Source organism: Puma concolor, chromosome B4, assembly GCF_028749965.1.
Source record: "Puma concolor isolate L17-30 chromosome B4, mPumCon1.1.hap2, whole genome shotgun sequence".
NCBI lineage: Eukaryota > Metazoa > Chordata > Mammalia > Carnivora > Felidae > Puma > Puma concolor.
Window position 1 is genome coordinate 143097416 of NC_141673.1, and position 256394 is coordinate 143353809.

The following is a 256394-nucleotide window of genomic DNA, read 5'->3' on the forward strand; positions in this document are numbered from 1 at the left end:
ACCCCCCCCCCCCCCCGGGGAGCTGGACCTGCTCAGAGAGGAAGTGACTTATTTCTCAGAGTAAACCCAGAAGGTAACTGAAGACATGCTTTGGGTTGTTTGGGGCATTGTTTTTGTTTTTGTGTTTCAGATTTTTTTGTTTTTTCGCTTGTGCAGTGGTTGCACAAGGGTGAACGTGTCAGGTTGATGGGGTCTTGGTGGGTAAAGGAGTCAGGACCAACACGTGGTTGTCACTTTCCCAGTCAACACTCCTCCCTTAACTTAGGAGGAAGGGTGTTGGGGGTCCTGTACTGAACAGAATATTCCAGGGCTCCAATTTCCTAAAATGCAACAAAATCCCCCAAAATGTCAAGATTCTTTGTAAACAGCAGAGTTCAGAATTGCTCTTAGTACCTAATTGATAATATAGCGGCAGAGGCAACCATATTTGCTGTTGGTCCTTGACTCTGTCACCTGTTTAAGGACCTGTGGAGAGGCGCTTAGGGAGATCTTTAAAGAGACCCCATGATCCTTGGTAATATGAATAGTGAAACTCTCCATTTGGTTAGTTTAAAGTTAAAGTCAAATAATCAGGTATTCATATCTTAAATACTCTGTGTAAAAGGATCCTGCGAAAGCATGACCTGTGGGAAATGATTTTCTGCAAATGCCTTCTTTTCCCCCATTGCTGCCTCTTTGTTTCTTCCAGCCTGTCCTTCCAGATCTCTGTCTGACACAGGTACTCAGTTCAGCTCAGCCATGCGCTTGATGGCCCCTTGATGTTCAGAGAATAAGGTCAGTGGGTCTAATGGCCTTTAAGGAGTTCCTACCATGTCTAGAGCACTTACGTGAGTATAGAAAAGGAGTTCCAGGAGGCACAAAGTTGCCAACGACAACAGTCTAATTAGGGAAATAAAGCTGGAAAGCAAGAATTGGACTGGTACGTTATGTGTGCATGTGTGAAGACCTTCGCTAGGAACGATGCCATCAGGGAAGGAGAAAGAGGAGACAGAGATCACTGTCATCTGCCATCAGTATCCCACCATTTACCACGTGGGCTAGTAGGAAAGCCTAAATTTTCATTTTTGAGAAAACGTAACTTTTAAAACTTTGGTATTTTTATTATAGTTGACCCATAATGTTACATCAGTTTCAGGTGCACAGCACAGTGATTTGACAATTGTGTACGTACACAGTGTTCACCACAGTAAGTATAGTTACGGTTATCAGACAGAATTATTGTATTCTTGGTTATAGTCCCTGTGTTGTACTTTTCTTTTTCATTCCCCTGATTGGTGTGTTTTATAACTGGACATTTGTATCTCTCAGTTGTCTTCATCTATTTTTACCCCCCACCCTTCCGCCCCCCACCCTCCTGGAAACCACAGGTTCTCTGTATTTGTGAGTCTGTTTCTGTTTTTGTTTATTCATTTGTTTTGTTTATTAGATTCAGCATATAAATGGAATTGTATAGTATTTGTCTTTGTCTGTTTAGATCATTTCGCTTGGCAGAATACCCTCTACGTCCGTTCCCACTGTCACAAATGGCAAGATCTCTTGTGTGTGTGTGTGTGTGTGTGGCTAAGTAATATTCCTCTGTGTGTGGGGGGCGGGGGCATCTTAATCCATTCATCTGTTTGTGGACACTTAACACTGCATCCATACCCAATACTGCAGTAAACATAAGATGCATATATCTTTTTGTCCTAGCATTATTGTTTTCTTTGAGTAAATAACCAGTAATGGAAAAGCTAGATCATTTGCTGTTTCTATTTTTAATATTTTGAGGAACCTCAGTAGTGTTTTCCACAGTTGCACAAATTTACATTCCTGCCAACAGTGCATGAGGGTTCCCTTTTCTCCAAATCCTCACCAATATTTGTTATTTCTTGTCTTTTTGATACTATCTATTCTGATAGGTGTAAGGTGATAACTCATTGTGGTTTTGATTTGCATTTCCCTGATGATTAGTGATGATGAGCATCATTTCATGTGTTTCTAGATGTTTGTACATCTTCTTTCGAAAATAACTATTCTGGTCCTATGCCTATTTTTAATTATTTTTTATTGAGTTGTAGGAGTTCTTTATATACTTTGAATATTAATCTTTTATTAGATGTATCATTTGCAGATGTTGTCTCCCATTCAATAAGGTTTATTTTTGTTTTGTTGATTTCTTCCTTTGCTGTGGAAAAGCTTTTTATTTTGGTGTAGTCTCATTTCTTTCTTTCTTTTTTTTTAACTTTTGTTTTCCTTGCCTGAGATTTGTCTATAAATATGTCGCTAAGGCTGCATTGAGTTTATTTTTGTATATGTTGTAAGAAAGAAGTCCCATTTTATCATTTTGCATATAGCAGTCCAGTTTTCCCAACACCATTTATTAAAGAGACTGTCCTTTCTCCAATGTGTGTTTTTGCCTGCTTTCTTGTATATTAATTGACCACACTAGCATGGGTTTATTTCTGGGCTCTCTATCCTGTTCACTGATCTGTGTCTTTTTTTGTGCCAGTACTATACTGTTGGATTACTATAGCTTTGTGGTATGTCCTGAAATCTGGGATTGTGATACTCCAGTTTTGTTCTTCTTTCTCAAGATGTTTGCTTAACCAGGGTCTTTTGTGTCTTACAGTTTTACAATTTTAGGATTATTTGTTCTGGTTCTGGTTGAAAGGAATTGTGTTAAATCTGTAGATTGCTTTGAGTGGCGTGGACATTTTAACAACATCAATTCTTCCAATCCGTGAGCATGATAATATCTTTCCATTTGTGTCGTCTTCATTTTCTTTCATAAATGTCAGAGTTTTCAGAGTCCAGGTCTTTCACTTCCTTGGTCAACTTTATTCCTAGGTATTTTATTCTTTTAAAAAAAAATTTTTTTTTTAATGTTTATTTCTGAGACAGAGAGAGAGACAGAGTGTGAATGGGAAAAGGGAAGAGAGAGAGGGAGACACAGAATCAGAAGCAGGATCCAGGCTCTGAGCTGTCAGCACAGACCCCAACACGGGGCTCAAACCCACAAACCATGAGATCATGACCTGAGCTGAAGTCGGTCGCTCAACCAACTGAGCCACCCAGGAGTCCCTATTTTATTCTTTTTGGTACAACTGTAAATGGGATTGCTTTCTTAATTTTTTTCAGTTACTTTGTTACTAGTGTATAGAAACACAACAGATCTCTGTGTTACTTTTGTATCCTGCAATTTCATTGAATTAATTTATTAGATCTAATAGTTTTTTTGTGGTCTTTAGGGATTTCTGAATATACATAATCTGCAAAATAGTGACAGTTTTACTTTTTCCTTTCCAGTTGGATGCCTTTCATTTCTTTTTTTTAAAAAACATTATTTTCTGAGACACTTCCTGAATCTCAGAACCTGGACACTATATGATTTCTCCTTCATAAAGCCATTACTTTCAAGAGTGGGAAACATAACTGGCTTTTTTGACACAGGGAAGAGGGCAGAGACTTAGAATGCCAACACAGGAATTCATCTGAAACGGAAGATCAAAATAAGGCCATGGCCAGAGATCTAAGGAAAACAGATGTAAGTAACATGACTGATGGAGAATTTAAAGCAACAATCATTATTGATTCTCACTGGACTTGAGAAAAGAATGAAAGTCAGAAATGAAAAATGTAAAAACTGAGATTGGAATCAGTCTTGATGCAATGAACACACGCTGGAAGAAGCAGAGTAATGAATTAGTGATTTAAAAGACCAAATGATAGAAGATACTGAAGCTGAACATAAGAGAATAAGAAGAATTATGCAATATAAGAATAGACTTAGGAAACTCAGTGACTCCATAAAACATAAAAACATTTATATTATAGGAGTCACAGCAGAATAGCAGATAGAAAAGGGGGCAAGAATTTATCTAAGGAAATCATAGATGAAAACTTCCCTAATCTGGTAAAAGAAATAGACATTCAGATCCAGGGGGGCACAGAGAACTCCCATCAAAATCAACAAAAGCAGGCCAAGACATATTTAACTAAATTTGCAAAATATAGTGATAAAGAAAAAATCTTAAAAGCGGCAAGACAAAAGAAGTCCTTAAGTTACAAGGGAAGTCCCATAAGGCTAGTTGAAGATTTCTCAACAGAAACTTGGCAAGCCAGAGGGAGTGATATGATTGACATTCAGAGTTCTGAATGGGAAAAATCTGCAGCCAAGAATGCTCTATCCAGCAAGGCTGTCATTCAAAATAGAAGGAGAGATAAAGAGTTTCCCAGAAACAAAAACTAAAGGAGTTCATACCATAAAGGAATGAATTGATAATAATACAATAATATAGGGGACTTTTACACCCTGCATACATCAATGGACAGATACCTAAACAGAAAATCAACAGTGAAACAATGGCTTTGAATGACACGCTGGACCAGCTGGACTTAACAGATACATTCAGAACATTCCAACCTAAAACAGCAGAATACACATTCTTTCAGTTGCACATGGGACATTCTCCACAATCACATACTAGGTCACAAAGCAGGCCTCAACAAATACAAAAACATTAAAATCATACCATGCATATTTTCTCACCACAAGGCTGTGAAATTTGAAGTCAACCAAACAAAAGGAAAAAAAATTGGAAAAACCACAAGTACATGAAGGTTAAACAACATGCTACTAAACAGTGATTGGGTCAACCAGGAAATGCAAGAAATTTAAAAAATATATGGAAACAAATGAAAGTGAAAACATGACCGTCCAAAACCTTTGGGATGCAGCAAAAGTGATCCTAAGGGGGAAGTATATAGCAATACAGGCCTACGTCAAGAAGCAAGGAATGTCTCCTCTTTCATTTCTGATTTTGAGTCCTCTCTCTCACTTTTGTTTTTTGATGAGTCTGGCTAGAGTTTTATCAATTTTATTTTCAGAGAACCAGCTCCTGGTTTTGTTAATCTGTTCTGTTTTTGTCTTATTTCATTTGTTACTGCTCTAATCTTTACTATTTTTGTTCTCCTTCTGGTTGTAGGTTTTGTTTGTTCTCTTGCTAACTGCTTTAGGTGTCATGTTAGGTTGTTTATTTGAGATTTTTCTTGCTTCTTGAGGTAGGCCTGTACTGCTATAGACTTCCCTCTTGGAATAGCTTTTGATGCATCCCAAAGGTTTTAGACCCGTGTTGTGTTCAGTTTATTTGTCTCCCTGTAGTTTTTTTTTTACTTTTTGATTTCTTGGTTGACCTGTTCATTGTATAGTAGCATGTTATTTAACCTCTCCGCTATTGTGTTGTCTCCAGATTTTTTTCTTGTGGTCGATTTCTAGTTTTATACCACTGTGGTTGGAAAAGATGTGTGATATGACTTCTACTTTTTGAATTTGTTTAGACTGATGTGGTGGCCTAACATGTGATCTGTTCTGGAGAATGTTCCATATGAACTTGCAAAGAATGTGTATTTTGCTTCTCCGGGGTGGAATGTTCTGAATACGTCTGTAGATCCATCTGGTCCATTGTGTCACTTAAAGCCACGGTTTCCTTATTGATTTTCTCTTTCGACGGTCTACCCACTAATGTAAGTGAGGTGTTAAAGCCCCCTACTATTTTTGTATTACTGTTGATAACTTTATGTTTGTTAAAGTCTATTTTGTCCCATATAAGCATTGTTACCATAGCTTTCTTTTAACTTCCATTTGTATGATAAACATTTTGCCATCCCTTCACTTTCAATGTTCATGTGTCTTTAGTTCTGAAATTAGTCTCTTAGCAGCAGCATACAGATGGGTCTTGCTTTTTTATCCATTCAGTCGTCTATGTCTTTTGATTGGAGCATTTAGTCCCTTTAAATTAATTGATAGATACGTACTTATTGCCATTTTGTTACTTGTTTGGGGGTTATTTTTGTAGTTCTTCTCTGTTTCTTTTTCTGTCTTTTGTTTGATTGCTTTCTTTGATGATATTCTTGCCTCCCTTTCCCTTTATTTTTTGCATATATACCATAGGTTTTTGATTTGTGGTCACCATTAGCTTTTTATGTAACATCTTATGCATATAATGGTCTCTGTTAAGCTGATGGTCACTCAAGTTTGAACCTATTCTAAAAGCACTAAACTTTTACTCCCCACCCCTGTGTTTTATGTATATGCTAGCATACTTTACATCCTTATATTTTATGAATCCCTTGACTGAGTTTTGTAGATATACTTGATTTTACTGCTTTTATGCTTTAACCTCCACACATTCTGGAGTTTTTGGTTTTGTTTTGTTGGGTTTTGGTTTTGTTCTGTTTTGTTTTAGAGACAGAGAGAGCACATAAGCAGTAGAGGGAGAAAGGAAGAATCTTAAGCAGGCTGCACACCCAGCATGGAGCCCAACATGGGGCTCCATCTCAGGACCCTGAGATCATGACCTGAGCCAAAATCAAGAGTTGGATGCTTAACTAACTGAGTCACCCTGGCACCCCTAACCCCCATATGTTTCACAGGTGATTAATCTACTACTTTTATTTTATTTATATGTACCTGTGAAATTTTTTTCTTTTCTTGGGCTGCCTTGGGCTTGTGGTGGGTTAGGCCAGATGTCTGGCAGAGATGCAGTGGCACTGAACTGCAGGGTGCCCACCCTGTGTTATCCCCTGAGGGGCTTGTCTGCCCCCAACCCACTGGTATGGCTGCCGTTGAAGTGGTATGTGTGTTTAGCTCTTTGTCTCCCCAGAGAAGGAGTCATTTTGGGGTGGTCCTGGCCACTGTCAGGGCTTGTGGTGCTCCTTTAAATGGACACCTACTGAGTGGGACAGGTTGAATGGGGTCGATCCACAGAAGAATGCTGGGGCAGGGTACACTCTCAGCAAAGCTAGTTGGAGGGTATTGGTGCTGGTTCCTGCAGATGTCCATGTATTGAGGCTGGAGTGGAGCGAAATATAAATGTCACCCAACAGCTCTTTCATTCTTGGAGAAATCTAGAGATCCATGCCCTTCCTGTGTACAATCGGAGATTAGTAAATAAATCATCCTGTGTACCCCAGGGGGTTTTCATACTGCTGCTCCTATGCTGTAGCTCAGTGGGGTTGTTTGTTGTGCTTTCTCTTTAAGTGCAGGAACTCCATGTCCTCCTGCTTGCTCGCTCGCTTGCTCACTCGCTCGCTCACTGACTCTCCCAGAGCCAAGCCCACTGAATTTTAAAGTTCCCAATGTTAAGCCCCACTGATTAAAAAAAAAAAAAAACCTCATGAAGTTAAGCCTTTCTGGTCTTCTAAGCTCTGATATAGATTCATCTTCCTAGTGTGGGTCCCCTGTGCCTGCAGTGGACAGTGTGGGGTCTGCTTGTCTCCTCTCTCCATGCCTGCAGTGTCCCTCCCTCCTATGGACAGTCCTTCGGGTCATTTTGGTTCCAAACCATGTCCTCTCCCCTTTTTACCCTCTTTGATATAGCCTCTTCTGTACATTTACTTGGGGAGAGTCTGTTCTGCCAGTCTTTAGGTGGTTTTCTGGGTGATTTACACTGATGTGAGTGTTGTCAGGGTTTGTCTGTGGGATGCGATAAGCTTAGGATCCTCCTGCTCCACCATCTTCCCTGGAAGCTTTACCTTTTATTTCTTTTTTCTTGTCTGATTGCTGTGGCTAGGACTTCCAGTACTGTGTTAAATAGAAGTGGTGAGAATAGACATCCTTGTCTTGTTCCTGATCTTAGAGGAAAATGTTTTAGTTTTTCACTAGTGAATATGATGTTAGCTGTGGGTTTATCGTATATGATGTTTATTATGTTGTGATATGTTTCCACTAAACCTACTTTGTTGACCATTCATACCATGAATGGATGTTGAGTTTTGTCAAATGCTTTCTCTTCGTCTGTTGAGGAACACAAGGAGAACATATGCCCAGAGCCGTTGGCTTGGAAAATGAGAGGGACCAAATGTCATGAATTCTTGCAATCAGTGGGACTTAAAGCCTGGAGTTTTAAAGGTCAGCTGGCTTGGCTGGGATAGATCCCAGAGGGCACTGCCCTGCTCCTAGAGAGAAGGCAGGCCAACAGCCCTGGCAAGGAGCTTGGAAATAGTGATCTGAAGAACACCTGTTCTTCAGCACACGGGGGGTGAGAATTATGTACTCTTGTTTTTGTCTTGTTTTGTGTGTATTGTTTTGTGCTAGTGCTAGAGACACTAGCAGCAGCCATGTTTGCTATCTCATTCTGCTGTGCAGATTCCAGCACTGGTGGGCACCATTTTGGGATCCTTCCTCTAAGCTGCTAATCCCAGGGGTCCCTGCCCTGCTGAGAGTCCCCCACAGTCCTATGCTTTCACTGGGCCTTATACCTAACAGTGTGATAACCCTGTCCAGTAGCTCCCCAGCAGTAGTCATGGCCCTGCCACAACAGGAGGCACATATAGCCCACACACAGGACACCTCTGGAGCACCTGGCTGTGGTGTCCAGGAATTACTGCACTTCTACATCCCAGAGGATGTCTCCTGCATAAATCCACTGTCTTCAAGATTGGGAGACATAGCTGTACTACCTAGTACATAGAAACAAACACAAAGAGTCAGACAAAATGAGGAGACTGAGGAATAGATTCTAAATGAAAGAATAAGACAAAAACCTCAGGAAAAGAACTAAACAAAATGGAGATAAGCAATCTACTCAATAAAGGATTCAAAGTAATGGTCATAAAGATATTTACCAAACTGAGAAGAGTGGTTTATAAGCACAGTGAGAAGTTACACAAAGATAAAGAAAATATAAGGAAGTACCAATCTAAGCTGAAGAATACAAAAACAGAAGTGAAAAATGCTTTTGGGAGAAAAAAACAGTAGATTATATGATACAGAATAATGGATCCATTATCTGGAAGATAGGGTAGTGGAAATCACCCAAATTGAACAGCAAAAAGAAAAAAAAAACTAAAAGATATGATAGTTTGAGGGACCTCTGGGATGTATCAAGGATATTAACATTCACATTATAGGGGTCCCAGAAGGAGAAGAGAGAGAAATGGGCAGAAAACTTATTTGAAGAAATAATAGCTAAGATATTCCCTAACCTGAGAAGGGAAACTTTTCATGAAGGAAACAGATATCCAGGTCCAGGAGGCACAGATAAACCCAAAGCAGTCGACATCAAGACACATTATAATTAAAATGCCAAAAATTAGAGGATCTTAAAAGCAGCAAGAGAAAAGCAATTAGTTACATATAAGGGGATTCCCATAAGACCATCAACTGATTTTCCAGCAGAAACTTTGCAAGCCAGAAGTGAGTGGCACAATATATTCAGAGTGCTAAAAGGAAAAAAAAAAAAAAAACAACTTAAAACCAAGGATATACTTCCCAGCAAGGTTGTCATTCAGAATTGAAGGAGAGAGAAAGAGTTTCCCAGACAAGTAAAAGCTGAAGGAACTCCATCACCACTACACTGGCTTTATAATAAATATTAATGGGAATTCTTTAAACAGAAATGAAAGGTCATAACTAGAAGTAAGAAAATATATGAGAGAAATAATCTCGCTGGTTATAATGCAAACATATAGAAAACATAGTGGATAGACAACTTACAAAGCTAGTATGATGGTTAAAAGACAAATTTAGCAAGATCAACTAAACCTACAATAATTAGTTAAGGCACACAATAAATAAAAAGATGTAAAAATATGATGTCAAAAGCATAAACATGGGTTGGGGATAAAAATGTAGTCATTTTTAGGATGCATTCAAACTTAAATGACTGCCGACTTAAAATAGACTGCTGTGTATATAGGTTACTATCTATGAACCTCATGGTAACCACAAATCAGAAACCTATAATAGATATACAAAAAATAAGAGCATTGGATCCACATATAACAGTAACTAAAGAAAGTTATAGGGTCTCTAAGTAAAGGAACAAGAGAGGAAGAAAAGAACAGAAGAACTATAAAAACAACCAGAAAATAATAAACAAAATGGTAACAAATGAATACCTATCACTATTTAAGTGTTTATTTGTTAATGTTTGAGAGAAAGAGGGAGCACAGGGGAGGGGCACAGAGAGAGGGAGAGAGAGAATCCCAAGCAGGCTCTACACTGATAGTGTGGAGCCTGACGTGGAGCTCAATCTCACGAACTCTCAGAGCACGACCTGAGCCAAAATCAAGAGCTGGACACTCAACCTACTGACCCACCCAGGTGCCCCAATCGCTGTTTACTTTAAATGTAAACCTACTAAATGCTCCAACCAGAAGACATAGCTGGCAGAATGGACTTAAAAAAAATTAAAGATCATCAAATGCTGCCTACAAGAGGTGCACTTTACCTACAGATACATACAGACTGAAATTTAAGTGATGGAAAAATATACTTCATGCAAACAAACTGAAAGCTGGAGTAGCAATATTTATATTAGGGTAAATAGACTTTAACACAAAAGCTGTAACAAGAGACAGAGAAGGAGATTCCATGATGATAAAAGTGATCAATCCAACAAAAAGATATAATACTTGTAAATATTTATGCACCCAACATAGAACCACCTAAATATATAAAGCAAATTATTAACAGAAGCAAAGGGAGAAATTGACAGTAATATAATAACAGTAGGGGACTTTACATGAATAGGTAGATCATCCAAGCAGAAAATTAACAAGAGGCATGGGCTTTAACCACACGTTAGACAAGATGGACTTAATATAAACAACATTCTATCCAAAAATAGTAGAGTAGACATTCTTCTCAAGTGCACATGGAACATTTTCTGGGATAGATCACGTTAGGTCACACACAAAACTCAGTAAGTTTAAGGAGACTGAAATCATATCAGGAATCTTTCCCAACTACAATGGTAGGAAACTAGAAGTCAACTACAAGAAGAAAATTGAAAACACACACACATACGTGAAAACCAAACAACATGGTAGTAAACAACCAGTGGATCAGTGAATAAATCAAAGAAGAAATTTGGTGAGGTATTTTGTGAAATAAATATGAAAACACAATGCTCCAAAACCTAGGGGATACAGCAAAAGTAGTTCTAAGAGGGAAGTTTATACAAGCTCGCTTCAGGACACAAGAAAACAATCTAACTTTACAACTAAAGAACTAGAAAAAACAAAACCTTAAGTTAGTAGAAAGAAAACAATAATAAAGATCAGAGCAGAAGTAAATGTAGTAAAGACTAAAAAACAACATAAAATATTAAGGAAACTAACAGGTTTTTTTAAAGATAAACAAACTTGATAAACCGTTAACAAGACTCATCAAGAAAAAGAAGGTCCAAATACATACAGTAAGAAATGAAAGAGAAGTTACAACAAATGCCACACAAATACAAAGGACCTTAAAAGACAACTATGAACAGTTATATGCAAACAGATTGGACAACCTAGAAGAAATGAATAAACTCCTAGAAACGTACCATTTTCATAGATTGAATCAGGAAGAAATAGAAAATCTGAACAGCCTGATTACTAGTAATGACATTAAACCAGTACTCTAAAGACTCCCAACAGACAAAAGCCTAGGACCAGATGGCTTCACAGGTCAGTTACCAAACATTTTTTTTTATTCAAGTATAATTAACATACAGTGTAATATTAGTTTCAGGTGTAGAATATAGTGATCCAACAATTCTATACATCACCCTGTGCTCATCACAACAAGTGCACTCCCTAATTCCAGTCACCTGTTTTACCCATCCCTTGCCTAACTTCCCTCTGGTAACCCATCAGTTGTCAATAGTTAGGAGTCTGTTTCTTGGCTTGCTCTCTCTTTTTATCCCTTGCTCATTTGTTTTGATTCTTAGATTCCATGTAAGTTCTACCAAACATTTAAAGAAGAGTTAATACCTATTCTTCTCAAACTATTCCAAAAAATTGAAGAGGAAGGAATGGTTCCTAGCTCATCCTGCAAGGCTAGCATTATCCTGATGCCTAAACCAGACAAAGCCACAGAAGGAAGGAAGGAAAGAAGGGAGGGCAAAAGAGAGAGAAAGAGAAAGAGAGAAAAGAGAGGGAGGGTGGGAGGGAGAGGAAGGAAGGAAGGAGGGAGGGAGCAAAGAAGGAAAGAAGGGAGGGCAAAAGAGAGAGAAGGAGAAAAGAAAGAAGAGAGGGAGGGTGGGAGGGAGAGGAAGGAAGGAAGGAGGGAGGGAAGGAGAGAGAGAAAGAAGAGAAAGGGAAGGAAGAAAGTTACAGGCCAGTATCGCTGATGAACATAGATGCAGAAATCTTCACCACAATATTAGCAGATTGACCTCAACAATACATTAAAAGGATCGCACATCCTCATCAAGTGGGATGTCTTTCAGGAATTCAAGGATCATTTAGTATCTGCAGATCAACCAACATGATATACCATGTGAATAACACAAGGATAAAAATAATGATTATTTCAACAGATGCAGAAAAAGCATTTGACAAAAGCCAACATACATTTATGTGAAAAACTTTCAGCAAAGTAGGTGTAGAATGTTCTTCAAAATAATAAAGGCCATATATGACAGACCCACAGATAACATCATATTCAACAGTGAAAAGTTGGAAGCTCTTCCTCTAAGATCAGGAACAAGATAAGGATGCCCACTCTTGCCACTTCAATTCAACATTATTGGAAGTCTTAGCCACATTAATTAGGCAAGAAAAGAAAAGACATCCATATCGTAAAGGAACAAGTAAAATTTTCACTATTCTCAGATAACATGATACTATATATTGAAAACCCTAAAGCCTCCACCAAAAACTATTAGAACTGATAAATGAATTCAGTAAAGGTGCATGATACAAAATAAATATATAGCAGCAGTTTCTTGCATATCTGTACACTGCTAACAAAGTAGAAGAAAGAGAAATTAGAAAACTATCCCAATTTGTTGTTGCATCAAAAAAAAAAAAAAACAAAAAAACAAAAAACAAAACCTAGGGATAAATTTAACCAGAGAGGTTAAAGATCTGCATGCTAAAATTAAAAAAAATGTAAGATACTGAAGAAAGAAATTGAAGATGACACAAATAAATAGAAAACTACATCATACTCATGAATTGGAAGAATTAATACTGTTAAAATGCCCATATTACCCCAAACAATCTACAGGTTCAGTGCAATCTGTATCAAAATACAAAGGCATTTTTCACAGAACTAGAACAAAGAATCCTAAAATTTGTGTGGAACCACAAAAGACCCTGAACAACTAGAATAACCTAGAGAAAAAAAGAACAAAGCTGGAGGCATCATACCAGATTTTAAAGTAAACTACGAAGCTATTGTAGTCAAAACAGTATTGATATTGACACAAAAATAGACACATAGATCAATGAACAGAATAGAGAGCCCATAAATGAATCTATGCTTATATGGTCAATTAACAACAAAGGAGACAAGAATATGCAATAGAGAAAAGTCAGTCTCTTCAATAGATGATGTTCAGAAAATTGGATAGCTACATGCAAAAGAATGAAATTGGATGACTTTCTTGCACCGTTTACAAAAATAAAAATGGAATGGAGACTTAGGTGTAAGACCCAGAATCATAAAATTCCCATAGAAATATAGGCAGTATTTGACATTGGTCTTAGTGATATTTTTTGGAGCTGTCTCCTCAGGCAACTAGAACAAAAACAAACAAATGGGACTACATCAAACTAAAAAACTTTTGCACTGCGAAGGAAACCATCAGCAAAACAAAAAGACAACCTTACTGAATGGGAGAAAATATTCTCAAATGATCCAGTAAGGGGTTAGTACATCCAGTAAAGGATCAACATCCAAATACACAAAGATCTCCAACTCAATATAAGAAACAGTGTGATTAACAAGTGGGTGCAGGAACTGAATAGACAGTTTTTCAGAGAATATATACTGATGGCCAGTAGGCACATGAAAAGATGCTCAACGCCACTGATCAGCAGGGAAGTACAAATCAAAACCACACTGAGATACCACCTCACACCTGTCAGAATGGCTATAAACAAAACAAGAAATAACAAGTGTTGGCAAGGATGTGGAGAAGAAGTAACTTTGCACACTGTTGGTGGAAATGGTAAATTAGTGCAGCCACTGTGGAGAACAGATGTTCATCAAAAAGCTAAAAGTAGAAATATCATCTGAACCAATATTCTACTTTTAGGTTTTTATCTGAAGAAAATGAAAACACTAATTTGAAAAGACATATGCACCCCTATGTTCACTACAGCATTATTTACAACGGCCAAAATATGGAAGCAACCTAAATGCTTATTGATAGAATGGATAAAGAAGTGGTATGTGGATACAATGGAGCATTATTACCATTTGTGACAACATGGATGGACCTAAAGGGTATTATATTAAGTGAAATAAACAGAGGAAGACAAATACAAAAACAGAGGAAGACAAATATGACCTAACCTACATGTGGTATCTAAAAACAGAAAAACAAAGAAAATAAAACTGAAACAGACTTATAAATGCAGAGAATTAAACTGGTGATTGCCAGAGGGGAGGGAAAGGGAGAAGGGGATGGAAAAACAGGTATCGGGTTGAGAGTTACAGTCTTCCAGTTATGAAATAAGATACAGGGAGGTAATGTACAGCATAGGGAACGTAGTCAATAATACAGTAACAACTTTTGTGACAAAAGTTAACTAGATCTGTTGTAATGACCATTTCAGCATACTGTACATAAATATTGAATATACCTGAAACTGATACAATATTTCATGTGAACTATTCATTATGAAAAATAATTGTTGCCAACCCAGCAATTGCGCTATTAGGTATTTATCCAAAGGATACAAAAATGCTGATTCAAAGGGGCACATGCACCCCAATGTTTATAGCAGCACTACTGACAATAGCCAAAGCATGGAAAGAGCCCTAATGTCCATCAACTGACAAGTAGATAAAAAAGATGTGGTATATATATACACAATGGAATACTACTCAGCAATCAAAAAGAAGGAAATTTTACCATTTGCAATTATGTGGATGCAACTAGAATATATTATGAATCTATATATATGTATTCTTAGAATATATACGTACTATCAATATATTATGAATATATATATATATATTCCTAGAATATAATATGCTAAATGAAAGAAGTCAGAGAAACATAAATATCATGATTTCACTCATATATGGAATTTAAGAAACAAAACAGATGAACACAGGGGAAGGGAAGGAAAAATAAGATAACAGAAAGGGAGGCAAACTATTAGAGACAAAGAACAAACTGAGGGTGCTGGCAGGGTATTGGGTGGGGGATGGGCTAGATGTCTGATGGGCATTAAGGAGGGCAGTTGTTGGGATGAGCACTGGATGTTATATGTAAGTGATAAATCACTAAATTCTACTCTTGCATCATTGCGCTATATGTTAACTAACTTGGATTTTAAATAAAAAATTTAAAAAAGAATAAAATCGGGTTAGATAAAATCCTTCAAAAATAATTGATTTATGGATGTAAAAAAGAGGCAAAGGAACTCTAATCTCAATAGATTCTTAAAAAGGATATATGAATACCAGGTTCATCAAGGCCAATTGATTTTATATCAACACAGTAAAGGAACCAGCTATGGAAGGTTCTTCATCATTGGAAGAGAACTTATTAAACTTTTACTTAATTGTAGGAAAATACACCTAATGTAACAGCCGAATTCAATCAGAAAGTACATGAGTATGCAAGCAAACGTAATAAAATCTGGAGCCGATAATTATCTAAAGCTCTTAATGTGACATTATGGTTTTTAACATCAATATGTTTTAAGATAAACACATCATGTTTTGAAAAGCATGGTCAGGCAGAGTTTGGCAAATGCAAACAGAAAAGAAATAATGCTATTGCCGTTAATAACAAGTTCTTACTATTCCCACAAGAAAATATTCCCATGCATGGTTTCTGCAGAGGTTATATTGTGATTTACCAATATCTAAGTTACCCTTTCATGCTAAGCTACCATATCAGAGGGTCTGCCCTTGGAGTTGTTAGAGAAGTTGAATATAAAATACCCATGGGGTGTTTCTTGTTCAGCTAATCCCAACAATTCTACCCATAAATATATTTAATACCGTGGTCTTCAACAGGTGTAGTCTCAGCAATATGTCACTTTTTAGGGAAAATCAAAATGTAACATTTTTGCAGGCCTTGACTAGGAAATATATTAAAACTTTTATAACCAAACCTTCTACTTTTTGTTTGCTTCACCTGAATTCTTGCGGAAATAAAGTCACAAAAATAGTCTCCATCCAAATTTTAAATCTGTGGCACAACCGAATATATATTCAAGGCATCTTATTACCTGAATCAAAATGCATCCTCTTGTTTCGGCATTTCTCCATGAGAATTCAACTAACATTTCCCTAGAAGGTGTTGTCTAAAAATGTTAAGCTTTTTTCTTGATGCCTTTTGACAACTGAGAAAGAGCAAGCCATGATAAAAAAGCTTTTGACAAAAAGAAAACATCTCAATATGAAATAAAGCTTGTGGCATGTTCAAATTGCAGTGCTTGGAGAGGGGAAGAAAATTGATTAAATATTATGTAGCCTTTCAGAAAGATCTATAATCCTTAAAATTACGGTAATTGATTTTGTTTATGATTTTTTAAATTAAATATTTGGAGTTAAAACAACAACTGTTCCCTATGAATTCACTAGCAGTGTTGGTGTATAGTTTATTTGTCACGTCTATATCTGGCTTTGGGATCAGGGTAATGCTGGCCTCCTAAAATGGGGGGGAGAGGGGGAGGTGTGGGAGTACTCCTCTCCCTCCTCCTGCCCACCATCAGTTTTGGTGTGTGGTGGTGTTTCCATTTTCATTTGTTTCCAGATATTCTATAGTTTTCTCTTGATTTCTTCTTTGACCTTTTGGTTGTTCCAGGGTGTGTTATTTCCAGGTATTTCTAGATTTTCCAGCTTTCTTCTTGTTGATTTTTAGTGTCATACAATTGTGGTTGGAAAAGATACCTGTTATGATTTCAGTCTTCTTAAATTTGCTAATACTTGCTCATATGTTCTGTGCTGGAGAATATTCCATGTGTACTTGAGAAGAATGTACATTTTGCTTCTGTTGGATAGAGTGTCTGTAAATGTCTATTTGGTCCAGTGTATGGTTCTAGTGTAATGTTTCCTGGTTAATCTTCTGTCTGAATGACCTATCAGTTGCTGAAAGTGAGGTATTAATTCCCCCTACCTTGACTGTGTTGTCTGGTTTCCTCAGACCTGTTACTATTTGCTTTAGTATTTGTAGGTACTGTGGTATCAGGTGCATACGTATTGACAGTTGCTTTACTTTCCTGATGACTTTACTCCTTTACATATTGACCTTCCATGTCTCTTACCATTTTTTTTGTGTGATGTAAGGATACCCATCCCTGCTCTCTTTTGGTTTGCACTTGTATGGAGTATCTTTTTCTGTCTCTTCACTGTGAGCCTATTTGTGTCTTCAGACCTGAAGCGAATCTTTTGTAGGAAGCATGGGGTTGGGTCTTGTTTTTAAAAATTCATGCAGCCACTTTATGCATTCTGATTGGCCAGTTCAATCCTTTTACATTTAGGGCTGCTATTGACATGTAAGAATTTACCAGTGCCGTCTTATTAATTATCTTCTGGTTGTTTTGTACTTCCACTGTTTCCTTTTCACTGTGCTTTTGCCGACCTTTGTAAATTTGTGATTTTCTGTGGTGGTATTCCTTGTTTCCTTGTCTTTACCTGTGTGGGTTTACTTAGGTTCTTGCGTTGTGGTTACCAGGAGCCTCACATTGGACGTCTCATAGGTAAAACAGTCCACTTTAAGCAGATGCTACTTTGATTAGACACAAAAGCTTCATTTTTTTACTCTCCGTTTTAAATTTTTTTGTCATGACCTCTTTTTATGTTATATATTCAGTAACAAATTACAGTAGCTTTAGTTAGTTTTAATACTTTTTTTCCTTTGGCCTTTATGCTATAGTTCAATGGTTAACATCCCATCCTATTACACAATTACAGTTTTCTAAGTCTGTATGTTTTCATATGTTTTTATGTCATAAGTAGTATTTTTTCACTTCAGCTTGAAGAAATCCTTTCAGCATTTCTTTTATTTTTTATTGGGAGAGAGCATGCACACAAGTGGGTGAGGGGCAGAGAGGGGAGACTCTTACAGGCTCCACACCCAGCGAGGAGCCTGACACAGGCCTCGATCGATCTCACAACCCTGGGATCATGACCTGAGCTGAAATCAAGAGTCAGACGCCCACCCCAGGCATCTCAGCCTTTCAGCATTTCCTGTAAGGCGGGTCTAGTGATGAACTCCTTCTGCTTCCGTTTGTCTAGGAAGGTCTTTACTTCTCCTTCGTACACGAGGGATAACTTTGCCAGCTAAAGCATTCTTGGCTGGCAGTTTTTTCTTTCAACACTTTGTATATGTCATTACACAGTCTCCTTCCTGCCCACAGGGTTTCTGCTGAGATATACACTGATAGCCTGAGAAGGGTTCCTTTGTAGCTTATCTTTTTTCCCCTGGCTGCTTTTATAATTCTTTCTCTGTTATATTTTTGATAGTTTCATTTTAATGTGCCTTAAAAACGTTCTTTTTGCATTGAGATATTAGGGAGATCTATTAGCCTCATGAACTTGGATGTCCAGTTCTCTCCCTGGGTTTGGGAAGTTTTCAGCTGTCATTTCTTCAAATAAATTTCCTGCCCCTTCCTCCCTTGTTTCTCCTTCTGGAATTCCAATTATTCTGATATTTGTTCTTTAAAAAAATGTTTATTTATTTTTGAGAGAAAGAGCATGAGCGGGGAGGGGCAGAGAGAGAGGGAGACAGAATCTGAAGCAGGCTCCAGGCTCTGAGCTGTCAGCACAGAGTCCAACGCAGGGCTCGAACTCATGAAACAGGAGATGGTGACCTGAGCAGACGTTGGACGCTCAACAAACTGAGCCACCCACACATTCCTAGTATTTGTTCTTCTTATTGAATCCCATAGGCACATAGGCTTTCTTCAATCTTTTTCATTGTTTTCTGTATTCTCCGCTAATCAAGTTATTTCAAAATTCCCATCCTATAAGTCACGTACTCTGTCTTCCATTTGCTTTACTGAAGATGTGCTCTATTGCATTTTCATTTCACTTGTGGAGTTCTTCCAAGCCACAATTTCTACTTGGTTCTTTTTTTTTTTTTTTTTTTTTTTTGTGATTCCTATCTCCTTGGGAAGTATCTTATTTTAAACTTGTGTTTTTTTTCCCATTTCACTGAATTGTCTTTCTGAGTTTTCTTGTAGCACTTAGAGCTTCCTCAAAACAGCTATTTTTTGACTTATTAACTAGATCACAAAATTCCACGTTTTTAAGCTTGATTATTGGAGAATTAACTTTTGATGGTTTTCTTGATTTTTTTCATGTTCCTTGTATTTTTGCAATGCTGCTCTTGCATTTGAAGTAGGAGACTCCTGTTTAAAGGTTTGCTAGTTGCCTTCAGTAAGTTCTGGTTGTTAGCGTTGTTATTACCTGGGTTATCTCTGACTTTGGATGGTACACCTATTCCACTCTTCTCGTTCCCTCTTGTGGCAGAATTCGTAAGCTCTATGTCGTCTTTGGTTCTTACAATTCATCTTACTGGCTACTGAAAGGAAACCACTCTCCTGTTTTCCGGTGGGAGTGATGCTTGTGGTTTCTCCCTTGCCCCATAGCCTGGCTCTTTTCTGGTCTCAGAGCTTGCTCTGGCTGCTGAGCTCAGGAACATAAGGAGCGGCTGCAGAGCAGGGAGTCGCGTGGGTTTCCCTCTGGGGCACTGGGGGTACCCTGGACCCGGTGCAGAGGTCCCCATGTGTGGTGCCCCCAGAGGCTACAGGTTGGACTTCCTGCTGAGTGCAGCCATCAGAAACTGCATCCACTCCCTGCCCTGTGACATTCTCTGCCTCCGTCCTCCTCTCCTCCTCCTGCCAGTCACAGAGGACTGCGGGTTCTGCGGCTGAGTCCTGCAACACTGGGGTGGCCAGGCTCCCCTGGCCGAGTGCCTCCTCTCCTGTGCAGAGGTCACTGTGGCCTCCAGTTAGTCCCATGCCGTCTTTCCTTGCGGGGGGAGTTGGGGGCGAGGTGCAAAGCTGGGAACCAAAGTGCTTTTGGGGTTCCTGGGTGTCTGCAGTTGCTCTGTATTCTGGGGAATCTGCCCGGGTCAACACTCTCCAGGTATTGTTCTGACTGCGGCAAAAAGGGTTGGGGCAGGATCCTTGCTCCCCACTGGCTTCACTTGCTCCTCCTGCTCAGAGGGAGCTGTGTCTGCCTATTATCGGATGCACAGGTGGATGAGACTCTCTTGGGTCCTGGACACATGGTGCTGGATCCCACAGCAGGCATAAGCGCACTTTGGTTGGCAGATAGAGGTCTGATTCTTTGTCGAACATCTTACCCACCATGATGCTGACATCAGTTTAGTGTTCTTTCTTCTTCTTGTCCTAAACCTAACTTACCTCGTCTGTTTTTCTTTTCTTGTTCATTAACCAACTTCTCAGGTGTCGTGTTCCCAGATCTTCACTTCCTGTACCATCCCCTGTCTCCTCTAGTCACTGTGAACGTAATCCTTTGGTTATCCTCTGGTGGTTAACAGTCACCCCTCTTCCTGTCCTTTGGTGTCCGTAACCACATCAAATCTCTTTCTTCACCCAGAAGGAAAAAAAAAAAAAAAACTTTTTAAAGCCCTGTAGACCCCTTCAGCAAGACTTTTAATAACTTTATGATCTTAAAAGTAATGTGCATAGTAAACATACGAAGGAGAAAAAGGAGGCATCCCCAAATCGATAGTGGTTCTTCTGTAATGCTGCTTCTCTAGCTGACTCCTCACCTAAGATTTCTAAGCCTTCCCTAATTCGTCCCCCTTCTACGTTTTGTGCTGTGTATCCTACAGTCTTGTTTTTTCTTCACTGCACCTAACTCTGGTTTATAAGTAGAACGTTGTATGTATTCGATACCCCCACTAGATCAGAAACTACATGGGAACAGGAAATGTCTTTCCTCATTATTATATACTCAGCATCTAACACAGATGCTGTAGATCAAATATTTGTTAAATTAATGACGTTTACACTGTGTCATCTGAGTTCCCTTAGCATTCTACACCTTCGGTTATACTCTGCCCCGTTCCTGGAAGGTAGGGCTGTTATCATTGCACGACTTTATTAAGCCACCCACAATCTTCAAGGGGCAGATATTAGGAACGTGGATCTTGACTTTGAGCAATTCTGGGCCTCAGCTTTCTCTCCAGTGTGAGATTAAGAAGTTAGATTGGGTAAGAGTTTTCAAACCACCCTTTAGACCCATAGCGATTTCTAGGATGCCTTCCCAGAGCTGCCTAATTGAAATGTCACTTTAGAATGTGTTGCCTGGGTGATTTCTAAGCTCTAAATCTCAGACTCTGAAACAACCAAGAACCTACCCTTAGCTCTAATTCTGGCAAAAACAGATTTTCTTGTCAGCTCCTCGGTATCACGTAGGCCTTCTAATACACATGTGCTTAGTGAAGATTGTCCACGGGTAAGGCAGTGATGGGGCACGCCCTCGGGAAGACAGAGGCCTTCTTTCAGATTGCTCTGTCCATTAAGGGTAGTCATCAGCCATCAGTCATCATTCATCAGGGAATGAAATGTGGCTAGTCCAAACAGGGATGGCTAAAGGCCTAAAATCCACAACTGGGTTTTGAACACTTAGTGCAAAACAAGCATGTAAATATCTCATTAATGGGTATAGTAAATACGGAAATATTTTGGCTATATTAGATTAAGTTGTCACCTACTCCTTTTTTAACATGGTTATTAAATAATTTAAAATTACCTATGTGCCCGTTACAGGCTTTCATCTGACAGCATTATTTTGTGGTTTTTAGCGCAGTAGTGGTTTTGTTAATTTACGTGCCCTTCAATGTCCTACCTTTCAGCTGTGATCCCTGGGCAGCAGAATCAACATCACTTGAAGTACGAAAGTGGCACCACACCTGCTCCACCGACCCCAGATCTCCCGGGTCAGACTCTGCAGTTTAGATTCCCAGGTGATCTGCATGCACGTGGACTGTCAGACGGTCTGATTTAGGTCACAGTCACAGGACTGCTGTTGTCTCCCTGCCTGTCAGACTTCTGTCTCTCCAATCCCGTAGATCTGAGATTCTTAACCCGAGGGATCTGGATCCCTCCAGGGGTGGGGAGCCTATAGATGGGCCCCAGAAATCTGTAAAATACTAAAATTTACGCAGTCTGTTTTGTGAACACAGGTATATTTTCAAGAAAGGATGACCCCATCACTGACACCTGGGAACTTGTGAGCAGTGCAAGTGCTGGGGCCCAGCAATGTCCTGATGAGCTCTCTTGTGATCCTCACGTCAGAAGTCTGAGAACCACTGAATTAGGTGCTGAAGGCACAGACAAGGGCTGAGCCACACTGCATCACAGTCTGGTCAGGAGGGTGACACCGACCTGCATGGACACAGGCATCACAGGTGGGTATGAAGCAAGATGTAGTGAACGCTCAGCCTACAGCATAAAAAGTAAGAAAATGGGCTTTGTATGAGACCTAAAAGTTTCAAGAACTGGTCCAAGTATTTACAGTCTTTTTGTGGACTGATAACTCAAATGTGTAAGTGAATGTTTAAGACACTGTCCACAGAAAGTTGAAGTCACCAGGGGAAAACCCATAGTACAGGGTTACCATGTCAGATGGCCATGTCTGCTTCGGTATAGGGGAATGGGTGAGATCAACAATGTATTAAAGCCAGTTTTTTTAAATACATTTATTAACCAATGTTAACACATTAAATGAATCTATATATTGCTAGTCAGAGCAGCTTACAAAATGCCAGAATGCATCATAGAACTGGACAGCCACAATGAGTAATTACAATGTGCATAGTGGCCAAGCTCAACACCTTGATATAGCTTTATGATTTGCAGAAAAAAATTTAATAGTGATTCCTAAAACAATCAGTTGTAATTTTACCTAAAACTTTTACAAAACCAGGCCACAATCTTTTTTTTAATTTTGTTTTTTTTTTTTTTTTTTTTTAAACACACAGTTTTCACACTGTAGTAACTTGGAAATGTTGCAACCGTGTCAACGGAGACAAAAAAGCCAAAGTAACACGAATCTTACTTTCATGCAGCTATCAGGTAAATAGTACATACTCTGGAATGATTTTACACCAAAAATATTTCCACAATACTTGCTCTCATAGGGGTGGATCGAAGTTTTAAAACTTGAAAAACAATCAGAGAAGGTAAGTGTTCTCGGTTACAATCTCACTCAGACCACGGCACCGGCACCGTGGCGATGCGGACGCATCACAGTGACAGGGAGGGAACAAGATGCCCAGTCACTGCCTAATTCAGGTGCAGCAGCCTGCGTTAGCTTGTGTCACCACCTCAACAGCATCAGGACCGGATGGAGGATTCTTTCACAGAAGACTTAGTTACATTTTCATCTTTAGAGTGACCCTGACAAACCTGGAGAAAACTTTTTAAAAGGTTTTCCTCCTGATTCTTTCACTTCCATGGTGTGTAATTGCTTTAATAAATATCAAAGGTCTAAATAAATATTTACAAATTATTTCTCTAACCTTAAAAAATAACTAAATGATAGATGGGAATTTGACTTGGTCTAAGATCAGTCTTTGAAAAACATAAATGGCGAGATTTTTTTTTTTAAAAAAAAGTAATTTAACATTTTCCTGGCTGTATTTTATATATCTATGTATAAAAAAATCATTATTCAACTATCGATCCATTCCTATTGGTAATGCTTCTTAATCCAGACATTCCGCAAAATACAGACTTTTTACAAATCACGGCATCTTTAATACAAGAAAATTAACATGCATTATTCTTCATTCTGTGTACAGTGATGGAGTTCATTAGTAGGCAATGACCCATTACTACAAACATAACGGCCTCTGTGAAACTTAAGTGCTTTCTTTCCTTTCAGTATTAATTTACAATATACGAGGTGACACCAGATAATAGGCAATCAGATGATATTTGGGGAGGGAAGGGAAGCATTAAAGAAATTTGTATGCCTCATCTATAATTTCATGGATGGAGAAAGGTAGTTTTTGGCTTTTTATTTTTTGTTTATCTTGTTACAAGCACTCATGTTAGGACAAAGATGAAATGTGCAAACTTTAAATTTTAAATATTCATTTTCTCTAAGATCCAGCTCAGTAAAAGATTACCCCAGTTCCCTGCAATTTTAAACTACAAGATCAAAGCTAATAATTTGTTATAAAAGTTATATATTGAAAAGAAATAATGAAAAACACAATTGGGAAATATTTAAGAAAAAATACGCAGGACTAGCACCTGCTGTGTCAACCCTGTTCCCTAAATTCAATCATATACCCACTGGCATAACCAATAGATAGATAATGCCTTTAAACAGTAAATTAAGCTGAACAAAACCAGCTCAACAAGGTTAAGAAATAAATTTCACATCAAGGTAGTACGTTTTATTTCTGAAACAGTTCTGTAGTTCTTACATTCAGATCTATTTTAAATGTTTCTTTGTTAAACTCACTTGTATTCACCTGTTGTTTTTTAAAGATCTGTCGTTTAAAGGTTAAAATCTCTGTAAAACCTAAAAATGTTTTAAAATTTGCTGAAAATGCAACAAATTCTCAATTAAAATTTATTTAAAATAATACCCTCCACTGATGTTACTTTTACCCCCTGAAAAACTCCGGAGGAGCATTAACAAAAGATTTAAACTACTGTGCAAAATTTCTTCACGAAAAGTGTTTAAAGGCTGGTGCAAAACGGGAAGCAAATTCTAAACAATTTTGGCTTCTTGGAAACAAAAACCGCTTTGTCTGAGAAGAGTACTCGTCGCTGGTGCTCTGCGAGACCCGCCTTCATCTTTTCCGGCGACAGGTGCGCTTGTGCTCGGCGTGCCAGTGCTCCTGCTGGCACTTGATGGAGCAGTAGGACGTGTTCCAGCAGCAGTGGTACATGGCCTCCTCCTCACAGTTGTAGCACTGCAGACGAGAAATCAGGGCCGCGTTTAAACTCGGAGAGCGGTTAACACTGGAGACCCGCGAAGCTCTGCTTTTAAGGATTTTTGTGGCTCGCCCTTCAGCCGTGATCACCAAGAACATCAAGTGTGCTTTACGCACCAAGCTGAACGGCAGGAACAACAGGGCAATGGGAGCTGCAGCATTTAGTCAGCAGCAGATGTGAGCTTACCTGGCCCATAAACCTCGCACCTCTACTGCTCATTCCCATTAGCATACAAACCTAAATAGAGAGGATTCTGGAAAGATGGCAGGGCAGGAAGCACCAGGAATCTCTCCCCACGTGGAAAACTGCATTGGTAGAATCAGTCTTCAGGAACTATTTGGCAACTATGGAGTCTGTTGAAGGCGGGCTATTCCCAGGGTAAGTTGTGGACAGTAAATTCTGGTTAATCTTAGTCAATTTCAGCTCTTAGCACTTTAGCCGCTGCCCCCTACCACCAGCTGCATGGTGGCAACAGTGTATATGTAAAACTAACTGCACATAAGAGTGCATGTCCAAGGAAACACTCAGAAAAGACCCAAAAAGTCTTGAAGTTTATGCCTCAGACCGATCCTCAGCACAAAGCCTACAATAAAAATCAGCGAAGCTGAAGAGGGGAGAAAGGAGTTCTAGAGTTACCACGTTATTAGCTTCCAGTGTCCAACCATAACAACAAAAATAACAAAGGCGTACTGAGAAAAAAAGGCTGTCCCTGAAAAGGCCCTTAATGGCAGAGATGTTATCTAATTCTTTGAGTATCTTTAGGACAAGTGTTAAAGAGAAATGTGGAGAGAGTTAAAGTTAACAGGGTTTAACTCTAGGATCCTGTGAGATTGTGCCCCGTGTCAGGCTCTGTGCTGAGCATGGAGCCTGCTTAAGACTCGCCCCATCCCCCACCCCTGCCTGTCTCCTCCACTCATGCTCGAAAACAAAGAAATGAGAAAGAAAATCCAGAACTGGAAAGTCCTTTAAAGCAAAACACTGATTCTCTAGAGGAATTCAAAGACCGATCTGAGTGAAGACAGGACAACGGAAAATTAACAAGACAGAAGAAGAATGAGCAGAACCTGAAAGACCTTGGGGAACACCATCCAATGCACCAAGACACTCCTTATGGGAGTTCAGGAGGAGAGAGGAACGCGGAGAGAGAATGTGAAGACATAATGGCTGAAAACTTGCCAATCCGATAAAAGATATGAACGTAAATATCCAAGAAACTCAACAAATTCCAAGTCAGATGACCTCAATGAGACACACATCAAGACACATTTTCTCCAAATTTTCAAAAGCCCAATTAAAAGAGAATCATGAAAGCAGTACAAAGAAACAAACTGTCACATGTCAAAGGATCATCAGTATATCACCACCAGATTTCTTACCAGACCAGGAGGCCAGAAGACTGATACATTCCAAGTGCTAAAAGAGAATACTGTCAATGCAGAATCCTATATTCAGAAAAACTGTCCTTGTAAAAGCGAAGGATAAATTTTAACATTCCCAGATACACAAAACCTGAGGGAACTTGTGACCTGCCCTGCAAGAAATACTCAGGTGAAGTCCTACAAGGTGAAGTGATAATAAAGAGTTTAGCAGAGATAAATTAGAGCAGAAAAACAGACAAAAATCAATGAAATCCAAAGATGGTTCTTTGAAAACATTGACAAAATGGACAATCTTTAGCTAGATGGACTAAGAAGAGAGAGAACTCAAATTCCTAAGATCAGAAATGAAAGTGGGAACCTTACTGCGGATTCTACAGAAATATGAAGGATTCTAAGAGTACCATTAACTATTCCACATCAGAAAACTGAATAACCTGGATAAAATGGAAAAACTCCCAGTAGCACAAAACCTACTAAAGACTAACTCAAATTTAAGCAGACTGAATTATTAATGAAAAAATCTCAAAAAAAAGGCACTGGATTTGCTGGTGATGCTAAATACTAGCACATAGTTAAACAAGAATTAATAGCAATTCTTCCCAAACTTTTCCAAAAACTGCAAAAAGGCAGAAACACTTCCTTTATTATTAAAAAAAAATTTTTTTTAATGTTTATTTATTTTTGAGAGCAAGCATGAACAGGGGAGGGGCAGAGAGAGGGAGAAACAGAATCCAAAGCAGGCTCCAGGCTCTGGGCTGTCAGCACAGAGCCTGATGCAGGACTCGATCTCAAGAACTGCGAGATCATGACCTGAGCTGAAGTCAGATGCTCAACTGACTGAGCCACCCAGACACCCCAGAAACGCTTCCCTAAATTCATGCTATGAATGCAGCATAACCCAGATATCAAAGGCAGACAGACACACTACAAGAAACAAAATCTATAGATCAACATGGCTTATGGACACTGGGATAGAATCCTCAACAAAATATTAGCAAATGGAATTCAGGAGAATAGAAGGATTATACACCACCAAATCGATCAGTGTAATATGCTACATCAACATAATGAGGAAAAAAAACACACATGATCATCTCAGCTAATGTAGAAAAAGCATCAGACAAAAAAATGCAACACACCGTTTCATGATAAAAATCACTCAGCAGAAGAGGAACAGAAGGAAACTGCCACAATATGAAAAACCCACAGCAAACATCAGAGTCAGTAAGACTGAAAGTTTTCCTCTAAAGTCAGGAATAAGGCAAGAAGGCACTCACTTTTAACCACCTGTATTCAACTACAGGAAGTATAGCCACAGCATCAGGCAAACAAGAGAGACACCCCTACTTGAAAAGAACTAAACTTACCTGGTTTGTATATGGCTCCATCTTTAGAGTTTTCGATGCCTAAGACTCCACATCAAAGCTATGAGAACAAATGAATTCAGCAAAGGAGGAGGATGGAAGGTCCTAAAATCAGCTGCATTTCTAACAGGAACAATGAGCAATCTCAAAAGGAAACCATGAAAAAAATTCTGTTTCAAATCAAAGACAACTAAAATAAAAAACAGACTTAACCAAGGAGGAGAAAAGCTTGCACGATGAAGACTGCCAAACACTGCTGAAAGACAGTAAAGACAAGTGGAAACACATCCCATGTTTGTGGACTGGAAGAATTCATATATCGTCAAAATGTCCATATTACCCAAAGCAATCTACAGATTCGGTGGACCCTAAATAACCCAGATAATCTAAAACTAAGGAGAAACTGGAGGACTCACACTTCCTCATCTCAAACCTACTACACAAAGCTAGAGTAGGCAGACCACGTGGCGTTGGCATAACCAGACATACAGACTAATGCAATCGAAGAGAGAGCCCAGGAAGAGACCCGCACATATACAGCGAAAGGGTTTCTGACAAGGGGGCCAGGACCTCTCAATGGGGAACCCGGTCTTTTCAACCAACACAGCTGGGAAAACTGCATCTCCACACACAAAGGAGGCGGCTGGGCACCTCCCTAACAGCATATACAGAAATTAACTCGAAATCGGTCAAAGACCTAAATGTAAGGCCCCAAACAGTAAAACTCTTGGAAGAATATGCAGCACAAAGCTTCACAACACTGGATTTGGCAATGATTTCTTGGATGTGACCAAGGACACAGGCAACAAAAGAGAAAAAAAGAGAGTGGACTTCATAAAAATTCTAAAGTTTTGTACGACAGGAGACACGGTCTACAGAGTAGAAAGGCAACTCCCAGACTGAAAGAAAATATTTGTGAATCGTGGATCTGGTGAGCAATTGCTGTCCAGAAGAGATACAAAACCTGTGAAACTACCAACCAACCTGATTCAAAAATGGGCAAAGAAGTTGAAGAGACAGGTCTCCAAAGATACAAGAATGACCAATAATAATCATGAAAAGACGTTGAATGTCACTGATCATCAGGGAAATGTAAATCAAAGCCATAATCAGATACTGCCTCGCGCCTGTCAGAATGGCTACTATCTTGGAGAGAATTTGAAACCCCATGTGTGCACTGTTGGTAAGAGTGTAAAATAGTATGGCTGCTGTGGAAAGCAGTAGAGTGTTTCCTCAAAAACTTAAAAACAGAATTACCATAAGATTCCACAGCCCCACTGCGGCTACATACCCAAAACAACTGAAAGCAAGGTCTCAAAACGATGTGTCCACCCATGTCCATAGCAGCATTAGTCACAACAGCAAACACATGGACGCAACCCCAGCGTCCATCAACAAGTGCACGCACAGCTGAGTGCAGTGCATATGCACAATGTAACGTTATTTACCCCGGAAAAGAAAAGATACCTTCCTTGTGCCACAACAGGGATGAATCTTAATGGCATAATGCTAAGTGAAATAGCCAGTTATAAAAAGACAAATATATTTGCTCACACTTATAAGAGATACTTAGAATGGTCGCAGTCGTGAAGACAAAACAGAATGGTGGTTACCAGGAGCAGGGCGTGAGTTATTTAGCAGGTAAAGTGTTTCCGCTTTACAAGGTAAAAAAGTTGCGGTAATAGTTGTACGACAGGAGTATATTTAATACCACTGAAGTGTACACTTAAAATTTACCGTCTTCACGGTTATGTGTGTTTAAGCACAGTTAAAAAATACTCCATCTCACATCTCTTTCAATCGACCCCCCCCCGTTTTTCTGCTTCCCCTTCACAAACTCCTTGCAAGAAGTGCCAAACTTCCTACTTCCAATTATTCTCTTTCCTTTCTTTCTTAGTCCGAAGGCACTCTTTCACTTGTATCTCTCCACTGGATATGCTATTATCAAGGTCACTTTTGACCCGAAACTAGCACTCAGTTCTCAGCCTTCATCTAATTGGGCAACATCTGGAGACATTTTGATGGTCACAACCTGGGTGGGGAGAACAGGTACTCCTGGTGCCCGGGGAAGGACACTGGGGATGCTGCTGAACGTCTATGGTACACAGGGCAGCCTGTGTACAAGAAATTCTTGGCCCAAATGTGAACAGAACTGAGGGTGAAAAACTGGTCTACACAAGGGTGAAGAATTCATCTAGTTTGGGCTGTTTGGACTCGGGGAACATAAACACTACAGTCTCAAGCTGAGTTGGCAACAGAAAAGTGAGACCCCAGACACACACAGGGAGGGTGAACCAGTACTGGCAAGGAAGAGAAGGATGCACTTGGTGTCGGCACCTGGAGGTGGTCCATACAGACAGAATGACCTATAAAGGTAGATGAGTCCCAGGGATGGGACCAGGCGGAGCAGTCTACATTGTGGTACCTAAGATTCTACCCTCGTTCTTCCTCATTGCATACGCTGTACTTTCTGATCAAAATCAATCTTTTGAGATGTCTCCTGTGATCCTTACTGCAATTTCAGTAAAGTTACTATTAGAAAAGCATGGACAGCATGTTTTAATTTTGGAAACAGCTGAAATGAATCCCATCTGAGTTTAAATCCTGGGCACATGCTAATTACTCATGTGAGTCTCGACCAGGTGTTTTAACTTCTTTCTTCATTTCCCCACCTTTAAATCGTGTCTTAGGGGCGCCTGGGTGGCGCAGTCGGTTAAGCGTCCGACTTCAGCCAGGTCACGATCTCGCGGTCCGTGAGTTCGAGCCCCGCGTCAGGCTCTGGGCTGATGGCTCAGAGCCTGGAGCCTGTTTCCGATTCTGTGTCTCCCTCTCTCTCTGCCCCTGCCCCGTTCATGCTCTGTCTCTCTCTGTCCCAAAAATAAATAAACGTTAAAAAAATAAATAAATAAATAAATAAATCGTGTCTTAAGCAGTGCCATCCTTTCTCTCAAGTACCCGGACATTTATTTAGGCGTGCACTCCTTCATTCTTGATCTCTCCCTTTCTTTGTGGGTGTACTCCAAGAGTGTACTATCCGTACCACATTCTGTTGTTAGTATCTCATCTTAACATCCATTTTCTGGCATCTGAAATACTTTGGCATACCTACATACTTTCTGTCCAGCAATGCTCTATTATTTTGTAATGTGAGATTTAATTGTATTTACCCATCTACCAGACATGACAAGCAGAGTGTTTCTTTAGTCACTCTGTTCATAATCTCATAAGCTCATAAAATTCCTCATTTAAAAAATGGGTATAAATGAAAGCAATCTGGTGTTGATATGAAAACAGATGCACAGCTCAGTGGAGCAGAGAGCCCAGAAATAAACCTGCACTGTCCGCTTGATGAGTTTACAACAAAGGGGTGGAAGAGAACAGAAGGCAGTCTCGTCAATGAAAGGCAGAAAACTGGACAGCCACGTGCAGCAGAATGAAACTAGATTCACTTTCGTTGCTCAAACACTGAAGTTAACTCAAAATGGATTAAAGACTTGAATGTAAGACCTGAAGCCATAAACCTCCTAGAAGAAAACAGGCAATAAAGCTCCTTGACATCAGTCTTGGCGATGATTTTTTTGGATCTGACACCAAAAGCACAGGCAACAAAAGTAAAACCAAACAAGTGGACACAGAAATATTTGCAAATCCTGTATCTGACATATGTGGTTCAGGCCCCAAATAAACTACTCCTACAACTCAATGGAAAAAAACCAATCACCTAATTTAAAAAAATTCTAAAGATCTATGCAGGTCCCTGTCTCTCATCATCTGGGAAATGCAAATAAAAACCACGATGAGATGCCACCTCACACCTGTCAGAGTGGCTAAAATTAACTCAGGAATCAATAGGTGTTGGCGAGGATGCAGAGAAAGGGGAACCCTCGTGCACTGCTGGTGGGAATGCAAAGTGTTGCAGGTGCTTTGGAGAACAGTGTGGAGGCTCCTCGACCAATAAAAAAACAAAACTACTCTTTGATCCAGCAAATCCCACGTATGGGTATGTGTCCAAAGGAAATGAAATCCAGATACTGAAAAGATACCCACAGCCCCACATTCACTAAGTGTCCATCCACGAATGGGTGAACAGAGAAGATGCAGTATGTGCGTACACACAGCAGAGCACCGTTCATCCCTGAGAAAGGAAATACTGCATAGCATTATTTCCGCGTGGACTTAGATAAACAGCAGGTCTAACAGCACAGCTTCTGCTCGTTCACAGCTGGAACATGCTAGAAAAAGCAGTGTCCTCATTCCCTACTCCAGCCTCCTCTCCCATTTTGATCCTTTAGTAAACTTATGGGGGTTCTTCCCATATATCTACTGCCCACTTTCTAGCTTTCTCTAGTCTTTGCATGAAGATAGAATCATGGACGTAGTGTTGGGGCTTCGTGCTGGTCATTATTTTGAGCACACCTTCATTCCCACCTAGTGATATTTATCTCATTCATCTGCTTTTCCTATCAGGTCATCTTTACAGATTCTCCTGAAATGTACGTCAAGTTCCCCTTTTTCTTTATCAGAGTATTTATAATGTTTACTTTTCGGAGGAAACATTTACTGTAATGTAAAGACCCTCTTCAGAAAACGGTGGGATGAGCACTGGGTGTTGTATGTAAGAGATGAATCATGGGAATCTACCCCCCAAGCCAAGAACACACTGTAGACACTGTATGTTAGCCAACTTGACAATAAATTATACTTTAGAAAATGTAGTCTGGATCAAATGAAGAATCACAAAACTTCTTCCAGTTACTTATTATAAAAAGAACAAGCTAGGGGTGCGTGGGTGGCTCACTCGGCTGAGCATCTGACTTCGGCTCAGGTCATGATCTTAGTGTGTGGGTTCAAACCCACTGGAGCCTGGGGCCTGCTTTGGATTCTGGGTCTCCCGCTCTCTCTGCCCCTCCCCCACTTGCACTCTGTCTCTGTCTCTGTCTCTTAAATATAAATAAACATTAAAAAAAAATTAAAAAACAAGTGATGAGTTTTTGGGAGTAAAACGTTTCCACCACCAGTTAGCTGAGATGGGTGGACACATGCGCCCAGAGCTCCTGTTCTAGGGGAAGACGAGAGTGACAAACAGGACACTGTGAAAGGGGACAATTCGTCAGATTCTAAGTGGAGTTACAGACCAGTGAGCTGTTACGATCAAAAAGTAAATCGACTGAAAAGAGTCTAATGGATAAACGTTGGGCAGCAAAATGTGAAAATCTTTAACTTGCCGTTGGGATGCTGACATTTATAGTCTCACAACCGAGAGGTTCGCTACCAGGAGTTACAGGCAGACGGAAGAGCCGGCCAGCTTATCCACATACATTCCCCGCACAGCGGACATGTCACGTGAACTAGATGCGCTGAATTTGTACTGACACTTCACAATCCCAATTTAACAAAATAATCCTGAGCAATACTCGTCATGTGGCTTCACAGATGAGAGGACTTTTCAATAAAAATTTTAAAATTAATTAAAGCTGGTAATTTCACATTTGATCTTACTTCAGGTATGAACTTTGCACATTCCACATATGTCTTCCTGAACGGATTTTCATCACATCTACAGTACACTGGGTGGTACATTTTCAGAAAAACACGGATACTTACCCACTGCTTCTTCTTGGTCTGAGAAATCAGTTGTTTGTGCTGTGTTGCTAGCTTCTTGATTTCTTCTACAAATTCTTCTTTACACTTTTCCTTTACTTGCTTACATTTTCTGTCCATCTCACCCTGCATATTGGCTACAGCTTTATTTACAGCTTGTCGTTTCTCCTCTTCCATTTCGGAACGGAGCTGAAATGAAAAGGTCAGCCCGTAACAGTCTGCCCTCAACTCACACGGACCATCACCCTGAAGAGAACCCTAACACCGCGTCTACTTCGAGGGTACCCCTCTTCCCTCCAACCCATCAAGAGCTCCCAACGCCTTCGATGAAGAAACACAAGTTATTACTATTAACTGAAATGTTATCAAAGGTGTCTTATTATGTTCCTGGCTTTACAAAGGAGCAGCCTGGAGGATGCCCACGTGAAAGCTGCTAATAACCCACCACGGGAAAACTCTCGTCACACTCAGGGTCCTCGTTGGGGGGGGGGGGAGGGGAGGGGGGGCTTTACCTTTTCCAGAGCTTCTCGTACAACTCTTTCCGTTTCTCGCTTGTGGTCAGACTTCATCCGGTCTTTAAAGTCATTGAAAATCTTAGTGTATTTGTCGTGGCACATGCTTTGACACACTCCATCACCGGTGGTCTGTGTGCTTCGGTGCAGCATTCTTGGTGAAGAGGCACTTAACTTCTTGGTCTGAGTGGACACAGAAACCTTTTCGATTGGCTGAGGCATCGTGGGGATTTCCTGGCTGGAACTCACGGCTTCAGTTTCAGGCTCTGGTTCCTAAAGGGTAAGGACAGTGCTCAGATGTGAAACAAAGCCACCAGTCCGCCAGTTCAAGAACAAGCTCTGTTAGGATAAAAACATAGCGATACACATAAATAGCCACATAATAAACTACGGTTAAGAAACCTGGAATTAAGATGGGAAATTCTGTTATGCAGATTTTACCACAATTAAACCCTCAAAACTTCCATTCAATTAATAGAGACAGTAATTCTAAATAGGATCTTCATTTATAATGTCATTGCATATAATACTATGGGTCTTTTGCTTTTCAGGTAGCCTAAGCAAAAATATTTAAAACTTAAACCATTATCAGTTTAGACTGACTTCTTTGGACTAGATCATTAACAGATATCCTAAAATTCTAAACCACTTCTCACTAAGTATTTGGAATTGTGCTAAGATTAATCCTTGGATTTAGAGCATTAACAGACTTTATCATTTTAAAAGGCTGAGCTTAACCCTCGTTTCCTCCAGTTTTTCAATGTTGACCCAAATGATGTAGTGGACAAGTGCTTTGTTTTTAATCATGCTACTAGAAAACCAGCAGAGTTGCAGGAAATGCAGCCAAGTGCCCTCCCACTTAGCCAGACTTGGTCTGAGATAGGAGACTTCTGGTTTGTGTGTGGCTTATTCTACTGATAGAAGACGGGTTCCAACCTGGTTGATGTTATCTGACGGCAGTGCCTTTTCACAAGTGCCGTACGTTGGAGCCAACTGTCTTGACCATAACTTGGGAGATACTTCCTGTTGCAGTGCCACCTGGACACTGCAAGGCGGGCCACTTACTTCCTTTTTGGGTTCCACACTCTGATTACGTCGTCCTTTCTTTGCTCTTGGTTCTTGAGTGACCTTTAGCTGTGGGCATCATAAAAACAACAGCACATTACTCCAGATGCTGTGAAACACTTCTGTGCTGACAACACTGGCCATGGCCCACAGGGAAGAAGCGAGTAACCCGCCCCCTTTTGCATTTGGCACACCTGCGGCCACGTGGTCACCACCCACGGAACTCCCGCACAGGTGTGGTGGTGGGCACTAATGTGCCTACGGAAGAGAGGCAGGATCAGGGTTGCTTATCTGTCTGCCTGAACTGGTTTTGATACCTTTGGCAGAGCCCATTACCCCTTTGTATGAAAGGAAGAACTGTCGGAACGTGCACCGGCAGCGCTCACGCTCACCGTGACTGATGGGGACACCCACCTGCTCGTTACTGGTGGAGGAGATGCTGGACTCTGCCTCCTCCTCTCCTCGGTCCTCATTCTTAGACTTCCAGAACCTTCCTTCGCGAAGGAAGCGCTGGTGCAACTCCAACTCGTCACAGGCCTTCTTCCAGCCCATGCTGCGCTTCACATGCAGCCGGTGGACGTTGACCGTGATGTCCTGGATGTTCTCAGAGGGAATCCAGGCCCTTCAAGTAACCGCAGAGGTACAGTTAGAAATTCCCAAAACGGCAGCAGATTCTCCCCACTGCAAAGTAGGCCTTGGGAGATTCTGTGATGGCCGGGGGTGAGTGGGAGACCCACATGGAGGAGGAAGGAGGGGACAGGTCCTCGGAACAGGGCCGACTCTCAAATACCTCAAAACCCCTCAGCACCGTCACGGCCTTCTTCAACCCAGTTAGCCTGTTCCTAAGTCCTTTTTCCAGAGTCTCCTCCCATTGCCACTCCGTTACTCAAGACTCGCTCTGTGCAGACCACAACTACAGGTGTGTGTGTTTGCAGATACGTGTGCACGAGATGAGGGCAAACGCTGCCTCCCCATGTTACGTTTCATCACATTCAGACTCGCAGCATCTACTGTTCAGCAGCCAGGTGCTCAGGTAGGAGCGTAAGGTTCTCTGCATTATGTGTGGTACTGACCCAAAAGTACTGGATGTAAAACTTGATTTAGTTCTCGAGAAAGTTTCCCTGGGCACCAGTCACCCAACTGGACTCCACCGTGTGCCAGCAGAAGGCACTGCAGCTCCTCCAATAACGCACGGGGCCGCTACCATGTTCCGGCCTCACTGGACCGCTGGAGAAGACGCTGCCCAGATGCGCTGGGTAAGAGCTATGAATCAGGGGCCCGGGTCCCGGGTGCAAGCATCCTAGTTCTAGGATGGCACCTGCACCCACACAGCCTCTGCCATGAAGGCTCTTTGGGTTTGTCACAACTGTGAAGGGACGGGGTGCTCCTGAGAGGAAGACAGCTGCGGCCGGGCCTGAAGGACAAGGACGACGTGTACCAGGCCCCATAAGAGGAGCTACTGGCAGAGGGAATGTCACAAACAAGACCAAAAACAGCAAGGTGCACGAGCCACAGTTAGGGAGACGCTCTCTGGAGCAGCGAGGACAAGTGAGGAGCAGCACACAAGCAGCAAGAGACTGATTCTTGTCTGCCTCCTGTTTAAATGTGTGCCGGGTCAGCTCCCCCTGCCCCCCATTCCGGCCAGCAGGGACGGAGTGTCACAAACACCGGCCTCATGACTGTTCCAAAGGGTCGAGGGAAGCACGCTGCACCCACACAAACCACAAGTGCAGACTTGGAACTCGCTTGTGCACGTGAGGCCACAGGCTTTCCAGATTAAATATGCTGACAGCTGGAGCCGTGACCTGCCACGCAAGGGTCTGTAAATATTACGTCCACAGCGTCTCATCTGACACCAGTGCTTCGTTAGGCCCCCTACCAAAGTAAACTACACTTTTGAAAACCTGTTTTTGAGACACATTTGTGTCACTAACAGTGCTGACTACCTGGAACGAATTTGTGACCTGTTGGTATTTTTTTTTCTCCTTAAATAATCTGTTTATCCCTTGGATACAAGAAAACTGATTCAGGCTGCTCTTAACATGAGACGTAATTAAGCGTCAGTGTGGTTCACACACACGTTGCCATTCTCCTATAATCCCCTCCATGACTGCAGGGGATCAGGTGCCACTTTTAAAGAGGTTCTCTGGTTATCTCTGGCAATCCGGTCTACAAAGACACCCTACAATTCAGGGTAAGTCCAATAAAAAGAGGCAGAATCTAATTTGGCTCTGTCTGCACATCTGTCAATCCTGAAGGCTCCGAACACACGCGGAATCAAATGGCTCGGTAACCTGATGGCAAATGAGCTCAGAATGGTGTGCTTCCTTCCTGCCTGTAGCTCCCTGCCGGCTCCCGGGGCCCCTGGCCACCTGCAGCGGAGATTCAGCCTTGTTGACACAGACCGCCCCGCTACTTTTTCCTCTGGCAGGCCAACCGTGCAAATCCTAGCAAAACCCCGCTTCCAGTGAGTGCGGTCACAGCCACCTTTCTTCCTGGTCACAGTCTGCATAGGCCCTGGGGAGGGGCAGCACACTCTGTGCCGAGCACACAGTGCGGACTAGTGTAAGACCATTGATTTATATACATTTTCCTTCTCCTGCCTATGTCCGAAGATAGGATGAACTGGCAAAAGAACACTTATTGGTAGTGATGCTGCCTAACAGTATGAATGCACTCAACACCACCGAGATGTGCACCTGTAAACAGTTATGACGCTAAAAACAGTGTTAGTGAAAACTTGCTGCTAGGCCTTTATTAGCCATCTCCTCTTGGTTGGTAACATATTGCTTAATTAAAACTCATTATTATAACTGTATAAAGATTGCTTTTAATAAATCAAATATGCCAGTAAGATACAGTGTAACTTATAAGGTATGTCCTCATCACTCATTTAGTTCAAGTATTTTATTAGGCACACTGTAACCAGAGAAGGAAAGGAAAAGATTCTGAATTTATAGTAAAATTGTAGACCTGTTAAAGTTGACTCTTGAACAACACTGGCTTGAACTGCAGGGGTCCACTCATACACAGACTGTTTTGACATAGGACAGGGCTGTAAATGTATTTTCTCCTCCTTTACTGTAAGAATACAGCATATAATACATGTAACATACAAAGCAGGAGTTAACTTTACATTATCAGAAAGGCTATAGTTAAGCTTTTGGGGGAGTCAAAAGTCATAGGTGAGTTAGGACTGGGGGGGGGAGCTGGCACCCCCATCCTCTTGTTGTTCAAGGGTCAGCTGTATTTTCTAAACTAAAGTCCTCAGAGAGCCATCTGTCCAGAATTTTTTAGATTTTTTAGATTCCAGGAAGTAATAAGTTTGGAAGAAAAAAAAAAACTCTCTGGAAATGGAATTTTATGTTGTAATTTTCTGTTCAGATCACAAACATGCCAAGGACCCAAGGAGATTACCTCAAATATTATTTTAAAATACTATCTGCATTGTATAATGAATGACACAAGACAGATTAACTCACATTATCAAAATACCACTCATGGTTGTAGATACTATGAAGCTGTCGGAAAATGGATGAAAAATTTTTTAATCTGCTAAAAAGTTCCGATTATCAGTTCTAACCTAGTAGTATGTTTTTTTTTAAAGTAACTGAATTCTTGGTTTCTCTAGGTTAACTAATGAAACTTCTTCCCTGTTTGGATATTTGTACTATAAGCTGACTTTTATTAAGGATTTGCTGCACACCAGGCACCATGCTTAGATCAGAATGTACCAACATTTCTTTAACCCTTACAGAGAAACTCTTCCAAGATGTGCTACGGAAGCCCTCATTTTACAAGTGAGGAAACAAGGCTGAGAGAGACTGAACACCGTGTCTGAGACCAGAGCAGGACAAGCACATGCCAGAGCACAAGCCACGGTGGAGCCCACCGGCCCTCTCCACTGCTACAGAGGTCGCCCTCCGTACCCCTGTCCAGGCCTCCCCACCCCTCCATCCCCGTTCTGATGGGGCACGGTTAACAAACCCAATACAATGTGCTGCTACTTCATAATCCATACAAAGCATTCATTCTGTAGTCAATGGTGGGATTACCCATGTTTCCTGCCTTGACAGCATCAGCTAGGGATGCATCTATCTCTGAAGGAACGGAACTACGTTTTTGGAAACTTACACTATCCATAGGTTTCTTGCCACTAAACTTCTATTTAAATTAAATGAAGACTAAAAATTCACTATGGAGAGGAATAAAGTCTCTTGTTCCATAGTTTCTCACAGTAATGACAGTTACATAAAACTCTCACAACTTCAAGCACGACAGACATTTAAATACTTGGAAAGGCCTTTAGATCATGTAGCTGACTTGCTATTTTTCCCCTTTACTTTTAGTATCTGTGAACTTTCATCAGTGTCCAGTCACGGCTATTAGTGACAGTGTTACTCAGAACAATACTTTAAGGCTTTGATATCACAATGAAAGAGGCAGCTATAATTTCATAGTATGGTTCACATTCTTTGTATGAAATACGTAACTATGCAAAAATAAGTTTACAGGGGCGCCCGGGTGGCTCAGTTGGTTGAGCGTCCGACTTCGGCCCAGGTCATGATCTCGTGGTTCGTGAGTTCAAGCCCCGCATCAGGCTCTGGCTGTCAGCTCGGAGCTTGGAGCCTGCTTCAGATTCTGTGTCTCCCTCTCTCTCTGCCCCTGCCCTGCTCATGCTCTGCCTCAAAAATACATATAAACATTAAAAAAATTTTTTTTTAATAAAAGCAAGTTCACAGTAATAGAAACTTTTTACTGTTGGGATACAGATACTGTATCATGAAAACGTAAAGTTTTAAGCTGGGCTGTACACATCTCCCTGGCAACAGGAACTTCAAAATATAGGCTGGATACCATGTCTGGCAGTTCCCTTCCGGTAATTCTTATGCACATCCTTAGATCACAAGATCGACATGGTCTCCTGCTCCCACGTCGATGATTTTTGTCTGTGGCTTTTAACAGAGCTTTGAAAAGGTGCCTGAAACGGCATCCTGTCTTCACAAACCATGAAGTGGCCACATTCTTAGAGCCCTTCCACACCCGCCTCACCACGCAATCCCAGCACGAGCCTGTACTGCATCACACCATGTCGGGAGCCCAAACTACAAGTACCATTTGCAAAAATCGTCGTCAGCTGCCTCGTCAGGCTACATGCTGATCTGCCATATATTAACTAACTGGAACTAAATAAAAACTTTAAAAGCCAAAACAAAACAAAAGGCAAAAATGGCAAAGTATTAGTAATTTCCTATTCTGGGTACTAGATTTCCTGGTTTTTATTAATTTTTTCCCCTGCACTTATCTATTGAACTCTCAAGAAAAAAGGAAAAGATAATTAACCAAATAGAGCAATGGATAATAAATGCAAAAACAACAACGACAACAACAAAACACCAAGGTGATGTGATTTGTTTCTCCAAACTGAACTACAGACTGTTTCTGCCCTCCCAGTACCAAGGACCATCTGATGGATGACCCAAGGGTCACTCAGAGGTCAGCCCTGGTGGGCGCAGGATCACGCTTACCTCTGGTGGTGGTGACCGAAGAAGCGAACGTCAACCTGGTTGTCCTCCTTCTGTAGGACCTTGGCTGGCCAGAAACCAAAACCTTTCATTTTGGCCCAAACCAGTTCATGATTAGGTATCTGGAAATAAAATGTTTTATGTAACCATGTTATTTTCAAAGTATTAAATGCACACATGTCATTAATACTCAACTTAGGAAGTATAGTGCAGTATTTTGAAAACACTTCTTTTTTTTAACTCCTAAACCCATAGAGCTTTTTTTTTTCTCGGATTGATTCTGCCTTCAAGTAAAGCACCAAAAACTTACAGTCTGCATAAGAGCAGAGATATGGACCCTCATCTCTCAGAAAACACAGCCTGCAGCACTTAGGGACGAGCCAGTCTCCAAGGCGAGACCCCGTGAGTAACAGTGGCAAACACAACACCCTCACTGCATTGTAAGGTGCACTCCAGCACCTGGGAGCCTGTGAGAGATGTGAAAGTCTGAGGTCCTGCTCCAGGCTTAGGGAATCACAGAGACCCCAGAGCACCTGAGGAGCACAGGGTCGTCCTCCACAGGCAGCCTGGCACGCCCAGGGCTGGGCGCAGCCCCGACCACAGGCACAGACCAGTCGGGACCTTCCTGAAATCCTGTCATTCCAGGGGACCACACATAGCCACAAGCATACAGGAAGCCTTATCTTTCTTGTGAAAAAAACGGGAAGAGCAGAAGTTCACTCTATTATCTCTTAAGGGTTTATTCTGAAGTTCCTCATTTTAAAGTCAGAAATGGGTAATGATGCCAAGTTGTTTCCCCTGTGTTTCAGGTTTTATGCTCACTAAGCCCATGTATATACTATGATACAAAGAAAAATACCTAGGAAGGATTATAATCCTTAAATAAATTGGAAATAGCCTTGCTTAGAATAGTACATCACACACTTAAGAGGTAAAAAACAGAAAATCACAAAATTTCACATACACAAGGGTAGCAGAACCAATTGTCAGGACGAGCATTTGACAAATAGAAGCAGTTCTTGCAAAGCTGTAGTTCATCCAGCTAAAAAAGAAAAGCAACTATTTTAGCCTACACAAAACATGAGCATCAAACTGTATAAAACAGATCCATGTAAATTAGCATTCTCTCTCATGTGCACAGATAGTCCTGAATTTTCTTCCTTGAGATGACATTTTTCATTTCTCAATGAATACTAGGAGAGCCTGCCACGTTCCTGTTCAGACCGTCTCCATGGTCCCAGGCGGGCCTGGAGCAGAAGACAGTTCCTCAGGAGGTCTGGCCTCCACTCCCAGCCTGGCTCCCGCCCTCCTTCTGGTTCATATGCACATTAAATGCTAGTTCAGCAGACAGATCCTTCTGGTCTACCCATCTTAAGTACCATTACCAATAAAAGCAGTCCTTACACTCCCTCATTCTGTTTTAGTCCTTGTTTCCTTTCATAACACTCTTTCACGTCTTGTGAAGAAACATATTCTGTCCGTTTCTTTTTTGAGCCTCTTTCTTCAGAATGTATATTCTGGAGAATATAGCCCCATGAGCAAAAAGCAGTACTTCAATCACCACTTTATCTCTCCTAACACCCTGCACAGCACATAGTAGACACTCAATAAATATTTGTGGAATGAATGAAAAAACAAAGGTCAAATTTTATCAGGAAACAAGACTTTTTATATAAATTTTCAGGTGAGTGTTTCAAGTAAAAAAGACTATACACACAAATAAAACCTCTAATATGCTAATATGTATTTTACTTATTGTATAAATAGGAACTTTTTTGTTTTTGTGGGGTTTTTTGCTGTGAAGTCTATACAGGATCTTTCATTCAAAGAGGGTAACACTGGGGTGCCTGGGTGGCTCCGTCGGTTAAGCGCCGACTTCAGCTCAGGTCATGATCTCGCGGTTTGTGACTTTGAGCCCCGCGTCAGGCTCTGTGCTGACAGCTGGGAGCCTGGAGTCTGCTTCGGATTCTGTTGTCTCCCTCTCTCTGCACCTCCCCGACTGGCACTCTCTCTCTTCCCAAAATAAACAAACATTAAAAAAAAAAGATTTTAAAAGAAAACAACTGTAACAAAGAGGGTAACATTTCTGCACTGCAAAGGAACAATCAACAAAATAAAAAGGCAACCTACCGAATGGGAGAAGATATTTGCAAAAGACATATACAATAAGGGATTAATATCCAAAGTATATTTAAAAAAAATTTCACAACTCAAAACCAAAAAGAAAAAAATCCAATTAAAATATGGGCAGAGGAACTAAAGAAATGTTTTTCCAAAGAAAACACCCAGATGGCCAACACACACAAGAAAAGACGCTCAACATCACTCATCATCAGAGAAATACAAATCAAAACCACAACGAGATATCACATCACACCTGTCAGAATGGCAAAAATTAACACAAGAAACAAAGGGTGTACGTGAGGATGCAGAGAAAGGGAAACCCTCTTGCACTGTTGATGGGAATGCAAACTTGTGCAGCCACTCTGGAGAACAGTGTGGAGGTTCCTCAAAAAATTAAAAATAGAACTAGTCAACAATTCTAGGCAACTGCACTACTGGGTATTTACCCAAAGAATACAAAAACACTAATTCAAAGGGATATGTGCACCCCGATGTTTACAGCAGCATTATTTGCAATAACCAAGATATGGAAGCAGCCCAAGGGTTCATCAATATATGAATGGATTATACTATTCTTTATGAGGCCAGCACTGTATCAAAACCAGATAAAGACAATAAAAAGAAGAGAAGTATAGGCCAATATCCCTAATGAGCATGGATATAAAAATAACAAACCACCACCACCACATCCATCAATACATTTAAAAAATCATTCATGGGGCACCTGGGTGGCTCAGTCGGTTAAGCGTCCAACTTCAGCGCAGGTCATGATCTTGTGGTTCGTGAGTTCAAGCCCCACGTCGGGCTCTGTGCTGACAGCTCAGAGCTTGGATCCTGCTTCAGATTCTGTGTCTCCCTCTCTCTCTGTTTCTCCCCCCACTCACACTCTGTCTCGCTGTCTCTCTCTCAAAAATAAATAAAGAATTAAAAAAAATCATTCACCACAATCAGTGGGATTTATTCTGGGGATGCAAAGGTGATTACATTCATAAATCAATCAATATGATACACCACACTAATAGAGAAATGACAAAAATCAAATAATCATTTCAATAGATTCAGAAAAAGCATGTGACAAAGTACAACATCCATTCATATAAAAACCCTCAACAAAGCAGGTGTAGTGGGAACATGGTCATGAAGACCACAAACTACAGCTAACATCATCCTCAATGGAGAAAAACTGAGAGCTTTTCTGCTGAGATCAGGAACAAGACAGAGATGTCCACTCTCAACACTATTATTCAACACAGTACTGGAAGTCCCAGCCACAGCAGTCAGGCAACAAAAAGAAATAAAAGGCATACAAAGGCATACAAATGGGCAAGGAAGAAGTCAAACTTTCACTATTCGCAGACAACGTGATATTCTAAGTAGAAAACCTGAAAGACTCCACCAAAAAACTACTAGAACTGATAAATTGAGTAAAGCTGCAGGATACAACACAAACGTATAGAAACCTGTTGCATTTATATACACCAATAACGAAGCAGCAGAGAACAATTGAGGAATTGGTCCCATTTACAATTCCACCAATAAGACACCTAGGAACAAAGCCAACCCAACAGGTGAAACACCTATACTCTGAAAATTATGGAACACTGATGAAAGAAACAGAAGATGGCAGAAATGGAGACATTCCACGCTCATGGATTAGAAGAACAAAACTACTGTTAAAATGTTGATACTATCCAAAGCAATCTACATGTTTAAAGCAGTCCCTATCAAAATACCATCTGACATTTTGACAGCTAGAAAAAACAATCCTGGAATTTGTACAGAACCACAAAAGACCCTGAATAGTTAAAGGAACCTTGGAAAAGAAAAGCAACACTGGAGGCATCACAATTCCGGACTTCAAGCTGTATTACAAAGCGGTAATCATCAAGGCAGTATGGCACAAAAACAGACCCACAGATCAATGGAACAGAATAGAAAGCCCAGAAATGAATCCACAACTATATGGACAACTAGTTTTCGACAAAGCAGGAAAGAATATCCAATGGAGAAAAAACAGCCTCTTCAACAAGTGGTGATGGGAAAACTGGAAAGCCACATGTGGAAGAACGAAATGGGACTGCTTTCTTACACCACACACAAAAATAAATTCAAAATGCATTAAGGACCTAAATGTGACACAGGAAACCATCAAAATCCTAAAGTAAGACACAGGCAGTAACCTCTTTGACAATGACTGGAGCAACTTATAAGACGTGTCTTTGGAGGCAAGGGGAACAAAAGCAAACATGAACTATTGAGACCCCACCAAGATAAAAAGCACAGCGAAGGAAACAATCAACAAAACTAAAAGGCAACTTACAGAATAAGAGATTATTTGCAAACGACATATCAGATAAAGGGTTAGTATCCAAAATCTATAAAGAAATCATAATACTTCACACCCAGAAAACAAAAAATCCAGTTAAGAAATGGGCAGAAGACATGAATAGACACTTTTCCAAAGAAGACATCCAGATGGCCAAGAGACACATGAAAAGATAGTTCAACATCAGTCATCATCTGCAACATATAAATCAAAACCACAAGGAGATACCACCTCACACCTGTCAGAATGGTTAAAAGTAACAACACAGAAACAACAGGTGTTGGCGAGGACGTGGAGAAAAAGGAACATTCATGCACTGTTGATGGGAACGCAAACTGGTACAGTCACTCTGGACAACAGTATGGAGGTTCCTCAAAACCTTAAAAGTAGAACTATGCTGCAACCCAGTAATTGCACACTAGGTATTTATTCAAATGATAGAAAAATACAGATTTCAAGGGCACATGCACCCCGATGTTTACAGGCAGCACTATCAACAACAGCCAAACTATGAAGACAGTCCAAATGTCCATCAGTAGAGGAATGGATTAGGAAAGAGTGGTACACACACTTACACACTAGAATATTATTCAGCCATAAAAAGAGAATGAAATATTGTCGTTTGCAACAATGTGGATGGAGTTAAGAATATTATGCCAATTGAAATAAGTCAGAGAAAGACAAATACCATGTTAGCTCACTCATATGTGGGATCTAAAAAACCAAACAATAAAAAAAATAAAAACAACTCCTAAACAGAGAACAAACTGGTGGTTGCCAGAGGGGAGGGGACATGGGTGGATGGGTGAAGGGGATTATCGAGTACAAACCTCCAATTACAAAGTTAGTAAGTCACAGAGCGGGGGGTCGGGGGGTCGGGGGGTGGGGGGGTGGAGGGGGCGGGAGGTGCAATTGGTCACGTTGTAATAATGCTGTGAGGTGACGGGACCACACTTGGGGGAGCAGTTCAGTGACGTATGGAAGTGTCAGATCACTACCCTGTATAACTGAAACTAGTATCACACTGTATGTGAATTATGCTTTAATTTGACAATGAAAAGGAGGGTAACATTTATTGAGTGTCTGCCCAGTGCAAGACATTTGCCTGCATTATGTAACCAACATCCCTGAGAGCAATTACAGAAAAGGAAACACACTTTATTTGTCCAAGTTACTTAACCACTAAATCGAACTCCTAGGATTTCTCTGAGAAAATTCCCTCCTTGATTTGCATTATTTCCCATGTATTTCAAACACGGAAATAAAACTATATTTAAAGGAAATGGCAAAACTGAAACATATGTAAGAGTAGAATTCCAAACTAAGTTAGTCTGGAAAACAGCAAGAGTTTAATTACGGGGAGTAAGCAGTACCTCGTGACAGGTGTCTTTATACAGCATCCGTGCTATGTCAGCCTGCTCGCTGTCTGCTGTAATGAAAGGCAGACAGTATCTATTACCACAAATCCAGAAACACAAAACTATCAAAAGTAGTACAACCATTTGCATTTTCTTTCAGTGTGACTAGAGTGGACATATACCATTTAAAATGAAAATGTCTACTTTAAATGAAGTTCAGGGGCACCTGGGGGGCTCAGTCGGTTAAGCATCTGACTCTTGATTTCTGCTCAGGTCATGATCTCACGGTTCATGAGATCGAGCCCCACGTCGGGCTCTGTGTTGGCAGCATGGGGCCTGCATGGGACTCTCTCTCCCTCTGCCCCTCTCCCCTGCTCTCTCGCTCTCTCAAAATAAATAAATAAACATTTTTTAAAAATAACATAAATAAAGTTCAGGCAGCCAAACATTTCTATAGACAGCTGTAATGTTATATTCAACAGAATACGGATCCTCTACATACAGAGTGCCCTCTTTCTTTTCCTTCAAATGATGGGATGTTAATGGAAAAGGACCAGAATTAAAGTGCTTATAAAAAGCCTCTCAACTAAGCTTATATATAAAACTATAAAGAATAAAAATATTTTCAGCATTTAGTACTAGAATTCTTGGCCAGTCAATTTTATAAACTATAACCACATTACCAAAGTTGAAACCCTGACATTATTACTTGCAAATCATTAAAGTATCAATTTTTTGAATGTAATGTTTTATAAAAGGTATTTCCCAACAGGAAGGTTAAGTGGTATAGAGAAGCATGCACAGAAAAGAAAAAAACCCTTCAACCTCCGTAGAAAATCACTGTGTTGTGGAGAAGCAGCTGAGCATCAGCTTTGAACTCTTCATAACTGCGGTATTTCCCTTCGTTCACTTTCTGCAGAGGGCGAGAAACAAAATAGCAAAGCGTTAATAGCTAGAATGTTTGTCTGCCTTATGCTAACGGGTTATTAGCGCAAGGGGCACGGCAGAACCTTCCAGAATGTCGCTATGTCCACTCCCGTGTCCCACGGCATGGATGGGACACGCGTGAGGACACGGATAAGCCCACCCGCGGCTGGAGTGTGGCGTGCAGAGCACTGGACCGCGGGCAGCCCCCACCCTCCTCTGCACTAAGTCAGCAGCTGAGCTCCGCCAAAAGCCAGGGCCTCTCACTGCTGCTGGGCTGCGCGGAGAACGAAGGCTGTGGTCAGTGCAGATGGTAACTACACACCTACCATTTTTCTAGCACAGTCTTACAGAGACTGAAAGCAACAACCATTGGCCTACGCGACGCTTTCCCACGAAGTCCGAGTTGTTCCTCTACACACCAGGTCAAGGCAAGGCTTTCTGCTGTGCTAGACACGTATACGTGATGGATTATGGAGGGAATTTGAAGGTTTTTTGCAGGCAGGCAAAGTTTTTGGAAGAAGGGTATAACGAGTTATTTAGAAGTAGCAAGGAGGCATTTTCTTATCCTGGTAGCACTTTAGGAAATCAGCTTGGAAAGGACTTAGAATACTAAGGCCTCTAAATAACAACTAAGATCCTGTCTTTCTGCTGAAATCCTCCAAGGCCCACCTCAGTGGTGCTTTCTTCAAGAAGGCTTGCAAGATATCCCCTGCTGGAGGAACCTGCCTCCCTTCTGGCATCAAGGGTCACAGGCTTAGTTACAAATACTGAGTCCCGGGGCGCCTGGGTGGCGCAGTCGGTTAAGCGTCCGACTTCAGCCAGGTCACGATCTCGCAGTCCGTGAGTTCGAGCCCCGCGTCAGGCTCTGGGCTGATGGCTCAGAGCCTGGAGCCTGTTTCCGATTCTGTGTCTCCCTCTCTCCCTGCCCCTCCCCCGTTCATGCTCTGTGTCTCTCTGTCCCAAAAATAAATAAGCGTTGAAAAAAAAAAATTTTTTTTAAAAAAACAAATACTGAGTCCCACTGTGAATTTCTGACCGTCCCGGGCTCAGTCCTCCCAGGCACTGGCAACGTCTAGAGCTCCCCCGGTGACCTGATCTACACCCAGATGGAGAAACTGAACCCAGGTTTCCCAAAGCATCTTCGTGATTTTTGAGATTTGCACGATCACGGCCTGTATTTTGGTTTGAACTGTAAGCTCCTGATGGGATAAAAATCATGCTTTCCTCTGTATTTTCCTTACAGTGCTTTCTGTTCATGAACAGCACCTGCTACGTACAAAGCTAAGACACCATCAGTCCAGCTGGTGTTCTCTACAGATCCGCCGGGATCAGACTAAGGGAAGCTTGGAAGGAGCAGAAGCAGGGGCAGGAAGGACTGTCCCGTAGAGACCTTGGGGTTTAGGACAAGAGGCTTTGCTTGAGGACAGGAACCTGGGGCAGGAGGTGAAATGAAAACTACTTGTTTTTATTTCAGACTCTGCCAGCCTCTTTAGAGGGAACACCCTTCATTTACCCTCATTTCCTACTGAAGTAATCACCTGCAGTCTTTCTCAGCTGCCAAGGGGACTAAGAAACTTGTAAAATAACTTAAAATTATTCCTATGGTCTCCCTATAAGCTACTGTGGCCAACCACGAGATCTGAAATTCAAAAGGATGCATAAAGTACAGAATTAGTAATTCAGCGGCCCTAACTGGGAAATGTGTTAAAATGTTCTACTGGATTTTACCGCAATTTGTAACTACATGTTAACAAACCCATTACAATACTCAGCTACAGAAGGTAAAATTAAGAACTCTGAGAAAATTGTTTTCTGGTTACATAATCTTTGTGTTGTTCAAGTTCACTCTGCTGTTTCCCAGGACTCTAGTCCTAGACTCCAATGTTCCCTTGAGAAAAACTCCTGAGTACCTGCTAGTGCTAGGAAACCACGTGCAGATAGGAGTCCTCGAATCTGAAATATTCAGTTGACCAGGCTCTACACGCCTCTCCTGGGATCAGCAAGTATCCAGAATCTACAGCTGGCTTAACACCAGGCCTTTTCGAACGGGACACCTGATCTGCACGCACAGTAAAAGCACAAGGCATCTCAGTAGCAGCAATGCCCCTGTAGGGGCTACACCTTTGAGGCTCTAAGTAGAGGACGAGCAGGCACACACCCTAGGGGGAATGGCAACAGAGTCATGCTCAGCTGGGAGTTGTGAGTCATGTGGGAGCTACGGGTGTATCAGAAACCGGACAGAGGGCCTGGCTTTACCTCCTGTATGGTGGGGACGTCCACCGCTGAGTGCACCAGCCTCCGATACATTGGGTGTTTGTTGTCCTTCCCCTTCTTATTAAGGTCTATAGCCTGAAAGGTCATTGAGAGACAGGTGACACAATTTCTAAACACTTTAGAATTAACTGGAAAAATGTACATGCGCCATATAGTTCAATGTGGCATTTTTTGGGTTTTGATAGAAAGAACAGTTATTTTGGAAAACGCCACTTTACTTCAGACACTAATTATCACAATATTGCTGGGCAACAACTGCAGTAATATGGACGGAGCTAGAAAGTGTTATGGTAAGTGAAGTCAGACAAAGGCAGATACCACATGGCTTCACTTGTACATGGGATCTGAAAAGCAAAACAAAGAAAAAACAGAAACAGACTCTTAAATACAACCAAGAAACTGGTGGTTAAGCGAGGGAAGGAGGAGGGGGATGGGCAGAACAGGTGAAGGGGATGAAGAAGTACAAATTTCCACTTTTAAAACAGGTCAGTCACAGGCATGACAAGTGCAGCATGGCGAATATAGCTGGTAATATTGTAGTAACTTTGCATGGTGACAGGTGGTGGCTATAATTACTGGTGAGCATGGAGTTATGTACATAAACGTCAAATCCCTATGCGGTACACCCAAAACTAATAATAATATTGTAGATCAACTGTACCTTCATTAAAGATTTTGAAAAATAAAAGATGAAACAACAGAGATGTATCAGCAGGAAAAGAAAAGTGCACGTCTAATCTAATGCAGCTAAAGAAATGCCCGTGAAAACAAAGACAAGACCAAAAAATAAGAGCCTCTTGTGGAGCCATCACGCACAAAAGAAGTGTGACGGCGGTGTTCTCCACCCCCATCCTGCTCTGTGCATCTTGACTTGTCACGCGCTAACTTGCAAGGCATGAAGGGAGGGAGCCTGGCAGGGCGGCCCGGAGACTGTGCAGGACTCACCCTCTCCTTCATGCGGGACACGATGAACCGCAAGTACGTGCTCATCTCCTGTTTGTTTGTGTGTTTCTTCTTGATGCTCTGTTAACAACAGAAAAGGCCAGATGTAAAACGTGATTTTGTACGGTGTGCAAGGACTGTACACAACACGCACTATTTCCAGCACATCTGATACAGAGAAACCTTTGAAATGCGCACGATAAAAACAGTGCTTTATGTGAGAAAGAAATGGAAAATATTATGTCGTACTGGACATAATACCTTTGACAACTATGCACTTTTTCCTCAGTATTTTAAAACTTAAAACCTCCACTATTTTCAGATAAAACAAATGACATAATACTGATCATGACATAACGCAGAATCACTTATTTTACAAAAGAAAAAAGTCAGCTGAAACCCTTTAGGGAGCATTATTAGTAATATCGAATGGTGAATTTCAGCACAACGTTACTCTTTGTCTAAAAGGTTATTAAAAATCCGCGTCCCCTATGAGTGAGTGGAGTGCAGGCAGGCATACCTACTTATCTTTTAACGTGTCGGGGTCTGTTCAGTAGTAACTTCAGTTTCTAGGAGTCTGACCTGAAAACTAATTAGGTTCTTCAATTTACGCCTCAGAAAATAAATGTCAGCTAGGACACACTTCCTCTGTCGAGACTGAGGCCTCGGGGCAGACCCCCAGCCCCACGGAGGCGGCCATGCCGCCTCGCCCACTAGGCCCGGGCCGGTGTTTCACAACCGCGCACCCCCCTTCGGACACCAGGTGACGGCCCTCTACCCAGTGACATCATTAGGCCTGAAGAACGGTGTGTGCCAGAGGTCATCCTGATGTGCTAACGGACCGGACGAAGCAGCCAACATTTCTCAGCTAACTACAAACTACCAGCGCCTCGCTGGGGCTCCAGGGAATGGATTATCCACACACAAGACCCTAACCCGTCTCGACAGAAAACGGGCCCTTTCTTCTCTGGAGATGTGGCTTCCCGCACTTCGTGTCTCAGGTGGCCCCCTCTCCACTGGTCACCTGGACTCTGGCGCGGGCAGTCACTGCTTCTCTTGTGCTCATCTGGCACATGCTGTGCACACAGCTTCTAAGTCATGCCAGTTACAGAGCATCGACCCCGTCCGTGCCCAGAGTGGGGCCTCGCCGCCGAGCACGGGACTGGGGACGTCCCAGGGGACGTCCCAGGGGAAGGTCCCCGGGCTCTACACCGGTTTGTCTGCTCATTCGCTGATCCCGCAGGAGTGGTGACGTGTGGTGGCGACCGCTGCTGCTGCACAAGGACACTTCCTGGGCTCCAGGCTGAGAGTCTTTGTGGGGGAGGAGCTGGTGGCCGTCACTTTTGACAAGACCCACGCCAGCACGTGAGAACCACCCTCCCGTCAGCCGGCGCCGCTGAGGAGGGTGCGGTGCGGCACCTGCACCCCACACGGGACGAGTGTGCAGGGAGCTCTCTGGGGACGGGAAGTTACGGTCAGCTCTTCATGCTTTCGGACATCCTTCCATGCGCTACTTTCTACGCTAAATGAACAGCCTGGCGGACTGTCAAATATGGGAAAAACAAAGGGTAAGAGGCCAAGAAGGCTGCTTTTTTCCTCACCTCTCCGGAAAGCTATATTCTCTTAAAAGAGAGAACAAAAACGAAAGCTTCTAGCTACATACTCGATCATGTGAACTCCAAAATATGTGGATGCGCTGCTAAAACTGCTGATCCCAAATATCAGTCTGATCATGAAATCATAAATTTGTGTAAACTCCAATGAAATAGCAACCTACATCAGGTCCCGTAATACTATCTGAGGGGTTATGGTTCTTTTAATAGATGACAGGTAATTAAGGGAAATACACAACACTTCATGTAATGAAACATAATGTCAATGCTAAGTATTGTTCCAGACCTTCCCTCCATGAAGCAGGCTGGGGATATTCTGCTCTCTAGGTCTGCGTGCGCATACCACCAGCTCGGCCTGGGGCGGCTGTGCAGAGGGGATTCTGGGGACAGAGTCTGTCACTGCAGCGACCACGGCATGGCCGCCCTCTCTCCAGGGCTGCTGGGTAGCCCACATTTGCACAGGAACATGGTTTTTCCTGGTGGTGATCTCGACATCAAGCTATATGAAGTACTTCACTGTTAGTCACAACCTAACCCCTTTTGGTTCTTTAGAGCCTTAGAAAATAAATCAAGTATCTCTTTTGGTGACAAACATGGGTTCTCCTGAAAAAGCAGGGCACAGACTGTAACACGAGCGCTCTGGGCGTATGTGAGCCGCTGCCCCCAGGCAGTCCCAGGGGCTTGCAGGCACCTGTTCCCCAGACCCACAGGCCCGTCCGTGGGTGGGGCCCTCTGAGGGAGCCCACACCAACAAGAGAGGGCCCTGAACAGACATGGCCTCTCCCCACAATTCCTGAAGACAAAACGTTTGTCATAAGATGCTCCCACACTTGCTAAGCTTGTGGGCTTTCAGACATTTCCCTCTTAGTATTTCACAAAAGAGAGGAATGGAGCATTGTAGCCTCTGTTTGAGGGCTGCACCGTAAGACCTGCGGGGATTTCGTGGAGTTGTGAGCTGCCTGTGTGACATCCTCAGTGCTGTCTCAACGAAGTCTGTCAGCAAAACAAGACAGTGGGCTTGAGAAAAAGCCACTTTGACAGAAATTAAAGGAAGAGCTTCTAAGGTAAATGCTATTCTGTTTGTAACGTAACTAAGCAGACAGCTCTAACAACAAGGTCAGAAAAACAAAAATCATGCTTTAAATATCTGCAGGTTACTTCAGATCCAATCCTTTCTCAGGCATAAAGAACTGTACGTATTCTCTACTTGCAGACCTCAGGACTCCTCAGGAAAGGCCTCTCTCCAACAGTATGCAGCTCAGAAAAAGCCCAGAAAGTTCTGGGGACTGTTCACCTCACTGGTACCATACAGGGATCATTCTGTCAATATCTACAAACAGGAGAGCCTCTGCATTACATGGCCGAAGTTGTTGCAACCGTTTTCAAAACAGAATAATCACACGGCTGAAGCTGATTCAAATGTGTGAGATGCCCACTAAAGACGCTCTTAAACACATGACAGATTACCAAGGGGCTGCCTTCCTTTCTGGGGAGAAATAACAGAAAATCTTAAACGTCTTCTTGCATAAGGGATTCTTACCACCAGCACAAACACTTGCTGGGTCAGAGCAAGTTGGGTAAGGCCAGGCGGATGGCCTAGGGGAAACAGGAATCAAGTAATTCAGCTACACTCTGGGCCTGATGGTGGTTCTGGCTGGAAAAAGGTACAAGCAACCTTAGACCAGATCAAGGCTCATCCACAGTTAATTACAGACAATAGTGCCCAAGTGCCATCACATGAACGAACCCTCAAGACTGATCTCAGAGACCCAGCTTTTCAGATGCAGCACGTGTTCCAGCAGAAAATGAACGTGTGGAAATGGCATCTCCAGTCCACCAAGTACCCAAATGAAAAAAGCATGCAGAGATCCAGGAGGCCCTCCCTTAGATCATGAATGTGTGCTGCTTGAGCTCACCAAATCCAAGTCCCCCAGTCTGTGACTAAACAGGTCAAGAGTATCTCACTTTCCTGGGGAATCCTAATACCCAGAACATCTTTCCTGTTACAGGGCTAAGCTAGTGGTCTTTTCTTCAACCATTTAAAAATGTAAACCCCATTCTGAACTCACGAACAGTACACAATCTGGCAGGCCTGGTTTGCCCCACGGGCTGTGGGTTTACCAACCCCAGACTAGACTCTGTTCTGTGAAAGCAGGGTCCACAGTGCTCCAGCTGAGCCTGGTCTTGGGCCAGGGCTTTGTGCAGTATGTGGCATACAGTAAGTGCTCAATAAATGCTAGTGGGACTGAACTGCTGGTAGTCATTAGTAACTTCATTGCTTACCAAGAAAAATATCCTATGTAGTGGAATTCAACCATACAAAATCCTTCTAAATGTGAAACGATTATTCACAACCAAGCTGTGTCGGCATACTCTGGCCACTATAAACCATTCTGTTTACTTCTGGTGAATAAACCGTATTATTGTCAGATGTCACCTAAATAGTGCCATTGGCCTCCAACCACCAGACTCCCTTAAATGTTAGTGAGCTCACAGGCATCTAGGGCACGTGCTGAAAAGTCCTTGGCCCGAGGCTGTGTTCTAAACAAGCACCAGGTAATTGGGTGCAAGTGGCCTCTAGTGTTTCTATAAACTATCTGCATTATTTGAGGAATCAAGAGGCTCCAAGCTCTCCTCAATAACTGTCTGTAATCACAGAACAGAAAAGAATCACAACGAATCTTATCTGCACATAAACTGCCTATCTTGTTATGGAAATCAGAGGCTCTGCTATTCTCCACAACCATTTGTTATCACGGAATACCAAAGAATCATCATTTACAAGAAACCCCAGCATCTGAAACTTCCACAGCAGCAGTGCCAGCCTTGGAAGCGGCCATGGAAGTGGCTCAAAGTGCGGCCCTTTCTCCATTCATACCAGAGGGGGCCCCAGTAGCCCCTCAGCGACAATCAGTTACTAGGATGACTTTCTAAAAATATACCTGTGTTCAGTCCTTTTCACCCCTGGCAGAAACAGACTGAAATTAACTCTCTTCTGCAAGACCAGAGGGCGGAACGCCATAGCTGTCATCAGTGAGAACAGCAGAGAGCGCGGCTGGCCTGCTCCTGCAGGTGGGGTGCCCGCATTCAGCTGCGCGGTCCCCGCGACTCTACCCTAAATCCCGCAGCCATGTGCACTGGCCCTCCCGGAGAGCTTTTTAACTTAGGTTAAACGAATTTCAATTTAAGTTTAAAAACGTCCCTTAAGCTGCCATGAATATGCCTTCTCACCCACAGGTAACAGAACCTGGAGGGTAATTCCAGCTATGAACAGGTCGAGGTGGATTTTTGGAGCACACGGACGGACACCTCTCTGCTCACAAGCCTCTCCCTCATTGGGAAGTGGGTCCAGAGTCACTAATGCACAGTGTTTCCGGACTAGCTCATCCCGACCCCAGCTGTATCTGTATTTACCATTTTTTACAAAGTCAACTCCTTCCTGTCTGATTGAGGTCTAGGAGTTTTGGCTTTAAGTTCAGATGATACAATCAACTTTGTAGCCGCCAGTCTATTAAAGCACAGTCTCACATTAATCCTACCTGCCACAAAGCTGACCACTATGGTAAAAACATCCACATATTCACAAAGAAACCGCTAAAATATTAGCCACAGAGAGGGGGTGCCATGCATGTCAGGGATTTTATGGCTCAATATTCCATGCACTTGTGGGGGTAACTTTGAGTTCTGGGTCACCAAGGTTGGAGAACAGGAAAGGAACATTCAGGAACATTCTGTGGCATGGAACATAGGTTTTGCATCTACCTGTTCCTTCCCCTTGTACACAACACTGAAGAAGAAGGAGATTCAAAACACAGAGGCAGCGTGTATTCCTCAGTGGGATCCACCTCTCTGTTCTCCTCTGCAAAGAAGTTTCGTTTCTCTGTGGTCGGGTCAGGGAACCAGTAGCTTTTTGTTCTCTGCTCCACGAAGCTGTCAGGAATACTCCCTGCCCCTCCCTCCTCCTTCCTCCTCGCCCTCCCACCTGGGGCGCTTGAAAACATAAGGAGATTACGCGCACTTTGTAAGTTATTTTAAATTCATCGATACTGGAAACACTGTCTAGATTAAGTTGTAACCATCCTGATGTAGGAACTAGCTCATTATCTCTTAATCTCTCAGAGTTAAAAATAAAAGATCAGGAGGGGCGCCTGGGTGCCTCAGTCGGCTGAGCATCTGATTGTTGACTTCAGCTCAGGTCATGATCTCACAGTTCATGGGATCAAGCCCTGTGTCCGGCTCTGCACTGAAAGCGTGGAGCCTGCCTGGGATTCTCTCTCTGCTCCTCCCCCACGCACTGCCTTTTTCTCTCTCTCTCAAAATGAATTACAAATAAATAAATGGATAAATAAATATAAATAAATAAATACATCAGGAAGAACGTACCACCACAAGACGTTTTACACTCCCATCCAAGCCTTTCTGACCATAATGTTGTTAAATTCGTCATGGGAAGGCAATGTACAAAGTATGTGTGGTTTTTTTCTTGTTTGGGTCCAGGCGGTTTTATAAAGAGATTAGATAAACAATACATGAGATTTTACAGTTTCAGATGCTATATCCAATTTTAAAAATCCCTAGGCTTTCCCATCACCCTTTCCTAGTCAGGCCTGTTAATGAATAGCAAACGAGCTTCAGAGAGGACTTGGTTCAGACAAAGATCTTTTTAAAAGAAATTTCCTATTTTCGTTAGTATAAAAATGATAGGATCCAGCTGTCTTGAAAAACAGCACAGAATATTTGATTAATGTTCATTTTGCATTTTTTAATAATACTTTTGATTGTCTACCATAAGACAAATAAGCAAAAACAAAAACTTCTGCTTCTATTTAAAAATCAAATCTCCATTCCAGACTTGTTAATATGGTTGAAAACCTGACTCACCTTCATTCACAGTGAAAATATTGAATTTCCCACATTAAGTAAGACTGGCCAGAAAGGACAGTTACCGTTCCTTGGCAGAGACGTCCAGGGAATGCATGTTTTCAAAGTATTTTCTTTAGCATTTTGTTCTAGCTCCTTCTGAACTTTACAGAAGTCGTCTCCCTACCTTGGGAATTTAAGAAAATTGTCCTGCCCATGACCCCAAAGGAAAGAAAAACAGATTCGGAAGTAAATTTCTATCTCCAGTTTCAGGAAGCAGCTTTCATCAGGATTTCCTCTTTAGCTCCCTCAACAAACAGCAGTCACAGGGCAGATGTCCCCAGCAGAGCTCCCCCACAACCAAGTGGGCACTGACAAGCTGGTGCCCACCGTCGGAACTGCAGGTGTCCCCCTAGTGGCGTTTCAGTCCTGGTTCACGTTTACTAGGCCTGTGAAATCCCTGCCAGGTCTCTGCCAAATTGAAATCTAGGGCTCAAATGCTCACTAAACACACGTGGCCGGTGCTCCCGCCGAACTGCAAGGAGAGAACATTCCTCCCCACAGAAAGGTCTACCAGGCAGCATGGGCCAACCTAAGGAGTGGTCCTAGAGCGCGTTACTTTGCCCGCATATTTAAAAAAAGTTCATGCAATCATCACTCAAACAGTATCATGATGCTCGCCAGCAGGCGTGGAGGCCAGAAAGCATGCGGTGCACACACACACACACACACGTGTACATCTGCACACAGCCACACATGCATGTACACACATGCAACAGACACGTGCACATGTACACACGTGAGCATACAACACAGAAGCGCACAGAAGCCCCTGGTAACACATACATGCGCATGCACACATGCCCACACACACCCATGCACATACACACATGCACACCAGGTATGCATGCACATGCGCACACGTGTGTTCACACACACACGTATGCACAGAGGCTCGTGCACATGCACAGGCCTGCCTTCCGTAACCAAAGCATTAAAGCATAAAGTGAATTTGTAATGTGGAAACTATAAAAAAACGAAGCAACTTTGAAATGAGACATCCACTTGTATCCTATCAAATTGGTAACAAAAAGCATCGGAAAATACTTTCATGGTGGTCTGAACGGGTATAATCTTCTGAAGGGCAATTTGGTGATTTTTATCACACAATGTGCTCACCCTTTACATTTATGAATTCCACTTCAATACATTTATCCTGTGAAGGTGGCCAGATGTAATTACATAAATATGTGTAAGTTAAGGGTGTCTTTTTAAAAAAAAAAATACAATGGCCCGTACTGTGTTTTAAAGATGGATCTTTCAGGCAAATAAAATCTTAAAAGCAACTTTCACTTAACAGTTATGGTTTTCTCATCTTTTCCTGAAAACTTCATGGCTATTTCAGGAATATAAAATTGAAATACACTGGAATGTAACAACAGCATGAGTGCGGCCCAGCTCTGGACACAGCAGTGCGTGTCCTGTGACTGGAAAGGCGCTGCCAGTCAGGACAGAGCGGGTGACACAGATGAACGCCATCAGGGCACTGTGTGAGTACGTCACAGTGCACCCTGCTAGGGGAGGAGCCTGGGATACTACTGCCGAACAGACACGATCCGGCTACATTCAGGCATGCACGTGAAGTGACACAGACACAAATGGACAGGCACGTGCACATGCGCATGTTCACACGCACGCGGGAGAGGTCTGTGAGAACATTCACCTACTATGTGATAGCATTGCTGGAAATGTTATTTTTTTATTCTCTGCTAAATTACCTGAATTTTTCACAGCAAACTATAAAAGAAATAATTTTAAAGTCCCCCTTTTTAAAATTAATGAGAGTTCTCTATAAGAGTGTAAAACAGTATGTTACTAGTATTTTTTCCAAATCAAAATGCTAACATGACATTCATAGGCTACTTTTCAAGAATAATCTACTGTGTCTGTACGGTTTAATTCCTTTCAGAAATGCAGACATTCCAAAGAAATAGCCTCAGGGTTGTGATATTCTTGAGATTTATTATTAATGTTAATAAAATTATTTTAAATTCAGAAAACTTTTTTTCATTTTCTTAAAATATTTGTAAATAGATACATGAGATAAAGCTGTTTGAACTGAAGCAAATCTGGAAACAGCTAACCGCTGGCCAACAGAGAGCCAATTCTCAGTGACATTTTCAGTGCTGCAAGGGATAGAGATTACGTAGAAACAAAAGTCTTCTGATCGCTATATTAGAAATACTCATTTTTAGGTAATGAACAGAGCTTCCATTTACTACTTCCACCTGCACTAAAATTTGGCTCTGGGCATCTTATCTTCAAAATTCCTCGTTAGTATATCTACTTAATCTATATTCTTTCCAAACATTAAGAGATTGGAGATCAAAATTCTGATCTGGAACTATGTTCTTGGGTCCCAGGGTACAGACTCTCTGTTCATTAAGTGCAAGAACATTTAAGTCTGCTCAGTTACTTTCATATTAGATCACAAAAATGGCTTCAAGTAAACTTGAAGTTTTGACACTTAAAGAAAAAAACAAAAAACAACAACCAGAAGCTTTACCTTAGAGAGATTTAAAATCCCATTAGAATTTCAAGGTTATTATGGTCCCTTCTCCCAGGAAAGAAATTGTTAGCACCTATCTGCTTCTTGAGCATAATAATTAAAAGAACAGAACAGATCCTACACAGTAGTAACCATTTCTTCAGAAATTTTCAAGCTCAGAATAAAGCTCACCACCCCGACCCAGACACAGGCTTTCTGAGCCTCATCAGAGCGGCTCCCCGTCTAGGAAAGCAGCGGGTGAGTCATGAGCGTTTACCGACAGACACCGCATCACCACAGCAAGTGGAGCTGCCTCACAACGTGAGGAAGTCCAGACTAACAAGACAAAAGGAAAACCAAGGGCTAGAAAAGAAAAACAGAATAGGGTGCACTGTGGCTATCGTATTTCTGTTATCCAGTAACTCTGAAATTAACAACAACAAATCATCTAATCAGTAAAAGCAGAGCAAACACATAGAAAATGGAATCTGACAACTTGACAGTGGGTTCCTACAAAAGTAGCATTAGACATTTTCTTCAAAGGTATAATTGCTGCATTTCCATTTAGGAATATAAAATATCCACAATAAAGGTTAACCCATCCTCAAAAATCCCAACGGTTTTGAAGTCTTTACTATGAAAATAAGATCTAAATATTAAAGCTATGGCTGTAAAGACACCATGGTGTCCAGAATTGCATTTCCTAAGTCTCAGAGTCCCTATCTGACCAGGGACCCCTCCTTTTCTATTTTTACTACCTTAATGCTTTTGTTCTTAAGGTCTCATTAATATCTTAACCTCCTCAAGTGTCAATTATTATCAGAAAACAGAAGATATACATTTGCTTTTAAAATGCACAATCCAAATCCACAAAAATAAAATATGGGTATTAATGCAGTTCCCACACCACCAATGAAACTAATTTCATGGAGACGTCACAAATTATTGCAGACATCTAAGAGGAAGTCCACAACTTAAGGCTTGATACTCATCTAGGCAGATTCAGGGATTTATCACTGATCTAGCATTTAGGCATTTGATTATGAGTCATTATTCCACACTGTATTTGTAATGCTACCCTAATGGTCTCTTGTCTGCCTGAGTATGTACAGTGGTACTGTGAGATGAAGTATATCAAGGTAAAATACGAGTACATCCAGTACCGCTGGTGAGATGATGTATACTGAGGTAATACACTGACCAGGTATGAGAGCGCTGTGAGGTGAAGCTGTAACACTGAGGTAATACACTGAGTAGGTACAGTAGTGCTGTGGGATCAAGTATCCTGAGGTAACACCCTGAGTACGTATAGTAGTGCTGGTGAGGAGAACTCTGTTGAGGCACTATACGGAGAGTATCCAGTACAGTGGTACTGTGAGATGAAGTACACTGAGGTGCATATGGAGGAGTACAGAACCGCTGTGGGATGAAGTATACTGAAGCGATATGCCGAGTATGTAGAGTAGTGCTGGGAGATACACTACACTGAGGTAATACACTGAGTAGGCACAGCAACGCTATGAGCTGAAGCATACTGAGGTTAATACACTGAGTATGTAAAGCAATGGTGAGATATACTATACTGAGGTAATACACTGAGTAAAGAAAGTATGCTGCTGAGATAAAGTAAAGGAAGGTAATATGCTGATGACGTGTAGTAGCAGTGGGAGAAAAAGTATACTGAGGTAAAACACCGAGTACACACAGTAGTGCTGGTGAGATGAAATAGACTAAGATAATACAAAGCCAGAGTGACTAAAAGAAGATTAGAAGCTCATCATACTGGCAGGAAATTAGGGTCAGTATTAAAGAAGGGAAAAATTATGAAGCCACAACTTTTTAAAAAATATAAACAAATATTTAACTTACTCAAGTAATGTAAAATATATTCAGAAACTGAGCCCATGAGTAATCTGGGCAATTTGCATGGTTCCGAATACATATCATAATAATTATAAACACAAAACAGAAGTTACAATAAAATCATTCCTTACGAATCACCATCAATGCCATATGCAATGTACACATCATGTGTACGTACACACACACACACACACACACACACACACACACACACACACATTCTACAACCAACAAGCACAGCCAGGTATACTTTTCACTGGGGAAATAATAGGAACAAAAATAATTGTGGAAAGTACCTATTTTACCTACCAGACTATTTCATTTTGCTTTAAATAATGAGAATGCTTTATATACAACTGTCCCATCCCTCCACCCTCCAAATAAAATATAAGCAAGGAATAACTAACCCATGATATGACAAAAAATAAGGGCGACATTACATGGATATAAAATGGGAAGTAGATACAAAATGTTTCCAACAATGTGCCTTTTGCTAGCTGTGTTTTCTGAGCAGTAGAGAGCACTGACTGAACCCAACTTGGGATAGGAGACTGGTTCTTGCTTTCCAAAGACTATGCATTAAAGGAGTCACACAGTCCAGGGGCAAGTGTAATGCAAGAGAAGAAAGTGTATTTTTATGTGATTAAAACTTTCTAAAATCCATACCCTCAATGTGTCAGTGTTCTGTGGTATGCATCGAGTGCTGTGTTCATTTACCGTCATTCCAGTAGACACCCCCCCACCCTCCAGTACTTTATCCCTTCACCTGGCACACCACCTGGGGTATCTTTGTGCAGCTCTCATTAATGAATTCCAACCCTCTGACCAGGACATGAAAGCTCATTGGTACTCACCCTGCAAACTGGGCACTGCCAGTGACTACTGCTGTCTCTAAGCCTGTACTCATCAGACAAACACTTGGAATGATACACACGAAAACACAGGTCACATATCAACACCTCTCCAGGCAAATGGCATTCAAAACAATACCAGTCATGATTTTCTGTTTCCCAGTCCTACAAAAAATACAAAATAATTTCGTATGACATTTTGTCAATATCTGCAATGACTAAGAACAAAATTGAAACTAAAGTCCATCACAAGTTAGGCATTAAAAACAATTTTAGACATTAACTGTGTTAAAACAAGAGGGAAAAAAATACCTAGAAATTTGCTTCTTTAAATTTTGAATGTCTTTCCTAAACAGTATTAATATTCAGAATATCTTAAAGTGATCTGATAGTAAAACCAGCCCAAAATGAAGTAAGTCCAAAGCCAATCCCCATTCTAACATTATCTTTCATCTTTTAATATAATCTATGGAATAATTTCTCCAGTAAACTGAATAGCCCACACCAACACCTAGAGCTTAATATTTCAAATAAACAAACCTCTGTTTTGTTCTGCGTTTTTTTAAAAAATATAGTAAGTACTTAGCACACTGTGGGAACAGAGAGAATAGTAATAAATGGTGATGCTCACTATTCTTATCTTCTCATCCATGGTATTGGATGCTTTATTGAAAATAACATTAATCAGAATGTCCATGTTCTGACAGTTGTCAAATTTTCAGGGTCTGTTGAATTTGGAAAAATAAATTGAAAATGTGAAACTAAAGGTTTAATCACATTCTCCAAAGGACATTACCATAAAAAAAAGCAAAAAGGGAAGTAGGTTTATTTTCTTATTGGGACTATCCCTGGAAGTAAAAGAACATAACTACAGGTGCACAGGTGGTCTTCAACATTTTCTGTTACCTCCGTGTCTGTACAGCCAACGGCATTTAAATATAAACAGGAAGATGTTACAAGCTTAGTTTAGAATTCATTAATTCATTTTTCATATTTCACCCTCAGCTTTTATCAAAAAATACCTGTGTTAGGAGTGATGGATTAACTCCCAACCTTCTCTTGTAGATGCAGTAACTAAATGGACAAGGCTTGAAACTACACTTTGCATAATATAATCAAGGCCACTTTCAACGGGGATCCTGAAATTCCAGGCTTCAGCTCTGCCATCAGTTTTCTGTCACAAACCACTGTCTACAGTCTGCTTCTGAGGCTGGGCAGCTTTCTCATTTTCTCTCACATCCGTAACAACTCCAACAACTTGTCTAGGAAGCGCAGCTCCTCTGGCACCTGCGGTCCAAACGCATTGCTGCCTGACCTTCCTTATGAGAAGCCTACTACCCGCTCCTTCAAAAGAGAAGAGAGTCACTAATGTTCTAAAATTCACATCTTTCTACACTTTCTACCCATCCTCATGGCTATGGTATATTCTGCAAAAATACAAATTTTTGGTTTGCTTTTTATTAAAAGTTTGGTCTTTATCGACCAAAGTAATAAAGAAAAAAGCACGACCATTTCTGGTGATTTGCTGCAGATATACATACTCTGCAAAATTACTCTGGTGGAGTAATTTCAGTCAGAATACCAAAAAAAATCTGAGGATACTGATCTGACATAAAATATGGCAGAAGGAATCTAGCTCACCAACTGGGACACAGCACGTGCGTGGTGCTTGGCTGTAACCGTGGTCACTGGGGCGCCCACCTCGCACGGCTCATGTGGGAAGCTGTACTTCAGCTACTGTAATTTTTGTCTCATGAACTGTTGATAAATTAGGTTTCAGTAGGGAAAACATACGTTGTTCTATTTTTAATTAACAGAACTCTTTTCCAGTTTGAAACAAAGTCCTTCAGAATATTTTCTTCACGGCTGTTCAGAAACACCTGAAAGGATTTTGGTGGCTTTTATGTGACTCATCATAAACAAAAGAAACCACCATCTCTCATCACTTGTATTGTTTTTACACTAATTCATCTTCCTGTAATTCTCAGACCCCCAAGACCAGAGAGCAAGAGAGCTTACGGCTGGCGCACAGCTCAGGTCTCTCCAGAACCTCCTGCTTCGTCCTAAGCCTCCCCTCTCCCGTCCAGCCAGGACGTGAAGATGGCAGTGCATCTCTCTTCAATGGAGTTTGCACTCGGCCTAGTTTCTCACAACCGTTATAGGAACGAAAGTGTAACCCAAATGCAGGGGAGACACATGGGGACACATATTCATACAAGAGCATGTATGCGCCGTTCATTCTTTTAACTGCAATAGCTGTTCAGAACATACAAAACATGCAAAAAGTCAAGTTCAAAAGATTCTGAATCCAGGAAACACTGTTATGGATATAAATAATGTAAGCATGTTTGTTACAGGCAGAATTGCCTACAGTTTGTCTTTTAGTAAACAAAATCCATCAATATAGGACTTGTGACCAATGCTCACAGTGTGCCAAAAAGCTAAGCGTGTATATTCACTGGATTTCACTAGATGTCAGCAACTACTCTAGATAGAGCCTGAACAACAGTGTAGTATGTGAAATGACATTCCAGTACTTCAAGAAAGTTTTAAAAATGCAAACCTACTAGCATAAAACCAAAACTAGAAGCGGTGTAAAGATAGTATGATTTTAAAGAATAATTCTAACAAGAGTAAACTAAGCCTTAAAAAAAAAAAAAAGACAGAAATGTAATGCCAAAAAAAAAAAAAAAAAGCAGAATTAAAGTAAAATAACATAGTGCAAAATCAGTTCACCTTGTTTGGGGCTGCTGTCCTGGAGAAAGGCTGCATACTGTAGGCCTTTCAAAATAAAAACAAAATAATCTTGGTCTCTCTACTATAACTTTGCTCAACATCAGGCAATAAACAGAGCTAAAGGGATTTTTGTACACAAACTATTATTTGCTATACAACTTACATTACTTTTTAAATGTTATAACTGATAATCTATGAATGTCTAATCATCAATGAAAAGACAGTAGCACGCAAACTCAAGGGTAATTACTTGTTGGAGAGGAAACTTTGACACTAACACAAAAGCTACAAATGAACAAAGAGAAAATTCAAAGAGAATTCATGTGCCAGGAAACCTATAGTGATGTTAGAAAAACATTTTACTAACAAATTCGGTGCCATTAAAACTTTGCACAAGACCATGAATATACATCCTTTTGATCTGAAACTGGTTCAAGTTGGGTTTTTTTTGTTTTTTCAAGTCAGGAGTGATGAACGTGAACGCAGTAAATACAATACTTGACCACAGACTGAGAGCCACACGGGCTGTCTTCCGAACCAGGAGAAAACACTCCACCATTTATAGAGAAGCAGCCTGCTGACCTACATCTGTCACCATTAACAGCATTTGGGTAAGACTCTGGGGCTACCACACCGGCTCAAATCCCGGCTCCAGCATTCACAGGCTGTATGATCTGGGGCAGAATACCTAGCTTCTCTTTGCATCATTTTCTACCTGGGAATGAACAAAGTAATACTGCCTAGTTTATGGGGTTTTTGTAAGGATTGAATGAGTTACTATGCTCAGTGGGTGCCCACTGCTGATGAAGACAATCTGTTTACTACAGTGCACAAACAGGACTTGAGGACAAGTCACAAAATGGTGTGACGTTTGTAGTAATACATGTGCGAGTTTCCTCCAGGACTTCAAGTTCCTTGTGACAGCTGACATGTTTCTGTAAGCTAGATGGAGCCAGAAATAGTGCCAACTTGACTTAGAGACAACACAGCAACAAGAGGGCTCAGTGGGAGAGCTGTGTCTGTAACTAGGCCTCCCACACTGTAATCCACCCTTCACCACACTCAAGAGAGACTCCAACTTTTAAAGTAATTCCCTCTTTATACATAATGAACAGATAAACCTTACTTTATCATCAAATATGTGTCTGTGGTATCCTAACATAGAGAGAATACAAAAGTAAATCTCCACAATTGTAGCCTTAATTCTGTTAATAAACAAATTCTGTTATTAAATTGTTAATAAATATCATTGAGAGCTAAGAATTTGGTGATTAAATATTTCCAGCATTTTAAATATTATTTTTCAAAAGTAAAACTATTACAACAGTGTACATTGCTTAGTGATGTAGAATTTAGGAAGGGAAAAAAGGAATCACACACACACAAAACCAATCAGTCAATCAAAGCTTTAAAGAATATAGGACAGCATGACCCAAAATACTCCACTGAATATGGAAATTCTTTACCAATTCAAGACTTTCTAAGTATGTTACACTTTGAATACACATAGAACCACATTATAATTGGTTTCTAGTTGATTAATAATCACAGATATTTAATACTTAGTAAATAAGTGACTATGTATATATTTATTTTTTTAATTTTTTTGTTTAATTTGAGAGAGAGAGAATGTGTGCAAGCAGGAAAGTGGGGCAGAGAGATGGAGAGAGGGAGAATCTTAAGCAGGCCCCATGCTCACCATGGAGCCCAATGCAGGCCTCAGTCCCAAGACCCTGGGATCATGACCAGAGCCAAAATCAAGATGCAGATGCTCCACTGACCGAGCCACCCAGGTGCCCCAGTGACTATGTATATTTCTGTATCTGAGACAGGTAATGGACCTTTGGAAGAAAGAAACTGTAGTTCTGCACACAGCATAAATATAATAAAATATATTTCACTTAAAAAAATCAACAGTATCCAAGGGGCATGAAATTTTGCATTTAGGGAACTTAAAACATAGGATTGATTAATTTATGACAACTATAACAACAAAAATGCAAAGATCTAGCCTTTAAAAAAATTCTTACTTCAATACTTGTATTTATGAAGTGGGCTGGGACAGTCAAGCTGTTGAAATTCAGCAGGCCTCCCTTAATATTTTTTCAAGAACAAACCAAAAGAACCCTTTGTTGCCATGGCTGTATAATGGTGTGATTTCTGAAGGAGAAGACATAAACGCAGATGCATAACTCCTTGTCTTACCTAAAAGATGTGACCTTAGCCATGTTTTGAGAAGTACACAAACCACATCTGCTTTTAGACTAGCCACTTTGAATCTGGAGAAGCAAAAGATTATGGGGGAAATGTGTCTATGTTGCTCCTCTATAAATTAACACTAAATCCATGCATCCCCAAGATAACTTGTGATCTCTTCAAGAAACCACAAAATGTGTATTTCCATTAATTATGCTTCTTTTCCCAAAAGTTTATTTATTTATTTTGAGGAGTGGGGAGGGGCAGAGAGCGAGAGTGAGAGTGAGAGGAAGAGAGGAAGACAGAATCCCAAGCTCCCAGACTCCACACTATAAGCACAGAGCCCAATGTGGGGGGTCAATCCCACAAACCATGGGATCGTGACCTGAGCCAAAATCAAGAATTGGATGCTTAACCGACTGAGCCACCCAGGCACCCCTAATTATGCTCCTTTGAAAGTGTTAAAACATTAAATACATGAGAAAAAGCAAAAACTAAAGAATTCTATCTTTTCACCTAGGCCTACTTTAAAAACCAGCACGAGGTCCTGCTTTTCAGCAGGAGAGGCCGGACTCTGTGAGAAGGAAGCACTCAGACTGAAGCAGCCAAGACCTGAGCTCCTGCCTACAGGTGCATCTGAACGGCAGAAGGGTTCCAAGTGACAGTGTCCTACAAGCACATGGATTTTCAAGTGGCAGTAATCAAGAAAGAAGAGATGAGACCCTAGTCCAGATCTGAGAGGTGAATAAAGAGTACTTTCATACAGAATGTCATTGCTAGGCACTTTTAAGTCAGCTTCTACACTTGTAACCAAGTGTCAGATCAAACATACCTGTCAAATAATAGGGCAGAGTCATGGCTTTGTGCCAGGAGCCGTGAAGAAAGCAGGAAGCATGAAATAAACAGTATTAACTGCCACAATATCAAAACATGTATTTGATACATTTAGCTGCAAATGATCCATAACTCAGGGATACCTGCCGTATTGTACTACATTCAATACTTTCATAAGACCTTTCTATCTTTACTGAGCACCTTATGAGTTAAAAGTTCACCTCATAAGAAATTAAGTTGTCTTTATTACAAAGGGAGCTACCAAATACCAAACTTAGCCGAACAAATGGTGAAATTCTGCTCAAGAAATACAGTTCTCACGATGTGAGAATAAAGGAAATAACCATCATGATCAAGTATAAATGGAATGTAACCATTCGTGTATACTTCTCTAGAGCAAGCAGATGATGAAGCAGTCTATGAGAACATGCAGTATTTCTTTAAGAACTCAAAAAGCCTTGATACAACAAAATGCTGAATGGTCAGATATCACAAAGTTTCACTCTATGCCTTGGGTCTACTGGCCTTTATTAATATAATTTGGAAAGCTCTGAAAAACATTTCTACATGACTTCCTTGGATCCCATGAGTATTAATGACATACAAATCTGGAAGTACAAGAGGACCGTAGAAAATTTACAAGAGTGTCTCCCGGTTTCGCAGGATTGTCATTTTAAAACTGATTGGTACAGATACTTTTGCTAGTTTGTGGACTAATATTTAAGCAAATCATTTAAAATGGAGAATGGCCTCATTTTTAATAATTGGGTTTTTTATTCTGCTTTCTCAAATGGTCATACTTAAATATCACCATTAGGATGCTTAGCTCTACCCAATTTTATCACTTTCTCCAAATGAGTCACCACTTCAACAGGGCTATCGTGCCGGTTTGGATCAGAAATCACTCCAGTCTAGCAGAAGGCACCTCAGTACAATGGAGGCCACTGTCCTGACTTATACAGGCTTCCTTTTAAACAGATTATATATAATTATATCCTGACATACTATTAGCATTAGACATTTATTACATGATTGCTGGAATTAATAAAAATAATGTGTATGATATCCATATCTTTCAATTATATCAGTTTGTAAAAATAACTAGCAAGAGAAAAGGTAGCCAAGGTGGAATAAAAACATGACACCAACAAGCCCTCTGCTCAAACGCGGAGGAGCAGATCAGGAGAACTACCTGGTCTTTGCTACCATAAAGGACTGAAGACAAGACCATCCAAGCTCCGTGCTAACCAGGAATATACCCTGGGGACTTACTAAGGAAAATCTGCCTTTTCCCCACCTCTGAGGAACAGCTAACACTTTTAGAGGTTATAGAAGGAAAAGAAGAGCCTTACTACCCATTTTCAAATGACAGAACTTCCTGAGTAAAGAGTATTTTAACCTCCAATTAAAGGTTTAAGACAAATAACAAAAAAATCTTAATGCATTTCCTTCCCAAGGCCATATAGATCTAGTTGACTTTTTCTTCTCTTGGTAGGGAGTCGGAAAGTCAACAGGATTAATAATAACCTACATCTTTCCATTTAAGAACTCAAGTGTTCAGAGGATTCCACCATGTACAAGGTGGAGGAGGTATGAAGGAGGCCCCAGACCCAATGCCTGGACTAGCGGGGTGGCCACAAGAGCGCTTCTGTGCAAGTCAGAACAGGCGACCCTTCCCCAAGACTGGCTTCATTAGGGGAGAGACGTGCCGTATGGGAGGGCACTGCTGGTAGTGCAGACTGGGTGCACTTCCCAAGCTCTGTGGTTCAGAATGGGCCCAGACACAGCGGCCCACATGCACGGGCCACACAGTTCGAGATGTTTGCGTGACACACGTCAGCTCCATGTCCTTCTAGGGTATCCTTAGTGTATGAAAATGGCAGCACGACCTCCCTTAGGGAACAGGTGCTAACCCAGTCATGGGTCTAAGATACACAATCTCATCACTCTGTGGTTCCACCTCAAACAAATCCAGGGTCTTGGGGAAAGTTCTATACAAAGCTCCTTGTGTTTAAAGATACAGGTTAAAAAGTAAAAAGACCCTGATGAGAATTTTTGCTTGTATGGTTAGGAGGAAATGTATGTGCTTTTGTTAAACTGTATGTAGGCATTTCTTAAGCATATATTTGTTCACTGGCCAAAATTTGCTTTGAGTACACAGCTATGTGCTTTATACAGATAATTTCACTGAATCCTTTCACAATCAAGTGAAATAGATATTAATATGCCCGTATTATAGGTGAGGAATGAGGATCAGAGGTTAAGAAATTTCCTCAAGGTCACACAACAAAATAAATGTTTGAGATGGGGTGGAAACGCCATCTATTAACAATGTAAGACCTGACCCTCTTTCTGCTGCAATACACTGTCTCCGAATTTTTATTTTATTTGCTTATTCTATAAACTAGGCACAATTTTATACACCTCGTTGTACTTGTGTACATGCATACATATAACATGCATACTTAGTACGTAAAATGTTTGTAAGAACCAACCAGAATTAATAAAACCTGTACACTGGTTGTTTCATTTACATACAAAATTTCATCTTGAAAAATGAAAAAAGAAAAAGAAAAGGATGATGCTATAAATATGTAGACTAAGGACATGTAAAAATAAAAAGAACACAGAATCCAATGCAGTGGTGAACGTATAATAGCTCATTAACTGCTTGTTGAAGTAAACTGAACAGAGAACCTCCAACGTGGAGGGGAAGAAAGCTTACGGGAAGTAAGGAGAAGTAAAATCATTTGCATGAAAAATGTACACACGGTCCACAAACCAAAATCCTATGGATTAGATTAAGTTGCACTTACTATCGGTTAATTATACATAAATATCAAAAATTACCAGTATCGCCATCTATACTAAGTCTGTAAACTTCCCAGTGTGTTGGGAGTAGACATTTTCTATTACCTGGACTATATTCAATGTATAAAAAGGTATCATTTATCAATGTCTGATGGAGATTTAGATCACCTCATGCTATAATTATTACAACTTGGCCCCCACAGTTTCTTCATTGGCAACAAAGCTCTACTTTTCTGAAAGGAAGTGAGCAGAAAAATCACCATGATGGAAACATTCTGACTTAAGATTTCAAGAGCACTTCTAGTGCTCACATCAGATGATACCAGTGACATTAAACATTTTTTCTTCCACATTTTGTGTTTATGGAAAATGTGAATTTTCTTTCCTAAAACTTTGAAGGCACAGATTCAACTGACAAACACAGCACTGAAACTGAACAACTTCCCTAATGTTTAAACTTACTGCTGCCCCCATGGACCAGCTGACCCAGAAAGCATGCCCCTCGGGCCTGACGGCGGGCGTGTGCACCCATACATCCACCCGGGAGCCAGAAAAGGAAACACGATTCACAATTCTTGGGAAATGTTTCCACAGAGAACAAATTTTAAGGTTTTGTGTCATTTTTATGAGAGAATTCATGATAAACACTCTCAAAACACCTACTTACTAAATCGACTCCTTTCGACTCCTTTTTAATAGAAACTAAAAAAAATTAGTATCTATTATATTTGAAGCCTACCATCTTTAAATGATGTTCCTCAGCAAAACTTAAGACTTTTCTAATCAAGAAGTATCAAAGGCATATAAAGGTAGGAAGATAAAAATATTACACAGGAAGCCAATTTTTACACAAGAAAAAAAATGCACTTCTCCATGGGCCCCTGAGTATCCAAGTGTAACGTAAAAGGAAAGAGAAGACTAAACTGTCCTCACTTCAAAGAGGAGTCAAAGTAAGAACTAGGCAAAACTATAAAGAAAACTTAACTCTGTCTTTCCTGATTTGTATTAGAGTGCCACCAAACCAGCTTATGGTCATGGTCAGTGAGGACACAGGCCAAGGGAACCCTAACGTGGCCACCGTTGTTCCTGCAGAAACCCTATGGACAGGTGGCTCTCGGCGTGGACATCATCCAGCCTGAAGTGAGCAGTTTCCCAGGGAAGCCCATCCTCCTTTTCACTCTGTCTAGATGGCATCGACATTATCCTGCATTGAAACATTCTTTACTAGCATCTACTGAAGAAAATAGGAATACCGTTAATTACATGTACATTAAAAGGGACTTCATTTTACAGATTCAAGGTAACCTAGACAGAGAAAGCAGGCTCTCTGTAGAACTGAGTTTTCTCCTAAAGAAGAACGAAATTATCCATCCAGCACAAGTATGCCCTTAAGGTTAATAAAGAATACTGAAGTGAAATATCACTAAACTTCTAAAAATCAATTTCTACGGGTTGTATTTAAATGATATTCAAAAGCTTAAAATCAGCACCTCCACATTTATCAAATAAAATATACTTACAATCTCATCTCCTGGCAACCAGTATCCTTCCTGCTCAATACCAGCCTTTGAGCCTTTGCAGCCCACTGTTAGGGTTTCCACAATGAGACCATCTTTCACAGCCAGGCTCAGCTGACGGGTGGTCTCTTTTGGATGCATACCGTGGACTCGAGACATATACCTGAGCACAGAGGGAAAGCAAATTTAAAAACCCCTTAGTACTAAAAAAAAAATAATAATAAAAATAAGAAAAATAGAGGTGATTTCTCTTTTGTTACAACTTGTACTTACAAGGGCCCTACTGAAGAAAGAAAGAAAGTCCTGAATATTTAAGTCTTTTAATTACCATGGTATTTTAAACCTTAATTCTATTTGTATATTTAGAGGAATATTTGTTCAAAAATAGTCTTTAACCAACAATATAAATCCCTTAACAGATTTTAGTCAAACATCTCATGTAGTTCTGGCTTCTAGAGTAATTACCACTAACTCCCACTCTTCAAATTCTAAATTTAGAATTTTATCATCTCTAGTCACAGGACTTCTTAATATAAAAGAATACTTGGACTCAAAACTTAGGAAATGACACTAAGGAACATATAACAATTACACGAATGGCTGTCGACATAAAGAAACAAGAATGTATGTTGGGATCAATAAAGCAAAAATGTGATTTTCAATGAAATAGACTTTGGATTCAATCAATAAAGCCTACAGGCACTCCCTGGTTTACATTCGCATGGCATTTCATTTAATTTCTAGAAATGTAATATCTCAAATGTACTTGGGACCACAGAGAATAACACTTAGGTTCCCTTGTAATCACCAACCATAGTGAACTCATGTTAACACTACGGAATCTTTGCTTCATCGCTTGTTTTTTAAGGAAATAGAACGTTACACATATGGTTGGATTTGTGCTGTTCTCCATTTCCCTCCATTCAAACCCCAAAAGCCTCCTCCAGTAAGCTACTGGACAAAGAGCTTCCTCTGGACATCCAGACACAAAAACATACTATGTGGCAAGTCAGGCCATCTGTGGATGCTCCAGAGAACCTGGCACGGAGAAGACGTGGGGCCGCGCCCACAGTCCTTAAGGAAATTTACTAGCACACAAGAATTTTATACCAAATTAATCTGTCATTTAAGTATCAAAGCATTCACAACAAATCATTTTGAAAATGCAAGAATGTATCATAGAAGAACCTTCTAAATTCAAAGGATAAACTTCAAGAAAGCAAAGCAGTGAACCCGGCAAAAGGACTGATGTGCATGCAGTCTGTAGAAGATCACGGCTTTCTGTTTACGAGACCACCAACTCTCACAAGGTGCTGCTCCATCTATCAGTGCAGTTAGCTGCAAGGATAGGAAACAGGAGGGTGGGGATGGTGGTGAACGCATGCTGGCCTCAACAGAGCGATACCCCAGCACATCCAACCCGGCAGGAGAGGCCCAGGAGCCCCACGGTGTCGCCTGTGTTGCCAGAGGCGCAGCCCTATTTCCATGTGCAGAGTCGGTGCAGAAATTGTCAAGTCCAGGTGCTATGGGGGAAGGGACATGAACCCAGGTGATTGTGTCTTAATTTCCTCATTGTTCACAGGAAGAAGCCAACAGAAATGAGCTCAAGTACACCATCTCAATTCATAAAGCTAACCCTCAGAACAAAAATACAAACCTTCTAAATGATCTGAAGAAACTCCTAAAAAACATATTATGTGATGAAGCACAAAAACACCAAAAGGAAACAGGAAGCATATATCACACATGACGACAGGACCAAAACCAAGTTTGTCTGTTTAATAAATACAGTTTAGGGGGCGCCTGGGTGGCGCAGTTGGTTAAGCGTCCGACTTCAGCCAGGTCACGATCTCGCGGTCCGTGAGTTCGAGCCCCGCGTCCAGCTCTGGGCTGATGGCTCAGAGCCTGGAGCCTGTTTCTGATTCTGTGTCTCCCTCTCTCTCTGCCCCTCCCCCGTTCATGCTCTGTCTCTCTCTGTCCCAAAAATAAATAAACGTTGAAAAAAAAAATTAAAAAAAAAAAATAAATACAGTTTGGCTAATCTCCACAGTACGAAAAAGACAAACTGAATTACAACACTAAAAATACACAGTCTACAGGACACACTTTTAAAGTGACTCAGACAACTGGACAAGAACGGGCACAGGCACATCATAAAAATGCAACCCAAATGAAACAGGATCGACACTGTAACGGACAGGATTTGGAATCCAAGGCAAAAGTCAGGTTTAAAAAAAAGACAAACAGGGCATAGGTTGTTATAAAGCACAGACTGTAAGAAATAAAGGAAATATTGACAGGAATACAGAATTATGTGACTCCTCTCCATCCACAAAACATCTAGTGGACAAACCTAAGTATTCATACAGAAGACCTAATTAACAAGGCGGAAGGCAGATCTAGTTAAATTTATTCTGAAACCCAAACATAGCTTCAACAGGTCCAAGGAAAATTCTTTACAGTTGAGCATAAAATTGGACACAAAAACAGGCTTATTTCAGATTCCAAAAGTGATGGCAGACACTTGCTAGTTTCAGTGAAAGTAAACAAGGTATTAATAATAATGGAACTGGAAAACGCTCATGAACAAGTCAATCAAAAAGGTTATCTAAAAATTGCAAAAAAAAATATAAGCACATAACTAAAAAGCTAAAGCAGTGTCTAAAAGATAAAACGTGAAAACTAAGAGTCCAGGAGCCCTTCCTTAAGAGAAAAATAGAGATATCATTAGTTGACCTAATCAACAATGAAGACACAAATCAGAAAAACATACATACTAAGACATGTCTACGGAGCCATAACCATAAGTAACAAAGAAATTAAAACAATTATAAGCAACTACTTTGTTTATTTCTGTGCCAAAATAGAAGATAAACACTATAATTTTCTAGGAAAATATTAATGACCAAAACTTGACCACAGAAAAAAATAGAATACTTGAAATGGGCAATTTCAAAAGAAATTAATGGAGGAAGTTGGCAAAGAGCTTTCTCAGAAAAACACCAGGTGGGGACATTTTCACAAGGCACTTCTATCAATCTTTTAATGGTCAGATAACTCCAATATGATATAAACTTTTCCAGTACTTTAATAAAGAGGGAATGCAAGAAATCTAGCAAACTAATAGTAACAAACCCCTACAAAAATAGCGAAGAAAAAGAAAACCAGTGTCCCATAGGAACAGATAAAAATCCTCGGGGCGCCTGGGTGGCGCAGTCGGTCAAGCGTCTGACTTCAGCCAGCTCACGATCTCGCGGTCCATGAGTTCGAGCCCCGCGTCGGGCTCTGGGCTGATGGCTCAGAGCCTGGAGCCTGTTTCCGATTCTGTGTCTCCCTCTCTCTCTGCCCCTCCCCCGTTCATGCTCTGTCTCTCTCTGTCCCAAAAATAAATAAACGTTGAAAAAACAATTAAAAAAAAAATCCTAAATTAAGTATGTGAATATAGTCTAATATTATTAATATAAAATAAATGTTAACATATTAACACATTCAAATATCAAAAGAATATACTACAACAAGGGATTAATTCTAGGACTTCTCCAAAGATTTCTTATTACAAAGAAATCTAGAAATATGATTCATCCTATTAATAGATCAAAAGTGAGAAATATATGTGTTAAAAGCGCATTTAGTAAAATTCACCATCCAGCCCCGAACAAAAGGGAATGAGTAAACACTTCCTTAACCTGATCAGGAATATTCAAAGATGCCTTTAACCCTATGCCAAAGGTAATAACCAACATACCTAAAAAAAGGAAATAAAGTGTAAAAGTTGGTAAAGATTTAAAATAATCATTATTTGCAGATTATATATCTAGAAAACCTAAGGAAATCAGCTGACACACTATTTTAAATAACCAAATAATGTAATCAATTATTCATTTGAGTACAAACTAATATACTAAAATTAACAGCAGCATTCATATAAACCAAAAAAAAAAAAGTTAAGAAATTTAAAGTAAGACCACAATTGTTTACAACAGCAATAAGAAAGATAATACAGAGTGATAAACAGAAGACAAGATCTGTATGAAGAAAATGCTGAAATGCAACGAACATGAGAGGATGAACACATGCGTGATATCTGAATGGAAGACCACAAAATCCAAATTGCCTCCAAGATCATTTAATAAAATGCTACCGCAAAGTAGGCAAGTTAATTCTAAAGTTCTGTAGAGAATTAAAAAATAACTTCCCAGGAAAATTCTTTCAGGGAAATATAAGGTATTAAAACACTGTTGAGCCAAAGTAATTAAACTTTTGTGTGAACAGTAGGCCAATGGAACAAACATAAAAGTCCAGAAAGAGACCCAAATACACATTTTGATTATAATAAAAGTGCCATTTCAAATTAGTGTGGGAAAGATTAATCAACAAACACAGGACACTGGGACAAGGGGCTTTGCTACCTTGAAAAAGAATAAAGATGGGGCCGTGCCTTAGTCTGTGCCCATAAGTAAATTCTGAATAGGTCAGATTTAGGTACTGAAAACAAAACCACAAAATTATGACAAGGAAAACACGGGAGAGCAATCATGGTGCGAATAAAACCTGCCTAATCTGAAACAAAAACCAGAGTGATTTAAAGAAAAGATTGAGGGGCGCCTGGGTGGCGCAGTCGGTTAAGCGTCCGACTTCAGCCAGGTCACGATCTCGCGGTCTGTGAGTTCGAGCCCCGCGTCGGGCTCTGGGCTGATGGCTCGGAGCCTGGAGCCTGTTTCCGATTCTGTTCTCCCTCTCTCTCTGACCCTCCCCCGTTCATGCTCTGTCTCTCTCTGTCCCAAAAATAAATAAACGTTGAAAAAAAAAAAAAAAAAAGAAAAGATTGAAAAATTTACATAAAATCAGCAATTTCTACATAGGGAAAAAAACATGATAACCAAAGTTAAAATCACAAATGCTAACCTGGGAAACATATTTGGAACACACAGACTGAAAGACCAAACTTAAATTCTACATATTCTTAATATATTTTAAAAAATCCTAATTAATAAGGAAGACCACAAAACAGCATTCTGTGACTGTCATAGGTCTGGCACACTGTGCAGACAGACAGGACCTGATGGGAAGTATATCACAGGTGCCATGTAAAAGAGCGCTACACTGTGGGGCAAATGTCTACCAAGTATAGAAACGTATACACCTTCAGAGCCAACAGTTTCACTTCTGGAAATGCATCCTATAGATACACTCAGACATGTGTGAAATAATATATATACAAGACAGGAAATTCATTTTAGCATTGTTGGCAACAAGATTAGAAAGAATCTAAAAGTAAATCTTAGGGGGCTGGATAAATTGTAATACTACAGCTATACCAAAAATTATTATATGATCGTTAAAAAAGTGAAGCAGTGTTGTCGATGTTATTAGGACAATGTAAGTTCTAAGATATATTATGTTTAAAAAATCTGGGCATGAGGTTATATCCAACATCTATAAAGAACATAATACAACTCAAGAGCAAAGTAACAATCCAATTAAAAAATGACAAAACATCTGAATAGACACTTTTCCAAAGAAGAAATAAAGACGGCCAACAGGTACACAAAAGATGCTGAACACCACTAATTATCAAGGAAATGCAACTCAAAACCACACACACACACACACACACACACACACACACACACACATACACACACACACACACACACACACTACCCAAGCTGACAGATACGAAGAACAGATTGGTGGTTGCCAGTGGTGGGGTATAGGGATGGAGGTGAAATGGGTCAAAAGGTCACAAACTCTCAGTCACAAAATAAATGTCATGGCGGAGAACACACACAGCATGGCGACTGCAGTTAACAACACTGTACTGCATATTCGGATGTTGCTAAGAGAGTAGATCTTGAAAGTCCTCATCACAAGAAAAACATTTTTTTCTAACTATGCAAGGTGATAAATGTTAAATAGACCTATCGTGGTGAGTATTTCACAGTACATATGACCCTAAACAACACCAAGGTTAATTAAGGGCATCGACCCCCTGCACAGTCGAAAATCCACACAGAACTTTTGACTCCCCAAAATTTAACTACTAACAGCACACTGCTGACCAGAAACCTAACAATATAAACAATTAACACACATTCTACATGTTATATGGGCTACATATTACATTCTTATAATCAAATAAGCTAGAAAAAGGAAAATGTCTCTAAGAAAATCAGAAGAAAAAGAAAATACATTTACAATACTATATATACCATCTGAAAAAAAAAAAAACTTGTGTAGAGGTAGACCCTTAAGGGGTCAACTATTTATACAGATACTGAATCAATTATACAGATACTGAATATACAGGTACTCAATCATTATGGTGAGTACCTGAAACTAACGTTATTTGTGAATTTTACCTCAATTTAAAAAAAAAAAAGAAAAAGGAAATCAGCGAATAAAATCATGGTATGAAACGGTCCACTTTCTCAGAAACATTATATAATCATCTCTGTACGCGCACAAGAGCTCCAGAGGTAGATCCAGGAACGGTGGAGAAAGTTCAAGTAGAACTAAGTGGCTCAGAAGCAGGGGTCGGATGAAGACATTTTCCCATGGTCCCCTCTTCAGAACTTGACTGTCCATCTATTAGATGTCCATCAGTCCATCTGAAGACTGTTGTTACTTTTAAAAGCCAGCTACCATTTACCACCTCTCCAGCAATGCGTGGAAGTTCCCTCCTCCGACACAAGCTTGCCCATCTTGGGCAGCCCCCTCCTTTCTTTTCAAACTCATCTTGGCTCTTCTTGGACATTTATTTATCCATAATGATTTTAAAATCAATTTGCCAAGATCCATGAAAAATATTGAAATTTTCATTAATTTGAGAATAAATATCATTACAATACTGACAGACTTGGTACATCTGTTCATTTATATCTTCTGTGTCTTTAACAAAGTTTTATAATTTTTCTCCCTAAAATTCTTGCATATTTTTTGTGATTTTTCCTAGGTATTGCCTATTTTTTGTTTCTTTTGAAAAAGGGAGTTTATTTTATATACTATTTTCTGGCTGATGGCTGCTAGTATATACTGAGGAACCTTGCTAAACTCTCATTAAAGTATTTCTGTTTAAGTCTACTGAGATGTTTAAGTAAGTCTATTAAACTTGCCTTTTTTTTTTTTTTTTTTTACCGTGCTGACCAGGACTTCTAGCACAACACCGCTGGGCTGTGATGGCGGGTATCCCGCTCTTAGATTTTGCAAAGATTATAACAGTTCACCATTAAACATGACACTTGCTGAAGGTTATTGATAGATGTATTTTATCAAATATAAATAAATACAATTACAAATACGATTGCGTGCTAAGGATACATACAGGTAGCTATGTCTTATTAAGAAAATTCTTTTCCAGTCTCAGTTTGCTGTTTTAACAAGAATGGCATCACATCATTCCTTGAAGTTTTTTAATCCGCTGAGTGTAACCACACACTAGCATGCACACAGCTACAAAACGTGCAGTAAGACACAGGAAGGATTTTCTTCCCTTTAGTGACAACAGTGTGTTGGGCTAAAAGAAAGCTGTTCCAGCCCAGGGGGAATGAGGGGTACACACAGGGCACATGAGGAAGGACATGGGGTAGACTCAGGAAGCCCCTTCCACAGGGACAAGACGACCAGGAGAAGGCAGGGGTGAAGCAGTTGAACATGAGAATCGCATCCAGGCAGAACAGTGCTACCTCCCAGGATCGGCACATCCTGGGAATAGCGCAGCTCTGAGGGAAGGGCTTTTGTTTTCTCAATGGGAGGTCTGGGTTTAGGTTATTTAGAATAAAGAATAAGTGATGGGGCGCCTGGGTGGCGCAGTCGGTTAGGCGTCTGACTTCAGCCAGGTCACGATCTCACGGTCCATGAGTTCGAGCCCCGCGTCAGGCTCTGGGCTGATGGCTCAGAGCCTGGAGCCTGTTTCCGATTCTGTGTCTCCCTCTCTCTCTGCCCCTCCCCTGTTCATGCTCTGTCTCTCTCTGTCCCAAAAATAAATAAACGTTGAAAAAAAAAAAAAAAAAAGAATAAGTGATGAGTACGCATCTAAAAGTGTCATCTAAAGGCTAGGAACATGTAAGACTGTTACATTAGCCTTGGAATCTTCTCAGATGGGTACTATTTACTTCCCGTGAAGGCCTTAGGACCTATTTGCTGAACTATCTGCAGATGCAGTCAGAAAATTAGGAGATGAAAAATTATTTTAGATACTGCTTTGCATAAAATTGGCACTCAATAAATGCTTCTCGGATATATAAATGAGTAACAGAATTTCAATGTCACCTTTTAAATCTTTTATTTTAGACTTGCAGAAGAGTTGCAAAAATAGTAGACTCCCCACATGCCCTTCACCCAACTGTACCTAATGTTAACATCTTAAGTAAAAAAGTACAGTTATCAAAAGTTGTTAATTTTTCCTTTAAAAACTTATTTTTTAAATTGAAATATAATTCACATATAACATAGTTTCAGGTACACAAGATAAGGATGCAATATTTATATAGATTGCAAAACGGTTCCCACAGTAAGCGCAGTTGACAGGTACACATTTCTTTTTCTTTCCTTTTTTTTTAAGCTTACTTATTTTGAGAGAGAGTGAGAGAATCCTAAGCAGGCCCCACACTGTCACCACAGAGACTAATGCGGGGCTCGAATTCGTGAACCACAAGATCGTGACCTGAGCCTTAATCAAAGAGTTGAACGCTTAACCAACTGAGCCCTCCAGGCGCCCCGACAGGTAATCGTTTCTTAATGTCATAATTAACACTGTAGAATGTAGTACACTGGCACTTGAAACTATAGACTTTATGCAGGCTTTTTTTTCTGAGGGACCAAATTCACGATGTCTCAGTATAGGACTTTATGAGCTTAAGAGGCATCCACAAATGAAAGAAAGGATATCATAAAAATGTATTAAGAAGAAAAATGAATAACGACTAACTCTGCCCCACAGAAATTATTATGAAATACTTTATTGGGAAAGTGACAATAATCAGGTTGGCATAAAATTTTATTACTGCTGACAGTACCAACCATTTAAAAACAATGCACTGGACAGAAACATTCAAACAAAAGATCAGAATACCTAGAAATAGGTCCAAGTACACAAAAATCTCATTATGAGAGGCAAGCATTACAAAAGAAGGGAAATTTTAACAATATGTAGCAAGTGATAATAAAATAACTAAATGCAATCTGGATAAAAATAACTAGATCTGTACCATAAATTCTGAACAAATCAAATTTTAAGTGTAATGCAAAAATAAGAATGAACTGGAATAAAGTGTCTATATATTCTATTAAGGGCCAAGTAAGAACTAAAATGATAGAAGAAACAAAAGAGAGCTTTAAACACATACAAGATTGCAAAATCTAAGAGTAACAAAACTCAAAACAGGAAACAATGAATTAGCAAAACAGCATACCAGGTAGGACAAAGGTGAACTACATACCTATCAACACTGTGCTGAAGGGCTCCTTTTGTGTGTGTGGTCTACGCAGCACATCCAAAACTTTAGCGAGTAACGCAAGACCTTTGGTTAACGTTTACTGTGACAGACATCACCAGTAAGTTGGCAAGAGTCAACAAACACAGCTCATAAAATAATGCCTAAACGTGAACAACTCCTTACTCTGTTCTGTTAAAACAGCAGTGATTCTCACCTCTTCTTAAAAAGGAAGAAGGAGTCGGAGAGCTGTAGACGCTGATTAAGTGACAAGCCATCGCAAGGACATGGACAAGCCTAAGACTGGCCTGCATGAGTTAGTTACGAGTCTAGAACTGACTGCTGTGTGCAGGACCTTAAACACAACAAAGGGTGCCAGCTCATTATTCCTTTTCTCAGGTCTTCAGGCAAGTTTGCTCCACGTGAAAACATTTGGGTTAATAACTCAGGCTAAGGTCCTGCCAGGCCTCTCACTTTCTTACACACTGCTGACCCATCACAGGGACTTATCTTCATCAAATAAAGACACAAAACTAGCAGACTGGGTTTGAGATGCACAGACGGTGGCCAACTAGTTTCCTATTCTAGTTTCACTTAGGATGAATCATGAAATAGTACATAAAGGTCTAATACTTCCTAAATGTTATGTTTGATTTCTCTGGGGTTTCTCAGTAAGGTTTATCTCATCTTACCCATCCCCTCTCCTGCAGTCTGTCCCCAAAGAGTTCCCAACTGCTGCTCAGCCCTCAAGTGCATCCAAACAACAGGCTCAAAATCCTACGGTGGGTCACCTCCCCCGAGGTAATTCTGCAAGTTCCAAGACAAAATATATATATATATATATATATATATATATATATATACACACACACACACACACATATATATACACACACACATATATATATGTATATATACATATATACACACATATATATGTATATATACATATATACACACATATATATACATATATATGTGTGTATATATGTATATATCATATATGTATATATATATACACATACATATATATATATAGTTAGTGGTAGACAGCCACTGCTGATTGAACATTTTTACAAAAGAAATCTCACAAGTGGTAATTTTCTAAAAGTGATTATCTACCTTTAACCTTTCCAATAATGATCTGAACAACCTGAGCCACTTGTATCATGTTGTTGGAAATACACATACTGGGAAATGACACACTGATGACACCAGTATAAATACGACCCAATCTGACACGTCTTCTGTTGATGGAAAAGACATAATGAACATGTGTCCCGTCCTTCACGAACAGCCCCACACTATCCTGGAATCTAGAGGTCTTCATCTGGATGAAAATATAACAAACCTGTTTTGAGTGTCTTCTGGACAATCTGAATATAGTTGGCCCTGCCTCTAATTTCACTGTCTAACTGACACCTGCCACAGCTGCCCCAAGACACGTGTTCAGGGGCTGAAAAGACTCCACTAAGAACACCAGGACCGGAAAACAAAATACAAGTTTACGTGAACGCTGATCTGATCTCTCGATGCTAAAGGACACTCTGAGTATAAAAGCCATGGGAACAGAGAAGGGCCACAACATCTGACTACATAAGAGGTGTGGAACTTCTCCAGGACACAACACAAACACCACAAAGCATCTAGAGCGATCAGCACCTCACTAGAGGAAGGTGGTCTCCCCCAAGCCCGTTCGCCTGCTTCACACGCACCTGTCGCACAGGAGCCAGCCCACGCGCAGGAGGCAGGCTTCTGTTAGCTTTGCAGGTCCAAGGCCAGAATCCGGAAGGTGGTCCTTCTAGAAGTCTGCCCTCCTGCTCAATACCAGACAACTGTTCACCATGGATTTCCAGGGTGACTCTGGGGAAAACCCGACAAGGAGAGCCAAAATGTGCTACGTTTTCTGCCTCCTTCCAGAATTCCTGTTTAACCATAACCCTTGAATCCTATCTCCCTCATTTCTGAACTAGTGAAAACAAATTTAGGACCACCTGGGTGGGTGGATCAGCTGGTTAAGAGTCGACTCTTGATTTTTGACTCAGGTCATGATTTAGCGCTTCGTGGGTTGGAGGCTGGTGTCAGGCTCTGTGCTGACAGCTCAGAGCCCGGAGCCTGCTTTGGATTCTGTGTTTCCCTCTCTCTCTGCTCCTCCCCCACTCATGCTCTATCTCTCTAAAAATAAATAAACATTAAAAAATTTTTTTAAGTAAAATAAACACCAAAAAAATTTTTTTAAAAAGAATTGCTCTATTTTAATTACACCAAACAGCACACTGTAAATCATTACTTCATTATTTATGCCGTGACTTTAATTAAAATCAGTCAAGTAAAATCCGTAGTTATTTTGCAGTTAGATGGAAACTTTAAAAATCTGAAGCAAAGTTTTCATTTGGAGGAAAAAAACACATTTTTCCTGGACACACATACCGCTTACTTTCTTGTTAACACCGGTTCCATTATATAAAAAGGGAAAGAGTTTACATTCAGAACTCTCAATTTCGGTAATGATGAATTATACATCTTACAGGGTACTTTCTTACACTATTCAATCAGCATGTCCCCACATTCACCAACTTTTATTTATTTATTTATTTATTTTAATTTTTTTTTTCTTTTTTTCAACGTTTTTATTTTTGGGACAGAGAGAGACAGAGCATGAACGGGGGAGGGGCAGAGAGAGAGGGAGACACAGAATTGGAAACAGGCTCCAGGCTCTGAGCCATCAGCCCAGAGCCCGACGTGGGGCTCGAACTCACGGACCGTGAGATCGTGACCTGGCTGAAGTCGGACGCTTAACTGACTGTGCCACCCAGGCGCCCCAACATTCACCAACTTTTAACAACATCATTTCGCAGTGCGTGTGTCACCGTGACACAACCTGATCCGTGTGGGGCTGCACAACTCACAACAGGCTGAGGGGCAGTGTGGGCTTCATGCCTGACATGGAAATGTGCTGCCAGCTTCAGGTCTGGTTGCCTCGCCAGCTGGAAACAGCACGAGCAGCAGCAGGCACCCTTCCGGCTCACTCGTGTATGTAACAAGGACCTTTTAATTAAAACTGCATCTGAGGCCTCAGCCTGTAACTATGCAACACGGGACGAGACTCTGCCAACCGACACGAGCTTTGCAATGGACATAAAATGGTTACTTTTATGAAAACATTAAGAATAAATCTCTTTCTGGCATTACTACTGTTAGAAATGGCTGTGTTCACCTCAGCAACTGACTCCGTTACTGACATTGTTAAAATCTGAGGCTTCCCCTGGTTTTAGCTACTAGAAAACTAAAGGCCAGGTCGGTAACACATCCTTTACAAGCTGTGGGGCTTCAGGGACAATTCACCTGCAGAATCTTTATTCCTGGCTCCACTCTGCAGCCTGACCTTCCTTTCTCCTTTCCTCCTCAATCTCCATCTACCAGCCGACCTTACTCTTTTACTGTGCTTACATCTTTTTCTAATTGTCCCCAAAATATATGTGGAACAAGTGACATTCTGATAAAATACATGGTGCATGTCTGATGTACACATACGAACACAATACAATGTACACACACACATTAAAAAATGCCCACCCTCCACCCTCTTCTCCTGGCTTGTCTGCTTCACATGTATAGCACAACTACCATCAGTGCCCTACCCAAGTACTGATGTTCCATCCCTAGGCATTTATCTGAATACACATCATCTACACCTGCACGTGAGAGCACAGTGCAGCTTTTATCATAACAGCCCCCGAATGGAAACATCCTAAATGTCCCTCAGCAGGTGAACGGACTTTAAAACTGTGGTATATCTATGTACTGGAATACTGCCCAGCAATGCAAAGCAATGAATTACCAACATACACAGCAAATGAATCTCAAAACCTGCTGACCAAGAAATCAGGGCAATCATGGAAAAGAATGGATTGTGTGATTCCATTTCTATAAAACTCTAGAACAAGCAAAGCTAATCATTGCAGTGAAAAGCAGATCAGGGGCTGCTTGCAGCTGGAGACAGGGAACAACCTTCTGTATCTTCATTAAGATGGAGGTTACATGGGGGCATCAATTTGCAGAGAAATGAAGGAAAGGGACTTCCTCGCGGAAATACTGCTAGTTCACAGGAGAGCTGATTCCGCAGTCGGTGCTGGTCCACTCAAGGTTTCAAGCTTTCTGTGGACAGGACAACAGGCTGCAGGCAAAGAGCCCACGGTCACTCAACATCCAGCAACCACGTGAACGAGGCAATGCCACGTGCCACTTCTATTTTTTGGTTCTTGGCATTCACTGATCCACAAAACAGAAACAAACCCTTCCTACTACCATGCTCACTGAGTGGGCAAATGATGGCACTCTCACAAAATACAAGGCCCTAAAATACCGACAGGGGTCTCTCATTCTAAAGTTTAAATTCCAAAAGAGAAGACAGACTTAGCATAGAAGAGAAAAATAAAAACTAAAACTGGGCCCTTTCCCACCACCATCAGGGAAAGAAACAATGAATGGATTAAAGAACTCTGAAAGGTAAAACTCCAAAGTTAATGAAAGAAAATACTCCATAATATTCTTGCAGCCATATTAAGAAGGATTCCTTAAATAAAATTTCAAAAGCACAAAACATTAGGCCAAAAGCAATGAACTTGATGACCTCAAAATAAAAATCTCTGTTCAACAAAGAACAGTATGGGGAAAATTAACAAACAGACAACAGAACAAGAAAAGACGTTTCAAAGCGTGACATGTATAAAGGAATTAATGTCTAGAAGAACAAGAGGTTCTGCAAATCAACAGAAAAAGACAAGTACCCCACTGGGAAAATAGGCAAAGGATAAGAACAGGCATCCACAGAAAGTAAAGGCCAACCTTGTAAGAACACCAAGTGCTGCCTAATTTCATGAATGAATACAGAAACGTAAATTAAAATATCTCAGCAACAGCATGTGTGCAGATGAACAATGGCAAGTAGCAACAGACACGTGGGCATGGAACCCCATGCCCTGCGGAGTGGGGCATCCTCTCGAGACTGAGGCCAAATAGGTACATGTGCGTCCTGTAATCAAGGAGGAACTCTGCTCCTGGACAGACACACTAATTGACTCCTCATGTTTGTGCTGGTGAAGGACTGGAGCGCTGGGGGGCCGTGTGTGGCAGAAGGAAGCTGGGGACAACCCGAGTGACCATCATGTAGAAACCATCAAAACAGGCAGAAAGACAACAATTTAAGGAGACTACTGAACACAGTGTAAACGCTGGAAACACCCGAGTCATCCGAGGACAAAACAACGGCAGCACGATACAAATGCGCAGGTGATCACACACAGTTAGCTATAGGGCTGGAATGACCGTCAGGTGCTCAGCCCAGGGCTTGGCACCGAATATGTTCTAAACCAGGGTTCCTGCACTGATTATCGTTTATCTTTCCCAGCTTACACCCCATATTTGCATTACTACATATCTATACAACTAGAAGACTTAGACGCATAAGAATTGGACAGAGGAGGCATGGGGGGGGCAGGACAAGCATAGTGGGAGAAGCCAGACCTATAAAGTCACACAGACCTCGGCCCGAGCAGCTGCTCTTATGATCAACTAGCTACATGGCCCTGGGCTAGTTATTTAACTTCTCTGCATCTCAGAGTGCCTAGTGATAAAATAACATTAATAGTGTCAACCCCTGTGGTTGTCTGGAAGGCAAATACACTAACAGGATGTGAACCTTACAGTGCTTTACCTTGCGTGCCCCTCGCCCCCTCTCGGTGTGCTGCAGAAGTGTCCCCCAGCCCCTACTGGAATACCACGCACCCGCTACCATAATAATTTATGGTGACCATGGAACAACGTGGTCAAAGGTTAATCAACGTCAACAAAAACACCAGCATAGAAAAAAATGACAAGAAATAGATCAAAGCGGGTCTCTTACTTGACTGTGGACAGAGAAATTATAGGTGACTATTCTGCTTCCTGTTTTCCAAGTGTCCTGCCAATTGGTTATTTAGTTTACTTACACTAAAATATCTTCAATAATAATGCTTTACCACTGGGTGCTTTATAGATGCAGGGATGGCTAAACACATGCACTTAAGTACACATGACACCATGCTAACAGAATGAACGGAGGCATCTTAGTAGATAGGTGTGACAAAATTCAACATCCTCTCATCATGAAAACACTCAACCCCCCGGGTACAGACAGAAACCTCCTCACCATAACAAAGGCCATAGATGATGAGCCCACAGCAAACATCATATTCAATTGTGAAAACTTCAGAGCTTTTCCTGTAAGGTCCCGAGCAAGACAAGGACGTCCACTTCTACCACTGCTAGTAAACATACCACTAGGCACCTCAGCCCGAGCATTTGGATAAAAGGATACAAAGCATCCAAATTGGAAATAAGAAGTAAAATGACCTCTGTAGATTTTATTATCTTACACACAGAAAACTCTATAAAGACTCCACAAAAAAGCGGTCATAACAAATGAATTCAGCAAAGTAGCAGCTCACAAGGTGATGCGCAAAATTTAGCTGCGTTTCTATACACAAAGAATGAACACACTGAAAAGAAAATTATGACAATAATTCCATTCACAATAGCATCAAAAAGTATAAAATATGTAGAAATTAGCTTAACCAAGGAGGAGAAAAGCTTGCACGATGAAGACTGCCAAACACTGCTGAAAGACAGTAAAGACATAAGTGGGAACACATCCCATGTTTGTGGACTGGAAGAATTCATATATCGTCAAAATGTCCATATTACCCAAAGCAATCTACAGATTCAGTGGACCCTAAATAACCCAGATAATCTAAAACTAAGGAGAAACTGGAGGACTCACACTTCCTCATCTCAAACCTACTACACAAAGCTAGAGTAGGCAGACCACGTGGCGTTGGCATAACCAGACATACAGACTAATGCAATCGAAGAGAGAGCCCAGGAAGAGACCCGCACATATACAGCGAAAGGGTTTCTGACAAGGGGGCCAGGACCTCTCAATGGGGAACCCGGTCTTTTCAACCAACACAGCTGGGAAAACTGCATCTCCACACACAAAGGAGGCGGCTGGGCACCTCCCTAACAGCATATACAGAAATTAACTCGAAATCGGTCAAAGACCTAAATGTAAGGCCCCAAACAGTAAAACTCTTGGAAGAATATGCAGCACAAAGCTTCACAACACTGGATTTGGCAATGATTTCTTGGATGTGACCAAGGACACAGGCAACAAAAGAGAAAAAAAGAGAGTGGACTTCATAAAAATTCTAAAGTTTTGTACGACAGGAGACACGGTCTACAGAGTAGAAAGGCAACTCCCAGACTGAAAGAAAATATTTGTGAATCGTGGATCTGGTGAGCAATTGCTATCCAGAAGAGATACAAAACCTGTGAAACTAGCAACCAACCTGATTCAAAAATGGGCAAAGAAGTTGAAGAGACAGGTCTCCAAAGATACAAGAATGACCAATAATAAGCATGAAAAGATGTTGAATGTCACTGATCATCAGGGAAATGTAAATCAAAGCCACAATCAGATACCGCCTCGCGCCTGTCATCGTGGCTAAAATAAAAAAGACAGGAAATAACAAGTGTTGGCAAGGATGTTAAAAAAGGGAACCTCTTGCACTGCTGGTGGGAATGCAAACTGGTGCAGCTGCTGTGGAGAACAGTATGGAGGTTCCTCAAAAGAATTAAAAACAGAATTGCCTATGACCCCACAACTCCACCTCTGAGTATATACCCCAAAGAACTGAATGCAGGGTCTCAGAGAGATCTGTCCACCCATGTCCATAGCAGAATTATTCATAATAGTAAAACATGGAAACAACCCCTGTATCCATCACGAAGTGAATAGATAACTGATGTGGCCACACTCCATGCAACTGACTATTATTCAGCCTTAAAGGGGAAGAAAATTCAGAGTGTGTTATTGAGAACATTATGCTGAGGGAAACCAGCTGTAAAAAGACCGATACTATATGACTCTACGCCTCTGAGGGATATAGAGTCGTCACTGTCACAAAGTCAAAGCAGAATGGTGTGTGCCAGGAGCTGTGGGAGGAGGGATGGGGACTCAGTGACTAACAGGTGCAGAGATTCAGCTTCACAAGATGAAGTGAGTTACAGGGATGGATGGTGGAGACGGCAGCACAGCAGTCTGGACGTAATTAATGCCACCTAATTGTAGGCTTAAAAATGGTTAAGATTGTAAACTGTATGTGTGTGTACTTTACCACATTAAAAAAAAAAACAAAGTAACAATGATCTGCCACTAGGTGTTTTATAGATGGGTATACAACAATTCTTTTTAATATTGCACTAGACAAAAATAAACTTCACAACCTAAAGAACACCTTTCTAGATCCTTCATCGATGAATTTATTTAAAATTTAGAATATACTCTGAAGAAAGGTTATTCCTAACAATCTAGACAAATAATTTGCTTGTTCAGCCTCACGTTCTTCGCCCATAAAGCAGGGTTAATATGAACGTTGGAGCTGCTGTTACATGATAATCTGGAAGCACATGTTCATGACAGTAAATTAACATCTTCAACGCCAGCAAGGATACAAATGTAGACCCACCAAACACCAAAAGGAAACAATGAAGATTAAAAGTTTGGACTGCGACATCAGATAGATCTATATTCGTATTTCTCTTCTGCAACCGACAACCCACATGGCTTTAGGCCAGATCTCAGCAGCCTGGGTCTCAAGACCTTCATCAGCAAAATAAGGTGAAGGAAAACAGACCTCCGGGAGCAGTGGGCAGAATTCACACAGACAAATCTACGAAGTAGCACAGGGCTGCTTCTCAATTCTAAGCCTCCTGGAAACCACATCTTCAGCTCATGCAACTGAATACTTACGGTTACCTAGAAACCTTCTCCCAGTTCCTTTCCCTAGCTACTGGCTTCACACTAAGATCTAAAGAGAGGAAAGATGTGTGCCCTACCCTCAAGGTGCTCACAGCACAGGAAGTGGAAATGCTTTTATAGTAGTAAGAGACAATAAGAAATAATAAAACTGAATTTCACACATATCACTATGTGAGCCAAGAACAAGGATAATGGGGCTGGTTACAGTGAGGAATGAATCAATGCCTCACAGGGGATGGTTATCTGGTTGAATCTTAAAAGGGTATGTTTTGTCGATTAAGAAGGAAAAATACAAAATAAAGAATCAAAAATAATAGCTCAGAAAACGGAGAAGAGTCTCATCACATGAAGCCTTAGTGGCGAGCAGCAGGGCATGAAAAGGAGGACAGTCAGGGTCTGACTGCGAAGGGCTCACACAAATGTCCTGTTCAGGTATTGGCACTTTGTGCACAACAAGGAAATAAAACAGAGGATTTTTTTTAATGTTTATATTTGAGAGAGAGAGAGAGACAATGTGTGAGCAGGGGAGGGGCAGAGACAAATGGAAACACGGAATCTGAAGCAGACTCCAGGCTGATCTGTCAGCACAGAGCCCAACACGGGCTTGAACTCACAAGCCGCGAGATCATGACCTGAGCTAAGGCTGGACACTTATCTGACTGAGCCACACAGGCACCCCTAAAAAAAAGGATCTTAAGAAGAATATAATCAGATCTAAAATCTAGAAAAATACTGATGAAGTATGAGGGCTGAGTTCACTTGAAGGGGTCAGGAACAGCCTCCTCAGGGACACGACTTGAGAGAGGAGTCAGCATCCGGGCACAGTGTGCATCACAGTGGATCCGAGGGTCTGCAGGGGTCCCGGGCGCCGAGAGCAGCACACCAGGTGGGTCATGGCAGCAGATGACAGGGAAGAGGAAGGCCCAGAGAGTATCGACTTGGCACAAGAATTCAGGCTTCATGAACAACAGAAAAAAGCTTTCAATCATGCAGCGTGTGGTCAGATGGTGCTCTGGAAAAATCTCTCTGATTCCAAAGATGGGAAGAAACAAGAGCAGCAGCAAGAGTGGGAAGCTGGAAGCCCAATTAGGAACCTACTGCCACTACACAGGTAAGATATGAGGAGGGCTCAGACCCAGGCCAGAGCAAGGGAGAGCCCGCACACATGTAACATTGAAGAGGAACATTCGCTTTATCTGGGGAGGGAAAAATGAGTGTGTTTTACTCTATTTCCATATTCCAAACAAATTCACTATTCCCTTCTGGCTACAGGTTAAAAACCTCTGTGCTGGCCTTAGCAGCCCTCCCTGTCTGATGCTCTGCCTTCTCATCTCCCTTCCCTAAAAGTCTTCCAGTCCGTCTGATCCAACTCTGCCTGAATCCTGTCCAAACTCCCAGGTGCAGCTAATCCCACACCTTCTACAAATTCCTGACTGCAGCGACCCCTTGACTAAGGCATGGAGTGTGGATAACCCGGACAGCCAGCATGAAGGGCTGGCCCCTATTCCGTGTGGGGGGCCTCTACTACTTGGTAACACTAATTTATACTTTAATGGTTGTTTACACTTTTTTGTGCCTTAGCGGTATATTTCCTTCACAGAACTGCAAAGAAATGTCAACCATGAAAACAGCTAGCCAATAATCCAAGCCAAGAGGAGGGCCCCAAGAATTGTGCACACAGGAGAAAGCTCTCTGTGGAATTGTAGATTACGGTTGTTCAGAATCAGTCACTTCTTCTGCAAGGCTGTTATTATGCAAGATAAAAATAAGGATGTAACGGTGGTAAAGTTACCTGCCCATCCACTATCACAAAAGAAATGCAATAAAAAATAAATCATTGTAGACTGAAAAGGGTATGTGGTTAGTAATTCTGGGAAGAATTCTTGGGATTACATCCACAGTCTATTATTAGATGGTAGTTTTTCAAAGTAACTTATTTCCAAAGTAGCAGACAGGGGCTATCTCCTTCCTCTCCAACAAATCCAATGAGGGAGTGGACAGAGTGTTTGTTTCCACAGCATGTGTGCTAAAACTGAACGACACATAGAAGATTATCATGGCTCCATGCAAGGGTGACATGAAAATCTGTGAAACATTCCATATTTTTTGTACTGTCTGCCTCCCCTCCAAAAAAAAAAAACAACAAAAAAACAAAAAACAAAACAAAAAAAAAAACAAAGATAGAAAAGAAAATCAGCTGACATAGAGACAAAGCACAATTATGACATAATAGCTGCTAGAAGTTTCATAAGTTAATTTTAAACAAGTGAGTAAAGAGTGTATCCAGTGTAACTTCAAAGGCAGCCCTCACACAGGGACTTGCAGTGTAGGCTTACGTCTGCCTATAGCGACAGGAAGGACTCCAGGAAAACTCACACATTTCAATGCCAAACATGTCACAAGAGTTCAGAGGTCACATTTTATAAGTGGGGTGTGACCCTAAAGTAAGCAACACATATAATTAATTGATGCCCTAACCTGAAACATTAATTTGAATGGGACTAGTCTACCAGCCCAGGGTTGGCCTGATCACATCAGCCACAAGCACAGTCACCTCTGAACACAGGCCATCACAGGGGTGCTCAAGGCAGCTCAGACACACCTGCGTTTCCCAGCACCGAGCAGATGTGAGCCGACCTCTCCCAACAGCACTAAGCTGCCCATAATGCTGGAACATGTAGGTGAACATAAAGGCCATGCTTGTTTCAACAGGTCTTTAAATCACAACTACTACTTAGAATACTTACAAAATTCCAATGCCCCATTATAATTATCCAAGTTAGATATGAATAGTATGTTTGGCTTTAAGAGGAAACAGAGGTGACACATGTGACTTACTTTTATGGAATATTAACATATAGGTGACATTTAGAAAAATAACATGATAATGAATTAGGAGTACTATTGGGAATCTCAGGGATTGAAAATCTAAATTCCACTGGTTACTGATTTTGTTGTCATAGGACTCTTAATTTTTTTAAAGTTAGTTACTTATTTTTGAGAGAGCATGCACGTGCACACACGAACTGTGAAATCATGACCTGAGCCAAAATTAAGAGTTGAACACTTAACCAACTGAGCCTCCCAGGTGCCCCTGACTCTTAATCTTTGTTCCTTGACTTAAAAACTGTAAAACAAGAGCTAACATTATGATCTGAAGCATAAAATTGTTATAAATATGTTTCATATAAATATCAAGTAGTCAAACATTTCAAAGCTTTAGTTTCACAACATCTATTCAAATTTCATAGAACTTATGAATCCATATGTGCCATTCACAAGTTAGCCTTTATAAACTTTCCAACTAAAAGAGAAGCTACCCTTGCCTGTGCTTATTTTCATCTCAACTGACTACTGTACTTCATTTTTTTAATGATAAAGTGACTTATTTGTTTCAATTTTATGATGACTAAACATCAGAAAACATCCTTTGATTTTTAAAACTGTAAAATGTTTTTTAATGAGAGGTCAAAATTTACCTGTGTTTATGTAGTTCCCAAATGAGAACTATGGAATTTTATATTATCATGAAATTGAATCTATAAATCTGTACTTTTAAAACAGAGAGACAGCTTCACCATTAATTAAAAAATCAAACGTAATCCCATAGATGTACTTTGATTTCAGAAGGACTCCTTTGGTGAAAGTACTCTCCATCCCAAATAATAGAACCTGTTAAAGAAGTTTCTGGAAGTTATACTTTTTAAATACTTGAAATACACAATAAATCTCAACAATGATTCTCTCATTTATAATTCCTTTTCCACTCCTTTTTTTGAACAGAACACTAGCTGTTTAAAAACAGAGAGAGGTAATTAAAAGAAACTGGTAAAGAAGCACAGGCTTCTTTCCTAGGGTACATGGCAACCACGAGAGGCTCTATAAGCCAGCATACATAACCTATAAAAACCCTAAAAAAGAAAGAAGTTAAGGATTTTATACCCAGCCAAACTGACTTTCCAGTAAAAAAGGCTGCAACCAACTGTTAAGAACCAGCAAGAACTTGAAAATCACTTCTCATGAAACCTTAAGAATCTCGTAGATGTTTGTGCCACTTTGAAAAAACAGCATGGAGGTTACTCAAAAAATTAAAACACAATTACTGTACCATCCACCAATCCCACTTCTGGGTATTTATCTGAAAGAAATGAAATCACACTTCAAAAACGTCTGCGCACTTCATGTTCACTGCAGCAAACTCACCGTAGCCAAAGCATGGAAACTCCCTAAGTGCCCGTCCACAGATGAATACATAAAGAAGACGTGGTGTATATACAATGGAATTATTATTCTGCCAAAAAGAAGGAAATCTTACCATTTTGTGACAATGTGGAAGGACCTGGGGGTATTATGCTAAGTGAAGGAAGTCAGACGAAGAAAGACAAACACTGTATGATCTAAAAAGACTGAGCTCACAGAAACAGAACAGACTGGTGGTGGCAAGTGTTGGGTGAAATGGGTGAAGGGAGCCAATGCTGTAAACTTCTAGTCATAGGATAAATGAGTCCCAGGCATGTCGTGGACAGCATGCTGACTACAGTTAATAACACTGTACTATGTATTTGGAAGGTGCTAACAGAGCAGATCTGAGTTCTCATCACAGGAAAAACAAGGTGATGGGTGTTAACTGAACATATCATGGTGATCATTTTGCAATAGGTACAAACACAAAATCATTATGTCATGCACCTTGTAAACTAACACAATATTATATGTCAATTACATCTCAGTAAAACTTGGGGAACAAGAATAAAAAGAATCTACCAGAGAATGAATTGTGGATAGCAAGAGAAGGGCTGGTGGTAACCATAAAATGAATACTTGTTTGTAGACGAAGACCAAATGCCAATTGTGAGGAAGAAAGTAGAACATGTAATCGCTCTCACCTCTGGCAGGTTAGAATCAGTACAACTGTTTGAAAACAATGGGTAAAGTAATTTAGATGGTTTCCATCAAACATACTATTTATTGGTTATAGTGTTGGTGTGGTTACTCTGCAATAGCTTGACATATAATGTTGGATAAAACAACTGACTAGTTACGATTCATGATGTCTTTACTATGTAAGAAGAGAGAAACATTTTTGGTAGAAGAGTTTGGGAAAAACTAGTAGCTATAAATTCAAATGGAAAATATCAGTATTCATTAATAGGGTGTTCTTTTGTCTTAAAATTATATATACTTCCTCTGCCCTCTAAAAGGCCTGGAAAGATCAACCAAGCAGCAGTGAGCACACTGAGGGCCAGACATGCTTCTGAAATACAATTTCTAAGTGAAGGAAATTAGAGCTCCTTGGAGAAATCAATGGTTCCAAGGGTATAAAACAGATGAGCCTGAAAAACCCTGTTGCAAGAAAAAGCAGAAAGCCACTTTAGGAGTCAATGTAGAGAGGCTCCAACTGGTGAAAGATGGAAAAATTTGAGCATAAATAAGGATTTTGTCAGAAATGGACTGAAACGTATCAAAAGTATTTGGGGCGCCTGGGTGGCGCAGTCGGTTAAGCGTCCGACTTCAGCCAGGTCACGATCTCACGGTCCGTGAGTTCGAGCCCCGCGTCAGGCTCTGGGCAGATGGCTCGGAGCCTGGAGCCTGTTTCTGATTCTGTGTCTCCTTCTCTCTCTCTGCCCCTCCCCCGTTCATGCTCTGTCTCTCTCTGTCCCAAAAATAAATAAAAACGTTGAAAAAATAAAAAAAATAAAAGTATTTAAACGCATGAATTCCGAATGGCACTTTAAAAAAACGAATTGGTTACCAGGAGAGGATGCCATTTTAAACACTGGCAAATAAAGGCAAAGAGTCAGTTACTCTCCCTTTGGACATGGACACACCATGGGGCTGCCACACAGGATGCAGAGGCAAGTTTACATCCTTATAGAAGTAATCCTGTTGAGGATCCTTAATGAGTTACGGGCACTACTCGCTGTACATCACAACTGCCAATCTCACGCATGAGAAATGGGCATATGACCTCCTGGTAGGACCACATGCTACTGCAAAGGAGTCTCACCCCACCCAAGCCTCCAGAAAACTACCAATTTCCACAAAACGCAGAGAAACAAATACACCACAGGATGCAACCAGCAAAAGCCAGACTGTGGGAAACCTAAGAGCAAATGAACCAGTTTCTTCAATAAACTGCGAAGGAAAACAACAACAAGGATGAATGAAAACCTTTAGATTGAAGGTGACCTCAAAGAGACTTTCAAACAGAAACAAAAACAAGCAGAACTAAAACACTGCACAGAAGTTAACTACAGTGTCTGGGGTTTGCCAGGCTTCAAAATATCATAAAGAACCATGATCCCAAAGCCCAAAACTGTTAAAAAGTGTTGACTGAAGACAGGTTCCATTCCTACAATGGAGCCCATCACCAGACATAACACAGAAGGACCTTGATGACTACATACACCCTCTTCGCAGTAACTCTGCTACAGCCGTCAGGAATTCGCCATATGTGTAAAAATTAAAAGGTAACTCTATGTTCAGCCTCCGCTGTAAGTAAGCGGAGCAATTCGATTTTAAGTTAATCTAAGACGTGAAAAGTATTTACCTATTTAGAATACAGAACAGCCACCTGTCTTCCTATCATGGGGCAATGCTTCTCCCAACCTGCCTTGGCCAGGGTAGTGACAAGGACACCAGCTCAACCCAGGAGCTAAGGCAGCAGGCCAGGAGGTTAAGCAGACAGCTCCTCCTTGGGGCTGATGGCCTGGTAGGAAACTAATGACACACAGGCTGTGCCAGAAACAGTGTTGTCTGGTTCTTCTTTGTACCATCAAGCGCACCCATAACAGGAAGGAAGAAGGTCCTCTCAGACGAAGCGGAAGAGACACCGGCCACCACTCTTAAACAGTTACCCGCTGGTTAATTTTTTTTCATCTTTAGATGACACTAATAAAACAATAATTTTTGGTAGATGACTACATTTATTCATATGTATCTTAAGATCTACGGACCTGAGGTCATGGAGAAAAGTCAGCCTTGGCAGCCTGAACGCTGAGCTGACGGAGAAGGGAGAAAAGAGAACGCTTATCAACAATCCCTAACGCAGAAAGGGCACGACACGGTGTGCGCTCCTCCTTACGAGCCTCTCCTCTCTCACGAGAGCGCACACAGATGTCACATCACCTGCGCGGCACCTGCACCACCACTGCCATCAACTAGCGGCAACCTTCGCGGCCCAACTATGGACGCCTGGCACCAGGAGACGCCTCCAAGGCTCCCAGAGCAGGTGCCAGCCCAGGGAGGAGGAAGCGCCTCCAACACCGGGACAGTTCTGTCAAACTGGGATGACCTGAAGTTTAAAATTTAAACCCAAAGAGCATCTTATTTCCACATTCTTCTGTAGGTAATTTTGATAGACATAAACTATGTTTTTAAAAAATCCCAACCACAGGAAAATACGTATGGCTGTTATTCTTGAGGTTTTGAAAACATGTTTTTATTCCAATACCATCTCACTATAACCTATACTTTGTAACACACCCCCAAATTATTTGCTTTTTATAAAAACATACTAATTTGAATTTAATTATAATGTGCTCTTTATTTTATTCTTATTTTCCATACAAGTGTTACCGAATATTTTTATGCTAGTGGCCCTCAGGAGCTAGGACATGTACATAGCAACTTTAAATACGGACTTAGAGCAACACATGGCATTATTCTTTCTCCCTCTCTGGCCCCTGCCCTCTTGAGTAAACTTTATAATCTTTAACAGAATGTAGGCAAGAGACAAAAATATGTGGTATTCAATGTTGTTACTTATTAATAAAGGCAAAAATAAGCACTAAATGAACTTTTGTAAATCACTTGTTTCCATTTTTACACATACCATCTAAGGAATGTGTAGAAAATAAAGAAATTCTATCTAAATTACCAAAAAATATCATTCAACCATTTAAAAAAGATGGATTTAGCTCTATTCCCTTAAAAATACTCAGAGAAACAAAGGAACAAAATCAAGTTCCATTTGAAGACCCTGTTATAATCAGTATATAACAGGTAAGTAGAGAATTCATAAAGTATTCTGATAATTTTCTATCCTGAATCTTGGTCTACCAAAGCAATGTAATTTCCAAAACACAGAATGAAATGGTCAGAAAGTCCTGGTCAGTGGACTAGGGACCAACGTGTGCGACAGTGAACACTCAACAAACAGCACACTGGTTTTAGACAGTTTACGCAGAAGCAAAGCCTTTTTGATAAAAAAGACCTAAAGATCTGTTCCCAAGAGTTAAAAAATCTTTGAGAACTAAAAAGCTATTGTAAGTAGTACACACTGGTATTTTACTTCTCTAATATTTACACACTGGTATTTTACTTCTCTAATATTTCTTTACAAAACATCTAAACACAAGTTGCCTATGCTTCTGTAATAAGTTACATGTAAGGCAAAAAGTGACTGTTAGTTTGTAATGCGTTGATGAGCATAATAAATAAGTTGGTTTTAGACCTTTGCCCCCCAAAAATCTTATAGGAAACTTCACAAGGATATTTTTGCTTAAATTACTCACTTTGTAATACGGTCAATGTTGGCAATTTGCTTCTGGTTCCGTATAATCTCAATGGCTGCCCAAAGATGCTGGATAGCTTTCGTATCCGCCTGTCGTCTTTTTGTTAAACGTGCCATGACCTGTTCACTTCTTTAACTGTAGGAATACACAAAAACATGAGGAAAAAATATATGGATTACAAGATGCACCTCTATCAGTACAAGTGAGTAACAGTCTCAGCACGTCCTAACTCCTGGTGAGGACACTACTGTAGTACGGAGTATGACAACCTTTCTACTATATTTTCTACACCTACATTACCAATTACTTCACAAAAATTGTCATTTGCTTCATTATTTCATAAAAAAATGTCATTTTAAGACCAAAGAATTAAAAAGGTCTTCCCAATAAGGGTTAGTAGTCATCCTATACTAACGTATTAAAAAAAATGCATATCTTATTCTAAAGCAAAAGCAGAACATAAAATTTCATTTTTTGATAATACATTGTGTATAATTTGACAGATCAATATAAATGGATTCAAATGTCTTTATTCTTTGGTATTTTATTATACTCAGGGTTTTAAATTTTGAATTTTATAAAACCATACTGATAAATGACAACATTCTTTTTTTTTTTTTTCCCAAATAAAACCATAAACAGAAACCGTAAGATAGTTATTTCTGGCTGAGGTGTGAAAGGCTGGGAGCTGGTGTCCCAGAGGACATGGGTGGATCCACATCTGCGTGAATGTTCACATGCTTGGGCTGGCGGGGGCGGGGAGGGGGGGTTGTTCATTGTATCACTCAGAAACATCGCTGTTTCATTCAAATTTCAATATTCTGAGCGAAGTGAGGAAAATGGTCACTGGCTGTGTTCTGGCAAGCGTACAGGGAGCATGGCTGAGCAAAGTGCTGCAGAAGAGGCTCACGCATACAACTGGACTCCCAGCTGGGCACAGAGGGGCTGGACTATCAGCAGTGTCCTCGGCCCTGAGACACCTGATCCCTGCATCGTCACATGGGTTAGCATTTGGCCACCCTTAGGGATAAGGTGAACATCAAACCCCCCCTGACCTGATCTTTCCTATCTTGTAAGGGTGGGAATGAGTGAAGGAATCTCATTCTTGGCACTTTCCTGTGTTCCAGGACTGGCCAGCAGAGCCTACAGGTCTCCGTGTTCTCTGCCTCTACGTTTCTCTTCAGAGCCAAGTCCGTTCTCCCTCTTTCTCTGACACACCCAAACAAAACCAGCAGTCGCCCATGAGTGTGGGGTCAGTCAGCCTCCTGGAATAAGGTATTTTTCAAATTGCATTACTAACAGAAGAATTCTGAACACGTTTGAAGGTATTCTTGAATATCCTACTTCTTCCCACCACTACTTGTAATATTTGCAGACTTTGCTCCACATAGAGAATAACCAAAAAATAAAGCCAGCATTCAAATTTTAAAGAAAACTAAGGAAAATCAGTTGGGTTCAGTACAGACTTAGACGTAGAATTAAAAGGTAGTAACAATTATAATTTATGAATGTGTGTTTAGAGAGAAACCACTATGTATCAGTGTCAGTGCGCTGTTAAGCAATGCCAACTTTCTGAATCTGACAAGCGTTTCCGGTAAGGAATTGTCTGGCAAGAATGTAAAGTATGTTACAGAGTGACATCTAATGGTGAACTACGGTACTATACGTTGTCAGGTTATACAGACGCTCAGTCAAAAACACACTACTTCAACCCTACTCACATGCTTAAAAGTAAGTATTTTCAAAAACTGAGAACACACTGAGGGTTGATGGGGGGTGGGAGGGAGGGGAGGGGTATTGAGGAGGGCACCTTTTGGGATGAGCACTGGGTGTTGTATGGAAACCAATCTGACAATAAATTTCATATATTGAAAGAAAAAAAATAAAATTAAATTAAAAAAGAAGGAAAAAAAAAGAAAAAAAGTAAGTATTTCCTGTGCTCGATAGATACACTGAATTATCTAAAAATGCAAAAACTGTAGTCCTTGCCAGAAATGGCCTAAAACTGGCAGAGGAAGTTTGATATATACATGGCCTCTGTAAGGTCAGAGAGGATAGGACCAACATGGTCCAGAATACATGCCAGGAGAATCTACACAAGGGGGACACTACTTCTAGATTAGCTAACGCTACAGAATGGTAGATGTGGGGGGGCACACAGGAGGAATCGCCTTAATTTCTTTAAAAGATAACTGGCTGTTTAAAGCAAAGATACAATTGTTAGATCTCATGAGGTTTATGACATGTAGAAGTAAAAGAGAGGACAATGTGACACAGAGGGTTTAAGAGTAGTAAGTAATCATATCACTGTAAACACGTAATTTAACTTGCATCTTTTCTAAGAACATATATGAAAAATTAAGAATGATTTATTCAGAACTACAGAAAATATATAAAACCAAAGCGAGCATTTTAAAATAACGCCATATAGTAAATATAACTATTTATATGACATAACAACCAAAAGAATACAGTGGGGACACTAATAGCAGAAACTCTACAAGTGATGTCACTTAATTGCTAGAAATGGTTAAACTCAAGACTCAAGAATTAAGCAGCACACACTTCAGAAAACACGTTAAGTTAAAACCAAAGACTTTTGAGATCTGCCTGAACTGAGTCAACATAGGTACACACATCACAAGGAAGACACTCGGGAGCCCAAGGAGAGCCTTGCGAAGAACACAGACCCACGAAAAGAGAGCACGATGATGTCACATCATAAAAGCACCAAAGTACAACCACTGAGATTTTCCTTCTTATGAAATCTAAAATCATTGTTTGGTAACATAGTTCAGACATGCCAGTTATAGATGCTCTGGCAATATAGCAGTAAAACAGATAAAAGTCCTTCCGTTGTTGACTTAACATGATTAATAGCATGGCTAGATATTAAACACAGCAATTTGTTCATCAATAAAATCCTAGGAAATGAGTGTCTCAGTTCCCATGTACAGACAGCTTCTCATTTAAGGTCTTCACTGATGCGAACAAACCCAAGTCTGCAGCCCTCTCTCCTGAATGCATATTACTACTAAACTGAACCCCTCAAAATTCCAAAGTCTGCCCGAAACACTGGACCTTGGTCCCCTTGGTTAAGCTGTGCTCTGCCCTTTCTTTGCTGGGACTTGAGCAACTGTCCATGCAACTGTCCCTGACTGACCTTTCCTCTAGGATCACACTAAAGCAAACTCAACTCTTGCATATTCTAATTTTTAATATGTCTCTTACAGACATACTGCCTTGTGCAAATAATTATAAATTCCTCAGAAGATCCATCAGTTCCACTAAGAAGGGACAGGCTTCATCTTTCATCTGTCTTCCAAAGTGGCCTCAGAGGGACATGATAAACAAAACAAAAAAAAACAAAAAACAAAAAACAAAAAAACTCCTCAATCTTTTCGGCTCCCCTTAAGATGAGCTCCTTCAGAAAGTGATTCTCAAGAGGCTTATAGTTTAAAAAATAAAAATACAAAACCAAACACTTCCCACTAATTTTCCCAATTTCTCTTACTGTGGTAAAATAGACATAACATAAACCAGCGTCACCATTTTTACATGTACGGTTCACTGGCATTAACCACATCCACAATGTCCTGAAGCAGTCACCACCATCCAGTCACATAACTCACTTCCTCTTGTGAAACTGAATTTCTGCACCCGTTAGTCCCTAAGTACTTCCCCTCCTCCCCCAACCCCTGGCACCCACTGTACTACTTCGACTTTGTGACGAATCTAAGTACCTTAGAACTGTGGAATTAGAAGTGGAATTAGACAGTTTTTGTCCTTCTGTACCTGACATATTTCACTTAACAAAATGTCCTCAATGTTCACCCACGTTGTAGCAGGTTACAGAATTTTCCTCCTTTTTAAGGCTGAATATTATTCCATTGCACATATACATTGCATTTTGTTATCCACTCATCTGTGATGAACACTTGGGTTACTTCCACGTTTAGCACATAACGTAGCTATGAACACATGTATACAAATATGTCTTTGAGATCCTGCTTTTGATATACCCAGAAGCATAACTGCCATGTGAACTGGCAATTACAAGTTTTATTTTTTAAACACCCACCAAACTGTTTTCCACAGCAGATGCACCCTTTTACTTTCCCGCCAGTAGTGCACAAGGTTCTAATTTCTCCACATTCTCATCAACACTTATAATTTTCTGGTTTTGATACGAGCCATCCTAATGGGTCTGAGTTGGTCCAAGTAACTGTGGCAAGCCCCCAGGTGATACTGATATTCTCTACCCGTACGAATCCAAATTTAACGCAATCCCTTCCATCTGTGTATCTTTTTTTTTTTTTTTTTTTTTGAGAGAGAAAGCACGAGCAAGGGAGGGACAGAGAAAGAGGGAGAGAGAGTCTTAAGCAGACTCCATGCTGTCAGTACAGAGCCTGACACAGAGCTCGATCTCACAAACTGTGAAATCATGACCTGCCTGAACCAAAACAGAGTCGGATGCTCAACCAACTGAGCCACCCAGGCGCCCCGTATCTTCTTTAACATCATGCAAATGCTACAAACAGGGAAAAAAAGAGAGTAAGAGAAATCAATCAGGAAATTAAAAATAAGCAAAATTAAGTAATACAATGCTTGCAGATAAATACATATATGGGCAAACTTTTTATTGCAAAAGTGATAAACGTGACAAAGGAAATTGAAACAATAATGGGAGGCTGAGAAAACAGTGTACCCAACAGGACCACACTGGGAGGACACACATAATCAAGTGTGTTCTGAAGTTTGCTTCCAGTGGTGAGTGGGTCCAGGTTTTTGTCTCATGTTGTCTAACAAATATGTTTTGTAAATATTTTGACATATTTACATCAAATATTCCATGAAACTTAAAACTAAATCCAATTGTATAATGTGTATTGATTACTTAGGTTAGGTTGAAATTTTCCCACAACCTACTAGTAATTTCAAATTACTTTTCATTGATAGCCTATTCATAGCATTTTCCTATTTAGATATTAATGTCTTTTTATATTAAGATTATTCCTAAAATACTTTTCTCTCTTAGTAAACACTAAATGAAATTATATGGAAATCTAGCTAACCATGAATTCTTTTATGTTAACTTTTCTGGTTATAAGTCCTTTCACATTCAAGTCAGAAAAAATATTCAAGTGTATTTCCCTGGTTTTGTTGTTTTGTTTTTGCTTTTTAGAGAGAGTGAGTGGTATAAGGAGCGAGAAAATCTTCAGCAGGCTCCACACCCAGCATGGAGCTTGACATGGAGCTCAATCTCACAACCCTGAGACCGTTACCTAAGCTGAAATCGAGTTGGACCCTTAACTGACTGAGCCACCCAGGCACCTGTTTTAATTTTTTTAAACACTGACTTCTTAATCCATCTGAGAATAACTGTTTATAATGTAACACTAATAAACATTGTGTTATAGATCAGTTTTAGGTTCATAGCACAACTCAGCAGGACATACCAGGAATCCCATGTCCCCACGCACCTGCCCCCCCCCCCGCCTTATCAACACCCCAAACCAGAAATGACATTTGTTACAGTCAAGAAACCTGCACTGGCATACCAGTATTTCCCCCAAAGCCCATGCTTCAGCTCATGGTTGGTTCACTCTTGGGGCCGTACACCCTACGGGTTTGCACATACACATTAAGACAAGTATATACCATCAAAGTATCACCCAGAATAGTTTCCCTGCCTAAAAATCCTTTGTGTGCCACCTACTCATCCCTCCGTGTCCCCAAATCCTGGCAACCACTGATTTTTTTTTTTTTTTTTTTTTTACTGCCTCCATCATTGGCCTTTTCCAGAATGTCCTATAGCTGGAATCATACAGTATGTGGCCTTTTGGGGTTGACTTCACTTGGTACTATGCATTTAAGAGTCCTCCGTATCTTTTCACAGTTTGACAGTTCATTTCCTTTTAGTGCTGAATAATATTCCATTGAATGGACATAACACAGTTCATCCATTCACTGACTAGAGAATATCTTGGTTGCTTCCACATTTTGGCAATTATGAATTAAAGCTGCTATCAACAACCCTGTAAAGATTTCTATGTGTACATGGTCAGCTTTTTTGATAAATAACAAGGAGTGCAACTGCTGGATGGTAAGAGTATGTTTAGTTTTGTTAAGAAAACGGCCTTCCAGAGTGGCTGCACCATTTAGCGTTCCCACCAGCAATGACTAAGTTCCCATGGCTCCACATTCTCATCAGCAATCAGTGTTTTTTGGATTTTAGCCATTCTAACAGATGTGTAGTGAGAAATTAATGTTGTTTTAATTTGCAATTCTCTTATGACATAGGATGTTGAACATCTTTTCATACACTTACTTTTTACCTCTATCTCATCCTTGGTGAGATGTAAGTTCAAATTTTTTGTTCATTTTTTAATCACATCCATCTTCTTACTTGTTTAAGAGTTCTTTGTACATTCCAGGGCACTTGGGTGGCTCAGTCAGTTGAGCATCCAGCTCTTGATTTCAGCTCAGGTCACAATCTGGTGGTTCGGGAGTTCGAGCCCTCAGTCGGGCTCTGCACTGACATGGTGGAGCCTGTTTGGGATTCTCTCTCTCCTCTTTCTGCCTCACGCCCCTGCATGTGCTTGCTCTCTCATGGTAAATAAACATTAAAAAAAAAAGTTCTTTGTACATTTTGGTAATGGTCCTTTAGCAGGTGTCTTTCACAAATATTCCCCCAGTCTGTGGCTTGTCCTCTCATTCTCTTCAAAGTTTTAATTTTCATCAAGTCCAACTTATCAATTATTACTTTCAAGGGTCGTGTCTTGGTGTTGTTACTAAAATGTCACTGCCATACTCCAGGACACCTAAGCAGTCTCCTATGTTATCTTCTAGAAGTTTTACATTGTAGGTCTATGATTCTATTCATTTTGAGTTAATTTTGATGAAGGGTACAAGGTCTGTGTCTAAATTTTTTTTTTTTTGGCATATGGATGCAGTTGTCCCACCACTATCTGATGAAGAGATTATATCTGTTCCATCGTACTACCTTTGCTCTTTTATCAAAGATCAGTTGGTTGTATTTATGCAGGTCTACTTCTGGGCTCTCCCATCTGTTCCACTGGTGTATTTGTTGCTTTACCAATACCACCCTGTCCTCATTGTGTAGGCTATTCTGGATCTCTTGCCATTCCATATGAATTTCAGAACCACTATGTTGATATCCAAAATATGACTTCCTGGGATTTTTATTGGGACCGCACTGAATCTATACCATAGATCAAGTTGGGAAGAACTGACATGTTGACAATATTAAGTCTTCCTATCCCTGAACAAGTGTTCTCTCTCCACTTATTTTTTTTCATCAGAAATTTGTTTTCCTCATATAGATCTTATACATATCTTGTTAGGTTTATACGTAAGTATTCCATTTGGGGGGTGATAATATAAATGGTGATGCGTTTTTAACTTCACATTCAATTTGTTCATTGCTGATATATAAGAGAGTGATAGGCTTTTATATATTGTTATATATTAACTTTGCTATAATTATTAGTTCCAGGTACCTATCAATTCTTTCAGATTTCCTGTGTAGACAATCATGTCATCTGTAAACAAAAATAGTTTTCTCTCTTCCAAATTTCTATACTTCTATTTCCTTTTCTTGTCTTATTGCTTTAGCTCGGACTTCCAATACCATGTTGAAAAGGGCATGGTAAGAAGAGACATCCTTGCTTTGTTCCTGATTTCATCAAGAAACCTGTGTTTCTCATCATAAGTATGATGATGTTAGTGTAGAACTTTTGTAGGTAATTTCTATTCCTAGTTTGATTGAAGTTTTTATTATGAATGAGTGCTGGATTTTGTCAAATGATTTTTATGCATCTATTAACAGGCTAAAGAAAAATTACATTATTTTAATAGATGCATAAAAATCAAGAACCCATCTGGGTCTGGTGCTTTCTGTTTTGGAAGGTTATTAACTACCGATTCAATTTATTTTATAAAGGTGTAAACAGGTTATCTATTTCTTCTTGCAGGGGTCTTGCCAGATTATGCCTTTCAAGAAATTGATCTATTTCATCTGTTATCAAGTTTGTGGGCAGAGAGTTGTTCACAGTATTCCTTTACTATACTTCCATGGTCTACAGGATCAGTAGTGATAGCTTTTCTTTTACTTCTTAGATTAATAATTTGTGTCTTTGTTTCTAAGGCTTGTATAGAGACTTACTGATTCTATTGATCTTTTCAAACAACTAGCTTTTGACTGCATTGATTTTTCCACTGATTTCCTACTTAGTTTCATTTTTCTGCTTTAATTCTTGCTATTTCTTTTCTTCTGCTTACTTTGGGTTTAATTTTCTTTTTCTTGTGTCCTAAGGTGAACACTTAGAATATTGGTTTTAGATGTTTCTTCTTTTCTAATATATACAACATTCAATGCTATACATTTCCCTGTAAGCACTGCTTTTGTTGTATTCTACAAATTTTGATAAGATATATTTTCATTCTCATTTACATTTAATTGAAATCTAAAAAAATTTTAGATTTCTTTTCCAGCCTGTATGTTGTTTAATGTTGAAGTATTTTGAGATTTAAAGCTATTTTTCTGTTTTCTTGAATTTTTGTTTGTTTTAAGAGAGTGCACCCAAGAAAGGGAGAGGGGCAGAGGGGGAGGAAGAGAGAGGCGGGGGAGGGAGAGAATTCCAGACAGGCTCCACATTCAGTGCAGAACCCGATGGGACCTCGATCCCACTACCCTGGGATCATGACCTGAGCCAAAATCAAGAGTCAGACGCTCAACCCAGCCACCCAGGCACCTCTCTTGATTTCTATTTTAATTCTATTGTTTAATTCTAACAACAGATATTGTATGATTTCTAAGGTTTTTTAATTTATTGAGTTTTATGGCTGAGGATGTGAATGATCCATGTGAGCTTAAAATGTATATTCTTTTGTTGTAGAATGAGGTGGTCTATAGATGTTGATGATATCCAATTAATATTGTTGAGTTCAACTGTGTGCTTATCTCCTGCCTACTGCACCTGTCCATTTCTGAGAGGGGTGTTGAAATCTCCAATATACCAGTGCATTTATCTATCACTTCTTGCAGTTCTAATAGTTTTTGCCTGAAATACTTTGACACACTGTTGTTAGGCACACACATCAAGAACTGTTATACCATCTTCGAGTATGAATCTCTTCACATAATGCTATTCATACCCATTAATATTCCTTGCTTTGACATCTGCTCCATCTGAAATTAGTATAGCTACTCCAACTTTGTTTTGATTAGTGTCAGCATGGTATTATCTTTTCTATCCCATTTATTTTCATCTACTAGTGTATATTTAAAAAAATTTTTTTTAATGTTTATTTATTTTTGAGATAGAGCATGAACAGGGGAGGGGCAGAGAGAGAGAGGGAGACACAGAATCTGAAGCAGGCTCCAGGCTCTGAGCTGTCAGCACAGAGCCCAACACAGGGCTCAAACCCACAGACCATGAGATCATGACCTGAACTGAAGTCAGAGGCTCAACCAACTGAGCCACCCAGGCACCCCACTATTAGTGTATACTTAAAATGGATTTCTTGTAGAAAACATATGGTTGGGTCCTATTTTTTAATTAACTCTGACAATCTCGTCTTTTAATTGTTACATTTAAACCATGTTGTCTAAGGTGATTATTTGCTATAGTTGAATTAATGTCTATTATATTTGTTGCTGTTTTTTATGCCTTTGTTCCCTGTGCCTGCTTTTGATTTCCACCCATATTCTCTTTTGTCATTTTGAGTACTTTATATGCATCTATTTTTTTCTATAGTAGCATATTAATTTTACTTTTTTTGTTGTTACTTTTTAGTGGCTGCCCTAAATATTGCAATATGTATTTAAAACTAACCATGTCTATTTTTAAATAACACTACTTAGATTTACAGGTCGAAGTACCTATTAACAAAATGTTCCTAATACCTCTCCTCTGTACCTTTTATCATTGTTGTCATTCCTTTCACTTATGCATGAGCATACATAAATATCCAGATGCACACAAGCACATAAAAGTACATTGTTGCTATTGGGAACAAACTTATCTTTTAGATCAATTAAGAATAAGAAAAACAGGTTTATTTTACCCTTACTCAATTTCCAATGATCTTCTATGTATGTTTGAGTTTCTGACATGTAGCCTTTTCCTTCTAAAGAACTTCATTTAACATTTCTTCCAAGGCAGGTCTACTGGCAACAAATTCTGCCAATGTTTGTCTCATAAGTATTTCTCCACTTCTGGAAGGACAGTTTTGCAGGATATACAATTCTAATTTGGTGATGGAGGGGAGCGGGGGGGGGGGGGGCAGGTTCCTCTCAATACTTTCAATATTTCACTCCGTTTTCTCGCTTGCATGGTTTCTGAGAAGAAATCTGATATATTTATTATTTCTGCTCCTTTATAAGTAAGGTGTTTTTTTTCCTCTGGCTTCTTTAGGATTAATCTTTGATTTTCTGAGGTTTGAAAATGATATACCTAGGTGTGGTTTTGACAGCATCTATTCTGCTAGGTATTCTCTGAGCTTCTTGATCTGGTTGGACATTAATTTGGGGAAATCTGTCATCATGAATGCTTCAAATATTGCTTTTGTTCTTCTGTCTTCTCCTGTGGCTTTCCCATTTTGCGTATGATATACCTTTTGTAGTTGTCCCATTGTCCTTGCATGTTTTTTTTTTCCTTCAGTCTTTCTGCTCTTTGCTTTTCAGTTTTAGAAGTCTGTCATATCCTTAAGTTCAGAGATTCCTTCCTTAGCCATGTCCAGTCTACTGATCCCATCAAAAGTAGTCTTCATTTCCATTGCAATGTGTTTGTACTCTAGCATTTCTTTTTGGTGTTTTTAGACTTTTCATCTGTTTACAGTATTCATCTAATTTTGCATGTTTTCTGTTTTTTTACATTAAAGTCCCTAGCCTATTAATCAGTTGTTTTTTTGTTGTTTTTTTTTACCTCCTGTTCTGATAATTCCAATATCCCTGCTATGTTGACCCAGGTTCAGATGCTTGTTAAAGTCCTGTGTTTGTTTTGCCTTTGAGTATGACTTGTATTTTCCTTTGAAAGGTAGACGCTGGGGCACCTGGGTGGCTGAGTTGGCTGGCATCCAATCAGTCATGACCTCACGGTTTCTGAGTTCAAGTCCCATGTCAGGCTCTGTGCTGACAGCTCAGATCCTAGAGCCTGCTTCAGATTCCATGTCTCTCTGTCTGTGTCTCTCTCTCTCTCTGTCCCTCCCCCCACGTTCTCTCAATAATGAACATTAAAAAAGAGAGAGAGGTGGAATGTACTAAGTAAAAGGAACTGCATAAGCAGGTGTTTAGTAATTCAGTGTAAAATGTGGGAAGGGAATGCTTTCTATAGTCCCAGGATTAGTCTCAGTGTTTTGGTGAGCCTGTGCCCATACACTGTGAACTTGACAAGTACTTCTCACTTTTATTTACCCCATTAGGTGGAACAGGATTGCTAGGAGTGAGCTGGACTTGGGTATTTCTCTTCCCTAGGTCAGTCAGGCTCTGGTGAAACTTTCTCTAGCGGGCAGGCCTTGTTAAGAACAGAATGTTCTGGCAGATTTTAAAATGGTTCCTCTCCCCCTGACCCCAGTCGCAATGGAACCACAAGGGCATTTTTTGTCCTATATTTACTAGAAGGACCTGGGAGAGCTCCTGGAGATAAGTCTTACAAAAGTGTGGGGGGCCCCTATGATGCTGGTCCCCCTGGATTTTTAACTCAGACTTGTCCATGCTGAGCCTCCAGGAGTTCATCAATCACATTCAGGTTTTCTTACCCAGCAATGGTTCCTGCAGATGTTTCTGCTGGTGGGTTTCTGCTCTGGTAAGTTTTGATTCTATTTGCCTTTCTGCCTCTCCAACTTCTGTGGCAGCCATTTGTCCTGTGGCCTTCCTGCTCTCATAATCTCAGTAGATTTGCTGGTTTTTCAGTTCAGTTCTTGTTATTAGGATGGAGTGGCAAATCCAAGCGTCTTACATGCCCAAACGGAAACCGTGGGGTAAAATACAGAAGGTTACCCCAGAGAGGTAATCAACTGCACTGGCATGGTTTACTGAAAGATTTCTTTCTTCTCTAATGAACGGTGTTACCTTTCTAATCATACATAAAATTCTAATCTACACTAGCATTAGTTTCTTTGCTGTGTTTGGTCTTTTGTTAGTCTCTCACAATTTTATTTATTATAACTGGCTTTATTATTAGTTATTATTCAGTTAAAGTTACAATTAAATTGTATTCAGTTATTATTATACCAACTTAACATATGTAAAATCTACAATTACAATTAATTCCATGTCTCTATTGATTGCTACATAATTATTTTATATACATTACCCAACATCAAGTTTTCTAAAAGCAGGCCATATATTTCAAACTTTATGCTCTTAACAAGTTGTACCACAAAGTATACAATATAAGCACTTACTGATTGAATACATTCCCCAACAAGCCCTGAAATTAAACAAATAAATAAAAATAAAAGAAGAAATAAAGCTAGTCTAGTCTATAATAATAAGTGGTTGGCTACCAGTGTCAAGACTAAAGAGCAACTATATTCCCTCAAATACCCCAAAGCAATCAGTTGCTGTCCAATTTCCATATGTAACAAGTATAGAATGTGGAGAGCTGGCAAAACAGACACTCGAAGTAGATTTCCTAACAGATTTATTTAAAGCAAGTTATACTAGTTAGCTACAGAAAGTAACACCATTTAAATACTGATCACGATTCCTAATTAACAACAAACGTATTTCAATTATTTTATTAGCTATACTAGTAAGGCAAAAAAAAAAAAAAAAAATCTTTCCAGACTCCCAGATTTGACAGAATACTACTTTAAAAAACAAAATGTATGTAGGAAAATAGAGGTTAACCCTTTGTTTATAACACCTTTGAGACATAATTCACATACTGTTTCACCCACCAAAAATATACAGCTCAGAGGTTTTGGGTATGTAGTATTAATTTTTTAAACTATGGTGCAGTATATGTAACGTAAAACTTGCCATCTTAGCCATTTTTAAGTGTACAGTTCAGTGGCATCACTCATGTGCTGATGGACACTTGCGTGGTTTCTGTAGTTTGGATACTGTGAAAAACTGCAATGAACACTGGCATACAAGTGTGTGTCCTGGTCCTGCTTTCAATTCCCTTCGGTATATCCCCAGAAGTGGGACTGCTGGATCATTAATTCTACACTCAACATTTTACGAAACTGTATTCTACAGTGGCTACACCATTTTACATTACACAGGCAACATGTGAAAGTTCCAATTTCTCCACTTCCCAGCTGACACTTGCCATTCTGTTTTTTAATATGATTGTCAAGGTTGCTAACATACAGTGTATACAGTGTGCTCTTGGCTTTAAGAGTAGATTCCCATGATTCATCGTTTACATACAACACCCACTGCTCATCCCAACAAGTGCCCTCCCCAATGCCCATCACCCATTTTCCCCTCCCCTCAGCCCCCATTTCAACCCTCAGTTTGTTCCTTATGGTTTGCCTCCCTCTCTGTATTTTTTTCCCTACCCTCCCCTTCCCCCATTGTCTTCTGTTAAGGTTCTCAAGTTCCACATATGAGTGAAAATACATGATCTCTTTCTCTGGCTGATTTATTTCACTTAGCATAAAACCCTCCAGTTCCATCCACGTTGTTGCAAATGGCAAGATTTCATTCTTTCTCAATGCCAAGTACTATTCCATTGTATATATAAACCACGCCTTCTTTATCCATTCATCAGTTAATGGACATTTGGGCTCTTTCCATAATTTGGCTATTGTTGATAGTGTTTCTATAAACATTGGGGTACATGTGCCCCTATGAATCAGCACTCCTGTATCCTTTGGATAAATTCCTAGTAGTGCTATTGCTGGGTTGTAGGGTAATTCTATTTTTAATTTTTCAAGGGAACTCCACACTGTTTTCCAGAGTGGCTGTACCAGTTTGCATTCCCACCAACTGTGCAAGAGGGTTCCCATTTCTCCACATCCTTGCCAACATCTGTTGTTTCCTGACTTGTTCATTTTAGCCACTCTGACCGGTGTGTGATGGCATCTCAATGTGGTTTTAGTAGCCATCTTAGTAGGTGTGAAGTATTTCATTGTAGTTTTGACTTGCATTTCCCTAATGACTAAGGATGTTGAGCATCTTTTCGTGTTCACTGGTTACCTATCCTCTTTGGGGAAATGTCTATTGGAGTCCTTTGCTCATTTTTTAACTGTGTCATCTTTTTGTTGATAGGTTGAGGGGGTTCTTTACATATCCTAAATATTAACCCCTTATCCATATATTTTGCAAATCTTTTCTCCCATTTTGTTATGTTTTCACTTTGATAATATCCTATGATTATGATGCACAAAAGTTTTTAGTTTGGATAAAGTATAATAGATACATCTTTTCTTTCATTGCTCTTGCTTTTCATGTCAATTCCAAAGTAATATCTAAGGTATAAAGTATAAAGATTAACCCCTATGTTTTTTTCTAAGAAGTCTTACAGTTTTAGTTCTTCTGTTTCAGTCATTGAACCATTTTGAATTTTTGTCTATGGTATAAGGAAGGAATCCAAACTCATTCTTTTATATGTGGAAATCCAGTTATCCCAGCACCATCTTGTGAAGACACTATGGTTTCCTAATTGAATGGACTTAATTCCCTTGTCAAAAATCAATTGGCCAAACCTGGAAGACAGTATAGAGGTGCCTCAAAAAGTTAAAAATAGAATTACTCTATGAGGGGCACCCAGGTGGCTCAGTTTGTTAAGCATTTGACTCTTGATTTCAGGTCATGATACTTGGCTCAGGTCACGATACTAGGGTTGTGGGATCAAGCCCTGCACTGGGCTCCAATTTGAGTGTGGGGCCTGCTTAAGAGTGTCTGTCTCTCCCTCAGCCCCTCTCCCACACTTGCGGTCTCTCTAAACAACTACCCTATCATCCACTAATCACACTACTAGGCATTTATCCAAAGAATACAAAAACACTAATTAAAAGGGACATACACCCTGATGTTTATAGCAGCACTATCCACAATAGTCAAATGATGGAAGCAGCCCAAGTGTCCATCAATAGATGAACAGATAAAGAAGATGTATATATACACAATGGACTATTACTCAGCCATAATAAAGGAGTTAGAGTATAACGTTAAGCAAAATAAGTCCATCAGAGAATAACAAACACAGTATGATTTCACTCTTATGTGGAACTGAACAAAACAAATGAGCAAAGGGGAATAAAAAGAGGCAAATCAAGAAACAGAATCTTAACTACAGAGGACACTGATAGTTACCAGAAGGGAGGGGTGGGGGGATGGGTGAAGGGGATTAAGAAGTGTACTTGTCATGATGAGCACTGGGGGTGGGTGGGTGTGTGTGTGTGTGTGTGTGTGTGTGTGTGTGTGTGTGTGTGTACTGAATCACTGCATCGTACACCTGAAATCAATATAATACCATAGGTTTACTATGCCAAAATTAAAATGAAAAACAGATCAACTGGCCAAATGTGTATGAATTTATTTCAGATTTCTAAATTCCATACATCTATCCTTATGTCAGTACCACACTGTTTTGATTATTGCAGCTCTGAAGCAAGTTTTGACACGGTGAAGTGTGTGTCTTTCAATTTTGTTCTTTTTCAAGATCGTTTTGGCTATCCAGGGCCCTTTCAAATCCCACATGAATTTCAAGATTGGCTTTTTCGTTCTGGAGGGGGAAAAAAGGCCACTGGAACTTTCATGGGGATTGTGCCAAACTCTATACTGCTTTGGGTAGTATTTAGTTTTCTCATCCATGAACCCAAGATGTCTTTCCATTTATTCTGGTCTTCTTTAATTTCCTTCTGCAATGTTTTATAATTTATAGTGTACAAGTCTTTCACCTCCAATGGTTAAGTTTACTCCTAGGTATTTCGTTCTTTTACATGCCAAGGTGAATGGAATTGCTTTAATTTCCTTTTCTGATTGTTCACTACTGGTGTACTGAAACCCAACTGATTACCCTACAACTTGGCTGAACTTATTAGTTCTAATGACTTTCTTGTGGCTTTCTTTTGAATTTTCTAAATAACAGGACCATGTTATCAAATACCGTTCCCATTGCTTCTTTTCCAATTTGAATGCCTTTGATTTCTTTTCCTTGTCCAATTCCTCTCGCCAAGGTTGCCAATACGATGTTGAACAGCAGTAATGAAAGCGGGCATCTTTGTCTTGCTCTTGATCTTAAGGAGAAAGGTTCCAGTCTTTCATCACTGAGTATAGTATTAGTTTGGGTTTTCATCAATGTCCTTATCATGTTGAGGAAGGTCCTACAGGTCCTAGTTTTCAATTGATACAATACTTTTTTCCTTCCTTCTACTAATGTGATGTATTACATTGATGGATTTCCTAATGTTGATCTATAACTTTCACCTGGTCATGGTGTCCATCTATGTGCTTCCCAAAACTCATGTGCTAAAAAAAAAAAACCTAGTGCCTGAAGTGATGGTATCCTAGGAGGTGTGTCCTTTAGAAGATGAGGAGAGTAAAGACTTCATGAATGGGATTAATGTCCTCATAAAAGTAGCCCCAGAGATATCTCTTGGTCCTTCTACCACGTACGACAGAAAGAGAATTCAATAGTCCACTGGGTTAGAATGCCTGTAACTCAACCCTGCTGGCACCCTGAATGGACGCCCAGCCTCCAGAACTGTGAGAAATAAATGTCTATTGTTTATAAGCCACCCAGTTTGTAGCACTTTGTTACACACAGCAAACCAAAGACACTGGTTTTACCATCATTTCACAAAATAAAAAATATTTTAATCATAATAAAATGGACCCAGTATCAGAAATAATCTGTTACGTGAGAAAAATAGAAACAATACAATGAATACTTTTTAAAAAAATTTTTTTTTTAACGTTTATTTATTTTTGAGAGAGAGAAAGAGCATGAACGGGGGAGGGTCAGAGAGAGAGGGAGACACAGAATCTGAAACAGGCTCCAGGCTCTGAGCGGTCAGCACAGAGCCCGATGCGGGGCTCGAACTCACGGACCGTGAGATCATGACCTGAGCCGAAGTCAGACGCTTAACCGACTGAGCCACCCAGGCTCCCCACAATGAATACTTTTTATGAATCTGAATTTATTCCCTTCAAAGGACTTATCTTTGACTTTTATCAGTCTCTGAATGAGTGTTTGCCACGAACCATCAAAGAAGTAGTATTTACCCCAGCATTATAAAAATTATTAGCTACAAGGGCACCTGGGTGGTTCAGTCGGTTAAGTGTCCGACTTCACCTTAGGTCATGATCTCACAGTCTGAGTTTGAGCCCCGCATCGGGCTCTGTGCCAACAGCTCAGAGCCTGGAGCCTGCTTCAGATTCTGTGTCTCCCTCTCTCTATCCTTCTCCTGTTCGCTCTCTCTCAAAAATAATAAACATTAAAAAAAAAAAAGTAAAACAACTATTTGCTACAGCCATATTTTGGTTACCAATATTTGAAAGGAAATCTATGAAAACTGAGATACACGAACTTATTAATTTATACCTGTTCTTTAAAAAAACATACACGTAATTACTTCGAAGAAAACTGAGTTGTGTATGACTAGTTAGGCATACAATATGTTCATTAGTTGTTGGAAATCTGGAATAAAATTTACTTCAGAATGCTGTAGTTTGGTAATAGCAAAGTACCTGCTCATGAGAACCTGAAAAGATGAACTGAGAAGAAAAAACCTATTTGAAGGCATCAAACAGAGCACTGAAAACTTACAGAATTTAAGATTGAGGAAAACAGAAAACCAAGAGGTAAACCCTGTGTATAGAGTCACATTTCTCCAATACAAGCACCTGGCGGTTTTGAAAGCAGCAAAGCTTTCAGCAGACACAAGGCTAAAACGATTAAAATCAGCAGTGAGTGCCTACCACGAGGAGGGGAATATTGTAATCCCCCCAAATTTTAAATCCAGACACCAAAGTGCTGCATCCTACGAGTAAGAAAACTACAAAGAATTCATTCTTCACGCACAAAATAATTACCTAGCAAAAAATGAAAGTAGCTAATTAACTACAAAATTACCATTTTCTTAAACTTCAAATCATCTCAACTGCTGATGAGATTAATGTAATCCAGGACTACTGGGGACCCTAGCCGTCTGTTAGTCAGAAGCAAACATAAACCCTCTCTGGATAACATCCTCCTGAGTTTCAATTCATACCTATAGTTTTTCATTACAGGATCTGGAACACACGTAAAAATAACCAAATCCACAAAGAGTAAGACAGTATCACCAAAACAAGAAAAGCAAAACAAAAACAATACAAACTGCAGGAAGAGTTCTAGATGGTGAGGGATTAGACATGGCCTTTAAAGTAACAACTCGGGGCGCCTGGGTGGCTCAGTCGGTTGAGTGTCGGACTTCGCTCAGGTCACGATCTCGCGGTCCGTGAGTTCGAGCCCCGCATCAGGCTCTGTGCCGACAGCTCAGAGCCTGGAGCCTGCTTCAGATTCTGTGTCTCCCTCTCTCTCTGGCCCTCCCCCCATTCATGCTCTGTCTCTCTCTGTCTCAAAAATAAATAAATGTTAAAAAAAAAATTTTTTTTTAAATAAAATAAAATAAAATAAAGTAACAACGCTTGGGGGGCACCTGGGTGGCTCAGTTGGTTAAGCATCCGACTTCAGCTCAGGTCACGATCTCGTGGTCCGCGAGTTCGAGCACCGCGTCGGGCTCTGGGCTGACGGCTCAGAGCCTGGATCCTGCTTCTGATTCTGTGTTTCCCTCTCTCTCTCTGCCCCTCCCCCGTTCATGCTCTGTCTCTCTGTCCCAAAAATAAATAAACGTTAAAAAAAAAATTAAAAAAAAAAACAAAACAACAACGCTTGGGGCGCCTGGGTGGCTTAGTCGGTTAAGCACCCGACTTTGGCTTGGGTCATGATCTTGCTGTTCCTGAGTTCAAGCCTCGCGTCTGTGCTGACAGCTCAGAACCTGGAGCCTGCTTGAGATGTGTGTGTGTGTGTGTGTGTGTGTGTGTGTGTGTGTGTGTGTGTGTCTGCCCCTCCCCTACTCGCACTCTCTCTCTCTCAAAAGTAAACAAACATAAAAAAAATTTTTTTTAAATAACAATGCTAGTTGGGGCACCTGGGTGGCACAGTCGGTTAAGCGTCCAACTTTGGCTCAGGTCATGATCTCACTGTTTGTGAGTTCCAGCCCTGTGTCCAGCTCTCTGCTGACAGCTCAGAGCCTGGAGCCTGCTTTGGATCCTGTCTCCCTCTCCCTCTCCCCTCCCCTGCCTGCTCACTCTCTCTCCCTCAAAAATAAAAAAATAAACATTAAAAAACATTTAAAAAATAACAATACTTGATATGTTCAAGAAATTACAAGACTGAAAACCGCAGCAGAGAACATGAAATACAAAAAGCTAAATGAAAAGGGCAGAACTGAAAAAGTTTAATAACTAAAGCACTCAATGAAGGGTTCAACACCAGATTAGATACAGATGAAAAGAGAGTTCGTGAACCTGAGAACTATTTTCAAAAGAAAGCATGCAGAAGAAAGCATGGATCAACAAGAGCATGAGGCATACATGGATAGGCTTGAGAAGGTCTGACTTGCATTCCACTGTGACCCTAAGAACAGAGAAAGGAAGAAGGAAGCAGAACAGAGAGTGGCTGATAATCTTCCATAACTGCGAAGGACATTCAGCTTCAGAATCAAGAATCCTTCCCAGAAAGCAAAAGCAAGTGAACACAGACAACTCCACCCAGGCATTTCACAGTAAAACTGCTGGAAACCAGTGATAAATGCGAAGGGTTTAAGACACCACAAGAAAAGACATACTACCCTCAAAAGCAGACTTCTCAAAAACAATGGAAGTCAGAAGATAAAGAAATCCTGTCTTCAAACATCACCAAGAAAAGAGCTGCCAATCAAAACTGTTCTGCCTGCAAAACTGAAAGCTGAGTAAGGCATCGTGTATATGAGCCAAGACTTCACGACAGCAGTCCCACGAATGCAGACATTCCTCAGACAGAACAAGAATCCCAGAGGACAACTCAGAAATTGCAGAAAGAGACTCAGAGCAACGAGAAGGGGACAGACGTAGGTAAATCTAAATAAATACTGATTGTATAAAACAACAAAAATGTCTTCTAGATTTAGAACACATAATTTATGTGTAAGTTCCTTGCATTATCTGGAAAAAATTAAAAAATTTTTAGAAATTGATACATCAAGGACAAAAGATAGCACCTCTAAAAGAGCATATAACCACCAAGCTATCAGAAGGAGGTTAAAGAATACTGCTTTATGAACACCACTCCCAACACAACAAAGAAGAAAGAAAAAGGAGCAAGATGAATACAAAACATATTATAATGACAGATTAAAACCCAAATATATCAGTAACTACATTAAATCTAAACAGTGTAGCTTCAGTAATAGCAATTTTGAGCCTGGATGTAAACAAAAACTCATCTGTATGCTGCTCGCAAAAGACAGATCTCAAATATAAGGACACAAAAAGTTTGTAAAGGGTAAAAACATATATACATATACCATGCAGAATTATTATCAAAAAGAAAGCTGGAAAGAGCATACTAACAAAGTGTTACTAAAGAAAAACAGGGTAATTTCATTATAATAAAAAGACTCAACCCATTAGAAAATATTTTAAGATTTATATCCTTAGCATAGTGTCAAAACATAGAAAGCAAAACAACTGACAAAACTGAAAGAAAAACAAATCCAGTCATAACAGATTTTAACATACTTCTCTCAATAACTGACAAAGGAGACTACTAAACAGAGAAGATTTACAAAAACATTTAACAAACTTGACCTCATTTACATAAACCTCTGCAGTCAACAAATGCAGAACACACATTCCTTTCAAAGGCACATGGAATGTTTACAAAATTGATCACACACCGGGTAAAGCGAGTCTTGACAAATTTCAAAGGACTGAAATTATAGTTTGCTTTCTGCCTACGGTAGAACTGAAGAAGAAATCAGTAACAAAAGATAACCCCCAAATTGCTATGTTCTAAATAACATTATAGGTCGATGAAAAAAATCACCATAAGAATCAGGAAATTTAATGAAAGGAATGAAATACTAATCATCAAAAGTTCTAAGATGTACTTAAAAAGAAATTTATAGCCTGAACGTATATCATAAAAGGGAGGGACGCTAAAAAGCAATAATCTAAACATCCATCTCAAGAAAATCTAAAATAAAAAATTAAACCAAAACAGTGGAATTACACACACACACACGGAACAGAAATCAATAAACTAGACAACATACAAAAGAGAGACTCAATAAAAGGAAAAACTGCTTCTTTGAAAAGACAAAATTGATAAATCCTTGGTTAAGCTACCAAACGACTACCAAAACAGACACAAAGAAAACAGAAACCGCAAACAAGCCTTTAACTATTAAAAGAGGTTGGACTGATAATTAAGAACTTTCCCACAAAGAAAAACTCCAGAACCAAATAGCTTCGCCTTATATTCTACCAAACATTTCAAGAAGAAAAAAAAAAAAAAAAAAAACACTAATCTTTCAGAAACTCTTTCCGACAAAAGAAAAAGAGGAAATATGCCCATAAGTTGTTATGTGACATCAACGTAACCTTGATATCAAAACCTGAAAAGGGTCACTGAGAGAAAATTATAGGCCTTAGGTCATTCATATTCATGAATGCAAAAATCCTAATCAAAATATTAGCAAATCAAGTCCAGACATATGTAGAGCACAATACAGTGTGACCAAGGTTGTTAGAATCCTAGCAATTCACCCATTAATAATCATAAAGAATAATCATAAATTCAGCTCAATAAATGCAGAAAAACATTGGATAAAATTCTTCAACCATTCATAACATTCAAAGCAAAATAGGAATAGAGGGGAAACTCCTCTATCTGCAAATGTGTATCTACATAAAACCAACAGCAGAAAAACCAGACTCAATGAAATGTTGAAAGTTTTATCTCTACAAATAAGCATGAGTTAAGGCACCCACACTCACCACTTTTATTCAACATTGTACCAGAAGACCCAGTTGGTGCAATAAGGCAAAAATAAGAAGATATATACAGATTGGAAAAGAATAATTAAAACTGTCATTCAGAGATAACATGCTTCTCTCTATGGAAAAATCCAAAAATCTACATATGAATTAAATTAATAAATGCCTTTGAGAGTATTAGTGGATGGGTAGAAGATCCGTACAGAAAACTACCTATTTATATAGAACGGAGAGAATACAATGAAGAAAGCACTAAGAGAGTGATTTAAAAGAGCCAGGAGAACAGAGAGGAAGTGGGCGCAAGTATACCTCAGGTCTCAGTCTCAGAATTGTTGTTGAACCCAGCTTAAAAGCCACGGCATCTGTTGCATGTTAGAAGGGACATAAATGGACTTCCTGCCTAGCAGTAGTCTTAGCAAGCAATCAGGTATAGATTTGTTTAACGGTAGCCAGACCAGTACCAATCACACTTCATTCAAAACAACTATGTATTTCGGGTGTAGAGTTTGGGGAGTTCTTTATAAATTTTGGATCCTACCCCTTTATCTGATATGTCATTTGCAAATATCTTTTCCCATTCCATCGGTTGCCTTGTCATTTTGTTCTTTCCTTTGCAGCGCAGAAGCTTTTTATCTTCATGAGGTCCCAATGGTTCATTTTTGCTTTTAATCCCCTTGCCTTTGGAGATGTGTAAAATAAGAAATTGCTGCTGCTGCTGAGTCAGAGAGGTTTCTTCCTGCTTTTTCCTCTAGGATTTTGATTGTTTCCTGTCTCACATTCAGGTCCTTCATCCATTTTATCTTTGTGAATGGTGTAAGTGATCTAGTTTCATTCTTCTGCATGTTGCTGTCCAGTTCTCCCAGCACCATTTGTTAAAGAGACTGTCTTTTTTCCATCGGATATTCTTTCCTGCAAAGATTAGTTGGCCATACATTTGTGGGTCCAATTCTGGAGTCTCTATTCTATTTCATGTTGGTCTATGTGTCTGTTTTTGTGCCAATACCATGCTGTCTTGATGATTACAGCTTTGCAGTAGAGGCTGAAGTCTGGGATTGTGATGCCTCCCGCTTTGGTTTTCTTCTTCAGTATTACTTTGGCTATTCAGGGTCTTCCAGTGAATGGGCAGAAGACAAGAATAGACACTTTCCTAAAGAAGACATCCAGATGGCCAACTGATACATGAAAATATGCTCAACGTCACTGCTTATCAGGGAAATAAAGTCAAATCCATACTGAGATACCACCTCACGCCAGTCAGAGTGGCTAAAATGAACAAATCAGGAGACTAGAGATGCTGGCAAGGATATGGAGAAACGGGAACCCTCTTGCACTGTTGGTGGGAATGCAAACTGGTGCAGCCACTCTGGAAAACAGTGTGGAGGTGCCTCAAAAAATTAGAAATAGATCTACCCTATGACCCAGCAATAGCACTGCTAGGAATTTACCCAAGGGATACAGGAGTGCTGATGCACAGGGGCACTTATACCCCAATGTTTATAGCAGCACTTTTAACAATAGCCAAATTATGGAAAAAGCCTAAATGTCCATCAGCTGACAAATGGATAAAGAAGATGTGGTTTATATATACAATGGAATACTACTTGGCAATGAGAAAGAATGAAATCTGGCCATTTGTAGCAACGTGGATGGAACCGGAGAGTGTTATGCTAAGTGAAATAAGTCAGGCAGAGAAAGATACCATATGTTTTCACTCATATGTGGATTCTGAGAAACTCAACAGAAGACCGGGGGGAGGAGAAGGGGGAAAATAAGTTACAGAGAGAGAAGGAGGCAAACCATAAGAGACTCTTAAATACTGAGAACAAACTGAGGGTTGATGGGGGGTGAGGGAGAGGGGAAAGTGCGTGATGGGCAGTGAGGAGGGCACCTGTTGGGATGAGCACTGGATATCTATGGAAACCAATTTGACAATAAATTTCATAAAAAATAAAAATTTAAAAATTTTAAAAAATAAAATAAAATAAATAAAAATAACCAAAACTAGAAAAAAAAACCAGCTATGTAAATTCCCTCTTTCCTCTTTAAAAACTCTAACCTCCTCTATCTCTCTGGAGCACACTATTGACTTTAGTCAACTCTGTGTCTCCCAGAGGGCAATCCTTAAGACCCCAAATAAATGCACACATTTTATTTTGCAGGTTGCAGTTTTGCCTTTCATTGATCAACCCAACTAACAATGAATAAATGAAAAAAATTACAATTTTATAATGTCGCCAAAAAGTCAGAAATGTAACCAAAGATATGCAAGATCTCTATCCAGAAAGCCATAAAACATTATTGAGAAAAAGTAAAAATGCCTTAAATAATAGAAGAATATATTATATTCACAGATTAGAAAGAGTAGTATTATTAAAATGTTAATTCTTCCCCAAATGGATTTAAAATTCAGTACAAATTCAATCAGTATTCTAGAATTTTCTGTGTATAAATTAACAAAAGGATTCTGAAATTTATACAGAAATTTAAATGGTCAATAGCCAGTAATAAAATGAAAACAACAAATAAGTAACAAGACCATAACAAATAAGCTATAACTGGACGATGTGATACCATGTATCAAAATTTATTATAAAGTTACAGCAATTAAGACAAGAGACCAAAACAGTTATCAATTCATGGAAACTAACCAAGAACCCAAAAACAGCCTCATGCATCCATGGACACTAGATTTATGTGACAAGGACGGCACTCAGAGCAGTGGATTGAAGGTAATGCTTTCCATAAATAATGCCAGATCAACTAGATACCCATATGGGGAAAAGACAATCAGACAACCAGTACAACACACACCAAAATTAATTCCCTACAGATTACAGATACAAACACATAAGCTTCTAAAAGAAAATGTTGCATACTATTTTCATGATCTTGAAATGGGGAAAGATTTCCTTTTTTGGGGTGGGGAGGAAGATTTCTTATACAGGGTACCTACAAACAGTAAATTGCTAAATACGGCTACATTAAAATTAAGAATTCGTTTAAAAAGAGGTATCATTAGGCCAGTAAAACTGAGAGCCAAAAGAACTCTGACGTACTCTGCTAAGTATAAAGTGGTACACTGCTTTCAAAAACAGTTTGGAATTATATGTTAAAGTTGAACATTCTACCCTAGGTATATATACCCAACAGAAATGCACGCACATGGTCACCAAAAGATATGTACAAGAATTTCAAAGCAGCAGTATTTGTAAAAACCCCAAACTGGAAGTAACTCAACCTCCACTACCAGTAGACTAGATAAAAATATTGTGGTTTAGTCATACCATGAAACATAACAACTACATTAACAGTGAAACTGAATGAACTAACTAATGATTCTCTGGAAAACCACTCACAAAATAATACATGAGAACCAAATACAAAAAGTTCAAAAACAGCTGATCACAGAAGTTCTAGGACCAGGGCAGTGACGAGAAGGGAGAACTCTTCCTCCACATTCTGCAATGCTGCCAAGAGTCTGTTTCTCCACCTGGGTTGTGATTATATGGGTATATTTAGTCAGCAATAATTCACTGAGCCACGGATTATGCTGATGATGCCATATTCACATTCCTGTACGGATAGGTCTTTCTTCAAATTTTTTTTAAGAGGCAGAAAGGTAATACGATATAAATAATACCAGTGAAAACTAACATTTGTTATTTAAGTAAATCACAAATAGTGATACACACCTATCATTTTTCACATAACTGCAGGAAAGAAACTGGGACTTACAAACACGAGCTATTAACAATTCTGTATTCCTTTCAAATTGTCTTAAAATTTTAAATTAATAACACCAAACCATTTCCATCTAGATTTTATATTTATTTGCCAATTGGAAATCTGTAACACAGATGTTGAAATAAAAGACTGAATCATACACAAAAGCCTAAGTCTGTGTGTCTTACTACCTTTAAACTAAGCCACACTGAGCTTTTGCGAAGAGAACGGATGCGATCAGACACATTCCAAGGACACCCTGCCAATCAGAGAAGGGAAAGTAATCTCCAGAGATCTTCTGTGGGCAGCTGTGGAATGGTGAAGACGTATCACCTTGCTCGTCCTCACCTATTTCATGCTCCTTCAAGGGAAATGGCAAACTCTGCTTTCAAGAAATTTCTGAATTATCATAACAGTGCATCTGTCCTAAATTTATGTGATGCTTCCCTTTCTCACTAAAACCAAAATGCACGACAAAGAAGGAGGGTGCGGGCTCTGAGAAGGCGTGAGTAGGTGATGGCAGAAGCCTTTAGAAACTCTCATCTGCCCCCTAAACAGCTTAGCTGGAAAACATCAAACCAAGGTGCTTGGGGTTCATTTAATCTTTTATGTTCTAAGACCTGAATTGATGCTAAAAGGAACATGAAGCTTTAAAAGGAGTATGTTGCACTAATTCCTGAAGTAGGACCATCAGATCTGTAAACGGACCGGTTAACTTAAAAGACCATCCCTGAGGGGCACCTGGGTGGCTCAGTCGGTTAAGCGCCCAACTCTTGATTTTGGCTCAGTTCATGATTTCACCGTTCCTGAGTTTGAGCCCCATGTCAGGCTTCACACTAACAGCACAGAGCCTGCTTGGCATCCCCTCTCTCCCTCTCTGCCCTTCCCATGTGCTCTCTCTCTCAAAATAAATAAAGAAACTTAAAAAAATTTTTTTAAAAGACTACTACTTGAAAACGTAATGGATTTATTAGGGAAATGCAAATCAAAACTGCAATAAGATACTACCTCACAATAATTAGATGGCGACTATTTTTAAAAAGGCAGAAAACTAGCATTAGTGAGGACACAGAAAAGAGAACCCTTGTGCACTGTTGGTAGAAATGTAAAATAGCGCAGCCACTGTGGTCATCAGTGTTGAGGATCCTCAAAAAACTATAAATAGAATTATCATATGATCCAGCCATTACACTTCTGGGTATATACCCCACAGAACTGAAAGCAGAGTCTTGAAGGGATATCTGTACACCCACATTTACAGCAGCATTACTCACAATAGCTAAAGCATGTGAGCAACACAAGTGTCCATCCACAGATGAATGCGTAACAAAACGTGACGTTTACATAAAAGGGAACGCTATTCAGTGTAAAAAGGAAGGAAATTCTGCAACATACTACAACATGAATAAGCTGAGTACATCATGCTGAGTGAAACCAGCCAGCCAGTCACAAAAAGACACATCCCCCACAATTCTGATCCTCGGAATGGTCACAATCAGTCACAGACAGTGGAGTGGTGGGTGCCAGGGGCTGGGGGCAGAGGGACGGGAGTTAGCGGTCAATGGGTACATTTTCAGTTTTACAAGATGAAACGGTATGGGATGGACTGCAGTAAATTTTATGTGTATTTCAGCAGGATACGAATTTCTTTAATGCGACGAATCTGAATGTCAAAAAGGAATCCTTCAATTGATTCTTGGGTTTTTAAATGCCTTTCACAGTACTCTTTGCAATAATCATTTACTGCCGGTAGATTATCTTTTTCTATTAAGTTAAAGGTACAGATAACTATATTTGAGTTTTTAACTACTATTTAAAAACTTTTTTTAAGTTTATTTATTTTGAGAGAGAGAGCAAACAGGGGAGGGACAGAGAGAGAGAGTGAGACAGAATCCCAAGCAGGCTCCACACTGTCAGCACAGAGCCGACACAGGGCTCAATCCCACGAACCGTGAGACCATGAGCTGAGCAAAAACCAAGAGTCGGACACTTAACCAACGGAGACTTCCAGGTGCCCCTAAAATCCTTTTTTAAAGTACTATGAATTTTATGGCATCTATTAGTGTTCAGTACTAGCAAAACCAAGATGCAAGTTCCAGCAGATACATCATCCAACACCAGCCAACAAGGAACCACCAGAACCATCATGTGATCTTGCCCACATACTTAAAAAGGATCACACACTATGCAGAAAACACGTAAGAGGCACAAAGTCAAGTGTTTTTCCTGATTTTATGCATCATGGAATTTTATATACTTAACAGCCCACTCTAGGAGAAATAATACTTAGCCATAAAGATAAATGTTCATAGAATCTAAGTCTCCTTTTAAAGTGCATGTATTGCCAAAGACTGTGGGATGGAGTCTGAATGTGCGTATTTTCTTCAACTTCACAAATGAGTCTGAAAAGGAATGAGAAATTCTGATGGGCAACTAATATGGAATCCATATAAACTGTTTCTTGATAAAAACTACATCAAGCACGAAGAGTGCCAGGACCAGGATGCAGGACGCTAATTCAGCTTCCCCGCAGGTGGACAGCAGACCATCAGCCAAGGCTCTCAGACCACTGCTGTCACATCATGTCACACATACTTTCCCTCGGTGGCAAACACTCAGCGCACACCCACGGCGCCGGGCTACACACCGGAGACAAAGTGCTCTGTGGGGCCCAGCCAAACCCTCAGGGACCACAGCCTGTGCGGGAGGGGTCCCTCAAGGGAGCCACAGAAGGTGCCTTGTCCTGGGTGCGAGAGGAGCATGAGGGAAGAAGGGCCAGCTGTTCTCACAGTAACAGTGATAACGGCCCTGTCTGCAGAGCTTCTGTCCTCGGCCAAACACACTGAAAACCAGCAGGAGGGAACACTTGTGTCTGAATCTGCAGAGTCCATGGAGGTGCCACAACCAGCCAGTGCACCTCTGCTTACTCCTGGCTTTGCATGAAGATCAATGGCCTTGTTCAGAATAAAACCAAAAACAGTCCTCTCACTGTCACAAACCCTCACAGTCGTCACTGCCATATGCCACGGTCAGAACACGAACCACCCCTGAGGAGACCTACAGAAACATCTCCCCAGTTGTTATTAGCCCAGAAAGAAAACACCCTGTATGTGAACTGGAGCTCTAGCCTATACAACCAGGAAGAGCAAATTTGATTTCAAAAAGGGTTAAAGAGGAGGAAGGGGGTGGGTAAAAAAAGAGGGCAGAGGGAAGGGAAAGACAGAAGGAAAGGACGAGGCAGAGGGGGAGGAGGGAGAAAGTTGAAGGAAAAAAAGGCAAACGGCAAGGAAGGCCAACAGGAGCTTTGGAAAATAATGGGTTTTCAGGTTACCCCTGCTACGGAATACATATCAGAGGAGAAAAGATCACCAGGGCTTGACTTTGGGCTGTGAATGAGGGTGAGGCGAATGTCAAGGTTTCTGGCTCACACAGCATGTTGCACTGGGGTGTTTTCAACCGGCGTGTGGAGTTTAGGGTGAAGACCGTGACTGCAGAGGGGAGTGTTGTGGGCTCTGGGTCTGGACCTACCAAGTCCTAGGTCTCCTTCAGACCTCCCAAGGGGGGCATGGAGTAGGTACGGTCAGGGTGCTGAGGAGCCGAAAGCACACGCTGACTGAAACCATCACGGCAGATCCCACTGCCCAAGACAGAACGGAGTAGAGCGCGACACTGGACCAACATCTGCTGATGAGATAGCGGGATGAAGGACATGCGGGCTGGGGAGAGAGGACCTGACTGAGGAGCACATCTGGGAGAGCTGCCTTACGCAAGTGAGCACAGACAGGATTTCAAGGAGGGAGGAGTGCTGCCGAGAAGTCACAAAAAGGACTGAAAAGCATCTACCAGGTGTGGCACAAGGCCGGTCACTAGTGACCCGCAGCAAGAGCAGTTTTGCCCACAGCCAGACGAGCGGCTTAGGAGTAAGTGGGAGGTGGAGGGACAGACCAAACTCCAGAAGACAGACCCAGAAGAGGTAGCAGGAAAGAAGCGGATGTCACGTGGTCTGTGGTTTATCTGAATTTTATCTTCATTGTACTTAAATACGTGTGTAAGATTTCTTTTAACCAAACAGTGCCAACACTCCCACCCTAAAGAGATCACGGTCAACCACTTGTAGTCTTGTTTTTTGGTACTTACTTCAGTATCCATAAATAACATGATTATCCTACCTCATCCACAGACTTCCTACCCTATGTCAATTCATCTCTTTCACACACATTCCTCCCCCACCCTCATCCTTCCTTGTATCTGCTCGAGAAAATCATGCCCCAATTTCTGGTTAAATCAATACTCAATGTCTGTATTTTCAGGACAGAGCAAACACTATTCCTAACTGGGACATAAGTCGCCCCCTCTCCATGCAATAACCCACACTTTCAACTCTCAACTCCCTGCCTCTTAGCTCCCCAGGACCCCATGTTCCACTGGGGCTCCAGTAGGACCTTCCCCAGGCAGAGAACAGGGCAATGGTGGCATTCACCTCCTGTCTCTTCATCTCAGGGATCAGTCCTACGCTGCCCATCATCCAGGGCCTGCAAACAACTGCTTCCCAGATCCTACCCATGTTCCCCACGGTCCGCGATGGGAACACAAGCATAGTAGCAAGTGGTCCTTCATGGCCAGAAGTGGGAGTCTAGACCTCCTCCCAACCCCCGTTTTCAACGTGGCCTCACTCACTTTCAGGTGGACCTAGATCAGAACTGCTCTGGTCTGTCCTTTCCATGAGGTCTGTACTACAGAGGAGGGTAGTGAGCGAGCTGTGCACAGTATTGTGCAGACGAGGACAAATCATCCTGTCATTAACCCCACCCACTCCCCACCCCACTAATTCTAGTTTTTTTTTTTAGTTTAAAAAAAATTTTTTTTAAGTTTTATTTATTTTTGACAGAGACAGAGTGTGAGCATGAGCTGGGAGGTGCAGAGAGGGAGAGGGAGACACAGAATCCGAAGCAGGCTCCAGGCTCCAAGCTGTCAGCACAGAGTCCGATGCGGGGCTCGAACTCACGAACTGTTGAGATCGTGACCCAGGCCGAAGTCGGACGCTCAACTGACTGAGCCACCCAGGCGCCCCACCACCCCACTAATTCTAATTCCTGAGATTTCCCCTATTTTGGGACACAACTGGCATGCTTCTTGGTCCTTCCCTCTGCAGGCACGTAGCTACCCTGCCTGCTAAATCGAAAACACTTCACCCACTTCTTTCCAGTTTACACAATGCTCACGACAGCTCTTCTACACACTAGTCTAGCTCATACATTTTGTCCTCATACATTTAGGAACTTTACTCTTTTTAATTGGATTTCAGGAAAGAATATATGTTCAATTTACCAGGTTTTGCCAAAAGACACATTCGAACTTTTATTTCAAATGCAAAAGACCTGAAAATGTTTGAGATCCAGTTAAGATTCACTGGAAAGGCTAAGGTAGACTTTCTAAGAGGGAAGGAATAGATAACCTCTCTGGAAAGCCAGGAGATGAATCCAAACCAGAAAAGGAGTAATTACCCTTTATTATGAACATAACAGAAATATATGCAAATTAGCAACAATTCTAGTCAGATCTGAAAATAATGGACATTTCCAAATCTAATGAATACTAAGGAAAGCACTCATTTTGTGTTTGGGAATACCCCATGGTACTGAGATCAATAATAAAAGAATAGTTAGTAAGGGTGTCTGGGTGGCTCAGTCAGTTAAGCACCAGACTCTTGGGTTTCGGTTCAGGTCATGATCTCACAGTTCATGAGACTAAGCCCCATGTTGGGCTCTGTGCTGACAACATGGACCCCACTTGAGATTCTCTCTCTGCCCGTCCCCTGCTCATGCTCATTCTCTCTGTCTCAAAATAAATAAACTTAAAAAAATAAAGAACAGTGAAAGGGCAGTACTCAATTTTCTACCGCTCAATCACATAAAGTGGGGAAATGATGAGGGTCTTGCAGTCAGCCTCAAGCTCCTGAAATATAAAAGCTGCTGCCACGAGCTTACACAGCCATCTACCCTGTAGCTGTCAGGGCCCTTCTCACACAGCACAGTTCTTGCAATGGCTTGTTCTACTTCCTTCCAGAATGTGTGTTCTGTAGAATAGGGGCTCACCAATGTCCAGCATGATGTCCTACAAGCCCGACACACAGCAGGTAGCCAACAAGTATTTGTCATATGACTAAGTCTGAATTTAATAATCCCCAAAGAGTGCAAAATAAAGTAGCCTGTGGAGGCAGATAAATATATCTCAATAGAAATTTGGGGTACACATGTGTAATTAAAACCTTTCCATCTTGAAGAACAGAGCCGGAAGCATCACACTTCCTGACTGCAAACTATATTATTTGGAGAGCTAAGACTGCTGTGTGGTACATTTGAAAGTTGTGAAGATAGTATATCCTAAGAGTTCTCATCATGAGGAAAATCACCTTTTTCTTGTTCTTTTATTTCTTTTCATATCTGTAGAGATGAAGGATATTAACTAAACTTTATGGTAACCGTTTCACAATCTAGAGGTCAAATCATTAGGTGTGTACCTTAGACTATACAGGGCTGTATGTCAATTACTTCTCAGTAAAACCGGAAGAAAAGTTCTTATAGACAAAAATGGTATTACAAAGCTATAGTAATCAAAAAAGTATGGTACTGGCATGAAGACAGGCACATAGATCAATGAACCACAAAAGAGAACCCAGAAAAAAACCCCACACATATATGTTCAATTACTTTATGGCAAAGGAGCCAAAAATACACCATGGGGAAAGACGGTCTCAAAAACAAGACAGCCACTACAAAAGAATAAAAATGAACCATTACCTTACATCATACACAAAAATCAACTCAAAATGGATTTGAACCTAGGACCTGAAACCTTAAAACTCCTACAAGAAAATACAAGGGGCAAGCTCCTAAACACTGGTCTCTCGGCAATATACATACATACATATATATATATATATATATATATTATTTGACACCAAAGCAAAGCAATAAAAGCAGAAATAAACAAGTGGAACTACATCAAACCAAAAGGCTTCTGCCCAAGAAACAAAACCATCAACAAAATGAAAAGCAACCTACAGAATGGGGAAAATATATGCAAATCATGTATCTGATAAGAGGTTAATCCCCCAAATATACAAATAACTCATGCAACCCAACAGAAAACAAACAATTCAATTAAAAAAGTAGCAGAGGGTCTCAATATAGGCAACTTCTCTTACTGCACTTGATTTCATTCTGCTTCACAGATATTACATTTTTTACAAATTAAACGTTTGTGGCAACTCTGCACAGAGTGAGTCTATTGGTGCTATTTTCCAACAGCATCCACTCACTCATGTCTGTACCACACTTTGGTAATTTTCAAAATATTTTTTGTTATTATTCTACTTGCCATGGGGATCTGTGACCAGTGATTTTGACTTGCTGAAAGCTGAGGTAATGATTAGCATTCTTTACTAATATTTTTAAGTATGTATAGTTTTTTTTCATACATACTGCTATTGCACACTTAACAGACCACGGTATGTTGTAAACTTCTACATGCACTGGGAAGCCAAAAAATTCATTTCACTCTACTGCGATATCTGCTTAATTGCAGTGGACATTTTTCCAAAAAAGACATCCAGACTGCCAACAAGTACATGAAAAGGTGCTGAACGTTTCAGTAATCATTAAGGAAATGCAAATCAAAACCACCATGAGATATCACCTCACACCTGTCAGAATGGTTACCATCAAAAACACAAGAAATACAAGTGTCAGCAAGGATGTGGAGAAAAAGGGAGCCCTTGTGCACTGTTGGTGGGGTTGTAAACTGGTGCAGCCACTACAGACAGCAGTATGGAGGACGCTCAAAAAAAAAAAGAAAACACAGAACTACCACATGACCCAGCAATTCTACTGCTGGGTATTTATTGGAAGGAAATAAAATTGCTATCTCAAAGTGATATCTACACCTTCTTGTTCATTATTGCATAAATTACAACAGCCAAGACACAAAAACAACTTAAGTGTTCATGGACAGATAAAGAAAACGTCACACACACGCACGCGCGCGCGCGCCCTGGAATACTATTCAGCAATAAAAATGGAAAGATGCCCTGCCATTTGCAACAACACAGATGAACCTTGAGGGCATTATGTTACATGAAATAAGTCAGATACTCTACGATCTCACTTACCTGTGGAATCTGAAAACAACCAAACAAGCTCAGAAACAGAAGAGGGGTGAAGGAGGTTGAAAGGTACAAACTTCCAGTTCTAAGATAAGTAAATCCTGGGGATGTCAAGGATGGTATGGTGACCACAGTTACCAATACTTTACTGTGTTGAGTTGAAAGCTGCTAAGAGAGAGTAAACCTTAAAAGATGCCATCACAAGGGGAAAAAATATGTATGTGAGGTGAGAGAGGTTAACTAAACTCATTGTGGTGATCATTTCACAATATATAAATATATGGAATCATCATGCTGTACACCTGAAACTAATACAGTGTTATATGTCAATTATATCTGCATCAAGAAATTTCACAGGGGCATCTGAGTAGCTCAGTCAGTTAAGCACCTGACCAGCTCAGGTCATGATCTCACAGTTCATGGGTTCCAGCCCCACATCAGGCTCTATGATGACAGCTCTGAGCCTGGAGCCTGCTTCAGATTCTGTGTCTCCCTCTCTCTCTCTGCCCTTCCCCTGCTCATGCTCTCTCAAAATAAATAAACATTAAGAAAAAAAAAAAGAAATTTCATGTTGCATCTTGAACATGTAAGAAACAAGCACACAGAAAATGACAACCTACAGTTTTGCCATCTCTACAGATTTCATCATAAAAATGGAAGTCTGCAAAGAAAAGTCTGAGTTATAACTTCTCTTTTAAACAATTTATTAAACAAAATGGGCATATCATCTTCATCTAAAAATTTGGGAACTGCAGTGTGAAACCCAAACTGTTAGTTTTTCTGCCTTGCCTTAAACAATTTCAATTTTACCCAAAGTGAGTAATGTGTCCAAATCCAACTGATATTAATGTACAGAAAATTTTATTAAAACCTCCAGTATTTAACAGTTCTTATAACAGCATAAATATAAAAAGCTTAAATTTTGTGAAATGTGAAAACTTTTTATTCAAGGAAAAAACAAACTTCCTTTCATAAGAATGTCATCTGCAAACAAGAGGGAGTAAAACTAGTAACCAGTGACAGGTACAGGCACAAAAAGAACTGGTAAGATATAAAAGATTGAAAGAGAATAAAGACTTTTTTTTAAACATTTCGTAATGTAAAATTAATTAAAAAGAACATAAATGTCTCTCTCCTTATAAAGCAAAGACATACAAGTATCTCACAAAAATATATAGCAAAGAGGTATAAATATTTGCTTTTAGACAACACCACTAACTTTGCATTTCTACATTGTTGGGCCAAGGAAAATTTTTTGTAAATGTTTACTTATTTATTTTGAGAGAGAGAGAGAGTTAGCATGAGCAGATGAAGGGGAGGGAGAGAGGGGGAGAGAGGGGGAGAGAGGGGGAGAGAGGGGGAGAGAGGGGGAGAGAGGGGGAGAGAGGGGGAGAGAGGGGGAGAGAGGGGGAGAGAGGGGGAGAGAGGGGGAGAGAGGGGGAGAGAGGGGGAGAGAGGGGGAGAGAGGGGGAGAGAGGGGGAGAGAGGGGGAGAGAGGGGGAGAGAGGGGGAGAGAGGGGGAGAGAGGGGGAGAATCCCAAACAGGCTCCCTGCTGTCAGTGCAGAGCCCGACCCGTTTCTTGATCTCCCAAACCCGGAGATCATAATGGGAGCCGAAATCAAGAGTCAGACACTTAACCCAATGAGCCACCCAGATGCCCCCGGACGAAAATTTTAACCAGTGATATAAACTGATGTCATCAGTTAAGTTTATGAAGTTACAAGCACATACATTGTATTCTTGGCATAACTTTGTTTTCTCTTAATTGAAGTGGTTTTAAGTTTTTATTTTAATTCCAATTAGTTAACAGGCAGTGTTATATTAGTTTCAGGTGTACAATATAGTGATTCAACACTTCCATACATCACCCGGTGCTCCTCATAACAAGTGCATCCTTGATCCCCCACCCACCTCCCCTCTGGTGACCATCAGTGTGTTCTCTAGAGTTAACAGTGTACCTTGGTTTGCCTCTCTTTTTCCCTTTGCTTATTTGTTTCTTAAATTGACATGAGTGAGATCGTATGGTATGTGTCTTTCTCTGATGGACTTATTTCACCTAGCAGAATACCCTCTAGCTCCATCCATGTCATTACAAATGGGAGGTGATTTCTTAACTACTTTTACTAAAGTGTTTCGAACACTTAACCACTAACTCTACAATATTAAAGGAAACTACTGTTAGCGGTCTACAGCAGTTCACACAAAGCATACCTAATTTTGTTTACTGGGCAGGAAAGAAAAGAGAGAAGCAGTCTTACGGCAGTCTCTTCGGCAGCAAAGGCTTTCATGACGTGCTCCTGTTAAAAACCAGCCTTTGGGTCATCACGTACACAGGTTTATGAGCGCCTGTTTGCCTAGCACTGCTCTAGGTACTCAGGACGTGGTGGACAACTCAGAAAGGGGGTCGGGCAGACAATACACATAAAAACAAGACGAATTCAGACAGTGCCAAGTCCTATAAAGAAAATAAAAGGCAATGGTGAGGCCTCCTGAGACGATTAATTTTACGTGTCAATTTCACAGGCCACCAGCCCAAGGCTGGTTAGACACAGTTTCTGGGTGAGATCAACATCTGAATGGGTGCACTCAGTAAAGCGACTTCCCTCCCCACAAAAGCGGGCCTCCTCCAATCCACGTGGGGCCTGGGCCTATTAGGGTGGCTGGTCAGCTCATCTCATCTTCTGACTTGGGACAGGGATTTACACCATCAGCATCCCTGGCTTTACTTGGACAGGAACGCAACACCAGCTTTCCTGTCTCCAGCTTACAGATTTGGGGACCTCCCAGCCTCCATAAACAAAGTGCAAAACCAATCTCCACGTGTGTGCGTGCATGTGTGCTGTGGGTTCTGTGTCCCTGGAGAACCCTGCCTAGTACAGCTCCTTTACACTGGCTGGTCACATTGCCATGGCAGTGTCATTAGTGTTCATTCACGAGATATTTGTAGTTCTTGTCCCTGGCACTAGTAGGACTGAACTCCCCCACTGCCCTTAAATTAGGTTTGGCCACGTAACTAGATTTGGCGAATGGAATCTGTGTAAAAAGGATCTATACCAATTCCATTTTGGAAGATTTAGAACCTCTCTCTCTCTGATAGGGTATGCCCTTTTTTCTTTATGCCATGGGTAAAGCCAGATGGTGGCTGCTGTGTCACCCTACGTCCCAGAATGAGGACAGTGCACAGCAGTGTTCCCAGACCATCTGTAAGGGACGTGTCAGATGGGCAAGAATCACTCTTCTTTAAAGCCACTGAGATGTGGAGGTTGCTTGTTATGGCAGCATAACCTAACCAATCCTGATGATCCTAGAATATTAGGGAGATTCTATTTGAGGTAAGACCTGAATGATGAAAAAGAGCTAGTCATGTGAGAAAGCCTGGGATGGAGGAAGGCAGAACGCACAGTGGCTGTAATGTGCAAAGAGACAGACAGGTATGCTGAGACCCGAAGTCCAGAGTGACCACACCAGTGTGGATTTCCACATAATTTCAATAGGCAGCAACAAACAGGATTTTAAACTTCAGAAGAGTAGAAGAGGCAACAATCTGATTTAAGAAAGTAATCCTTAGATGACAGAATAAAGATTTTTCTATTTTATCCCCTTCTCTAAAAGCAACAAACAAAAAAAATATCTTTGATGAACATATACTCTACAAAAAAATGAAAAAAATATAAGAAGATAAATGAACTATAAATGTTCTGGCCAAAGAGTGAAAGATCAAATTTACACAGGGGTGTAGTAATGAGAAGCAGGCCACCGGCCTACAACTCCAGGAAAATTTGGGAACAGGAGGCAGCAGGTGCAGGGATAACCAGGGATGCTGAATAAATGGCCTTACTTAATAGATTGGATAAGAAGCCATTAGACTCCTGCAGCTATAGTGCTGTCAGGCAGGTTCAATCAGACATCCACCCATCCTCATCCCTGAGGGAACAGGAGACAGAGGCTATGAATAGGTAGAACCAGAAAGTGCATCTGGCAGCAACAAGGGTGGTGGTGATATACAAGCGAAAAACAGGAGGTTCAATAAAAAGCTACACGATGAATTGTAAATACCTGGCAGCTCCTTTCTACCACTAAATTCCAGGTACCTAATCTCAGGCTCAGGCAAGAGGCCAGATGAGAACTTTGTGGAGAAATTAAATTATCACAGACACTGATGTCCGAGGGAAACTAAGAAGCAGCCATCTGGCCCACTGACATCCTTATTGTAAAGCCCACACACAGAATTTCAAATATCTTTCTAGTGCCTCACCCTTAAATATGGACAGACAGCCAAGGATCACTAGACACTGGTGAACAGTTTCTCAATAAAACAAAGAAAAAGGCCGTATCATGCAAACAGAAAACCAGGGGAGGTGGGGGAGGACATGAGACTTAAACAGAAAATGCAGGAATAGTAAAGATTTTCAAAATACACATAACGAATATCAAAGAGATGGAAAAGAAAATGTATCTATGAACCCATAAATAGAACATTTTGTAAACAGGAATGTTGAGAAAATATTTAAAGATGATGAATAACAAACCCTGCTAAAGGAATAGAAGATAAGTTTAGGCTATGTCCCATAAAGTTGAAGAAAAAGACAAGAAACGCACAACAGGAGACCAGAGGAGAAAATCTTATAGGTGATACAATATCCAAATAACAAGAGTTTCAGAAAGAGTATCTGGAGGGGAGAAAGTTATCCAAGAAATAATTCAAGGAAAGAACCTAGCAATGAAGACAGGCATGTGCAGGGGAAAGGGCCCATCAGGTGCCCAGCACAGGAATGGGAGGAGGGCCAAAGCACGCTGCCTTCAAAGGTCAGAACACCAGCGGAAAGCAGCAGAGCCCCCAGGCTGCCACAATCTGAGATGTTTCGGATTTCTCAACAGCAATGTAGAAGCTAGGAAATGATGGGAGAATGCCTTATAATGCTGAGGAAAAATTATTTTCAACCCAAATTTCTGTAACTATGCAAACAATCAACTAGTGAAGGTTGAATTTATTGCAAAGAGATTTTCCATCTGCACATAACCCGGAAAAGAATGCCCTATGCACCCCTTTTCAGGAAGCTATGAATATGAATAAATACACCATAATTAAGGAAGACCCGGGAACCCTGTGCTATCTAGGAAACAGGACTGAACACAGGAAGCAGGCAGCAAATTCCTGGAGTGAGTGCTCTAAGGCAGAACCGGAGAGTATCCTGTCCACATCAGAGAGAAACATAAGAGGGAACAGGGTGAAATGGAGAATTTCTTAGATTCAATAAACACACAAACTTATACTATAAACAATAAACAATACACATAAATTTATGGATATCCTTGCAGAAATCTTAAATAAAATTTTTGCAAACAGAACCAAACAGCACATTAAAATAAATGCAGTTTTCCAGGAATGAAATGATGGTTCAATATTAGGAAATACATTAACATAATTAACGTGAGAAGGGCTAAGAATATGATCACCTCTGTAAATGCTGAAAAGGCGCTTGACAAAATTTAACATCCATTCATGTAAAAAAAAATGAATTGAGGGAACTATGTGTACATATACATGCATGTAGCAACAAAGTCAGCATTAATGAATTACTCTGCTAGAGTAAATAAAGAATTATGGGTCCTCACTACATTGTTCTCATTTAATACTGCACTGGAGGTACTTATCAGTGCAGTTACACAAGAGGAAGCAATCAGAGGAACAGGAATGCGGGGGAAGGTAGCAATACCTCTATTTGCACACACAGATGGTATGATCATGTATCCAGAAAACTAAGAAGAATAAAAAATTCAACCAAAATACTTTATTTAATAGGATAAAAAATTAACATGCAGCAGTGTCTTCATATACATAATTTAGAAGAAACAAAAATATATCCCATTTATAACGAAAGATTAAAAACAATGAAGTATCTAGTAGTCATAAACTTAAAGAAATACACAAACCAATATGGTGAGAGTTATAACATGCTCCTGAAAAACACAAATGTATAATCGAATAGCTGGAAAGATACCATGTTCTCAGGTAGAAAGGCTCAGGATCATCAAAATGCCAATTCTTTCTAAGTAATTTAGAAGGTAATACAATTTTAATCAAATATTCAAAATTATTTTCTTAAGAAAACGGTTTCATAAAACTTCATTAGGAAGAATAGCAAGAATTTTCACAAAAAGAAAAACAATGAGGAAGAGCTAACCCTACCAGGAATTAACACATAACTAATTATTAGTAAATATAATTAATAAGTGCGGGACTGGCACATGAAAAGAGATTAATGCATCAAGATAGAAAGTTGAGATTTAGTCCCAAGTGCTTACGGAAATCTTTTAGAAGAGTAATCTGAGACTCCATTTTACCATTTCTCACCTATCAGACTATTGGAAGTAGAAGAGCCTGGCAATATCCTCTGCTGTACAGCAGCACAGCAACAACCCTCCTCACACCCTGCTGGTAAGAACACAAACACCACAGTCTTCATGTGAGGAAGGTGGCAGTAACCACCAAAATCATGTATGCATTTACTAGTTGGGCTAGCAATATCACTGACACAATCACAAATGATATGCGCAAAAAGCCTATTATAGCGCTATCTGTAATATTAAATCAATAGGGGACTGGTTAAACATAGCATGGGGCACCCACCCAGTGGAGTACAAAGCAGGTATAAAAAAGAACGAGGGGTCATGTGAAAAGGCAACCAAGAAATGGGCTTCATGAAAATTAAAAGCTTTTTTGCTTCATAGCACACCATCACGAAAGTGAAAAGACAATCCACAAGACAGAAACTATTTGCAAATCATGTATCTGAAAAAGGACTTCTATGCATACTCTACAAAAAAAAATTCTTACAATTTGATAATAAAAAGACAACCCACTTGAAACATGGGCAATGATATGAAAAGATATCAGGATATAAGGAGACATTTCTCCAAAGAAGATAAACAAATGACCAACGACCACATGAAGAGACACCCAACATCATCGGATCACTAGGAAAATGCAAATCAAAACCAAAGTGAGATATTACTTGACACTCATAAGAAAACTCTACTCAAAAAAACAAGACAAAAGCAAGTGCCAGCTAAGATGGAGAGAAGTTGTATCCTCACACAACGCTAGTGGGCAGGTAAAATGATGCAGTGGCTTTTGAAAATAGTGTGGCAGTTTCTCGAGAGGAGGCATATGACCCAGCAATTTTTCTAGGCAAATGACCAAGAGAATTGGAGAGATGTTGGTCAAATGGTATAAGCTTCCAATTTGAAGATAAATGAGTTCTGGGGGTGTAATGCATAGCACTGTAATTACAGTTAACAATACTATATCATACACTTGAAAGTTGCTGAGCAGTCAGATCTTACATGTTCTTACCACAACAGAAATCATAACTATGAGATGTGATAGAGGTGTTGGCTACCTCCATGGTATAATCATATGGAAATACATAAGGTATCAAATCAACACACAGTACACCTTGTTATGGCAATTAGATCTCAATCAAAAAGAAAAACCTATGTCCAACAAAACTTGTGCGGATATAGATATAGCAGCGTGATTCGTAACAGCCAAAAAATGAAAACAACGCAAATATCCATCAACTGATGACTGGATAAATAAAATATGGTCTATCTACTAGGTTACTGATCATACAACGGAAAACTCCTGAACCATAAAACGGAAGGAAGTACGGACACCTGTTACATGGGTGAACCTTGAACACGATGCTCAGTGAGAGAATCCAGACTCAAAAGGCCACATGCCCTAGGACCCCAATGACAGGAAATATCCCGAATGGGCCCATCTACAGAGACAGCAAGCAGAGGAGGGGCTGCCCGGGCTGGGAGAGGTGAATGGGGAATATGTTAATGGATTCGGGGTTTCCTTCTGGGGTGTGAAAATACTCTAGAATTAGAGAGTGAAAGCACTGCACCACCTTGAGAATGTGCTAGAAACCACTGAACTGCGCACTTAAAACACAAGTCACAGAAGCCAAAGGACACAGCTTATTCACGTGAGGAGTCTTACAAAAGTAGAATTACATGAATCTTCTGTGCTTTAATAATTAACATTTTGCCACACACACACACAAACACACACACACACACACACACACACACACACACACACACACACACACACACATATATATATTTAACTTTATTTTTTGAGCAAGTATGGGAGGGGCAGAGACAGAGAGAGGGAGACAGAGAATCCCAAGCAGGCTTCACACTGTCAGTAAGGAGCCCAATGTGGGGCTCAAACTCAGGAACCGTGAGATCATGACCTAAGCTAAAACCAAAAGTTGGATGCTTAACTGACTGAGCCACGCAGGTGCCCCTTTGCCACAGATTTTAAATCTTAATGCTTATTTTTGAGACAGAGGGGGAGAGAGCACAAAGGGCAGGTGGAGGAGGGGCAGAGAGAGAGGGAGACACGGATTCTGAAGCAGGCTCCAAGCTGTCAGCACAGAGCCCAACGGGGGCTCAAACTCACGGACCGTGAGATCATGACCTGAGCCGAAGTCAGACGCTTAACCAACTGAGCTACCCAGGCACCCCCTGCCATGTATTTTAAATCTAAATTACTTTCCTCAAGTTCCCAAGACCTAGGTATCAAACACTCAATACTGTACATAGTAGCTGATCCTTAATAACAGAAAATAACAATTAATTATAAAATTCAGTTTAAAAAAACTTAAAACTCTTTATAATATCCTCTTCTACCACCAAAAAATATCAAAGAAATGTCAGATTATATACTGCCAAGTTTCAAATATCAATGAAAAGATCTGTACTTACATAACCTAAAATATTAATATGAAGGTAATTTTTGTTTGTATTCCTAATCTGACTCAAATTACTTTGTGCTTTTACTAGGTAAGTACTCTGAGTCATGTGCTGGATAGTGATGAAAATGCAGACCATACTATGCTGTCTCTCAAAAGAATATAATCCACCAATCTACCTCCAAATGTATGGTTTTCACACTATCTAAACGTGACAGCACTAGTTGGTTTTTTTTTAATTTCAATAAGTGTCTTTAAGCTAAAGTATGTATCATATCTGATTATATTTATCTTAAGAAATTAATCACGTGGCAAGGAAAAAAGCTTTTCCAAAGAGTTACTGTTACAGGACTCATAAGTAAAACAACTAAAATACAAAAATAGTTTATCCTTATTTAAAAACAAGACATGTAAGAACTGTTGAGTCATGATATTGTACACCTGAAACTAATATAACATTGTTAACTATACTGGAACTTAAAATAATTAAAAACAAGATGTATAAATCTTCCAAGTAAGTATGATTTTTTTAAATGTTTTTAATTTATTTTTGAGAAAGAGTACAGGGAAGGGGCAGAGAGAGGAGGAGGCAGAGGATCTGAAGTGGGCTGTGAGCTGTCAGCACAGAGCCCGACGCGGGGCTCGAACCCATGAACCATGAGATCACGACCTGAGCTTGTCAGCTGCTTAACCGACTGAGCCACCCAGGTGCCCCTGATGAGGATTTTTTTTAAGCGTTAAAATTTCCTTAAAGCAAGGTGACTGGCAATCAAACATCTATCAGACACAGTCTAGCTGCTTAGACAGCATGTAGAGATAGCAAACACGTTTCCCTAATAACCCAGGGTGGTCACCATGCGCAGAGACACCTACCTACCTACCTCGGGGTGTCACAGAGCAGGTGTCTGTGCTGTGGGGCTCTTAGCAGAATCCCTGACGTCTACCCACTAGATGCCAATAATTTCTAAGGCATGACAGTCAAAAATGTCCCAGGTCTCCAGACACTGCCACATGTCCTGTGGTGAGCTCAGGTTGCAAATCAGACATGCTTTTTACATATGTGTGCTTGACTTCTGTTAATTTTCTATCTCCTCCCTTACTGTTCACCACTGACCCACTAACCTCTTCCCAGCATGCATGTTTCTTAAAAGATGCGCTTTTCCTTTAAAAGCTGTTTTAAATATCCACCAAATATCAGACCACCACCCTGATGACAGATGGTTTCCCAGGGTCATGCTGTAAGAGGGTAGGAGTTCTCTAAATAAAGGGTATGAGTTTTTAGATTTCTAACCACTGTGGATATCAGTTAGCCTCTCTAGATTTTTTGGTCTTTTCATTCTTTTTTGAGTGATCTCTGTATGCCCGACATGAGGCTCGAACTCACACTCCCAAGATCAAGAGCCACGCGCTCCAACGACTCGTTTTCATTTTCAATCAAAACCAAAAGTGCAAAAACTGTATCCTATCTTATTTTGCTTTTCTTAAGATTGCCACTGAGGCTAAACATGTCTTCACGTTTTTTTAACATGTGTAACCCTTTTCTACACAAGTGCTTGTCTGTGTTCTCTACAGAAAAAACCACTAGGAAAAGATGTCCAATTAAAGGAAGTCAAAATAAGAGGAATTTTCTCATATTTCACTTGTAGCCATGAAGTTTCGGGTAAAAATAAAAGATACAAACATGAAACGAACATAAAAGCCCTTACACAGAAAGACTTCAGATACATACCTACGGCAGATTCTCATCATTTGTAGAACTCACACGTGTGAACTCCCCTCTTGCTGAAATCCGCACCTGTGGCCACAGTCACTCAGGACAGGACACTTTCCCAGCTCCCATTCCGCCTCCTGTTCCAGCCCAGACAGTAAACAGTGCCCTTTCTGCAGTCTACTTAATGCACGTTTTTTGCGTTTCTGCGCTCTGTTGGTGATCTCCCAGCTTGAACAGTCTAAGCGAGGGCTCCTGAGCACAGCAGGCTGTGGCTGCCTCCTGGAGAGGGTGCGCGTGTCAGGCAGGCCTCATTCAGGCAGCCGGTCACAGGGCTGTCCCTAACAACTCACCTGCCCCGTCACCCAGAACCAGGCAGGAGAAGTGCACCCATTCGTGCCTGAGGCTACTCCAGAAAGTGCTACGGTAACACCTACGGTGCTCAAAAGATGGAAAAGCAGCTGCATTCGTGGATCCAGGCGATGATAACAGATCAAAAAGTGTAGTGGACAGCATTGTTCTGAGGTGAAAGTCCAAGAAATTTACAGTCCAGTTACCTGGGGTCAAGAAAACGCTAGATCCTCCTCAGGTAGTGCTGGCTGCCTGCCATGTTTCAAAAAGTGACACCATATGAAAAAAGGTTAAATTTGCCTGCATATACTGGCTTGTTTTATAAGGATTTTAGCAAATGACACTGTAGAACAGAAATGGCATTTCTGTTTACAAAAACGTGAGCAGAGGGCTAGCAGGAACGTAACCCTGTATTTTTCCCTCAGAAGCAAAGGATCAATGTTGGTGAATTCCCTGTCTGTGGTGACCTGACATAACATTACTGTGAATAAAAAGACGGACTATGATTATAATAAAATGTAATCTTTACTTTTCAGAGGTTTTAAATAGTCATTTTTATAACATGATAAAGCGAACATCCTGCAAACCATTTTAAGCAGGGAGATGAAGAAAACCAAAGCTTTTATGAGCTTTCCAGTTAGATATACAGCCAAGGCTGATCATTGCCACCATGGCAGAGTATTCCCTGTCCCTCATAACATTATTCCCAGTATTCCCTGTCACTCATAACATTATTTCCTAACAAGTCAGTTAAAATGACATGATCACGGTCTTTCAGGAACTTAAAAAACTATGAACAGGGTCATAATGTTTGTGTCGAGAATTATTTTTTGAAGCCATTATTTACAACACAGCAACCATACCAGCCCATGCTAAGTTAACCAGAAGGCGTCGTTTCTCAAATATTTTTTTCCAAGAGGAATCTGTCATAATTTGCAGATTGTACAATGGTAAACATCAACTTTGAAGGACACATAACAATTCTGTACTTCAGAAGCGACAGAGTATGAACTATTTAGGTACACATCAGCACTGTACTAAGGAGTTCAACAGCAGAGGGACAACAGGAAGGTCCATGTCATCCGCTGTAGAGAGCTTATACTACAGGTAACATCTATCGCTTAATAAATGTTTGAATGAAGGGTCACCTCGGTGGCTCAGTCAGTTAAGCATCCAACTCGGTTTCAGCTCGGGTCATTATCTCACAGTTCCTGGGTTTGAGCCCCATGTCAGGCTCTGCATTGATAGTGTGGAGCCTGCCTGGGATTCTCTCTCTCCAGCCTTCCCTGACTTGCTAGCACACGCTCTTTCTCTCAAAATAAACTTTAAAACAAATAAATCTTTGAAGGAATTTAATCGGTTTATACAGACCTCTCTTTCTTCCTAATACGTTTGCCTATAAAATATCATCTCTTTAATGCATGAAATTAGACCAAACTTTGCAGGTGAACTTTTCCACTGTGTAGATTCTGATTACATGAGACTCAATGAGAATTTTTTTTTTAATTTTTTTTTCAACGTTTATTTATTTTTGGGACATAGAGAGACAGAGCATGAACGGGGGAGGGGCAGAGAGAGAGGGAGACACAGAATCGGAAACAGGCTCCAGGCTCCGAGCCATCAGCCCAGAGCCCGACGCGGGGCTCGAACTCACGGACCGCGAGATCGTGACCTGGCTGAAGTCGGACGCTTAACCGACTGCGCCACCTAGGCGCCCCAATGAGAATTTTTTAAAACCCTTGGGGCGCCTGGGTGGCTCAGTCAGCTAAGTGTCCGACTTCGGCTCAGGGCATGATCTCCCAGTTCATGAGTTCGAGCCCCACATGGGGCTGTGTGCTGACAGCTCAGAGCCTGGAGCCTGTTTCAGATTCTGTCTCTCTCTCTCTCTCTCTGCTTCTCCCTGGCTCTCACGGTCTCTCTCTCAAAAATAAACATTAAGAAAAATTTTTAAACCCTCAATTATTTAGCAGTCCACTTAAGGATATTTTACTCTCATGAAGGAGCAAATCTTATTTTACTGTACGTGAATTTTATTATAATGAATGACAAGAGGAGAACTAAGAAGTTATGGGACCATTTTGCAGATCACAGATCGCAAACACACAAAGCAGGGGGAGACAGTGGCACGCGGGCTCCCGGCACGCACTCTTGGAACAGCGGCAAACATCAAGAGAAGAATGCATTTCAGCTGACACCTAACCTCTGAGCAGGCCTGGGTAACACGCATTCTTGTCTTGTTTTTTATATTGAATGGATGTAATAAACATATCAAAGCTTATAATATCTTTGAATTCCATGTTTTATTACATCTTCCAGAAACTATGAAATCTTAACCACTACCTTACACGTAGCAAAGTGTATGGCAAGAGAGGACACAGACAACAACAGACACTGATGAGCACTTTCCACAGCTGAAGCGCCAAATACCCATCATTTTAATACAACCTCTGTTCCTAAAGTACTCTGAGTTTTAGTTTGGTTAAAATGTGTTTCCTGCAACCCTGAAGAAAGGTGTCAAAAAAGGTTTGGTCTCATTCACATTTCTGGCCTGTGCTTAGTAACTCCTAGGCCACTGTGTTAAGAAGGATTTTAACCTGTAAACTTACAGGTTATTGGGAACGAGGGGGAGGGGAGGCAGTCCCCAGGAAACTACAAGAAGTATGTAATTATTAACTCTGGTTAATGAAGGCACATTGTTTTCTAAAATAATCCCATCACATCAGCTTTAGAAATGGCTGCAACCAGGGGCGCCTGGGTGGCGCAGTCGGTTAAGCGTCCGACTTCAGCCAGGTCACGATCCTGTGGTCCGTGAGTTCGAGCCCCGCGTCAGGCTCTGGGCTGATGGCTCGGAGCCTGGAGCCTGTTTCCGATTCTGTGTCTCCCTCTCTCTCTGCCCCCTCCCCCGTTCATGCTCTGTCTCTCTCTGTCCCAAAAAAAATAAACGTTGAAAAAAAAAAAATTAAAAAAAAAAAAAAAAGAAATGGCTGCAACCAGACATGCCCAGGGGGCTCCACCAGTGGAGTGTGTGCAGCTCTTGATCTCAGGAACCTCTTGATCTTAGGGACTGAGTTCAAGGCCCACGTTGTACATACTTTAAAAGAAAAAAAAAAAGTATGGGGCCCCTGGGTGGCGCAGTCGGTTAAGCGTCCGACTTCAGCCAGGTCACGATCCTGTGGTCCGTGAGTTCGAGCCCCGCGTCAGGCTCTGGGCTGATGGCTCAGAGCCTGGAGCCTGTTTCCGATTCTGTGTCTCCCTCTCTCTCTGCCCCCTCCCCCGTTCATGCTCTGTCTCTCTGTCTCAAAAAAAATAAACGTTGAAAAAAAAAAATTAAAAAAAAAAAAAAGAAATGGCTGCAACCAGACATGCCCAGGGGGCTCCACCAGTGGAGTGTGTGCAGCTCTTGATCTCAGGAACCTCTTGATCTTAGGGACTGAGTTCAAGGCCCACGTTGTACATACTTTAAAAGAAAAAAAAAAAGTATGGGGCCCCTGGGTGGTTCAGTCGGTTGAGCGTCTGACTTCGGCTCAGGTCATGATCTCGTGGTCTGTGAGTTCGAGCCCTACGTCAGGCTCTGTGCTGAGGGCTCAGAGCCTGGAGCCTGCTTTGGATTCTGTGTCTCCCTCTCTCTCTGCCCCTCCCCTGCTCATGCTCCATCTCTCTCGCGGTCAAAAATAAACATTAAAAAATAATAAAAAAAAAAGTATGGAAGCACTTTGGAAGAGGTTGTGGTCCCGCATCTCTCCCTGAAGAAGTGACATTTAACCCAAAGCCTCCAGACATTTAAAATTAACCAGCAAGGCTGAAGCAAAGGAAGAGTAGCATCAAAGGTGGTTCTGTGTGCATGAGCCAGACTGCAGGGAGGAGCTTCATAAGCCATTATGAAGGATTCGAGACTATAACGTAAGACACTGGGAAGTCACTGAAGAATTGTCCAGCCAAAGAAAGCGATTCGTTCCCCAACAGCTTTTTGGCTCGGAGGGTCATTCAGTATCAGTCATAGTAATTCCACCCTCCTCACTTCTACTTCTAGGACAGATGCCCTTGCCCCTAAAAAACAGCCTCCTCCTTCTCTGAGTATCAGTAGTTCTAGACGTGATGCAGCCATCTTGCAACCATGAGGGGCACTAGTCTCAGAACAAAGCTGCTGCTGGGGGCAGGGGTGACTGCACAAGGGAAAGACAGGCCTCCAAGCTGCTGACAGGAGGACCCACAGTCCGTCCTATCCCTGGACTTCCAGTGTGAGCCACGGTCTTCTCCGAGTTTGAACTGAAAGCATCTAAGCTGATACAGTAACTACCACCATGTTGATGATAACAGACCATGAGCAGGGATGAGACTCTGGAGGGAGCCAGGCAGGAAAAGAACAGGATTCCGAGGGCAGAGCACAGGGGCACCTCACGTTCACTTCTAGGTAGAAGAGCATCTCGGGGGTGCAGGGGTGGCTCAGTCGGTTGAGCGTCTGCCTCCTGATTGCAGCTCAGATCCTGATCCCAGGGTTGTGGGATTGAGCACAGTCTCCCTCTAAAATAAAGAGGAGAAAGAGGAGGAGAAAGGGCAGCAGCATCTGGCAAACACAGAAGCAGCAGTCAGAAGTGCTCAAGAGAAGCTCAAGAGTGTGGCATTTCAGAAACCAAGGAGGGGATGGTCAGCCGTGCCTCACAACCACAGAATGAAGCCCGACAGGTCACGTCACCGTGACCTCACTGGAGCAGCTTCAATCACCCGATGGTGGAGGACACTGGACTAGAAGAAGTGGAGAAACAAAGGGGGAACGGTTCTTTTGACGGGTGCTCAGAAAGGTTAGTACAGGAGAAAAGAAAACCAGAGCAGGTGTGCAGTTCAGCACGATGTCTGCTGTTTTGTGTTATTCTGTGATGGTGGGAGATGTCAAATGTGTCTGACAGCAGGTGAGAGGCTTCTGGAGGGCAGATGTGCAGAGCACAGGTGAAGAGGACGGCAGGTGCAGCATGTTACTTCCCACACTTCGCCCAGGAGAAAGGGCTCTAGTAAGTCAGGACAGAAAGTGGAAAATGAGGCCAGCTGAGAAATCCAGCAGGATTTAGAGCCCAGATGGTGGTGTAGTGCCTACAGTACGCAGGCAGTCTTGTCCACCTCCACGCACCATGTACAGCACCATACTAGGAATTATACCAAAATCTCCGTCAGGGTTCTCAGGTCAAGGAACTGGCAAGATGATTATGGGGTAAAGTTTAAATAAAAACAAGCAACAGAATACGAACCAGCTGAGGCTAATGCAGTTCAACTGAGGGACAAATCACTGACGGCTGGCAGTAAGGAGGAGAAGACGAGACTCAGCGGAGAACGTAAATGCCCACAAACTGTCAAGTAAATTTTGAGTTGACTTCACCATTGGCAGTGGAATGAGGAAGTGAAAGGTGGATACCCAACCAAAAGTTACAAACTATTATTAATATTAACCAATATACTTGCTCACTGAAAACAAGCAAAACAAAAACAAACACCCACTGTTGGAAGGATAAACAATTACTGGCTAAAGAAGTTTCACATAAAGCACAGCAGGGCATAACAGCAGGCCAAAATTTCCTGAATGACAGGGTTGTCGTAGTCCCCAGGGGAGAAAGCGAAGGACACGTTCACAGAGACCTCCGTGCACTGCCTGGTAACAGATTTCAGGCCTCAGCGCAGGGAAGAGACCAGAAGCAGAGCCTCCCGCCACCCGGGGTCCAGGACACGGAGGACAGATGCTGCAACAGCCAGCATTCAGTTCAGCATTTCATATGAAAGAATTCAGATTTTTCTCAATTACTTCCTATAAATCAAACTTCCTGTGATCCTGCTCCTATTATTTACAGTATTTAGAATCATTCTAGGAAGCGGCACCTCTACTGAAGAACAAACACTGACTCCTGGTCCTACACCCATCTAACATCCCCACTCTATTCTTCAAGGTGAAACTCTAGAAGACGATGCTATTTAAAATACAATTCATATGAAGTTGGTTAGAAACCACTCACAAAATATCTTAGGCCTTCTAACCAACTTCGAATCAATAGCATGATACAAAGATTTTATTGCTGTAAAGCCTAGGATATTTTGTAAGTGGTGTCTTTGTAACACTGGCTTGCAAGGGGCTATGTTCTAACATTTTTCATGTCAACATCTCCATTTTTCTATGGTCCATATTAAGAATTGAGGTAGAAAATACCAGTTCACTAACACCAAACATTATTGAACACTCACAGGGTGATATTGATGTGGGTGCTACTAGACTTTTACCTGGGACTTGACAGTCTCAATTTGTCCTAAGGTACAGTATTCAATCTAGTAAATATTAAAACTTACTAGTTTAATGAAGGTTATTTATATACCATTGTACCAGAAAGCCACAGTTGGATTGACTATGGGCACTCAGCAGAACTTACTTTCTTTGGCTGTGAATAAATGGGATACAACTGTTTTATTCTAAATTGTAGTTAAAAGAAACTGAGAGAAGATTAAAAGTGCTATTGCTGGTCCTACAAAAACATTACTAAATTGGTTAGTTCTTCTGTCTACAACTGATATTTCAAGAGAATCCTTTTAAATTTAAATGGTTGACATTGATGCGGTCACTGATGTGATGTATGTTGAGAAGGAATACTAACTTCAACAATCACCTTGCAACAATATCATCATGGAGAGACCTGACTGCCTGAGGTCCGCCTATGGAAAATATATGTACTTTTACTTTAGTCAAATTACTTTTCAGTGTCTGATTTCTTAATTTTATGTATTTGAAATCTTGCGAATTAAGAATATCTGTAAATATATAGGTATTTAAAACTTTATGATAATAAATGTAATTCAGCAACACGATTCAGCAATTTTCTTTTCAGGGGCACCTGGGTGGCTCAGTCGGTTAAGCATCTGACTCTGGCTCAGGTCATGATCTCCCGGTTCATGAGTTTGAGCCCCACATTAGGCTCTGTGCTGACAGTTCAGTGCCTGGAGCCTGCTTCGAATTCTGTATCTCCCTCTCTCTCTGCCCCTTCCCTGCTCACACTCTGTCTCTTAACAATAAATATTTTTTAAAAAAATTTATTTTCAGAACAAGATAGTTAGGTACATCAAATTTATATATTACTTTGTAATGGTAAAGGCTCTAAAAAAATTTAAGCTACTTCAATTCTATACCTCCTTTTTTCCCCACAGGACACACAAGAGAATGTGATGTTATATTAACCCTCTGTGTGAATTTTTGCCTTATTAAACATTGTGCCTCATTTTATTAAAAGTGTTCTCTTGGGGGAAAAAAATGTGATTCTAACAACAGCAATTTAATAATTGCTTTTGAACATATCTGGTACTCTAAAACTGAGAAAATTATTTATAGGTAAGAAAATATGACAACACACTCTAAAAGCTGTGTGTTGTCACATGATGTAGAACTAGAAAAAGCAGTAAGAAGCCGGGGACCAGTAGGAAATGAAGTGTGCACAGGGCTGCTTCCTCCCCATCTAAAAACCAGCTGCCGTTTACCCTGGCTTCTACAGAAGTAGGGAGCCAAGAGAAAGCCTAACTTTAAACTGGCTTCGTGGTTGTTCAGCTTTGTGTTTGTTTCAGGTTGTTCACCTGAAAATAATGGGGACTAGAAGCTAGTTCTAATAATCCTCAGAAAATAAAATTTAAGTTTCAAATTATTCAAACAGAAGTTTCTTACCTGAAACAATCCAACATGACTAGAGATTACAAGAGACTTCTTAAAATTGTGTTAATACAGGTGTGCAGAGTAGTAAACTAAGAAGGTATTTCAAAAAAGAGATAACAGGTTTTTGACATTACATATTAAATGTTTTAAAATATAAGAAATATGTAGAGGTACCTGGGTGGCTCAGTTAAGTATCTAATTTCGGCTGGGGTCATGATCTCACGGTTCGTGGGATCGAGCTCCGCATCAGGCTCTGGGCTGACAGCATGGAAATCTGCTTGGGATTCTTTCCTTCTCTCTGCCCTTCCCCCACTTGTGTGCACGTGCACACTCTCTCCCCCTCTCTGCCTCTCTCTCAAAAATAAACTTAAAAAACAGGTTAAATTATAAGTACAATAGAAAAATAAATCACCTTAAACTTTATGTACTCTATAATTTAAAAAGACAACACCGCTAATGATAAATAAAATGCCTGAAAAATTAAATATGGTATCAGTGGAAATCCCAAATACATTAATCTCACTTGTTCCTACTGAAAGGATCGGGTAAAGTAGACGTGCATGTCAAAACCCAAAAATTAAGGACTTGATCTCCCAGACACCGTTTCTCAGGTGCATTTCTGAGACGGAAAAAAATCAACAGGCAGATAAGAATCTACAAAAAAAACTAAAAAGTTCACAACAGCTTTCAAGCCAAGATGGTTTCCATGCTCACCCTTTCATTAAGCCTTCTTCCTAAAAATCTTTCTACAGCCATTAAATGGGAAAACCATGTTTAATATCCCACTCTAACATCCCTTCTGATGAGTATCAGGATGGTCTGGATCTGTGCAGGCTACAACTCCATTCATCTAGGTCTCTCTTCACCATATGGTTCTCATATTACTTTATTTTAGATAATAGTAAACACCTACTGAATTCTGAAGCCTCAGTACTTACAGCTACTTCCAAGAAATTAGCTACTTCCATCCAAATTGAACTTATTTAGCAAAGGGAATGCTAAAAGCTTCCTCAAGACAATGACTTTTCCCTCTAATATAGCAAGAACACTCTATTGTTGGAGTGAATTCTGAAAATTCTCAGACATTTTTATATGTAAGTCTTAAAATGAAGATTGTAAGTTGGCCCCAACACCTGCACCAAGTTATCTTCATAGTGTGACTGCCAATAGTGACAGCAAGACAATGAGCCAATCATTGATGCCTGCTCTCAGATTACTAGCTGTCATTTACCAGAGAGATTGGAATTAACCAGAACTTTGCATTTGGAAAGTTCTGATTACCAGGAGGTACCTAACAGTCCTTTCTTCCCACCTCCTACTTTTTGTAAGGAGAGTAGGCATAGTGTTAAATTCTTTTATTACTCTGTGTGTGCTTTTTCAGGATTATAAATGTACATTTGGAGGATGAAGGTATAACAGTAAAAAGAGCCCAGTAGTTGGTAGGTTTTAGGGAAACAGCAGCCAAATAGAGTGTAAGTGTGGCAGTCATACACTTGAACTCAAAACCCATTTGATCATGTATGCTGTGTGACCTCTGGCACTGGTACTTAACCCACTGGGTCCAGCTGTCTCCTTGTAAGTCACAGGGTACTTACAACTGTACTGTAACAATGTAACTTATCATATAATCATACCGTAATAACACTTCTCTCCTTGTGCTGTAGCGAAGACTGAACCAGAGTATAACTGCCTAGTAAAGTAGGTGTTCACTAAGTGACACCTTCTTAAGAAAATGGTGCTGCCACAAGCATGGTGTAGATGATAGAACCTGGCTTTCTAAAACTGCCTGGAAGGTGAACTTCTCAAAGGACCTAATGTCAATACACAGCAAATTAAAATATATTTATGACAGATTCTCCTGCTATAAATCCCTGTATCTTCCTGATTAAAAAACAACAACAACAAAAACAAACTTAGCATTTTTTAATCCCAATTGTGAGAATTAGCATTAGGTGACTAACTTCCCACAAACCCATTAGAAATTTTGAATATTCTTGTGTTTACATGATACATGCCTACCTAGGTAAGAAGATTCTTCCCTCGTTATATTTTAAATTTACTTAGCATGTAAGCATATCAAACTGGGGAAAATATTAAAATTTTTAAGCGGGTCTACCTTTCACTAAATACTTAGATAATATCTGAAGAACATAAAAAAGTATTAATCACAACAAAGTTGTTTTTAAAAATCCTCATGTGATGAAAATAAAATCACAAAGTTACAAATCAGAATAAACCTGAAATCAGTGTTAAAACCTCAAAAGTAATCTTAACTCAAATGCAATATACTATTCCATGGCACCTATCCTTACTTTCTTCTGTCACCTTTCACTTGCTTCAGTAATTGTTACCTAGCAAGTGTCTAAAACATAAAGAACAATATTTATGTTTCCATAAAGAACAATGTTTAATGAACGAGATATTAAAACATTCTACCTATTGTCAGAAAATACAACATTTTAATGTAATCTTATGAAACAGTAATTATGGAGTAATGTGAACTACAAAAGCATTTATTTAAAACAAAATTAGGTAACCTACTATATTTAAATATTACTCAGTTCACAAAATAAATAAAACACCACACAAGTTTCATCAATACACATTTTTCCAATATAATGTGATCTGCGAGATATATTCCTCTCAACACTGAAGAACAGAGGAGTCCTAGGATGCCTGAAAAATGTGGACTTAACAGTATCCCATTACCTTTGTAATTTCTTTAAATTCATGTAAAATTAGGCAAACATTTAACCTTTTTAACCTTCCATATAATACAATGGAAGACTAAATGTCTAAATGTTTATTAGTTCCACATAGATTAGTTGTAAAATTGAGGTAAATAAGTATCTAACAATATACTAAATGTCCCTACTAAATAATGAACTACTACACAAATACTTTTTAACGTCCAAGTAAACATACAGACTATTTACACTTGTAAATAACTTTTGCATTAAGTATAATACAGCATTTTCACAATAAACAACTTTTCAAGAATTTTCTGCCTGAAAAATTATTCGTAACAGGCACACATACGTGTGATAAGATCTTTCCTTACGGCGGTACGACACGTTTAAAATAATACAGCTAAGACTTGATTACTCAAAAAGACCATACTCTTGGGTATTTAGATTTGGATTGTTCTCTCCCTCTCATTAAGCTTCGTTTGTATCACTTTACCTCCTATCACAGGGATCCTCAAACTTATGTTCTACAGAGCACATTCTCTCACAAAACCCCTCGTTTGCCCACTTCTTGTTAAAGAGCGTACGCTGGAATGGGGTGTGGTAGGAGGTGGTGGGGCCTCTCATATTAAAACAAAGACTGCTGTGCTGTAGGATTTCTAGAAGTGGAACAGCATATGTAAAGTACTTTGCACAATGGCTAAGACTCAATGAATATACAACATTTGGTCCATATTATTATGGTATTCATTTATGTGATGAACTTGTAGATACCAAATGTTTCAAAAATCAAGACCAAAACCACTGATGATATAGAGAACCTTTAGATCACTAATGACTGTCACGAAATCACTGCACCAAAGCAGATTTGTTTTTTAAATTTTGACAACGCCACCACAAAAAGTAACTTAAAGTTACTGCTCAAGACATACAAGTAAAAATTAAATTCAATTCAGTTATTTTTTACTTGTCAAAATTCCTAGTACAAATATTGGTGAAGGTTATGAATTCCTCTTCCAAATGAAGAGATGACAAGCAGTTATTCTTTATTCAGAAAGTCCTTCTGCTTCAAGTAAATATAAAACATACGACCTGAAGCAGTTACAGACAAGGTGACAGATGTGAGAAAAGAGAAAATGATTCACTGATTACCAACAGTTACAACAAGAACTCACACCATGTACTTCAGTTACCCAGACTCTTCATCAAAGATACAGAACTCAGGACAGGTGGGTGCCAGGCACGGGGGGAGGCAGGTAGGGAGTCAGTGTTTGTATGACTGGATATTAAGTTTTACAAAATGAAAAGAACTCTGGAGATGGACAGTGGTGATGGCTGCACAACAGTGTGAATTTAGTATCACCAGACTATACACTTTAAAATTAAGATGATAAATTTTGTTATGTATACTTTACCAGTAAAAAAAAAAAGAGTAAAAGCAAAAAAAAGTAATGATGAAAAGACCCTTAACACTGCTTCAAGTAAATGGACCACAAGGACTACAACAAACAAATGCTTGTTTTCCAACTTTCTGAAATGACTAAAGTTGAAAACACAGATTCCGAGGTGCACACCACCACAAATGGGTAAACAAGACACATGTGAGCACGACGTGCTGTAATTTCAGAGCTTCTCTCCTGTACACGAGTTTAAATTATTAGCCCGAATTTTACTCAACTGAACTGAATTAGTCTAATAGTGATCCATGCACCCATAGGCCTATGAGGTAGGTACAATTACTATCATTCCTGTATTCCAGATGGGGAAATTGAGACCAGGCATGGTAAATGTAATTAATTTGCCTGCTGTTACTTTGACAGAGGAGATTCAGACCCAAGTCATCTGGCTCAGGGATCATTTTGCTATGCCACCTCTCTGATCTAAATGACAAAAAAAAAAAAAAAAAAAAATCTAATCACCCTATTAAAAAAAGTTCAGTGTTAAGTCCAAGTTAAGGTTTTCAAACAGTGAAAAGTGTTTAGCTATCATAAGGCAAAGTCTGACCATTAACTCCATTTTTTTTTTCCAGATACACCCTCTTTACCTAAATGACATTTACTATGTAGAATTTAATGGATGGATAGTAAAGGAAGGTAAAGGAAATAGGACGCCAAAGGTTTAGGTCTTTAAGCAATATGAAGGCAGCATCTGATACCTCTATTACAAAAGCCAGAATTCTTCATTAACTTAATGTCTCAAGGTATGCCAAAGTGCATGGGTGTCTCTATTACAGTGCACGTGAGAGAATTACCTGAACAACCCCTAAGGAAAAAGGGGTAGAGTTAGGAAAGAGTTTACATAAACACGTGTCAATTCAAGGAAATCGGAAAAAAGACACCCCACTCCAAGTACCAACATAACCAGGTCCCAGGAATATTCAGCATGAGCTCAGAAGCGAAAATTAACATTTTAAGTGATCGTTCTCTGTAAATCATTTACAGGTGTATTTAAACACGTTGCAACAGGTAACTGCAGAAATAAATTGCCCACTTTACGAAATGTGAAAGGGAGATTCAGTTTTCTCATGAACATCTATGGGGAGAAAGTACCATGTAAAAGACAGAAATCCTCTGTTAACCACAGGTAGAGTTAAGAAAAAAAAAAAATTTGATTCTCTCATAATCACATCCCACATCTCCTACTCTTTGAATCTCTAGCCTAACCATCCTATAAAGGATCCACCAAAAATGACCATAACCAGCGCCAATTCGCCAAAGACGTGGAAAATAACATGCCTGTACAAAATTCATATTCTATCTTCTTACTGTACAAATTAGAATTCAGAAAAACCACAAAGGTGACAGTGCTTACCAGAAAGCAAACTTTTAAAGTACAACCAAGACCGTCTCCTCGATAACTTCCAACCTTTAGAGTCAATGACCCCAAAACCCGAAAAGGTTATGCATCCCACATTTAGAAAGCTACAACTACTTCATTTCTCACTTTAAAACCAAACAAGCCTTTTACTTTCTGCTTTTCAACAGACTAAATTCTTTTTAGGCAGGCTTACTGTAGGATGCAAAACACCGGATGAAGCGGACCTAAGGGCCCAGGACCTAAACCTCGGGGCACCCGTGGGTCCCTCCAACCTGCAGGCACCTGCCTTGAGCGCCCAGCCAGACCCGGGCCCAGGCCCCACGAACACCGCACCGCGGGTCGCACGGGGGTGGGGGTGGGGGGCGCGAGGGGCCGTCCACGTGGAACCCGGGGTCCCGGGCGGGCCTGCAATCGGCGGCCCCGCTCCGGACGCCGCGCAGAGGCCCGGGAGGACCTGTTGAGAAGACGGAGGCCTGGCGGCCGCCGAGGCTACCCCACAGAACGCGGACCCGGCCCCGCCTGGGTCCTCGGGGCCCGCCCTGCCCCGGCCGCGGCCGCCGCCCTCCAACAACGAGCCGCGACGGCCAGCGCGCCGCCGCCCTCCCCCACTCACAGGGCCGCGCATCCGCGGACCCCGGCCCGAGGGCCCCAGGCCTGGCCGCGCGGGAAGGGCCGGCCCGGCGGGCGGCGCTCACGCGACTCCCCGGCTTCCGGCCCGAGCAGGCCCTGCACGGTCCTCCTCCTGCGGCCCGCCCCTCCCGGACCTGCCGAGGGCGAGGGGGCGCGGGCGGGATCCCCGCAGGCCCCGCCGCCCCCGCCCGCCTGCACAAAGCCCGGCGGGCCACTCGGGGCGGTTCTCGGAGGGCGGGCGGCGAGCGCACCGCGCCGGCGGCCCGAGAGGCTGCAGCCGGGGCCGGGCTCCACAAAGCGACGGCGCCACCGCTCGGACGCCCCCGCCCGCGCCCCGCGCCCCGCGCCGCCGCGGCCGAGTCTCCCACCATTATGCTCCGGTCCTCGCCGCCGCCGCCGCCGCGCCCGGCCCTCCCCCTCCGCGCCCGGCCCCGCCGCCGCCGCGCCGCCTCCTTCCCGCCGCCGCCGCCGCCGCCTCCCGGGCCCAGGCCTGCGGGGCGCGGGGGGGGGGGGGGGGGGGAGGCTCCCCGCCTCCCGGCCTCCGCGCCGCCTCCGCGCCGCCTCCCCGCCCCGCCGCCGCCTTCCTGCCGGGCCTGCCCGCCGGCTTCGTGGGCCCGGCCTCCGCCTCCCCGGGCCCCCGGCTCCCCGCCGCCCTCCCCGACTCCGCGCTTCAGGGGCGCCATGTTGACAAGCCACCGCCGCGGACACCCGCGCGTTCCCGGCCGGGAAGGCGCGGCGGCCGGACCGGGGACTCGGGGGGCCCGCCGCCGCCCGCACTTACGGGGTCTCGGCGCCGCGCGGCAGGCCTGGGGGCGGGAAGTTGGGGCGCCGCCGCCGGGGAAAGTTTGCGTCCTGCGAGGCCGCGGCGCAGCTCACATGGCGGTGGGTGCGCGGGGCGGCCGCTCGCCCGGCCCGGCCTCCTCCACCTCCGCCCGCCCGCCCCCGGACTTTATTGTGTGGCCGGGCCGGGCGGGCCGCAGGGTGCGGGCCGCGCGGGGGAGCGGGCCGCGGGGTGCGGGCCGCGGGCTCCCTCCCGGCCGGGCCGGCGCCGCGCACGCCCACACCCACCTTCCCTCCGTCCTGTCCTCGGCGCCTGTCTCCGAATTTGCTTCAGCATATTCTTATATATCCACACATGCACTCGAGAGCAGCACACACGTGAAGGCTACGTACGTGCGGGCACGCGGGAGCCGGCGGCCCAGCGCACAAAGCGCCCGGCGCTCGCAGCATCGTCAGGTTCCGACCTGCGGGGCTGGGGGCGAGGCGGCCGCGTCTGCTCCGGTGGGCCGCGCGCCCGCAGGGCCGCCGGCTCCCGCAGGTCGGCAGATCCCGCGAACGTGCGGGCGAGGTCTTTCCAGCTCGGCCGTCAGAAACAATTGCAGGGAGGTGCTAGATTCCTCGTTCCAGGCGCGCACAGCCAGGACTGCGAGAGGAACAGGACCACCCGTTATCCACCTGGCTACACCCGTACAGGTGTAAGGAGAAGTATCTGTTTCAGTTTGTAATCCTACATCTAACCAGAGGAGATCCCAGTGAATGCTTTACTGAGACTCAGAGATAAACAGACTTTTACAGATTTCACATATTTTCCATAATGACCTTTCTCCGGTAGGACTTTGGAAGGAAGACTGACCTATCAGCCAAAATTTCTTACTCTGGTTCTCCTTGGACATATGTACTGAAAATCACTAGGAAGAGACCGTTCAAGAAATTTAAGGATTCTAATCCAATTTATCAATCTTCTTTCATACCTGGTCGCTAAGCCTAAGAATTTGGAAATGGGTAGTACTTGAATAGGTGTTCTATGATGCACACCACTCAAGGAAACAGTCTTTCCACACTCAACCCTGGATCTGATGCGTCTCACAGAGTTTTTGGTTAGATCAAGAGATGTCACAAGATAATTTTAAATCATTTTTACAGATTAATATATGTCTTTACGATCCAGGAGAGGAATTAAATGGTGTCAGAAAAAAATCAAGTCATACCTGATATTTAAACACTGGCCCAGAAATTCTAACAATGAACAGCTTTAAATCATCTTTTTTTTTTTTTTAAGTCATCTATAAAATAGAGGACTGCATGGTTCTGTGTATTTCCCGGAGGCTGCTCAAGTAAGACAAGTTCATGTATGTGTAAAAAAGGAAGCTTACCTTTTAGGAAAGAAGTGACTGTATGATTCCACATTTTCCTCCAGTTAAATTGTTTAGGCATCTTTTCAGTGTTCATACTCAGATCTTATCTCTCATTCTATCTAATCTAAGTTAGTTTATCCTCAAATTCCCAAATAGTTTATCCCCAAACTCCAAATTTGGACAATTCCCCAAATTGCCTAGAATTTAGCCCTTGGTTCCATTTTCCCTTCAGAACAGTTTCATTTACCTCATTTTTCTCTCAGCTGAGTGAATATGGAGGAGGGGATATGGTCTGAGCCAATGGTTTGGTGTCAATAATTTAAGTTTGGGGCGGGGGAGGGAGTTGAGGAAGACCCAGAATACCAAAATAGTTATTTCCATACAACTCAGATTATACCATGAGTTTACCATCTGACTGCAAAGAGAGGGCAAAGGTGTCAGAGAAGAGGGGAAAAAGAAGAGCAGCCAGCCATAAGGAGTGGTTTGCATCAACTAGGACATGTTTCAGAGATTTAGCATCTCCCAAGGAAGGACCCACAACAGGCCTAATCATTCCCAAATCCTACCACCAGTTTCTACCCTTAACTAATACTTGACCTGATCAGCGTATTGCTTTGTCCAGCTTCTGCTTTAAGAAATATTATTTGAATAGAAAAGGCATACATTATCTGACAACTTAATGTGGAAATTTTGTCTCTTTAAAAAATAAATCAAATTATATCCTTACCTTGCACTAAACAAACCCAAATGACTTAAATGTCATTGTAAAAACTAAAAATCATTTTTCAATAGGTTCAAGAAACTATAGGTGGATATTTGTAATATTGAAGGTGAATAAGAATATCTGAGACCTAAAGCAGTGATTTTTATCACAAAAAACGAGTAGTAAATTTGGCTGTATAAAAATTTATGAACCCTGTAAGTCCAAACCAAATACAGACCTACTTAATACGCCCATGGGAGCTACAACTTTTATACCTCTAAAGAGTTTCTCTAATATCCTCCTTCCTGCTTTGTTCACCTACGAGGACCAATTCCAATTTCTTGGGACTGGTAGGGTTGGGGCTACTTCACAGCTATAGCCTTGGGGTCTCCTGTTGAGTTCTTGCCTCAGAGTGTTCCCGGTTTGCTAGCATGTAGCAATAATGAGTCCAGGGAGGTGCTACTGAAATGCATTGCGTTTATTTATTTTGCCTTTTTCAACATAATAGTTTTGCATTAAAGATTGTTTTGCATTAAAGATTGACTTCTATAAATATTGAGTACTGTATATACGCTTTCAGAACATAGTCTTAAGTATATAATGCAGAATAACTAACTGTATGAAAAAGCTTCAGGAATGCAAATGAACAGCACAAAATAGAGAAACTGATAAGTAGAAGTATTACATTGAAATAGACAGGTCTCAATGAGACTTGGTGTTTTTCATGAATGGGGACTCCAGAATACATAGCATATATTTTGATTTAAAGTAATAGTAACTACATTTTCAACTTACAAGAATTTTTTTTCAATAACAGATTACCCTTGTAAGTGGAAAGACTGTGCAAGTAAAATTTAAAAAGCAAACAAACTGGGACTATATATATATGCAAGAAATGAGAACTAGGGTAATAGTTCTTAGATATAAAGCTACTTCACATCAGTAAGATATACACCAACGTATAGGCACCTGGGTAGTTCAGTTGGTTGAGCATCAGACTTCAGCTCAGGTTATGAGCCCCGAGTAGGGCTCTGTGCTGACAACTCAGAGCCTGTGGAGCCTGTTTCGGATTCTGTGTCTCCCTCTCTCTCTGCCCCTTCCCCACTCGTGCTCAGTCTGTCTCTCTCTCTTTCTCTCTCTCTCTCTCTCTCTCAAAAATAAATAAATATTGAAAAAATTAAATATATATGTATATATGTGCAACAACATTATCCTCCTCAAAGAAGGGACAAAAGCCACTGGTGATTTATAAAAGAAGAACTATAAACTATTAGCAAATGTTGACCAATATTCAAATTAACAATAAAACGACAAAACAACACAACACTGCTTTTTTTCAAATGGGAGAATTCTTCAGTGGTCATGTTATTGAGGGTGAGAGACATGGAGACTCATTCATCGCTGAACTGACTTGTTATGAACTCTCTTGAGATTGCAAGAGCCTGAAAAATATTCCTGTCGTTGACCCCAGATATCCACATTTAGAAACCTATCATAAAGACTCTATTTGCGAGATAGGCAAAAATGTATGAACACATTGTTCATGTCTGTCCCTACTTAAAACCAACGATTTTCTGCTGCATTTTGAATAAAATCGAATCCTGTTCTTGGGCTTGCAAGGCCCAGCATTTTCTGGCACCTACTTAGCTCCTAAATTTAAATTCATTGCGCATTTCATTCCTGTCTTGTTGACCTTTGTCCCATCTCAGAATGGTACAGAGTTTGTACCTCCAGAAGGAGGGTCTTCTGGATCATCTTTCTCCCATCTTCCTGGGGATAATCCTACTCATCAGGTATCTATCTGCTGGACTGTCACTTTTTCCAAAAGGACCTTCCAGAGCCCCCAATTTAAATTGGCCTATTTTTCTATCTTAATGATATATTTACCTCAGTGTAAATATAGTGTTATTAGATTTAGTGTTTCCAGTCTGATGAGAGGATTGTTCTCTATAGAATACCCTGGCACCCAACAAGTGTGGTTAAATGGAAAAATGCCACAGATTAGATTGGTGATTTCATTGCACTCGATAGAACACTGTCAGGATATTACTGTTTTGCTTTTAAATAACATACTAGTGGTTCTGTTGATCAAGTATCATAGTCCTTCTTAACACATCTTAATTAAAACTACATGTTAATCAGATCATGTTGTACTTAGGTTGCTCGAGGGCTGTGAAGTAAAGAATCTGGTAAATGCAGGTCTCCCAAACTTTGAGAGGTCTGTGTAATGTTCTCCCTGTCCATGGATGCCTGTGTGTGTTTGTGTGTGTATAACAGAACAAGTATGTATACCTGGGCTGATATTCTTGGAGCACATTAATATGTTTTTCACCTTTGCATTTCCACGCACAAGGTCGTTTGTTAGCCCACAGCACCTGCATACCTTGGAGGCCATTAGGATTGCCACAGCGCAAATGGACATAGAAGAAAACACTAAGCTGCTGATTACTCCAAATAGGAAATTTTAATCTGCTGCAAGACAATAGGGCTGCAAGCATGGCTTTATTGAGAGAGAACATGATTCTCCAAGTTGTTTTTTCTCACTTTCAACATATTTAAGAACAGGTCTGGGGGAGCCTGGGTGGCTCAGCTGGTTAAGAGTCAGACTTCAGCTCAGGTCATGACTTCCTGCTCGTGAGTTCGAGGCCCATGTAGGACTCTGTGCTGACAGCTCAGAGCCTGGAGGCTGCTTCTGATTCTGTGTCTCCCTCCTTCTCTCTGACCCTCCCCAACTCACACTCTGTCTCTCTCCCCTTCAAAATTAAATAAACATTAAAAAACAAAAAAAGAACAGGTCTGGCATAATGGACCACTGAATCTCACCACCTAGGGTGGGGGCTGGGAGAGAAACCAAGGGAGAGAGGAGTCAGGTTGTGGGTGGTGGGGTATGAAATGGCCTGGGGTGAGGCACTTTTTCCAAATACTTGAAACTCAGAAATATTTAATGAACTAATGAATGAGGTTCATCACAATGTTTTTTGTATTATCAGTAAAGTCAAATGGAAGGATTTAAAACATCTAGCATTAGAAACTGTTAATTGGAGGGGCACCTGGGTGGCCCAGTCGGTTGAGTGTCTGACTTCAGCTCAGGTCATGATCTCACGGTTTGTGAGTTGGAGCCCTTTGTCGGGGCTTCTTAACACATCTCTGTGCTGTCAGCTCAGAGCCTGGAGCCTGCTTCAGATTCTGTGTCTCCCTCTCTCTCTGCCCCTTCCCTGCTTGTTCTCTGTCTGTCTGTCTCTCTCTCAAAAATAAACATTAAAAAAAAAAAGAAAAGAAACTGTTACTTGAAAAAATATATAAAACCACTTAAACAGGGGTGTCTGGGTGGCCCAGTCTGACTCTTGATCTTAGCTCAGGTCTTAATCTCAAGGTAATGAGTTCAAGCCCTGAGTTGGGCTCTGTGCTGGGCATGAAGCCTACTTAAAAAAAATGTATACATATGATTTCCATTTTGTTAAATACTAGAAGTAAATACTGTGGAAGAAAATGTTAATGCATATTGCTTTGGGTTGCGGGTATCTTATTTTTAAAGAATCTTTGCTTATAATCAGGAAAAAAAATTGTAATAATACTAGCCTGAGAGACTGGTTGTTCCCCATTTATGGAATGACACAGTGTAGATATCCCTCACTTAAAAGAATATCTACTTCTGGGGCGCCTGGGTGGCTCAGTTGTTTAAGCGACCAACTTCAGCTCAGGTCATGATCTCATGGTTTGTGAGTTCAAGCCCCACCTTGGGTTCTGTGCTGACAGCTTGGAGCCTGCTTCAGATTCTGTGTCTCCCTCTCTATCTGCCCCCCACCCCCAGCTTGTGCACTCTCTCTCTCTCTCTCAAAAATAAGCATTAAAAAAAATTTTTTTTTAAAAGAATATCTACTTTTCAGAAAAGTAACTATAAAATTAAGTTGTATAGATTCTTATTTTCCACTGGTTCTTTAATGTATAGAGATCTGTGGCTGCAATCTATACATAGCTCACATCCCAAAATTTACATGAAAAGGCAAAACAGGGGCGCCTGGGTGGCGCAGTCGGTTAAGCGTCCGACTTCAGCCAGGTCACGATCTCGCGGTCCGTGGGTTCAAGCCCCGCATCAGGCTCTGGGCTGATGGCTCAGAGCCTGGAGCCTGTTTCCGATTCTGTGTCTCCCTCTCTCTCTGCTCCTCCCCCGTTCATGCTCTGTCTCTCTCTGTCCCAAAAATAAATAAACGTTGAAAAGGCAAAACATAGGACTGTTAGGTAGTTGAAGTTAATGAAACTGACTATAAAATAGATGAGGTGGTTGTCACAGGAGAAGGTCATCACGAGAAAAGGCTGACAAATGTACTACTTACCAATTACTAACTCATCCAAAGTGAGTTTAAGTAATTACTGCTTTAATGACTACATTGTCACGATAGCCAGGCAATGAAATCTTATCCAGGCATTATTTGTAGAAAACAGATCAAGAGCAGAGGAGGAACATCTCGCAGGCAGAAACAGCACGTATGATATCTCTGAGAAATCCATTTCAAAATTCACCAATCCAGAAAGAATCAAGAAGTAAAGATTTGTGTGTGTTTAATACCACCAAACATATATGTTTGCAATGTAAGATATTAGCATGGCAATTTGTTACTGGTAATAAAGTGTGGCATAGGAGTGAAATTGAAAGTTATACCTGTAATAATATCCTTTTTTTACTCACTCACCTTAGGGACACTTCCTGATGTGGGAAAGAAAGAGATGATACTGAAACTCGCATCCATGGGAATGTGTGGTCTAGGTGAACAGCATCTCTTAAGTGTACTACAGCTCCCCATCCCCAAGAGGATAAGAACCATTTTTTAATAAAGGGGAGATACTAGCATGAGTGTCCATGTGCTGGCCATTATAGAGGGCAGAGCGATAATGTCTCTCAGGGGCCAATAAAATGTTTTCTAAGACTGTACCTTCATTTTACTAATTTGGTTTGAGTTTATTCTGTACCTTTCTGGCTTCCCATTGGATTTTGCCATAGTCTTTTATATTAGATATTGATGTTTTAGATAGAAATACAGTTTCTCCTTATCTTCCCTAAAAGTAAATTAGCATTCTGATATTAAATTACTATATAACAAGTTTAGTTAGTGTTGCTTAGTTTCTCAGTGCCTAACTGTCTGTGGATGATTAAAAATCATGTTTTCGAAAGTAAAAAGCTGTGGACCAAACCTGGTAATGGCAATTAGTATTCATTGAAGTTGTCATCCTTTGTGACTCAGACTGGAATAAGCATTGTGCATATTTTAATTTCAGAAACATTCCGGTATAAAATAAGAGATCTAGGGGCACCTGGGTGGCTCAGTTGGTTGAGCGTCCGACTCAGCTCAGGTCATGATCTCACAGTCCTTGAGTTCGAGCCCCACGTCAGGCTCTGTGCTGACAGCTCAGAGCCTGGAGCCTGCCTCGGATTCTGTGTCTCCCTCTCTCTCTGCCCCTAACCCACTCACATTCTGTCTCTGTGTCTCTCAAAAATAAATAAAACATTAAAAAAATAAATAAAAAATAAATTAAAAAAAAAATAAAATAAGAGATCTATTTCCCTGGAAAGCCCGAGTCCCCTACTGCCTGTGTGGTACGTTGGACCTGTTCCTCTGGGCTGCTGGGTTTCAGGGTCTGACCAAGGCATTTCTTCAGGGTCGTTTGTGTGTCTCCTGCTTCCGTCTGTGAATATGCAGTGCTACTAGATGTAGGCTGTCCTGGGGGCCCCTGGGTGGCTAAGTCAGTTGAGCTGTTGAGCGTCAGACTTCCGCTCAGGTTATGATCTCACAGTCTGTGAGTTCAAGCCCCGGGTTGGGCTCTGTGCTGACAACTCAGAGCTTGGAGCCTGCTTCAGATTCTCTGTCTCCCCTTTCTCTGCTCCTCCCCTGCTCTCTTTCTCTCTCTCTCTAAAAAATAAATAAACATTAAAAAAAAATAAGTAGGTCCTAGGGGCACCTGGGTGGCTCAGTTGGTTGGGTGTCCGACTTCGGCTCAGGTCATGATCTTGCGGTCTGTGAGTTTGAGCCCCGCGTTGGGCTCTGTGCTGACAGCTCAGAGCCTGGAGCATGTTTCAGATTCTGTATCCCCCTCTCTCTCTGACCCTCCACCGTTCATGCTCTCTCTCTGTCTCAAAAATAAATAAATGTTAAAAAAAATTTAAAAAAAAATAAGTAGGTCCTCCCACACCCTGGTTAATTTGCCTCAGGGCATTTAAAGGAAAGCAGGACCCCATGTCTTTTCACTGGAAGCTCATCATACAAGATGGAAAGGCTGTTTGTGTGTGCATGTGTCTTTTTTCCTCCAAAATTCCCTCCTAGCCTTTTTCCTATCTCTCTTCTCTAACATGACACAGTGAAAGTGTGTGGGCTTTGGCATTGGAGTACCTGATTCAAATTCCAACTAACCTTGAGAACTTTTGAGGAAGGACCTCAGTGCCACTACCTGTCAGGAGCATGGATTTTTGGCATCAGATTGCTTGGATCAGAACCCTAACTCCTGCATTCTATAGCTGTTGATCTTGGACAAGTCTCATTATTGTCATCTGTGAAATGGGAATATTATTCTATTTCATTGCATCATTGTGAGGGTTCAATAAGAAAGCAAATGCACTGTTCCCTACTGATGCCCAACCAGAGTAACTGCTTGATAATTAATAGCTACTGTTGGTATTGTCATCCATAAAATGGGGGCAGTAATATCTACTTTACCAAGTAAACTCAGACATTAAGTGCTCCCCTGTCACCATGACACAGGGCACACAGGAGAACAGAAGCCAGGAACCTGAGGACAAGGATGTGCAGATGAGAGAGTCACAGCAGCATCTCCCCTCCCCACCCCCAACTCACTGAGCCCTACTGACCCTCCAACACCTAAGCCCTCAGACAGGTCCCGGGGACCATCTCGGCTTCTGATGTCCTAGTTGCCACAACCTGGAACAGAAGAATTTTAAATTTCAGCCTGTACCGAGCCCAGCAGGCACTTTCCCAAACATTGCCTTTGACTGGTTATATAAGTTTTGGCAAGGAGCAGTTTCTCCTTTGCAAATGGAGGTTTACTAACTTTGCTTGAAGCTTCCCACAAGAGCTAAAATTTTACGTGGAAGTCCAGTTCTACCCCCACACCTGTTCCTGGAAAGCCTGTTGTTCCTGCCTGCTCCCAACTCACCTGTTCTAAGAGACTTCGTGAATGCCCTTTTATCAGGTAATCCTTCTGGTTCATGCACCTTTCTCTCTACTCCTGCTTTATCTTCTCTCTTTTCCCCGCACTTCTGGTGGTTGGCTTGTTTGGATTTAAATCATCCCTGGCCTCTGCACAGGCACCAGCAGACCCGTTGGCTCCAGATGGAGGCCTTTCTCCTTCCTCTTCATTAAACATTTAATACACCAGGAAATGCACATTTACCTGTCTATGTACATCCCCCAGCCTCTCCTCAGGGAGACGTTTTCAATATCTTGTCACTTTTCAGGGAGGACAAAAGTTAGTTACATGCTACACCATCATCTTACGAAGGATTTCATGTAGTGGGTTTACATTAAAATAGGAAACACCTGCACTTAACCCATTATTACTAAGGTTTACTCTCTTGGCAATGGTGGGTGAGCACAGCTAATCACATGGAACTCTGAACAGAAGGCCTTCCTTGGTGCTACATTTTACAGAAACCATTTTCTGTCATTACCACCATTTGTGGTGACAAATGAGAACCTGTGGGAAATACTCTCAGCTTCTTGACAGCCCAAGACTATGGTATATTGTACCTAAGATTTTCTCTTCACTTTCTTCCTTCAGCTTCATGATGGTTGGGTTTCAATAGTGATGCTCCTTCCCACACAAATTCATATTTAAGAAAACATCAGAGTAGCTCCTGCCAGTTACCTTGGAATTTTACTTCATTTTGAAGGATCTTCCATTTTAGGTAGAGTATTTGGATAATTCACATAAAAAATTACAAGTGGTGTTACCTTGACGCACGTTTCAGTTTTGTAATATCAAAAGACTTGAGAGGAATTTTTAAAACCCTCAGGGGACAGGAACATTAGAGGTAATAATTCTAAATAAATAGCTCATGAAAAGATTGTCTTCTAGAAGTCATGAAATATGAAATGCCCTTCTGTGTTGTAATCTTCCCTCTAATATGGGAAGGAGACTGTGTCTTGCTGAATTGTCCAGTGATAAACCCTTAAAGAGCTGAAGAAAATGTTTAAAACATTTTAGATCTCACAGGGGATATGCGTAGTAAGTAAAAACCTAGGGGAAATGAGAAAGAACTGTAGTGGTAAATTACTTTCTTAAAAATTATTACAGACCGAAAGTATTTCTTGAATAACTTGGTCACTGTGCACCTACAGTTTGATGGTCACTTTTGCTCAGGCACAGTATTTAGACTGAGCCGGAGCAAATCTGCACGGAGCATGATTTCCTTGTTTTTTTTTTTTTCTCTTTTTATTTGATTGCACGAAGAATTTCAAACACAGGAAGCTCTGCTCCCTCGACAGCCGCATGTGAGAAGCCATGCGTTTCTTCCTGTTTCTGCCTGAGTCCATCTACGAGGCCCTTCTCTCTGCTTTGCTGTACCCCCGGGGCTGCCGCCAACCCTCACACACAGCCACGCAGGGCCAGGTTGTCTTTGTGTGTTTGTGTCCCATTCTCTTTTCTTCCCCCTATTTCGAAAACTCCTCCAGAATATGGGCAAAGAAGGTAAATGAAATAGTGAAACTCAGCAAACTCTGGGGGTTCTTTTTAGTGACTATTTTTTTTTAAAGGACAGTTGCCGAAAGAAAAGGTAATTGAATCTATAGATTGCAATGAGATTTGGGGATAATTATAGAATTTCTCATATATCTACCCATGTACTGAATACTAATTATAAAACTGTTTCAGTGCGTACCTCCATTCTAGGTAAGTCTGTTACTGAAATCAATGCTTGCTGTTTGTTTTAAATGCATCCATACTTATTTCTGTTTGATATTTAACCAAGAGTTTCTATTCGAGGTGCTTAGTTGTTATATGTTAGACACATTTTGGAATCCTTTGTGTAGACAGCCTATTATTACATCAGAAGACACACACACACACATACACACATGCATGCATACACGCACAATAACAACATAGGTAAATAAATTGTGATTTATTCCAGATAGGATTTATGTAACCATTGAAGAAATTATCGCTGAAGGTTTTTTATGTTAAGTGAAAAAGTAGGTATACATTAGGGAAAATGATCACACATATAAAAATAAATATACATATTAATTAAAAAACAGATAAATTACAAAATATGTTAATTCCTGAAAAATAAAATTATATGTGATTTACTTTTCCTTTTTATATTTTAACTTTTTTGACCCTTTATTCAATTAAAAAAAAGGTTGTACTGAAAATGAAATTTTTTGACAGCTCAGAGCCTGGTGCCTGCTTTGGATTCTGTGTCTTGCTCTCTCTCTGCCCCTAACCCACTTGCATTCTGTCTCTGTCTCTCTCAAAAATAAATAAACGTTAAAAAATAAAAAAAATAAAATTATATGTGATTTACTTTTCCTTTTTATATTTTAACTTTTTTGATCCTGTATTCAATTAAAAAAAAGGTTGTACTGAAAATGAAATTTTTGATGTTAGAAGATATGCTGTATTATTGTAAATGGTATTTAACAGTAATGAGACTACCCTCAAAAGCAGCATACAATGCAGTTAACAGAACATTTCTTTCCAATTAAAATTTCTATGAATACATTTATTCTGTCAAATATGAACAACTCTACCATTCATAGTAATATTGAATTGAAATCATTTTTCTCAGTCAAAGAAAATGAATATTAACACTTTCATATTGTTTAACATGACAGCATTATCTTCAGATTCCCTGAGTGGGATTTTTGAAAAATAGAAGTAAAAACGAAGCCAGATATCATAAGTGTGCCCTTTAGGAAAATGGTAATCCAATAGAATAAGCTGGAGTTCAGTTAGAAGAAAGTGCTCATAACATTTCATGTCAGTTTTCCCTCAAAGTCAACTTCTAGAAGTCACTTCAATATTTTACATAGAAAATTATAGTGATGTTTAGCTCCTACATCTCATGACAGTAAGAAATTCTATATACGATGATGAGGAATTGCAGTTACAAAGTTTAATTTTTCTATAAATCTTCTCTTGATTATTCATTGCACCATAAGGACCTTTATTCCTAAAACTAGAATATTCTGAGCTCTGCGCAGTAAGGAGTGAGCTGCTCCTCCCTGTGCTAGCTCCTCTAATTCTTAACAATTGGTAACTTCATCACTCACACTTTACTCGGAGGGAAATTGAGATTTAGAAAGATAAAACGTCTTGCCTAGACTCAGGTGGCAAGTGACCCAACTCAAACCTTAGTTCAGGGTTATCTATTGATAAGAATCTGGAGTCTGGACTATTCCTGATATCATTTCAAATGTATTCCTCAGTATTTACCTGTAATGTCACACACACACATATACACCACCCTGCTTCGAGCTAAAATTTCTATTCTCTCCATCAGAACAAAAGATTAAAATTTTTAAATAAAAGATGAACATTCATTAAACAGGGCTTTTTGACATGAGAAAAACTCTAAAACAAACAAGGAAAAAGAAATCCAAAATACTATATCCAAATGACTCAACTAAAATGAAAAAAAATTGTTCTCTTTGACCATCTACTCTTTAGGCTCATAAAACTAACAGTTGAGCCCATCTGGGTTATTTCATTTATTATTTCTTTTAGGAAGACTAGTATGTTCAGATTCTACTCTGGCAAGAATGGGTTGATGATGATGGATAAAGGGAGTGAATCCCAGAGTTACGGTCAGGTGTGAGAGTTACAACTATTTTGTAGCCTGGATGACAAGTTTTTAAAATTCTAATTTGAATTGAAATATTTTTATTATTGCTACTTTTATAAGATAACATTCATCTTTGTGTGCAACTCTGTGACATATTCCATTTTTAGGATATAGAACTTGCTTCAGATTTGAGTCTCGATAGTTTGCCAATTGCTTTTGCAATGTTATCTATACTATAAAGATTTGTTCAATTTGAAATAAAACTAATAAAGGATGCTATTTTTTAAACAAAAGGAAAGTTAAAAACAACTTACTATACATGCATCACACATAGGCAACCTAAGGAAATTCACTAAAATCATGTTTTCTTTATCTCTATTAAATTTACTAAATGTATTCTTAAAAGTTGATGTAAGTATGCTGTTCTTAATCTCATAGAAAAATAGGAAGAGTGCTTTCCCTTGATATTTAGATTTTACAAAATATTTTGGAACAATAGATTTTATTTTCCTCGCTCCCTCTCCTTCCCTCTCTTTAGTTCCTTCTTTTGCTTCATGTGAATCTATTCCTTCTTTCTGGAGTGAAGGAGGAAAACTAGTTCCATGTGGTGTCACAGAAAGAAATCAGGAAATGTTCTGGTCATAGGACATGCTCTCCTTTGCTAACAGTTGTTGAGAGGTCAAATAAAACAAGTGCAGCTGGGAAATTTGCAGCTTATTGTCAACCTTCATACAAACATTTTCACAAGGGAAGCCAGTCTGGTGTGGGTTGGAGTCATTATTGATTATTTTCCTTATTTCACAAAAGAAATTTGAAAGAAAACGTTTCGTATGTTTGAGGATAATCTGTTGTCAACAGGATACATGATTAAAGAGAGATGTTTGGTAAAAGGGACTCAGGACTCTGTGCCTGAGTCATTCCAAGTCAAGATTTTGTTGTTTTGCAGATAAACACATACTCAAAAAAAAAAAAAAAATAACATCCCGTTTATTTTGCCATCACTTCTAATATACAATATTGCTTTATTCATGTGTCTGTTCTCGCGCATTATCTGAACAATGGAAAATACTCTCTTTCCGGCCACTAAAGTATAATTAAGATAGCAATTATATAAATAAAATACACTTAATATATATTTATATATGTAACATATATAACCTATTACATATAAACATATAAATATAGATATATAAGTAATATATTTACAGAGAATATATATTATTCTTTCACAGGGATTGTATATATAACATTTAGATACCAAAACTGATATAAACCTTGTATTTTTATATTTATAAGTCGAGTTCCCTAATGTGGAAGCTTAGAAGATTGATTTTAGATCTTTATTCTTTTTTTTTTAATTTTTTTTAATTTTTAAAAATTTATTTATCTTAAGTGGGCTCCACACCATCGTGGGGCTTGAAGTCATGACCCTGAGACCAGGAGTCACAGGCTCCACTGACCGAGCCAGCCGGGCTCCCAGGTCTTTGTTCTTCCCTCATACATGTACTCAGTCTAAAATTTCCTCTTGTAGCACTGCTTTGGCTGCATCCCACAGATTTTGATAAATTGTCTTTTTATTCTCATTTAGTTAAAAATATTTAAAAATATTTCCTGAGATTTGTTCTTTGACCCATGTGTTATTTAGAGATGTGTTGTTTAATGTTTTAATGCCCAGATTGTGTCTGTCTGGGAGGAAGCTATGTGCAAGCCGGAGAAGAATGTGTATTCTACTGTTGTGGCATAAAGTCCACTGACCCTCGAACAGCGTGGGGTTCACAGGCACTGACGGTCTGCACAACTGAAAATCTGCTTTTGATTCCCCGTAAACTGAACCACTAATAGCCTATTGTTGACCAGAAGACTCACTGACAGCATACATAGTCAATTAATACATATTTTGTGTGTTGAATACTGTGTTCTTACCATACATTCAGTTAGAGAAGAGAAAATGTTAAGAAAATCGTAAGAGAAAATACATTTTCAGGCCTGCCCTGTACCTACTGAAACAATCTGCGTGAAAGCGGACCCACACAGTGAACACCTTTGTTGTTCCACGGACTACTACTGCTGGCGGGAGATGTCTATCATATCCAGTGGATGGACACTTGTTGAGCTCAACTGTACCTGTACCCATCTGCCTGATGGACCTGTCCATTTCTGAGAGGAGGGACTTGAAGCCTCTGGCTATGAAAGTGCATATTCCCATCCCTCCTGCAGTTCTATCCGTTTTTGCCTCACTTGGTTTGATGCTCTCTTGTTAGATGCAGACACATTTAGGGACTGACTCCTTTGTCATTACATAATACCCTTCTTTATCCCTGGCAACCTTTCTCGCTCTTAAGTCTGCTCCATTGGAAGTTAATGTAGCTACTCCTGCTTTCTTTGGATCAGTGTCAGCATGGTATCTTTGTTTTCCATCCATTTACATTCAATTTATATGCATCTTTATATTTAAAATGGGTTTCTGTAGACAACATATACTTGGGTCTTGCTTTTTAATCCACTCTGACAGTCTCTGTCTTTGAATTGGTGTATTTAGACCATTGACTTTTAAAGTGATTATTAATATGGTTGGATGAATATCTACCATTTTCCTTGTTGTTTTCTATTTGTGTCCCTTGTAGTCTGTTCCCATTTTTCTCTTTCACTCTTTTTCCACCTTTTGTGGTTTTAACCGAACATTTTCTGTGCTCTCATTTTCTCTCCTTTATTAGCATACCAGTGGTACTGTTTCCAGCTTTTTGTAGTGCTGGCTTACCAGTTTAAAATATACATTTATAACTAATCCCATTCTACTTTCAAATAACACTAGAGAGGTCGTGGGAGCACCTTATAATAATAAAATAGGCCTAATTTCTGTCTCCCACCCCATTGCTGTCATTCATTTCAGTTATATATAAGCATACACAAGTCTCTCTACATAATATACCTAAGCATACATGAGCAAATACATTGCTACTATTAATATTTTGAATAATCTGTTATCTATTAGATCACTTAAGAATAAGAAAAATAGGGGCGCCTGGGTGGCGCAGCCGGTTAAACGTCCGACTTCAGCCAGGTCACGATCTCGCGGTCCGTGAGTTCGAGCCCCGCGTCAGGCTCTGGGCTGATGGCTCAGAGCCTGGAGCCTGTTTCCGATTCTGTGTCCCCCTCTCTCTCTGCCCCTCCCCCATTCATGCTCTGTCTCTCTCTGTCCCAAAAATAAATAAACGTTGAAAAAAAAATTAAAAAAAAAAAATAAGAAAAATAAAAGGTTTTATCTTACCTTCTCTTAGTCTTCTCTAATCCTTTTCCTTTCTTTATAAAAATCCAAGTTTCTAACCTAAATTATTTTCTCTCTCTCCAGAGAACTTCTAACATTTCTTGCAAGGCAGGTCTATTGGCAATAAAAATGCTCAATTTTTGTTTGTGTGAGAAAGTCTTTATTTCTTCTTCACTTTTGAAAGGATAATTTCACAGGGTAGAGAATTCTAGGTTGGTGGGGTTTTTTTCTCTCACACTTTAAATATTTCACCCCACTGTCTTCTTGCCTGCATGCCTTCTGAGAAGTGTGATATGATTCCTCTCTTCATTCCTCTACAGGTAAGGCATTTCCCCCACCACCACCCCCCCACCCCGCCAGGCTTTTTTCAAGAATTTTCTTTATCTTTGATTTTATGTAGTTTGAAAATGACGTGCTTAGGTGTAGTGGGGTTTTCTTGGCATTTGTCCGGCTTGATGTTCTTTGAGCTTCCTGCATCTGTGGTTTGGGGTCCGTCATTAATTTGGGGGAAATTCTTAGTTCTAATTTCAAATATTCATTCTATTCCTTTCTCTCTGTCTTCTTTTTTTTTTTTTTTTTAATTTTTTTTTTCAACGTTTATTTATTTATTTTTGGGACAGAGAGAGACAGAGCATGAACGGGGGAGGGGCAGAGAGAGAGGGAGACACAGAGTTGGAAACAGGCTCCAGGCTCCGAGCCATCAGCCCAGAGCCTGACGCGGGGCTCGAACTCCCGGACCGCGAGATCGTGACCTGGCTGAAGTCGGACGCTTAACCGACTGCGCCAGCCAGGCGCCCCTTTTCTCTCTGTCTTCTACCAGCATTCCCATGATATGTAGATTATACTCTTGTATTGTCCCACATCCTTGGATCTTCTGGGGTTTTTTTGTTTTTTTGTTTGTTTGTTTGTTTGTTTGTTTTTCTTTTCAGTCCTTGGTGTCTTTGCTTTTCAGTTTTGGAGGTTTCTATTGATGGATCCTGAAGTCCAGAGGTTCTTTTCCTCACCCATGTCCAGTCTCTTAATAAACCGATCAAAGGCATTCTTCACTTCTGTTTTTGGTCTCTAGAATTTCTTTTTTTGTTCTTTTTCAGGACGTCCACCTCTCTGCTTACATTTCCCATCCATTCTTGCATGCTGTCTCTTTTATCTGTTAGCATAGTTTTAAATTCCTAGACTGATAATTCCAACATCCCTGCCATGTCTGGTTCTGATACTTGTCTCTTCAGATTGTGTTTTTGTTTTTTGTTTTTTTTTTTTTTTTGCCTTTTAGTGTGGGTTTCAATTTTTTCCTGATAGACACAATGTACTGGGTAAAAGGAGCTGCACTAAACAGGCCTTTAGTGATGTGGTGAAGTGGGGGAGGGGAGTGTCATGCCCATGATCAGGTCTCAGTCTCAGCTGGGCCTGTGCCTCCAGACTGTGAACTATACAAGCGCTTTTTTAAAGTTTTTTTTTTTCTCTTTTAGTTGCAACAAGATGGCTAGAATGGGCTGGCATCGGGTATTTTTCCTGTACTCTTCCCTTCTACAGATCCAAGAAGAGTTGTTGATTTTTTCATTCCAGTTAGCATTTGCTTGTTAGGATGAAGTGGTAACTGTCAAAGTCCTTTACATGGGGAACCAGAAACCACATTCATCGGCATATTCAAAATTGTTGGGGGCAAAACTGGGCTTTGTTCTTTAAAATCCTGAATATCAGCAAGCACAGAGAGGATGAGGACCTCTCAAAGAGGCAGTGAGAATGCCAGTTTGAACTTAGACTTTGAGAAAAAATATCTGAGTTTGATTTTACTTACCTACCTGGAGGATTGTAATTCAGATTATAGTTTAGTACCCACTATGTAATGTGACTGTTACATTACACGATGTGATCTGTCCCGGACAAGGTACATACATACTCCTTGGATGACGTGCACATTTAGTTTGTACGTATATGTACCTGACATACTAGGTACCCAACAAACTACAGATTTTAGGATTATTGGGTACATAATAAGTGCCTAATAAAGATTTGTTCGTTTAAAAGATGATAAACAGAATAATATTTCCCTATTAATTCTTATAGATTTTATTTCTTACTGGAATAACTAAGCTCTTTAGCTGGAAACACCTTTATGGAACACAAGAAAAATTAGGAGAAAAGAGGATTTCTTTGTATTAAATTCCTTGTCACTATGTAATTAATACAAGGCAAAGCTCTTAAAGCTAAATCAAAGGTTAAATATTGGCATACCAGACACAACAAAATTAAATCTTTATGTTGCTCAAACTAACTTAAAAACACAACAGTGGTGATTTTTTTCCATCCTTGTTTTTCTGCTCTGCAAAACATGCCATCAGAGGGATTACGAGTTGTTTGGCTTGTTGATGATGAGAGAGCATGAGGAAGGGGTCTTCAGTGTTAAATGTTTATTACCTTGAGAAGTATCTTCCCCAAGGTACCCCAGCCTTCATGTGGAGAAAGCCACAAAAGTGTTTCCTCGGACACAGGAGTCCTCTTTGTGCTAAATTAAATGAAAGACTTGGACATATGGTTTCGCTAGGCTAGCTGCTCTAACCCTAATATTTTCTTTCCTGATTTCTGACTAAAATTATTCATATAGCTGATGAATTCTTCCTATGTCTCAATAAAAATAAAATATATATCAAATGAATGTTCCTAGTAACACAAGTGCCGAGAAATACTTAATACTTTAAGTGACTCTAAACTCACAATGATTTAATTCAAATTACATGTTAGATTCTCACAAACTTTAGACATTTGTTTCATGGTGTTAAATTGACTTAAAAATAAAAACCGTGGTTTGGGGGAAATTTATCAGTGTAGAGGGTAGAATGCTGATGATCCTGTCCTCATGTGTGCATCAAGAGAAATGCTGGAAACGTGCTCACATGCATTCTGCTGTCTCTAGGATATGTAGTGCATTGGTAGTGACGTTTGATGAAAGATTTCTTTTAGTGTCCCATTACTTTTGCTATCCCATCTTAGAGACTTTATTCTGAATCTAATATCATATGTAAGTAGAGTTCAATACAACAGAAGTTATTTAATAATGTTGCATTTCATTACTGGAATCAATTAGGTTAATAAGGGAATTCATCTTCAATTTTTAGTGTTTCCTTTCGTGTGGAAGTGCCCTTTTGCCTCTTTACAGTGACATTCCAAATCAAAATATGTCACCTTTCAGTGGCTGACATCATGGGATTTCCTTGTCTGCAAACATTGCCACAGATAGGGAAAAACCACACAATGTGTTTTGAACTTATTCATTTTAATTTATTATTTTACCAATGGTTGAAGTAGATTCTTAAATTAACAAACCCACTTATGTTTATATTTCTTCTATTTGCTGGCATTATTTTTGAATGGTGTGTATTCATGGCCTCTAGGATGGCAATGCTAACAACACTGGATAGTTAGGTTATTGAAAGCCCAAGGGAACAACTAGAAATTATTGTTTTTGATAATGGCCCGAGCTGGAAAAGTAATTTTGGGTAGACACTAAATAAGACTTTAGTTAATATAACTATGTTAAGCAGGTGTGCTTCATGAATAAAAGCACTTGTGAAACATATTTAATTTATAATTTTGTAAAACCAGGACTGGAATTTAATAAACAATCTGTGTGTGTGTGTGTGTGTGTGTGTGTGTGTGTGTGTGTTTAATTTCATTCTCTGCTAGCCGTTCTTGTTTAGTACTAACTCTGGGATGCCAGGGAGACGGTGTTCTGTGATGGGTTTGGCTGAGTAGGGTGGGCTGGGGAGTGAAGGGGGCGATGTGAATGTCCAAGGAGATTTACTGGGTCAGAGGAGATGTGCACACGTGTCCACACTGGGCCCAGGACACAATGGCGACCAGAGTCCATCTGGACACCACTTCTAGAGAGGCTTGCTCAGAGTGCCCGATTCACTCGGTTTCCTTGACCTCAATTTTAGGAAGTACATGAAATGCCTATTAAAACCTAAGTAAGAAAATTAACAGAACTCCACGTTTGTGCCCTTTGTGTAATATGAGGGAGAGGAGAAAAAGTTGTCTTTAAATTGTCACTTATTCACGTTTCCTCACTTTAACTGAGACAGCTCACATATATAATCCCACTTAAAAAAAATGTTTATTTATTTTGAAAGAGAGAGTGAGTGAGCATGAGTAGGGCGAGGCAGAGAGAAAGAGAGAGAGAGAGACAGAATCCCAAGCAGGCTCCAAGCTGTCAGTGCATAGCCTGATTTGGGGTTTAATTTCACGAACTCAACTGAGAGGTCATGACCCGAGCTGAAACCAAGAGTCTGACATTTAACTGACTGAGCCACCCAGGTGCCCCCGTAATCCCACTTTTATAGGACATCACACCTTTGTGGAGGCCTCTTAATTGTGTGATGAAGGATTTACGCCAAACCTACAGAATCTGGCTGGAAGTGACATGGTCACGTGGTTGCATGTTCACGCATGTCCCCTGTGCATTTGCCCACTGAAGGTCTGGGTTCTATGGACCCATCGCCCTGCTCTCAGACCCGTGTCTCAGGTAAGGTCGAAGGAGAGTCTGTGGGTGACAACACTGCTGCTCCCAGTCAGAAGGGAGGGCTTTCCTCCTGGTGTGAGCAACCCTGTCCTTGTCTGGATCTGAAGACAGCCCCTAAAATGAGGTTCAGACATGAGGTTAATGTCTGTTAATTTTTACCAAGGCAATTTATCCATAATTAAAAAAAAATAGAACAAAGTTTAAAATCTATATAATAGTTTCATTGGAAGTGTTTAAAAAGTACTTTAAAAACAGTACAATTCCTATTTTACATTATCACTAAAGTCAGCAAAATATTTTAGTGCTCTCTTCCTTCCCTGGATTTCAGTTGTTTTCACTGGAAAAAGAATAGTAAGGGGCGTGTGGGTGGCTCAGTCAGTTAAGCCTTGGACTCTTGATTTTAGCTCAGGTCGTGATCTCACAATTGGTGAGATCAAGCTCTGCATCAGGCTCTGTGCTAACAGCAAGGAGCCTGCTTGTGATTCTCCCTCTCTCTCTGCCCCTCCCCTGCTCTTACAGGTGCACACATGTTCTCTTTCTCTCTAGATAAATAAACATTAAAAAAAGAATGCTAATTAGTTTTATCACTCATCTAAACAATGGTATTATCAGACATCATTAAAAATTTTTGAATTCATGGGGTGCCTGGGTGGCTCAGTCGGTTGAGTCCAACTCTTAGTTTCGGCTCAGGTCATGATCTCACGGTGTGTGAGTTCCAGCCCCGCATCGGGCTCCATGCTAACAGTGCAGAGCCTGCTTGGGATTCTCTCTCTCCCTTTCTCTCTACCCCTCCCCGACTCACTCTCTCTGTCTCTCTCTCAAAATAACTAAATAAAACTTAAAAAAAAATAAATTTTTTTAATTCAATGATAGAAGATACATAATTCTACGTATGTTAGAAAACAAAATAACATTTTACATAAAATAATAATTCTAATCATTGCATTTAGATTCCATAGCACACCTGATGAGGTATCAAAACTAGTATAAGGCTTCTGTGGTATAGTTTGCTAATTTCAGAAAAGTAAAGGACTTTCCTATACAACACACACAAGGCACACTTCATTTAATGCCATTTCTACAGAGGAAGGCACTAGTTAGACTCCACTGGTTATGAAATACATAAATATTCTCTGTTACAATTCAGGGAATATTTTTCAAAAGTTTTTCTTTTTTTTTTTTTTTTTAAATTTTTTTTTTCAACGTTTATTTATTTTTGGGACAGAGAGAGACAGAGCATGAACGGGGGAGGGGCAGAGAGAGAGGGAGACACAGAATCGGAAACAGGCTCCAGGCTCTGAGCCATCAGCCCAGAGCCCGACGCGGGGCTCAAACTCCTGGACCGCGAGATCGTGACCTGGCTGAAGTCGGACGCCCAACCGACTGCGCCACCCAGGCGCCCCTTTCAAAAGTTTTTCAATGTAACAACATGAAATAGAAATAAATTCTCTTATTTGAACTGACTCTATCCGATAATGAAGGTACTTTTATTCCTTTCTCAGATTAAATAAGCAGCTGGCTTTTTTATAGTTACTCATGACTGCAGATCACTTATGTACCTCATCATTCTACTCAAAAGGTTTCTTTCATTCCTTTTGTAACATTTTGATATACTACAACCTTTTATCAGGATGTGAGCTTCTGTCCACGACAGACGCTGAGCTGGGAGGTTACTGGCAACCCCTGCAACTGCCAGTCATTGTCCACAAGGGTGCAATATCTACGAAAGAGACCTGGAAAGCTTTTCTCTACTAAAATATATTCTTGTCAAATGATGTGCTTTAGAAGGAAATAAATGTGCTTATCATGTATGTTGATGTACTTGGGTAAAGTTTAGTTTCAAGTCCTTCATTGAAAGTCATCGGTATTAAAGGAGTGTTTATCAGATCTGCTTAACCCTGGAAATGAACTCGATAGTGGGTTCGCCAAAGACAAAGGAATAAAACCTCTGCGTATATTGGTAATATGTTGGGAGATTTTGCTCCCAGAAGGCACTGTCTCTAAGTAATATAAGGAATTCCCTCTTTTGATTCCTTGTGAGTCTTGGTTACATGGGCTCCAATTGTAACCATTAAACAAACCTCCTTGTATACTCAGCCTGTATTTTTATGCCTGGCTGGAGGGAATAATGGCCCCGTAGTCACTGCAGCTGTGTGGTTGCTGGGAGAGTGGATTAGCTATGCCTGTTTTGGTTTTGAATGAATATACCCCCTGGTAAGCCATGCGGCCAAAATCGTTTCTTAGGTGGCACGTTTATAGAACTGGTGGTTCCCCCTTACAAGCACCCTGTATTCCTATGGGTTATGCTCTCCTTATCCAAAATACACAGACACAGGGACAGCACTCAATAGTTTTGCCTGCCTGCCCTTCTTACTTCCTTCCCCCTCCTAGCTCTGAAAGGAGAAAAGAATATAAGGACAAGTCTGAAAGACTTTACCCTGTTCTCTTCCTGTCACATCTCTGGGAAAATCTGACCAACAACTCTGTATGAATGATCTACGTCAGGAGGTTAAGAACAGGGAGACCAGCTGGCCCTGAATTTTGTGCTGCATGTATTATTACTCATGAGAAAAGTATTTGCCTGAAGCCTATTTGCCCAGCTGGTTGCCTCCCCTGATCTCTGCAGCCGACATGAGTATATTGTCTGAACAAATCTGGGGCCAGTGTGTGCACGGGGATGTGAGCAGAGGAAGAGTGTGTGGTTTTTTCCCAGCCTCTGGAGTGGGAGATTCTGATATCAAAGTTCCTGAGAACGTGTGGGTGGGGGTCAGTCCCCCTTAGGCCGTGGGGAATGAATCTCCAACCTGGTCTGTAATACATACAGCAGTTATGAGGATGGCTTTCTCTTCAAATTGTTGTCTGTATACCTAAAGATTTGCAAACAAGAACACAATTTTGAATTAAATCTCTCTCAACACAATAAACTTCTACCAAAGTAGAAACAAGGAGTACTTAAAAACTACTGAGGAAAATTAATACCTGGCATAGTTAGAATTCCCACAGCACCAATTTTAGTAAAGAAGACTTCTAATTAGTTTCTCCCTGCTTCCAGATGCTGGTTTTCACAGAGGTGTTATGGACAGGGGTGCATTTCTTTCCTTTAGTTAAGGGGGGTATATGTTCAGTTCAATATGTGCTATACTGGTTATATCCATATAAACAAGAAAATTAACAATATACTTATGTATAAGGAACTATACCAATTTCCAGAAGGATTGAAAGGATCAGATCTTGACCCACAACTATATGGTCAACTCATCTTCAACAAAGCAGGAAAGAGTATCCAACAGGAAAAAGACACTCTCTTCAATAAATGATGCTGGGAACACTGGAAAGCCACATGCAGAAGAATGAAACTGGACCACTTTGTTACATCGTATACAAACATAAATTCAAATGGATGGAAGACCTAAATGTGAGACAGGAAACCATCAAAATCCTAGAGAACACAGGCAGTAACCTCTTTGACAGTGTCCAGAGAAAATTCTTACTAGACACATCGTCAGAGGCAAGGAAACAAAAACAAAGATGAACTATTGGGACCTTATCAAGATAAAAAGCTTCTGACAGCTGAAGGGAACAATCAACAAAACTAAAAGGCAACCACTGGAATGGGAGAAGATATTTGCAAATGACTTATCTCCTAAAGGGTTAGTATCCAAAATATAGAAAAATCTAAAACTCCACACCCAGAAAACAAATAATCTAGTGAAGAAATGGGCAGAGGACGTGAATAGACACTTTTCCAAAGAAGACTTTCAGATGGCTAATAGATGTGAAAAGATGCTCAACATCACTCATCATCAGGGAAATACAAATCAAAACCACAAGGAGATACCACCTCACTACTGTCAGAATGGCTGAAATTAACAATGCAACAAACAGCAAGTGTCGGCACCAATTTAGAGAAAGGGGAACCTCATGCACTGCTGCTGGGGATGCAAACTGGTGCAGCTGCTCTGGAGAACAGTGTGGAGGTTCCTCAAACAGTTAAAAATAGAGCTACCCTGGATCCAGCACTTCTAGGTGTTTACCCAGAGGATACAAAAATGCAGATTTGAAGGGATACATGCACCCCTATGTTTATAACAGCATTATCAACACTAGCCAAACTATGGAAAGAGCCCAAATGTCTACCAACTGATGAATGTATAAAGAAGATGTGGTACACGTATACAATGGAATATTACTCAGCCATGAAAAACAATTAAATCTTGCTGTTTGCAGCAACGTGGAGGGAGCTAGAGAGTATTATGCTGAGCGAAATAAGTCAGAGACAGACAGATATGTGATTTCACTCACGTGGAATTTAGGAAACAAAACAGATGAACATAGAGGAAGGGGAAAAAATAGAGAAAGAGAGGGACGCAAACCCCAAGTGTCTCTTAATGATAGAGAACAAACTGAGGGTTGATGAAGGGAGATGGGTGGGGGATGGGCCAGATGGGTGATGGGCAGTAAGGAGAGCACTTGTCATGAGCACTGGGTGTTATATGTAAGTGACGAATCACTAAGTTCTACTTCTGAAGCCATTATCACACTGTATGAACAGAATTTAAATAAAATTTTGGAAGAAAAAGGATCAGATGTTTTATTTTTCTTTATTAAGGGGGAAAGTGATAGATATCTAATTTCATCTTTATTTCCCTTTTTTTCACTCAGAAAATATGATTTGTGTTTCTTGCTGCGTGCACCTGCTTTTTTCTTGACTTCTCTCCAGGTTTATGTAGTTGCTTTTTGTTTTGTTTTGTTTTTTAATTTGTCATTTTGTTCTCTCACTTCCTAGGCCCATCAGCACAGTGGCTCTGGGTTTCTCTGCTTTGTATCTTTTCTAGAGATGAAGGGATGCAGGGCAGAGCACTTATCAACAGCTCTGCCGTCTCCCACCCAAGTCTGCTCTTCTCCCAACCCTCTGTTCACATGTGAAAATATCCCATACACATGCATAAACATGAACATTCAGTGGGGATTTCCTTTTTAAGTAAACTGATTTGAGAGCTTTTTTAAATTCAAGAAGTACTACTGTAATGAAAACACACAGCCATAGTTTATAATAAATACTAGTTTATTTTCTAGCAGGAAAATACATGCCGGTTTCTGGCCCAACTGCAAATCTTTCTTCATAAAATCAATGAAGATTCTATATCAATTCCTCCAAAGCAAGTGTTTTTTCTCTCTGTTCTGTTTTAGTGCAAGTATATTTGTCACTTTATGTCCTAAAGTTTGCAACTGAACCATGTTTTTTTTTTTCTCTTCCGTTTTCCAGAATTGTGCCTATTTGAACCTGCAAAGCAGCAGTTAAAAAACAGCCTGCCTCTGTCATGCAGAGATCTTTAGGGACTCATAAAGCTTATTGATGCTTTTTGTTAGAAGAGGCCATAAATATTTAAGAGACCACTAAAATGTTAAATTAAGCTTCTCCCAGTTTGTCAAGGGTGTATTTTTCTCTTATAATTAGATCCCTTATACCTTCATTAGTTGTTAGTTTAAAATTAGTTATTTAAAATAACTGAAAACTACATCTGTTTGAGTCTTACTAGAATACATTTTGAATGTGAGAGCAAGGCTAAGCACAGGGCAAGTGTTAGGTCTTTGAAAACCATTCACCTGTCTTTCCTCAAATAATGAGGTGAAAATAGTTTAAACTTAACAGATGAACATAGGGGAAGGGAAGGAAAAATAAAAGCAGAAGAGGAAAACGTAAGAGACTCTTAAATACAGAGAACAAACTGAGGGTTCCTGGAGGGGAGGGGAGTGGGGAAATGGGCTAAATTGGTGCTGGGCATTAAGCAGGGCACTTCCTGGGATGAGCACTGGGTGTTGTATGTAAGAGGTGAATCACTGGGTTCTCCTCCTGAAGCCAAGACTACACTGTATGTTCACTAACTTGAGAATAACACTAAAATAAAATAAATAAAATAAAATAAAAATAGGAAAATAAAATAAAATAAAATAAAATAAAATAAAATAAAATAAAATAAAATAAAATAAGGTAAGGCATAGCCGCACAGTGAGGAAATAGTCTTTGAGCCCCTTGTCCCTCCTCCTGCTCCCATCTACCTGTCCCTCTTTTTTGAAGGCTTCTCCTTAAGGGCAGCCAAGAGGTGTCTGATAACAGAACAGCCTCTCACGGCAGCACACGCTCTGAGTGGCTGCCGTGCTTCAGAAAAAGGGCACCACCTCCACCCAAGGGCTCGTCCTCTTCTCTCAATGGCTGTGCGGACCGTCCCTGGGCGCCCATCTCCGCACGGGCTCTGGGAAGAGCTGTAGAGCAAAGCCTGGGGACGAGGGGTGCGGCGCCGGCCCGCCCACCTGCGTCCCGAAGAGCCCCGGGGGAGGAGACTGAGCTCCCAGAGCCCCGCGCGGAACAACAGGTGCGTCCGCTGGGCGCGCGGGGGCGGGCTCACCGAGCAGTTCACCTTCGAGTAATGCCCCCTGCACCCCCCCACCAGGGAGAGAGGGTCGTTCTCTTCGTCAGAAGGGTCCAGAACCGCCCTGCTGGAGTAGACACATCGCAGTTACTCGCTTCCTTCTGGGTGGTTTTTTTTTTTTTTTTTTCCTCTCTCCTGGGCGTGGGTGAGTTCTATTGTCCCTTGCTTTGCCTTTGTATTTTTTAATTGAGAAAAGCCTGAGGATTAAAGAACTGAGAATTTTATCTCAAGGCTCACGTGTCATTATGTTAAGTTACCCGGTATTCTTTATTTCCCTATTAAGTACATTAATTGACAGCTGGGAGATTTCCTAGAATTGTGCCTTGCCTACGTAATACTCATAGATGCAAATTTCTTGTACACACACACACACACACACACACACACACACGACGGGCTTGATATAGAAGTGAAATTAACGAATTTACTTTGTGTTACTTATTCACTTATACAGCATTATTTATAATTACTGTTTTACTTTTTTTGACGTTTATTTATTATTGAGAGACAGTGTGAACAGGGGAGGGGCAGAGAGAGAGGGAGACACAGAATCGTAAGCAGGCTCCGGGCTCTGCGCTGTCAGAACAGAGCTGGACGCGGGGCTCGAAGTCACAAACCGCAAGATCATGACCTGAGCTGCAGTCGGACGCTTAACCGACTGAGCCACCCAGGCACCCCTATAGTTATTTTTAAAATCAGGTAATAGTAAAGGGGAAATAAATTAGTATCGTTTATGTAAAATTCTATTTCTGCCATGTCCTGTTGTATTTAGAATTAGTAATTAACCTTTCCATTTTTACATGTGTAACATTTATTCTAAAACTTTCTATGTAAATATGTGAAGTTTTCTGAGATATTTCAAGCCAGCTTTGTCAAAATAGAGCATCTAAAAAAGACTTGTTTCCTCATTTATTGACAAAATATCTTATTTCAAGATTCTAATTGTTTTTGATAGATGATAAGGTACTCATGGGTGCTTCAATCTGTATCGTCTGACATTTTGGGTGTGCTGTGGCAGCACTTTATAAGTAGTATAATGAAGGAGAGGAGAGATAAAATGTAGGCTTGCATATACGTAGAAATGACTATAATTTTGCATTTGTAGGGTCTATTAATACATGTTGATTTATAGGCTACAAAAGTCCACAATTTCTTTTCTTTTGCACTCAGGTTTAGTTGGCCCTTTTGGGTGTCTGAACTTCCATGTCACAGGAAGCAATACCTTCTAAGCATGTTCTTAATAAGCAAGTAGGTTCTAAGGGGGGGTGGGAGAGGCAGTTTTTGTTTTCAGTCACTGTTGATTTATTTTTTGATCATAAGAACGAAGTTATATCTTAATGAAAATGAGATTAATCCAAGAAAGATGGATTTTGAAAATGAAAAGGATCAAAATTTTCATCTTTGTAAGTAAAACCTGAGACTTCAAGCTCACTTGAATGTTTGGAATCACAAGGATGTGTTTACAGACTCTGACTACCAGAGGCAGATCTGGGTGCTTCGGAGCAAGGGCTGGACCAAAGCCCCGCTCCCACAGAGATTTTAAAGTCTAAGGCCACAGGTAGCAGCTCTAGAAATGAGGAAAATCATGGTTCTACACACGGCGTGGAGGCTTCATATGATTCTTCACCCATTAAAATAATGCACAGACAACCTCAGGGTTCCATCCCTCACCCTGCATTTGTATGTGTCATGTGTAGTTCAGGTGTGTAGTTCTCAGACAGTAAAGGTTTGCAGTGCAGCCAGCTTTTATTGCTAATCCAATTCAAATACCATAGTTCCTCTGAATGAAATTCTTTCTCTTAATAATAATAACAGCAGCCATTTTATTGATGGCCATATGTAATCTCAACTTTCAGTATGCTCTGTGGTGTAGATATTATCATCTGTGTTTTACACACAAAGAAACTACAGTTCAGAATGTCTACGTAGGTTTTCCCATATCGTGCCCCCAAATCTTTCTGACTCCATGTGCTCTTTGTCTTCACAATAAAAAAATTCATCTCTGCAACTGTGACTGGGTGGGACAGAAGTGGGGCTAAATCAAGGGACCCTGCTTCCATCCAGACTCACCCTCATCTGCATAAAACGTGTATTGGCACCGTGAATAACAAAGGCAGTTAATATTTTATGTATGCTCTTTGCTTTTCCTTTTGCGTCTTCTGCTTTTCATATGGCTTTGTGAAACTGGCATTGAGGAAGGGGAAATAAAATTAATTGACAACAAAGGCTAGCTTGAGGAAAAGCACACAAATAAAATTTAGTTGGAAGATAGGGACTTTTTAAAGTTAAATATAGTTAATGTACAGTGTTCTATTAGTTTCAGGTGTTAAATATAATGATTCAACATTTCTATACATTACTGAGAGCTCATCACAACAAGTGTACTGTTACTCTCCTGTATTTCACCATTTCTTCCCCTCCACCCTCCTTCCCTCTGGTGACCATCAATTTCTTCTCTGTATTTAAGTCTGGTTGTTGTTGTTGTTGTTGTTGTTGTTGTTGTTGTGTCTCTTTTTTTTTGTTTGCTCATCTGTTTTGTTTCTTAAATTCCACATATGAGTGAAACATACGGTATTTTTCTTTCTCTGACTGACTTATTTCACTTAGCATAATATTCTCTAGCTCCATCCACGTTGCTGCAAATGTCAAGATTTCATTCTTTTTGTGGCTGAGTAATATTCCATTCTATGTATGCCACTTCCTTATCCATTTGTCAGTTGGTGGACATTTGGGCTGCTTCCATATCTTGGCTACTGTAAATAATGCTGCAATAAACATAGGGGTCCATGTTTCCCTTAGAAATAGTGTTGTTGTAGTTTTTTGGGTAAATAGTAGTGGAATTATGGGATCACATGGTAATTCTATTTTTTATTTTTAAGGTGCTTCTATCCAGTTTCCCAGAGTGAGTGCACAAATTTTCTTACCCATCAACAGTGCACAAGGGTTCCCCTTTCTCCACGTCCTCACCAACACTCGTTGTTTCTTGTGCTGTTGATTTTAGCCATCTTGACAGGTGTGAGGTGGTATCTCACTATGGTTTTGATTTGCATTTCCCTGCTGATGAGTAATGTTGAGCATCTTTCCATGTGTCTGTTGATCATCTGTATGTCTTTAGAAAAATGTCTATTCAGGTCCTTTAAATCAGTATGTGTTTTTGGTGTGTTGAATTGTATACATTTTTTATATACTTTGGATATTAACACTTATTACTTATATCTTTGCAAAAATCTTCTCCCATTCTGTAGGTTGCCTTGTTGTTTGTTGATGGTTTCCTTCACTGTGCAAAAGCTTTTTATTTTGATGTAGTCCCAATAGTTTATTTTGCTTTTGTTTCCCTTGCATCAGGAGATATAGCCATAAATATGTTGCCAAGGCTGATGTCCAAGAGATTACTGCCTATTTTCTTTTAGTTTTATGGTTTCATGTCTGGCACTTAGGTCTTTAATCCATGTTGAGTCTATTTTTGTGTATGGTGTAAGAAAGTGGTCCAGTCTCCTTTTGCATGTAGCTGTCCTGTTTTCCCAGCACTTTTAATTTACTCATTGCATTAGTCTGCATGGGCTGCCATAATAAAATACCATAGACTGAAATTTATTAACAGAATGACAGAAATCTATCTTCTCACACTTCTGGAGGTTGGGAAGTCCAGATCAAAGTGCTAGCTGATAAGTTTTCTGGTAAGAACTCTCTTCCTGGCATGCAAATGGCTGCCTTCTTACAGTGTCCTCACATGGCAGGGAGGGGAGCAGGAGGGGGAGGGAGAAAGAGAGAGGGAGAGAAAGGGAGAGAGAAAGAGATAGAGAAGAAATGAGATCTGTGGTCTCTTCTAAGAACACTAATCCTATCAGATCAGGGCCCTACCCTTATGGTTTCATATAATATTAATTGCTTCCTGACTCTTAATATAGCTAAATTGGGTGTTAGGGCTTTAACATATGAATTCTGGATGACAAAGTTTGGTCCACGGCACTTTCCCCATTCACAAACTGTGCTTGTCTGAGAGTAAGGTATGTCATTATTGTTAAAATCACATGGACAGTCCATAGCCATAACTAAACCATTGTGAAAGGATTTGTAAATATTTTAAAAGAAAGTGAACATCTGAGTACATAAACATAATTATCCCTAATAAAAATTGCTTTTAATAAATTATAAACAATTTAAAAATTAGGGGATGTCGGAAAAGAAGTTCTAAGAAAGAAGTTTAAAGATATAAATGTACACATTGAGAAAAAAATATTTTGGGGTGCCTGGCTGACTTAGTCAGTGGAGCACGTGACTTTTGATCTTGGGGTTGTGCGTTTGAGCCCCACATTGGGTGTAGAGATCACTTAAAAATCTTTAAAGAAAAAAACTCAAATAAACAACCTAACTTTACACCCAAGGAACTAGAAAATGAAGAACTAAGCCCAAAGTTATTAGGAAAAAGGAAATAACAAATATTGGAGAATAAATCAATGAAATAGACACTAAAAAACCAGATCAATGTACTAAGAGCCATTCTTGTAAAAAGATAAGCAACATAGATGAACCTTTAGCTAGACTTACCCAGAAAAGAGGACTCAAATAAATAAAACTAGAAATGAGAAAGGAGACATTATAACTGATACCACACAAATACAAAGGATTCTAAGACACTACTATGAACAATATATACCAAAAAATTGGACAATCTAGAAGAAATAGAGAAATTCCTATAAGCATATAACCTATCAAGACTTATGAAGAGGGGCACCTGGGTGGCTCAGTTGGTTGAGCATCTGACTTCGGCTCAGGTCACGATCTCATGGTTTGTGAGTTCGAGCCCCGCATCAGGCTCTGTGCTGACATCTTGGAGCCTGGAGCCTTCCTCGGATTCTGTGTCTCCCTCTCTCTCTGCCCCTCCCCTGCTCATGCTCTGTTTCTCCCTCTCTCCCTCTCTCTCTCAAAAATAAATAAATATTAAAAAAAAAAAGACTTATGAAGAAATAGAAAATCTGAACAGACCAGTTACTAGTAATCAAAAACCTCCTAACAAAGAATAGTCTGGGACCAGATAACTTTACTGGTGAATTCTACAAAGCATTTAGAGAAGAATTAATGCCAACCCTCAAACTACCAAAAAATAGAAGAGGTGAGAACTTGTCCAGATTTATTTTACAAGGTTAACATTACCCTGATAATAAGCCAGACAAGGATACTACAGGAAGATTACAGTCTATTATCACTGATGAACGTAGGTGCAAAAGTCCTCAACAAAATATTCGCAAACCTTATTCAATGGTGCATTAAAACAATCATTCACAATAATCAGGTGGGATTTATTCCAGAGATGAAAGCATGCAAGTATGGTTCAATATCCACAAATCAATCAATATAATAGAGTATATTAACAACATGAAGAACCAAATTTATATGATCATCTCAATAGGACAGTCTCTTCAATAAGTGGTGTTGGGAAAACTGGATTACCACTTGCAAAAGAATGAAACTGGACCCCTATCTCACACCATACACAAAAGTCAACTAAAAATGGATTAAAGACTTGATCATAAGACCCAAAACTGTACAACTCCTTGAACAAACACAGGTTGTAAACTCCTTGCAATGGTCCTGGAAATTCTTTTCTGGATATGACACCAAAGCAAGGGCAACAAAAGCAAAAATAAACAAGCAGTATTACTTCAAACGAAAAAGTTCATGCTCTGACCCTGAGAGAGAATAACCCATTCCACATTAACGAATTTTCTGGGAAACTAAAAATTGCCTTGTAAAACAATAAGACTTGTCTTATTAATTTGTTTGAAAGAAATATTTCTAAAATTTGTAATACTTTTTTCTTTTTTGGTAAATAATAAATCCAATTTTTAAAAAAGGCACAGCATCACTTGTTGATTGTGTGTGTCTGGAAAATTATCATCAAGGTTCTAGGAAAACAAAGTTAAATCTGCTACAGAAAACTCGTGAAAGTTGATAACAAATATTTCAATATTTTCAATTCCTGAATGCTGCAAAAAGTCAGAAGATATTTCTTTTATTACAGAAAATCTTTTTCTCCATGGATATTGCTATAATCCATTTATTCTGCATGTTCTTTTTTTTGCTGTATACCTTTCAATTTAAAGTTACTATAACCTGAACAACAGTAATATTTCTGCTACTATACATGCAACAAATGAAATATGAGAAAAAGCTTCTGCACAACAAAGGAAACCATCAACAAAATGAAAAGGCAAACTGTGGGATGGGAGAAGATATTTTAAGCCCCATATCCAATAAGGAGTATATCCAAAATATACAAGGAACTCATACTACTCAATAGAAAAACAAACAACTAAACAAACAAACAAATTAAAAAATGGACAAAGAACCTGAATAAACATTTTTGCAAAGACATACGCATGGCTAACAGACACATGAAAAGGTGCTCAATAGCACTCATCATCAGGGAAATGCAAATCAAGACCATAATGAGCTATCACTTCACACCTGTTAGGATGGCTATTATCAAAAAGACAAGAAATAACAAGTGTTTGTGAGAATGTGGAGAAAAAGGAACACCGATGAACTGTTGGAGGAAATAAATGCAAACTGGTGTAGACACTCTGGAAGATAGTATGGAGGTTTCTCAAAAAATTGAAAGTAGAACTACTCTATGATCCAACAATCCCACCTCTGAATATACGTCCAAAAGAAATATTTACTCCCATGGTCCTTGCAGTATTATTCATAATAGCCAAAGTATGGAAACAACCCAAGTGTCAGTGGATGAATGGATGAAGAAAATAGGGTGTGCGTGTGTGTGTGTGGGTGTATACATATATACATATAATATAATGGAATATTATTCAGCTTTAAAAAAGAAGGAAATCCTGCCATTTGTAGCAATGTGGATGAACCTGGAGAGCATTATACTAAGTGAACTAAACAAGACAAAGAAACACAAATGCAGCAAAAAAAAAAAAAAAGAAACACAAATGCAGCATGATAGCACTTATATGAGGATTTAAAAAAAAAGTTGATGTCACAGAAACTGAGAGTGAAAAACAGTGATTGTTAGGGGCTGTGAGGTGGGGGAATAGGGAGAGACTGGTAAAAAGGTACAAACTCAGTTATAAGATGAACAACGTCTGAGGATATAACAGGGTGACTATGGGTTGATAACGCTGTATCGTATAACTGAAATTTGCTAAGAGAGTACAACGTGAATATTCTTACCAAAACAAAAACACAAGTAAATAACGTGATGTAAGGGATGTGTTAAATGGGGGGGGGGGAGGCTTTCCTAATGTACACATGTGTCAAATCATCATGTTGTGCTCTTTAAACATCTTATAATTTTCTCAATTGTACTTCAGTAAAGCTGAAAAAATAAGCACTCAGGCATACTCCTAAGTTTTCTTTTAAGCTTCTTTGTGAAAATCGCTGAATTATTTTGTTGCTTAAGAGTGCTTTCCTCCCTTCTAAATTAGGGGTCTTTAAAAAATTTATCAGACAGATGGTTTAAATAAACCTTTTGTTTTATGCTAAACAAGATTTAAGGAGTTGACAGCGTTGATTCAGGGGACAAAAATTCAGATAAGAATTGGATGTTAGGTTAGAGACAGGGCCCAGGGGTACTAACGAGAGGGGAAGTGATCAGAAATTGGGAGCAAAGTAACAAAGACCAGGTGGGTAGTATGCTTGGGAATTTGTGCTTTTGTCATTCGAAAGAGAATCCAAGGGAACAAAATAAGCACGCTCGTCATTTTTATTGTCTTCCTAATGTCAAAAACTCTTTATCATAATTTTCTTTAGCAACTCACATTTGCTATTCAGCTTAGGGACTTCACTGAGGAGCTAGTCCCTAATGCAGATTCAATTTTCTTTTCTTTTTTTTAATGTTTATTTATTTATTTTTGAGAGAGAGAGAAAGAGAGAGAGCACAAGCTGGGGTGGGGAGGAGAGAGAGGGAGACACAGACTCCAAAGCAGGCTCCAGTCTCTGAGCCATCAGCACAGACCTCACACAGGGCTTGAACTCACAAACTGTGAGATTGTGACCTGAGCTGAAGTTGGCCGCTTAACCCACTGAGCCACCCATGTGCCCTGCAGATTGAATTGTCAGACAAAATTTCCTGAGGCACTGTATATATTTTATATTAGATCAAATAGTGGATAATATGTACTAAGGTTTCCTCTACCCTCCACTAATGTTGTGATTTTACTAACAAAAACTATTAAGTATTAAGCCCGGTCTGTTCTTCAAAACTTCACTATTGTTGTCACTTTGAGTGTATTTTCAAAAGATTGGATTCGATAAATCATTTTAACAAGAACCTCCCTTTTGTCTTTGAATTGATACCATATTTGTTTTTTAGAAACATTTATTGTTTCTTAGCACTCTGTGTTTTAAGAAATAACGGGCTTAGTACACAAACCAACTTTCTCAAATCATTTATCTCAAACCGCTTGCTTATACGTTACAGTTTCAAGAGAATCCTCTCCCTCTTGTTTTGGGGACTGGATAGTGTGTGTGTGTTTCTGTGTGTGTTTAAACCAACATGCTAATGTTCCTAAATGAAGTTTCTCATTTATCTGGTTAAAAGCTTAAAATGACACACAAAAATGGCCGAGCTGAGCCATTTTGTTAGAGTCACAACCTGTTCTTGGTTAATTGGTGGCCTTTTCTTCACTGGCATTAATTTAATGCTCTGTGTTGTATTATCTTTCCCTAGGAAGCTTATCCACAAATGCATCTTGTTTTTATATGCATTCTAACCACTGTTCTAAGTTTTATTTAGTTGTTTAAAGAAGGTCTTTAAAAAACACAAATTGGACTTTTTTTTTTAAATGATTTCCCCCCTCTTTTTTTCATTATGGAAAATTTTAAACATAAACAAAAGTCATGGGAATGGAATGATTCACTGCCATGTATTATTATCCAACTTTAACAATTAATTACTAACACATGGTCAGTCTTGTTACATTTTAGTGTATTTTTGCCCTATTCAGGTTGCTTTTTCTTGTATTTCCTTGAGACACTAACTTTATCTGCTGTCATATTTAATATTTTACCCTATTTTCATAGGCAACACTTACTGTGTTAATTTTCATAGTGCCTGCTTTCCCTTGTTCTGTCTCCTTGGGCATCACTCGCCCTTGATGCTAAACATTTGAACGTGTACCTGGGTACACACATATCATCGGTAGGCAGTTTTTATGTGGACCTTCCTGGATTACGAATAGTGAGAAACTGGCTGAACCAGCTTGACTGACAAAGGAAGTGCACTAAAGATAGTACGGTTTTCAAGCGCAGTGAAGGTTGAAACTGATCATTTAAAATTTAAGCAATTGTTAAATCATCAACTTGATTCCTTTGTGTAAGAGGGACAGTAAAGCAAAGAGTCGAGACCTCACGGACTATGGGAGGGGCTCGGCTTCCTTCGTTCTGATCAGTTCTTACTTTCCTATTCTTTCAAGTGTCCAAAGTCCTCCGGAGTTTAAGGAATTTATTACGATGCAGGCATGTGTCACTTGTTAGTGCATTTTCGACAGTGAATTGGTGACACCAGGCGAGCAGTGTGTTTACTTTAAACCAGGTAATAGAAAAGTCAGAACAAATCTAAAACAATATCATGTCCAGGTATCTGTTAAGCACTCTTCCTACAAATTTTAGTATCATTAAACTATGCTTATCTAACTTTTCCTCCACATTTAGCAAATTTCCTAAGACTCTCTAGCTGTCTTTATTTTATTTTTATTTTTTAAGTAATCTCTATATCCAGTGTAGGGTCTGAACTCACAACCCTGAGATCAAGGTTCACACACTCCACGGACTGAGCCAACCAGGTCCCCCTTTTATCCCTCTCTCTTAAAGTCATTTTTAAAAAGTTTATTTATTTTGAGAAGGGGGAGGGGCAGAGAGAGAGGGAAAGAGAATCCCAAGCAGGCTCTATGCTGTCAACACAGAGCCTGCTGCTGGACTTAAATTCATAAGCCGTGAGATCTTGACCTGAGCCAAAGTCATATACTTAACTGACTGAGCCACCTAGGCACCCTTGTGAATTTTTTTTGTTAATGTTTATTTATTTATTTTTTGAGAGAGAGAGAGAGAGAGAGAGAGAGAGAGAGTCAAAACACTTTGGAATGTTGTGTTTGCATCTTCATTTCTTGCAAGGTATTTTATTATTTTCTCTTTGATTTTTGTTGTTGTGGTTAATCCATTGGTTATTTAGTAGCATGTTGCTTAGCCTTCATGTGCTTTTGTGTTTTCCACATTCTTTTCTTGTAATTGATCTCTAATTTCATAATGTGATTAGAAAAGATGCTTGATACAATTTCAAAATTTTAAATTTATTGAGAGTTGTTTAATGGCCTACCTAACAAGTGATGTATTATGGCGAATGTTTTATATGCATTTGAAAAGAATATATATTCTGATGTTTTTGGTTGAAGTGTTCTTTATATATCTGTTAAGTCCATCTTATCAAATGTGTTGTTGAAAGCCATTGTTACCTTACTGATTTTCTGCCATAATGATCTATTCATTGATACAAATGAGATGTTAAAATCTCATATTATTATTGTATTACTGTCACTTTTCTTCTATGTCTGTTAATATTTGTTTTATATATTTAGGTGCTCCTATGTTGGATGCATAGATAGTTGTAATTGTTATATTCTCTCGCTGGATTGATCCCTTTATCCTGATGTAATGCTCTTTTTGTCTCTTATTATAGTGTTTGTTTCAAAATAAATTTGTCTCATATAAGTGCTGCTACCCCAGCTTACTTCTTATTTCCATTTTTGTGGGAAATCTTTTTTTATCCCTTCACTGTCAGTCTTTGTGTGTCTTTAGTTCTGAAATGAGATTTTGTAGGCAGCATAGATGAATCTTAAATTCTTAAAATCTTTCTTCCTGTTTATCAAATTTGTGGGCAAAGAATTACCTAAGTATTCCTTTATTATCTGTCTAATGTCCATGAGATCTGTAGCGTTGTCTCTTGTTTTATTCATATTAGTAATTTTTGTCTTCTCACTTTTTTTCTTAGTTAGCCTGGCTGGAGGCTTATCATTTTTATTGCTCTTTCAAAAAAACCCAACTTTTGGCTTTGTTCATTTTTTTCTATTGATTTCCTACTGATATTTTCATTGATTTATGCTCTCATTCTTTTTTATCCCCTTTTGAACACTGCTGATTTCTATTTGTCTTTACTTGTTAAAGTTGTTATAGACATTTTCCCAGAATGCCCTTTAGCTGACTTGGTAAAAATATTTTATTTTTCATACAAAGTACATACAAACATTTGTTTGACCAAAGTTATACAGCAAATTATAACTGTACTTGTGATAATACTACTAAGCTAACTTTTTCTTTTTTGTTGTTGTTGTGTTAAAAATACATATAACGTACTATTACCATCTTAACACTTTTTAAAAAATTTAATGTGTATTTATTTTGAGAGAGCAAGAGCACAAGCAGGGGAAGAGCAGAGAAAAGGAGGGAGAGAAAATCCCAGGCAGGCTCTGCACTAACCATGCAGAGCCTGCCATGGAGCTCAGGAACTGCAAGATCATGACCTGAGCCAAAATCGAGAGTTGGATGCTTAACTGACTGAGCCACCCAGGTGCCCCTTAACACTTTTTAAGTGTACAGCTCAGTGGTATTAAATACATTCACATTGTTGTGTAGCCACCACCACCATTCATCACCATAAGTCTTCATCTTGTTAAACTGAAACTCTCTACCTTCTATTTATTTATTTTATTATTTTTTTTTAACGTTTATTTATTTTTTTGGGACAGAGAGAGACAGATCATGAACGGGGGAGGGGCAGAGAGAGAAGGAGACACAGAATCAGAAACAGGCTCCAGGCTCTGAGCCATCAGCCCAGAGCCCGACGCGGGGCTCGAACTCACGGACCGCGAGATCGTGACCTGGCTGAAGTCGGACGCTTAACCGACTGCGCCACCCAGGCGCCCCAACTCTCTACCTTTTAAACAACACTTTCCATTCTCCCCGCCCTCCAACCCTTGGCAACAACCATTTATGTTCTGTCAATATGATTTTCACTACCCTAAGTATGTCATGGGCATAGAGTCACATAGCATTTATCTTTGTGACTTGCTTATCTCGCTTAGGATCATGTCCTCAAGGTTGATCCATGTTGTACAATATTGCAGAATTTTCTTTCTTTTTAAGGTAAAAATTTTCATCTATACACACACACACACACACACACACACACACCACATTTTGGTTTTCTTTTCATCTGTGGGTGGACATTTGGGTTGCTTCCAAATTTTACTTACTGTAAATAACACTATTATGAATTTTTTTTGTGTGTTAAGGCATCTATTTCCTTCCCTGTCTTCTTTCTGTCTGGTTGTTCTGTCCATTGTTGTGAGTGGGGCAGTGAGGTCTCTAACCATCATTGTAGAACTATTTCTCCCCTCAGTTCTGCTAGTTTTTGCTTCATATATGTTGATAGTCTGTCATTCGGAGCATTCATGTTTACAATTGTTATTTCTTCTTGGTGTATTGAACCTTTTATTAATACATAAGTCCTTCTTTGTTTCTTGTAATCTTCTTGGATCTAAAGACTATTTAGTCTGATATTAATATAGCCACGCTGCCATCTTTTGGTTACGATTTTCATGGACTTTCTTTTCTCATACTTTAAAAAAATTTTTTTAATGTTTTTATTTATTTTTGAGACAGAGAGACAGAGCATGAGCAGGGAAGGGGCAGAGAGAGAGGGAGACACAGAATCTGAAGCAGGCTCCAGGCTGTGAGCGGTCAGCGCAGAGCCCGATGCGGGGCATGAACTCACGCAGTGTGAAATCATGACCTGAGCCGAAGTCAGATGCTTAACCAACTGAGCCACCCAGGCGCCCCTTTTTCTACTACTTTTAATTTCAACCTATTTCTGTCTTTAGATCTAAGTTAGTCTCTTGTAGCCAGCCTATACTTGCATCATCTTTTTTTTTTTCCATATTGTCAATTCCTGTTTTTAGATTGGAGAGAATATTTAAAGCCTGTGTATATTTAAAGTAATTAATGATAATTGATTAATTAATGATTAATTGACATTATTAAATAGTGATTAATACCAGTAATTAATGAATAATTAATGATAACTTTTAGATTAGATATTTTAAAAAAAATTTTAGGTTAGGATTTGAGTTCATCTGTGACTTAATTGATTCTTACTGTAATGCAACACCACTGAGCTAGACATCTGTCTATTGGGTGACAATAGACACATATGAATTACAAACCAGTGAGCTGATGCAATCAATGTAGGTAGAAGACACATTTTAGGACTCCACTACACAACTTTAATTAATGTATTAAAGTTATTTGTTTATATGCCTGTCTCTGGGTTGAGTCTATAATCTCCTTAAGGGCACAGACTGTATCTTAGTTGTCATTAAATGTGCTTGGCAAACAGTAAATGCAAAATTTATGTCTCAGTGAATAAAGGAGTGAAGAGATGGATATTTAGTATATAGTGTCTGGAAGCAAAAACCACTTATTTACAGGATCTAGACACAGCTGACTTATTTAGAGTAAGACCATTAGGCCAGAAAACAGTGAAGTTCTTTGCAATTGCTTTTGAAGACTAAAAATCCAGGAAAGTAGTTATTAAATGTACTTTCTCTAAAGTCCTACAGGTCATGAATCAATACTTTCAGTACTGCATTCATATGACACACAAAGCAGGGATATAAAAGAACCATCTTCTTGTGTATTGAATGCAGAACCATCATTTTGAGGTATCTTAAAATGAAGCCACTGTAACTATTAATGCCTTCAGGTAAATTTTATTTTAAAGCTGCTTCTCTCTCATAAACATGTGTCGAAGATAGCGCTTCTTCACATTAAATGTTTCAAGAAATAAGTGGTTGCCAATTATGAAAGTAGCAATTAAAATGAGATTTTTAGTGAAACATTTCAGGAAACTTTTATTTTTATGTCATGTTGAGCATGAGTCCAATGCTTTTTTTTTTTTTTTGGAAAATTTTTAAAGTTTATTTATTTATATTTTGAGAGAGAGAGAGAAAAGAGAGAGGCAGAGGGAGAGAAAAAATCCCAAACAGGCTTTGTGCTGTCAGCACAGAGCCCAATTTAAGGCTCGAACTCACCAACCATGAGATCATGACCTGAGCTGAAATCAGGAGTCAGACACTTCATTGACTGTGCCACCCACGCACCCATGAGTCCAATGTTTTGATGAGCAGTGTGAAGAAGTAAATAAAAAACTAGATTTTAAGACTAATTCTTTCTTTCTGTATAAATCAGATCATGAAATATTTTTCTTGTGAAACTGGAAAATATATCTCCTCTTGCAGTAGTTTAATGCTTTAATATTATTATCAAAGAGTCTTAAAAACAGTTTCTATCTTATAGTAACAAGTTTTTTTGCTTGCTCTAAACATGTAAATTTTTAAAGAGCATGAAAACATACTACTAGGGGCACCTGGGTGGTTCAGTCGGTGAAGCGTCTGATTTCAGCTCAGGTCATGATATCGCAGTCCGTGAGGTCGAGCCCCATGTTGGGCTCTGTGCTGACAGCTCAGAGCCTGGAACCTGCTTCGGATTCTGTGTGTGTCTCTCTCTTTGCCCCTTCCCACTCACACTTTGCCTCTCTCTCAAAAATAAACAAACATTAAAAAAAATAAAAGAAAAACCATAATACTAATGTGTCTTTACTTTGACATGGGTTATTCTCTTTGCCAGGTCATAAATTGGATGTTTTATATACTAAATGCTTCCAAAATATGAGTAATTTACAGAGTTTCTAATTTTCCATTATTGTTTATTTATTTATTTATTTAAAAAAACTTTTTTTTTTAACGTTTATTTATTTTTGAGACAGAGAGAGACAGAACATGAACGGGAGAGGGTCAGAAAGAGAGGGAGACACAGAAACTGAAACAGGCTCCAGGCTCTGAGCAGTCAGCACAGAGCCCAACGCGGGGCTCAAACTCACGGACCGCGAGATCGTGACCTGAGCCGAAGTCGGATGCTTAACGACTGAGCCATCCAGGCACCCCTTGTTTAGTTATTAAAAAATAACTCTGTCTCACACCCTTCAATAAGATGTGTATGTGTGTGTGTTTTTCATAAAGTGCTAAAGGTGTTCATACTAAAATTGAAGATTTTGTATAACATTATTCTTAACTCAGTAATACTGTATATTAAACTGTCTCAATCTAAAAATGTTTGACATATCATGAATATTAAAGAATTAAATTACCATTTTAGACACTACTTATATATTGAAGCTATTTCTTCTTTTTTAATTTAATTTTTTATTTTTTTAAAATTTACATCCAAATTAGTATATAGTGCAACAATGATTTCAGGAGTAGATTCTTTAGTGCCCCTTACCCATTAAGCCCATCCGCCCCTCCCACAACCCCTCCCGTAACCCTCAGTTTGTTTTCCATATTTATGAGTCTCTTCTGTTTTGTCCCCCTCCCTGTTTTTATATTATTCTTGTTTCCCTTCCCTTATGTTCATCTGTTTTGTCTCTTACAGTCCTCATACGAGTGAAGTCATACGATTTTTGTCTTTCTCTGACTGACTAATTTCACTTAGCATAATACGCTCCAGTTCCATCCACGTAGTTGCAAAAGGCAAGATTTCATTCTTTTTGATTGCCAATACTCCATTATATGTATATACCACGTCTTCTTTATCCATTCATCCGTCGATGGCATTTGGGCTCTTTCCATACTTTGGCTATTGTTCATAGTGCTGCTGTAAACACGGGGGTGCATGTATCCCTTTGAAACAGCACACCTGTATCCCTTGGATAAATGCCTAGTAGTGAAATTGCTGGGTCATAGGGTAGTTCTATTTTTAGTTTTTTGAGGAACCTCCATACTGTTTTCCCGAGTGGCTGCACCAGCTTGCATTCCCATGAAGCTATTTCTTCAATGTTGAGAAGATTAAACAGGGTTCAAAGATCTGGTCAATAATTATACCAATACACATTTTGAGTCAAAAGTGTTTTCTTTGGCTTTTTAGTCTCCCTGCTCCAAATAGTATTTCATTTTCTTTAGACTTATGGAATAAACTTGGATTAGGTCCATATGATAAAATCTGAGAATAGAAATCATCCAAATTTCCCAGATTTTCTAATCAAAACCAGTGACAGTTTGGGTGAGTGGTTATCAGTGAAGGCCTCCAGGCCTTAGTCATGGTCCCCAGGTCATCCAAGTTCCCTGAGGCAGATATGCTGGACAGAGTCTGGGCTGTTTCCCAAATGTCTTTGCATTATAAGCATTTAGAGTGGCTGATCAAGGGTGTCTTGTCTGATTCTCTTCGTCACCAAAGAAGAAGCTAATGGCTGAACCACACTGCTGGCTCTTAGGCTAATATTTATCCCATCTTATTTTTTAAGACCTTATACCAAAATGAAATAATTTTCTTAAAAATGATTTCAGCTATGACTAAAAACCTAACAAGTCTATTGAAAATACCTGAAAATTATAATTTTAATGGAAAATTTTGTTTTGTGGTTAAATAGAAATTAATTCACTGGTTTAGGGTCAGTGTGTCTTTTATTTTGTGGCACAACACCCTCATCTTCTTGTTTTTGCACTCTGCTTTTCCCTAAAAACTACTTAAAAAATCAATATCATTTACTCAGGAAACCATTCCAAGTCCTAATAACCTGCATCCTGATGTCTTAAGATTTACTTTCAGGTGTTCACTGTGTATCTGCACATAAAAAAAACTGACTGAAGTAGCAGAAAGTATAGTGAAAAGGTGCTTTTATAAAATTTTGTGCAGATGCACTTGTGAGAGAGTTGGGGGTAAAGTTGCACAAGTGAAGACATCATTTCCATCAGAACCACCTGTCTTCATTTCGAGAAGTTTGCCTGGATGGATCTTATAGTTTGCAATCCCCTTGTTTGTTTGTTTTTTGTTTGTTTGTTTTTAAATTAAGCTTATGCTCAAGGTGGGGCTTGAACTCACAACCCAGAGATCAAGAGTTGCATGTTCTATTGACTGAGCCAGTCAGGCACCCCCATGATCTACCTTTCTTAGTGAGACTAGCAGATCTCCTAAAATCAGTGAGACTTTGCAGACTGAGATCACAAGTGCTTCATTTCTGTGTTCAGACATTGCTTCTGTCAAGTGGTCTTTCTGAGAGAGATCTGTCAGGGCCTGTTGGGGTCTCCCTGGCTCATGCCAATGAGATTCAATGATATAATGGTGGTGTGATGTTTGGAAGAAAGTGCTATTTCCTAGAAAAATGCACACTGTAACCTTCCTTCTCCTGCCCTGTTTTTATGGGAGGAAATAGAGAAGCTACTTCAGGGTGGAAGGGGTCTCTCGGCTGACATGGTGAGGGACAGTACATGGTCCTTGAATTTCTCCCTCCAGTGCTGTCAGCTCGTCGTCAGACTTCTGTTAGGCCGAGAGGTCACAGAAACCAAGGGCTGGAGGTGCAAGTGTCCAGGCCTGAGAGTGGTTTTGGAAGCAATGTGGGGGGAGGGGGAAATGGAAGGGAAGAAGACAGGAGATGAAGGAAGGAGATGAATTTCAGAAAAACAACAGTCTAAAAGAGATTTTAATGAAGTGTAGTGTTGGGTGTACTACAAACCTTTCTTCTTTTACCATGAAAACTGTAAAACCCGCCTCACTGGTTAGTGCATTGGAACTCTAATTTCAGGGTAGGATCAGGCATCTTCTCTAATAAGAAAATTCAGGTAGATCCTGGGCAGGTAACTGAGGTTCACACTTTAGGGAACACCGAACAGTTATGGTGGAATCACTTGATGTAAAACTTGGACAACATTGCAGCTCAACTGAATGTGCTCCCTTATGAATAATGAGTTGTCTGTCATTTGAGTTTGTGGCACAGAGACCAGATGGATTGCAATGAAAACTCAAAGATCAAAAGAAAAGTTGTTTCCATTTAAGCTTGTAAATCATAAGCATTTTTATATTTTTATACTGTTCAACTCTGTTGTGAATGGTCTTGATAAACCTACTGGGTAGAAACAACCAAGTTAAAAAACAATGAAAAAAGATGACATTGAAAAAAGATCACACAGGTGTTGGTAGCCTAGGGAACTGAGGCACAGAAGCTGTAACTGCTTTTTCCAAATTTACATAGTAAGAAGGTGCCAGAGCCAAGAGGTAAATTAACTTTTTTGACCTCAATCTAGTGCGTACTACATAATATGCTGATTCTTAATCTGAAGCTATAGAAAGTAGACTAACTTTCTGTTTTGAGTTGGCTGTGCATATTGCACAAGGAGATTGAAGATCGTGAATATGTTTGGATTTTTCTAGTTAATTCTCTCCTATGTTGATATACCATCTCCAAAACAGGGAGAGGGCAGTCCAAAAGTCATATCCACAACTCCAAATTTTGAGGCTCATTTTGGAAAACACCATCTATGTGACCATTGCTGTCCTAGGTTATTGAGGCAGGGTGGTGAACAAAATAAGCAAGAGTTCTATACTCATGGAGGCTGCTTGCTAGCAGGGGAAAACAGAAAAGAGACGTGGAGAAAGATAGGAAATACAATTTGAGATGATGGTAAGTGATGTGAAGAAAATAAGATAGTATAGTACAGTGAGCTAGGAAGTGACCGAGGAAGGTGATACTAAAACACTATGGAAATCATTATCATAAGTAGATGGCTCATCTTCCCATTAACACTTTTCTGACCTCCTTGCCTTGACTTACCATTAATTTAACAACTGCCATTTATCTGATGTGAGATATTTGCCTTGATAAATTAAAATTTTCTCAGAAGATATATCTGTAAATATCTAAGTCATAAATGAGATGATATATGGGGGAAATTTGTAAATATTAAAATCCTATGCTTATGCGAAACAAAAAACAATGTTACTTTTCCCTCCACACTTTCACTGTGGTCTTTAACAATTAAAATAAATGCTATTGAATAGAGATACCCAGTCATAAAGGAAGAATGACTTTGACCTTGAGCAGCAGCAGTATTTTCCAGTAGCACTTTATTCCATTAGCTTCAACTGGATATCGACTTTAGAATGGAGATAATAAATGGTACTATCCCCATAGTCAGAGCAGGAACTAGTATTTGTTATTTTGTACTTCAATTAACACACATGTATGTGATAAATATTTATGTATAGTGACCACTCACTTGGCAGTCATTCTTCAAAATCCTATTAATTCTATGTATTCATACAGTATTGTAGAAGATAGCACTTTATACTCAGTGGAAGAACACGTTTGTATCCTCCAAAGTCTTGCACAGGTGGCTTTCAGTCAGTTATGTCTGTAGCCTGACACTAACCTCTTGATGATATTGCTTAGCTTTCCCATGCACAGGAAATTCCAGTATTTGCTAGCTTTGATTTTCTCTGATAGTAAATCATTAAAATCAAAGAACTCAGCAAATCTCTTCCTGGAACACTGTAATGCTGACACATGTACTGGGAGTCTATGCTCTTGGAGGGACACTTTACTTGTGCTATGGAGATGTTCACAATAGTTAAAGACAGTCAGGCTGTGTGCACTTAGATGCTGAGTCTGTTGAAGTTCAGTCCTTCCCTTGGATAAATGCCTAGTAGTGAAATTGCTGGGTCATAGGGTAGTTCTATTTTTAGTTTTTTGAAGTTGTTGAAGTTTAGTCCTTTGGTAAGTACTGAACTGGATATCACAATATGTCAAACTTGTATGCTGCTTCATTTTCTTCTCCATTTATTCTACCCCATCCTGTGCAGAAAGCACTTAATCATTTTTGGTGTGCCCCTAACATAACACAACTCTTTGAAAGAGCTTTGTGCTTTCCCCTCCTCCAGGAAGTTCTTTACTCAGTGGAATTAAATGGTGATTCCACTTCTGGCCGAATGATAGAGTTAAGAGTCTGTCCGTGGGAGAACATAAAAAGATGGATTGTGCTCTCTTGCTACTTCAAAATCTTCCTGGTGATAGAGATTAGTTATAATGAAAATACAATATATCAGAACTTATGGGATGGAGTGAAAGCAATACTTAGAGAAAAATTTATAGTTGTAAGCCTCTACCTTAAAATAATGAGAAAGATCTCAAATCAATAACCTAACTGTTCACCTAGCAGGAGGAAGGAAACACTGTAAGAGAAGTGAAGAATGGCTTTGATGGGCTAACTAACAGGCTGAACTAAGCTAAGGAGATAATCATGAGTCAGAAGATTAGTTAATAGAAAGTTTCAAAACTGAGATGAAAAAGACAAAAGAATTAAAAAGGCAGAGGAGAATATCCAAGAACCATGGAACAATTTTGGAAGGTGTAATATACACTCAGTGGAAACACCAGAAAGAGAAGAGAAAAAGAAGTCAAATAAATATTTTAAGGTAATGCTTCTAATTGATTGAGAATTTTCCAGATTTAGTGATAGTCACTGTATTAGTTTGCTAGGTCTACCATAACAAAATACCACAGGACAGCAACATGCAGAATGAAACTGGCCCATTTTCCTATGCCATATAGAAAAAATAAATTCAAAATAGATGAAAGACCTAAATATGAGATCAGAAATCATCAAAATCCTAGAGAAGAACACAGGCAACAACTTCTTTAACCTCAGCCAGAGAAAATTCTTATTGGACACATCACCAGAGGCAAGAGCAACGGAAGCAAAAATGAACTATTGGGACTTCATCAAGATGAAAAGCTTCTTCGGGGCACCTGGGTGCCCTAGTCAGTTGAACTTCTGACTTTGGCTCAGGTCATGATCTCACGGTCTGTGAGTTCAAGCCCCATGTTGGGCTCTGTGCTGACAGCTCGGAGCCTTGGAGCCTGCTTCAGATTCTGTGTCTCCCTCTCTCTCTCTGACCCTCCCTCATTCATGCTCTGTCTCTGTCTGTGTCAAAAATAAATAAACATTTAAAAATTTAAAGAAAGGATAAAAAGCTTCTTCACAGTGATGGAAACAATTAATGAAACTAAAAGGCAACCTTCAGGATGGGAGAAGATATTTGCAAATGACATGTGCACTAAAGGGTTTGTATCCAAAATATAGCAATATCTTATAAAACTCCACACCCAGAAAACAAATAATCCAGTGAAGAAATGGGCAGAAGACATGAATACATTTTTTTCCCCAAAGAAGACATCCAGATGGCTAACAGACATGAAAAAATGCTAAACATCACTTATCATCAGGGAAATACAAATCAAAACCATGATGAGATACCACCTCACACCTGTCAAAATGGCTAAAATTAACAACTCAGGAAACAACAGGTGTTGGCAAAGTTGCAGAGAAAAGGGGAATCCTTTGGCACTGTTGGTGGGAATGCAAACTTGTTAGACACTGTGGAAAACAGTATGGAGGTTCCTCAAAAAGTTAAAAATAGAACTACCCTACGACCCAGCAGTTGCACTACTAGGTATTTACCCAAAGGATACAAAGGTACAGACTCAAAGGGGTACACACACCTGGATGTTTACTGCAGCTCTATCAACAATAGCCAAACTATGGAAAGAGACCAAATGTCCATTGACTGATGAATGGGTCAGGAAGATGTGGTATATACATATACAATGGAATATCACTCAGCCATTGAAAACAATGAAATAAATCTTGCCATTTACAATGACATGGATGGAGCTAGAATGTATTATGCTAAGCAAAATAAGTCAATCAGAGAAAGACAAATACCATATGATTTCACTCGTGTGTGGAATTTAAGAAGCAAAACAGATGAACATAGGGGAAGGGGGGAAAAGAGTAGAGAGGGAAACAAACCATAAGAGACTTTTAATGATAGAGAACAAACTGAGGGTTGCTGGAGGGGAGGAGGGTGGAGCATGGGCTAGATTGGTGATGGGTACTAAGGAAGGCACTTGCTGGGATGAACACTGGGTGTTGTATGTAAGTGATGAATCACTGGATTTTACTCCAGAAACAAATATTGCACTGTGTATTAACCAACTATAATTTAAATAAAAATTTGAAAATGAAAAAATAGAAGACTACATCTAATTGTTGAAAAAAAATTCCCATGTTGGATATGTCACTTATATCTAAAAAATAAATTGGAAGAAATGTTTAAAAACAACAACAATAACAGCAGCAGCAACAAGAAAGTACCACAAATTGTGTGGCTTAAACAACAGAAAAATATTGTGTAGTTTCTCAGTCTAGAAGTCTGAGAACAAGGTGTGAGTAGTATGGGTTGCCTTTGAAGGCTGTGAGAAAAAGTCTGTTCCAAGCCTCTCCTGTAGCTTCTGGTGGTTCTCTGGCAACCCTTGTCATGCCTTGGCTTGTAGAGGTATCATCACAATGGTGTGTTCATCCTCACACTGCATTCTCCTTCTTTGTCACTATCAAAATTTTCTCCTTTAAAAAGGACACCCATCATATTGGATTAGAGACTCACTTTATTGCAGTATTATCTCATCCTAACGAATTACGTCTGCAATGAACCTGTTTCCAAATAAGATGTCTTTTCCAGGTACTGGTAGTTAGGACTTCAATATAGAATTCAGTGGGACACAATTGACTCTGTATCAGACACTACACCACAGATCCAGGAGGCTAAAAGAATACTAAGAAGGTTAAATACCAAAAATTTATACCTGAGATTATCATGATCAAAATTCAGAAAACCAAAGACAAAGAAAAAATTTTGAAAGAAGCCCAAGGAAAAAACACTCATCATATGTTTTAAATATATATTACAAAGACTGTGTTACTTGCACTACACAGTGCTGAATATAGTCTTTCTTTTTTAAAAAAAAAACTTTTAATATTTATTTATTTTTGAGAGAGAGAGACAGAGACAGAGTAGGAGCAGGGGAGGGGCAGAGAGAGAGGGAGACACAGAATCCAAAGTAGGATCCAGGCTCTGAGCTGTCAGCACAGAGCCCGATGCAGGGCTTGAACCCATGAACTGTGAGATCATGACCTGAGCCTAAGTTGGGCACTCAACCGACTGATTCACCCAGGCACCCCAGAATATAGTATTTCAAAGAGTCAACATTATACTGTCAATAATATACTTACCTCTGTCCAATACAGAGTTTAAACATGTATCCCAGAAGTACTATTAGTGGAAGCAACTACTGCTAAACAACATTTCAAAAGCAAACATTGTATTTACTACTCATGCTCATGACTCTGATAATGTAAGCATGTATCACAGAAGAAATTATATGCACCACACACTGCTAGGCCCAGCATTCCAAGAGTAAACATTATACTCAATCACTCATGCAACCAGTTGGTTACACAGTGTTTAAATATACACAATTGACAAATGAATTGCATCTACCACATACAGTTAAACATTGTGTTTCCAAGTCAATATTATACTGTCACTCATATACCTACTTACACAAGGAGTTTAGAAATGTATCACAGTTGTGTATATTAAATATCCCACGTTATGGTCAACACAGGGTTTCAATCAAACTACGTTATTTTCAGTCACTATCATCCTGAATGTGACAAAGAATTGAAACACAACTCACGGGAGAATGTGCTGCATGCATCACACATTGATGAACACTACTTTCCAAAGAGTCAATATTACATTCAGTCTATCTCCTCTTTCTGTTGTTAAACACGAAATTTAAAGATTTATTTCCAAATACAATGTTAAATCCAGTACACAATGCTAAACAGTGTTTCAGAGTTGAAACTACACTTAACCTCTCTCCCACCTAACATTATTAAAGACAGAGTTTAAGCATTACAAAGTGGTATTTGCACCACACAGTACTAAACACCGTGTTTCAAAGAGTCAAGGTTATACACATTTAGGCCAGCACCTAACTTGTGAAACAGAGTATTTAAACACTGTTTAAAGAAGAACGTTTTCCATGTGCCAAAAACTGCTAAGCACAGTGTTAAAAAGTGTCAACACTTTTTAAAAAGTGTCATGTAGTGTTTGCATTTTATGAAAACACACAAGGTGAAGATATTTGAGGTATGTGTGGAAAAAACACCAAGTTGGACCCAATTGTGCCTTTTGTTGTGTACAATGCCTCAGATCATAACAAACTGGACAAAGGTGATGAGATGCCCACCAAACCAGGTATCATTGAAGGAGGGGAATTGTCCCAGAGTCTTAAAAGGACCATTTTATCCCTTGTAGGCAAAGGAAGGAACATGTGGATATCATGGTAAGATATGTGAATGAATGCTATGGTAAGGTTTAGGGTCAGAGCTAGGGTTAGGGTTTATAGTTAGGGCTTTGGAAGGTTTAGGGCTAGGAGTTAGGGGTTATAGGATGAGGGTGAGGATTAAGTATAGCTGGCCCCCATCCTCCTCTCTTCATTTCTCTGAGGCTTCTGTGATGGACTCAAATTGGCCGTGGTCACACATGAGTCAGGGGTCGCAATTTTTTCCCTGTAACCTCCATTCCTGGAGTCTGAATGAGGAAGAATGGAATATCCACTGTTTTCATTGACTGCTTCAAATTTAATTCAACCTCTGTCTAGAGTTTTGCAATGACTCAGAGGTCCTGCATAGTTTCTCCATGCTCTCCTATCTTGTCATGGTGGTTCTCATTGTGCCTGTGCATCCCCAGGTGCCACCTTAGCCTGGACACATGTGAGAGCACTCCACTCAGTGGACACATGTGGATGGAGAGAAGACCAGATGCAGCCACCTGCCAGCCCCTAGGTGTTGTCTTCATGAGTGCTGGTGGAGACCTCCTGAGACCTGCTGGATCCTTCGTCCCATCCTAGTGGGCAGCAGTAGACAGTGTGGTGTCAAACAGGATAGCCTTTGGTCTGTGACCACTCAGGAAGGCATGCATAGCCCTCCAGCTGAGGCCACCCTGGGCCCTTCAATTTCCGTGGCCAAGTACTAAGCTGCCTGTACTGCTAGGTAATTGAATAGCTACCAGGAAGCATAGACAGTCCCTTGTGACGTTTCCATTCCTAGCAGACATGTGATTGAGACAAGTTCCTCCTTCCTCAGCTTCTCAGCCTGTTTAGACAGGTAATAATCCTCCAAACTATGAATGTGGCTATGGCCACAGCAACCATAAAGCAGAGTATAGCCCTGCAGTCCTTTGGTCCTCTGGTTGTAATAAATCTTTAACACTCATACTCATTGAAAATTGAAGAAATCATAGCCCCTGTGACTCTCAGTGGGCAGGTTCTCACTGAGGCTGCATGGCCTCTGAGAGCCATATACCCAGTCCCGTGGCCTCCAGAAAGCCAGCCAAGTATGGATTCTGTTTTACGGCAGATTCCATGTGACTCCATCTACTTTATTGAGCAAGAATTTCCTTACCAGCCTCTCATTTGGTATCTGCTCTTTGTAAAGGAGAAGAGAGTGGAAAATGAGCCAGTTTGTTCTTTGGGGATGGGTAATTACTGTGTGACTCCTGGGCTATCTCCTCCTGGGGACATGAATGAGGTCTGTGTGGTTTCTAGCCTCTGAGATCTGAGGACCCAATGCCTGAGGCAGGAGCCTTGAGCTTCCTACCAACAGCAAAGTTGCTTTTTCAGTAATTATAATTGCTTTTTGCAATCGTGGGAGGACAGCAAGAGCACTGGGTGGGTGGCTGCAGCCCCTGACCCTAAGTGAAATCCTTCCTTCCTTGGGCTTCAGGTTCCACAGCTGTGCAGTCGGCCATCAGTGATGTGGAATCTGCTGTTTTCCCAACATGGCATCTGTTCTCAGGTCCAAGTCCACACTTCTGCTTGCCTTTGGGGACTACATCTCACCTGCCTCCCATAACAACAGCTCCAGAGGGCAGCCCCCACATCCCATACACCTCGATGATGGGTGTATGATCCAAGTCCAGCCAACCCCATGCTCCATCCTCTGGGTGCTCTGATGACTTCAGGGATGAGGATGTGACCCAAGCCAGGCCAAAGACAATGAAAGCCATGACTTTTCATGGATCCCAAAGGAAAGAGAAACCCTTCCCAGTAGAATGGATGGTGAGTGGGTGTCAGCCTGGAGTTGCTAGAGGTCCAGATACAGTGAGAGAGACTGTGCCTATGAATGGGGCCACCCCAAACAAACTTAGAAGGATGGAGGATTGGAGAGGGTTCAGGTCTCACTGTGAGAGTATGAGCCCCTGGATCTGCTGGGTCCAAATCGACTCTTAACTTGCCACTTGCAAGCATTAATTTATTTCCACCATATTGTTAAGGTTATGTATTTATTTTGAGAGAGAGCGAGCACGAGTGAGCAAGGACAGGGCAGAGAGTGAGGGAAAGAGAGAGAATCCCAAGTAGGGTCCACACTGTTAGCGCAGAGCCCATGGGGCTTGAACCCACGAATGATGAGATCATGACCTGAGCCTAAATCAAAAGTCAGACACTTAGCTGACTGAGTCACCTAGGTGATCCTATTTCCACCATATTAACAAATAGTAATTTACTGTGCTTCAGTAAGTGTGTCCAGTCCCTTGCCATCCAAAAAGTGCTGGCTGACACATCAGAATTAACGATCCCTGAGACACTCGGTGCAGTGTTCTCACTGGGGGCCATGGCTGGGGAGATGAAGACAGCAGGTGGGGTCAGGTCTCAGGGGACTTGTAGAACAGCTCTGTCCCTATTCCTTCTCTGTCTCTGGAGAGGGAAACCCCAGAAGCATTGAGAGGAGAACCAGCAGGAGGAAGAGGTCCTTGGATGTGGGAGATGCAGGAGAGAAGCATCAAAGGAAAAGACTTCAAAAGGGAAGGGCTGGAGAAGGTGCAAGGCCTTAGGACATGTTTACAAAGCTGAATGTGGCTGAGGCTGGTAAGGATCGCCTAGAGCCATTAACACTGTCCAAGGCCAGATCCTCCTTCACACCTGACCCTTCCTAGTGTTATAGAAACCAAATAACTTGAAATTCAACCTTGAAAAGCTAAATCATTAGACTGATTAACACGCTTGTTTAGCTGACTTTATGCATGTAGTCTTTAGCAATTATCCTAATAAAAAGAAGCTTCATTCCGGAGTCGGGGCCTCATTCCGACTCGAGTATGAGGACCTTCACTTAAAAGCACTTTGTTTGAGGACTCATCTTTTGCGACTCTGGCCATACTCCCTGCAACACTTGGATGGCTAATGTTTCTCCCTTATTTAAGGGTCAGTTTTGTTAATATGTATTTTTACTATGAAATCACCCAGTTGCCTGAGGCTTTCGGTCTGATGCAATAGGTTTCTCTTATTTGACCTTTAATTTCTACTCTATTTTTCTTCAGAATTGTCATAATTAATGAACAAATATTGGTATATTATTATTAATTAAAGTTCTTATTTTATTCAGGTTCCCTCTCTTCTACCTTTTCCTGCTCCAGGATCCCATGCAGGGCACCACATGACATATGGTCATCATGTCTCTGTAGGCTCTTCTTGGCTGTGACAGTCTCTTCAATGACTTTGGAGGTATTTTGTAGAAAGTTACACGTTGGGATTTACTTGGTGTTTTCCTCATGATTAGACTGGGGTTATGGGTTTTAAGGAAGCAGATCACAGAAATAAAATGCTCTGTCCTCACTTTACATCAAGGGAACATGGTCTGGAGGCCACTTGTCACTGTCCGTGTTCATGTTGACCACTGGCTGAGGCAGTGTTCTTCAGGCTTCCCCACCGTGAGTTACTCTTTTCCCATATGTGCATATGGTGTGTCTTCGTGAGCCAGAAGACACAGTGTGGAGCCCACACTTTAGAAGAGGGGAGTTACCTGCACCTCCTTGATGGATGACTGTCTACATCTGTTGTTCAGAATTCTGCATAGGAGAGGTCTAGTCAATCCCATTTGTAAACAAACAAACAAACAAAAAAACAAACAAAAGCCTATGTAATTTGTAAATAAAAATGCAACTGAGTGATTTAAGAGATTACATTGGCTTTATTGAACAATTTTATGAATCAGCAGCATCCCATCTAGCAAATAGAAAGGAGTTCCTTTGAGCTGCAGGGAGGAGAAGGATTTTTAAATCAGAGAAGGAATGGAAAAAGGAAATTTTTAGCAAAGGAAGCATTGTTTTAGGCAAGGTCACTTTCCTAAGGGGACCAGAAGGAGCCATTCAGTACATTTTCTAGGTTGACTGGTTAAAGGTTACATGGGGCATGTGTGTGAAATTCCAGTTAGGTTAAGTACTAAGTCTTGGCTTGCTGACTGGGGTCTCTTAGCACAAGTGACTCCATTTTGGGCCTACAGTTTCCTTTTTAACAAATCTTTTATTTTTACCAGGGTGGACACCTGCGTAGTTATTTTAGGCTGTTGGTTATACTCCAGCACTACAATATTTTGCCACAGGTTCATTCCTGCTTTGGCTACTGACAGCACTTTTCATCGGCTCCTGTTTATCTTTGACATATTTCCATCGTTGTGTTTTTTTTTTCTTGGTACCTTCTTACTTTCTGATACTTTGAGATTATCCTGGCTCCTATATTTATTGTCTTAGTCCTAGTATCAGCAATATCTTCAAAGAGCCCTGGTCCCTTCTATTACAGAATGGTATTAAAGTCTTACATGTGGTAGCTAAATGTGCTCAGCAGACAATGAAAGGAAATATATGCATGTATTCCTACCTATATGTGCATGTAAACACACCTAATTATAAAATTTCTATGGGGAATTGTCTGTTTCCATATTAAGCTAAAGATGAGTTTGTGCTGATGTCTCCAACCTGGTCCACCACCACACAGGTTTTGTGATCTTCTCCCTTTGCTAATCTGTTACTTTCCACTGTAGCCATGAGAAACATGGCTCCTACTACCTGCCATTTATGTAATTCATCACTCCATTCCAGATTACAGATGTGGTGATTTCCAAACTGTTAGCTATCATACTTTATAAGATAATGTTCCCTCTACTCTTTTAGCCTCTTGGGTGAGACTCCTCCTTGCAATAGAAGATTAATAGGAGAAAACCAAACAGAAGCTTAATTACATGTATATGTCCTGTATAGATGGGAGATACTCAGGAAAGATGAGTAACTTCCCCAAATGGCCCAGCTATCACCCTGCAGGCCATCTTTGGCCAAAGACAAAAAGAGTTTGGGTGGTGGGAAGGCCAGTTAAGGGAGGTCATCAGGCCAATCACAGTAAACTAGGGTATGTATGGTTGTTACACAGATTTAAGTTTGCGCTTTCTCCTTTGATAACAGGTTATTGAGATTTACTCATTCCTCTATTCCTGGTAGAAAGGGAGACACCCTTACAAATGGTGCTTTCCTTTATAAATGCAAATTTTGCTCACCGAAGGGCAATTTCTACTCAGTTTTCAGAAATTCCCCTGTGTCTGCAGTTTCTTAAAATTAATGATCCCCAAATAATCCTTGTGCCAGAGAAGCATATTTTAGGGTGGCATATTCTGCTTCTTTCACATGGATGTACCCCCATTTGCTTATGCATTCATCTATTAAAGGATATCCTGACTTCTTTAAGTGTTTAACCATTATGAATACAGCTGCAGTGCATAACTGCACGTGAGTTTTTGTTTGGAAATTGTTTTTCAAAACAGTTGTTTAAATACTAGAAGCATGAATGTTGGATCCTAAGGTGGGACTTATTTAGCCAAAATGCCCTCTACAGTGGCTGTACATACACCTCCAGCATGAAGGAGTGTTCCTATCGTTCCTGTCCGTCCAGCAACTGGTGTTCTTGTTTTTGGAGTTTAGCATTTCTACCAGGTGTGCAGCACTATCTCACTGTTGTTTTGATTTGTAATTTCCTAATGATAGAGGATGTAGAGCATAGTTTTGTATGCTTATTTACTATCTGTATATCTTCTTTGTCCAGGGGTCTGTTGAGATCTTACCCATTTTCACCAAGGTTGTTTTCTTACTGTTGAGTCCTGAGAGTTTTTGGTATAGTTTGAATACAAATTCCTTGTCATATATGCATTTTGCAAACATTTCCTCCCAGTTTGTGGCTTGCCTTTTGGTTCTCTATACAAGGTCTTTCACAGAGTACAAGTTTTATAAAGTTCATGTTACTAATTTTTTTCTCTTATAGATTGCTTTCTAGTGTTGTGTGTTAAAACCCATCACTGAACCCAAGGTCACATAGCTTCTCTTTCATGATTTCTTTTAGATAACTTTGATAGTTTTAATTCTGAATTTATCTAGTTTTGCAATAGAAGATTGTAAACTTTGTACCTACATTTAATTTCATTTCATACACTTTCCAATTAACTGCTCCTTAACTATTTGTGGAGAAGTCAGGGGATATTGGGCTCCATTTCAGTTTGAATTTCCAAAATTTAATGGATTCCGTTGGGCCCAGGGTGGGGTCAGTGCCTCTACTGAAACACAGGCCCAGCATGTCCTGCACCACCTGCACGGCCCGCAGGGGGCGCCGAGCCCCGTCCCCACACCCGTGTGGCGCATGCGCACTTGGCCCCTGGTCTTCCGGCTCTCCCGGAGCTGCTCAGCCTTCCAAGGACTTGGGAAGTCCTCTCTGGGGCTTGGGGGACGTGGGGCCATGCCCACAGGGACAGGAACACGGCTTCTACGGGCCCGCTGTGGAGGCTTGGGGGAAGGTGGGCCTCACATCTCCACCAGCTGCAGCCAGACTCCTCAGGACCCGCTGTGGAGGATTTGGGAGGACTTGGGGCCACGTCCACAGGGACAAGAACCTGGTTTCCTCAGGATCCGCTGTGGAGGATTTGAAGGGATGTGGGGCTGCAGACACAGGGACAGGAACCCAGTTTCCACAGGCCCCACTGTGGAGGCTTGGGGGGACATGGGCCCACGTCCACAGGGACAGGAATCCGGTCTCCTCAGGACCCGCGGTGGAGACTTCGAGAGGACGTGGGATCGCGTCCACAGGGACAAGAACCCGGTCTCCTCAGGACCCGCCGCAGGAGGAGCAGGTGAGGAGAAAGCGAGGCCCGGAGAGGAGGAGCTTCCGGAGCCGGGACGCTGGCGGGGGGTGGGGGATGGGGAGGGTTGGTGTTCATGGGACCCAGCGGGGGAAGGGTCCGGCTCGGCTTCGTGTTTGGTGACCCTGTGTCCCCCGCGGGGCTGGGCGCGCGGCCGTCGGGTCTTCCCTCTCTGGTTTCCGGGACCGCGGGGCCGCGCGTCCGTTTTCCCGCTCTGCGCGGACTCGGTTCCTGCCGCGTCCTCACGCGGCTCGCGGTCAGGGAGCGGGTGCCCCGGGCGGTGCTCAAGCTCCCGCCGCTCTGGCCGCGCGGGTCGGGGTGTCTGTTCCGTGTCTGCGATGGCGCCACTGGGAGTTTGGTGCGTATGGCCGCGATCCTAGCGCTGTGACCCTCCCACCGCCTGTTGCTCGCGTGCGGCCTCCACTGCGGGGGAGCGGGGTCTGAGCGCCGCGCGGCCTCCGGCTTGGACTTGGCCTCCGCTCGTGGAGCGGGACCAGCACAAAGGTGCGGAGGTGTAAGTTTTCTCTGCGGTGATTGCAGACGTGCAGTGAACTTGTCACAGCCGCACAGACACTCGTCATCCCGACACTCCGGCTCTGGGTTTCTTCATCACATTTACCACTTCCAGTGTGTTTTACCCCCAAAAGGGACACTCCCCCCGCGAATGAGAAAATCCCTGCTGTTTCCACTGTATAACCCCGACCGCAGGCCCGCTTCGGCTGCCCCACCTGCCTCACTGTCTGAAGTAGGTTTCTCGGTTCTGATCCGGTTTCTTCTTCTGGAATTGTTCCCCAGAATTCACCTTATTTGCGTAACCTGGATGGATTTAGGGAGCAAGACGGTGCCAGTATGGGTGGTGTTTTCCATGTGGCTTGTGTCACTGAGGCTGTTTTCGGTGTCCATCCGTGTTGTGACACGTATCCATTTTCTTTCTCATTGTGACTCGGTACCCTAACACCACTGACGACATTTCAAGTACACAGTTCTGTGGCAGTAACTGCATTCACACCATTGGACGTCAATGTCCAGAACTTTCTCATTTTTGTCGGTGAAACTATGTGCATGAAACACGAACTCCCGTTCCCCTTTCCCATCCGCCCTTGCAGCCACAGTCCACTTTCTGTCTCAGAACTGACTTTTCTGGGCACCTCAGGTAAGTGCAGTCATACAGTGTTTGTCCTAATGTGACTGGCTCATTTCACTCTGGACTGTGTGACTTCCAGGTTCAATCTATGTTGTAGCATGTGTCGCACTAGTTTTTAAGGCTGAATAATATTCTCTTCTATATAGACCGCATTTCATGAATCTCGTTTGTTCATCTGTCAGGGACACTTGGGTTGCTTCCACCTTTTTGGCTGTTGTGAAAAATGCTACTATGGGTAAGGGTACATGCATATCTGCTCAAGTCTTTGCTTTAAATTTATTTGGCTATAGATGCTGGAGTGGATTTGTGTATAATTTTTTTTAGGTGCCACCCATATTGTTTTCCACAGATGCCTTTATATAGCAGAATAATTTTGCCATTTATGGATCTACCTCATTTTGTTTATCCATTCACCTGTTGAGGGACATTTGGAGGACTGTAAACACTACTGCTGTGAATATTTGTGCACTTTTTTTTTTAGTAACTGTTTTCAACTTTGTCGGGGGGAGTATACATCTAGGAGTAGAGTTGTTGAACCATATGGTAAATCTATTTTTATCTTTTTGAGGGAATGCCAAACTATTTTACACATAGAGTGCACCATTTTACATTTCCACAAGCAAGATTTAAAGGTTCCGATTACTCAGCATCTTTGCAAACATTTGTTATTTTTAGTTTTCTTGATTATAACAATTCTAGCATGTATAAAAGGGTATATATCACTGTGGTTTAAAACTTCATTTCATTATGGCTAATGGTGTTTCACATCTTGTCATGTGCTATTGACCATTTGTTGGTCTTTTCTGGAGAAAGGTCTATCCAAGTCCTTCATCTGTTTTTTAAAATTGGGTTGTCTTTGTTGATGAATTGTAAAAGCTCTTTACATATTCTGTATAACAGACTCTTACCAGATAAATAATGTGAGAATATTTTCTCCCATTCTGTGGGCTGTCTTTTCACTTTCAGGATAGCATCCTGTGACATACCAAGTGTCTAATTTTGATGACATTAAATTTCTTTATTTTTTCTTTTCTTGATTGTGACTTCAGATCTAAGAGCACTGCTAAATCCAAGGTCATGAAGATTTATCCTCATTTGATTCTTCTAGAGTTTATATTTACCTTTTACATTTAAGCCTTTAATCTATTTTGAGTTAATTTTTGTATGTCATGTGAGGTAAATGTCCAATTTTATTCTTCTGCACATGGATAGTCAGTTGTGTAGCACCATTTGTTGAGAAGACCATACTTTCCCCAGTGTAATGTTGTCGTCCTTGCCAAAATTCAGTTGACCATAAATGAAGAGCTTATTTCTGGGATCTTGATTAAGTCCCACTGATCTGTATGTATTATCTTTATGACAGTATCACAATATTTTATTACTTTGAATTTGTATTCATATTTGAAATTGGAAAGTATGAACTTCCATCTTTGATTTTCTTCTCCAAGACTGTTTTGGCTGTCTTGTGGTACCTTGAAATTCCATGACTTTTAGGATTAACTTGTGCATTCTTCCCAGAGCCCTAATGAATTTTCCTGGTAATCATATTGAATCTGCAAATTGTATTGTGTACTATTTCCACTTAGCAATAGTAAATCTTTTTAAAAAATGTTTTGTTTATTTATTTTAAAGTAGGCTCTACGCCAAATGTGGGGCTTGAACTCACGACCCTGAAATCAAGAGTTGCATGCTCTACTAACTGAAGTAGCTGGGAATCCCTAGCAATAGTAAGTCTTTTTATCACTATGGACATCTTCACATTTATTTATGTTTCCTCTAATTTCTTTCAGCAGTGTATTACAGTTTTCAGTGTATAAGTCTTGCACCTTAATTACATCTATTCCTAAGTATTTTATTAACATTGGCATTACCTGAAATAAAATTGTTTCCTTAAATTCCTCTTCAGATGATTCATTGCTAGTGTATACAGATAGGAGAGATTTTTGTGTATCAATATTTTGTTCTGTAACTGTTGACTTAGTTGACTATCTCTAATCATTTTTTTGATGATTCTTTAGGAAGTTCTATATATAAGATGATGTCATCTCTGGTCTCTGAATAGACCTAGATCTACTTTTTCCTTTCACTTGTGGACACCATTTTTTTTTGTCTCATTGTTCTGGGTAGAACTTTCAGCATAATATTGAGTAACAGTTGAAAGCCAGCATCTTAGCCTTGTTCCTGATTTCAGAGTAAACCTTTCAGTCTTCAAAATTGAACATGAGGTTTGATGTAGGTTTATTGCACACATTACTTTTTATTCCTACTTTCTTGAGTGTATATATCATGAACTGGCATTGGATTTTGTTTAGAGCATTTTCTGCATCAACGTATATGATCCCATTTTCATTTAAACAATTATTGTGGTGTATAGCTTGCTTGGTTTTAGTATGTTGAATAACCCTTGACTTTCTGGTGTAGAGACACTTGCTGTCTGTCCTGTTCCATTGATGCATGTGTCTATTTTTGTGCAAGTTACCTACTGCTTTGATTACTATAGTTTTGTAATACATCTTGAAATTTGAGATTGTGTTATGTCCAACTTTGTTCTTTCTCAAGACTCCTTTGGTTATTTGTTTTCTTTTTTTTCCTCAAATTTTTATTTAAATTCTGGTTAGTTAACATACAGTGCAATATTGGTTTCAGGAATAGAATTCAGTGATTCATCACTTACCTACAATACTCAGTGCTCAAAATAACAAGTGCCCTCCTTAATGTCCAACACCCATCTAGCCCATCTACCCCCCACCTCCCTCCATCAACCTTCCACTTGTTCTCTATCATTAAGAGACTCCAGGGGGGAGATTCCAACATGGCAGAGAAGTAGGGGGACCTGAAGTTCCCTCATCCCTCAAACACAGAAGTGTTGAGGCCAGAGGACTTGGAATTCCAAGAGTCCAGGCTGCAGAGTAACACAGACACGTCTCCAGGGGTCCACAGAGACAACCTGGCAAGCTATAGGTGTGTGATTGCCAACTGGGAGAGATAAAATGGGTGTCATAGACACAGAGGGGAGGGATCCACTTCTGTGGAGAGACAAAAGGAAGAGAAAGAGAGGCTGTGAAAGTGTAGGATTGTATTTGAACAAGAGAAAAACCACAGATGGGTATTGGAAAAAAATGGAGAAAGATCCAATTTTTAACTGCAGAGCTTTCTCCAGACTGGGGCCAGCTGCCCTGTTCATGCACCTGGGGAGGAGGGGAGCCAGCCCCAGGCTCGGTAACTAGTTCAGAGGCACAGTCTTCAGTGGGAGAAAGCAATCCCCTCCCTTGAGTGCTGTGGGAATAAAGTATATAGCCATTCCAAGGACAAAGATCCTTGCCTGCACCCACCAGCCAGAGGCCCTTTATTGGCAGGGTGCAGCACTTCCTGGTACTGGGGAGTGCAGAGCAGGATCCTTTGAGACTAGTGTTTGAATTCCAGACGAGTGCCAGGGAGGTGCTAGAGACTGTGGAGCAGAAAACAAATAACAAAAAACAAAAACCAAAACAGCTAGCTCACACCCGCACAGCACTGTGAGGTCAGCCTGAACAGAGTAGTTTGGGACACCCAGTCCGGGGAGGAGAGACTGGGGTGTCACCATTTTCTCCCCATCATCAACAAGATAGGGCTTCAGGGAAAGGACAAGGGGCCACAGTGGAGGTGGGACCTGCCTACACTATGCCCCTTCACACCAGATAACTGTGTTTCTACCTGAACAAGATTGACACTGATCAAACAGACAGCCCCTCCTCCAGACCAGCACACCACCAGTTCCGAGGCACCTAGTGGTTTTGCATTTTCTGATTTAGTTCTTGGAAAATTCTCCATATATAAAAATATAATTCTCCATAAGTATAAATATAAATATAAATATAAATATAAATATAAATATAAATATAAATAATTTTCTCACTTTTCTTTCTTTCCTTCTCTAATCTGGTTATTCTGGTTGTCAGTTTGTTTAAGCAGATATATTTAATCTGTTCTCTTTACACCTGTTCTATATTTCTTTATTTGCCTCTCTCTCTCTGTATAAAGCTGTATAGTTTCTCCACATGGTCAATTTTCTTTTCTTTTTTTCCCCTGTCCCTGTCATTTCTCTCTTTGTATGGGATAAGACCTCTTCCACCACCATTGCGCACCCCATTTAAAAATTTTTCCCCCAGAGTTACTTCAATGAACAAATCAAAGCACAACTGGTGGAGGGTTGAAACCATCACCACGAGTAGGGAGATAAAGCAACCAGAGTCACAACAACAGAGAGCATGTAACACACTCCAAAAAACATCTCCTGAAGGGCCAGGCCCTGTACAGCGTATGACACCTCTTTAATATAGTAGTGTTTGCAGGTGCAGAACACATAACAAGCTTTTAAAACACATAAAGGACAGAAAACTAGCCAAAATGATGAAATGGAAGAATTCTCCTCAAAAGAAATTCCAGGAAGAAATGATAGCTAAAGAATTGCTCAAAACAGATATAAACAATATATCTGATCAAGAATTTAGAATAATAGTCATAAGATTAATGCTGGGCTTGAAAAAAGCATAGAAGGCAGCAGAGAATCTATTGCTGAAGAGATCAAGGAACTAAAAAATAGTCGTGATGAATTAAGAAATGTTGTAAATGAAGTGCAAAATGAACTGGATGTGGTTACAATGAGGATTGAAGAGACAGAGGGGAGGGGCGCCTGGGTGGCGCAGTCAGTTAAGCGTCCGACTTCAGCCAGGTCACGATCTCGTGGTCCATGAGTTCGAGCCCCGGGTCGGGCTCTGGGCTGATGGCTCAGAGCCTGGAGCCTGTTTCCGATTCTGTGTCTCCCTCTCTCTCTGCCCCTCCCCCGTTCATGCTCTGTCTCTCTCTGTCCCAAAATAAATAAAAAACGTTGAAAAAAAAAAAAAAAAAAAAGAAGAGACAGAGGGGAGAATAAGTAAAATAGAAGATAAAATCATGGAAAAAGATGAAACTGAGAAAAAAACTAAAAAAAAAATTCTAGACCACAATGGGAGACTTAGAGAATTAAGTGATTCAATAAAATGCAATAATGCCCATGTCATAGGAGCTCCAGAAGAAGAAGACAGAGAGAAAGGGGTGGAAGGTGTACTTGAACAAATCATAGCTGAGAACTTCCCCAATCTGGGGAAGGAAGCGGACATTGAAATCCAGGAAGCACAGAGAACTCCCTTTAGACATAATAGGAATTGATCTTCTCCATGACATGTCAGAGTGAAACTGGCAAAATACAAAGATAAAGAGAGAATTTTGAAAGCAGCTAGGGACAAACGGGCCTTAACCTCCAAGGGTAGACACATAAGGATAGTAGCAGACCTGTCCACTGAAACTTGGCAGACCAGAGGGAGTGGCAGGAAATGTTCAATGTGTTGAGTAGGAAAAATATGCAGCCAAGAATCCTTTATCCAGCGAGGCTGCCATTCAGAATAGAAGGACAAATAAAGGTTTTCCCAGGCAAACAAAAACTGAAGGAGTTCATGACCACTAAACTAGCCCTACAAGAGATCCTAAGTGGGACTTTGTGAGTGGAATGTTGTAAGGACTACAAAGGACCAGAGACATCACCACAAGCATGAAACCTACAGACATCACAATGACTCTAAACCCATGTCTTTCAATAATAATGTTGAATGTAAATGGACTAAATGCTCCAACCAAAAGACATAGGGTATCAGAATGGATTAAAAAAAAACAAGACCCATCAATTTGCTGTCTACAAGAGACTCATTTTAGACTTGAGGACACCTTCAGATTGAAAGTGAGGGGATGGAGAACTATCTATCATGCTGCTGGAAGTCAAAAGAAAGCTGGAGTAGCCATACTTATATCAGACAAACTAGACTTTAAATTAAAGGTTGTAACGAGATGAAGAAGGGCATTATATCATAATTACAGAGTCTATACATCAAGAAGAGCCAACAATTATAAATGTTTATGCACCCAATTTGAAAGCACCCAAATATATAAATCAATCGCAAACATAAGCAATCCTATTGATAAGAATACAGTAATTGCAGGTGACTTTAATACTCCACTTACAACAATGGAAAGATTATCTAGGCAGAAAGCCAATAAAGAAACAGTGACCATAAATGACACGCTGGATCAGATGGACTTGACAGTAGTATTTATAACTTTTCATCCCAAAGCAGCAGAATACACATTCTTCTCGAGTGCACATGGAACATTCTTTAAGATAGATCACATACTGGGTCACAAAACAGCCTTCAATAAACATAAAAGAACTGAGTTCATACCCATGCACATTTTCAGATCACAATTCTATGAAACTTGAAATCAACCATAGGAAAAAAGTTAAAAAAAACCTCCAAATACATGGAGGTTAAAGAACATTCTACTAAAGAATGAATGGGTCAACCAGGCAATTAAAGAAGAAATTAAAAAATACATGGAGGCAAATGAAAATGAAAACATGACAATCCAAACCCTTTGGGATTCAGCAAAGGCAGTCCTGAGAGGAAAATACATTGCAATCCAGGCCTACCTCAAGAAACAAGAAGAATCCCAAATACAAAATCTAACAGCACACCTAAAGGAACTAGAAGCAGAACAGCAAAGAAACCTCAAAGCCAGCAGAAGAAGAGAAATAATAAATATCAGAGCAGAAATAAACAATATAGAATCCAAAAATTCAGTAGGACAGATCAGTGAAACCAAGAGTTGGTTTTTTGAAAAAATAAACAAAATTGATAAACCCCTAGCCAAACTTCTCAAAAAGAAAAGAGAGAGGACCCAAATAGATAAAATCATTAATGAAATTGGACACATCACAACCAACCCCTCAGAAATACAAATAATTATCAGAGAATACTATGAAAAGTAATATTCCAACAAACTGGACAACCTGGGGGAAATGGACAAATTCATAGATACCCACACACTACCAAAACTCAAATGGGAAGACATAGAAAATTTGAACATACTCATAACTAGCGAAGAAATTGAATCAGTTATCAAAAATCTCCCAACAAATAAGAGTCCTGAGAGAGTCCTGAGACAGATGGCTTCCCAGGGAAAATCTACCAGACATTTAAGGCAGATTTAGTACCTATCCTTCTCAAGCTGTCCTAAAAAATAAAAATGGGAGGAAAGCTTCTGGACTCATTCTATGAAGCCTGCATTACCTTGATTCCCAAACCAGACAGAGACCCCATAAAAAGGAGAATTACAGGCCAATATCCCTGATGAACATGGATGCAAAAATTCTTAACAAGATACTAGCAAATAAAATTCAACAGCATATAAAAAGAATTATTCACTGTGATCAAGTGGGATTCATTCCTGGCTGGAGGGCTGGTTCATTATTTGCAAATCAATCAATGTGATGCATCACATTAATAAAATAAAGGATAAGAACTATATGATCCTGTCACTAGATACAGAAAAAGCATTTGACAGAACACAGCATCCTTTCTTGATAAAAACCCTCAAGAAAGTTGGGATAGAAGGAACATAACTTAATATCATAAAAGCCATATATGAAAAGCTCACAGCTAATGTCATCCTCAATGGGGAAAAACTAAGAGCTTTCCTCCTGAGATTGGAACATGACAGGGATGTCCACTCTCACCGCTGTTGTTTAACATAGTGTTGGAAGCCCTAGCCTCAGCAGTCAGACAACAAAATGAAATAAAAGGCAACCAAATTGGAAAAGAAGAAGTCAAACTTTCACTTTTTGCAGATGACATGATACTCTGCATGGAAAACCTGAAAGAATCCACTAAAAAGCTGCTAGAACTGATACATGAATTCAGCAAAGTCACAGGGTACAAAAAAAAATGTACAGAAATTGGTTACACCAATAATGAAGCAACAGAAAGAGAAATCAAGAAATCGATTCCATTTACAATTGCACCAAGAACCATAAAATACCTAGGAATAAACCTAACCAAAGATGTAAAAGATCTGTATGCTGAAAACTATAGAAAACTTAGGAAGGGAATAGAAGGCAGAAAGAAATAGAAACACATTCCATGCTCATGGATTGAAAGAGCAAATATTGTTAAAATGTCAATACTACCTAAAGCAATCTACACATTCAATGCAATCCCAATAAAAATTGCACCAGCATTATTCTCAAAGCTAGAATAAACAATAATAAAATTTGTATAGAACCCCAAAATACCCCAAGTAGCCAAAATAATGTTGAAAAGAAAATGAAAGTGGGAGGCATCACAATCCCAGACTTTAGCTCTACTACAATGCTGTAATCATCAAGACATTATGGTATTGGCACGAAAACAGACACATAGACCAATGGAATAGAATACAGAACCCAGAATTGGACCCACAAGTGTACGGCAAACTAATCTTTGACAAAGCAGGAAAGAGTATCCAATGGAAAAAAGACAGTCTCTTGAGCAAATGGTGATGGAAAAACTGGATAGCAACATGGAGAAGAATGAAACTAGGCCACTTTCTTACACCATACACAAAAAGACACTCAAAATGGATGAAAGAACTAAATGTGAGACAGGAAACCATCAAAACCCTAGAGGAGAAAATAGGCAACAACATATTTGACCTCAGTTGCAGGAACTTCTTGCTTGACGTCTCCAAAAGCAAGGGAATTAAAAGCGAAAATGAACTATTGGCATCTCATGAAGATAAAAAGTTTCTGCATTGCAAAGGAAACAATCATCAAAACTAAAAGTCAACCAATGGAATGGGATATTTGCAAATGACATATATCCAAAATCTATAAAGAACTCACCAAACTCAACACCCCAAAACCAAATAATCCAGTGAAGAAATGGGCAGAAGACATGAACAGATACTTTTCCAAAGACATCCAGATGGCCAACAGACACATGAAATGATGCTCAACATCACTTATCATCAGGGAAACACAAATCAAAACCACACTGAGATACAACTTCATACCAGTCAGAGTGACTAAAATTAACAACTGAGGAAACAACAGATGCTGGTGAGGATGAGAAATGGGAGCGCTCTTGAACTGTTGGTGGGAATGCAAACTGGTGCAGCCTCTCTGGAAAACAGTGTGGAGGTTCCTCAAAAAATTAAAAATAGAACTACCCTATGACTCAGCAACAGCAGCACTAGGAATTTATGCAAAGGATACAGGAGTGCTGATTCATAGGGGCACATGTACCCCAATGTTTATAGCAGCACTTTCAACAATAGCCAAATTATGGAAAGAGCCTAAATGTCTATCAACTGATGAATGGATAAAGAAGATGTGGTTTATAATATATAATGGAATACTACTTGGCAATGAGAAAGAATGAAATCTGGCCATTTGCAGCAACGTGGATGGAACTGGAGGGTATTATGCTAAGTGAAATAAGTCAGTCGGAGAAAGATACCATACGTTTTCACTCATATGTGGAACTTTAGAAACTTAACGGAAGACCACTGGGGAAGGGAAGGAGGAAAAAAGTTACAAACAGAGGGAGGGAAGCAGACCATAAGAGACTCTTAAATACAGAGAACAAACTGAGAGTTGATGGGGGGCAGGGAGGAGGGGAAAATGGGTGATGGGCATTGAAGAGAGCACCTGTTGGCATGAGCACTGGGTGTTGTATGTAAGTGATGAATCATGGAAATCTACCCCCAAAACCAAGAGCACACTGTATACACTGTATGTTAGCCAACTTGACAATAAATTATATTAAAAAAAGAAAAAAAAGAGACTCTTATGGTTTGCTTCCCTCTCTCTTTTTTTTCCTCTTTCCCTGTGTTCATCTGTTTTGATTTCTAAATTCCACATATGAATGTAATCATATATTTGTCTTTCTCTGACTTACTTTGCTTAGCATAACACACTCTAGCTCCATCCACTTCATTGCAAATGGCACGATTTCATTGTTTTTGATGGCTAAGTAATATTCCATTGTATATATATATCACGTCTTCTTTAGCCATTCATCAGTAGATGGACATTTGGGCTCTTTCCATAGTTTGGCTATTGTTGATAATGCCGCTGTAAACATCAGGGTGTGTGTATTGCTGTGAATCTGTATTTTTGTATCCTTTGACTAAATACCTAGTAGTGCTATAGCTGGATCATAGGATAGTTCTATTTTTAACTTTTTGAGGAATCTCCATAGTGTTGACTATTTGGTTCCTTACAAATCCACAGGATTACTTGTTTTACTTTTGTGAAAAATAGTATTGGTATTTTGATAGAGATTGCCTTGAATCTGTAGATTGCCTTGCATAGTATGAACATTTTAAATACATTAGTTTTTTCATTCCATGAGCTCAGTTTATCTTTCCATTTCTTTATGTTTTCTTCAACTTATTTCATCATTGTTTTGTAATTTTAGAATACAAATCTTTCACTGCCTCAGTTAAATTTATTCCTAGGCATTTTATTCTTTTTGGTATAATTGTAAATGAGATTGTTTTCTTAATTTCTATTTTTACTTCCTTGACATCCATGCATAGAAGTGTAGATTTCTGTATATTAATTTGATATCCAACTACTTTACTGAATTCACTTCTTGTCATAGATTCTTGGTGGAGTCTTTAGGATTCTCTATATATAGTATCATGTCATGTGCAAGTAGTGAGTTTTACTTCTTCCTTACCAATTTGGATGTCTTTTATCTTATTTCCTTGTCTGGGGGTCATGGTTGGTCTTCCAGTATCATGTTGAATAAAAATGCCAAGAGTGTAGTTCCTGATCTTAAAGGGAAAACTTTCCATTTTTTTACCATGGACTGTGATGTGTGTTGTGGGTTTGCCATATATGACCTTTATCATGTTTTGATATGTTTCCTCTAATACTACTTTGTTGAGAGTTTTATCATGAACAGGTATTATCTAATGCTTTTTTTCTGCACCTATTGAGATGGTCATATGGTTTTAATTCTTTGTTTTGTTAATGTGATGTATCACCTTGATTGATTTACAGATATTGAGTCATCCTTTAATCTCTGGAATAAATTACACGAGATTCTGATGAATAATCCTTCTAAAAAAATTTATTGTCAAATTGGCTTCTATACAACACCCAGTGCCCTTCCCAACAAGTGCCCTCCTCAATGCCCATCACCCACTTTCCCCTTTCCGCCACCCCCCATCAACCCTCAATTCTCTGTATTTAAGAGTCTCTTATGGTTTGCCTCCCTCCCTCTCTGTTTGTAACTTTTTCCCCCTTCCTCTCCCCCTCCCCCATGGTCTTCTGTTAAGTTTCTCAAGATCCACATATGAGTGAAAACATATGGTGTCTGTCTTTCTCTGATTGACTTATTTCACTTAGCATAATACCCTCCAGTTCCATCCATGTTGCTGCAAATGGCCAGATTTCATTCTTTCTTATTGCCATGTAGTATTCCATTGTATATATAAATCACATCTTGGTGAATAATCCTTTAATGTATTGGTGAATTTGGTTTGTAAGTAGCTTACAGAGGAGGGTTTTCACATCTATGTTTATCAGGGATATTGACCTGTAGTTTTCTTTTCTTTTCTCTTCCTTTCTTTCTGTCTTTTGTGCCTTTGGTTTTGGTATCAGGGTAACACTGGCCTTGCAGAATAAATTTGGAAGTTCTCCTTTTCTATTTTGAATTAATTTGAGAAGAATAGTTATTAACTCTTCTTTAAATGTGAAGCCACCTGATCCTGGACATTTGTTTGTTGGGAGTTGTTTTTTTTAAGGCTTTATTTTATTTTATTTTTTTAAGATTTTTTTTTTTAATTTGAGAGAGAGAGCACACAAGCATGGGAAGGGGACAGAAGGATAGAGAGAGGGAGAGGGAGAGAGAGAGAGAGAAAGAGAGAGAGAGAGAGAGAAGCCTAAGCAGGCTCCATACTGTCAGCATGGAGCCTGACAAAGGTCTCGATCCTGTGTTCCTGGGATTATGACCTGAGCCCAAATCAAGAGTGAGATGCTCAGCTGACTGAGCCACCAAGGCACCCCAGGAAACTTTTTTAATTAACAATTTAATTTTGTCAGTAGTAATCAGTTTTTTCCAATCTTTTGGAAGATTGTATGTTGCTAGGAATTAATCTAATTCTAGGTTGTCCAATTTGTTAGCATATAATTTTTCATATTAATCTTTTATAATTCTCTTATTGATGTGGTGTCAGTTTTTACTTCTATGTTAGTTAGCATTTTGTTTATTTGAGATCTCTTGTTTTTTTATGAATTAGCTAAAGGTTTATCAGTTTTATTTTTCTTTTCAAAGAACCAACTCCTGGTTTCATTGATCATTTCTATTTTTTAAGTCTATTTCATTTCTTTACACTCTGATTATTATTATTTCTTTCTTTCTACTAGCTTTTGTCTTTGTTCTTACTTTTCTAGTTTCCTTAGGTGTAAGGTTAGATTGCTTATTTGATATTTTTCTTGTTTCTAAGGGATAGGCCTGTATCACTCTAAATTTCCCTCTTAAGAACAGCTTTTGCTGTGTACCAAATATTTTGGACTATTGTGTTTCCATTTTCATTTGTCTCCAGGCATTAAAAAAATTCTCTTTGATCTCTTCATTGACCCATCTGTTGTTCAGTAGCATGTTGTTTAGCCTCTATGTGTTTGTGGTTTTTCATTTTTTTGTGTGTGATTTCTAGTTTTATAATGGTTGTGGTTGGAAAAGATGCTTGATAAGATTTTAATCTTAAGTTTACTGAGACTTGATTTGTGGCCTAATATGTGATCAATTCCAGAGAATGTTCCATGTACACTTGAAATGAATGTGTATTCTGCTATTTTGGGATGGGTTCTGTATATATATATCTGTTAAGTCCAATAGAAAACCCAATAGACTCCACCAAAAGTCTACTAGAACTGATACATCAATTCAGCAAAGTCGCAGAATACAAAATCAATGTACAGAAACCAGTTGCATTCTTATACACTAATAATGAAGCAACAGAAAGACAAATAAAGAAACTGATCCCATTCACAATTGCACCAAGAATCGTAAAATACCTAGGAATAAACCTAACCAAAGATGTAAAAGATCTGTATGCTGAAAACTATAGAAAGCTTATGAAGGAAATTGAAGAAGGTACAAAGAAATGGAAAAACATTCCATGCTCATGGATTGGAAGAATAAGTATTGTTAAAATGTCAATACTACCCAAAGCTATCTACACATTCAATGCAATCCCAACCAAAATTACACCAGCATTATTCTCAAAGCTAGAACAAGCAATCCTAAAATTTGTATGGAACCACAAAAGACCCTGAATAGCCAAAGTAATATTGAGGAAAAGACCAAAGTGGGAGGCATTACAATCCCAGACTTTGGCTTCTACTACAAAACTGTGATCATGAAGACAGCATGGTATTGGCACAAAAACAGACACATAGACCAATGGAATAGAATAGAAACCCCAGAACTAGACCCACAAAAGTATGGCCAACTCATCTTTGACCAAGCAGTAAAGATTATCCAATGGAAAAACAGTCTCTTTAACAAATGGTGCTGGGAGAACTGGACAGCAACATGCAGAAGAATGAAACTAGACCACTTTCTTACACCATTCACAGAAATAAACTCAAAATGGGTAAAGGACCTGAATGTGAGACAGGAAACCATCAAAACCCTAGGGGAGAAAGCAGGACAAAACCTCTCTGACCTCAGCTGCAGCAATTTCTTACTTGACACATCCCCAAAGGCAAGGGAGTTAAAAGCAAAAATGAACTATTGGGACCTCATGAAGATAAAAAGCTTCTGCACTGCAAAGGAAACTATCAACAAAACTAAAGGGCAACTGATGGAATGGGAAAAGATATTTGCAAATGACATATCGGACAAAGGGCTAGTATTCAAAATTTATAAAGAACTCACCATTCTCAACACCCAAAAAACAAACAATCCAGTGAAGAAATGGGCAGAAGATATGAATAGACACTTTTCTAAAGAAGATATCCAGATGGCCAACTGACACCTGAAAATATGCTCAACGTCACTCCTCATCAGGGAAATACAAATCAAAACCACACAGATACCACCTCATGCCAGAGTGGCTAAAGTGAACAAATCAGGAGACTATAGATGCTGGAGAGGATGTGGAAAAACGGGAACCCTCTTGCACTGTTGGTAGGAATGCAAACTGTTGCAGTCACTCTGGAAAACAGTGTGGAGGTTCCTCAAAAAATTAAAAATAGATCTATCCTATGACCCAGCAATAGCACTGCTAGGAATTTACCCAAGGGATACAGGAGTGCTGATGCACAGGGCCACTTGTACCCCAATGTTTATAGGAGCACTTTCAACAATAGCCAAATTATGGAAAGAGCCTAAATGCCCATCAACTGATGAATGGATAAAGAAGTTGTGGTTTATATATACAGTGGAATAGTACTTGGATTGAGAAAGAATGAAATCTGGCCTTTTGTAGCAACGTGGATGGAACTGGAGAGTGTGATGCTAAGTGAAATAAGCCATACAGAGAAAGACAGATACCATATGTTTTCACTCCTATGTGGATCCTGAGAAACTTAACAGAAGACCAGGGTGGGAGGGGAAGGGGGAAAAAGGTTACAGAGAGGGAAGGAATGTTTTTCCATTTCTTTGTATCTTCTTCAATTTCCTTCATAAGCTTTCTATAGTTTTCAGCATACAGATCTTTTACATCTTTGGTTAGGTTTATTCCTAGGTATTTTATGATTCTTGGTGCAATTGTGAATGGGATCAGTTTCTTTATTTGTCTTTCTGTTGCTTCATTATTAGTGTATAAGAATGCAACTGGTTTCTGTACATTGATTTTGTATTCTGCGACTTTGCTGAATTGATGTATCAGTTCTAGTAGACTTTTGGTGGAGTCTATTGGGTTTTCCATGTATAATATCATGTCATCTGCAGAAAGTGAAACCTTGACTTCATCTTTGCCAATTTTGATGCCTTTGATTTCCTTTTGTTGTCTGATTGCTGATGCTAGCACTTCCAACACTATGTTAAACAATAGCGGTGAGAGTGGACATCCCTGTTGTGTCCCTGATCTCAGGGGGAAAGCTCTCAGTTTTTCCCCATTGAGGATGATATTAGCTGTGGGCTTTTCATAAATGGCTTTTATGATGTTGAAGTATGTCCCTTCTATCCCGACTTTCTTGAGGGTTTTTATTAAGAAAGGATGCTGAATTTTGTCAAATGCTTTTTCTGCATCTATTGACAGGATCATATGGTTCTTTTCTTTTCTTTTATTAATGTGATGTATCACATTGATTGATTTGCAAATACTGAACCAGTCCTACAGCCCAGTAATGAATCCCACTTGATCATGGTGACTAATTCTTTTTATATGCTGTTGAATTCGATTTGCTAGTATCTTGTTGAGAATTTTTGCATCCATATTCATCAGGGATATTGGCCTATAGTTCTCTTTTTTTGCTAGGTCTGTGTCTGGTTTAGGAATCAAAATAATGCTGGTGTCATAGAATGAGTCTGGAGGTTTTCCTTCCCTTTCTATTTTTTGGAAAAGTTTGAGAAGGATAGGTATTATCTCTGCTTTAAATGTCTGGTAGAATTCCACAGGGAAGCCATCTGGTCCTGAACTCTTATTTGTTGGGAGGTTTTTGATAACTGATTCAATTTCTTCACTAGGTATGGGTACATTCCATTTTTCTATTTCTTCCTGTTTGAGTTTTGGACTTGTTCAGGTGTTTAGGAATTTGTCCATTTCTTCCAGGTTGTCCAGTTTGTTGGTATATAATTTTTTATAGTATTCCCTGATAATTGCTTATATTTCTGAGGGATTGGTTGTAATAATTCCATTTTCATTCATGATTTTATCTATTTGGGTCATCTCCCTTTTCTTTTTGAGAAGCCTGGCTAGAGGTTTATCAATTTTGTTTATTTTTTGAAAAACCAACTCTTGGTTTCATTGATCTGCTCTACAGTTTTTTTTTAGATATTATATTATCTATTTCTGCTCTTATCTTTATTATTTCTCTTCTTCTGCTGGGTTTGGGGTATCTTTGCTCTTCTGCTTCTAGTTCCTTTAGGTGTGCGGTTAGATTTTGTATTTGGGATTTTTCTTGTTTCTTGAGATAGGCCTGGATTGCAACGTATTTTCCTCTCAGTACTACCTTCACTGCATCCCAAAACGTTTGGACTGTTGTATTTTCAATTTCACTTGTTTCCATATATTTTTAAATTTCTTCTCTAATTGCCTGGGTGACCCATTCATTTTTTAGTAACCTCCATGCTTTATTAACCTCCATGCTTTTGGAGGTTTTCCAGACTTTTTCCTGTCGTTGATTTCAAGTTTCATAGCATTGTCGTCTGAAAGTATGCATGGTATGATCTCAATTCTTTTATACTTATGAAGGGCTGTTTTGTGACCAGTATGTGATCTATCTTGGAGAATGTTCCATGTGCACTCGAGAAGAAAGTATATTCTGTTGCTTTGGGATGCAGAATTCTAAATATATCTGTCAAGTCCATCTGATCCAATGTATCATTCAGGGCCCTTGTTTCTTTATTGATCCTGTGTCTAGATGATCTATACATTGTTGTAAGTGGAGTACTAAAGTCCCCTGCAGTTACCACATTCCTATCAATAAGGTTGCTTATGTTTGTGATTAATGGTTTTATATATTTGGGGACTCCTGTATCAGCGCATAGACATTTATAATTGTTAGCTCTTCCTGATGGATAGACCCTGTAATTATTATATAATGCCCTTCTTCATCTCTTGTTACAGCCTTTAATTTAAAGTCTAGGTTGTCTGATATAAGTATGGCTACTCCAGCTTTCTTTTGACTTCCAATAGCATATTAGATCTTCATCCCCTCACTTTCAATCTGAAAGTAATTCAATGTATTTTTTACATCCATTATGATACCCTATGTCTTTTGGTTGGAGCATTTAGTCCATTTACATTCAGTGTTATTATTGAAAGACATGGGTTTAGAGTCATTGTGATGTCTGTAGGTTTCATGCTTGTAGTGATGTTTCTGGTACTTTGAGGTCCTCACAACATTTCATTCACAGAATCCTCCTTGGGATCTCTTGTAGGGCTTGTAGTGGTGATGAATTCCTTCAGTTTTTGTTTGTTTGGGAAGACCTTTATCTCTCCTTCTGTTCTGAATGACAGACTTACTGGATAAAGGATTCTTGGCTGCATATTTCTTCTGTTCATCACATTGAAGATTTCCTGCCATTCCTTTCCTGCCTGCCAAGTTTCAGTAGATAGGTCTGCCACTAGTCTTATGGGTCTCCCTTTATAAGTTAGAGCCTGTTTACCCCTAGCTGCTTTCAGAATTTTCTCTTTATCCTTGTATTTTGCCAGTTTCACTATGATATGTCATGCAGAAGATCTATTCAAGTTACATCTGAAGGGAGTCTTCTGTGCCTCTTGGATTTCAATGCCTTTTTCCTTCCCCAGATCAGGGAATTTCTCAGCTATGATTTGTTCAAGTACACCTTCAGCCCCTTTCTCTTGCTCTTCCTCTTCTGGAATTCCTATTATACAGATATTGTTCTGTTTGATTGCATCACTTAGTTCTCTAATTTTCCCCTCATACTCCTGGATTTTTTTTGTCTCTCTTTTTCTCAGATTCCTCTTTTTCCATAATTTTATCTTCTAATTCACCTATTCTCTCCTCTGCCTCTTCAATCCATGCTATGGCCACCTCCATTTTATTTTGCACCTCATTTATAGCATTTTTTTAGCTCCTCATGACTATTGCTTAGTCCCTTGATCTCTGTAGCAATAGATTCTCTGCTGTCCTCTATGCTATTTTCAAGCCCAGCGATTTATTTTATGACTATTATTCTAAATTCTTGTTCCGTTATATTGCTTAAATCATTTTTGATCAACTTGTTAGCTGTCGCTACTTCCTGGAGTTTCTTTTGAGGAGACTTCTTCCGTTTTGTCATTTGGGGTAGTCCCTGCGGTGGCTCCCAACTGCAGAGCACTTCCCCTGTGCTGTCAGGAGTAACTTGTGTTGGTGGGTGGGGCCACAGTCAGACTGGTATGTATCTTATCTTCCCCTCTCCCAGGGGCAGGACTCACTGTGGAGTGGTGTGGCCCCTGTCTGGGCTACTTGCACACTGCCAGGCTTGTGGTGCTGCTTTGATGGGATCTGGCGGATTAGCCGGGGTGTATCTGCAAGGTGCACAGGGGCGGGAGGGGCAGGCTTGGCTTGCTTTGCCATCAGTGGTCCCCTGCGGGAGGGGCCCTGCAGCACCTGGAGGGAGGCAGGCAGACCCGTCGGAGGGATGGATCCACAGAAGCAGTGTTTGGTATTTGCGCGGTACAAGCAATTTCAGTGATGGGAACTGGTTCCCTTTGGGATTTCAGCTGTGGGATGGGAGAGGGATATGGCGCTTGCAGCACCTTTGTTCCCCCCAACCTGAGCTCTGTCTTCTGGGGCTCAGCGACTCTCCCTCCTGGTGCCCTTTTGCCTTCCCCACTCTCTGAGAGCAGAGCTGTTGACTTTTAACATTCCAGATGTTAAGTCCCACTGGCTGTCAGAACTCATGGAGTCTTGCCCCTCTGCTTTTGCAAGCCAGACTCGGGGCCTCTGCCTTGCTGGGCAGGCTGCCCCTCCACTTCCCTGGCTCCCTCCTGCCAGTCTGTATAGCACGTACCACCTCTCTGCCCTTCCTACTCTCTTCCATGGGCCTCTTGTCTACCTTTGGCTCCAGAGAGTCTGTTCTGCTAATCTTCTGGTGGTTTTCTGGGTTATTTAGGCAGATGTAGTGGAATCTAAGTGATCAGCAGGATGAGGTGAACCCAGCCTATACATTCCTATCTTTAAAGGACTTGATAAAGCCACATTCACTGCAGCAATGAAAGCCAAGATTCTCCAGTCTGCCCACAGGACCTGCTATGGGATGTTGATATCCATGCTGAGCCCAGTTGTGGGAGAAGAAATTTATGATATTGTGCAATGCCTTGCTGATCTGGGCAAAATAGACAAATACCAGGAAAGGGTACAGGCGATGGGAAAGACCTAAGACAGAGAGGAAGCTAAAAAAGCCAAAAGTCTGAGCACCTGGGTGGTTTAGTTGGTTGAGTGTCTGAGTCTTGATTTTGGCTCAGGTCACGATCCCAGGGTCGTGGGATTGAGCTCTGCGTCAGGCTCCATGCTGAGTGTGGAGGTTGCTTAGGATATTCTCTCTCTTTCTCCCCCTCCCTTCCCCTCTGCCCTTCTCCCCTGTTTGCACTCTCTTTCTCCCTCTAAAATCAAACACACAGCCAAAAGTCTATCACAGTTGGCTGTAAAGCATGTGGTAAAAATAACCCTGAGGTAAATGTGGCTTGACCACATTGCCGTAAGTACCCTTCCCAACCCAAAACATATAGATGGACAACCCAACACTGTGCTGGTCAATCTGTAAAAATCCTTAAAAACTGTACAGCAATTGAGATTTACCCCATCTACCCCTACCATCCCTGATGCCTCACCTCCTCCGAAACACCCTCAGGGATATAGTCCTATGCAGGCTGGGTGCCTTCCTTTCCTGGGTACAGAATACAGGCCAAGATTGCCACCAGGTGAGGGCCACTGGAAGCCATCAGAGGCCTCATTGTTGAGCTCAGTATTCATTGGGCTTCTGGAAATAAACAAAAGTTGACTGCCCTGGTAGATACTGGAGCTGAAATTCTCTAATACATGGTGACTTTCACAGGTGTCCTGGCCTCCTTAATGCCATTGATGGTTATGAAGGGCAAGCAGTTATTCTCAGGAAGGTCCTCTGACACTGAAAATATGGCATTCCCTACCGTCCACCCCAAGAACATATGGCATTTATCTCTCCAAACCAGAGAACATATGGGCCACTGACATCCTCCTAAGTGCAACTCTGCAAATCTGTATTGATGAATTCTATCTCTGGGTGAGAGTAATCAAACCAGGGCTAAGGGGAAATGGGAACTTGGAGCCAGTACACCTGCCATTTCTGTGAAGAATGGTAACTGTCAAACAATAGAAATTGTCTGAGGGAACATAGGAGGTAGGTGAAACCATCCATGAGCTGCACTGAGTGGGCCCATAGTAGTTTCCATGGCCCAGTATGGCTGGTAAAAAAGTAGATGGCTCATGATGGATGACAGTGGACTTCCAAGAATTGAACAAGGTAGTTCCTCTGATCCACGAGGCTGTGCTGAACACCGACACCATCTTAGATACTTTAGCCATGGTACCAGTAGTATACCATGTTCGGCTGGACTTAGCAAATGCCTTTTTCAGTATATGTCTGGTTACTGACTCACATCAATTTGCCTTCATGTAGGAGGGGCAACAATAGACATTTTAACTGCTTCCCCAGGGTTACCTGCACAGACTCACCATGCGTCATGGGATAATAGACTGAGACTGTCCCTGTTTTCCTTTCCCACATCAGTAAAACGGGCCCATAACCTTGATTATAAAATGTTAACATGTGAAGATTGCCTCTGCTGCAGGACAACCTACAAACTTTTCTGGGACATCTGTGAGGGAGAAGGATGGGCAATGAACCCCCTGAAAATTCAAGGCCCAGGCACTGTTGTAACTGTTTGGGAACTGTCTGGTCAGTCAAGACTATGTTGTCCCAAAAGCTGTGATTGATAATGTGCAATCCCTTCCAAGTGTTAAGAATGTGAACAAAGTGCAAGACTTCATAGGGATTTGGGGACTTTGGAGGGCTTATATTCCTCACTAGGCACAGTGTCTCTGTTCCTTATATCACCTGAGAAAGAAAGGGTATGTGTGGGACTGGGGATCAGAGCAGCAAACACCTTTGAGGAGCAAAACTACTAGTGAAGGAGATAACAGCACTGGGCATCTCCCAAGCAGAACTACTATTTGAATTAGAGGTGTCTGTGACTCCAGATGATATGGACTGACCATGTGGCAGAAACAAGAGGAGAGAGTACTCATAGGATTTTGGGCTCAGCTCTGGAAGGGGGAAAAAAGTGATATACCCCCATAGAGTGCCAGATTGCTGCAGTATGCACAGCGCCCACTGAGGTAGAGCTGATTACTAAGGAACAGCACATTGTGGTGAGAACTTCCCTGCCTGTCAAGGGGTGGAGTGACAATGTGCACCACCAACCCACCTCTGTCATGGATGAAACCCCCATTGGTACTATGTGCCATGTCTATTTGCAGCAGAGGAGCATTCTGTCCACCCGCCTACTGGACCTATTAATGTGAGTGCTAGTAGGTACTGTAGAGTATGTAGACCCTCCAGATATCCTGGCTCCTCTTCCCAAGGCATCCCTGTAGCCTGTGGAGAGGGAGTGGGGAAATTCTGGCTGATGCCTAGTGTATAGATGGGTGTAGTCAATGCAATCCACCACCTGCATAGCACTGTCCAGCCAGCCAACACTGACACCATATGGATGGAAACAGAAACACACCACAACAGCCTTTTCACCCGGGGTTGAACTCAGAGCTGCTTGGCTGGTGGTCAGTCACTCATGAGCCCTGGCCTGTAACCTATTGCACTGACAGTAGGGCTGTCCTAAGGTGATGAACCCTATGGCTTATACAGTGGGAAGTTGAGAGGTGGATAAACATAAATAAGCTTTTGTGGGGTTAGGATATGTGGAAAGACATCTTCAACAGACTGAGGTGGTCCTCACTGTTTTTCATATCCTGGCTCATAAGGCACTGACAGCCTCTGGCAATCAGGAATCAAATGCCCAAGCTGAGACTGAGCCCTAACAATGGAGTCTTCAGTAGATACAGCAGATTGGGGCATAGACAGAGTAACCATTGCAGTGCCTGGAGGGGATAGCTTTTTGCCACGGATGCTGGATTGCCCTTGAGGTACAGCGACTGGGTTAACACAGGAACACCATGTCCTGTACATTCCAAACAATACCCAAGGCAACTGCCAAAGGAGTCTGGGGTCATCCACTGAGGTTCTCAGCTGAGATGAGCTTGGCGGATTGAATAGAGTAGCCTCCTCCCTCTTAGCAAGGATTCTAGATATGCTTTTTTTTTTTTTTTTTTTTGAGTGAACACTACATTTGGCTAACCCAAGCTTTCTCCTGTGCACGCTGTGCAAACCAGGCTGCAGACACTAGGAGACCAGAACAGCTGAGTGTCACGTATGGATATACTCACTGAATAGATAGTAGATGGGGGCTTCACAATTCAAATATCATAAAGTGCAAGATTGGGGAACAGCACATGGCAGTGAATAGAAGTTCTATCTCCCCCCTAACCTATAAGCAGTAGTGTTGATAGGAAAAATGGAATATTAAAACAGCCAGCTGCATTACTAACAGGTAAAACCACCTTGGCTGGATACACTAATCAGTCAGTAGGGTCTGTTCCCCCTAATGCCAGACAGAAAGCCCCAGCTTAGGCACACAACACTGTAATTGTATGGAAGTTGTGGCTTCACAGCCTATGCCCTGATTCTAACTGAAAATCAATATGCTATGCTGCTGAGAACAGCAAGTCCTGTCACACCCTGGAAAGGAGTTATGCACCAGAATTTGCAATGGAAAAGCCTGATATGATGGGCGAGTTTTTTTTGCACCCCTGGGAGTTGGAAATGGGACCCCGCTGTCCTGCTGCAGTTGGACCTAATTAAGTGTACTGTAACCAGAATGGAACATACACCATTGAAAAAAAAGAAAGGGAAGTGGTGGGGGTCCTGGTCCACCATGTCCCACCCACAGTCACTTTCCTCAAACCTTATAGGGCTGTCTACCATGGCCAGCATGGTTGGCAGGCACAAACTTCTCAAATTCTTAAACGTGCAGCCATATTAACATCTAAAGATCAGGCTGCATTCTTGTAGTAGGGTAAGACCTCTGTATTCAATTTCCTACTTATTACCTGTCTTTTTGACCTTAGACTCTGCTGATCCTCTGGTGTTCAGTCACAGTATGGGCACCTGCAGGCTAAACCTTTCTACAGTGGGTCAGCTCATATGCCTGACAAATCAACTGTTGGGTATGTGGGCAGCTGCTCTCTCTAGAATAGGGCCTCATGGATTTGTGGCAAAAATCTTTGGCCATGGCCTCCACCTGAGTGTCTGGGCCATTGTACGCTGGGTTTTTCCTGGGCATGGGGAGAATCTGCCCCGTGGAAACGACAATTGACAACTTCTCTATCCTTAAGGCCAGATGGACACACCGTGTCTTTGACTGGTACAATAATTAGGCTGCTCTCTTTGTTGGTTAAATTGGCTTTGCAGGCATTGGAGCACATATAGCCCTTACTATATTCAGTCAGTGAGCCTTGAGAGATAGCAAAAAGTCTTGTCCCTACTGAACAATGAAAAAAATCTCTAACGGGAAAAGCTGTCCTCTAAAATTTGATAGACTTGGACATCATTGCTGCCTTGCAAGAAGGCACCTGTGCCATTATCCAAACAGAATGTTGTGTGTTCATACTCATTAGATGAGTCTTATAACGTATTATGTTTCTTAAATTACATGGTGAAACAAGGGAATGCCCTGAGTGATATGATCCTAGCCATGAGGATTTAATAAATCAGTGGTTGGGATCATGGACCTCTTGGTGGAAAAATTGTTGCTCATTTCCAGAATCATTGTCTTAATTTGTGCTTTCTCTTTCATGTGCCTATATAATTGCTGTGGCATCTGCCTCCAACACATCCAGATAGCTGCCACAGGAACCATCTCCATGCTAGTGAAACTCTTTCCTGACCAGTCAGGGCACATTGCAGAAGAGAGATTTACATGAGATTGTAAGAGCCAGTCATGAGAGTGTGTAAGAAAGGTCTTTGAGATGACATGACCACCACTTGCTGTGACTTGGATCCAGGCAATTACCCCTTCCCTGTCCTTGGAAATTGGGTTCACTTTCCTTCCTTGCTCCAAGAGGTTGCTCCAATGATATGGTCTTGAGATAGTGATGTGGTGTTGAGACTATCTGGATGGCATAGGTGACTGAACTTCTTTATGGCCTCTATATAAACCACTAAGAAGGGACAGGGAGGTGTGGATATCTATTCTTTATCCTGCTGCCAATACAAGCTGTGTATATAAGTTCCCATGCTTCTTTTTTTTTTTTTTTTTTTAATTTTTTTTTTTCAACGTTTATTTATTTTTGGGACAGAGAGAGACAGAGCATGAACGGGGGAGGGGCAGAGAGAGAGGGAGACACAGAATCGGAAACAGGCTCCAGGCTCTGAGCCATCAGCCCAGAGCCCGACGCGGGGCTCGAACTCACGGACCGCGAGATCGTGACCTGGCTGAAGTCGGACGCTCAACCGACTGCGCCACCCAGGCGCCCCTAGTTCCCATGCTTCTTAAACCTGCCACCCAACAATCTGGGGTGGTCTGCCTCTTTCTTTGGTCTCTCCCTGCCATTCAAACAAGGGCGGGTTTCAGACTACATCTAGGAAGCTCCCAAGGAGCTTGCAATCCAACAGTCACTAATTAGATCATGGCCTATAGATCAATGGACACTATATTCAGACTTTAACAGAAAATGCACAGCTTATAATAGGTACAGAGGACACACAAGAAACTTAGCATATAAAACATACTTGGTGGTACATATCAGTATTGAATCTTACACCACAGATTTCTACCCCAACAGTGTGGGATTTTCTCTTAAAACTTCCCACGATTTTATTGGGAGCCACAATCGTAGCCTATGACTTAAAGTTTAATATGAAGGTTTTTCCAGACAGATATAGATACCCCAAATGTGCTAAGTTTTATCCAACTTCATTTATTCCAACCTTACCACCTATGCCAAAAACAGATTTGAAATCAAACAATATCAATAGTATACGTATCATGGCAGCTTTGTCATCTTTGGGCATAGATGGATAGATTTAGCAATTTATTATAAAATATAAGAGAATTTCACATGAAAGTAAACAAAGTAATGGAAATTCAACACAAAGCAGCTGGAGAAATCACGAAAAATAACAAAATACTAAAAAAATGACATGAAAGATGTTTCTGTAACTATAGACTGACACCTGTTGCAGTTAAGATTGGTTGATATGGGGAATACTCTTAGAACAGCTCTAATCTTGGGGGCTATCCTGCTTGTCTGAGATGCTACACAACCTGGCCAGAAGTGAGGTAGATACTACACATCCTAATGACTGTGATTCCTTGGGTCATTGTAAAATTGGAGTATTGGCACTTGAAGAAGGAAATATGACATTAGCTTACCACCCTTTTGCAGTTCCCCAGTACCAAGAGAGAGAATGGAGCAAGCCTATAGGCCATAGAAAGTCCCCTATGACAGAAGGAAAACATGTACCTAAGGATGTGTTGGTGGAATGGAATCAAAATAGCCTTATATGGCTTAGACCTTTGGCCATACCTAAAATACAAGCACCTATGAATACGGCCTTGATGCCTCCTCAACCAGTTATATATAACATAGGAACTTGGACCAGGATAGGATGCTCTGAGCCAAGTCTTAACCTAACCTATTGGAGACCAAAGAGAAAAAAAGGACACATCATGATGGCATGTGTACAACTAGAACAACTCGTATGTGTGACAAGAGAAGGACATTTTATGATTGGAGGTTAAAGAAATAAAGGAACTATTAAAATGAGAAATATAGGGGCAACTGGGTGGCTCAGTTGGTTAAGTGTCCAACTCTTGATTCGGCTCTGGTCATGATCTCACGGTTTGTGGGTTCAAGCCCCACATTAGGCTCTGTGCTGATGATGTGGAGCCTGCTTGGGATTCTCTCTCCCCCTTTCTCTCTGCCCCTCCCCTTCAGTACGCTCTCTCTCTCTCAGAAAATAAATAAAATAAAAAAAATTTTTTTAAATAAATAAAATGAGAAATATTTGACATTGAACTTCCAAGAAATAATCTAATCTAAGTCATACATTAGAAAAGTGAAGACAATATGGGTCATTTGGACATTAAGACTAACAAAATGAAATAAATTTGCAGAAATTGAAAAAGGAACAAAACCCTGCCTTCTCTAAAAACTGACATCCTTGGGGCACCTGGGCTTAGTCAATTAAGTCTTTGGCTCTTTGTTTTGGCTTAGGTCATGATCTCATGGCTTGTTATTTTGAGCCATGCATTGGGCTCTGTGCTGGCAGTGCAGAGCCTGCTTGGGATTTTATCTTCCCCTCTCTTTTCCCCTCCCTCACTTGTGCTCTCTCTCTCTCTCAAAATAAATAAATAAACAAAAAAAAAAAATACTGACAGCCTTGGTTCTGATGATATAGCAACCTGACATGTGCCTGATGGCACTTTGCAAGCTGGTACATCTAGGAGCCTCCTAACAATGATCTTTACTTGGAAACAATTGTCAAGGAAGTTTAACAGGTTTAAAATCTTTTAACTATTGATAATTTGATCATTTGGTGATTGGACATGATACTATGTTAAAGATTTCTTTGTTATACTTATGTTGATAATATGGAGGATGTAGTGGTTTAAACTGGTCAGTACAGTGTGATGTATAGGAATAAGCATCAAAGGCAAAATACAAAATATAACTGAGCATTTGTGATGAAGCCTGTAGGTGATGTAGAAATGCAGAGTGGACTGATATTTCTGTGAACATGAGTTTGTACAGGACATCAGCCCTTAGTATCGATTAGCATGAAATCACAGCTGTGTGCTCATTTGATGGGATTTCAAATCCACTCATATATGGTAAAGATAAAAACCTGTTTTTAATAGTAGAGTTATTTTGATACAAGAAGGCAGTAGGTTCTCATCTGCTCTCACCCATGAGATCTCAGCAGCTCAGCTGCTGGGGGGCCCTTCTGAGGCTTATCAGTGAAGAAGTGGAAAGAAGAGACTGGGACAACAGGGCATGTAGAGTACAAATACAGAGAGTTGTGAGGACTGTCAGAGAGTAATTGGTCTGGGAAAGGCTACAATTTGATGATCTAAATCTCTCTCCAAAAAACTTGGAAAAATGAGCTCTTTCCCTGGGAAACGAGCCCCTTTTACTGGAGTAATGCAAAGACTTCTGCCAGAAGTACATCTTACCCATCATCACCCAAACTCTCCTTCCCTAGAAATGAGCGCCAGCAACAACAAACTTTTACTTTGACTGACAGCTGGAGGTCAATCTCAGTTGGGAAATTTGTCTCTCAAGCGCTGATTCTTATAAAAATACACCTGAACTAAATTTGAAATATATTCCTGTCATCTCTTCTTGCCTGGAACAGTAGTGTGATTAATCTAGGATTAGTTTGGAGTATGTGATTTACTGAAGAGTAAATTAAAAGCATTAATAGACTGGAGATGCTTGCTCAGTTAAGCAGTGTTATAGACATTGAAGGTAAAGACAAATCAGTCTGAGCATTAACTGCTTCTCCAAATCCAACATACTTCAGGGGGAATATGAGCACTTGGATAGTTTAGGGCTGGGATTTCGGCAGATGCATGAATCCAAAAGAGTCTGCTACTGTGTGATGTTTTCATCTGACATGGCCCTGTTCCAAGATTCTAGATCCCCCTGACATGTGGGTTTAGGATTAGGGTTAGGGTTATGGTTAGGGTTAGGGCTAGGGTTAGGGGTTAGCAGATAGGGTTAGGTTTAGGGTTATGTTGAGGGTTATGGTTAGGGTTAGGGTTAGGAGAGAGTCTTAGCTAGGGTTAGGGTTTGGTCCAGGGATGTCGCCAGGGCCAAAGGAACTCAAGTCTAGTGATCAACTTGAAGGTTGAAGTGAGGGCCCGTGTGATGGTGCGGTGAAGTGTAGGGTTAGCGGTGGAGATAGGGTTAGGTTTCGGTGGAGTATCCTGGCTAGGGGTAATGTTGGGGTTAGGATTATGTCCGAGGAGGTTCTAGGCGCTGAACCCACAGCAGTGCAGTTGTATCCACGAAGGGCTCAGTTGATGGCAAATGGGAGGTTGCCAGTCAGGAGTAGTCTTTGGCTTCCAAGACCACACAAATGTATTGGCAAGTGGTCTGGTAGGCCTCAGGAATCCTCTTGAGCAGCTGTAGCCGGGTCTGGGAAATGACATGGTGACCTTCCAGGTTCTATGCCGGGTGAGCCTGAAACACTTCTAGACCCCAGGCCCGTGGTGTTGTCAGACCTTGGTATTGGGTCCCCACGGGAGTCGAGCCTTAGGAATGGTTAGGGATCGAACCAGGGACATTGCCACGGCCAAAGCTGCTCCAGTCTTGTGATCTCCCTGGTCGGCTGCCGTGAGGGCCCATGTGACTGTGTGGGTCAAGTGTAGGTGTAGGTTTGGAGATAGGGTTATGTTTCGGTTGAGGTTCCCGGTTACGGGCAGGGTTATGGTTAGGTTTAGGTCCCAGGAGGTTCCAGGCAGTGAACCCACAGCAGTGCAGTTTTCTCCCCGAAGGTCTGAGTTGAGGGCACAAGGGAGAGTGCCGGTCAGGATTAGCCTTTTGCTTCCAAGCCCACACAACTCCTTAGGCTGCTGGTCACGTAGACTCAGGAATCCTCTCGGGCAGATGCAGCCAGGCCTGGGAAACGACATGGTGAGCTTCTAGGTTCCATGCCGCGTGAGCCTGCACCACCACTGAACCCCAGGCGCGTGGTGTTGTCAGACTTTCATATTAGGTCTCCATGGGGAGAGAGCCTTAGGTAGGGTTACGCTTCGGTACAGGGACGTCGCCAGGGCCGAAGCGACTCCAGTCTTGCGATCTCCCTCGAGGGCTGAAGTGAGGGCCCATGAAACGGTGCAGCTCAGGTATAGGGTTAGGGTTCAAGGCTGGCTTAGGTTTCAGTGGAGGGTTCCGGTTCCGGGTAGGGTTAGGGGTAGGGAAGGTCCCACGAGGCTCCCGGCCCCGAACCATGACAGTGCAGTGGTCGCCCTGAAGGGTTGAGTTGAGGGCACAAGGGAGGGTGCCCATTAGCATCAGTTTCTGGCTTCCAAGGCCACACGACTCTATGGGCCCCTGGTTGGGGAGGCCTCAGGAATCCTCTCGTTCAGCTGTTGCCAGGCCTGGGAAACGACTTGGTGAGCTGCCAGGTTCCATGCTGAGTAACCCTGCACCTCTTCCGTACCCCAGGTGCGTCGTGTTGTCAGACTTTGGTATTGGGTCCCCATGGCGAGAGAACCTTAGCTAGGGTTAGGGTTCGGTCCAGGGACGTCGCCAGGGCCGAAGCAACTCCGGTCTCGTGATCTCCCTTGAGGGCTGAAGTGAGGGCCCATGAAACGGTGCAGCTCAGGTATAGGGTTAGGGTTCGAGGCCGGCTTAGGTTTCAGTGGAGGGTTCCGGTTCCGGGTAGGGTTAGGGTCGGGAAGGTCCCACAAGGCTCCTGGCCCCGAACCCATGACAGTGCAGTGGTCGCCCTGAAGGGTTGAGTTGAGGGCACAAGGGAGGGTGCCCGTCAGCATCAGTCTCTGGCTTCCAAGGCCACACGACTCTATGGGCCACTGGTCGGGGAGGCCTCAGGAATCCTCTCGTTCAGCTGTTGCCAGGCCTGGGAAATGACTTGGTGCGCTGCCAGGTTCCATGCTGAGTAACCCTGCACCTCCTCTGGACCCCAGGTGCGTGGTGTTGTCAGACTTTGGTATTGGGTCCCCATGGCGAGAGAACCTTAGCTAGTGTTAGGGTTCAGTCCAGGGACGTCGCCAGGGCCAAAGCGACTGCGGTCTCATGATCTCCCTCGAGGGCTGAAGTGAGGGCCCATGCGACTGGTCGGCTCAAGTGGAGGGTTAGTGTTTGAGGCCGGCTTAGGTTTCGGTGGAGGGTTCTGGTTCAGGGTCAGATTAGGGTTAGGGTTGTGTCCCAGGAGGCTCCAGGCTCTGAACCCAAAGCAGTGTATTGGTCTCCCCGAAGGGTTGGATTGAGGGCACAAGGGAGGGTGCCGGTCAGGATCAATCTTTGGCTGCCAAGGCCAGATAATTCGATGGGCCCCTGTTTGGGAATGCCTCAGGAATCCTCTCGGGCAGCTGCAGCCGGGCCTGGGAAATGACATGGTGAGCTTCCAGGTTCCATGCCGAGTGAGCTTGCACCGCTTCTGGACTCCAGGCTCGTGGGTTTGTCAGACGTTGGTATTGGGTCCCCATGGGGAGACAGCCTTAGCTAGAGCTAGGATTCGGTCCAGGGGGGTCGCCAGGGCCGCAGCGACTCTGGTCTTGTGATCTCCCTAGAGGGCTGATGTGAGGGCCCTTGGGACGGTGCGGCTGAAGTGTAGGTTTAGGGTTCGAGGTCGGCTTAGGCTTTCTTGGAGTGTCCCGGTTAGGGGTAAGGTTAGGGGTAGGGTTAGGTCCCAGGAGTCTCCATGCGCTGAAACCATAGCAGTGCAGTATTCTCCCCTGAGGGCTGAGTTAGGGTACAAAGGTGGGTCCGGGTCAGGATCAGTCTTTGGCTTTCAAGGCCACACCACTCTATGGGCCCCTTGTCATGTAGGCCTCTGGGATCGTCTCAGTCAGGTGCACCCCGGCCTGGCAAACGACATGGTGAGGTTCCAGGTTCCATGCATAGTGACCCTGCACCTCTTCTGGACCCCAGGTGTGTGGTGTTGTCAGACTTTGGTATTGGGGCCCATGGGGAGAGACCCTTGTTTAGGGTTAGGTTTCAATATAGCGTCTTCGCCAGGGGGAAAGTGACACCATTCACTTGAGTTTCATGGAGTGCTGAATTGTGGGCCCATGGGTGGATATCCGTCTGGTGCAGAGTTAGTGTGAGAATTCGCCTTAGGTTTAGGTTTAGGGTTAGGTTTACAGTTCTGTTTAGGGGTAAGATTCGTTCCTAAGCATTTCCAAGCCCTTAATGTACAGTAGTGTATTTGTCTCTCCGAAGGGCTGACTGTAGTGTAGAATTTACCGATCAGCATTAGTCTTCACATTCCAAGGCCAGACATCTATATCTGCGCTCAGGATGTAGGCCTCAGGATTCCTCCTGTGCATCAGAAGCCATGCTTTGGAAATGACATGGTGATGTTCCACGTTTCATGCTGAATTATCTTGCACCGTTTCTCAACCCAGTGTGTGTGCTCTTGTGAGACTGTGGTATTCGGTCCCCATATGGAGATAGCCTTAACTCCATGTAGGTTTGGGCTGGGGAGATCTCCAGGGCTGAAGTGACACCAGTCCTGTGATCTCCCTGTTTCGATGATGTGTGGGCACATGCATGGTGCGAGTCAGGTGTAGGGTGAGTGTTAAAAATGAGGTGAGGTTTAGGTTCACGTATATACTGTGGGTCACCATTAAGATTAGGGCTTGGTCACAGGAGGCTCGTGTCATTATACCCCCAGTATGGCAGTTGTCCCCCCGCAGGGCTGAGTAGAGGGGTCTAAGGAGGGTCCCAGTCAGGCTGAGTTTTGGGTGCCAGGGCCATTCCTTGGTTAGACCTCAAGAAGTCCCCTGTGGAGCTCCTTCTGGTCTTTGGAAATGATATTGTGATATTCCAGGTTCCCTGCTGAGTAATCCTCCTCTGCTTCTGGGGCCCATGTCCGTTATGTCCTCAGACTTAGGAATTGGGTCCCCATTAGGAGAAAGCTTTAGCCAAGGTTAAGTTTTGGTCCAGGGATGTTGCCAGGGCCGAAGCGACACCATTGCCATGATCACCCTGGAATGCTGAATGAGGGTCCATGAGCGGGTGCGGGTCAAGTGTAGGGTTAGGTTTGAGTTGGGGTGAGGTTTAGTTTGAGTGGTATGTGAGTGTCACAGTTAAGGTTAGGGTTAGGTCCCAGGAAGCTCCAAGCGCCGAAACTCTTGCAGGGTAGTGGTCTTCCCAGAGGATTTAGTGTAGGCCTCATTGGAGCAGGCTGTTCAGGCTTAGTCTTTGTGAGCCAGGGCCAGCTGTGTGTGCCGTCTTCAGTTGGGCATCATCAACCCCCTTGTGCAGCATTATGCGGGCCTTGGAAATGTCATGATGATGTTCCATGTTCCATGCCAAGTAATCCTGCACCTCTTTGGCCCATTGTTTGTGGTGTTCTCAGAGATAGGAATTGGGTCCCCATCCAGAGAGATCCTTAACTAGGGTTAATGGTCTGTTCAGGGACTTCACCAGTTCCGTGGTGACACCATTCCTGTGTGTCGTGTGTGTTAGGTTAGGGTTTGGGAATGGGTTTGATGTTAGGGGTTAGGGTTACGGTTAGGGTTTGTGTTAAGGGTTAGTGTTAGGGGCTAGAATTAAGTTTATGCATTAGGGTTGGGTTTAGGGTTATGGTGAGTGTTTAGGGTTATGGTTAGGGGTTATGGTTTGGAATTAGAATTAGGTTTAGGCGTTAGCTTTGGACTTGGGTTAGGCTTAGGTTTAGGGTTATGTTTGGGTTTGAGAGTTAGGGTTAGGGCTGGGTGGTAGGGTTAGGGTTAGGTATTAGCGTTAGTGTTAGTGTTTGCCTTAGGTTTAGGGATAAGGTGAGGAATAGGTTTCGGACTTTTGTTTGGGTTATGGATTAGGGGATTGGATTAGGGGTTAGCGTTAGGGTTAGTGTTAGATTTTTATGGTTAGAGTTAGTGTTAGTTTTTGGATTTATAATTTTAGGGTTAGCAGGTAGAGTTAGAGCATTAGGGTTAGGGTTTTAGGATTAGAGTTTTAAGATTAGGGTAAGAGGGTTAAGGTTAGTTCGGGTTATGTTTACTTTTATGGTTCGGTAGGGTTAGGGTTGGGTTTAGACGTATGGATAGAGGCAGGGTTTAGTATTAGGACTATGGTTAGGGTTAGCTGTTAGGTTTAGGTGTTGGGATTTGGGTTAGTGTTAGGGTTAGTGCTATGGCAAGAAGTAGGTCGTATTTGCACTCCCACTTGGAGGGGGAGGATGTTCATGCGTGGACACTTCCCTCCATCTCGGAGGGATTACGTTCATTTTATCGCCCCTGTCTCCATGCAGTCGAGGTTGTTCTCACCTTGCCGCATTCCAGCTTCGTTGTGGAGTGTTTCTCACTGTCACCCTGCCCTCTCTCGGTGTGGTAGGATTTCACTTACTGCCTCATCCATTTTTGGTTCATGGGTGCATAGTTTTAGTCTGTATATCATTTATTTCTTCTGATTTTAATTATTTTCTTCATTCTCCTGTTTGGTGGTTTTGTTTTTTGTCCTTGTCTGGCTTTTATATTTATAAAGTCATGGAGTTTACTTCAGTTTTGTTTTTTTTTTCTTGACGCAGACCTGTATTGCTATAAACTTCCCTGTTAGAACCAGTTTTCCTGCTTTACAGAAATTTGGATTGCTGTGTTTTCATTTTCATTTGTTTCCATGTCATTTTGGATTTTTTCTTTGATTTCTTGGTTGAGCCATTGATTGTTTAGTAGCATGTTATTTAACTTCCATGTATTTCTGGCTTTTCCAGATTTTTTTTTCTTGTTGTAGTCTTCTATTTCATAGCATTGTGGTCTGAAAAGACACATGATATGACGTCGATCAGTTTGATTTTGTTTTGGCTTGTTTTATGACCTAATATTTTATCGAGTGTGGGAATGTTCCATGTGCACATGAAAAGAATGTGCATTGTGCTGTTTTAGGATGGAATGTCTAAAATATATCGGTTAAGTCCATCTGGTCTACTCTATCATTCAAAGTCACTACTTCCTTGTTGATTTTCTGATGGAATGATCTCTCCATTGATGTCATTGGGGTGTTAAAGTGCCCTACTATGATGGTATGACTATCAATTCTTTACTTTAGTTTTGGACTGTTTTGTGTATTTGGATGCTCTCAGGTTGAACGCTTATATGTTTACAATTGTTCTATCTTTTTGCTGGATGGTACCTTTTATTAGTATAGTGTCTTCTTTGTCTCTTGTTACCGTTTTATTTTTAAATCTATTTTGTTTGATATAGGTAGGGCTACTGCAGTTTTCTTTTGATACTTTTGTTCCTTAACTAGTCTTTTGTAGGTAGGAAATAGATGGGTCCTATATTGTATTCATTCTATCACCCAGTGCTTTTTATTATGAAGAGAGAGAGCACAGGCATGGTAGGGCGGGTTGGGGGGAATGAGGGAAGAGAGAGACAAAGAGAGAAAGAGGGAGAGAGAGAATGAAAATGATAATGAATCCTCACCAAGTTCCATGCTCAGTGCAGAGCTCACTTGGGGCTCAATCCCATGATCCTGGGATCATAGCCTAAGCCAAAATCAAGAGTCGAAATTTCAAGCGATTGAGGCATCTAGTTGCTCCTATCTGGCACCTAGTACCTTTGATTTGAGCATTTATTCTGTTACTATTCAAAATAATTGATAGACATGTACTTATCCTATTATTACTTGATGTTGGCTGTTTCTGAATTTTTCTGATCCTATCTTCTCTTTCTCTTTTTTTGGTTTGCTGGGTTTCATCACAATTTCACAGTTGAAATTGCTTGTCTTTATACCCTGCATATGTATTAGTGGTGTTTGTTTTGTGGTTATTATGAGGTTTGTACCTAACCACTTCTGCATATAGAAGTCTATATTAAGTTGATAGTTGCTTAAGTTTGAACCGGTTCTTTACTCCTCTCCTCCCCGTGTTGTAGCTACGTAGTGTTCCTATTTCAAAACCTTTCATATCGTGAATACCTTGACTGATGTTTTACAGATATACTCATTTTCATTGCTTTTGCATTTCGCACTCTAATATGGTCACTTCAGCTCTTTCTTTTCCACTTAAAGAGTCCCCTTTAACATTTCTTGCAGGGGTGGTTTGTTGGTTTTGAGCTCCCTGAATATTTATTTGGGAACCTCTTTATCTCTCCTCCCATTGGAATGATAGTTTGCTGGATAGACTCTCTTTGGCTGCAGATGTTTTCCATTCAGCAACTTTACCATACCATGCTGGTCACTTACAGTTTCAAAGTTTCTTCTGAAAAACATCCAGTGATAACCTTATGGGGTTTCCCTTGTAGGTAAATGCCATCTTTTGTTTTCCTGCTGTGAAAATTTTTCTTTATCACGATATTTTGGGTTTTAATTACTATATGACTTGGTGTGGATATGCTTCCGTTGAATATATTGGGGGATCTTTGTGCCTCCTGCTTCTGGATCTGTCTCCTTCCCCGCATTAGGGAAGTTTTCATCTGTTGTGTCTTCAAATAAATTTTCTGATTCTAATTTCTCAGAGTTCTGAAAATGAGAAATAGGACAGAAAAGACCTATTGAAGGTTCTCTGATGAGCCATTGGATTTGCATGCGTGGAGGATAGATTTGGGAGTCAAATGAACAAGCTACCTTTAACTTCAAAGAACTAGAAAAAAACAACAATCTATGTACAATGTTCTCAAAAGGGAGAATGCAATCCATACGATAGTGCAAACCAATGAAACTGAGACCATGAAGTCAATAGAAAATATGAAGAAGACCAACAGTGGTTTTCAGAAGAGTGAAACAAAATTGTGAAGACTATACATAGACTACGCTAAGACACAGAGAGTATGCAGTTCAAAATAATTATAAATAAAAGAGAAGACATTACGGCTTATACCAAAGAAACATAAAGGAGAAAAAGAGGGGACTATGGCCAAATTAGATGCCAGCAAACCGCCTGCCAAGAAGAAATGGATAGGTTCTTAGAAACACACAACCTACCAAGACTGTACCAGGAAGAAATAGAAGGTTTGCACAGACCCATTAAAGGAAGACTGTATCAATACAAGAAGATAACCAGTGCAAGTAAATTGAATCAGTAATCGAAGTTCTCCCAGGGAAGAAAAGCCCAGGACCAGGTGGATTCACTGGTGAATTTGACCAAATGTTTGCAGAAGAACTAACAGCAGTTGTCTCTCTGATTCAAAAGGAATGAACACCACCAAACTCATTTCATGACACTGGAATTACCCTGGTAGGAAGCCAGAGAAGGATATTACCTGAACGGAAATCTATAGGCCAGTATCCCCGTGATGAATATAGATGAATAATTCCCAATAATGTACAGGCAAACCAAATTCAGCAGCACATTAAAAGGGTCATTGACCGTGATGAAGGATTTTTTTCTCTGCAAAGGAAGGATGTTTCAGAAATGCAAATCAATCAATATGACCCCTCACATAATTGAATGAAAGAAAATCAACCAGAAACAAGATTCTTAATTATAAATAACAAACGGAGGGTTACTATAAGGGAGGTGGGTTGGGGGATGGGTTAAATGGGTGATGGGCTAAGGAGGGCACTAGTAGTGAGGATCACTGGGTGTTGTATGTAAGTGATGGATGACTACATTCTATACCTGAAACTAATGTTACACTGTATGTTAACCAACTGGAATTTAAATAAAAATTTGAAAAAATAAATACTAAAGAAATACATAAATACATTTAAACTAAACTAAATAAATACATGTTAAAAAAGAAAAAGAAAACTCATGTGTTGATGTCAATAGACAGAAAAAGCGTTCTGAGAAAATTTGGTATCCATTTGGGCTAAAAATCTCTTTAAAATTCTGTGTAGAAGGGTCAAATCTCAACATAACAAAGGCCATGTATGTGAAGCCCACAGCTAATGTCATACTCAGTGGTGAAATCGTGAAAGATGTTCCACTAAGATCAGGCACAAGACAAGGATGCCCTAGATCTGTGAAGGGGATTGGGTGATGCAGGCTTCTGGTTATGTGATGAATGAATCACAGATAGAAGATATAGCATAGGGGACATAGAGAATGGTACTGGAGTAGTGATGCATGGTGACAGATGATAGCTACACCTGTGTTAGCGTAGCAGAATGTATACATTTGTCCAATCACTATGTTGTTCATCTGAAACTAATGTAACATAGTGTGTCAGCTATTCCCAAATAACATGTTTTTTTTTTTAAACAAGGTAAAGGACTGAAATAAAAAGTTTAATGTAAAAGAACCTGTTAATATCTAATCAAGAAATGCAGTGAAGTTCCAAACTAGAAAGTCACCATATCAAATTCTGTATCATTCCTAATCACTAACCCAATTATCTAAGAAGAAGTAAAGAAAACAATCCCATTTACAATAGCATCAAAAACAATAAAAATTATAGCAATACATTTAGCCAAGGAAATGAAAATCTCTCTATAGAAAACTATGAAACCTGTGTGCAGGAATGGAAGAAATTCAATTTGTGTGAAAGAAAGGGGAGAACACACAAGTCAGTGAAAAGCCATCCCATGTCCAACTTTCGGAGGAGTTAATACAGATACACTGTCCATATTACCCAAAGCCATCTAGAGATTCAGTGCAATCTCTATCAAGACTCCGATGCAATTTTTATGCAATGAGAAAATCATATCCTAAAATTTATTTGGAACCACAAAAAGACCCCACGTAGCCAACGCAAGAAAGAACAAAACAGGAGGCATCACACTTCTTGATTTCAAGCGTCATTCTAACACAAAGAAATCAATTATGTCACTGGCATAAGCACACACACAAGACAATGGAACAGAAATTGAGAGCCCAAACTAAACCCATGCATCACAGTCACCTAGTATTCGACAAGGGAGTCAATAATACACAGTGGAGAAGAGTAGTCTTTTGAATAACTGGTGCTGGGAAAATTGGATATTCACATGTATAAGAAGAAAGTTTGGCACCGTATAATACACCACTCCCTAGAGAGTGAAAGGAAGAAATAGAGAGAGATGTGGTTAGAGAGAAACAGACAAAAAGGAAGTACAAGAAGGAAAGTAGAGACCTGGTCCGGGTATGTGGACACGGTTAGATGGGCCAGGGGAGAGGGGATGTAGGACGTGGCTCTGAGTGCTGGGGCAGAAAGGGCTTCTATCATGGGCATCAGAGTTCCATGGCCCCAAGACTCCAACATCCCTGGGTCCAAGTTCTGCAGAGGCCATTGGAATTGAAAAGATGGGTAGCCCTCATTTCTTCTGGAATTGTGAGGTTCAGCCTCACGTTCTGTCATGGAGAGGGATGTCTTGAGGGAGAGTGTGCTGCTCTTTGGCAGGTAAACTCCAGAGCCTGCCCTGTGGGGAGGTGTCCCAGGGCCATCTCCCTCACTGCCCCAGGCTCTCTTGGATTTCCCCTCTCCCCCACCAGCTGGCCTTCCTCAAGTTCTGAACCCAGGCATCAGGCATTGTGTTGCCCCCAGGTCCTGCAGTCTGGACCTGGCAGAGGTGGACTAGTAATATTGATAAAAATATATATATATTTGACAATAAGGTCCATATCCTCCCTCTGGGACTAGCGGTGTGCATCCAAATCATAGGTTGCTATCCTCCTGTCCACAACCAATCTGAGGAATCCAGAAGGTAGGTGGGCCCTTTAAAACACCCTAGTCTTCTCTTACATCAAATTCAAAGACATTTTCTTGTCCCAGCTTTCTTTTAATTCTGAAGAGATGGCAATTAGTAATTGAAGGCATAATGGTCCTATAGGAAATTGACCTATATGACTGATGGACATTATTTCATCCATCCGTATCCCTAAAGCACATTTCATTGTAAATATTAGCCAAGGATACACACTGTAAATTCACAACAGATGTGTAGCTCCCTGTAAGTTGCATTCTGACCTTGTCACATATGTGTCATCAAAGATATTGTTAGTGACTTTTCAGATAAACTTTCAACATCAAGAAGGTGATGTTAGAGAATCTGGTATAAATGGAAATTCACAGATTCTAAATGAGGAATGATTTTTCATTTTTCATGTTTCTTTTTTTGGGAGAACCCGAGCTGGGGAGGGGAATAGAGTGGGAGACACCGAATATGAGGCAGGCTCGAGGCTCTGAGCTCTCAGGACAGAGCCTGATGCGGGGCTCAAACTAATGGACTGCAAAATCATGACTTGACTCAAAGTCGGACGCTTAACCAACTAAGCCACCCAAGCGCCCCAGGAATGATAGTTTATTGGCAAGGAAGGAGAAATTAAAGATAGTGTAAAGGATGTCTATTTTTAATTGAACTGTTGTTCACACATTTGTTGTGTTAGTTTTAGGCATACGTTGTAGTCATTCCCTATGTCTATACATTATGTTGTACTCAACCACAAGTGTAGCTATCATGTGAAAGCATGCAACAATATTATTACAGGATTGACTCCATTCCATTGGCTGTCCCTTGTATCCCTAGGACTCATTCATTCCATAGTTGGACGCCGGCATCTCTCTCTCTCAAAGGTGTCCATTCTTTATCTAACCTAAGTATTTTGGTGGTAAACAAAATTACCTCTTGTTCAGCATGTGTAAATCGGTGGTCTATTTTTCTGTGAATATTGCTTAAAACATTACAAATGATGTCATTACGTTAATAAATTCGGTTTCATTCTTCACTCACAAGAAAGGAGAAGGAAAAGGTTTTGTGTCCCAGGCCCTGTCACTAAAACCTTCCCAACGAGGAGAACAGGCTTAGTTGCCCAGAGCACCTTTGGTCTCTCAGCTGAGCAACCAGGGCCTTCAACATTGAAGGAATTCCCATGGTGGCCAGCAGAGAGAGCTCAAGAACCACAGACCCCTGAGGGGCGGGTTCCTCTGCTGGGCAGTGATAGCCAGCAGAGGGCGCACCATCTGCTTTTCT

The 256394-nt window shown here is 40.6% G+C and overlaps 1 protein-coding gene, 1 long non-coding RNA gene and 1 other non-coding gene across 15 annotated transcripts; 2 read left to right on the forward strand and 1 right to left on the reverse strand.

Moving 5' to 3' along the window:
- Positions 1 to 21385: 21385 nt before the first annotated feature.
- LOC147579577 (uncharacterized) lies at positions 21386 to 39021 on the forward strand. The gene is made up of 3 exons (XR_015254090.1): positions 21386 to 21884; positions 22104 to 22328; positions 38552 to 39021. It is a non-coding gene; the product is annotated as an uncharacterized LOC147579577 (long non-coding RNA).
- ZMYND11 (zinc finger MYND-type containing 11) lies at positions 22866 to 158745 on the reverse strand. 13 transcript variants are annotated; one of them, XM_086715084.1, is made up of 16 exons: positions 158616 to 158745; positions 98910 to 99044; positions 72103 to 72262; positions 64742 to 64786; positions 62009 to 62170; positions 50274 to 50351; positions 49311 to 49403; positions 46953 to 47040; positions 46143 to 46198; positions 41284 to 41361; positions 40323 to 40441; positions 35209 to 35416; positions 34795 to 34863; positions 33730 to 34002; positions 33221 to 33406; positions 22866 to 24851 (listed from the first exon to the last, which is right to left on the reverse strand). In XM_086715084.1, exons 2-16 carry the CDS (start codon positions 99023 to 99025, stop codon positions 24729 to 24731), a joined length of 1854 nt encoding a protein of 617 aa, XP_086571210.1. In that variant the 5' UTR covers positions 99026 to 99044; positions 158616 to 158745; the 3' UTR covers positions 22866 to 24728. The 13 variants fall into 13 exon arrangements, with proteins under 13 accessions (XP_086571210.1, XP_086571212.1, XP_086571207.1 ...); XM_086715086.1 differs by having other exon boundaries at positions 46143 to 46195; positions 158511 to 158661; XM_086715081.1 differs by having other exon boundaries at positions 158511 to 158661.
- LOC112868029 (U6 spliceosomal RNA) lies at positions 92396 to 92500 on the forward strand. Its single transcript, XR_003224227.1, has one exon. It is a non-coding gene; the product is annotated as a U6 spliceosomal RNA (small nuclear RNA).
- Positions 158746 to 256394: the final 97649 nt, after the last annotated feature.

Bases quoted from the DNA above. Each gene is read 5' to 3' on its own strand.
- ZMYND11 (XM_086715084.1), bottom strand. From the start codon at position 99,025: ATGGCACGTTTAACAAAAAGACGACAGGCGGATACGAAAGCTATCCAG. The intron at 35,417-40,322 runs GTAAGCGTGATC...GGTTACTTGAAG, and splicing joins TTCGGTCACCACCACCAGAG to GGCCTGGATTCCCTCTGAGA. The intron at 24,852-33,220 runs GTAAGTATCCGT...TCTCGTCTGCAG, and splicing joins AGACCAAGAAGAAGCAGTGG to TGCTACAACTGTGAGGAGGA.